This window comes from Balaenoptera musculus, chromosome 21, assembly GCF_009873245.2.
Source record: "Balaenoptera musculus isolate JJ_BM4_2016_0621 chromosome 21, mBalMus1.pri.v3, whole genome shotgun sequence".
Lineage (NCBI taxonomy): Eukaryota > Metazoa > Chordata > Mammalia > Artiodactyla > Balaenopteridae > Balaenoptera > Balaenoptera musculus.
In genome coordinates, this window is record NC_045805.1 from 31,599,583 (window position 1) to 31,886,170 (window position 286,588).

The window sequence follows — 286,588 nt, forward strand, 5'->3', positions numbered from 1 at the left end:
TTTATGTGCAATCATACATTTGATTGGTAGATTTAACATTCTAACTAAGAGGTTTACACAGGTTGTCTCCCAACACTTGTATTTATTCCTCACTAACAATAACTCCCGGGTTATTGTTCTCCTTATTTTATTTTTCTTAAACTTTTTTCATTTTGTATTGGAGTATAGCCGATTAACAATGTTGTGATAGTTTCAGGTGCACAACAAAGCAACTCAGCCAAACATATACATGTATCCATTCTCCCCCAAGCTCTCCTCCCATCCAGGCTGCCACAGAACATTGTGTTCTCCTTATTTTAGAAATAAGGTAACAGACATAAAGAATGTAAATAATTCCGCACATGTATAGAATTTTAGTGAGCTTTTTGAGTTTGAGTTTGACAACCAGACACCAAGGTTGAAGCTCTTAAGAACTCTGCAATTTTGCCACATATCTTCTGATACAAGACTGGCGATGGGGAATGGAATTTACACTTATTGAGGACCTAGAGGATGCCAGGCAAATGCTAAATGCACTCACCCTCCAAGGCAGAAGAACAATTCTTTACCGTCAGATGGGATAAAGGAGGCTTCTGTATATGTCGTTCAAATTTCTAACTGATATGTGTAAAGAAATCGTGATATTTGACATATTAGACTTATCCCTGGCAGTAAAGGAAAACAATCAAAAACTCATCTAAGTTGTGAGATCCCAAGTTCATCTCTTTACTTACCTGCCATATCTGACTTTGATGGAGAATAAAGTCAGTGGGTCTCTGTTTCCTTATCTGCCACCAAAGAAATCATTACCTCAAAGTAAAGTAGTCTTATTTCTGCCTAGACCAACCTCTACCTCTTCTCTGATCACTTTACTAAAAGCCCACATCTTAGGTGAAGATTTTGGTCCTCGGCTGTCTTCTTCTCATGTCCTCCATCATAGTTTCTTCATCATGCTGGGTGTCTTCACCTGAACCCCTCACCTCCACAAAACTTCAGTCATTTTCTCCTAGAGCGATACACTGAGCACGCCGTCTCCCCAGCTTTCTCCAAGTCTTAAGTCGTAAATTCAATATCTTGCTTTCTTTTACACTTTTTTCTATTTTTCACAGTCTTCTCCTGCCAACAGTACTTTATGGTTATGTTAAGGTCTTGCCTCAAGAATTGGACACACTTGTTCGATAAACATATTTTATACGTTGGTTATAAAGGGTACTGAAAGGTGATTCTTTATGGGGAAGATGAGAGAAGTGGGGCTAACTGGGCAGTTGACACTGAAGGAGGAACCGGGTGACGACTTTAAATGTGGCCGACTGAGTAGGCCCTAGGGAGCAAGTGACGTGTCAGCAAGGAATTGGAGGAGGCGCAAATAATGACCCTGAAAGGAGTCACCTGACATCACAGTCAGCTCACAGAAGGCTTCTATCTAAATGCAAAGGATACAGTGCAGCAAGAGAGGGTGAGAGGCAAGCACTGTGGGTCAGAGAGACGCCTCAGGCACAAGGTCTCAAGGTTCCTTATTTTAAATTTTAAACAGCCCACCATAAAATCCACTGCCCTTATCTCAGAAAAAAGTGAAACCAGATATTCAGGCTTTCCCACAGGTAAAGAGAGAGCTTTCCCATTCCAGCTGTAAATCAGGTCTGTCCTAGACAGGCATAGAGCTGGCAGAGTTACCCATGCATATACCTGGGCAGGAGCTTTTCAAGCACATGAATGATACAATGAAAAAGAAATGTCAGGACTAATCCAGGAGAGAAAGGATGTCACCTCAGACCAGAGATAGTAAAGAAGGTCTTAGGAATAAATTTTGAAGGTGAACCAACAGAATGAATTGAGAGTTTGGCTGTAGAGTGTAAGAAAAAGTGCTTAAATGATGTTCATTGCTATACAGCAGGAAGATAGCGAGGCTACCATGTAAAACCAGACCTCTCTGTGTCTAAATTTGTGCTCTTAATATATTTAAAAATTTATTTTAAAATGTACGGATGTTGAAGGAGAAAATCTGCCTAGGTAACTATGAGCCAGGACCAGTGTCTGATATGCCACGATTAAAAGGTTACATTTCCTCATAGATGAATCGAACATAGTTGAAGTTTTTTTGACGTGGTAAGGGAGGGATTTAGCAAGATATGGTTCGCTTTTTACAAAATTCACAGGGATAAATTAGGAGAAAATTCAGTCAGATTCACTCAGAACTGGAGACTAGTGAAATGGAATGCACAGGAAAAGTGTGATGAGGGCAGGATTGGATAAGACGGAAAGAACAAAGTTTTCAGAGACCTAACAGCGGTAGACTTGGTTGAAGTGGTGACTGGATGGATGTATTTGGGTTGGAATAAAAGAGAACTACAAAGACAAACATTTCTGACAGAGTGGATAATGACAGCTTTTACTAATGGCATGTTGTACAGCAGGTGAGAACCAGCTTGGTTTTGGAGCGATGAAGCGGAGGGGAGTAAGAAGGAGTTTGTTCTGAACATGTGTGTGTGGGACACCTGTTGGAAATGCACAGAGGACTGTTGGCAGTTCTCTTCCTCTGTAGATAAAAATAGGGAAAACAGTAATTATTTCCTTCTTCACATATTGTATTGCTCTTTTTCTCACTGTTGCCTTGTTCATGACTTTCTTTGACCCATGTAAAACATAGAGTCCGTGTAAATGAGACATATATAAATACCAGTTCATAGCATTTCCTTTTAATGTGGCTATCACAAAAGTTTCTGGAAAAAATCAAACCAAAGAAACAAAAAAACTTAGGTTTACAAATTCTGTAGAGCACAGGTATAGATTGTGACGGTATCAACTGTCTTATATTAATTAATTGATATACCTGTAGTTTTGTAGTAAAATTAGACAGCTTTTATTAACAATTAAAAATGTAGCATTTCTTTTTTCTGTATTTCTTTTAGAATGGTAACTAAACAATACTGTCAAAAGCCATAACTTGGAGAAAGATATTGCCAAGAAACACACCATTAACTGGCCTGATTCAAGAAGAAAAAAATCTGCTTTTCTCTCCCTTTGTGATGGCTTAAAGCTTTCAATTTCAAAAACAAAAGTAAATCCTGTGAGTGAAAGTATGTCGCCTTGTGTCGATTCATTCTGTTCTCGAGCCCAAGTTTGTGTGCCCGATGCACAGTGAGGCCAAACAAAGGGAAACGTCAGTGTTTGGAGCAGAGAAAGGTTTATTGCAAGGACCAACCAAGGAGAACGAACAGCTCATGCTCAAAAATGCCAAACTTTCTGATGGCTTTTGGGGAAGAGTGTTTATAGGCAGAATTTGGGGCAAGGGCTGCAGGGTGTGGAACCTTCCCCTGATTGGTTGGTGGTGAGGTAACAGGGCGCTGCTCCAGGAATCTCAGTCATCAGCCTTTCCAGCCAGTGTGGGTCCACATGCTTGTGCTCAGCCTGAAGTGACTTCCTGCAGCTGGCTTGAGGGGGCCCTAGTTCCTGTTGAAGAGCTCAGACATACGCGTCAGATGGTTCTGCACATCCCCGAAGAGGAACAGCACCAGGCCCCATGCTGCACTGTTGTTTCTTCCTGCCTTCCCTCTCTTCCCTGATTAGTAACCGTTTCAATATCCACTTTGGAACTCAGGGAAAGTCTAGGAAGCTGAAAGCCTTTTTTCTGACACACTGGAAACTGGGGACACGGAAAGGCTTTTGTGCCCAGGAGGGCTCCACAGGGTCCTGCTCAGTTTCAGTCCTTCTACTATGGTCCTCTGGTAGGAAATGAGCAGGTTGGCTTCTTTTGAACCTGCGAGGCTGCTGCATCCCAAACGGAAAACATTCCATTGTGCACTCCTGCTGCCGACTGCCCTCAGATACCCGTGGCCCTGCTAATTGCTCCCATCTTAAGAGAGGACACCTAGAATCCGCACCTCTCCAGTAGTTCATGATTCTCATCCGCTACCCATTCCAAGCTTCGGGATATTGAGAGGAAGGGTTGCTAGACAAGGTCAGCCCCAGAGCCCTCAGAGAGTCACTAGAATCCGTTCTATCTTCAAGGAATTGCTCACACTGAGTTCCTGGTCATAGATAACTGTCCTGTCTCCAGGTGATACTTCCCTGCCCTCGTGGAAATTGAGCTCTAGAATATATCTTTGTCCTTTGAAGGAACCCAGACTTGCTGCTCTTTCCTGACTGAAGCTGAGCTTTTCTGGGTGACAGTTTCTTGCTTCAGTGCCCCCTCTCTTCATCTCCCTCTTCCTGAGATGGGTGCGCTTCTGCACACCTCAAAGCATTATTTGTGGATTAGACATCCATCAGCCTATCTGGAGTCTAATTAGGACCTACAGAATTTCCATCAATATAAATGAAGGTGCTCCTGGGTCGGGGGTGGGAGCATCTCATCACAAAGACCAAGGGTTTCTTTTTCCAAATGAGCAAATGATGAATAGATACACAAGATGTGGTCCATCCATACAATGGGATAGTATTCAGCCACAAAAAGGAAGGAAGCACCGATACTGCTACAACATTGATGAATCTTGAAACCGTTATGCTAAGTGACTAAAGCCAGTCACAGAAACCACGTATTATGCATCTGTATGAAACATCCAGAACAGGGACATCTAGAGAGACTAAGATTAGTGGTTGTTTACTGCTGAAAGTGGGGGTGGCGAATGAAAAGCTGGGGTGGGTGATGGTAATAACTAAAGGGTAGAGGGACTTGTTTTTGAGATGAGGGAACTGAAATTAACTGTGGTAACGGTTGCACATATCTGTGAATACACTAAAAACCCTACAATCATTCACCTGTGTGCTTTAAGTGGGTGAAGTCTGTCATAAAAATAATACACATCGGGATGACTCTACCATAACTTTCCCTCATCCCCTTTGCCACTAACTTATTTGGGGCATTATGATCATGGTCCTGCCTTATTTAATCATAATTTCTCAGGATCAGTTTCCCAGGAGTACTACCACCTAGCAGGTCCAAGTATTAGACCTGAGCAGAGTTTATTTTTGCAACTGTTGGTACTATACATCCTTGCTGTGGAGTGTCCTGGGATAAAGGAAGGTGTGGGTGAGTGGCAGGCAGAAGCTGAGTTAGGTTTTGAGCATGAGCAGCTTAAGATACTTGTCAGAAAATCCAAAGACAATTACATGTTCTGTCTTCTGCAGTGGTGTCACTTTCCCTCTCTGAGTTTGTCTTGCTGGCCTTCCCATTTCTAAAGCTTCCTTTTTACGGTTCTAACAGTAACTGTTAACAAGATGCACTAAGGTTCCATTTCAAAGTTTTCTTTCCTTTCCTCAACAGATTATAATCGAACATTGTAAGAACAGGCACAGAGTTGAAGAATTGTGCTTTTTATTGCCTCATGCAGAATTGAGTCCAGTATCCTTTTTTTTTAAATTGAGGTAACATTGGTTTTTAACATTGTATAAGTTGCATGTGTACAACATTTTTCAACCTGTTTCGTGTGCCCACCACCAAATTTTTATTTTCCATACCCCACCCTTCTTCCCTTCTGATTACTGTTACTCTGTTCTCTCCTATGTGTTTGTTCTGGTTTGGTTTGGTTTCTTAATTTACTTTTTTCTGCATATGAGTGAAATTATACAGTATTTGTCTTTCTCCACCTGACATTTCATTTAGCACGATACCATCAAGGTGCAACCATGTTGCCACAAATGGCAAGATTTCATCTTTTTTACGACTCCTATTCCATTGTATATACATACCGCATCTTTATCCATTCATCTGTCAGTGGTCACTTAGGTTGTTTCCTTATCTGGGCTATTATAGATAATTCTGTAAGGAACATAGGGGTGCATATATCTTTTTGAATTAATTTTTTCAGTTTCTTTGGATAAATACCCAGAAGCAGAACAGCTGGATCATATGGTAGTTCCATTCTTAACTTTTTGAGGAATCTCTATACTAGTTTTCCTAGTGGCTACACAAGTTAAATTCCTCCAAATAGTGTATGAGGGCTCCCTTTTCTCCACACCCTCTACAACACTTGTTACTTCTTGCCTTTTTGATAATAGCCATTCTAAAAGGCATAAGGTGATACCTCATTCCAGTTTTGATTTGCATCATTTCCCTAACAATTAGTGAGGTTGAACATCTGTTCATGTGCCTGTTGGACATCTGTGTATCTTCTTTGGAAAAACAACAATTTATATCCTCTTCCTACTTATTAATAGGTTGTTTTGTGAATTTTGAATTGTATGAGCTGTTTGTATATTTTTGATATTAAGCCATTATTGGCCTCATTGTTTGCAAATATTTTCTCCCAGACCATGTTGTCTTTTTGTTTTGTTGATGGTTTCCTTTGCTGTACAAAACCTTTTAAGTTTAATTAGGTGCCACTTGTTTACTTTTGCTTTTATTTATTTTGCCTTAGGAGACTGATCCCCCACCAAAAAAAAATTGGTACAATTTATGTCTGAGAGTATTCTGCCTGTGTTCCCTTGTAGGACTTTTATGGCTTCAGTTCTTACATTTAGGTCTTCTATCTTCTCTTCCTGCACAGTATAACTAAGGACTTGTTTTATTCGGTAGCATGTCCTTATACAGGGGATTTATTTTCAACTATATAAATATGAAAGTAGAAGACTATATTTCCTTTCTCTGAGCGAGCACTAGAAGTCCAGCTTCTGGTTCCTACATCTTGCCTTAAAACCTGGTGGTTAGCCAGATATCATCTCTCATGTTCTGATTTGTCTTTAACCTTCTTTCAAATTCTGATACTGGGATTTTCCCTTTTTTTCAAGCTTAGCTCTTATAACAGGAGACGGTCACTACTAACCCATTTTTCCATGTTGCTAGATAATAGTCCATGTTTTCATTCACACACATGCACTCACATACACACAATATTTTTCTTTTAGGTATAAATTAAATTTTACTCACTATAAATTTTTATTGATATAGAAAAATTAGAGAAGTTCTAAGAATTTAGCTTGTAATGATTAAAAAGATGAGAAAAGTATCATTTTATTTATCAAGGATAAATCATATGAAATGCCACTCTATACTACCCCCAATTTTTTTTTTTTTTCTGTAATATCTCACTCCAAATTTCTTTACCATAGCCTTGCCTATATTTAAAATTTCCGTCTTGTCGTTCCTTCACTTCACTCATTATACTACAGGCTTTGAACAGGTTCCCATACAAGTTCCCTACTGCTATTCAAAATTCTGGATCATTTCCCAAACTTTCTATCTCAGCCTAAGCATCAATTCTACAAATAGGTTTTTCTAACTATATTATTTATATGGTTATACCCCTCCTCAAAATTCTCTATTCGAGCACTCCATTTCTTCAGAGCACTTCTCATGATCTCTTTATATTTGGGAAGTTTGTCATTAATTTCCTCTTAATTTTCTCTCTCCTCGTCTGTAATATAAGCTCTAAGTGTGGACAAAGTCCCTTTCTTTCACATGTGCCACTATATTGTTTTTTTCTTTTTTTTTTTTTTTTTTTGGCTGCACCACGCGGCATGTGGGGTCTTAGTTCCCCAAAAGGGATTGAACCCGTGCCCCCTGCAGTGGAAACATTGAATCTTAACCACTGGACCACCAGGGAAGTCCCCAGTATGCCACTATATTCTTATTTTCTACTGTAGTGCCTGACACGTATGTATATTGAATTAGTTTTGCTAATTGAATGATTTGATTTAATAAGAAAGTTAAATAAATGTGTTTTATATTGATTGCATCAGAAATACTAAGTGTGTTTAAGGCTATGGGATTTGGGCATGCCAAATTTTTCACCAGAGAACATTGGTAGTTTAATTACTTTTTTCCATTGTTTCAAGCTTCTTAATCAATTAACTAGTATGGATATTTGTATCAAAGATTTATCAAAATAAAGTGTAAAATGTGCTCAACATAAAGTACTAAAATATAAAATTGTATACGATCAAAACTGTTTTAATACATTACTTGCTTTTGTTTTCTTCTTACATAATGGTGTTCTCTTCAATCTTCTTTATTTTAGTATCCAGGTGCAATAACATTGGAGGGATTTTTAGTTATTATAGCTCAATTATTTGGCCTTAAATTAAGATTAACATATGATGACATCCATAAGTGTTCCTGTCCAAGAGCTACATGCATAATGAATCATAAAGCAGTGTAAGCCTTGTTTTTCTTTTGAATTAATTCCACACATACATTTGTGAGGTTGTTTACAAGACATGATGAATTTCTTATTCTTTATACTCCGTTCCACATCAAAAGTTGGAAAAGTATGTTGTGCCTGAAGAGATATCACAAATTTGTCCAAATGATACAAGACTCCAGAAGGTGGTAAATCTCATGATAATGAAATATTCACTCAAGGGAATTAGAGGGAAATTTTAAATATTTATGAAGACTATGAAATATTTTATAAAATATAATACTATTTTTGTTTTTGTTGTATCTATTGCCAAGGCAAAGATGTCTAAAATCATGCTTAAAAATATAACATAGAACTGGCAGCTTTGACTATTACTTTGATGGAAATAAAAAGGAGGAAAGATTTGAAGAGGAAAAAGAATTGCCCTCATTTTCAGAAATTATGATTAACTACCTACTTAAATCAACAGAATCAGTATACAATTAGAACAACAACATGAAAAAATTCATCAGGATGATCAATCTTGGAAAACGCTAGTATCTGTATATCAGCACTAAGAAAATGGATGACCTATTATAAAATTTCTGATTTTTCCAGAAGAGATCTATAAGTTCAGTAAAATCCCAATCTATATTTTAGATTATTTTTTAAGGAACTTGATAAACTCTATGGGAAGTGATAAAATGAAGATGGTATACATAGAAAACCTTTTGGGGATTATGAGGTGCAATTTATGATCAAAGAAGGGATTTTATTTTGGGGAGACACTACATATTGTCTACAGATTTGTAGAAATAAAGAGATGGGGGAAAGATGATGATGTTGGATATAATGAAGACTCAAGAGCAAAATCATGGAGTAAACTAGAGAGGAGAGGATCTGGTACGTTAAAAAAAGGGATTGGCTTTTATCGGAGCTGGGCATATTCAATTATTGTGATAGAGTGTTTGGAGGGTGATAGATAGATATGAAGGTAGTTGAATAGCTGTGAGACAGGCTGGGACTGGGACCCTTCGCTGCAGTGCTTCAGTGCTTCCACTTGGACAAACCTCCCTTCGAGCAACAAAATACAAAGAAGCTATATGGGACTGAAAATAACTGCGTGCATGCTGAGTTGGGACAAATTCTGGACAAAAGATACAAAATGACCCAAAAAAATAAACACCCAACTGCCTCTTTTGAAGAGCCTGGGGCAAAAGCAGGGTACTGTGCATGTCCCCTGCACAAAACACCACCTAACGGGTGAGCAAACCACCTAAGCCACCCTTCTGGCCTGGTCCCTGGACACACCCCTACCCTCACCCCATGTAAGGAACAAGCTTGCCCCCCCTACCCCCCGCTTCAGGGAGCGAGCCAGCAAGGGAAACTGTTGATTGTTTTCACTCCCCCACCACTGCTTGCAGCAGGGGCCCCAATAAAGCCTTACCTGAATTTCTTGTCTGGCCTCTGACCAATTTCTACTGATTAAGGAGACCAAGAACGCTGGTTGGTAACGGTTGCAACAGAGACCATATGGCACACTATTTCAGCAAAGCTGAAACTATTTTCTATTTCATTCTTTACAGAAAATGTTTGCTGTACCCTATTCTATAGCATTGCTGTGGGAGGCATGCAGTCTTAGCCAGAGGTAACTCCTGGTGGAGACAGTATGTCTCTCACAAAAAGCAAAGTCACTTAAGGGCTTTCCCCCTTGACTTGGAATGCACTCTGTTCCAGGCCTGAGGGATGTAAAAGAGATTAGCAAAGCTATCTCAGGCCAGGAGACCTCAGGGAACTGAGAGTCCTGGTTGTTCCTTATGGCTGGGGGCTGTGCGTGCCTGGTTAAGGGAAGTTATTGTTCAGGAATGATGGTTGTAAACTTTCTGATGTTTGTGGTGGTGATTGAACTGAGACGTGAAGCAATTTTATGGGTTCCTCTTCTGTCTATATAAGATTCAGTAGATTCTAAATAAAGTGCCTTGCAACCATCAGTTGTCTTGGTCCTTCTGATCCCATACTCGTGGTGCTATTCAGTCCCTTGCCCCTCTCCGTTGGGACCTGGAAGACCCTCTGTGGTGGCTGGACCATCGCACATTGCCAAGAGCTGCTTGTGGGATTTAGTTTTATCTTACAGGAGCAGTAACCAGCTCACAGACTCACATGTGTTGGCTTGCTTCCCTTCCCTAACATCCCATACCAGTGCTTTGGTGGTAGGCAGAATGGACCTTCAAAGATGGCCTCACTCTAATCCCTGGAATTTGTGGATATGTATGTTACATGGTAGAAGGTAAGTTGCAGAAGTAATTAAGGTGATGGACCTTCAAGTAGGGACACTATCCTAGATTACCTGGATGGGTCCAATCTAATCTCATGAGCCCTTAAAAACAGAATATTCTCCAGGTGAAGTCAGAGAGATGTGGCAGAATGGGGCTCAAAAAGACTGGTGCTGGGAAAACTGGTCATCTACATGTGAAAGAATGAAATTAGAATATTTCCTCACACCATACACAAAATGGATTAAAGATCTAAAGGTAAGACCCAAAACCTTAAAACTCTAAGAAGATAACATAGGCAGAACGTTCTTTGACATAATTTATAGCAGTATTTTTTCAGATCTGTCTCATAAAGCAAAAGCAATAAAAGCAAAAATAAACAAATGGGACCTATTTAAACTTAAACACTTTTGCACAGCAACGGAAACCATTGACAAAACTAAAAGACAACCTACGGAATGGGAGAAAATATTTGCAAATGATCAACAGGGGGTTTATATCCAAAACATATAAACAGCACATAGAAATCAATATCAAAAAACAAACAGGCCAGTCAAAAATTGGTCAGAAGACCTGAATAGACATTTTTCCAAAGAAGTCATACAAAATGGCTAACAGGCAGGTGAAAAGATTCTCAGCATCACCAATTATTAGAAAAATGCAACTCAGAAGCCCAAAGAGATATCACCTCAAACCTGATAGAATGTAGAATTTAAAAGTCTACATATAACAAATGTTGGAGGGGACGTGGAGAAAAGGCAACCCTCCTGCACTGTTGGTGGGAATGTAAACTGGTGCAGCCACTATGGAAAACATTATGGAGGTTCCTCAATAAACTAAAAATAGAACTACCATATGACCCTGCAATCCTACTACTGGCATATATCCAGAAAAGATGAAAATTAATTTGAAAAGATACATGCACCCCGATGTCCATAGCAGCACTACGTACAATAGCCAGGACATGGAAACAACCCAAGTGTCCATGACAGATGAATGGATAAAGAAGATGCAGCATATATACACAATGGAATATTACTCAGCCATAAAAAGGATTAAATTCTTCCATTTGCAGCAACATGGATGGACCTAGAGAATGTTATGCTTAAATAAAAAGTTTAAAAAGTAACATAGCTTCAAAATAGAAGAATCAAAAATTGATAGTAATTAAGGAAATAAAATAGCCAAACATGGTTGGTTTTTTGGTTTTTGGTTATTTTCACTGATCCAAAACTTTTGTTTTAATTGAAGTATGGTTCATTTACAATATTATGTTCGTTCCAAGTGTACAACATAGTGATTCAATATTTTTATACATTACACTCCATTTAAAGTTATTATGAAATACTGGCTATATTCCCTGTGCTGTACAATATATTCTTGTAGCTTATTTAATTTATACATAGGAGTTTGTACCTCTTAATCTGCTACCCCTATCATGCCCCTCCCCCTTTTCTTCTCCCCACTGGTAGCCACTAGTTTGTTCTCTGTATCTGTGAGTCTGTTTTGTTATATTCATTTGTTTGTTTTATTTTTTAGATTCAAAATATAAGTGAGAACATACAGTATTTGTCTTTCTCTGTCTGACTTATTTCAGCAAGCATAATACCATTTGCAACCACATGGATGGACCTGGAAGGTATTAGGCCAAATATGTTTTTTAATAGCTCCAACTATAAATGAACAAAATTCTAATCAATAGTGAAATAGAAAAACAGATGGACACATATTCATTCAATGTGTGATATACAGCAACAAGAGGAAAAAAAAAACTATTGCTACTCACAACGTGGATGGATCTCCTAATTATCATGTTAAAAAACCTTAAACATAAAGAGAATACATGGTGATTGGCTCCATTTATATAGGTTCAAAAACAGACAAAACTAATCTATGGTGTTAGAAGTAGTGATTGTCAGGGGACAATCTGGCAGCTTCAGTGGTTCTATATTTTATTTCTGGATCTGGATCTAGGTGTTAATTACACCGGTTTGTTCACTGGAATATTGAGCTGTGCCTATATATATTAGATATTTAGTAGTATGAATATTTATATATATTATATAAAAGTTCACTTAAGTGTAGACGAATCTTCCTGTTCATTAGCTGTTTCTTCAACCTTGCCTTTCGGAAATGATTCTGCACTTTCTTAGCCGGGAAGCGGAGTCACAAGGCGTCGAAGCCTCCTCCTGCATAGATTTAAGGGCCAAGGTCGCCCACGTGCACAGCAGGCAGCCTCTCGACCCTCCGCTGCTCTCCCAGCCGCCTGCCTCCTGCGGTGTGTGCGGTCAGGCGGGGTCTCCTCGCGCTCGCAACTGCCCTGTAGTCAAGCGTCCGGCCGTTATTCGGGCTGCCCCAGGACGTCCAACCATGCTGTGCTTTCTGTTTCTGCTCCTGGGGCTCATGGGGCTTCAGACAGACGATAGTAAGTACTAAAGCCCTCTTCTGACCTTTAGGGACTGTCAGGTCTCCTTTCTGTTTCCCTCTGAGAGGCTGGATATCCCTTTGAAAATGTTTTTTTGGTGGGAGCTCCAACTGTGCCAGCCCGAATCCACTCCCACATTGCCACCTTCCCCAATCAAAATCCACTTTGGTTGCGAGGGTCTTTCCCACCCTTCTTGCGACCGTAGTAAAGATGGGAGGTGTCGTGGCTTGAGTAGATGCCTTAAGATTAGAGTTTCATATACTGCTCTGCATTTCTGATATCTGGATTCTGTAGTTGGAAGGTCCAAAGGACCTGACTTTATTTGTTCTGAGAGCACTTGGGCCTATTACCTCAGGGTTACGAGAACCTGCCCACAGGGCAATATTTCTAAAGCAGTATACCTGTTTCTCTTTAAAAGATTTGTAATTCTAGAAAGAAGTGGGTATTGAGGTGAGGGTATTTGAAAAGAGAGTAAAAATGAGGGATGGCATATAGAATATTATGCATTTAGATGAGGAAATAATGAAGGAAGCTATGAGGTGGTGAGTGTTGCCCCTATAAAACATTTTGCACCTTGCAGATTCAGAAAGGCTACGTGTGCAAATTACAGTTCCAGAGAAAATACGGTCAACGTCAAGTGGAAGAGTTGAAACATACGTAATTAAGCCCTAACATTTTTCGCAAACTAAAAAGCATGTGAATATTTTGTTCCTAATAAGTAAACCTGGTGTTTTCCATTTCTGCACACTTTCTGAATTTTATATTTATACCCAATTTTTCTTAAATGGAAGAGTCCTTTTGAAAATAAACCAAGATTAACAATGTTTCATAGAAATATCGTGCAGTGATGCTTATTATCAAAGTCCCAAGGCCCATCTTCTAAATCTCTTTCCCTCTTGAGTGTCTGAATAATACCTGACCTGATCCATTTAGAGTCTCTTGTCACTCATTCACCATACAATATTTGGAGGATTTTTAGTAGTTGTTAAGTAAGCCTATGGCATCCCTATAGGGGATGGCAATCATTTGATTTAATGAAGTGTTGTATGAATAATTTTTATGTCTTGATTGCAAATATGTTAATCATTAAGAATTCTTTTTATGCCATCTTAGTGTATCTTGGTTCAGGTATTAGTTTTCTCTTTTTTATTCTTTGAATTAATTGAAAGTTTCTTATCTTTTTAACTAAATTCTAGAATCATTTCTAAAGAAGTGAAGTGTGTTTTTTTAAAACACCACACCTTAATTTTCTTTTTGATTGGTAGTAAATGTTTAGATAATTTGAATGCAAATATTTCCTTATCAGCTACCTAGTTGCCACCCTAATACAGATATCACAAGCTTAAAATTTTCAATATATAATGTATAAGGGAATGAATATTTATGAAAACTTTAAATCATTTAAATAGAAAAAAAGAGGTGAGACATTTAACAGCATTTTAAGAGTATTTTATTTTTTTAATGGAAAAATCTGTGGAATTACTTGGTTATATTAGAAAATGTACACAGAATCTACTTAGAGGGAAATATCTTCAACCGGGTTTCACCAGATACTATGACAGTAATTCTCATAAGAGAAGTAAAAAAAAAAAAAAAATCTGTCCTCAACTGTCAAATTCATGAGGGAAAAATTTTGACTATTTTGTTAATGTCTCTAACTCCAGTGCCTAGAACAGTGCTGGATACATAATAAAGGATTAATAGTATTTTTTGAACTGATAAGGCTGTTGTACCTACCAACTTAACAAATGCAACAAACATAATATGAAAAGTGTATGTTTATAATTATTATAATTAATAAAGAATATACCACGAGAGAATATTCAACTTAAAAAGACTAGGAGGTTTTAAAAATAACTGAATGGAACTTCTGTACATGAAAAATATAGTATGAGAGTAAAATCAAGAATTAACAGTAGCCAGAGACAGCTGAAGAAACTAAACAGATGCAACATATAAACAACTCAAGGAAAAAGAGGAGAATTAGAGGCTTAAGTACAGAACAATTAGAATTCCTGGAAAAGAGAGAAAAAAATCTGGAGAAGAGGTTATATTAAACATAGATGAACTGAGATCAGGTATCACAACACAGAATAAATAAAAGTTAGAGTACATTAACACTTTTCAGACTACAAGAGAAGAAAATAATTTAAATAATGTACTTCAGCAGTTAGAAATTGAAACTGGGACAAAGAATAACATAAAAGCTGAAATTGATGAAAAAGTATGAATATGTATACCTCAAAACAAAACAAATTGAATATACAATTGTAACTGTAACAAATAAAAGAATATAAAGCATATATACATCTTGGTAGAAAGGGAATTAAAATTTAAATAAAACTGTTAAAAATTTTGATTCATTAAATTTATGAGAAATTATATATATTTCAAATTGAATTTAAAAATATATACCTACAAGAGAAACACCTAAATCACAAGGGAATAGAAAGGTCTAGCACAAAAATAAGAAAAATTATACAAAGCAAATAGTAAAATATTTTATCAGGCACAAGTTGTCTGTAAGGCAACACAAATAAAAGTATGAAAGATTTTAATAGGGATGAAAAAAGTGGACATAGTGATACATAGAGCAGAAATTTAACAAATGAATAATACAATGAATAAATGTGTCAACAAATTCAAAAAACCTTGAGGAAATAAGCAATTTCATAGAAAAACAAACTCCTGGGATATAGGGAAAGATGAAAATGCCCAACACTTTAAAAAATTTGAATCTGAATATAAATGTCTCTTTCTCCCTCCTCAAAAATACAAAAACAACCATTAAAACTAAGTCAAAAGCTAAATTATTTTACAAATAAATACAACCGAACATTTAAGAAAGACATAATTAAAACTCATAAAAACTCAGCCTGCAAAAAGAAAAAGAGTTAATACTGCTGAATACATAAAGGCAATATTACCTTGACACCAAAAACAAAGAAGGTCAATATAAGAAAGAAAATTTGGGACTGAATTAATTCATGAGTATATGTGGCAAACATAAGAAATATGAGAAAATCTAATATAACAAAGTATTAAGAAATGACCAATGGCTTGTTTGTTGTTTTGTTATCGAGTTGTATGAGCTGTTTGTATATTTTGGAAATTAAGCCCTTGTTGTTCACACCATTTGCAAATATTTGCTCCCAGTTAGTTGGTTGTCTTTTGTTTTGTTTATGGTTTCTTTTGTGGTGCAAAAGCTTATAAGTTTGATTAGGTCCCATTTGTTTATTTTTACTTTTATTTCTATTGCCTTGGGAGACTGACCTAAGAAAACATTGCTATGTTTTACACTGTTTGTGGGAATGTAAACTGGGGCAGCCACTGTGGAAAATAGTATGGAAGTTTCTTAAATAACTAAAAGCAGTGTTACCATATGATCCAGCAATCCCATTCCTGGGCATATATCTGGAAAAGACAAAAACTCTAATCGAAAAGATACCTGCACCCCAGTGTTCAAAGCAGCACTATTTACAATAGCCAAGACAAAGAAGCAACCTAAATGTGCATCAACAGATGAATGGATAAAGAAGATGCGGTTTATATATACAATGTAATACTACTCAGCCATAAAAAAGAATGAAATAATGCCAACTGCAGCAACATGGATGGACCTAGAGGTTATCATACTAAGTGACATAAGTCAGACAGACAAAGACAAATATCATATGATATCACTTATCTGTGGAATCTAAAAAATGATACAAATGAACTTATTTACAAAAGGGAACCAAACTCACAGACATAGAAAACAAACTTATGGTTACCTAAGGGGAAAAGGGGGGTATAAATTAGGAGTTTGAGATTAGCAGATACAAACTACTGTATATAAAATAAACAACAAGGTGTAGCACAGAGAACTACATTCAATATCTTATAATAACCCATAATAAAAGAGAATATGAAAAAGAATATACATAGGTATGTATAACTGAGTCACTTTGCTGTACACCAGAAACTAACACAACATTCTAAATCAACTGTACTTCAACTAAAAAACAGAAAAAAAAAAAGAAAGAAATGACCAATGGCAAAATGCAATTTACATCTAAATTGTTAAGATGTTTGAATCTTAGAATATCAATGAATTAACTACTTTTTAGAATTATATGAGGAAATGAATATGCATATAGCATTAGGAGCAGTAAAACTATTGTTCAAAGTTCAATACCATATATGATAAAATAACTTAGCAATAGAAGAATGTAACTTAACTTTGTTAATCCTATAAAATAAACCTCTTAATCCTATAAAATTTAAATAAATGTTAAACATTTTAAAACTTAAAATAAATTTTAAAGATATAATTTACACTACATAAAAATCAAAGTCTAAATAAATGTAACAAAGGAAAGCAAAACCTCCTCACTGAAGCCAACAAAACCAGATGAGAGGAGGTAAAGATCTATATAAATTGAGTAGAACTTATGCTCATGGATTGGAAAGCCCAATAATGGAAAGAGGTCAAGGTTCCTCAAACTGATCTATAAAGACCAAATTTTCCATTTGTAGACATTCGTTCTTAATAAAATCCATGAGTATTGCATCCAAACTTGGAACAAATTTTATAAAATCTACAAATATTAAACATTCTGTGCTGTTAATTCTTGCTATACTATATAAATTTTCTATTCAGTAATTTAGTTATACTCTTCCATTTTAAGCATAAATTTTGCAATGGCCTCAATATTAAGCTAACACAATTACTGGATGCAAATCAACAATATTTCAGGGTCTATCTTATTGCATAAGTGTTAAAATTAATAAGAAAGTGTACCAATTATATTCTTCCATCTATCTTTATTATGAAAGCAAATATTTAAATATCTGATTCCATTGGAATAAATCAATATTAAATTATAAATTTTCCTCTTTTTTTATTGTATTAGTGTGCTTTAGAATGTTATTATTGTTAATATAAAATGATAGTTTTTCTTTTTAACATTCTTCTCACTTTTCTTTGCTTTTTTAATATACTCTCCTGCCAGGTGTCCTACAAAATTGTAATTGAAGGGAAAACATACACTGTGAACCTAATGCAAAAGTAGGTGATCTACATTATTTTATTACCTGTCTTTGTTCTATTTATAATTATTGTTCATATTTATCCAGAAAGTAACTATTTTGCATTTGTAAATATTTCTAGTTGCTGGCTATTTGTCTCCTATTTTATGCTTAAGAAAAACATTTTAAGCCTATATAATAAATATCTAGGACCTGAATCCATATGTATGCTCCCATCTTTTTCCTTCCCAGCAGCATCAGATTTCTATTTGACTATTTATGTGGTTTCATGGAGGATGAATTTTGATATTTTTCTATTTTTATCAAGACATAAATACGACTTGTTTTTGAGTTCTCTTACATTCAACTATATTTGAAAGAGCATAGTGGATTTTTGAGTGGTAAGAACAGTGATTCTTTAAATTAGTTTACATATCAGAATGTATTAAGGACTTAGAATACAACTGTAATTAGCCAAACTCAATCCCAAGCCAGCTAATGAAATTGGGGAAAAAAATAAGCACACCATATTTGGGAATAAAGAAAAATCAAAACAGTAGTGGTCGTTTTTAAAATGGGTCCTTTATTAAAAGTTTTGGTCAATTTGTCTCTTTATAATAAATCTTGATAGCTTAAAGATAAGGTCTTTCCATCCTTTTTTTCATCAAGAATGTTCTGGCTTTTCTTACTACTTTTCACTTTCATATATTTTATAATAAACTCTTCCACAAAGATACATCCATAGATATTGATTGTGACTTCATTGAATCTACAGAGTACTTTTGGAGGAATTTTTCCTGTCATTCCCTTTCAATTTTTTATTCAGTCTGGATTTTTTTTACTGAGTCTGAAATTCTTTTAATGCAGTCCAAATTATTATTTTCTTTGTAGCTATTATTCTTTTCATATTTAATTTAATTTATTTATTTATTTATTTTTTAACATCTTTATTGGAGTATAATTGCTTTACAATGGTGTGTTAGTTTCAGCTTTATAACAAAGTGAATCAGTTATACATATACATATGTTCCCATATCTCTTTCCTCTTGCATCTCCCTCCCTCCCACCCTCCCTATCCCACCCCTCTAGGTGGTCACAAAGCACCGAGCTGATCTCCCTGTGCTATGCAGCTGCTTCCCACTAGCTATCTATTTTACATTTGGTAGTGTATATATGTCCATGCCACTCTCTCACTTTGTCACAGCTTACCCTTCCCCCTCCCTCTTTTCATATTTAAAAAAAAATCATTGTCTTCATACAGTCATGAATCCAAGCTGCCATTTTTTTCTAATAGCTTTTATTGTTTTCACTTTCATATTCAACTCTAGGGTTCATCCAGAATTGATGTTTGTGTGTTTCATGAGCATGGGGATCAAGATTCAAATATTTTATCATATTAGCATCCAGTGGATCCAACACATGCTATTGGAAAAAAAATACTTTCCTCATTGCACTGTAATAAATCAAATGACTGTTTATGAGTGGGATATCTTTCTGGACTATTTTCTCTTATTTTATATATTTACTCCCGAGCCTATTTATCTGAACAGATATCACACTATATTAAATACTGTACTAGGTCTTGTTACCCAGCCTTGTTCAACAATTTTAAGATGTCCTTGTTTTTCTTGATCCTTTAATTTTCCATATAATGTCTGAAGTCACCTTTTCTCTTTGTACCTTTTATTTTATATTCTTTTTCATTCATAGTCTCCATTTTAATGAATCTATTATTTTATATTATACCATTTTCCCTCAATTAAATTCTTTGTTATACAACTTTGTACTATTCTTTTAGTATTTTCTCTAGATTATCATATTAATCCCTTATTATTAAATCTAATATACATTATTATTTTGCCAGTTATCATACATTGTTAGATCTTCAAACCTTTTAATTTCACTTACCTTCTACCTTTTCATTATTTTTCCTGTATGCTTTTAAACCCCAATGAGATATGACTATTATTTTTTGTATAGTCAATATCCCTTTTAATTAAGCATAAATTTACCCATTCTGTTGCTCTTCATTTTTTCCTGCGTTTGTTTCTATCTGCAGTTAATTTCTATATGTCTCAGGAATTCTCTATATTTCTATTGTAGGTCTGCTTGTTTTTGATTAATTTGTATTCAATGTTAAATATTAACCTTACTCTTAAGAACTTTTTTGCTGGAATAAATTCTAGGATGACCTTTTAAAAATGACTTTTGTCCTTTAAAAGTATTATTCCGTTGTCTTCTGGCTTTCCTCGTTTCTATTGACAACTTAAGCTATCAGTCTTATTGCTGTTCTTTGAAGGCAACATCTTCGTTTTCTTCTTGATACTTCGAAGGTTTTATTTAGGTTTTCATCAGTCTTTAAAACTATATTTAGGGGTGATTTTTCTTTGCTTTTTTCATGCTCAAATAAAATAGGACTTACTGAGTCTATATCATCAATTTTGAAAAAAATTTGCTCTTATTTTCAGAGATTTTTAAGTTTAGCTCCTTGGCTTCTCTGTGCAACTTCAAAATTTGGCAAATGATTTTACAGGGAAAGAAGCTATGAATCTGATGCAACTTAAATATTCATATTTTTATTACAGGACTGCACAGCCACCAAAAGTTCTGCTTGTTTCTAGGTTCCCCAATAATAGCTTTCTCCCTGGGCCAAGCATGGATATTTGACTTCTTTCTTTGCCAAAAAACAGTGCCTGTATATCACTAGCTAAGTCTCTTTATAGGACTTTCAACCCAGAATCTGTGTGTTCCCTGGAGCTCCACCCCACTGTGGGTTATTTTCTTTTTTTGTTACAAGAATACAAAAAGTTTTGCTCTGTTTGTCAGCGGTTTGGCTCTTTGACCTTTTGCTTTCACAAATCCAGACTGCCATGGCTGTCACAAATCTTTATACTGTACTAATTGGAAAAATGAAAATGAGATACCTACACCCACACTTTCTCTTTATAGAGCCTTTTAAGCATATTCTTCCCATATTACAATGTATTTTAATGTGAGATCTCCACCTGATCTGTTAAATTCATTTCATATTAGTTCAATATTTATTGACCATTTGCTATTTTCCAGATATTCTTCTAAGAGCTTGAGATGCATTAGTAAACAAAATGGATATGAATTTTATATTGTTATCAGATGAGACTAATAATGGTATGATAAATAATGGATTAGGAAGAATGTTAGAAAGTGATAAATGCTTAAGCAAAAATATAGAGCAAACTAAATATAGAGCAAACTAAACTAAAACTATAGAGCAAAATTTCATTTGGAAATCCTATGCTTTAATAATTGAGAAAGTTGCAAATTTTTATAAACTTGTCAAGAGAAGCCTCAGTGAGACGTGGATATATAAGCAAAGACTTGAAGTAGATGAGACAATGAGCCATGTTGAAGAACATCCCAGGAAGGGGCAACAGCTAGCGCAAATACCCTGAGACAAAAGTTTGCCTGTTGTGTTTAAAAAACAGGAAGGAGGACAGTGTGACAGTAAGGTGAGTGAGGAGAGGTCTGAAGACTAGAATTTTTTGAACAAAATTAAAACTAAATCCATGTACTCAGAGAATCTCTCCCTCATGCACTCTCTCTCTCTCCTCTCCCTACCTATCTATAATAAGTATAATAAAAGAAATACCTTTTCAAAATAAAATCTAGGAAACAAATTTTCCAATAAATACTTTTTATCATTATTTTACAGAGCTTTCTTACCACATAATTTTAGGGTTTATGGTTATAATGGCACAGGAAGTAAGAAACCTCTTGAACAACAGTTTCAGGTATGATTTTTATTGCCTGTTTTACCTTTGTTATATGAGTTTCTGTGACTGTTTTACTTAGGGTCCACATGTCGCTAGAGTATAACAGGCTGGAGTTATGTTTTGTTTTGTTTTGGCATGAATGTAACCATTTCCTTTTGATGATGTGTCTTGAATTAGCTTTGTGACACAGATGATTAACCAAACCACAAATGATAGTGATGCATTTAAGCTATTATTTCATGATGAGGCACACGTATGTGTTTATGTACCTGGGCCAAAAGGGTTGAATATGGAGTGAAATACTTAAAATGAAAAAACATGACTTAAATCAGGAAAGCTAAATCTAGGAAGAAAAGGAAAATCCAAAGACTTGTCTGAAGTATGTTCAGGGACCAAATAAATGCACATATAAATTTCATGCACATTTATTAAATGTGCATATATTATGTGAATATATTAAATTTTCATCTATTTGGAATACTTGGAGCTTCATTTAATAAAGTTTGCCATTTGCTGTAAATATAATAGAGAAGTGGGCATAGAATTTCAAGGAATACCCATGTCTGAAATGCTATTTTGCTTTTTACATTTGCCCTGCCTTACCAATTCCTGTATTTTTTTAAATTTGCATTCCTGATTTCTACGTAGCGAATTAACCACTACTTTGAAATTAAAGCATTTTTATAGAGACTAAGCTCTTAACAGGAGAAATAATAGGTATGGTGAGTTCTTTAACTTTTGCCTAACAGAGTAGGCAAATACACGTGACTCATATATGGAGTTCTCTATACAAATATATAAATAATGCATACTGTCAAAAAGTTTTATGATATATACACACGTGCATATATACATAATATTATAGACATACTTATGTATACACACACAATACATGTGTGTGTGTGGCATTTTTTGTGTGTGAGTGTGATGAAAAAGAGAGGGAGAGAAACAGAGTTAAAACAATGAGACAACGAGATGCACAGGGCCGCAATATCCCGCACCTGCATTTTATGTAATTCTGCCATACCTAACACCTAACTCTACTTCCTACCTCCCAGGAGGTAATCATGAGAGACAGATGTATAATTCAAAAGAAAAAGCAAAGGTGTTTTATTTATAACCTGGATGTAATAAGTTATTGAATGCTGGCCTCAAATGCCATGTGGGTAAATTATGTTTGCCAAAGCTGCAAGCCTATCTTCAGTGTGGGAAAAACCAGGAAAGTTTATTAAATTAGGTTAGAAGCATATAAATCTATTTTTCATAAATTCCACAAATGATTTTCATTCCTAAAAGTTATGTTATCTTGCTAACTAAAGATGTATCTACACGAAAACAAAGCAACCAGTTAGACACAGAAAGAGTTTGTTCCTAGTATCTGCAGTTTACTTTATGATCTCTCCAGGACAGAGAGATACTCATAATTGTTAATAAGTAAAATTACCAGATGGCATAACAATCCAAAATGTGTATGCACATAAAAATAGACTTCAAATTATAAGAGGCAGAAATTGACAGAAATGAAAAAAGAAATAGGTAAATTATTATTATTGAAGATTTAAACATTTCTCTCTCAATAATTGATAGATGAAGTAGAAAGAAACTCAGCAAATATGTTGATGCCTTGAGGAGAACTATCAACTTGATCTTATCAACATTTGTAGGCGACCACACACAGCAGCAAAATTCTTACTGTTGCTAAGTTTATACACATTCTTTTTTGAGTGCTAATAGAAGAATGAACAAGATATAATAAAGGAAAATAGTGCAAAAAATGACAATGATAAAAATAAGAAAAAAACTGGAGAAAGAAATTATATAATAATAATAATAATAATAAACTTTTGATTCCTCCATCTCAAAATTTTATCCTATGCTCACCTAAAAATGATTTATTTATTAATTTCCAACTTTTCCAATCAACTTATGTATAAGGTTGATATAATTTACTGATGGTTCTGAAGAATTGAATACATTATCAATCTGGATAATACAAACCACATTTGGAAGGAAGTGGATGAAATGTGGTGGAAAGGCAGAGGTATTTTACCTTGATTGCATAAAGTATGATTTATACAGATGAACCTGTATATGGGACCACAGTGAAAAAGTACAAATATGATAAGTCAATGAAATTTTTTAAAAATATAAGATACTGTTTTAGTCTATGTCTACAGATACCACGCAGTAATTTACACATGGAAGGTTTAATGTAAAGAATTATTAATTGTAACAAGGATTAGAGTAAAAAAATAAGAAGTAAAGAGAACTCTAAAGGTCATAGGAATATCAGATACAAGAAGCAGTCAGCAGCCCTAGGACTGGGATAAAGAAGACAGTTTCTTTGCCCCAGAGTTGAGATTGTTAAAAGTGGCACGACCATGGATCTTCAAATAGGACAAGTCACTGTGGTGCTGTACCAAGAGATCTTGCTGTAAAATTTCTCTTGAGAACCCTCTGGAAATCTGTCCTTTGGGTAGCCAGGAGAGCTGTTCATAAGATGTCTCACCAAAGTCACTTTGCTACGGAAGGAGAGGGGCCTAGATGATGGGAGGATACTACTGGCTGATGGGTGCTAGAGACCACCATGCACCGAAGGATCTGGGTACTAGAGAATCTCCAAGCAATGAGGGATCCTGGCTTTGCAAAAAGCTGTACCCTCTGCAGGAGCCTACCAAGCTAGCACACTGGAACCAAATAGCAAAGCTCTCTTCCCATGCTCTCCAGTACCCTTTACTAGCAAAGCTTGAGTGCCACCTGGCAAAGGGAAAAATAATTAAGAGGCTCATATTCATTTGCACAAAGCAGGCAAAAGGTTAATTTGAAGCTGAGTAGCAATACATCAATAACTGACAGAGCCTACAACTTTGACTACTTAGTGTCTGTATGCACTCTTTTATACACATTTGAACTCTGGAAAAACAACAAAATCACCCTACATTTCTATTTATCAAGATTCAGCCAACCTTTTCCCAAGTAAAGAAATTCTCATTCTTCCCTCAAAATGATGACACACACAATCACAAGTCACTGTGTCCATTGCTAGCTATATTAAGTTCTCCACAAATTTATTCACAATCCAACTGAATACTATGTTAACATGAGGTTAAATTAACTTGTAAAGTTAACCTCCAACCACCTGCATGTAAACTAATAACAGGAAGAGGGAAAAAGAAGAAAATGGTTAGCACATACAAATAAAGATACATATGCATATGACAAGCCAAGAGAAAAATATGTAAAGCTACTATAGTCTTCATTTCTGTAATAAGTCATGATTGCTATGTATGACTTCTTTTTCCCACTACCTGCTCCCCATTTCCATTGCTCTCAACCAGAACCTAAGCTTGTTACGGATATTTACCTAGCAGAATAGCACAAATCTTCACTCCCAAAGGGTTTGCATCCTTAATCATATTTTATTTTGGTTGCTATTAGACTCAGGTGGGTTCAAGACACAGCACTTCTTTAAGCAACAAATTTCCCTATTGTGTTCAGAATCAGTCACTCCAGCCACTGGGTTAGCCTGTTTGTGCAGTGGCAAAAGGAGCTCGAAATATCCAGTTGGAAGTTTCATCTTCCAAATTAGTGGAATTTTTATTGTGTCCCCAGGTGAACAAATTCCCCACTGGGGGCTAGAAGCTAAAAGTTACTGGGACAGAAAGCAAAATGCTACAAAATCGTTATTAGGTATAATGGTGGGAAGAGACACTCCCATTTCAACACCTTACTTCCTGGACCTATGTATTGTGGTTCTCAGAAAACCATGCCCTATAATGGTTTTGATTCAAACATAACCCCAGCCTTTCAGAGTAATGTCTCCCAACTACTATGGTAAATGAGTATTCAGTAACCTGGTCTACCTTTCAGTTAGGCCAGCTGCTTCCAGATGACAGAGTATATGGTAAGACATGTACATAAACCAATTGCTGCCCCTAATTTGCTGAGAAATAAGTTTCTGTATCAGACACAACACTGTGCAGAAGCCACGGCAGTGGATAAGGCATTCTGTGAGTCCACAAGTTCTGGTGCTAGAAGAAGCACCATGGACAGGGAAGGTAGTTTTTGTTTTTTCAGGGAATTTAATCCATTTACCTACATCATCTAATGTTGCCATACAATTATTCTTAGCATTCCCTTAATAATCCTTCTATAAGGATGGTAGTAATATCCCACTTTTATTTCTGATTTTAGTAATTTGATTCCTTTCTTTTCATAGTCAATCTAGCTAAATAAAGATTTGTCAATTTTGTTTATCTTTTCGCAGAGCCAGCTTCTGGTTTCATTGATTTGTTCTATTATCTGTTCTTATTAATTTCACTCTAATCTTTATTATTCCTTTTCTTCTGCTTAATTTAGGTTAATATGTTCTTCTTTTTCCTGTGTTATAGGTGGTTGGATAGGATATTACTTTGAGATCTTTCTTCTTTATTAATACATGCTTTTATATATATAAATTTATCGAAAGCACTACTTTAGCTGCATCCCATACAGTTTAGTATGGTGTGTCTTCATTTTCATTTTCCTTAAATATCTTCTGGTTTCATATTTGATTTATTATTTAATCCATAGGTTATTTAGGGATATGATATTTAATTTCCACATGTCTGTGAGTTTCTCCAAATGTTTTCTGTTAATTATTTCTAAAAAAATGTCTTTATTATCAGAAAACATACTTTTATTAGTTCTATACTTTTAAACTGAGGCTTTTTTAATGGATTAGCGTATGGTCTATCCTGGAAAATATTTTGTGTACACATTAAGAAGAATGCATATCTTGTTGTTCTTTGGTAGAGCATATTACAGATGTTTGCTAGGTTTACTTAGTTTATGATTTTTTTTTCAAGTCTTATATTTCCTTGCTGATCTTCTGCCTAGTTGTTTCATCGATCGTTGAAAGTGGCAGAGAAGAAGAAAAGAAGTCTTCAGCTATGTGTTGAGTTCTCTATTTCTCCCTTCATGTCTACCTATTTTTTTATGCACTATGGTGCTGTATTTGGTACCTATGTTTACAAGTGTTATATCTTCCTGATGCATTAAACCTTTTATTAGTATAAAATACTGCTCTTTATTTCTAGTAACAATTTTTTCTTTTAAAGTCTACTCTGTCTGATATAAATATAGTCAGTCCAGTTTGCTCCTGGTTGCTATTTACATGATAATCTTTTTTCATTCCTTTAATTTGAGTCTGTCTGTGTCTTTGAACTTAAAGCATGTTGTCTTTCAACAGTTTATAGTTGTCTTTTCACCTTGTCTGACAATCTGCCTTTTATTGGATTGTTTAATTCAATCACATTTAATGCTATTATTGATATAGTTATATTTGCATCTGCTTTTTACTTTTTGTTTTTATGTGTCTCATGTGCTTTTGTTCCTCTTTTTTCTCTTTTTAGTGTTTTTTTTCCCTGTTAGTTGGATATATTCTACTGAAGAATTTAAATTTCCTTAATGATTTTTCAATATTTTTGAGTCATATTTTTAGTGATTTCCCTAGGGCTTACCTTACACATTTTAACTTATCAGATGCAGATTTAGATTTATATTACCTTAATTCCAGTGATATATAGAAACATTGCTCCTATAAAACTCTACTTCCCTCACATTCATGGTATTATTGTTGTACATATTACATCTATTAATGTTACAAACCCAACAGAACATTGTTATAATTACTTTACTATCTGCAGTCATTTCCTTAACCCAGTACCTCTTTGTTTCCACTCACTTCCTATATGCTGTTATTGGCAAATATATTTCCTGGCCCCAGTAATAGGCCCTATTCATATTATTTTACTCAATTGATTTTTAAATTAGTTAAGAGAAAAAAGGGGGAAATACGCATTTATATTATGTTTTTTAATTACATAATAACCTATATGAGCTCTCTTTGGATGTTTATGTGGATTTGAATCACTATCTGAGATCGCTTGCTTTCAACCTGAAGAATTTCCTTAAGTATTACTTGTAAGGCAGGGCAATTAACAACAAATTCTCAAAGTTTTCATTTATATGGAAATGTCTTTAGTTTGATTTTGTTTCTCATTTTTCGTACTGAATTTTTCATATTTTCTTGTATGGCTATTTATTTATTTTCTCTTAGGACTATTTGTCCTTATGTCCACTTCTGGGGGGATTTAAATTGTCATTTACTTATTTTCATCAGTTTCACTAGGGATCAGATCTATAGAGTTCCTCATGATGTCATACCAAAAGTTAACTCTCCATATCTTTATTTTTGAAGAATAATTTTGCTTAATATATAACTCTAAGTGCCAGGGTTTTTTTTCTCTCTCAGCATTTTTTTTTGTTCATTGTGTCCTGCCTCCTTACATATGTGTGTGTGTGTGTGTGTATATATATATGTAAAGAAGTACCATTATTTACATCACTACTCCTATGAATGTTATGTGTTACTTTTCTCTGGTTTATTTCAAGATGTCCTCTTCATTTTTGGTTTTCAGCAGTTTATTATATGATTGGTTCCTTAGGTCTTGTGGAAATAAATAAAAACCAAGCAAATGAGAATAAACAAAGGTTACTTATTCATAGCAAGGAAGTCATCCACTGTCACTTGCATTTTGGCAGATACTCAAAGGCAGGCAGAAGAGTGGGAAAGCTTTATAGTGGAAGGAAGGGAAGACCTCAGGTGTGCTCTGATTGAAGGTTGTTGGTGGGGGCTGCTGTAGATGGGTTAACTATGTGATTGGAGTGTTTATTTGGCTTTTCTCTCCTTGGTTCTAAGGTGGAAGCAGGGACAAAAATTAGGGAAGCTGAAAGTTTTTATTTTATTTTTTATATATTTATTTATTTTACATTTTAAATTTTATTTTATTTATTTATTTTTGGCTGTGCTGGGCCTTTGTTGCTGTGCGTGGGCTTCCTCTAGTTGTGTTGGGCTGGGGTTACTCTTCGTTGCAGTGCACGGGCTTCTCATTGAGGTGGCTTCTCTTGCTGTGGAGCACGGGCTCTAGGTGCATGGGCTTCAGTAGCTGTGGCTCGCAGGCTCAATAGTTGTGGCTCACGGGCTCTAGAGCGCAGGCTCAGGAGTTGTAGCACACGGGCTTAGTTGCTCTGGGCATGTGGGATCGTCCTGGACCAGGGATTGAACGGATGTCCCCTGCATTGGCAGGCAGATTCTCAACCACTGCGCCACCAGAGAAGAGCAAGCTGATAGTTTTTAATCAAGTCCTTGTTATTGGGACTGATTGCTATATAAGTTATTGGTTAGCTTCCTGGATTGTTACTGGAGATAGCAGCATGACTTCCCACAAAGTCAGCTATTTATTGTCAGTAAAGAGGTTGGTTTCCTGCAGGTCAGAGTTCTATTTTTATATATGGTGTGGCCATTGCCCATTTGTTTATTCACTGTCTCAATCTATAAATGTGGTTTCTCACTAAATTGGGGGAAATTTTGGCCATGATTTTTTCAAATACTTTTATACCTATTTTCTCTTTCCATTTTTCTGGGCCTCCAATTAAACGTATTTTAGATAACATTGTCCCACAGGTTGCTGCAGCCATATTCCATTTTTAAAGCTTGTTTTCTCTCAGGTTTCTTTCAGATTCAATGGTTTCTATAGATCTGTATTCTAGGGTTTTTGTTTTTTGTTTTTGCTGGGTTTTTTTTTTTTTGCCATCTGCAGTGTCAGTAAAACATATCCAGTATATTTCATTTTAAATGTATTTCTTTGTTCTAGAATTTAGAGTTGACATGTTTGTAACATTTTATTTCTCTGCTGAATTTCCTAATTGCTTCCCTTATTATGCCCAAAATTTCCTTTATGTTCTTCATCATGTTTTTAATATCTGTTTTAAATCCATTTATTTACTAATTCCAAAATCCAGTGTTATTTTGAAGTCAGTTTCTTTCTGGTTTTTCTTTTGACTATGGGCCATATTTTTCTTTTATTCATATATCTAATATTTTAAATCATATAGAGGTAATATTCCATGATACATTGGAGAGCTTGTGATTCTTTCCTCTAAAGAGTTCTCAGGGTCAGTAAGATTGTGTTTTTTGTTGGAACATTTGCTACTTTGTGCTGCCCTGCCAAGGGGAGGTCCTCAGTATACTGAAAACCAGTATAACACAAAACTCAGTAAATGCAGTTTCCTCTTTCTACTGTTGATTCCCTTCTCTCACCTTTTCTTGCCTGCCTTTGTTGTTGGAGTTTAAAAAATAATTTTTCAGAGTCTACATTTGTCATTGATGAGAAGGCTAATCCAATGCAAGCTACTCTGCCATTATACTAAAGTAATCTTGAAAAGAAAAAATTATCTTTTGGGTTTATTTATTTTTTACATCTACCTTGAAAAATTAAGTCAGAAGAGTTTGAAGAAACAAGTTTTTGATGATTTTTACCTTGATCCTAATGATTGGGTTGTCATGTTTCATTTATAACAGAAAAAATCATGGAAGTGTACTTATTCTTTGGGACATGTAGGGACAGTTTTGGAAAATTGAGCCAAATGTTCATCTAATGATGTTATAAATTCATTTTGGAAACAATTAATGTTTGACACATACATATATATATATATGTGTGTGTGTGTGTGTGTGTGTTTTAAGTATTTGAGAATAGTGCATTTAACATGAATTATTCTAATAGAAATATATGTGTTTATCTTTATTTTTCAGAACTTATGCTACTACCAAGGGTATATTGAAGGTTATCCAAATTCTATGGTGATCGTTAGCACATGTACTGGACTCAGGTTGTTATACATAATTTTATGGTTACAAAAAATGGAATTTTTAAGAAATAATTTTCAAATTTGAAAAATTATAATCAGAAGCTTTATTTTTATTTTTAAATTAATTTTATTGGAGTATAGTTGATTTACAATGTTCTGTTAGTTTCTGCTGTACAGCAAAGTGAATCAGTTATACATATACATATACCCACTCTTTTTTAGATTCTATTCCCATATATATGTCATTACAGAGTATTGAGTAGAGTTCCCTGTGCTATATGGTAGGTTCTTATCAGTTATCTATTTTATATATAGTAGTGTGTATATGTCAATCCCAATCTCCTAATTCATCCCACCCCACCTTCCCCCCTTGGTAACCATAAGTTTGTTTTCTACATCTGTGACTCTATTTATGTTTTGTAAATAGGTTCATTTGTACCATTTTTTTTTATATTCCACATATAAGTGATATCATATGATATTTATCTTTCTCTGTCTGACTTACTTCAGTCAGTATGACAATCTTTAGGTCCATCGATTTTGCTAAAAATGGCATTATTTCATTCTGTATTTATGGCTGAGTAATGTTCCATTGTATATAGGTACCACATCTTCTTTATCCATTTCTCTGTTGATGGACATTTAGGTTGCTTCCATGTCCTGGCTATTGTAAAAAGTGCTGCAGTGAACTTTGGGGTACATGTATCTTTTCAAATTATGCTTTTCTGCAGATATATACCCAGGAGTAGGATTGCTGGATCATATAGTAGCTCTATTTTTAGTTTTTTAAGGAACATCCATACTGTTCTCCATAGTGGCAACACCAATTTACATTCCCACCAATAGTGTAGGAGGGTTCCCTTTTCTCCACACCCTTTCCAGTATTTATTGCTTGTAGATTTTTTGATGATGGCCATTCTGACCAGTGTGAAGTGATACCCCATTGTAGTTTTGATTTGCATTTCTCTAATAAGTGGTGATGTGATGCATCTTTTCATGTGCCTCTTGGCCATCTGTATGTCTTCTTTGGAGGAATGTGTATTTAGATCTTCCACCCATTTTTTGATTGGGTTGTTTCATTTTTTTGATATTGAGCTGTATGAGCCGTTTGTATATTTTGGAGATTAATCCCTTGTTGGTCACTTCATTTGCAAATATTTTCTCCCATTCTGTGGATGGTCTTTTTGTTTTGTTGATGGTTTCCTTTGCTGTGTAAAAGCCTTTGAGTTTAATTAGGTCTCATTTGTTTATTTTTGTTTTTATTTTCATTACTCTAGGAGGTAGATCAAAAAAAGATCTTGCTTCGATTTATGTCAGAGAGTGTTCTGCCTATGTTTTCCTCTAAGAGTTTTATAGTATCCAATCTTACATTTAGGTCTTTAATCCATTTTGAGTTTATTTTTGTGTATGGTGTTAGGGAGTGTTCTAATTTCATTCTTTTACATGTAGCGGTCCAGTTTTCCCAGCACCACTTATTGAAGAGACTGTCTTTTCTCCATTGTATATTCTTGCCTCCTTTGTCATAGATAAGGTGACCATAGGTGCATAGGTTTATATCTGGACTTTCTAGCCTGTTCCATTGATCTATATTTGTGTTATTGTGCCAGTACCATACTGTCTTGATTACTGTAGCTTTGTAGTATAGTCTGAAGTCAGGGAGCCTGATTCCTCTAGTCCGTTTTTCTTTCTCAAGATTGTTTTGGCTATTCGGGGTCTTTTGTGTTTTCATACAAACTGTGGAATTGTTTGTTCTAGTTCTGTGAAAAATGCCATTGGTAGTTTGACAGAGATTGCATTGAATGTGTAGATTGCTTTGGGTAGTATAGTCATTTTCACAATATTGGTTGTTCCAATCTAAGAACATGGTATATCTCTCCATCTGTTTGTGTCATCTTTGATTTCTTTCATCAGTGTCTTATAGTTGTCTGAATACAGGTCTTTTGCCTCCTTAGGTAGGTTTATTGCTAGGTACTTTATCCTTTTTGATGTGATGGTAAATGGGATTGTTTCCTTAATTTCTCTTTCTGATGTTTCATTAGTAGTGTATAGGAATGCAACAGATTTCTGCACATTAATTTTGTATTCTGTGACTTTACCAAATTCATTGATGAGCCCTAGTAGTTTTCTGGTGGCATCTTTAGGATTTTCTATGTATAGTATCATGTCATCTGCAGACAGTTTAACTTCTTTTCCAATTTGTATTCCTTTTATTTATTTTTCTTCTCTGATTGCCGTGGCTAGGACTTCCAAAACTATGTTGAATGAAAGTGGAGAGACTGGACATCCTTGTCTTTTTCCTGATCTTAGAGGAAATGCTTTCAGTTTTTCACTGTTGAGAATGATGTTTGCTGTGGGTTTGTCGTATATGGCCTTTATTATGTTGAGGTAGGTTCCCTCTGTGCCCACTTTCTGGAGAGTTTTTATCATATATGGGTGTTGAATTTTGTCAAAAGCCTTTTCTGCATCTATTGAGATGATCATATTGTTTTTATTCTTCAGTTTGTTAATGTGGTGTATCACACTGATTGGTTTACGTATGTTGAAGAATCCTTGCATCATTGGGATAAATCCCACTTGATCATGGTGTATGATTCTTTTAATGTGTTGTTGGATTTGGTTAGCTAGTATTTTGTTGAGGATTTTTGCATCTATGTTCATCAGTGATATTGACCTATAATTTGTGTGTGTGTGTGTGTGTGTGTGTGATATCTTTGTCTGGTTTTGGTATCAGGGTGATAGTGGCCTCATAGAATGAGCTTCTGAGTGTTCCTTTCTCTGCAATTTTTTGGAATGGTTTGAGAAGGACATGTATTAGCTCTTCTCTAAATGTTTGATAGAATTCGCCTGTGAAGCCATCTGGTCCTGGACTTTTGTTTGTTGGAAGTTTTTAAATCACTGTTTCAATTTCAGTACTTGTGATTGGTCTGTTTATATTTTCTATTTCTTCCTGGTTCAGTCTTGGAGGGTTGTATCTTTCTAAGAATTTGTCCATTTCTTCTAGGCTGTTCATTTTATTGGCATATAATTGCTTGTAGTAGTCTCTTATGATCCTTTGTATTTCTATGGTGTCAGTTTCAACTTCTCCTTTTTATTTCTAGTTGTATTAATTTGAGTCCTCTCCCTTTTTTTTCTTCATAAGGCTGGCTAAAGGTTTATCAATTTTATTTATCTTCTCAAAGAACCAGCTTTTAGTTTCCTTGATCTTTGCTAAGTTTTAAAGTGAGGCATGGCTTATAGTGGGAAATTGTCATTGGAAAAGCACAGCATGGAGACTCTTGTACTGTCTCCTACTCTTCTCCTGAATTAAGATTTTTTAGTGTATGTGGAGACCACAGAGTACTAATAGCTTGGTAAATACCAATAGCATTACTACTCTGTTCCACTCAGTAAATTTGTGGACACTCGGTAACTTTTCCTTACTTCACCACATAAGGCTAAGAATGAAAATAATCTGCATACTATTAAAAAAAACTGATTGTGTCATTTTATTGACTTTGTGAAAAATGAACTATTTTATTTATTCACTTAGTTTTTGGAATTTGTAGGGGCTTACTACAATTTGAAAATGTAAGTTATGGAATTGAGCCCTTGGAGCCTTCAATTGGTTTTGAACATGTGATTTATCAAGTAAAACATAGGAATACAGGTGCTTCTTTATATGCTGAGAAGGATATTGAGTCAAGAGAAAAACCCTATAAAATACAAAGTGTAGAGGTAAGTGATCAATTGAGTAAGCTGTATGGTTATCACTATGCAGCAATAGAAACAATGTATTTTTTCTGATAAAAAATTATCTACATTAACATATGTATATGAGAGAGAGAAAGAGAGAGAGAGTGATACCAGAAACTTCATAACATATTGTAAGTCTTAAAAGTAGTCATTCAGTTTTCCAGAACACCAAGATGGCATTTTCTGCTGTTAGTGTCATTTTTCCCTGTGATCCAGACCTTTGTTGTCTGCAGATGCTCTCCTTTCTCCATATCCGTTATATCAAAGTTTTGATATAATAAACATAAGTGACATTCACACAAATATTGAAGATGCTTACCTAGGATCCTGAGAAGAATCACTAGTGTCTTTTAAGGCAACTGCCTCAGGGTAGGCCATTATATTTTCCTTATATCCTTATCCAGGGATGGAGAGACTGCTTCTACTGGCAAAGAAGACTCATCAGAATTTAGAAGTTTAGGGACTTCCCTGGTGGTACAGTAGTTAGGAATCCGCCTGCCAATGCAGGGGACATGGTTTCAATCCCTGGTCTGGGAAGATCCCACGTGCCATGGAGCAACTAAACCCGTGTGCCATAACTACTGAGCCTGCACTCTAGAGCCCACGAGCCACAACTACTGAGCCCATGTGCCACAGCTACTGAAGCCCGCATACCTAGAGCCCATGCTCCACAACAGCAGAAGCCACCACAATGAGAAGCCTGTGCACAACAACTAAGAGTAGCCCCCACCCGCCACAACTAGAGAAAGCCCACGCGCAGCAATGAAGACCCAACACAGCCAAAATAAATAAATAAATAAACAAATATTTATAAAAAAAAGAATTTAGAGATTTAGTGACCCCAGCTTCATCAGAGTTTCCCATATACCCCCATTCCAATTTTTAGGATCTTATTTCTTCCAGTAGACACCCTGTGAGTGTGGAAATTCAATTTGTGTTGTAGTTCATCCACTCACAAAATGAGATTCTGGGTTTGGTTTTCAACAATCTCAGCTCTGCACCAACAGTGGCTAAGGGTATCTTTCAGGAAAGACACTTCTCCAGGGAAACAGAACCAACAGGATATATGTATATGTGTGTGGGTGTGTGTGTATACACACACATATATATTTGATATAAACACACACACACAAAGAGAGGGAGAATGAGAGAATTTAGGGTAGACTGTAGACTGGCAGGCTGGAGACAAGGGAAGAGTTGTATTCAAGTCCAAAGGCAGTCAGCTGGAAGGATTCTCTCTTGCTTACAAGGAGTCTTTGCTCTAATAAGGCCTTCAACTAATCAGATGAGCTCCACACATATGATGAGGGATACTCTACTCCACTAAAAGTCCACCAATTTAAATGTTTATCTTATCCAAAATCATTTTCACAGAGACATCCAGAATAATTTTTGAACAAAAATCTGGGCATTGTGACCCAGGGCAAGTTCACAGAAAAAATTAACCATCACACCAGGTTTACAAAATTTATTTCATGTTTCCTCCAAAAGTTTTATTCTTTAATCCCTTACATTTCAATATATGATCCAATTTAATTTAATTTTTGTATGGAGTGAAGGAAGCTCTAAATTCATCATTTTTCATATGCATATCTAGTTTTCCCAACACCATTTGTTGAAAAGACTCATGTTTGTTCCACTGAATCTTCATGGCCCTTTTTTCAAAGATCAGTTGACCATAGATGTTAGGGATTATTTCTGCACTTGCAATAATACTCCATTGATCTTATGTCTATTCTTATGCCAGAGCCACACTTTTTTTTTTTTTTTACTACTATACCTTTGAAATAAGTTTTGGAATTAGTAAGTGTACATCCTTCAGTAATGTTCTTTCTCAAGATTGTTTTGGGTATTCTTGATACTATCAATCTCCAAATAAATTTTAAAATTCACTTATTTTCAATTCCCTGAAAAAGCAAGCTGGGATTCTGCTGATTCTGTAGATTAATCTTGGAAATATTGCCACTTAACAATATTAACTCGTCCTATCCATGAACATTGAACAGTCTTTTGTTTTTAGGTCTTCTTTAATTTTTTGCCACAATCTTTTGTATAGTTGTCTTCAAGTTGTCAGCCAAACTTCTTATGTTAAATTTATTTCTACAAATTTTGTTATTTAAATGCTATTTCACATTTAAAATTTTATTTCAAATTTGGATTTCTCATTATTCATGTTTGGAAATTATTGACTTTTGTATACTGATTTCATATTCTGCAAACTTGTTTAAATTGGGTATTAGTTTTTTATTGTACTCTTTGTAGTTTTCTATGTACAAGATGATGTCATCTTAAATAAAGATAGTGTTCTTCCTTTTCAATTATGATGCTTTTAACTTCTCTTTTATTGCCTACATGCCCTGGTTAGCATGGTGTTGAATAGGTGAGAAGAATATCCTTGTCTTGGACCAATTTTAAGAAGAAAGTCCACCACCATTAAGTAAAATGTTAATGGTGAAATAATATAAAAACTTTCTGGAATTTTCAACTCACTTTACTCTCTGATAAAATTCTCCTGCTTCACTTTCTATCTCACTTTCTCTGACTTTTCCTTATATACGCATGTTCTAGATAATGATATTTCTTGTGTTATGTCTCAGGTTTTTGTTTGTCTTGTATATTGTCTTGTATATTTTTTCATGGCTTTATCTACTGTGATTTATAGATCTCCCACTCTCATTCCAATTTTTTTCTGAGTAATTTATCTTACATTGGACATAATGACTGCCCAAGTTAAACAAAATACACAAACACACACATTAACTATCTACCTACTTATCTATTTATCTATCTATATCATCTATCATCTATCTATCTATAGTCATCTTCATGTCCCTCTCACTTCCTGAATATTCTAACCAGTGGGTTTTGGTATCTTTTAACTTTAACTTTTTAATCCAACTATATTGCAATTGGATCATTTAGTAGTGTTCTCCAATCTTCTTCCCTAGCTCCAATTCTTTAGTATTTATTTGACCAAAGCAAACTTTCATGCAATTGATGTCAACTTTATATAGCACATTTCCAAGAAATTGGTTTTCTTTATTGGCTACTTTCTTTTACTAATAAAATAGCTTTTGAGGTCTTCTGAAATCTTAATACCTGCCCACCTTCCCAATATACAGATTTCTTGGCATTCTTTTATGCATCTTTGTCTTAAATTTTTAATTATTTTGCTAAAACGGACTATATCTTTTCCCCATGAAAGCTTATTGTCCAGTAAATAAATGCATAAATTATAATCAAATAAATATCATCAATCCCTATCTCAAAGATGAAAATAAACAAGGATTACTTCAGGAAATGTAAGTCAACTAACACTTATGTTGGTTAAAACAAAGAAATAGCTTTGAATCCCTCAAAGCATTAATATTTTGTTACTTTCAATTAATACAAATGTTTATTTTTCTCCTCCAGTAAAGTAGTGTCATTTCCTTGTTTAGGCACTTCAGTGAAAGGATGGAATCCTATAAGCAAAACTATCATGAAGCATTCGGTGCTTCCTTTTGGATGGAAATGAAAATAAACCAATTAGACCATAAGGGGATTTCATTTGCATTAAAAAAAAAAACAAAAGAACCCTCAAGTCTCCAAGGTTTTAAAAGAGAATTTTTAAATGGAGGGAAAAAATGAATGATCATTCACCCCTAAATTTGTCTTACTGACCTTATTGACTTTTTTTCCCTTAAATTACTATAGTCTTCACTTTTCTCTGCTAAATCCTAGATTTGTTTTTCCCTCTTTATTGCTCCTCTTTATGTTAAGGAAAATGGTTTAACTAAAATGTGATAGTTTTGAACTTTCAAAGGATTAAATACCAGTGTAAAAAGAAAAAATTCAGACATTAAAATACGCATAATAAAAGTTTTCTCAATTTTTGAAATTTGATCCTCCTTTTCTGCTTCTATATATTTGTCCAGTGCTTATACATGGTATGCTATTTTAGTAACAAACTATTTTGAGTTAACTGCACTACAGTCTTAAAGTGCCCACAAAGACTGTCTTCCAAGTTTTCCCTAGTGCATTCCTCCTAGGTTAACGTCATGTAAAAATAATGATGAACATAAGTAATATTTTATTATACGTAGTTACAACAATTATTACTTGTTGGCAGAGTGTAAGTCACACAGATCATAAGCCCATCGGGCCTCACGTTTGTGCCTAATTTAACCACTGTGGTCTAATTGAATGACATCATAACCAGATATCCTGAGTTATCTATGGTGCAGTTTAAGAAACCCAGTCATTTTGTTTCTCTGTTGCTCACTTTTTTCTGCGGTGATTTATACAAGGATTAACTTTATCCTTCAGATGAAATCCCACCCCTCTAAACACAGAGATGTGCCCCTACTCTTTCAAGGTCATAGATAAAATCATACAGCATAATAATGTATAATGGAATCATTAAACGAACATAAATACACACATAATGGCAAGTCAAGGGAAGAATTTCCTCAGGGAAGAGAATCATATGAGTAGCCCAGTACCAGTGAGAATATGGAGAATGGAAGGTAGAGGAAAGTTATTTTCTGAATAAATTAAGTGATTGATCAGGTGTGAAAAACATGACAAAGGCAATATTCTGAAAATGATTTCTATTTTCATATAGAAAATTGAATTTTCAGTGTTGAATTTGTGAAGTAGTATATTACTTAAAATAATTAAATGATTCTTCAATTTTTATCTAAAGTTTGTGATTCCTTTTCAGCCACTTGCAGACTTCTCTCAGTATATAGAAATGCATGTTGTAGTTGAAAAAAATTTAGTAAGTATACTTTCATTTATTTGGCTTATGTTAATTTATATTAGCAATGGGAGTTTATAAAAAGTGTTGGAATAAATTTTTAACACAGGACAATAAATAATAATTTTTGCTCTATCTCTGCCTTAATGAATTTAAATTACTAGTATCAGTAGTAAATTGGAAATCAAATCTCTATTAGTTTATTTTTAATTTTATATAATTAACATATTAAAACATCTGTTACCTATAAAATAGTTTCTTAGTAATTTTTATTCACCATTCCCATACCTATAATGTCTAATAACCTTTGACCTTTTTACTGTCTCCATAATTTTGCCTTTTTCAGAAGATCATACAGTTGAAATGTACAGTATGTAGCAGTTACAGATTGGCTTCTTTACCTTGGTAACATGCATTTAACTTTACTGCATGCCTTATCATGGCTTGAGAGCTAATTTCTTTTTAGTACTGAGTAATATTGTATTGTCTGTATGTACCACAGTTTATTTATCCATTCATCTACTAAAGGACATCTTGGCTGCTTCCACATTTTGGCAGATGAATCAAGCTGCTATAAACATCCATTCACAGGTTTTCATTTTATTTATTTATTTATTTATTTATTTATGGCTGTGTTGGGTCTTCGTTTCTGTGCGAGGGCTTTCTCTAGTTGCGGCGAGTGGAGGCCACTCTTCATCGCGGTGCGTGGGCCTCTCGCTATTGCGGCCTCCCTTGTTGCGGAGCACAGGCTCCGGACGCGCAGGCTCAGCAACTGTGGCTCACGGGCCTAGTCGCTCCGCGGCATGTGGGATCTTCCCAGACCAGGGCTCGAACCTGTGTCCCCTGCATTGGCAGGCAGACTCTCAACCACTGCACAACCAGGGAAGCCCCCATTCACAGGTTTTTGTATTGACATATTTTAACTCCTTTGGGTAAATATCAAGCAACATGATTGCTGCATCATATGGTAACAGTATGTTTTTTTTGGTTGATTTTTTTGTGAGAAACTGCCAGGCTGTATTCCAAAGTACCTGTTTCATCTTGCATTCAGCACTTTAAATATATCATCCCCTTGTCTTCTGGCCTCTAAAATTTTTGCTAAGAAATTGGCTAGTAATCTTATTATCACCCCTTTTATGTGTTTAGTTATTTTTCTCTTGCTGCCTTCAATATTAATATTCTCTTTAGCTTTTGACAGTTTGATTATAATTTGTCTTGGTGTGGGTCTCTTTGGCTTTATCCTTCTTAAAATTTAAGCTCAAGGATTTGTGTGTTCATGTGGTTCATCAGATCTGGCAAGCTTTTGGCCATTATGTCTTTAAATAATCTCTCTTCTCCTGGGATTCCCTTAAGTCATATATTGTTCTGCATAATGGTATCCCACAAGTCCCTCCTTTTTTTTCTTTCTGGTTCTCAGACTCAATAATTTCAGTTATCCTATTCTCAAGTTTACTGCTTCTTTCTGCTGCCCCTTTAAATCTGCTGTTGAATCCTTCTACTCAATTTTCAGTTCAGTTATCGCATTTTTCAATGCCAGAATTTCTGTTTGGTTTCTTTTTATAATTTATATATCTTTGTTGATATTTTCATTTTAGTCATATATCATTTTCCTGACTTCCCTTCATTCTTTTTGTTTTCCTTTAACTCTTTGAGCATATTTTAGACAGTTGTTTTAAAGACTTTGTCTAGTACGTCTCTACGTCCTCAGGAATGGTTTCTGCCAATTTATTTCCTTCATTTGGGCCATGCTTTTTTTCTTTGTTTGCCTTGTAACATAGACTGAATGTTTCTGTTCCTCTAAAATTTATACTAATGCATAGTGATGGTATTGGGAAGTGGAGCCTTTGGGAGTGGCTTAGGTCATGAAGGTGGAGCCCTCATGAATGGGATTAGTGCCCTTATAAAAGAGAGTCCAAAGAGCTCCCTCACCTCTTCTACCATGTGAGGACAGAGCAGGAAGATGGCAAGATGGCCATCTCTGAACCAGGGAGCATGTTCTCATCAGACACAGGGCATGCTGGAAACCTAATCTTTAAACTTCCTGGCCTCCAGAACAGTGAGAAATAAATGTTTGTTGTTTGAGCACCCAGTCTATGGTGTTTTTGTTAGGGCAGCCCAAACTGATTAAGACACCTTGTGATTTTTGTTGAAAATTCAGCATTTGAAAAAATAAGCAGGTGACATGGAAAACAGCCATTCAGGCACCTTCCAGACAGGTTAGAACATTGCAGATAAGGTCTTCTCTGCTCCACCTGGTATAATGGAAGGAATTGTGAAACAGACTACCATTTCCTCCAGATTAAACCATGCCACACTGGGGAAGGGAATAGGGCATAGGGGAGTAAAAACACCACAAAATTTCCTGTCATTTTCAAGATGTTTTCTTCTTGTTTGGACATTTGTAGACCTTTGAATGTTTTCCTGAGGTTTTCTGGAGACCCCAATGAGGTTATTTCAGCCAGTTTCTGGTTGTCTTTTGATGTTTCCAGAGAAAAACAAAGGCTTGGTGTTTTCTAGTTCTCCATTTTGCTGACTTCACTCCCCATGAAGGATATTTTTAATTATTTGTTGCCATCATTTTACAAAGGCTACTTTAAAATCTTTGTCAGATAATTCTAACAAGTGATGTACTTTGGTGTTGACATGCATTGACTGACTTTTCTCCCTCAAGTTGTGATTTTCCTGGTTCTTGGTATGGCAAATGGTTTTCAGTTGCTTTCTGGAAATTTTGACTATTATGTTATGCAGTTCTTCATTCTACTTAAATCTTTTATTTTGTTCATTCAGACTCCTTAGTTGTAGCACATAAGTCCTGACCAAATTATATGGGTTGAATTCAATGACAAAAGTTCTCAGAGCCTTCGTAATGCTATTTTGGCCTTCTTGGTTCAGTCGCTGTTTTTGCGGGTCTCAGTGATACTTGCCTGTCCCGCCTGCAGGAGTGGAAGGACCTTCCCCTGTCTCCTCCTATGGCCTCTGAGTGGAATATTGTAGATGGTGGGCGTGTGCAGGTGGAAAGTGTCTCCCTGGTCCATCCAGTGCCAGTGGGACTCTAGTACTGTTTGTGTGGATGGGAGTTACTTCCCAGGGTCATTCTGCCTAGTGTTTCTAGGTAGGTACAGGAGACATCAAGCCTGTGGGGGTGGAGCTATTTTGTCAGAAGAGTTTCACTCTTCCCTGCTGATACTGCCAACAGGACCAAATGGCTGTTTCCTGGTCCAGGCCACCTGTTGTCTCAAGCTCGTTAATGAGACGTTCCATGCTGTGGTGCGGAGGTTACTACTCTAGGCACCACAGTGTTAATGGGTTTCTCATTCCACTTCTACCTGGACTACTCTTTTGCCACTGGATGGGGTGTTGGGAATTGCTGAGGTGCTATATTGTTCTTCCATTCCTAGCATACCTGTACAGGTACCTTCTTGCTTCCACCTTTTAGAGACTTCCTATGATTTTTTTATGTTATTTCAGGGTTTATACTTTTTTATAATTTTGATCAGCTTGGAGGAAGAGGGAGAGATGAGTTTATACCACCCTTTCTTGAAATTTAAATTATTGTCTTTTGTGGGAATTCCTTGACGGCCCAGTGGTTAGGATGCAGGCTTTTTTACTGCCGGGGGCCCAGGTTCAATCCCTGGTCGGGGAACTAAGATCCCACAAGCCGCTTGGCCCAAAAAGAAAAAAAAAGAGGATAAATTACTGTCTTTTGCAAGTTTTTTTAAACTGATTTTAGAGAAGAAAAGACAAGATATTTATTGTTTTATACTTTGTTATTGCTAGTACCAATGTTCTTTATTATACTTATGTAGATATGAGTTACTGTTTTGTGTCATCTTTTCAACCTGAGAATTTCCTGATTATTATCATTTCTTGCCTTATTATTTCTGGCAGAGCAGCTCTGCTATCACTGATTTATCTCTCTCTCTCTCTCTCTCTCTCTCTCTTTAAAATTTGAGAATGGCTTTCTGTTGCCTTTACTTATGAAGAATAGTTTTGCTGAGTATAGAATTCTTGATTGAGAGTATTTTGTAGTAGCACTTTGAATTTGTAACCCCACCTGGCCTCCATTGATTCTAATGAGAAGTCAGCTCTGAACCTTGCTGTGTCTCTGCTATAGGTGATGTACCATTTTTTTCTTCTCAGTATAAAGATTTTCTCCTTGTGGCTGTTGTCCAGTAACTTAACTATGATGTGTCTATGTGTGATTGTCTTTGATTTTATCTTACTTGAAGTTTGTTGAGCCTAAGTACTGTGTAGGTTAGAGATTTTCATTGTTTGGGAGTTTTTAGCTATTATTTACTCGTTTTGTTTTTTTGTTTTTGTTTGTTTTGTTTTGTTTTGTTTTTTGATCATTTCTATCTCTCCTCTCCTTCTAAGACGCTCATTATGTAATGTGTATTTGCGTTATGGTGTCAAACAGGTGTCTGAGATTCTGTTCACTTTACTTCTTTCTTGTTTTTCCTTTCTGTTCTTTATGTTGAATAATTTCTATTGATACATTATTATTTTTATTTATTCTTTCTGCTAGTGAGCTTATATAATTTTAGTTATTATATTTTCTTTTTTTTTAAACATCTTTATTGAAGTATAATTGCTTTACAATGGTGTGTTAGTTTCTGCTTTATAACAAAGTGAATCAGTTATACATATACATATGTTCCCATATCTCTTCCCTCTTGCATCTCCCTCCCTCCCACCCTCCCTATCCCACCCCTCTAGGTGGTCACAAAGCACCGAGCTGATCTCCCTGTGCTATGCGGCTGCTTCCCACTAGCTATCTATTTTACATTTGGTAGTGTATATATGTCCATGCCACTCTCTCACCCTGTCACATCTCACCCCTCCCACTCCCCATATCCTCAAGTCCATTCTCTAGTAGGTCTGTGTCTTTATTCCTGTCTTGCCACTAGGTTCTTCATAACCTTTTTTTTTTTCCATAGAATCCATATATATGTGTTAGCATACTGTATTTGTTTTTCTCTTTCTGACTTACTTCACTCTGTATGACAGACTCTAACTCCATCCACCTCATTACAAATACCTCCATTTCATTTCTTTTTATGGCTGAGTAATATTCCATTGTATATATGTGCCACATCTTCTTTATCCATTCATCCGATGATGGACACCTAGGTTGCTTCCATGTCCTGGCTATTGTAAACAGAGCTGCAATGAATATTTTGGTACATGACTCTTTCTGAATTATGGTTTTCTCAGGGTATATGCCCAGTAGTGGGATTGCTGGGTCATATGGTAGTTCTATTTTCAGTTTTTTAAGGAACCTCCATACTGTTCTCCATAGTGGCTGTATCAATTTACATTCCCACCAACAGTGCAAGAGTGTTCCCTTTTCTCCACACCCTCTCCAGCATTTATTGTTTCTAGATTTTTTGATGATGGCCATTCTGACTGGTGTGAGATGATACCTCATTGTAGTTTTGATTTGCATTTCTCTAATGATTAATGATGTTGAGCATTCTTTCATGTGTCTGTTGGCAATCTGTATATCTTCTTTGGAGAAATGTCTATTTAGGTCTTCTGCCCATTTTTGGATTGGGTTGTTTGTTTTTTTGGTATTGAGCTGCATGAGCTGCTTGTAAATCTTGGAGATTAATCCTTTGTCAGTTGCTTCATTTGCAAATATTTTCTCCCATTCTGATGGTTGTCTTTTGGTCTTGTTTATGGTTTCCTTTGCTGTGCAAAAGCTTTTAAGTTTCATTAGGTCCCATTTGTCTATTTGTGTTTTTATTTCCATTTCTCTAGGAGCTGGGTCAAAAAGGATCTTGCTGTGATGTATGTCATAGAGTGTTCTGCCTATGTTTTCCTCTAAGAGTTTGATAGTGTCTGGCCTTACACTTAGGTCTTTAATCCATTTTGAGTTTATTTTTGTGTATGGTGTCAGGGAGTGTTCTAATTTCATACTTTTACATGTATCTGTCCAATTTTCCCAGCACCACTTATTGAAGAGGCTGACTTTTCTCCACTGTATATGCTTGCCTCCTTTATCAAAGATAAGGTGACCATATGTGCATGGGCTTATCTCTGGGCTTTCTATCCTGTTCCATTGATCTATATTTCTGTTTTTGTGCCAGTACCAAACTGTCTTGATTACTGTAGCTTTGTAATATAGTCTGAAGTCAGGGAGCCTAATTCCTCCAGCTCCATTGTTCGTTCTCAAGATTGCTTTGGCTATTCAGGGTCTTTTGTGTCTCCATACAAATTGTGAAATTTTTTGTTCTAGTTCTGTGAAAAATGCCAGTGGTAGTTTGATAGGGATTGTATTGAATCTGTAGATTGCTTTGGGTAGTAGAGTCATTTTCACAATGTTGATTCTTCCAATCCAAGAACATGGTATATCTCTCCATCTATTTGTATCACCTTAAATTTCTTTCATCCGTGTCCTATAATTTTCTGCTTACAGGTCTTTTGTCTCCTTAGGTAGGTTTATTCCTAGATATTTTATTCTTTTTGTTGCAATGGTAAATGGGAGTGTATTCTTTATTTCACTTTCAGATTTTTCATCATTACTATATAGGAATGCAAGAGATTTCTGTGCATTAATTTTGTATCCTGCTACTTTACCAAATTCATTGATTAGCTCTAGGAGTTTTCTGGTAGCATCTTTAGGGTTCTCTATGTATAGTATCATGTCATCTGCAAACAGTGACAGCTTTACTTCTTCTTTTCCGATTTGGATTCCTTTTATTTCTTTGTCTTCTCTGATTGCTGTGGCTAACACTTCCAAAAGTATGTTGAATAATAGTGGTGAGAGTGGGCAACCTTGTCTTGTTCCTGATCTTAGTGGAAATGGTTTCAGTTTTTCACCATTGAGGACAATGTTGGCTGTGGGTTTGTCATATATGGCCTTTCTTATGTTGAGGAAAGTTCCCTCTATGCCTACTTTCTGCAGGGCTTTTATCATAAATGGGCGTTGAATTTTGTCGAAAGCTTTCTCTGCATCTATTGAGATGATCATATGGTTTTTCTCCTTCAATTTGTTAATATGATGTATCACATTGATTGATTTGCGTATATTGAAGAATCCTTGCATTCCTGGAATAAACCCCACTTGATCATGGTGTATAATACTTTTAATGTGCTGTTCAGATTCTGTTTGCTAGTATTTTGTTGAGGATTTTTGCATCTATGTTCATCAGTGATATTGGCCTGTAGTTTTCTTTCTTTGTGACATCTTTGTCTGGTTTTGGTATCAGGGTGATGGTGGCCTCGTAGAATGAGTTTGGGAGTGTTCCTCCCTCTTCAATATTTTGGAAGAGTTTGAGAAGGATAGGTGTTAGCTCTTCTCTAAATATTTGACAGAATTCGCCTGTGAAGCCATCTGGTCCTGGGCTTTTGTGTGTTGGAAGATTTTTAATCGCAGTTTCAATTTCAGTGCTTGTGATTGGTCTGTTCATATTTTCTATTTCTTCCTGGTTCAGTCTCGGTAGGTTGTGCGTTTCTAAGAATCTGTCCATTTCTTCCAGGTTGTCCATTTTATTGGCGTAGAGTTGCTTGTAGTAATCTCTCATGATCATTTGTATTTCTGCAGTGTCAGTGGTTACTTCTCCTTTTTCATTTCTAATTCTATTGATTTGAGTCTTCTCCCTTTTTCTCTTGATGAGTCTGGCTAATGGTTTATCAATTTTGTTTATCTTCTCAAAGAACCAGCTTTTAGTTTCATTGATTTTTGCTATTGTTTCCTTCATTTCTTTTTCATTTATTTCTGACCTGATCTTTATGATTTCTTTCCTTCTGCTAGCTTTGGGGTTTTTTTGTTCTTCTTTCTCTAATTGCTTTAGGTGCAAGGTTCAGTTGTTTATTCGAGATGTTTCCTGTTTCTTGATGTAGGCTTTTATTGCTATAAACTTCCCTCTTAGAACTGCTTTTGCTGCATCCCATAGGTTTTGGGTCATCGTGTCTCCATTGTCATTTGTTTCTAGGTATTTTTTGATTTCCCCTTTGATTTCTTCAGTGATCACTTCGTTATTAAGTAGTGTATTGTGTAGCCTCCATGTGTTTGTATTTTTTACAGATCTTTTCCTGTAATTGATATCTAGTCTCATAGCGTTGTGGTCGGAAACGATACTTGATACGATTTCAATTTTTTAAAATTTACCAAGGCTTGATTTGTGACCCAAGATATGATCTATCCTGGAGAATGTTCCATGAGCACTTGAGAAAAATGTGTATTCTGTTGTTTTTGGGTGGAATGTCCTATAAATATCAATTAAGTCCATCTTGTTTAATGTATCATTTAAAGCTTGTGTTTCCTTATTTATTTTCATTTTGGATGATCTGTCCATTGGTGAAACTGGGGTGCTAAAGTCCCCTACTATGATTGTGTTACTGTTGATTTCCCCTTTTATGGCTGTTAGTATTTGCCTTATGTATTGAGGTGCTCCTATGTTGGGTGCATAAATATTTACAATTGTTATACCTTCCTCTTGGATCGATCCCTTGATCATTATATAGTGTCCTTCTTTGTCTCTTGTAATAGTCTTTATTTTAAAGTCTATTTTGTCTGATATGAGAATTGCTACTCCAGCTTTCTTTTGATTTCCATTTGCATGGAATATCTTTTTCCATCCCCTCACTTTCAGTCTGTATGTGTCTCTAGGTCTGAAGTGGGTCTCTTGTAGACAGCATATATATGGGTCTTGTTTTTGTATCCATTCAGCCAGTCTGTGTCTTTTGGTGGGAGCATTTAATCCATTTACATTCAAGGTAATTATCGGTATGTATGTTCCTATTCCCATTTTCTTAAATGTTTTGGGTTTGTTATTGTAGGTGTTTTCCTTCTCTTGTGTTTCTTCCCTAGAGAAGTTCCTTTAGCATTTGTTGTAAAGCTGGTTTGGTGGTGCTGAACTCTCTCAGCTTTTGCTTGTCTGTAAAGGTTTTAATTTCTCCATCAAATCTGAATGAGATCCTTGCTGGGTAGAGTAACCTTGGTTGTAGGTTTTTCTCCTTCATCACTTTAAGTATATCCTGCCACTCCCTTCTGGCTTGCAGAGTTTCTGCTGAAAGATCAGCTGTTAACCTTATGGGGATTCCCTTGTGTGTTATTTATTGTTTTTCCCTTGCTGCTTTTAATATGTTTAATTTATATTTAATGTTGGATAGTTTGATTAATATGTGTCTTGGCATGTTTCTCCTTGGATTTATCCTGTATGGGACTCTCTGTGCTTCCAGGACTTGATTAACTATTTCCTTTCCCATATTAGGGAAGTTTTCAACTATAATCTCTTCAAATATTTTCTCAGTCCCTTTCTTTTTCTCTTCTTCTTCTGGGACCCCTATGATTCGAATGTTGGTGTGTTTAATGTTGTCACAGAGGTCTCTGAGACTGTCCTCAGTTCTTTTCATTCTTTTTTCTTTATTCTGCTCTGCAGTAGTTATTTCCACTATTTTATCTTCCAGGTCACTTATCTGTTCTTCTGCCTCAGTTATTCTGCTATTGATCCCGTCGAGAGTATTTTTAATTTCATTTATTGTGTTTTTCATCATTGCTTGGTTCCTCTTTAGTTCTTCTACATCCTTGTTAAATGTTTCTTGCATTTTGTCTATTCTATTTCCAAGATTTTGGATCATCTTTACTATCATTATTCTGAATTCTTTTTCAGGTAGACTGCCTATTTCCTCTTCATTTGTTAGGTCTGGTGTGTTTTGACCCTGCTCCTTCACCTGCTGTGTGGTTTTTTGTATTCTCATTTTGCTTATCTTACTGTGTTTGGGGTCTCCTTTTCACAGGCTGCAGGTTCGTAGTTCCCGTTGTTTTTGGTATCTGCCCCCAGTGGCTAAAGTTGGTTCAGTGGGTTGTGTAGGCTTCCTGGTGGAGGGGACTAGTGCCTGTGTTCTGGTGGATGAGGTTGGATCTTGTCTTTCTGGTGGGCACGTCCACGTCTGGTGGTGTGTTTTGGGGTGTCTGTGGCCTTATTATGATTTTAGGCAGCCTCTCTGCTAATGGATGGGGCTGTGTTCCTGTCTTGCTAGTTGTTTGGCATAGGGTGTCCAGCACTGTAGCTTGCTGGTCGTTGAGTGAAGCTGGGTCTTGATGTTGAGATGGAGATCTCTGAGAGATTTTTGCCGTTTGGTATTACGTGGAGCTGGGAGGTCTCTTGTGGACCAGTGTCCTGAAGTTGGCTCTCCCACCTCAGAGGCACAGCCCTGATGCCTGGCTGGAGCACCAAGAGCCTTTCATCCACACGGCTCAGAATAAAAGGGAGAAAAAATAGAAAGAAAGAAAGAAGGAGGATAAAATAAAATAAAATAAAGCTATTATAATAAAAAATAAGAAAAAAATTATTAAGAATAAATTTATTAAGAAAAAAATTTTTTTAATTCTTAAAAATAGATTTATTAATTTTTTATAAGAAAAAGTAAGAAAAAATTATTAAGAAAAAAATTTATTAAGAAAAAATTTTTTTAAATAAAAAATGTGAAAAAACTTATTAAAAATTTTTTTTTAATTTTTTAAAAATAGAAAATAAGGAAAAAATTATTAAGAAAACATATATTAGGGAAAAAATTTTTTTAAGTAAAAAAAAAACAAAACGGACGGACCTAACCCTAGGACTAACGGTGAGAGCAAAGCTATACAGACAAAATCTCACCCAGAAGCATACACACATACACTCACAAAAAAAGGAAAAGGGGAAAAATTAATATATCCTGCTCCCAAAGTCCACCTCCTAAATTTGGGATGATTCGTTGTCTATTCAGGTATTCAACAGATGCAGGCACATCAAGTTGTTTGTGGAGCTTTAATCCGCTGCTTCTGAGGCTGCTGGGAGAGATTTCCCTTTCTCTTCTTTGTTTGCACAGCTCCCGGGGTTCAGCTTTGGATTTGGACCCGCCTCTGCGTGTAGGTCGCCTGAGGGCGTCTGTTCCCCGCCCAGACAGAACGGGGTTAAAGGAGCAGCTGCTTCGGGGGCTCTGGCTCACTCAGGCCGCGGGGAGGGAGCGGTACGGAGGAGGCGGGGCGAGCCTGCGGCGGCAGAGGCCGGCGTGACGTTGCAGCAGCCTGAGGCGTGCAGTGCGTTCTCCTGGGGAAGTTGTCCCCGGATCACGGGAGCCTGGCGGTGGCGGGCGGCACAGGCTCCTGGGAGGGGCGTTGTGGAGAGTGACCTCTGCTCGCACACAGGCTTCTTGGTGGCGGCAGCAGCAGCCTTAGCGTCTCATGCCCGCCTCTGGGGTCCGAGCTGATCGCCGCGGCTCACGCCCGTCTCTGGAGTTCGTTTAGGCGGCGCTCTGAATCCCCTCTCCTTGCATGCCGTGAAACAAAGAGGAAAGAAAAAGTCTCTTGCCTCTTCGGCAGCTGCAGACTTTTTCCCGGACTCCCTCCCGGCTAGCACCGAAGCCCGAGCCTCAGCTCCCAGCCCCCGCCCGCCCTGGTGGGTGAACAGACAAGCCTCTCGGGCTGGTGAGCGCTGCTCGGCGCCGAGCCTCTGTGCGGGAATCTCTCCGTTTTTCCCTCTGCGCCCCTGTTGCTGTGGGATCCGCGCTGATAGCCTCGGCTCGTGCCCATCTCTGGAGCTCGTTTAGGCGGCGCTCTGAATCCCCTCTCCTTGCGCGCCGCGAAACAAAGAGGCAAGAAAAAGTCTCTTGCCTTTTCGGCAGCTGCAGACTTTTTCCCCCGGACTCCCTCCCGGCTAGCTGTGGTGCGTTAACCCCTTCAGGCTGTGTTCACGCCGCCAACCCCAGTCCTCTCCCTGCGATCCCACCGAAGCCGGAGCCTCAGCTCCCAGCCCCGCCCGCCCCGGCGGGTTCGCAGACAAGCCTCTCCGGCTGGTAAGTGCTACTCGGCGCCGAGCCTCTGTGCGGGAATCTCTCCACTTTGCCCTCCGCACCCCTGTGGCTGCGCTCTCCTCTGTGGCTCCGAAGCTTCACCCCTCTGCCACCCGCAGTCTCCGCCCACGAAGGGGCTCCTAGTGTGTGGAAACCTTTCCTCCTTCACGGCTCCCTCCCACTGGCGCGGGTCCCATCCCTATTCTTTTGTCTCTGTTATTTCTTTTTTCTTTTGCCCTACCCAAGTACGTGGGGATTTTCTTGCCTTTTGGGAGGTCTGACGTTTTCTGCCAGCGTTCAGTGGGTGTTCTGTAGGAGCAGTTCCACGTGTAGATGTATTTCTACTGTATCTGTGGGAAGGAAGGTGATCTCCGCGTCTTACTCTTCCGCCATCTTGCCCAGACCGCCTAGTTATTATATTTTCAACTCAAGTATCTATTTAGTTCTTTTTTACAATTTTATAATTATTATTTGTTTTTTCTGTTTCACTCAGGTTTATTGAGATATAATTGACACATAACTGTGTAAGTTTAATGTGTATGTGTTGACTTGATACATTTATAAATTACAAAATGATTACCACTGTAGTATTGGCTACCACATCCGTCCCATCGCATAATTAATTTTTATTTCTCTTTTGTGGTGAGAACATTTAAGATCTACTCTCTTAGCAACATTCAAGTATATGATGCAGTGTTATTAGCCATCATCACCAAGCTGTACATTATAATGTATAATTTATATTCTTTACTGATACTCTCTTTTTTACGAGTCAATGTCATCATTCCTTTACTTCTTTAAACATGGTTCCTATCAGTTCCATGTTTACCATAGTTGCTTTAAAGTTTCGTGTGCTAAATCCAATAAGGTCTACCTCATAGTTTCTAATGACTGCATTTTCAAATGTGTGGATAACATTGTTTTATTGTGCTTACTATTTTTTAAATTCTTGTTTCTACTTTTAAGCCAGGATTTTTGTGGTTGACCGTGGGTGAACATATCTTAGCAGTCAGCTAATGACTGGTCAGAGACTATGCTCCAACCTTTGAGCTAGTAAGGCTTCTACCCTTTGCAAATGGATTTGTCTGTTAGGGAAAGTATTCAATTTTCATGTAATTTTCAAGTCAGGTAGGTTTTGATTTTTATAGGACTTTCTCACATCTCCTCAGGTAGTGAGTAATGTTTCAAGTTCAGCCATGAACTTGTCGATATCTTAGACCCCTTTCAGTCTCTCCTGAGCATGAGTGTTACCTGGTGCGTGAATGGAATATTCCAGACTATAAAGGATATATGGAAGGTTGTCAAGACCCATTATGGCTATTGTATCCCCCCCCAATTCCATGTTAGATTTCTGGCTCATCTTCTGGTCTGTTGCTTGAAATAACCAGTATCACAGCCTAAGTTTATCTGTGATGATGTCCTTCAATATTCATTTGCCACAGAGATCACTATTGTTTTTGACAATATATCTGGGCACGTAGTTTTGCCCTACTCTGCACCAGATCAAGTTATCCTCCTCTGATAGGGAAGTGTCTGGATTTTATGGCTTGACCTACCATGGTAGAATTACCACACAATACAATTTGAGATGTGGTTGGGGACAACCTCAGGTGAAATGTCACAGATTCCCACTGCTCTTACCATAGAATTAATAGTTTTTCTTTAATTAATATTTCTCATTTTAATGCCCTTAGTCAATTGCCAGATTCTTGAAATGTTTTTGACATTTTTGTCTTTTATCATTGCTTATTGTGGAAAGGATTTGCAGACCTCATTATTTCACCATCTCAGGAGTCCCACTCTCTGTAATTAATTTTTTAATCCCCCTTAGTTTGTGAACTTTTCTTCTTATAGGTTTCACATATTTGCTAGGTATTTTGTCTTACTGTGTTTGAAAATTAGATATTTTCATATATTCTTACTTCTATTCCTTGTTGTAGTCATGTATAGATTCCTGAGACACTTTTTGTTGCTCCATAACAAACTACTCCAAAATTTAGTGGCTTAAAAGAACAACTATTTATTTAGCTCACAATTCTTAAATATCCTCTGATCTCATTAAGATCTCCTTGTGCTGGACTGGCCTCACTTGTGTACTGTTAGTAAGCTACTGATTTTGCTTGGAGTTGGCTGGTCCACTGGGTGTCTCAGCTGGCATGTCTTATCTCTGCTTTCCAATGATATTTGTATCATAATAATGTTATTTTTGTACAAGTTTTTGTGTGGACATAAGCTTTTATTTCTATTAGGTAGATGCAAAAGGTAAGAATTGCTGAGTTGTGTGGTAACTCTATGTTTCACATTTTGAGATCCTAAAAAACAATTTTCACCATTATATATTGCACCAGCAATGAACAAATGTATGAGTTCCAGTTCCTCTAAATTCTCAACTGTGTTTGTTATTGTCTGTCTTTTGGACTTTAGCCATCCTGGTGGGTGTGAATTAGTTTCTCACTGTGCTTTTGATTTGCATTCCCTATTGTGTAATGATGTTGAGAATATTTGCATTTTCTTATTAGCTATTAGCATATTTTATTTGAGAAATTATTTGAATTCTTTACACATATTTCATTGGGTTGTCTTTTTATTGTTGTAGCTAAGTATTCATTATATATTGTGGATGCTAGACCCCTATCCAATATATGATTTGTAAATATTTTTATCCATTCTGTGGGTTATCTTTTCATATTTTGATTGTGTCATTTGAAGCACAACATTTTAAAATTTTGAAAACATCAGTCTTTCTCCATTTAATGTTCTTGCTCTCTCCAAATATCAATTGACCATAAGTGTTAGAATTTACTTCTAGAAATTGTTATTTTATTGATCTATAACTCTAATCAAATGCCAAAAGCACACTGCCTTGATCATTACAGCTTTGCAGTTAGTTTTCAAATTGGGGTGTATGAGTCTTCCAACTTTGTTCTTCTTATTTAAAATTTTTGCAGACATTGTGGATCCCTTTCACTTTCATATACATAATAAGGTAAACTTGCCAATTCCTGCAAAACAATGCTGGAATTTTAATAAGGATTATATTATTTCTATAGATCAATTTGGAAATTATTGTCATCTTAACAATAATAGGTCTTCCAATCCATGAACACAGGTTCACTTTCCATTTATTTGTATCTTCTTTATTTTCTTTCAATGGTGTTTTGTAGTTTTCAGTGCCTGTTTTGTATTTCTTTTGTTAAATTTATTTTTTGGCATATTATCATTTTTTGATACTATCGTAAATGGATTTATTTTAAATTAATTTTAGATTGTTTATTGCTGGTGTATGGAAATGCAATTGATTTTTACATTGATCTTGTATTCTCCAATTCTGCTGAAATCGTTTATTAGTGCTAATGTTTTTTAGTGGTTTTCTTAGGATTTTTATATATACACATCTTTTGGTCTGTTAATAGAGTGTTTAACTTCTTTTTCTACGCAGATGCCTCTTGTTTCTTTTCCTTTACTAAATGCTTAGTCTAGAGCCTCCAGTGAAAGCTGAGATAGTAGCAATGAGAACAGATATACTTATCTTTTTCCTGATCTAAGAGAAGTAACACTTATTCTTTCACCATTAAGTGTGATGCTATCTGTGGGTTTTTAATAGATGTCCTTTATCAGGTTGAGGGAGTTCTCGTCTATCCCTAGTTTATTGAGCTTTTTTTTTTTTCTTTAGTCAAATGCTTCTTCTGTGTCTTTTGAAAGAATGTCCAGCTTCCCAAAAATCTACAAACAATAAATGCTAGAGAGGGTGTGGAGAAAACAGAACCCTCTTGCACTGTTGGTGGGAATGTAAATTGATATAGCCACTATGGAGAAAAAAAATAGAACTACCATATGACCCAGCAATCCCACTACCGGGCATATACCCTGAGAAAACCATAATTCAAAAAGAGTCATGTACCACGATGTACATTGCAGCACTATTTACAATAGCCAGGACATGGAAGCAACCTAAATGTCCATTGATAGACGAATGGATAAAGAAGATGTGGCACATGTATATAATGGAATATGAGCCATAAAAAGAAATGAAATTGAGTTATTTGTAGTGAGGTGAATGGACCTAGAGTCTGTCATACAGAGTGAAGAGAAAAACAAATACCGTATGCTAACACATATATATGGAATCTAAAAAAAAAAAAAAAGGTTCTGATGAACGTAGGGACAGGACAGGAATAAAGACGCAGATGTAGAGAATGAAATTGAGGACACAGGGGGTGGGGAGGGGAAGCTGGGACAAAGTGAAAGAGTAGCATTGACATAAATACACTACCAAATGTAAAATAGACAGCTAGTGGGAAGCAGCTGCATAGCACAGGGAGATCAGCTCAGTGCTTTGTGACCACCTAGAGGGATGGGACAGGGAGGGTGGGAGGGAGATGCAAGAGGGAGGAGATATGGGGATATATGTGTATGTATAGCTGATTCACTTTGTTATACAGCAGAAACTAACACAGCACTGTAAAACAATTATACTCCATTAAAGATGTAAAAAGGAAAAAAAGAATCATGTGGGTTTTGGTCATTATGTTCCTTATTCTACAATGTTTTGAAATACATCTATTGGTTTTTAGACATTAAGCCAAGCTTGTATATCTGAGATAAATCCCACTTGGTCGTGGTGTATAATTCTTTCTATGTGTTGCATAAATTGGTTAGTATTCTGATTAGGATTTTTACAATAATATTCATGAGGAATGTAGTTTGCTTTGGACTTTTATTTTCTTGTTATGTCTTTTCTGGTTTTCGTATCAGGGTAATACTGACCTTATTGAATGAATAGAAATGGGTTCCCTCCGATTTTATAGGAGAATTTGCAACGAATTGGTGTTAATTCTTCTCTAAATGTTTGATTGGATTCACCAACAAAGCCTTATAGAACTAGGTTTTTCTTTGTGGGAATTTTTTAAATGCATATTTAATCTTTTTGCTTGTTACATATTCTGTTTCTTCTTGAGTCAGTTTCAGTATCTGTTTATTACAAGAAATCATTCATTTTATCTAAGTTACCTAAATTGTTGCCACATTATTTTTCACAGTGTTCATTTACAAGGCTAGTTATTTCTCTGTGGTTAGTGACTGTAACCTTTTATCCTGAATTAATAATTTTTGTTTTGTTAATATATCTTGTTTTTTATATTCATACTTCAATCACTTTGCTCTGATTTTTATTAATTTCTTCCATTTCCTTCCTTTGAGTTCTTTGTGTTTGCTTTCCTTTCATTAATTTCCTAAGTGGAAATTAGTTATTTGAGATGGTGCTTCTTTTTTTTAATATAGCTATTTCCGATAAGTTGCCTTCTGAGCACTGCTTTAGCTGAATACCATAAGTTTTACTATGTTGTATTATAGTATTTTCTAATTTCCCCATGATTTCTTCTTTGATTACTGGTTATTTATAATGTATTGTTTAATTTCCACATACTTTGAATTTCTCAGATTGCTTTCTGTTGTTGAGTTTTTATTTAATTTTTGTGGTCAGAGAGCAATTTTGTATTTTTTAATTGTTTTAACCCAGTTGAAACTTATCCTATAACCTAGTATATAGTCTATTCCTAGATCATGTTCCATGAGCTCTTGAGAAGCGCATGTTGTGCTGTTTTGGGGTGGAATATTCTATAAATATCTGTTGGTTTAGGGTTTAGTTTTAGTCTTCTATATCTGTGTTGAGTTTTTGACCAGTTATTCTACTACTGAAATTGTGTTCTTAAATCTCCAAACATTATTGTTGAATTTTCTATTTCTCCCTTCACTTGCTCATTTTGTATTTTGTGTAATTTTTAGGTTCAGTTCTTTTTTTTTTTTTTTTTTTTTAAATTTTATAGCTACTTTATTTATTTATTTATTATTTATTTTTGGCTGTGTTGGGTCTTCGGTTCGTGCGAGGGCTTTCTCTAGTTGCGGCAAGCGGGGGCCACTCTTCATCGCGGTGCGGGGACCACTCTTCATCGCGGTGCGCGGGCCTCTCACTATCGCGGCCCCTCCCGTTGCGGGGCACAGGCTCCAGACGCGCAGGCTCAGTAGTTGTGGCTCACGGGCCCAGCCGCTCCGTGGCATGTGGGATCTTCCCAGACCAGGGCTCGAACCCGTGTCCCCTGCATTAGCAGGCAGATTCTCAACCACTGCGCCACCAGGGAAGCCCTAGGTTCAGTTCTTAGATGCATATAATGTTTATAGTTTTATGTCTTCCTGATAGACATCCCAGTCCTTGAAAATGTACTATGTCTTCTGTAACAATTTTTTTTTTTTTGGCCATGCTGCATGGCGTGCGGGATCTTAGTTCCCCAAACAGGGATGAAACTGTGCTCCCTGCAGTGGAAGCATGGAGTTTTAACCACTGGACCACCAGGGACATCCCTTCTGTAACAATTTATATTTAATTGTTTTCTTTCCTTAATTAAGTCTGTCAGTCTCTGATGTTTGCTTGGATTATTTAATACACTCATTAATTTTTTTGGTGGGAGGTCTTTCAAATCAACTGAATAGCTAATTCATTTTTTAAGGACAGCACAGCATACCATTGTACTTATATACCATAATTTATTCATTTATTCTATTATTGGTGAGTATTCACTTTGTTTCCCATTTTTTAAATGTTGCTTTGTCACTATAAATAATGCTACATGAAGTATCCTTAGTCATGAGTTCCTACACCTTGGGAATTTAATCTCTGTGAAAGTAGGTCACCAGGAGTATGGATGATGGGTCAAAGGATATGTATGTAGTTTAATTTTAATAGATATTGTTCATTGCTTTATAAAAAGGCTGTAACTTTTTGCATCTCCAGGGTAAAACTGAAAGTAGTATTTTCCTCTCATACCTGCCAACGATTAGTTTTATATTTCTCTTTAATTTTTGTCAGGCAATGGGTATAAAATTATATCTCATTGTAATTTTAACTTCCATTCCTTAACTGAGAATTAATTTGAACATCATTTAATGTTTACTGGCCACTAGTATTTTCTTTTCACTGAACTGACAACTTAATCCTTTTGCTCATTTTATTAATGGTTGTTTGCCTTCTTGTCAACTTATAAGAAAACTTTGAATATTAAAAATATTCATGCTTTGTTCATTATCCACTCAATGTGAAGGAGCATATCACCTGTTTTCTTCTAGGTGTTTTATGGTTTCAGGTCTTGCATTCAAGTCTTTAATACATTTTGAATTATTTTTTTGTGTATGGTGTAAGATAGTAGTACAGTTTCATTCTTTCGCATGTGTTGTACAGTTTTCCCTACATTATTTATTAAAGAGACTGTCCTCTCCCCATTTGTTGTAAACTAATTAACCCACGATAATGTGTTGGTTTTTTTCCTGAACTCTCTATTCTGTTCCATTGATTTATGTGTCTGTTTTAATGACAATACCACCCACAGTGCTTTGTATCAGTAATATAGTTTGAAATCAGGGAACATGATGTCTCCAGCTTTGTTCTTTCTCACATTTGCTTTGGCTAGTCAGGGTCTTTGTAGTTCTATACAAATTTTAGGTCTGTTTTTTCTATTTCTGTGAAAAATGCCATTGACATTTTGATAAGGATTGCATTGAATCTGTATATTGCTTTGGGTAGTGTGAACATTTTAACAATATTAACTATTCTAATTTATGAGCTTGGAAAAACTTTCCACTCATTTGTGCCTTCTTCAGTTGCTTTCATCAATGTCTTTTAGTTTTCAGTGTAAAGACCTTATCTCCTTGGTTAAATTTTTCCTAGGTATTTTATTCTTTTGATGCAATTGTAAGTGGGATTGTTTTCTTAATTTCTCTTTCTGATAGCCTGTTATTATTATAAAGAAATGTAACAGATTTTTGAATATTGGTTTTTTATCCTGCAACTTTGGTGAATTTTTCTTAGTTCCAACAGTTTTTTGGTGGAGTCTTTAAGGTTTTCTATATATGTCAGCTGCAAACAGTGACAGTTTTACTTCTTTTTTCCCAATTTGAATACATTGTATTTCTTTTTCTTGCTTAATCTCTCTGGCCAGGACTTCCAATGCTATGCTAGATAAGAGTGGCGATAGTAGGTATCCTTCCCTTGTTCTTGGTCTTAGAGGGAAAGTTTTTAGCTTTACACTGTTGAGCATGATGTTGGCCGTGGCCTTTATTATGCGGAGACACATTCTCTCTGTATTCACTTTGTTGAGAGTTTTTATCCTGAAAGGAGGTTGAATTTTGTCAAATGCTTTTTCTGCATCTATTGAGATGATCATATGATTTTTTATTCTTTATTTTGTTAACGTGGTGTGTATCACATTGACTGATTCACAGAAACAGAACCATTCTTGCATCCCTGGAATAAATCCCACTTGATCATGATGTATGATCCTTTTAGTGTGCTGTTGAATTCGCATTGCCAATATTCTGAGGATTTTTCCACCTATATTCATCAGGAATATTGGCCTGTAATTTTCTTTTCTTGGGGTGTTTTTGTCTGGTTTCAATATTAGGATAATGCTGGCCTCATAAAATGTGTTTGGAAGGCTTCCTTCTACTCTTAATTTTGCAAGAGTTTGTAGTGCCTTTTTTTTTTTTTTTTGTAGTGCCTTTTTGTATTTTTTTATATTTTTCATTTTCACATGTTACATCTATAATAATAAATAATATTTAAAAACTAATAAATTGGTCATTTAAATAATTTCTTAACTCATGCTTTTAAATTTTAAACATAATAACCATCATTAAATATTAAGCAATATATATTTAGATCTAAAAGGCAATTATCTTTTTCAGTATAATCGTATGGGTTCTGATACAACTGTTGTCACTCAAAAAATTTTCCAGTTGATTGGATTGACCAATGCTGTAAGTGTTTGCTTTTGCATTTGTTTGTGTTACTTAAAGAATTCTCAGACTTTTATTATGACCCTGCCTGAATACACATATTGTGTGAAAGAGGGCAAATATATAATCATCTTAAGTTTCAGTTTTCTAACTGTTTAATTGGAGTAATAATAATTGTAAATACCTAATTAGGGTTTTGTAAGGATTAAATTAAACACTTGACGTTGGGCTGGCTTAAGCACAAGCATATCAAAATGTTACTTATTACTTGTTTTATTAGTGATATTTATTACTTGCTAATAGAATTTATAAGATCCAATCCGGATTTAGAGTTTAGGTTTTTAATATTTACATCAGTATAGTGTTTATTTTTGCAGATAAATTCCCAAATCTATTTAAACCATGTAGTTTGAACATATTTTCTTTATGTCTTCTATTTTAGATTTTTGATTCATTTAATATTACAGTAATTCTATCTTCATTAGAGCTTTGGATAGACGAAAATAAAATTCCGGTAACTGGAGATGCCAATGAATTATTACACAGATTTTTAAAATGGAAACGATCTTATCTTGTTTTGCGTCCACATGATGTGGCATTTTTACTTGTGTAAGTATATCTTGGCATTACTAAATCTTATACATTAGAAAGCACATGTAATTTGACCTAATTTCTGACAGTTGGCAGGACCTTAGGGAAAAAAATCTTGTGTCATTTTTTTATGTACAACATCCTGTGAATATTATTTTTCACAACACAGGTTTTATAGTAGAATTACTAATATCAATTACTCTATTTATTGGCTTATAGCTAAAACTCACTTCAATCTTATTACCATGTTTTCTTACCTTGAGTAGATAACATATCATTAAATGTGCCTAACTATACATAAAATATTAACAATATCTATCTGAAAAAATATACCTGAATTCTATGAATATAGTAATATGGCCTTCTTTTAATGTTTTATTTCCATAAAATCAAAACAAAATAGTGATGAAATGGAAACACTACTGTACATTTCAATATCTCTGACATACTATATTCACAGTGAGCTGCACTTTTAAAAATATAAGCCTCCCTTTCTATTTAATAATATCTTTGTTTTTCTCTTATCAATATTCAGAACCTATATGTATTACATATTATCATATTATGTAAAAATCATGTATATAATTATAAAATTACAATCTTTTAAGTTATTTTTTGTCCCACAAATACGCATGCCTTTGCATGGCTAGGGCAGGCTAATTCTGTCTGATTAAGGGGAGACTTCAACACATAAGCTTACTCTGCCCATTTATCAACTTCATTGGCTTAGCTTTCTACTTTTAAGGAATTTTATTTATTTTTATTATTTTTACATTATAGGAATCAGTATAATTTTTTTAAATTACATTAAAAATTCTTCATTATTCTCTAAAAATCCGTATGATAATACACTTTTTATTATTTGTTTTTTAAATCTATTTGCAAAATAAGCAGACACATTTAGTCCCATTCTATGCTTTGTTATCCTAGTGTTAAAGTGGAAATATCTATGAATTTGTTATATAAGTATGCAAAACAAAAAATATTAGGTAAATTTAACATTAATTGTTCTTAATTTTACAAAATTTTATGATTTGCTTCTTTTTTAAACTTAAGTTACAGAGAAAAACCAAATTATGTTGGTGCAACCTTTCAAGGGAGGCTGTGTGATAAATACTATGGAGGAGGTGTTGCTCTGGTATGGTATGGTTTAAGTTACTTGGCTAAGATGTATAAGTACGATGCTGTTTAGAGTAATATATGATTAAATATTTCTGTATTTTATTATGGCTCAGTATATTAAAATTTGCATGATGATTCTAGGCATCTTTGTTCCTGCTGCTGACAGAAATGTGTGAACTATAAGAAGTCCTCATTTAACTTAATACATATAAAATTTTTACAATTTTCCTCTTGTGAGTTCAAATTATCCTCTTTTAGAAAGTTAAGGTAGTGATCTATTTTATAGTCTTATAAGAAGCTCATAAATTTTTCATATACTCAATATTTAATAACTAATTTTAATTTCAAGCTTAGATTTTGATCATTTTCTTCATTATGTAGCTGATTCAATTATGAAGCAAGTTAAAATAAAACTTTTGAAACTATTTATCAATTGCCACAAAATGCTTCCTGGGACATAGGTGAAGAATAACATAATCAAATGCACTAATTGGCATTTCTATCTTAGTAGAAAATCTTGGTGTGCTTAAAATTGGTATGTTTCTGCTCTTATTTAATAACGCTTTGGTTATTCTGAAGTATAAAACTTGCCTTTTTAAATTTTTTGTGTGTTTGTACAAAATAATCTGGAGATTGAGGAGGGCTATGCATAATACTCTTGTTTAAGTGCACAAGTTAAGTGAAGATATAAGAAGATGAGTCAATGAAATGGAGACAAATTTCATCTTTAAAATTCATAATTCATGAAAATATGGCTTATCTTTTATGGGCAAATCATTACCTAGTCTCAAAAGCTAGAATTTGGCTTATTTACCTAGTCATACGCAACACTGAGAAATCTTAAGACTTTCACATGGAGAAGGCTTAGCTACCAAGTGGAAGGAAATCTCCTTGTTTACTGAAAAAGAGGGCAGTGGTCTCTGTACTGAAAGGAGCAATCAGAGAAGAACTCTTCTCGTATTCTTCTTTCTTATTCTCCACACTTCACTGGGGTAATCATTGCTGAACTTTTCGCTGGAAAAATCAGCAGTAGCTAATGTTCACAGGAATGTGATGTTGAAAAAAACAGGTGAAGCTCTGTCCTCTGATATTTAAACATCCACCACCCTCCCTACCTAATCACCCAGAGCTGTGGAATAAAATCTAGGAAACACATTCTTCTGAAGCTGCTTCTTCCTAAAGTTTATGGGTGAAACCACAACCCAAGTAGTTTTGGGGTGAGTAGAAGCAAGTAAATATAATCAGCAGGAGATTTTTGTTGTCTGCAGCTGTTTGCCCTTGGGTCATCCACTTATCTGTCCTGACGCAAGTTCACTCACAAGGACAGACACAAGTTAGTTCTTGGCATCACGAGTTTTATACATTACATACTACCAGACACATTATCTGTTGACCTCAGTTCATGGACTATACAGATCATGGGTATTAAACTTCCTCAGAAAAAAGCACACTACACAGCATTGACCACTTGAAGCAGAACTATGAGTAGTTGTAGGCCAGGAATTTCAAACAAAACAAAGTGTACAATATCATAGAAAAAGACTAGTTAGAAACATTAGATATGAACAATATAATAGTTATAATAAATTGCATGAGGGATACAATTGATACATATGGAGATAAATTATCGAATTAGGACCTCTCTCAGAAGACATCAGAAAAGTTAAAGAAAAGATAAAATTAAGAGACATGGATGATTAAAGTCAAAAGAACAGTTCTAAAGAAAAAATGGAGATAATTTCACAGAATGACAGTCACAGAACACTGTCTCCAGCCACTACCAGATCAACAAGGTGCCTACACCAGGAAATCCCTCCTGGAGTCGCCCCATGATCCCTGGCAGGAGGGGAGGAAAGTGGGTTGTCTGGTGAAAAGGACACATGGAAAGCCAAAAAAGAAGAGATAAAAATGCATACCAACAATGAAATGAAAATGTCAAAGGAAAATTGTTATGTTTCTAAAAAGAAATAAATCATATAACAATGAAGACGTTCAATAGTCAGAAAAGCCACACTGGATGCAAAAAGACTTTACGCTTAAAATATTGAGCTAAAAGTACTTTGAGGGCATGATTCATATCTAAAAAAAATTCATTCAAACAGAAGGGACAATAAAAATACTCTCAGGCATATAAGTCCTCAAAAGATTTGCCAAACAAAAGACTAACATTCAGAACATATTTGTAGAAATTACTTATATTTATGAAAAGCCACAGGGATTATGAAAACTAAAGAGAATAACTGTTGCTGAATTTTATCGTTACCTTAAAATGAAAATACCTGGGTTGGGGTGTGTGGCAAAGAAAGGTATGTCAATACTAAACCAGAACTCATATTCTATGATAGTGTAGAGATGGTTAAAGGAGAGATAAAAATGACATGAAAACATATTATAGAACTTGTCTTCTTAAGAAAACAGCAAAGATATTGGTATGTTTTAGAAAGAAGTAAGGGTATATGAAATGAATGTTGGTCTTAAGAACAAATAAGAAGAAAACTACACCATATAATAGTCTAATGGAAGAAATGTAAAGACAGCCAAGGAAGGAGAAACTTAAAAACAATAATGTAAAATAAAATGAATAGAAAATAATCAAATGAAATGTTTTAAACATACCCCAACATAATGACAATCATGTGAATGTAAATGAATTAAACTCACCAAGTAAGAGGTAGAGTCTCTGATGGATTTAAAAAATTTTAAAGACAGAGTAGGAATATATTAATAAAATTACAAAAATAATGGGGAACTACTACAGATATAAATAACATTTAAGAGATAATAGAACAATTTATAACTTAAATAAATTTGAAAACTTAGACAAATAGTACATTGTTAATAGAAGCCCATAATTTACTAAAAGTTACACAAGAAGAACTAGAAATTCAGAATAACACCAAACTATTAAAAGAATTGATATATTATTTAAAAATCTCACAAGGGGAGAAACAATGCTTTTAGGAACACATTCTACACAATTTTGAGGGAACCAATTATTTCAATCTTATATTTGCATTTCCTAATAAGAAGATACATTAGAATAATATGATAAAAATTGATGGGATCTGGAGTAGGCTATTTTAGCTGGGGGGATCAGAGAAAAACTTCGAGGAGAAGGTTTTTAAGAAGAGGAATGAATGATGAGACAAAGGCAGTCATTGCAAGACCTAGGAAATCAGAACCCATGAAAATGATCATTAAATTCAAGGCTTTCAGATGGAAATGAATATCAAGAACAAGATGGTTGTGAAAATATTGATTGTCGAAGTAAGCAACAGACTAATCATATACAGACCTTATGGATCTTGGTAAATCGTTTTGGATTTTATCCTCTTTGCAATGAAAAGGCACTGGGAGTTTTGAAGCCAGAGAGAAATATTTCTCTGGTTACCTTATAGAAAAGTGATCGTAGAGGGGTGAGGATCCACAACAAGGAGACCATATAGGAGACAATTGCAGATGAATGGTATTAACTGGTGTTTTATTCTTGGATATGCGAGAAGTAGCTTTTATCTGGTATATATCATGAAAGCAGAACATATAGGGCTTGCTAACTTACTGGATACATGCCATGAATGGCATGGAAACATCTGTGATTATGCCCAAGATTATTCTTGAGAAGCTAGGTAGAGGAAGGCAGGGCAGCTGGCTTTGGAGGCAGAGGGGAATGTAAGGGTGGAAGAAAGTTTCATTTTGAACCTGAACCTGTAAAATTTGAGAGATGCTTGTGGTGGTGAATTTTATATGTCAACTTGGAGGGATTTGATGAGATTATTTAAATCAGTGAAATCTGAGTAAAGCACATTGCCCTCCATAATGTGGGTTGGCCTCATCTAATCAGTTGAAGGATTGAATAGAACAAAAAGACCATCCTCTTCAAGCAAGAAGAAATTCTTCAGCAGAATAACTTCAGGCTTCATCTGTGCCATCCGCTCTCCTGTGTGTCCAGGCTGCCAGCGCACTCTGCAGGTTTAGACTTGCCAGCCTTCAGAATTGTGTGAGCCATTTCCTTATAATAACCCTCTTCATGTATAATATTCCTTATCATATGTGTGCTATTGATTCTATTTCTCTAGAGAAGCCTGATTAATACAATGGCTAATAATTAAACATAAATATATGCTTAAATATTAAACGATAGGTACAAGATAGGGTTGATGATGATGAATAGATGATAGATACATAGATAGACAGCTTTATGTCTCCTTTCTCCAGCACCACCTTGTCTCAATAACTATAGTTTTATGGTAAATCATTGAAAATGATAGTGTAAACCCTACTACTTCCTCTTCAGACTGATTTAGCTTTTCTAGGTTTTCTGACTTTCTCTTTTAAAATCAGCTTGTCAATTTCAACAAAACCTACTCGGACTTTGGTTTTTGAATTGAATCTTTAGGTCAATTTGACATCTTAACAATACTGATTATCCATGACATTGATAAACATGTGCTTTTTATTGCTTCATATAACGCTTCATATAATGTAACCAATAAAAAGAAGTACTGTTATACTCACCATTGATCTCAAAAACTGTATGTTGGGCAAAAGAAGCCACAAACAAAAGAATCTTTACTTCGTATACCATTTTTCTGAAGATAAAGTGTAGGAAAGATAAACCATATTGTTAAACATCAGAATCGAAGTTAAATTTTGTGGAGAGATAATTCCTGAAAACTTGCTGGAGAGAACTTCCTGAGTGATAAAAATATTTTGTACCTTATTCACTGTAGTGGTTGTGTAGGTATGTGTCACATGTACACATACATGCACTTCACAAATATGTGTGTATATATGTATGCACAAATAATATGTATAAATAAATTATGAATGTGTATATGTGTGTATATAGATATTGTATATATACATATATGTATGTGTATGTATATTTATATAAAACTGCATCAAGGCACTTAAGATTTGTACACTTGACTTAAGATAAAATTATTTTAAAAGCCTGAAGCCATCATACAGAATAAAATGTTATTAGTAATTTCAGAGGGACAATAATCAAAAGAGATTTTTTAAAGTTTTAATTTCAGCTATTAAAAATTATCAGGTTGTTTTCTCTTTATAAGTTTCAAACTCATGTATAATGCTACAGAAATTTTAACCCTAAGAATAAGAAAAAGAACAGACTATGTCACCAAAGGAAAATTAATGTATCAATGTTAACATAAAACAGCAAAATGTTTTTCAAGTAAAATAAATATGAATTTTAAGTGATTCATTATTTAGGATGAAACATACTTTGACTATCATTATATGAATAAACTTGAACTCATATGTACCTAGCTAAATAACTCTAAAATAAACAAAGCAATAATTAATCTCTCAGAACAAAATTTAGAAAATTTGAACACTATTGATAAGCTTTGTCTGAAAGGCCTATGTAGAATCTTGATTCCTAAATTAGAAACTATAAAACATACATGGCAGACACATTTATAGAAAATGACCACATGGTACACAATAAAGGAAGTCTCAATACTTACTTGTCAGGAAATTTCTCAGCCTAGTGATTGGCACATAAGAAGCCATAACAAACACCAGGTGTCGTTCTTGTTATTTGACAACTGTTGTCCTAAGCAGGCATTATTCACCAAAAGAAACTAGTCCGCTTAGTTGTAAATTTTTTCTAAAAATATTTTTAAAAATCCAATGCTAAATATAATTTTACTTTTTCCCTTACGTTATTTTCATAACAGAAGTAGTCATAACCATAACTCTTAGCAAATTCTCGTACTCCAGTCCATACGTTTTTCAAGGTTTTCGTACTAGTCTGTTATGGACTAAGTTGTGTCCCCCTAAAATTCATATACTGAAGCCCTAACCCCCAGTGTGGCTGTATTTGGAGAAGGGGTCTTTAAGGGAGTCATTAAGGTTAAAGCAGGTCATAAGCCTGGGCCCCTAATCCAATAGGATTGGTGTCTTTGTGGGAAGAGGAGGAGCCAGCACACAAGGAGGGAAGGCCACTGAGGACGCAGGGCAAAGGCAGCCCTCCAGAAGCCTGGGAGACAGACCTCACCAGAAACTGACCCTGCTGGCACCTTGAGCAACGTTCTCTGTGATATTGTTTGAGGGCAGCCCAAGCTGACTAATAGAAGTAAGAGTGTCAGAAAGGGAATGTAAAGAAATTCCATCTCAAATACAAAACCATGTCTTTGATCCTATGATACAAGGAAAGGAGAGACCAGAACATATGCACTAATCAGAAGATAAAGAATAAAAGAGCAGTTGCATATTGGGATTTTATACAAATAACATGAAATTTTTTGGATGTTGTTATTTCCCTCTTACTGTGCTATGAGTGATAATAAGGAACAGGAGAGATGGAGAAAAAGAAGCAATTGTAAAGATATATTGATAGAATGATTGCCAGGCCTTTTCTACAATATCCTGAAGACAAGAAAAGCTGAATAACTACACTGATAACATAATATCCTCTTATTTATTATATTATTATTTATAATATCCTATTATTTAAATGTTCGAAATTTATCAGAATCCGTCATTTTCTTCCCCATAGAATCAAGCATTCCTCCTCCTCCTCATCTACCTCCCCTTGCCCCCCTCCCCCTCCTCCTTCTCTTCTTTTTGTTCTTCTCCCTCCCTCCTTCCTTCCTCCCTCTCTCCCCTTATCCCCTCCACCCCTCTCTCTCTGAAAATGGATGGTACATTCACCTGTGTTATTTTGATAAAGGGACCATTTATCAATGTGTACACAAGATGTAGGGACTTTGCATTACCTCAGGGCTAGTAATAAAGAAATATAATTGTCACCCAGGCTTGAAGGAAAGGACAATGTCAGTTTATTAGGGTTATACATGGAAGGTAGAAACCTCTACTCAAGGGTTCGGACAGTCATAGGTACCCTGGAAGTGATGGTAATAAATACCCTGCTCTTTTCTCACCCTTTCCTCCCCATTAGACCAAATCAAGGTAAGAGAAGAGGGCAAAGGAACCCTTTGACATAATCCATTGGTATAGTCCTTCTGAGCTGGAGAGTAGGGTGGAAAGTAATGGAAAGTTGATTGAGAGAGGCAAACAGAAGATACCAAAATATATCCCTAGGAACCTATCTTGAAGTATAGTCATCAATGTTATTAGATATATTTGAAGGGATATTGTGATTTGTGGATTTTTCTTAAAAATCGTATGTTCAGTATGGTCTAAGCGTGCTATAATAAGCATCTTACACTTGTTAATAAGTGATAAAAGCATTTAGTTTTGAAAATAAAGTTTAAGCCACTGTGAAGAGTCAGCATTCTTATCATCAGTCATTATTACCATAATATAAATTGATTCAATGAGCTAATTTATGTTTTTTTTAAAATGCATGTAACAGCATATAAAATATTATCTCCTGTAATTAAATTACAAATGAGCACAAACTGTTCATTTATAATTGATACTCTGTGTGTATATGTGTGTGTCTTTAAAGACTTTCTTTTATGAGTACAAACATGGTTATAGCTATTGTTATATATGATTAACAAGTTATTGGGACAAATATGTTCTTGGCCTGATGCCACCAAATGAACCATACGTTTACATTTTTGTAAAATTTCACACTTCACTTTTCATATTTTCCTTATATTGATAATTGTACCTGTAACATATTAGGCCAACATGGATGGCACTTCTGTGATTAACATATTTGATGTCTCTATTCTATCATGTGACTATTTTTAATAATTACATTATACTCCAGGTAAATAAATTATCTCCTAAAATGTGAATGTATACATGTATGTTTTTTTTCCCAGCACCCCAGAACCATAAGTCTGGAATCACTTGCAGTTATTATAGCTCAATTACTGAGCCTTAGTATGGGAATAACTTATGATGACATCAACAAATGCCACTGCCCAGGACCTGTCTGTGTAATGAACCCAGAAGCAATGTAAGATGCTTTGCTTTTATATGCTTTACGTGTATAGTTTATATGAAAATAAGTTTGGTGTATTTTGTTTATGAAAGTCTATGCTATTAAAATAATTATTAATGGTCAAATATAAACTGTGGCCAATGACCCCAGATCAAAATATGTATTGCAGTGCCCCTGCTGCATATCTCAATATTTCCTGTAATCTAATGTCACACTTGCTTTCTCATGTGACCTACCTCTACATTTATCACTGTTACTTGCATGATTTTATAATTTAATGCATGATTTGATAAGGCAAATATGGGCTTGTGTTCATTATACAAGAATGATTTATTAGAGGAGGCCTTTTGCAATAGTTATCATGCCTCAAAGCCTACTGAAGTTTTTGCTATTATCCTCAGTATTTAGAATATGCTATGAGATTTTACAGAATTAGAACCAAATAGTCAGGAGATTTACAGAAACCATCATCCAGTCAGTGACTGGACCCAGTCTCTTATACTTTTTATTTATTTTATTTTTTTTTAACTGTAACCCAACAGTACATTTTATTTAATTTTATTTAACAATACATTTAATTTCTTTTATATTATCTCTAATATTTTGCCTTTTTTTCACTTTCCAATTTCTCCCCAAAGCAACTTAATCAACAAAAAAACTTAACCTACAATCTTAATGAGTGTTGAAATTTTTTTCATTAATTTTTTAACATAACTTTGATTCTTGTGTAGATACGAAAAAAATAGAAATTCCACTTAATATAAATATAAATATAAAATATAAAATTATGGCCTGTATAAAATTGGTGGAATTATTAATACACATATAGAAACCATTCATCTGTGGAAATGCTTTTTTAAAAAGCTTCGTTTGACAAATTACAATCTTGCAAAAAATGCTTATTAATCATATCTTTAAATGCATTGCATCATTTGAATAGCATTGCATGATTCTAAAATTTTGGACAACACAGACATTTTATTCATCATTGAATGGCAAAAAAATGATGTGAAAATCTACTATTTAAAGGAAAATCTGAATAAACAGGGCATATTTGAAAAGGATTCATTGTTAGTCTTTAAACTGGTGGGAAACATCTTCTAGAATTATTCATCTTTAATGCCTTTTGACACTATCACATTCAGTGATTTTGCACAGGACCGAGTCCTAATAGGACATATGCCTTTCTGAGGCAGCTGTCCTCAATCTAACCTTAAAATTTGGCTTATTAAATGGCAGTACTTAAGGAGTTTAACATGTTATTTTGTTTCTGTAATCCATAGAAAATACATGGCCCACACTGATTTTTTTTACAAAAGACTTGTCATTTTTCTGAGGGCTCACAATCAGTAGCCCATGGTTTATTCAGTCTATGTATCCAGCAAGTCAGACATGCTACCTGATATGTTTCCAAATTTCAACTTTCTTTGACATTTTAATATTTTAATTAGGAACTTTGTTTCTTTAGATAAAGAAGTTGTCGTTATGAAACTGTGCTTTTTTGGCTCATTCGAAGGTAGCAATATATCTGAGCTTTGGAAACAATGACTAAGGAAAAAAATGTTTAATAAAATACATTGAGATAGAACAGAGTATAGCTTTTTTTTTTTAATTTTAAGTAAAATGAAAGTAAAAGAGAATGGTAGTTTTCAAATACATCCACTAATTGTTGCTACTTCTCCCTTCAAGACATAGAGTTTAATTTCCCTCCTATTGAGTATGGGTTGGATTTGGTGACTTGATTTCATCAAATAGACCATGATAGATTGATGGTGTGTGACTTTCAAGATTAGATAATTAAAGAGTTTGCAAATTTCTCTGTACTCTCTCTTTGATCAGGTGCCCAGGTTGAAGCTAGGTGCCATATCATGAGGACAGTTGAGTAACTTTATATAGAGGTCCATATGGCCAGAAACTGGGGCCTACTGCCAATAGAATAAAAGGGCAGATAAAAGCACAGCTGTAAACATTACTTCATATAACTTAAATTTATGGTTTCATTTAAGGCCAATGGTCTGCTCCTAGCTTTACAAAAGCTAAATGTAAGTATTATACAAGGAAGTCATGTATCAGAGGCTCTATTATCAAGGAAAAATGGGAGAATAGAGAATGAGAACATCCGGCAAATCTGTGCAAGGATTCAAGCTGCAAATAAATTATCTAATTGGATATAATTATGATTGATAATCTCTTCCTAATGACAACATTAATTTCATTATCAGAAAGTGTACCCCTCTATAAACAAGTTCACACAGTAAACATCTTGCATTGCCTATTTCTCAATAATATTAAAGTTCTATCAATTTTTCTCCTTTTGTTTTCTGGAGATAGAAATCATCTGAATTGTTGGCAATGTAAGAATAAATCTATTATTTATGGTTAATATAATTAAAGAGTATATTCAAACTGGATGCAACCACAAAAAACACCAAAATTGGTAGTTTGTCCAAAAATCTCTAATGTTTTTCATGGTCCTCATGCGAAAAACATTTTCCTGTAATAATCCACATGACTAGAATTTGAGTCTATTGCCTTAAAATTTAGTAATTTTATATTAGCTATATTTATCATTAGATTATAGACTTTTCTTCTGAGGTTAGTCAATTTACGGAAGCGACGGTTACATAAAAATCTGATGTTTGATGTATTTTTAGTCATTCCAGTGGTGTGAAGATCTTTAGTAACTGCAGCATGGAAGATTTTGCGCATTTTCTTAAGTCAAAGTCCCAGTGTCTTCAAAACCAGCCGCGTTTAGATCCAACATTCAAAGTGGCAGTTTGCGGTAACGGAGAAGTCGAAGAAGGAGAACAATGTGACTGTGGGAATCAGGAGGTTGGTACTAATTTGGCAGATTACACACCAGAATTACATCAAAAATTATTAGTTAATTTTTATACTGTCACACTGCCATTTTACCTAATTTATCAAACTTCCTTTTCAACAAAGACCTTAAGGATGTATATTGGGATTATATTAATGAGTACACTTAAATATTGGTATATGAATTCAGCAGTTTGTAGATTATTCATACTGGTCATTTTCAAGGTCTTAACCCTATAGCTCAGCGGTCCCCAACATTTTTGGCACCAGGGATGGTTTCGTGGAAGACAATTTTTCCACGGACGGGGGCGGGGGTTGGTTCAGGTGGTAATGCCAGTGATGGGGAGTGATGGGGAGTGGCAGATGAAGCTTTGCTCGCTCACCCACTTCTCACCTCTCGCTGTATGGCCCGGTTCCTAACAGGCCACGGACTGGTACCGGTCCCCTGCTATAGGTGAGCTGACCTAGGTTTATACTTCCCCTCTTGAGCATACACTTCCTTAGTATGTCTTCTTTTTTATAAAGTTTTATTTATTTTTTATTGAAGTATAGTTGATCTACAATGTTGTGTTAATTTCTGCTGTACAGCAAAGTGATTCAGTTATATATATATGTATGTATATATATACATATATGTTCTTTATTATATTCTTTTCCATTATAGTTTATCACAAGATATTGAATATAGTTCCCTGTGCTATACAATAGGACCTTGTTGTTTATCTGTTCTCTATGTAATAGCTTGCATCAACTAACCCCAAACTCCTAATTCATCCCTCCCCTCCCCCACCTTGGCAACCACAAGTCTGTTCTCTATTCTGTGAGTCTCTTTCAGTTTCATAGATAGGTTCATTTGTGCCATATTTTAGATTCCACATATAAGTGATATCATATGGTATCTGTCTTTCTCTTTCTGACTTAACTTCACTTGGTATGATAATCTCTAGGTCCATCCATGTTGCTGCAAATGGCATTATTTCATTCTTTTTTATGGCTGAGTAATATTCCATTATATATATGTACAACATCGTCTTTATCCATTCACCTGTTGATGGACATTTAGGTTGTTTCCATGTCTTGGCTACTGTGAATAGCGCTGCTATGAATATAGGGGCACATATATCTTTTTGAATTATAGTTTTGTCCAGATATGTGCTCAGGAGTGGGATTGCTGGTTCATATGGCAACTTTATTTTCAGTTTTTTGGGGAACCTCCTTGCTGTTTTCCATAGTGGATGCACCAGTTTACATTCCTACCAACAGTGTAGGAGGGTCTCCTTTCTCCACACCCTCTCCAGCATTTGTTATTTATAGACTTCTTAATGATGGCCGTTCAGACCAGTGTGAAGTGATACCTCATTGTAGTTTTGATTTGTATTTCTCTAAAAATTAACTATGTTGAGCATCTTTTCATGTGTCTATTGGCCATCTGTATGTCTTCTTTGGGGAAATGTCTGTTTAGATCTTCTGCCCATTTTTCCATTGGGTTTTTTGTTTTTTTGTTGTTGAGTTGTATGAGCAGTTTGTATATTTTGGAAATTAAGCCCTTGTCAGTTGCATCATTTGCAAATATTTTCTCTGAGTCTGTTGGTTGTCTTTTCATTTAGTTTATGGTTTCCTTTGCTGTACAAAAGCTTGAAAGTTTGATTAGGTCCCTTTTGTTTATTTTTGCTTTTATTTCTATGATTTATGTCAGAGAATATTTTGCCTATATTCTCTTCTAGGAGTTTTATGGTGTCATGTCTTATATTTAAGTCTTTAAGCCATTTTGAGTTTACTTTTGTGTATGGTGTGGGGGAATGGCCCAACTTCATTGATTTACATGTGGCTGTCCAGCTTTCCCAACACCACTTGCCAAAGAGACTTTCTTTTCTCCATTGTATATTCTTGACTCCTTTGTCAAAGATTAATTGACCATAGGTGTGTAGGTTTATTTCTGGGTTCTCTATTCTTTTCCATTGATCCCTGTGTCTGTTTTTGTGCCAATACCACACTGTAGCTTTGTAGTATTGTCTGAAGTCTAGGAGCGTTATGCCTCCTGCTTTGTTCTTTTTCCTCAGGATTGCTTTGGCAATTCGGAGTCTTTTATGGTTCTATATAAATTTTAGGATTATTTGTTCTAGTTCTGTGAAAAATGTCATGGGTAATTTGATAGAGAGTGCATTAAATCTGTAGATTGCTTTGGGCAGTATGGCCATTTTAACTATATTAATTCTTCCAAGAGCATGGGATATCCTTCCTTTTCTTTGAATCATCTTCAATGTCCTTTATTAATATTTTATAGTTCTTAGCATATAAGTCTTTCACCTCCTTGGTCAGGTTTATTCCTAAGTTTTTTTTTTTTTTGGATGCTATCTTAAAAGAGATTTTTTTTTTTTTTTTTACATTCCCTTTCTGATATTTCATTATTAGTGTAAAGAAATGCAACCGATTTCTGTATGTTAAATTTATATCCTGCTACCTAGCTGAATTCATTTATCAGTTCTAGTAGTTTTATGTGGAGTCTTTAGGGTTTCCAATATATAGTATCACAACCCACTCATATCAATGGACAGATCTTCTAGACAGAAAATCAATAAGGCAACAGAGATCCTAAATGGTACAATAGAACAGTAAGACTTAATTGATATTTTCAGGACATTACATCCAAAAAAACCCCAGAATACACATTCTTTTCAAGTGCACCTGGAACATTCTCTAAGATTGACCACATACTAGGGCACAAAAGAAGCCTCAACAAATTTAAGATCATAAAAATTATTTAAAGTATCTTTTCTGACCACAATGGCATGAAACTAGAAATCAACCACAGAAAAGGAAATGAGAAAAAAATGATTACATGGAGACTAAGCAACATGCTACTAAAAAACAATGGGTTAATGATGAAATCAAAGAGGAAGTTAAAAAATACCTTGAGACAAATGACAATGAAAACACAAACATACAAAATCTATGGGATGCAGCAAAAGCAGTTTTTAGAAGGAAGTTCAGAGCTATACAGGCCTTCCTCAAAAAACAAGAAAAATCTCAAATAAACAATGTAACCTACCACCTAAAGGAATTAGAAAAAGAAGAACAAACAAAACCTAAAGTCAGCAGAAGGAAGGAAATAATAAAGATCAGAGAGGAAATAAATAAAATAGAGATTTAAAAATAGAAAAAATCAATAAAATTAAGAGCTTGTTCTTTGAAAGACTGAACAAAATTGACAAACCTCTGGCCAGGCTCACCAAGAAGAAATGAAAAAGGAGAAATAACAACCAATAGCACAGAAATACAAAAAAAAAAACCGTAGGAGAGTTGAACTATGAACAATTATATGCAAATAAATTCAACAACCTAGAAGAAATGGACAACTTTCTAGAAACATACAGCCCACAAAAATTGAATCAAGAAGAAATAGATTATTTGAACAGACCAATCACTAGAAGTGAAATAGAATCTGTAATTTAAAAAACTCCCTACAAACAAAAGTCCAGGACCAGATGGCTTCACAGGCAAATTCTACCAACATACAAAGAAGAACTTATACTGATCCTTCTCAAACTCTTCCAAAAGATTGAAGAGGAGGGAACATTCCCAAAGTCATGCTATGAAGCCACCATCATCCTGATACCAAAATCAGAAAAAGACACTACCAAACAAGAAAATTACAGGCCAATATCTTTGATAAATATAAATGCAAAAATTCTCAACAAAATACTAGCAAACCAAATTCAACAACACATAAAAGAGAGCATACACCACGACCAAGTTGGATTCATCCCAGGTTCACAAGGATGGTTCAACATACACAAATCAATTAATGTGATATACCACATCAACAAAAGAAAAGACAAAAATCATATGATTATCTCAATAGATGCAGAAAACACATTTGATAAAATTCAATATCAATTCATGATAAAGACTCTTACCAAAGTGGGTATAGAGAGTCCTTATTAGTTATCTATAGGTCCTTATTTGTTATCTATTTTATAGATAGTAGTGTGCATGTGTCAATCCCAATCTTCCAGTTTATCCTTCCCCCCAACCCCTGCAAATAAACTTATGGTTATCGATGCCTTGGCTTTGCTGGACTCTGGGACTTCAGAAAATCCTACTACGAATATAGTCAAACCTACTGATATAAAGAGAACTGGGTTTAGCACACTAGGTGACCAATAAATGTTAAATAAATGAATGAATAAGTGGTTTTATTTTTTTCTGTTTGCCAACATTTAAGTTAAGCATCAGTCTGTATATTATATAATATGTTGTCCTCATTAAAATATCTATTTAATGTAAATAAAAGTTGGAACATACGTCAGAGCATTTGATTTGCCTTTCAGGCTTGTGCAGCTCTGCCAGACTCATGCTGTAACCAAGCCACATGCAGACTCAATGTTGGGTCAGCTTGTGCTACTGGACCGTGCTGTGATGCTTGTGCTGTAAGAGCCTTTTAAAAATTTTGTATTACCTACATTAGTAATGTTATCATTTTTTATAATATTTAAATGTTCACATTCTGCTTTACTCAATGTCATTTACTTCACCCCACCAGTTTATAGCAAAAGGACAAGTGTGTAGGGTTTCCACTGATGAATGTGATCTCTCTGAATATTGCAATGGTACATCTGCAGCATGTCAAGAAGACCTTTATGTTCAGGATGGGCATCCATGTGCAGAGAATCAATGGGTCTGTGTGAACGGAAGATGTATGAATGGGATAAAACAATGTTCGGAAATATTTGGTGAAGGTATTTATCATAATTTGATTTTCTGTATATGTATTTTTCTGGAAACTGACTAACATACATATCTTTATATATATTAGAAAAGACAAAGGATATTATGAAATGAAGCTATTAATATATCAAAAATATATTAACCTCTAGAGGTATAAAAATAGAAAAAGCTGGTATCACCAGGAAAAAAAAAAACTGAAACAAAACTCAATCATTCCAGTAAAAGGCAGCACTCAGAGAAATAAAGAATTGGTGTAAGTCAAGTATTTGTTTTATAATCTAAGATAAATAGAATAATAATAATATAATAATTAGAAACTAAAAACTAATAAAGGGGAGAAAAACAAAAGCAATTAATGTATTTGATTAACCCAAAAGAAGGCAAGAACAGAGTAAATAAAAGAACAAAGGATAGGAAAATAAATAGTAATATGTATTGATATTTACATATTTAGCAATTACATTAAATATAAAACCTGTGTTCAATATTCAATTTAGGGAAAGGATGTAGCAAGAAGTGACGATGCAACTACAAGAAAATGACTAAACAAATCAAGGTGTATTGCATTGATGATATTTTTAAAGGCTTTAGAGTACAATGAAACCAAAGACAAGTAATTTAAATCTCCACAGGAGAGAAACTTTGCCTATCTTAGGGAACAACTGAGAGCCATTTATGTTCCTAGGGACATATGCAGACTCTGAAAGTTGAAGATCAAGCTTGCCTTACCTAGAGATCTTCAAGAAAAAAGAAAGATAAAATAGAAAAGTTTTAGCAGTTGGAATTGAAGGGGAGGGGCTGTCAAAACCATAGGCCATTTTTCCATGAGGTATCCGCATCTTTGGAACTTAAAAGCTGCTCAGAAACTTGGTCAATTTAATAGATTAAAAAAAAATGTTAAAGGCATTACGAATTTTCTTGCAGTCACAAGATGATCAAAGACCAAATGGTACAGGAATTTTGCCTTAAAAAAAAATCTTAGTCTTCCTCCAGAACCTTTTGCTACATTTTGAAGTGCCTGTGTTGGTAGGCCAGGAAAATATGCTGAGACTAAATGGCATATATTTATCCCTGGCAAACTTTCAGTGAAGAGAAGATAAATGTTTGCAAGGCTCTCAGTTAGTAGGGTACAAGGGTCACACCCAAGATAACGAGGTGAATCCAGAATAAAACTGTACATCAGCCTTGGCCCATATAATTGCCTGATTGGACTTAGGTATCACTGCCTTGCCCAATCTGCCTAACTGTTCCAACCATCATATAGTTGGATCATGTCTTATAATACATTCTCTCAATCTCTTCTCTTTGACTGAAGTGTTTAATCTATTCATGTAAGTAAGGTAGTATTTCCATCTGCTATTTTGCTATGTGTTTTCAGTATATCTTATACTTTACCCTCTATTCCTCAGTAACCTCTTCATTTGTATTGAATAGATATTTTCTAGTGTAATAGTTTAATCTCTTTGTGGTTTCTTTTACTATATATATTTAGTTATTTCTGAGTGGTTTGCTTGGGTGTTACAATTACTATCTTAAGACATTCAATTAATATTGAATTCATATCAAAAGTAAACAAAAAGCATACATATACCTCTGTTTTCCCATCCCTTGTTCTATTTCTGTCAAACATCTTACATCTTTATATAAGCCTAATGAAAAAGTTTTATAATAATTGTTTTATGCAATTATCTTTTAAAGTCTATAGAAGAGAGTCCAAACAATAGATATGTTTATACTATCTATTATATTTTCTTTTACTTTATTTGATAGTTTACTATATTAGCATTGTGTTACTTCATGTAGATCCTGATTACCTCCTAGTGTCCTTTGATGTCAGCCTTAAGGATGCACTTTAGTAGGCCTTGCTGGAAAGCTTTGCTAAAGATGAGTTCTCTCTCACTGTGTTTATCTTGGAATGCTATCATTTCTCCCTTAATTTTTTGAGGACAGTTTAGCCAAATATAGAATTCTTAGGCTTTTCCTTTCAAAACCCTATAGATATCATCCTACTGTCACCTGGCCTCCTTGTCTTTAATGAAGAGTGGAATCAATTTGACCATGATCTGTGGATCCCTTTAAGATTATTCCATGTGGAGTTTTTAAAGAAATCTTCTTGTAAAAATATAGATATTTTTATATCTATTTTTATATCTATTTATTTTTATATATCTATATATATCTAAAATATATCTATATATTTTTATATCTATTTATAGATATAGATATAAATATACATTAAATTTGAAAAGCTTTCAGTCATTATTTCTTAAAATACTTCCCTGCCCTTTTCTGTTTTTTCCTCAGTCTTGGAATCCCTACGTGCCAGTATTTCATATGCTTGATGTTGTCCCACTGGTCCATGAAACTATTTTCATCATTTGATTTTCTTTCTTTCCTCATACTAGATAATCTCCATTGACCTATCTTCAGGTCAGTAAAACCTCCCAGATTAAATCTATTGATTTTAAAATTTCTGTAGCGAAGTTTTTCATTTTAGTTAATACAGTTTTCAACTTCAGAATTTATATTTGGTTCCCTTTTTTATTTAAAAGTCTATATTAGTATTTCCCGTTTAGTTTTTAAGAGATGGTTTCCCCTAGTAATTTGAACATATTTGTAACTTGAACATATTTGTAATAGCTAATTTAAGGCTTTGTCTACTGGATTCAAAATTGGGGATCTCTGAGGACATTTTCTGTTGACTTTTTTTTTTTCTGGGTATGTAGCGTAATTTCATCTTTTTTGCATATAGTGTAAATTAGAAATAAAACTAGAAATTTTAGACAATATATTTTAACGATTTTGATTCAGATTTCTCTAAGGTTTGTTGTTGTTGTTGTTTGTCATACTGCTTATTTGTTTAGTGACTTTCCTGGACTAATTTTTCAGGTTCTGTATTCCATGCTGTGTGCATCCATTGAGTTCTTTGATAGTTTTTTTTTTTTTCCTCCCAAGTTCTTGTTTTTATTTTTAAGCCAGGCTTCCTAGGGATAACTCCAAATTAGTACAATTTAGTGCCAAGCCAATAACCCATCAGATACCCTTCAATGCCTTGACTGTTTATTTTCTACCCTATGCCAAGGATAGCTTCAAGTTTCAAGCTTCAGGCAGTTTGCAAAACCGCCATAGCTTTCACTTCTTGCTTGTTCAGGACCTAAATATAATCCAGAGAAGAGTGACTGGGGACTTCTCTTCCTCAGGATTGTTCTTGGCATGTGTACATCTTTTTAGATCCATTTATGTGTTAAGCTTTTCAACATTCCTTATGATCATCTAGTTCTCCAAGATTTCCTTTTAAATTCCCAGCAGGCTCTTGTTTGCCTCAACTGCTGTAATGTTGCTGTCATATTGCTATTATTTCAGTAATTCCCTGAGTGTAAGGCTCTTTTTCCCACTGAGCTGAGCTCTAACTCAAACCAAATAATAAAATCACCCTGGGAACAGAGATTTTCTAGGTAAGTGAAAGTTTGGAAAATGTTCAGACTGTGCTCTGGTGCTTTTAACAAAGCTCAAAATAGGTCAGACCTCTTCATTAGCTGTAAGGCTGCTGGCTTTTGGCTACCATGCCACTGAGGAAAGGTGAAAATATCCCCAAATTAATACAGCACTGAGCCCTCTGTCTTAACAACTGTTTCAGCCAGGATTCCACCAGAGACACAGAATCTTCCCCCCACCCCACCCCGCACCCTGTTTATTTTATCTTTATATACCCAAATCAGATGCCATCCCCTCAGGCCAGAGCTTCAGGACAAGCAAAGAGGTCTCTCTCACAGCAAGACTAATGCTGCATTTTAGTCTGCTGTCTGTGCTGTGACCTGGGGCTGCGAGCTGGCTAAAAACTTCTAATTGTTAGCATTCCAGGGGACCCAGGAACGCAAACCCCCCTGGCCACTAGAGCCAGGTGATCTCGGGGTGTCCCTGGGAAGCACCACACATAAAAACCAGAGCACAAGATGCATGTAAAGGCTCCCCTCTGGGAAACACTGGCACTCCGGAGCGTGGCAGGGTGAGAACATGAAGTTAGCATTCACTCACCAAAGTCTCTGTGAAGGAGAGTTAGGGCAGGTCCTTAGACACGGGTTTCATTAGAAGCCTGCCCCTCAGGCCGCAGCTACTAAAATAAGCTGACAGGACTTCTACACGGAAAGACTGGGCTGACTGCTGACTCTTGTTGTGCCCTGGGTGTAGCCAGTTAAGAACTCTTTCTCCTATAGTTACAGTCTCGTAGGAGCCTTGAGCATAAACCACACATCCGAACCATTTCACGGTTCTCTATAGCCTTGTGGGTCTCGTGCACGTGAGTGCCTGTTGGCTATCAAAGCCGGATGTTTTAGGGGCTCATCTTTCTGGTGCAGGTCTTAAAAGTTGTGGTGCCTGATGTGAGATCCAAACACTTCACCCCTCAGGGAGGAGCTCCATGTTTTGAGTTCCCTCCCAACTGTGGGTTGCCACTGCCAGGGTGGGTTTACAGCAAGATTGTGTCTCAGCCTTGTCTACCTGCTTCAGTGTGGCTTTCCTCCTGTTTGCTCAGCGTGAAGTGGTCACTCCGCCAGTTTTTAGGTTTTCTTCACTGGAAATTGTTCCATATGTAGCTGTAGATTTGGTATATTTGTGGGAAGTTGTGAGTTGGGATCTTTCTACTTTGCCATCTTGAATTGGAACCTCTATTTCCATCAGCATTTTAAAGAGGTTACTCCGTTGTCACACGGCTTTCATATTTCTGAAGAAAAATCTGTCATATTGTGTCTCTTTTCTCTTTGAGCCATGAAGATTTGTTTTGGTCTTTGGTTTTTTAGCAGTCTTCAGATTATATGTTTGAATGTGTGTTTGTGTGGATGTGCGTGCATTAATTCTGCTTAGTGTTCCTGAGTGTCTTGGAACTGTGGTGTAAATACTGTATTATTATACAGATTTTTAACTTTCAATTTATGTTTATATTTAACTGTCTCTCCATAATTATTTCAATTTATTTATTTTTGATACATTGCCTTCTTGAAGATTTATATACTTTGTAATTAATTTTAGTATATATGTACCATGGTTCTCCTACTCAATTACATGTAGATATCTCTATTTTATATCTTTTCTTGAATATTTTACATAAAGACATATTCCTAGTTAAAATTTTTTTCACTGTCTTCATCTTCAATTTTGACTTACAGAAACTGTCTTCATTCTAAATGCTTCTCTCATATAGACACTGCATCTTATATAGATACATCCATCTTTTTCTTCTGTTAAGTATATGAAGTAAGAGACTAATCACTTTAATTAAATCAGAAACCGATAATTGTTAACGTTTAGTTAGAGTTTTGATTAGGTTCAGTCTATATCTAGTTCACTCTTGTTTCTAGGGCATAACTCTCCAGGGCTTTCAACTGAGAGATCGTATATTTACTGAGACTCCTTCCCTGGCAGATATGTAATCACAATGCAGAAACTGCAGAAAAATATGCTCTGCTTTCTGGAAGTCACCTCTTTATATTTTAATCTCCTTCGCTTCACATGTTTAGAAGCAGGAAAATGTCTTAAGAGGGGACTATACTATATGTTGAAGCCCCCTGAGTCTCTAATTTTATCACTATAGTCGTAAAAGATCCTCCAACTTTGGCCTTATTTATGTCCAATGGCCTGCTTCCCTAGCTAAGCCTATAATTTTGATTTCTCACACATAGGTAGGTTTCCAAATGACCTCTGGGATGAAAATCAACTGCTTATTTTCAGTTTACTCCTGCCTCTAAGACTTTCAGCTGAGATCCTGATGGGTCCACAGGGGCTCCTCTTATGTTGTGCTGTTTTTCTTCACAGTTAAATCTCCCTATCAAAAGTTTTTGGCTCAGTCCTCCCACTAGAGTAGAATTAATTGAGTCATCATAAATAAACTGCTCTTTAAGTGGACTGAATCTTATGAGAATTAAACACATAATGTGTGTGGATTGAATAGTAAATATGAAAATAAATGAGTTGTGACTCCAAGAATTTTTGGTCTGGGGAAATTAGGATAAAAAAATAAGATATTATTTTAATGATTTGTCTTGAAAACACATTTATATGAAAACACTATTGACCAATAAGTCAATTATTTGTTTAAAAAAAGTTTCTTATATACTTATATATTTCTAGACTTACTAAAAATTAGAAGATAAACTGCATACTGTAGTTAATCCTAAGGCATCTGTTTGGATAGTAGACAAGATGCTTTCAATATTTAAATATTTCATTGAAGTAGTTTTTTTGTGATTTTAAAACTAGGTTTTATTTTCAATTTTGTATTATGCTCTTGTTTTGTGCAATATTGTAAACAATCTCAGAATTTTAAGTGTACTCATTAATTATTTTAAATTAATGTAAGTTCAATATGACTAACCACAAAATTTTTTTTCAGGTTCAGGTTTTGGTACTCAAGAGTGTTTTGATCAACTTAATTCTAAGACTGATCCATCTGGGAACTGTGGCTCAACTGCTTCAGGGTACACACAGTGTAATCCTAAGTATGTTCTAGGAAATCTATCTGAGAAACTTTATTTATTGCTTTATATTTGAAAATACCATGAGATAATTTACTTTACATGTAAGCGAAATGTCACTTGATCATGAAGTAAGGCTATATTTAATCAAATTATAAATGTCTCAAGTACAGAATGTCTGTACTTATCTTTCTCACACATCCAAACTATCCCTTGTACCATCCCACAGAGCATTTAATTTACATATAGGTACATTAATTATCCATTTGTTAGAAGGACTGATCAGTTTTATTTTGCATGCTGTCACTTTAATTTTACAAAGGATGATCATTCTTCATAGTGATCTAATAAAAATGCATAAATTTTTACTATCCAGGAAGTAACGCAATGTGTTTAAGAACATATACTCTACAAGCAGACATCTTGGTTTCAAATACGGATCCCAATACTTACCTACTTGTGTGACTTTGGACATGTGCCTCACTTTTCTGATATGTAAAATATGCATATCAATTTCACTAACATCATTGGGCTTGTGCTAGTGTGGAATTTAGATACTCTATGAAAAGCACTTAGAATGGGACTGACACATATGAGGGTTAATTGTTAACTACTATGATTATTATGTATACTAGAACTAGAATGCTACTGTTACTGTAATATTTTACTTTGATACTATTTCAAACTAGGTTTGATAGCAAAAATAAAAATTCTGTAAAAAATTTCTTGCTTGCATGAATAGCAAAAAGACTTTCATATAGCCTTTACTCGGTGGTTTACATTTTGCCCATTTGCTTTATCCTTCTGTTTTTCTAACTCTCCTCTCCTTTCCTCCCTTCAAAATGATTTTCCTAAGCCATTTGAATGTAAATTGGTTACTATGTTTCATTATCCTTAAATAATCATTGTGTTTTCTTGAGAACAAAGGTTTTTTTTTTTAATGGCTCTATTGTAGCTGTCAACCACAGTTCTCAATAAAACTTCATTCATTATCTCAATAAAGTATTTACAGGTCTTTTGTCTTGTTCAGGAGCAAATCCAGAGTCACAAATTTGTTAAACTTTAATCTAGAACATTCTTTTTGTTTCCATTTCTTTTCCTGTTTTTTTTTAAAAAAAAATACTACAGGCCAATTATTTTGTAATATTTTCCTCAAATTGGGTTTGTTTGATATTTTTCATCATTAGATTCATGTCATAAATTTTGGCAAGCTTGCCACTGAAGTGGTGTTGTACCATCTAGTGCAATTTTTAAAAGGTACATGCCATTTTCTCTCAATGTTGGATATTTTAAGTCAAATTATTTGGTAAAGTTAATTTCCTTTAGGTCTCTATTGTAAAGTTACTCTTTCCCTTTGTGTTTAATGTGTGACCTGGGGGGAGTTAATATTGAGACCATGGACATATTCTGTTCTTCTTCGAACTTTCACCCACTAGTATTAAGGTTCATTGTTGATTTTCTAACTCCATTATTGCCTCCCCCTTTAAGCTAGAAATGTATTGTAGAAAGAAGTATTCTTTTTATTTATTTATTTATTTATTTATTTATGTTTGTGTATTTATTTATGTCAGTTCAGACTCAGCAATTGTTGACTCAATAGTATAGAATATATTACTATCATTTATTTTAACATTTACTTTTTCAAATTGTCTCAATTTTGGCTAGTGAGAGTTTCTTTTAGCTGGCCACAATGTTCTTTTCAAAAGTCTGTATGACACTTCAAAAACGTACACATTTTTCCAGCACAAAAAAAGATGTTCTGGCCCCTGTTATATTTTTCCTACCCTTGTTCTGGATTCAGCTGTTTCTCTAAGTAGCCCAGATTCCTTTTAGTAGAGAAGAGTATTTAGTAAACATCTGAGAACCAGGTGTGCTTATTTCTGCCGTTTTCCGTTACCTCTAAGTCTTCTCAGACAACAAAGCTAGAGCATACATGTATCACATTTATTTCTATATCCACGTATTATATCTCTGTTTTTAAAACGTGAACTTATAGTGATAATTTTATTTCCAATCAGACACCACAAATATATACAAAATACATCTTACATTCATAAGTTGCTTTTTCATATGCTCAAGCCCAGAAGCACAAAAGTTTGTTTCATAACTGCTAAAGCATATACTGACTAAAGGAAGCTTTCTAGCTGTTATGATTATATTTTCTTTTAAATCATTGATCTTTTTATATTAGCTGCTATAAAGTGCTTCTCTGCTCATTGCAATATCTGGGTCATTTGGATATTGATATCTAGTGCTTTATTTGCACCTATATCACATTTTAACTTTTTTGGCATGCATAGCAATTTTTTGACTTTATATTGGATACTATGAGTAATACATAATGGAAACTTTGCATACATTTATGATTTTCTGTATAAGTACTTACAAACGTTATATTAGTTTCAGATGTAGAACATAGTGATCCAATATTTTTTATAGATTACCCACCATACAAAGTTATTATAAAATACTGACTATATTCCCTATGCTGTATGTTACATCCCTTTGGCTTATTTATTTTGCCATTGGTAGTTTGTACCTCTTAATCCCTTTCACCCATTTTGTGCTTTCCATACCCCTCTCCCCTCTGGTAACCGCTAGTTTGTTCTCTGTATCTGTGAGTCTGTTTCTGTTTTGTTATATTTGTTTGTTTGTTTTATTTTTAGGTTCCACATATAAGTAAAAACATACAATATTTGTTTTTCTCTGTCTGATTTATTTCACAAAGCATGAAGCAATATACTATCCAGGTCCATCCATGTTCTTGCAAATGGCAACATTTCACTTTTTTTTGTGGCTGAGTAATACTCTATTACATATATAATATACAACTAATATAAATATATTTCACATCTTTATCCATTCATCCAATGCTGTGTTCTTAGGTTGCTTCCATATTTTAGCTATTTTAAATAATACTGCTATGAACATTGGGGTACATATATCTCTTTGAAGTAGTGTTTTCATTTTCTTCAGATAAATATCTAGGAGTGGAATTGTTGGATTTTATGGTAGTTTTACTTTAATTTTTTTTTTTTAGGAAAGTCCATACTGTTTTCCATTTGGCTGTACCAATTTACATTCATACCGACAATTTACTACAGTTTCTCCACATCTGACCAACGCTTGATTTTTTTTTTTTTTGGTGTCTTTAATAATAGCCATTCTGACAGGTGTGAGATGATATCTCATTGCGGTTTTGATTTGCATTTCCCTCATGATTAGTGATGTTTAATGTCTTTTCGTGTACCTGTTGGCCATCTGTATGCCTTTGGGAAAATGTCTATTCAGGTCCTATGCCTATATTTTAATTGATTTTGGGGGGCTGTTTTTTATTGAGTTGTATAAGTTCTTTATATATTTTGGATATTAACCCCTTTACAAATATCTTCTTCTCATTCAGTAGGTTGCCTTTTTGTTTTGATGATGGTTTCCTTTCCTGTGCAGAATCTTTTTAGTTCAATAGGGTCTCATTTGTTTATTTTTGTTTTTGTTGCCTTTGCCTGAGGAGACAGATCAAAAAAGTATATTGCTAAGATCAATGTCAAAGAACACACTGCCTATGTTTTCTTTTAGCAGTTTTATGGTTTTAGGTCTTACATTTAAGTCTTTAATCCATTTTGAGTTTATTTTTTAATATGACGTGAGAAAATGTTCTAGTTTTATTCTTTTACATGTAGCTGTTTAGTTTTCCCAGTACCACTTAATGAAGACACTGTTTTGTCTCCTTTGTCATAGATTAATAAACTATATGTGTGTGGTTTTATTTGGGGGCTCTGTATTCTGTTCCATTGATCTATGTGTCTTTTTATGTCAGTAGTATACTGTTTTGATTGCTATAGCAATAATTTGAAGTCAGTTGCCTCCAGTTTTGATTTTTCTCAAGATTGCATTGGTTATTCAGGGCCTTTTGTGGTTCTATACTAATTTCAGGATTTTTTAAAACATTTCTTTGAAAAATGCCATGGCTGCTTTGATAGGGATTGCCTTGAATCTGTGGATTGCTTTGGGTAGTATGGACATTTTACCTATATTAATACTTCTAACATATGAGCATGAAAAATCTTTCCATTCATTTTTGTCTTCTTCAATTAGTTAATGTCATAGTTTTCAGAATACATTTTTTTCACTTCCTTAGTTAAACTTATTCATAGGTAGTTTATTCTTTTTAATTTGGTTGTAAATGGGAATGTTTTCTTGATTTCTCTTTCTGATTGTTCATTATTAGTTTATAGAAATGCAGCAAATTTCTGTTTTAATTTTGTATCCTGCAACTTTACTGAATTCATTTATTTGTTCTAATAGATTTTTGGTGGAGTCTTTAGGGTTTTCTATATTGTACTATCATGTCATCTGCAAATAGTGACAGTTTTACTTCTTTCCTTCCAATTTGAATGCATTTTATTTCTTTTTCTTGTCTGAGGACTGTGGCTAGGACTTCCAATACCATGTTAAATAGAAGTGGCAAGAGTGGGCATCCTTGTCTTGTTCCTCATGTTAGAGGAAAAGTTTTCAGCATTTCACCATTGAGTATAATGTTAGCTGTGGGTTTGTCATAAATGGCTTTTATTATGTTGAGGTATGTGCCCTCTATACCAACTTTGATGAGAGTTTTTATCATGAATGCATATTCAGTTTTGTCAAATCCTTCTACATATATTGAGATGATCATATGATTTTTTTTAAGTTTTTTTTGATGTGGACCATTTTTAAATTCTTTATTGAATTTGTTACAGTATTGCTTTTGTTTTATGTTTTTTTGGCCACGAGGCATGTGGGATCTTAGCTCCCCGACCAGGGATCAAACCTGCACCCCCTGCATCGGAAGGCAAAGTCTTAACCACTGGGATGCCAGGGAAGTCCCAATCATATGATTTTTATTTGTTGTTTTGTGAATGTAGTATATCACATTGATTGATTTGCAAATATTGAATTATCCTATCATCCCCGGAATAAATCCCACTTGATCATGATATATGAGACTTTTAATGTATTGTTGAATTTGGTTTGCTAATATTTTGTTGAGGACTTACGCATCTGTGTTCATAGGTGATAGTGTTCTCTTTTTGTAGTGTCTGTCTTGTTTTGGTGATTCTGGGCTTGTAGATCAAGTTTGGAAGTATTCCTTCCTCTTACCTTTTTTTGCATAGTTTGAGAAGGATAGGCATTAACTCCTCTTTAAATGTTTTGTAGAATTCACCTTGTAAGGTTGGGTTAATGGTGATGAATACTTTCAGTTTTTGCTTACCTGCGAAACTTCTTATCTCACCTTCAATTATGAATGATAATCTTGTCAGGTATAATATCCTTGGGTGCAGGGTTTTTTCTTTCAGCACTTTGAATACACTATGTCACTGCCTTCTTCTGGCCTGCAAAATTTCTGCTGAAAAATCAGTTGATTGCCTATAGGGTTCCCTTGTATGTGACTCTTTGTTTTCCTCTTGCTGCCTTTAAAATTCTCTCTTTATCTTTAACTTTTGCCATTTTATCGATAATTATAATATGTCTTGGTGTGGATCTCTTTGGATTCATCTTCTTTGGGACACTCGTCTTCCTGGACCTGGATATCTGTTTCCTTCTTCAGGTTAGGGAAGTTTTCAACCATTATTTCTTCAAACACTTTTCCTGCTCCCTTCTCACTCTTTCTCCTTTGGGAACCCTATAATTCAAATGTTAGTATGCTTGATCTTGTCCCAGAGATCCCTTAAACTATTCTCATTTATTTATTTGTTTTTTGCTTTTTGCTTTTCTGTATGGGTGATTTCTACTATTCTTTCTTCCATGTCACTTATGCATTATTCTGTATCACCTAATCTGCTGTTGATTACTTCTAGTATAGTTTTCATTTCAGTTATTGTATTCTTCAGCTCTGACTGGTTGTTTTTTATGTTTTCTAAGTCTTTGTTGAAGTTCTCATTGTGTTCCTCTATTTCATCCTGAGTTTGGTGAGCATTTTTATGACCATTGCTTTGAACTCTTTGTCAGGTAAATTACTTATCTCCATTTCATAGGGTTTATTTCTGGGTTTTTATTTTTCCTTTCATTTGGAAGTTATTTCTCTGTCTTCTCATTTTGTTTGACTTTCTCTGTTTGTCTCTGTTAAATTAGGCAAAACCCTTGCCTATCCCAGTCTTGAAAGTGTGTCCCGTGTGGGAGCATCCCTATGCAGAATGCATATACCCAGTGGCTTTGGTGGGAGAGCTAGGTATGAAACAAGTGCAGGCTAGGCTTTTTCCAGGGTGTGCTGGGACAACTGCCTTGGTGGAGGTGGGCTGGAGCCAGGGGGAGGCTAGAGGTAGAGCCCAGCATGAGCCAGGGCTTCTCCCAAGGAGCACTGAAGGCCACCACCTTGGTGGGTGAGAAGGCTGGTGCCAGAGAGGCTGGAGCTGGAACCCAGTGCAAGCTGTGGTTCCTCCCCAGGCACACCAGTGGTTGCCATCTTGGCAGGGGGTGGAACTGGAATTGGAGGGGCTGGAGTCAAAGGCTGGTGTGAGGCTTCCATGAAGCATGATGACAGCCACCACCTCGGAGGGGGCAGGTTGGAACCAGAGGGGCTGGAGCCAGCATCAGATGCAAGCTAGAGAGCACACTAGGCTAGTCTTAGCAAGCCAACTAGAGCATCAGTACTTTTCAATCTGTTGCCTCTGCACTGGGACTGGGATCGAACAAGTCTGTGCATGTGCCTTTTAAGAGTGAAGTATTGGTTTCCTACAGCTCTGTGGTTCTCCTGATCATAAGTCCCAGTGGTTTTCAAAACCAGTCAAGGGGGCTCATCTCTTCAATGACAGACCCCACGGATGGAGAACCTAATGTGAGGCTCAACCTCTCATTCCTTAGAAAGGATCCCTGATCTTGTGATATCACCCTCCTTTTCTGGGTCAACTACCAGGTGTGTGTGTCCTGACTACATCATTTCTATTCCCCTCCTACCCATCTTCATAGGATATCTCTATATATCTATATAGATAGATGATAGATAGATAGATAGATAGGTAATTGATAGATGATAGATAATTGATAGATAGATAGATAGATGATAGATAAGATAGATAGATATAGTTATAGATATCTCTCCTTGGTTGTAAAAGAGCCATCGGCTAGTCTTCAGGTTATTCTCAGAGAGAGTCGTTCTATATGTAGTTGTGGTTGTGGTGTGTTCCTGGGAGGTGAGCCCAGGGTCTTCCTGTTCAACTTTCTTGATCCTGACTCCCTCAGATGCTTTTTTGGACTTCCTGGAGTCTTCACCACACATGCTTAGTTCAGTGGTAATCTAGGATTTAGGGTGAAGTTTATATGCACATTTTAGTGCTCAAACTCTTAATTTTCAGTCACCTAATTGACATTATTCCCATCTTCTAATTCTGTCCTCTGATTTTTCAAGCTAAAAAAATTGAATGTGCTATTATAAATTGAAAAAAAATCCCCACAATCCAAAATATCTCATGATGCAGTTCCCATTCTTAAGGCTCAATTATCATACAATTCTTCCCGTTCTGGTTACATTTCGGTGCTGGGTGTGTGTGTGTGTGTGTGTGTGTGTGTGTGTGTGTGTGTGTGTGTTGTTGACCTTAAAAAATAATAATTAGTTATTTTACCAGCAAAATAAGTTAATTTGAGAATAGCAGAGAATTGAAATTTTGGACTAGCAAACTACAGTGAACCTTAGACAAGTCCAGAGAACAGAGAATAGGGATTTGTATTCATAGAGAATGGGAGGAAATTAGAGATGGCTGTCGTGGCTCTTTATCAGCTGCAAGTGATGTGCCCATCACACCTTTTGCTGTTGCTGAGTCAGAAAGAAATTTGTTTTCCGGCTGGGGTATGTAAACTGTAGTGAGTGATACGTGCACGAAAGCTCCCCAGTTTCACTTTATATGAGGTTTCCTTTGTTCACTCTCACATTTCCCCATTTTGATCAAGATCTTTCCTTGAAAGCAGTGCTGATCAAGAGTCAGGTTTTTGTATTTAGTCGTTTTGTCAACTAATTTTATTCCTTGGTGCCAGGAAGGACATTTCCTGGTCGCCATGTCCCGTGTCAGAGGGAAAGTGCACAGATTGGAAACCGTTGAGGCTACGTTTGAGTAACAATGAAAGGTAGAAGGGGAGAACTCTCAAGCATTCTCCATCTGAGGTCTATATCTTATCAAGGTCATAAGTGCTGGAGATTATTTTGAAGTGCTGAGCTAGCATCATTCTATTAGGCATGTTGTTTATACAAAAGTTTGACAGTAAACAGGTATAGAGCATAAAAATGATTATACAGAATAAGATGAGGAGCAGACATTTTGCATAGAACCATTCCAGCCTAAAGAGAAGAGGTTTTTTTCAGGAATGCGAAAAGAAAGTTCTATTTGGATTGGCCAAAAAGTTGATTAGGATTTTTTCTGTACCATCTTACTAAAGCATGGTTATTCTTAACAGAAGTAATTAGGGTTTGCAATATTGCAGTGTTTTCCAATTGCCAGCTGTGGATTGGAAGAAGCAAGAGCCAAGTGCATTGAGTGCCCTGTGATTATCTCCAAGTGTGAGGGTTTATTGGTTCCAAAGGGGCTAGACCTGGGGTTTCCCCTAGTAGGGATAATCTTTTCTAGGGGGAATTTTAGCCACAGAAGTAGCAGTAACCTGTCTACAAGGGAAGGAGTCAGTCCAGTGAGAAAACATACAGACCATTACCAAGACGTTTATATCCATAAGATGGAGGAAGCTGAATGAAATCTATTTGCTAATCCTCAAATGGTACAACACATTGAGCAATTTAAAGTGTCCAGGGGAAATGCAGACAGGTTTTCCTGAATCGTATTTCAGATAGGCGGGGCAAAGTACGCACTCTTTGTGTTAATGTTTCCACAAGTATTGGTTCATAAAGTGGACCAATGATTCAATGCATGTCCAGTAGTCAGTAATGGAAAGTTTAGAGCCTCAGGAAGTACTGGATTATTATTTGGCTCAAACCAAAGTTTTCTCTCTTTATCGGGCTAACAGTTATTAGATTTCCAATATTATTTTTCTTTTTCTGAGGTGAATTTTTGGGCATCTTTAACAACTTTTTCTAGGTTATCATTTTGGGGAACATCCCTTTGGACCACAACAGGGATTTAATCGTTGGCTCTTTTGAGAGCAGCATTTTTTGTGGAAATGTCAGCAAGGTGATTTCCTTTAACCTCCAGGAAATCAAGTTTGGAATGCCCAGGGACTTTTATAATGAACAAAGCAGCTGGAAAGAATATGGCATCTAATAATTCCTGCACATAGAGCCATTTTAAATTTTGTCCCCATTTATTGGAAGTGAGAAAGCCTTGCTGTTTTCATAGCATTTCAAAGTCATGAGTTACTCCAAAGGCATACTTAGTGTCAATACAGATATTTGTTTGCAGTTTTACCCTTGGCTGAAATGCAGGCCCAAGCAAGAGCATGCAATTCAGCCTGTTGGGCTGAGGTCGCTAAGGGCAAAAGTGCTGCCTTAATGATTTCAAAAGGAGATCCAATAGCATACCCAGCATAATACTTACCATTTTCAGCTTTCAAATAAAAAGCAATGGTAAACCATGAAATATCAGTGTTATCCAAAGGAATTTCCTGTAAGTTATCACAGAGAGTAAGGAAGTAATCTGTCAGATTCAAACAATCATGAGTATTGTATGTAGAGGAGGGGAAAAGTGTGGCAGGATTAAGATTATTACAGTGAGAAAAAGTTATATGAGAAAAAGATATATATGGTTAGCAAGATGATTTTATAGGAGGTGAGATGACTGGCCAGAAGATGTTGAGCATGCTGAGAATTCAGGACTTCTAATATAAGGTACAAAGATGGTAAAGAGAATCCCATGACTATCTCTTGGTGGCCTTGACTAAAAGGACACTGGCAGTAAAGAGGCAAAAGATTTATCCTCATGTTACAGGGTCTAGCTGTTGGCTCTAATACCCTATGGGTCAATGGTTTTCCCAGTGTTTTGGTGTCAGTATCCCAAAGACATTTCCTTCCTTTCAAAGTAAAAACAGGAGAAAGAAAAATTGATAATTGGGGTGTCCAAGGGCAGGGAGATTTATCAAGCTTTCTTTTAGGACTTTAAAGGCTAAGTCTCCCTGATCATACCAAATAATAGGGTCAGGTTTGTTATTTTTAGTAAAACATATAGAGGTTGGGCCATAAGAGAGAAGTTTGGAATCCTAATTTCAACATTAGCTAGGTAGCATAAGAAAACCTCATAACTGGCACTTAGTTTGGGATATTGGGAAGTTCAGGATGCCATGAAGCTCCTATTTGGATCTAAATGTAGCCCTTGTTCTGAGATCAGGTGCCCTAAATATCAAATCTGAGTTTGAGCAAACTCAATTTTTCCTTGGAGACTCTGTGTCCCTTTAAAGCAAAAAGTTTTAACAGGTGGATACTGTCTTCTTGTAAAGAGGCCTGAGAAAGCAAGTAGAGAAGAAAGTCATCTACATATTGTAATAAAGTAGAGCCTCCAGATAACTGTATATCATCTAAATCTGCTTTTAATGTTTGGGAATAGGAGGGACTTTTGGTAAAACCCTGGGGCATTACTGTCCAGGTGTATTGCCTTCCTTCCCAAGTAAAGGCCAAAAGATATTGGCTGGCCTTATCCACAGAGATGCTAAGGAAGACACTATATAACTCAATCACAGTGACAATTTTACTAAAATAGGGATGGAAGCTAACAAAGTATGGGAAATGGAGACAACAGGATGACAGGAATAATAATGTTTATGGCTCAGAGTTCCTGCACAAATCTTTATCCATGGTCATTGTGTTTCCTCACAGACAAAATCTAGGAGTATTGCAGAGACTAGTGCAGGTGATAATTGGACCCTGAGCCTTATAATCTTCTCTTTCTAACTAAAATATATGTAGTTCTAGGTTCTCTGCTACAACATATTATCCATGTGTCTTGCAAAAATAAAACTACCATTTTTAATGCTAGTTACTTGTATGTGAAGCGAAATTAGCAGTACTTTTCCTTCCTACCTCATATGACTTTTTAAAGAATTTAACTTTCACGTTAAACATTTGAAAACACTATTTCTTTTTTTCTTGAATTTTATCTTTTTTATACAGCAGGTTCTTATCGGTTATCTATTTTATACATATTAGTGTATATATGTCAATCCCAATCTCCCGATTCATCTCACCACCACCACCACCCCCCAAAACACTATTTCTTTACGCTTATAAAGTTTTGTTTAAAGTACAAGTATAAACATAGCATACTAATAATAGAGTGTATATAAACTCCTGTTGAGGCTTTTGTCTTCATTTTGCTTGATTTTATTTGATTTTTTAATTTACATAGACTATAATAATTGATTATACTTTAGGTACACAACTTGATTAATATTTCCATCATGCAGAAATGTTCCCTCCAATCTCTGCCCCATACAACCTGTGTTCTTATCTCAATGATAATAGACAAATGTATCCTGTTCAAAAACTTCATATAAATGGAATCCTACAATATGCTTTTTGTGTGTGTCACACTTAACATGCCCAGGATAATTTTTTGTGATTAAAATGAGCCGCTCTTATAATAGTATTTCATTTTTTATTACTGAATAATTCTGAATATCACTAAAATTATATATTTATACAATTAACACATTTATTGATGATCAGTTATGTGGTGCATTGTTTTTTGGTTTTGGCTATTATGAATAAAGCTGCTCTAACCTTCAAGGTCAGGTCTTTATAGTAAATATATTTCCACTTATGTTGGAAAGATAGATACATAGGAATATAATTGCTGAGTCATATGATAAGTTCATATTAACATTTAAAAAATCTACCAAACTGGTTTCCAAAGTGACTGTGCAATTTTACATGCACACTAGCAGAGTCTAAAAATTCTATTTTCTCCATAATTTGCTACTACTTGGTAATGTCAGTCTTTTTTATTTTAGCCATTCTATTTGTAACATATTTTTGTTTCAATTTGCATTTGTCTAATTGATAATTATTTAGAGCATTTTCCAAGCCTTTTTGTTAATGTGTGTATCTTCCTGTATGATGAATCTGTTCATTTATTTTCCATTTTGTTTGGAATGGTTTAGCCTTCCCACAATTGAATTTTACTTGTGTATATTTTTATTCTGAACTAATTGTAGATTCATGGGAAGTTTCATAAATATCCCAGAGAACCCCTGTATACTCCAGTTGTTTTCCCCAAATGGTAACACCTCAAATGACTTATATATCTTACCTATAGTAAAATATCAAAACCAGGAAATTGGCACTGGTAAATTCACAGACCTCATGGATTCATTTGTGGGGTGTGTGTGTGTGTGTGTGTGTGTGTGTGTGTGTGTGTTGAATTGCCATCTTGACAATATTGAGTTGGCAACTGATAAATATAGAATGTCTTGATTTATTTCAGTCTTCTCTAATTTTTCTCAGCAAGGTTTTAGTTTTCAGTGTTCAAGTGTTGCGTTTATTTTGTTAAGTATATTCCTAAACATTTTAGTTTTGAAACTATTGTGAACAGAGTTGTTCTCTAAATTTCATTTTCTCATTGTTCATTGCTGGTATCTAATAATAATAATAACAATACAAATCATATCTTATATTGATCTTTTATATTGTGTGAGCTTCATAATCTCTCTCTCTCTCTCTCTCTTTGTTTGTGAGTTTCATAGTATTTCCATGTCCAGGATCATGTAATCTGCAAATGAAGTCTGAAGTATTTATTCTTTTCTAATTGGTATAATTTGTTTTTCTTGCCTGATTACACTGTATACATATCTATTTAAAATGTTGAAATATAAGTGGAGAAAGACAAGATTTGCTCATTCCAATTTTAGAAGACAAGTTTAGCCTTTAACCATTAAGTTTATTGTTAGCTGTAGGTTTTTTGTTGATGCCCTTTATCTTATTGGGAAAGTTCCACTGTATTTCTACTTTGCTGAGAGTTTTTAATCTTGAATGGTGGTTATGTTTATTCAATGCTTTTCATACATCAATTAACATGAATCTATCTATGTTTTTGTCCATTATTCTATTGATATAGTGTATTACATTTATCGATTTTCAGATGTTAAAATCATGGGCCATGTTTTTATTATTCACTCTGACAATATCTGGCTTTTAATTGGTTGTTTAGACCATTCCCATTAAAAGTGATTACTAATGTACTTGAACTCATCTACTATCTTCAAATAACAGTATATAACACAGTAATTGTTTACTTTCAAATACTGTAATTATATACTCCTTCATGTGTAGTGAAGGTGTACTATAATAGTTTCCCAATTCCTCCATCCAGTCCCTTGTGACATTTCTTGTTATTTATTCTACTTATACATATGCAATAAATATCCAATACATTCTTTGTATTATTGCTTTGAGTAGTTATCTTTTAGTTCAGTTAAGAATAAGAAAAAAAAACACATTTTGCTTTCAATTTTTTCATTTTCTGATGCTCTCCCTTTTTTTATGTAGATCAAAGTTTCGGACCCAAATAATTTATCTTCTGCCTGAGAACTTTTTTTCTTTTTTTCAGCATTTCTTGAGAATTCTATCACTTTTTGTTTGTCTGAGAAAGTCTTCATTTTTGAAAGATAATTTTACTGGACAGAGAATTCTTCTTTTTCTTTTTGTAAGAAAGATATTTTTTTCTTTTTGTAGAAAAGATTTTTGTTTTCTTACAACACTCAGAACTTCCCTCCACACTCTTCTTAATTGCATGATTTTTAAATGAAAAGTCTGCTGTAATTCTTATCTCTGTTCCTCTGTAGGTAAGGTGTGTCCCAACCTAGTTGCTTTCAAGATTTTCTCATTGATTTTGGTTTTCTTCAGTTTGGATGTGATATATTTGCAGGTGGTTTTTATTTTGGTATTTATCCTGCTTGGCGTTTTCTGAGCTTCTTGCATTTGTGTTTTCATTTCTGTCGATAATTTTGGAAAGATCTTGGTAATTATTTTTTCAAACATTTTTTCTACCCTATTCTCTTTCTTCTCCTTCTGTTACTCTTATTATGAGTATGTTACACTTTTAAAAAATTGCCCCATAGTTCTTGGATTTTTCTGTTTTTTCTTCATTATTTTGTATCATTGTGCTTCAGTGTGGGAAGTTTCTATTGATCTATCATTGAGCTAAGTTTTTCCTCTGCTGCTTTGAGTTTTATTGATGAATCCTTGGAAGCCATTCTTTATTTTTGTTGGGTTTTTTGTTTTGTTTTGCTTTTATTTCCTTTTTATTCTTATAGTTTATTCTTACAGTTTTCATATCACTGTTGATATTTTCTTTCTGGTCTTTCATGTTGTCAACTTTTGCCTTTATAACCTTTAAAATATTAACCACAGTTATTTTAAATTTCATGTCTAATAATCCCAAAGTCTGTTTTATATTTGATTTGATTCTGATGATTATTTTATCTCTTTAGACTGTTTTTTCTTGCCTGTTCACATAACTTGTACTTTTTTGTGTTGAAAGCTGGGCATATTATATAGGGTAATAGACACTAAAGTGAATAAATCTCTAATGTGAGAATTCATGTTAATATTTTTAGGAGATAGATTGTGTCTAATGTTTGTTGTAGCTATAGGCACCAGAATCTTCAAATTTCACTAGTGAGGTAGATTCTTCCTCCCCTCTTAGGTTTGGAGCTTCCCTTCATTCCATCCCTCAGAGGGAACCTGTGTCATGTAGCTCCCTCCATTGTAATCTACTTTTATTGCTGCTGGAGACTTGTCAGTATGGTTGTAGGATGTGGGGAGGGGGCCTTCTCTAGTTTTCACGTAAGCCTTTCTTTTAATGAGCCTGTGTCTCAGGGGTGTGGCTTTCGGAAGTGTTTTTGTTCCTCCTCCAGGTGTAGAGTGTCCCATCCCATGCCCCCATCCTTTAGTCCCTGCTCTACAGCTCCAGCATTCCCAACCTATATTCTTAAACCCCTTCTGTTATTGATCATGCCTATACTTATTCTTTTATGTGAGACAGGACGAGTGGAGTTGGCAAGAGTGGGATGGAAGTCATTCTACCTGGAGATTGTCTTTGTTAGGGAGATGGGTCTGGGAATTTCATAATGGTCACTTTTTTCCTTCCCCTGCAAGTGTATATGGAGAACTTTCTCAGATCCTCCCCAAGAGAACCTGATAGGGTTCCTGGAGAAAAGGCTGGTGAAAATATGACTATACTCCCTAGGAGCTTCTCATTCTCATGTTAGTCCACACTCAGTTGCGAGCAATTTGCCATAGTCAGTATTATTAGTGGCTTATGTCATTCAGTGGCTTCTTTTCCAGGTAAGCAAATAGCAAGTGTTGTACTTGTTGTTTCTGCATATACTTAGCTCTCCAGATCCATGTAGGTGGTTTTCTCTGCAACCTCAGTTCTCTGATGGGTCCAAGAAAAGTCACTGATCTCAGTTTACTCAGCATTTTCTTGTAATGACAGGAAAAATGACTTCTAAACTTTATGTAGGAGCTCATAAATAATTTTTAATGGCTTTAGTAATATTTAAAACAATTAAAAAGTAATCAATCTATTTTAATGGGATAATTTATTTACTTTGTGATAAATTTATAGAAATGCCAAAATCACTAGAATCCAGAATCACTTTAAATTTTCCTTTGTGCCCATTTGGAATCGATCCTTACTCCTGATCCCGGTCCCAAGCAACCAGTGACCTACTTTCTGTTTCCATAGATTTGCCTTTTCTGGAATTTTTATATAAGAGAAATCACACTATATGTAATCTTTTTGTCTGGTTTCTTTTACTTCTTTTTTTGAGATTCAGCCATTTTGTAGCCTATATCAGTAGTTTGTAGCTTCTTATTACTGGGTAATATTATATGGTGTGGATATAAACATTTTAAAATTATGTACCAGTTAATGGGCATTTAGAATGTTTCTAGTTTAAGGCCATTAAGAACAATGCTGCTGTGGACGTAAGCTATTATATAGAGAATGGATAAACAACAAGGTCTTACTGTAGAGCACAGAGAACTATATTCAATATCCTATGATAAACCATAATAGAAAAGAATATTGAATATATGTATGTATAACTGAACCACTTTGCTGTACAGCAGTAATTAACACAACATTGTAAATCAACTATACTTCAATAAAAAAAATCAAGAACAATGCTGCTGTGAACATTCTTGTGCAGTATTTTGTTTGTTTGCTTTGTAAAGCCATGTATTTGTTTCTCTTGGGATATAACAAGTGTGAAGGTGCAAGTCTTTATGTAGACATATATTTTAAAAATTCACTTGGATGCACACTTAGAAGTAGAATTGCTCGGTCACATGGCAAGTATATGATGTTCAACATTTTAAGAAGCTTCCCAAATATTTTCCAGAGTTACTGTACCATTTTACATTTCCAGCAAATATGTATCAGAGTTCTAGCTTCTCTACATCCTTCTCTACATCACCAACATTTGATATTGTCACGACTTTTTGTTTCCTTGTTTATTTGTGTGTCATTCTAAAAAGGTATCTTACTCTGGCTCTAATTTGCATTTACCTACTGATTTATGAAATTACCACCCTTTCATGTGATTATAAGGCATTTGTGTATCTTCTTTGGTAAAATGTCTTGGTAGATCTGTAGCCCATGTTTAAATTGGGTTTTGTTGTCGTTATTGAATTGTGAAAATTCTTTACATATCAGAATAGAATCTTTATCAGATATATGAATTATAAATATTTTATCTAGGTCTATCTTTTCTTAATGACAACTTTTTGAAGATCAAACGATTTTAATTTTGATGAAGCCCAACTTATCCCTTCATTTTTTTAACAGATCTTGCTTTTGGTACAATACCTAAGAAATCTTTGCCTCATTGCATAAAAGTGATAAAAGCAGAAATGTTTGTTTAGTTCCTGATTGTAGGGTGATAGCATTCAATCTTTCTACTTTATCCATGATACTATACTAGTAGGTTACACATACAGTTTTATCAGTTTGAGGAAGTTTCTGTCTGTTCCTAGCTGGATGTGACAGTTCGTCATGGTTCAGTGCTGGATTTTATGAAATGCTTTCTCTGTGTCCTTTGAGAAGCTTCTGTGTTTTCCCCCTTTATTTTATTTTATTTTATTATTATTATTTTTTAACACCTTTATTGGAGTATAATTGCTTTACAATGGTGTGTTAGTTTCCCGCTTTATAACAAATAGAGACTTGTCAAGTCTCCCTGCACATACGTGGAGTCTCGCAGCCAGCTAGGGATGTGATGTAAGGAGAGCTGACAGCCAGCCTTTATGGAATCACCCTCTCCAGGATCATGGCTCCAATTTCTAGCTACTCCGTCCCTAACCTCAACTGTGACCTCAGGCTTGGGCTAACAGTGCTGCTGGTTTTACATTCATTCCCTACTACATTTGCTACTTTTACTCAAAATGCTGCTGGGTGAGACTATTTTGCTCTCTGCACCAAATCAAGGATGATCCCTCTGGCACTGAATTTATTGGTTTTAATGGCCAGCCTTGCCCTGGTAAAACGACAGCTGAGAGAGTGTATGGAAACAGACCCAGGCAAGAAGACCACAGCCTTTCACTATTATTACTGATTTTATGGCAACTTTACATAAATGCTTCTCGATTTGTTGTTTGCTTTTGATCAGTTTTCATAGCCCTGAAATGTTTGTTGTGACAAATTTGCACAGTTTTATACTTATTTGGGGGGAGATAATTTACCTATACCTTCTCTCTCTCCTAGCCCCCTTGTTAAGATTTAACTACACAATTTATTTTGTGCCTGATTTATCACAAATCCTAGAACTGACCCATGATAAACACTCTCATCTAACTAGGAGTAGAAAGAAACTTCCTCAATCTGATAAAGCTATATGTGTTTTGTACTTCTACAAGTTACATCTAAGATAAATTTCCTTCAATGGGAAGAACTCAGTTTACATTTTCTTTAGTCTGGGATGTCTGTTGATAAATTTTATTAATTATTGTCTGAAAATGCCATATTTCCTTGTGAAAGATATTTTCTCTACGTACAAAATGGAAAGACACTAGATATTTTGTCTCACCTTTGAGTCTGTCATTCAATAATCTGATCTCCATTATTTCTCTTGGAAAGTCAGTCTTAAGTTGTATTATTGTTCTTTTGTTGTTAAGGCTTTTTTATTTTCTGGTTACTTTCATGATTTTGTCTGTGGTTTAGGCACTATCATTGTGATGTATCTTAGTGGTTCAGCGTTAATATTTATTGCATGTACTGCTTCTTGAGTGTATGCCTCAGTGTCTTGTCAGTTTGGGACCCATGATGTGGAGAGTACGTATTATGTTTGAAAAACAGAAAAGGAAATCCAATCATACCAGTAATTTTTTAAATTTTACTAATTTTTTAGAATAGAATAAGCTTGGAATCATGTTTAAGAATCAAAAAAGGAATAAAGAATTGTTACCAAAAAAGTGGTAAGTCTAAATAGAAAGTAGTTCATAATTACTAAGACGTTGTTACTATTAACAATGCAGGAAAGGCCCTCATATTTTTTGGTGTTGCACAATTAATTGCATGCATCTTTTAGCAGCCCTTAATGCTTTATTTAAATCTGTTTGCTTTAGAAATGATATTCTAATATTTCTCTGTATTGAAAACTAATGATTTTTATTTGTTGGTAAATTATAGGGACGTGCGATGTGGAAAATTACTGTGTACATATGATAAAGGAATTATAATTAATATTCCAAATGCCACTGTTTTGTATAGCAACATAGATGGACACACCTGCGTTGGACTGGAATATGCATATGATGATAAAGACAGCGGAAACATGTGGGTAAAAGATGGAACTGTTTGTGGTCTAAATAAGGTATGTAGTCTTTTATTACCAACTAATTTCCTAATTTCAAATTTTAAATGCATATTTGGTATTTTTCTCATAATTTAAGTGCACATTTAATTTCAAAAAATAAGAAAGTAGAAAGTTTTGAAAATGAGAAAATTTTTAAAAGAAAAAATATAACCTGCATTCATGCATAGATATTATCACTATGAATATTTCATTGGCTATTTAGTACTTTTTTCATGGAAGTCATATATATTAACTGAACTGAGAATCATACAGTTCATTAACTGTTTTATTAATTATCTCATGTTACACAGGGAGTATTTTTAATGTCATGAATTATATTTTGATATAATTACTTAAAATAGCAGTTAAAGTAACATATGCCCATTTTAGTGATGAAAATAATAAAGGATTCAGAGAGTAAAGGAAAAATCAATCAAAGGCACATAAATCTGAGATATAACTACTCTCCATTTTCATGAACCTTCCATCAACTCTTTTTATTAATTGAAGTATAATTGATTTACAATATTGTGTTAGTTTCAGGTGTACAGCACAGTGATTCAGTATTTTTGCAGATTATATTCCATTATAGGTTATTACAAGATAATGGGTATAATTCCCTGTGTGATACAGTATATCTTTGTTGCCTATCTATTTTATATATACTACTTTGCATCTGTTAATCCTATAACCCTAATTTGTCCCTCCCCACTTTGATCTCCTCTTTGGCAACCATAGGTTTGTTTTCTATATCTGTTTCAGTTTTGCATATATATTCCTTTGCATTCTTTTTAAGTTTCCACATATAAGTGATATCATATAGTATTTGACTTTCTCTTTGACTTATTTCACTAAGCATAATTTTCTTTAAGCACACCCACATTACTGCAAATGACAGTATTTCATTCTTTTTTATGGCTGAGTAATATTCCATTATATAAATAAATTTATACATATATATATACCTATATATATATTTAAAAATCACATTTTTAAATGCAATAGTCTGTTGATGGGCACTTGAGTTGCTTCTGAGTCTTGGCTATTGTAAACAGTGCTGCTGTGAACATTGGGGAACATGTATCTTTTTGAATCAGTGTCTTTCTTTTTTCCAGATGTATACCCAGGAGTGGGATTGCTGGGTTGTATGGTAATTCTATTTTTACTTCTTTAAGGAACGTCCATAGTGTTTTCCATAGTGGCTGTACCAATTTGCATCGCTAGCAAAAGTGTACAAGGGCTCCCTTTTCTCCACATTCTCCCCAATATTTGTTATTTGTAGACTTTTTGATGAGAGCCATTCAAACAGGTGTGAGGTGATACCTCATTGTGTTTTTGATTTGCATCTCTCTAATAATTAGTGATGTTGAACATCTTTTCATGAGCCCGTGGGCCATCTTTTTATCTTCTATGGAAATATGTCTATTCAGTCTTCTGCCCGTTGTTTAACTGTTTTGTTTTTGTTTTGATATTGTGTTGAATGAGCTGTCTATATATTTTGGATATTAACATCTTGTTAGTTGCATAATTAGCAAGTATTTTCTCCGATTCCATAGGTTTCTTTTTGTTTTGTTGATAGTTTCTTTTGCTGTGCAAAAGCTTTTAAGTTTAATTAGCTCCCTTTTGTTTAGTTTTGATTTTACTTCTTTTGTCTTAGGAGACTGATCCACGAAAATACTGCTACAATTTATGTCAAAATGTATCCCACCTATGTTCTCTTCTAAGAGTCTTATGGTTACAGGCCTTACATTTAGGTCTTTAAACCATTTTGAATTTATTTTTGTAAATGCTGTGAGGGATTGTTCTAATCTTATTGTTTTACATGTGGCTGTCCAGTTTTCCCAGCACCACTTGTTGGTGATACTGTCTTATCTCCATTGCATATTCTTTCCTCCTTTTTCTCCTGTTTCTTTTTATAGCATGTGATTTTTTTGTTAAAAATTGGACTTTTGAAAAACAGCCGTTTCTCCCAGTGTTTGCAGTCTGGCTCTCTGCTAGAGTAGTCCTTTTCTAATTTCTTGGGTGTGCTCTGAGCCTTGGGAGTAGCCTGAGGAGAAAGCTTGTGGTCTCTGAGATCTTTGTGAATATGCATCTTTCCTGGGTCTTTTTGTGGCTTTTCTTATTCCCCACATACATGTATGTTTTTTAATGTCTTATTTTTCCAAATAGTCTCATGCCAGGGTTGCCTTGGAGCCTTAGATGGTCTATTGTATGTTTCCACCCATTCTCTCTGCTCCAAATGTCTACAAGTCTTAGTTTCCCTGCAGTTTTCCTGAGCAGTGTGCATCTGAGATCTGAATTAGGTGGAACAGAGACCAGTCTTCAGGCAGTTCCCAGACAGGTTAGAATATTGAAAATAAGGTGTCCTCTACTCCGTTCAGTTCAAGGGAGGGAATTGGAAACTCAGCTGCTGTCTCCTCCAGACCAAGACTATGGCATGCCCAAAAAGTAGTGGGACAAGGTTTGAGCAAAATACTACAAAACTTTCTAACATTTTGATTGTGGCTTTTTGTTTGTTTGTTTGGGCATTTGCAGTAGACCTTTGACTGCTTCCAGAGCTCCTATGGGTTGCTTTAGCCAGTTCTTCTCCCCCTCCACCCCCACCTCCTCCTCCCCCATTCCTCCCCCTCCTCCTCCTTCTTCTTCTTCTTCTTCTAGGATCTCTAAAGGAGAACAAGACTTGGGGCTTCCCAGTGCACCATTTTGCTGATGTCACCCTCCAGATTATTTTTTCAGGATTTGGTAAAACCTGCTTTTAATTCTGTCACTGGTGTACGGTGCATATAATCACTTAAATACTACATCCTTAGCCATTGATGACCACGGGAGGAATGCTGGCTTCAGGTTTTGGTTACTTTTGTGGAATCACATTGTCTCACATTTTCTGTGCCTAAAAGTAATTTTTATTTTATCTCAAGTGCGTAGTATTATTTGATATTACAAGTAAAAAGAAGTCTCAAAAAATAATATTTCTAAACTTTTGAGCTTTATGCTTAGCTTTCTTATTCCATTACTTGTACCACAACCAAGAAAGTTAAGACATACCAGAGACCTTGGTGTCATTGCCCCATCTCTCTTTTCATCCTTTATATACAATCTATCACTGAACTTAGGTGGATCAAACTATTTAACTCTGTCTCAAACACAACCACTGTTTTTCATCAACACCACTACCACTCAATTTCACTCTATGGTTGTCATTTTTCTGGACTACTGTAATGTTATTCTAGTTTGTCTTTCTGTATTTTCTCTTGCCTTTTACATTCTCTTTTTCAAAACCTCCTTTTATCAGCTTTCCATCTTCCAATTAAATCTCTAAACACCACCAATTGCTTATAGGTTATAGACCAATTTTCTGATTAAGACTATAAGACACAGACAAACCCTCCATAATAACCTCTGTCACATCACGTATAGATTTTTTGTTGTGTGTGTGTTTCTATATCTTTTACTGCAATATGAGCAACATGAGTTTTGTTGTTGTTGTTGTTCACTGCTGTGTTCTCAGAGCCAGGCGCATCGTAAGACTCAAATATTTAGTTAATTAATGTTTGAATGGCTGTTCTTTGTGTAAGAACTGCACTGCCCTTAATATTTCTTAAAAGTTTCATAATAGATATGATGTAGGGTCATTTTCAATATTTATTCTTTTCTATATGTACTTTGTCTTTCATTTCTATGCTTAAGTCATGTTCAACATCAGAGCTCAATAAAAAAGTTTCACTGGGGCTTCCCTGGTGGCGCAGTGGTTGAGAGTCCGCCTGCTAATGCAGGGGACACGGGTTCGAGCCCTGGTCTGGGAGGATCCCACATGCCGCGGAGAGACTGGGCCCGTGAGCCACAACTACTGAGCCTGCGCGTCTGGAGCCTGTGCTCCGCAACAAGAGAGGCCGCGATAGTGAGAGGCCCGTGCACCGCGATGAAGAGTGGCCCCCACTTGCCACAACTAGAGAAAGCCCTCGCACAGAAGCGAAGACCCAACACAGCCAAAAATAAATAAATAAATAAATTAATTTAAAAAAATGTACTTAAAAAAATATTTAAAAAAAAAAGTTTCACTGTCCTCATATATTAAATTCTGTGTTTTTATTATTTCATAAAACTATTTTATTATAGTATTTATTACACATTTACCTTTCCTGTTATTTATTTCATGTCTGTACTTCCTATCCCAGTATAAGCAGGGAAGATGCTTTTATTTTATTTACTTTCAGATAATCAGTCTCATCTAGTGCTGAAAACACAGTAGCACTATGAATTAATCACTTATTGTTAGTATATTAATATTTATTATTAAATGAATACCTCTTATGTCAGTATAATAAGGAATCCTTTTAATTAGATGCCAAATACAGATGGTGGTACAGTTAACTTACTTTGGGATATCTCCTATTTAGGTTTGCAAGAATAAGAAATGTGTAGATTCTTCAGTCTTGAATTATGACTGTACTCCAGAAAAATGCCACAATCAAGGTGTAAGTATCAGCACTATGAGACTAGAATAGAAATCACTGAGATTGATAGTTGGAAAGCAAACGCACAGCTAAACACACACACACACAGTCATATTCATAAACCACATAAGAAAATCAGTCTTATCTGACCTAGGTATTATTTCAAAATTTTAAGTGAACACAAATAATTTTAGCTACTTATTTTATAAGATGATATTTCTCCTGTTTCAGCTATGTAATAATAAAAGGCACTGTCACTGTAACCCTACATATTTACCTCCAAATTGCCAAGTTTCACTAGAGTCATGGGAAGGTGGAAGTATTGACAGTGGCAACTTTCCACCCTCAGTACCAGGCCTACCAGACCGTTTACCTGGTAAGTATTGATTGATACTTGATTGATATTGATTTCAATTGAAATTATAATTAAAATAACATTTTCATGTATTAAATTTAATAAAATAAGTATTTTGTCTACCAATTTATATTTAGATTATGTCTGGACATAAAACAATACACCATATATGGCTATTTAATTTACATTTTCCTTCCAGAGACTAATGTGTTATAACATATTAAATATATGTTATAAATAAGGTATGTCAGTAAAGGCCCAGGCATGAAAATAGAAATCACTTTAGCCTTTCATACAGAAGGAATTCAATACAAGGCATGGGGTAACACATAACGGCAGAGATAAAAGCCAATCAAAGAACAGTGAGGCAACCAGAGATTAGCAACACAGGAATCCAGTACCACTTCTTAGGGCTAAAGGCACAATAAATGGAGATGTTATTACTAGAACCAGAATCTAAGCCATCTCGCATGACATGTAACTGTGGTCACCAGGGTCTAGAACACAGGTAGAGGTACTCTCCAGCATGAGGTGAAGGTGTAGAGGATACAGGGACACAATTGCAGATGCTAGAGACGGAGAGGGTTAAATACCATGGCAATTTCTGTCTTCTTACCCTCCAAATTTTATCCAGTGAATCCCATTAGCCAAATCTAACTAGAAGACCAAAGGTTAAGGAGCTTAGGAGATATAATTTTCTACATTTTTTGGTTCAAAGTAGAGATGGATTTTAGAGCAAGCTGGCAGATCCAGTGTTGCTTAGGACCAGATTTCTTTCATATAAAAACCTATATTTACAGAAAATCAAAGCAAGCAGATTTTGAGCCATACTCAGTTCTTAACATTTCCACATTCATTCCAGCATTTGAAATATAGTATTTAAGACCATACAGTAATAGATTAAGTAAAAAACATTATAACATACTTACGTATCACCAAGCTATTTCTATGTTAGTGGGAACGGTCAGCTTATCTTCAAATTAACAGCAATTAACTGCTTCTATCCATGCACATGTATGCTGCTTCCCCAGTGAGAAGAGGACTGTTTCCTAGAATCCAGGTTGGTTTTAGTGATGTGATTGAGCAATAAAATATACAGAAGTGAGATTCGGAGACTTCCATGGTCTTCCTGCAGATTCTGATTGGGTTTTTTAGAATACTAATGCTTGGAACTCTCATTATCGGAACACTCATTCTGTTGAAAATTATCTGCTGTATATGAAATTTGACTACATTGAGACATAAAAATAAAAATACAACCATACAACTAAGCCCTCCCCAAATTCATGACACACAAAATTAAAATTAAATGATTAAGTTACTAAATTTAGGGGTACTTTCTTGCACAACCTCTCTCTCTCTCTCTCTCCACACACACACAGACACACACACACATACAGTTTGGTACCAGATGGTGTATTTATATTTATATAACAAGAATCTAAAACATGTGCCATTAGTTTTGGAATTGGATGGTGCATGGGAGGTAGAACAGGAAACTGTTGAAGACTACTGATGTATGTTGACATTGTCTTGAGAAGACTGTTGGTGAGCAATTCAAAGACAGCTTTAAAACATGTTATTAGAAGTTGGAGAAACTGAGGACATTTATTATGAAGCAGTGAATTGTGTGGCATCCTTGCTGCCTGTGGTAATGTGGAAAGTAGAATTCATGGTTCTGGTCAGCAAGATTTCCAGGTTGGGTGACTTAAGTTACCTATGATAAAATACAAGACGATAGTAATTATTAATGAAGGAACAGCTCAGTTTTCAAGTAAAATGTCTATTTTTACTTGAAAAGAGCTAGAATTTATTTGGTTTGAAAATAAAATTAATTTTTATTCCTGAATTCTTCCAGCAAAACATTCTTAAAGTAAGAAATGGCTAACAGCTAAATTTGAGATACTGAGCAATAAAATTTGATCTCAGATAAAAATTGTCAAGCGTATGTAAACCCCTCTGTTAAGACCTCAGAAAAACTTAAAGTGATGCCTCTTAGACACCTTCATCTCTCAATATACAAAAAGCCTTCTAAGTATTGTACTGGACTGCCTCTTAAAAACTCTCAAACAATAAGGTTACTATGAATCTTAAATAGGTTATTTTATAGCAGCCTCACCAGAGTCCAATATAGACAGATTTATGTCAAAAAGATTTGTGGGTGTGGTTTCATTTAATGGGGTGTATTTTTTATTTAACACACAAGAAATCCATACATTTTTAAAGAATTACATCAGTCAGACTGAAAATGGTCAAGATAATACATATGTTCTCCAAGTACTAATCAATTATGGGTAAAAGTAGACTGAAGCTACTCTAATGTAAAAAGGTTATAAGGGCTACTCCTTATGGAAAAGGAATTATAAATCATAGGGTATAACCAAGAAATCAGAAGCCCAAACTTCATGATTTGTGCATTTGTGGTTTTTGAAAATCACCACCAACAAAAATAACAGCAACAAGAAGTACAGATGTATATGGTTTCACAGGTTAATTCTGGCAAGTTTTTGCAAGGAAGAAACACCATTTTAAAAAGTAGTGGTGGAAGTGACTCCTGTCACCTCGCTGTATGAGGAAAACATATCCCTGATTCCAAATCCAGAAAGAAAGTTAACAAAGAAAAAATTACAGAACAATATACTTCATAAGCACAAATATAAGCATTCATTTGAAAGTCAATCAGTGCAATTCACCAAATTAAGAATTTTTTAAATGTATATCATTTTCTCTTTTGATGCATAAAAGTCATTTGACAAAATTCAACACCTATTTATGAATTTTTTAAAGGCAACAAACTACCAACAGAAGCAAACTTCATCAATATGATAAAAAGCATCAACAAAAAATATCTTAGCCAATATATCTTATGATAAAATACATTGTTTTTTCCAAAATTTGAGAGCAAGGCAATGAAGTCTGCTCTCACCATGTCAATATTTTACCCTAAGTCCTAGCCAGTGCAATAAGTAAAGAACAAAAAATCAGGAGCATGAAGATTAGAAAGGATGAAATTAGACTGCAGACGATATGATTAATTACATCAAAAATCCTAAGAACTCTACAAAAATACTTCTAGGAGTAATAAAAACCTTTCGAAAGGTCAAAGAAAATGTTTAAAAGTGGATAGTATTGCTATATACTAGCAGCAGTAAATGAAAACCAACTTAAAATCAGTACCATCTACAATACTATCAAAATATAAAATATTAGGAATAAGTTTAACAAAAGATGTGCAAGACTGAAACTAAAACAAAAATGCAGATAGACGCTAAACATACAAGTAAATGGAGAAATATGCCATGCTCACCTATTGGAAAGTTTATTATTTCCAAGATGTCAATTCTCACCAAATTAAATCTATAGATAAAAATAACCAATCATAAAAGCATGCAACATTTTAGATATCAACAATTTGATTCTAAAATATACACAAAAGTGCTTAGAATAGCGAAAGAGCTCTGAAAAAGTACAACAAAGAAGGACAACTTAGTCTATTTGCCTTATATTAAATTTAGAATAATATAGATTTAGTATATAGTTACAGTAATCAAGAAAAGTACAGGGGCTTCCCTGGTGGCGCAGTGGTTGAGAATCTGCCTGCTAATGCAGGGGACACAGGTTCGAGCCCTGGTCTGGGAAGATCCCACATGCCGCGGAGCGACTAGGCCCGTGAGCCACAACTACTGAGCCTGCGCGTCTGGAGCCTGTGCTCCGCAACAAGAGAGGCCACGATAGTGAGAGGCCCGCGCATCGCGATGAAGAGTGGCCCCCACTTGCCACAACTAGAGAAAGCCCTCGCACAGAAACGAAGACCCAACACAGCCAAAAATAAATAAATAAATTAAAAAAAAACAAAAACAAAAAAAAACAGATGGTGCTTTAAAAAAAAAAAAAAGAAAAGTACAAAGATAGTTCAAAGGGAAAGGAAAGTCAGTTCAAAACATTGTATTCTAACAACTGGCTATCCACATAAGGCCAAATGAATCTCAAAACTACAACTTACTTCACAATTCATATGGGATAGACGACAAATCTAAATGTATGAAGCTAAAACTATTCTTGAAAGAAACACGGGAAATGTCTACATGACCTTGAGATAAGCAATTAATTTCTTAGATGAAACATGAAAATAAATACCAGTGCAATAAAAGAAAAGAATTCGGACTTCATTGAAATGCTCTTACATATGCAATATTTCTTACACACACAAAAAAATGAGTATTGAGGGAAAATTCAGTTCTTCCTGGGATCACACTATAATCCTTTTCGTATTATGAGACAGATCTGAAAAGAGACTACATGGAATAGAAGGTTCTCAATAAACAAGCAAGGAATATAGGACTATTATGTAAAGTCTAACTTTGAGCACTTATGATGTCAACTTACCCACTTCATATTAAATGTTAATTATAAAATTGTTAAATGTTTAAACATTTTATTCTAATAGTCATATTAAAATGCAGAAATGGTTTTGCTATATTCCTGGTAGTTGCTTTCAAATCACTGGTGTTTTCTCTCCTAGACAGGCGCTATATTGAGAATTTTTACTATTCCAAACCTATGAGATGGCCATTTTTCTTACTCATTCCTTTTTTCATTATTCTCTGTGTACTGATTGCTACACTGGTAAAAGTTTATTTCCAAAGAAAAAAATGGAGAACTGAGGACTATACAAGCGATGAGTATATTAATTTCATATTTAAGATTCATTACTTTTGTAATTAGTTGGCCTACATAGTAACTTATCAATAAATAACATTATGGTGATATAACTAGTAATAATTCCGATTATATATTTATCTTTATATGGAAATTTAATATGTAATATATTAATGATCAATATAATGAATAATAAATTTCTTTAATCTTAAAATAACTTGGACTGTGTTAAGGGTAAATTTAAGTAGAAATGATTTCTAGTTAGTGTTTATCTACCTCCTTTTACTATTTGATCTTAATTATTAAATATGTATTAAATATTATTACTTTACTTTTTAATATTTATATATTTCAAAGAATTTTGCATACACTATTTTATTAAAACATAGCATGGAAATTTAGGAGAGTAGTTAAGCTTTAAGGCACTTAAATAAATTGAGAGGCAGCCAGAGTTGGAAAAGATTAGAAATTAATATATAATAGTAAAACTGAAAAATCTAGATATAGCCATGGCTAATCTACAGACAAAAAATTTTTTTAATTAAATAACCTTATAAATATCTGAAAATATGCTTCAAGAATAAAATAAATATTAAAATTGGTTTATTTCCTTTCATGGAAATTGCTATAATTTCTGCCTTTGAGTTTTATATCTATGCCCTCCATCTTAATTAAAATGAAATGAATTTTATTCAAATATTTAAAGAATTTTATTGAAGTATTTAAAGTTGATAAGATAATACTAATTAAAAGAGAATACATTTCATAGAAATATTTTGAGAAGTTTATGTAAAATTGCTGAAGTAATATGTAACACATAAAATAGTCACATAATTCAGATAATATTTAAACATATTAAAGGAATTTTCTTATATTAGATGACTTTATTATGGAAAAACTGGGCAGAATATGAATGGTAAAAAAAAGTGTAAACCTAGCTAATAATGTTATGAATATAAATATGATCTGAGTTCATTTCCAGGTAAACTTATATTACTTTGCTTTTTCTCATATTAGTCTTTCTTACCAGTTAAGAGGTGCTCTCAGTGGTAAGATATTCTTAAGTAGTGACTACTCCCAGATCTCAGATAGGGATTCAAAACTATTTCAATACTGATAAATGGTACAGAGTTTTGTAGAACCATCTTTGAGGAAAATACAATTTTAAATGATTATTTTTATTTTTAAATATATAGGCAACTGGAAAGTGAGAGTGGGACCAAAGACTAGCCTGGAAAACAAAGAATCCATGGTATCACAGTAAGTATCAACTATTTTAGGATGAGAGGAAGAAACAGACAAACAGAAAATTCAACATATTAGATAGATAAACATAAATGTATATTAAATGAAGATAGTAATATAGCTGCATATAATAAAAATCAAATTGAGGCATATTTTTCAATATTGTAAGCTATATCATAGACATGGTAAATCTGTCACCTAAAATATGTCTTGGAGTGCTATCTTTTCTCTTTTTTTCTAATAATGCTTAATTCTTTAGCATTTGTGTGTTCAAAATGTTGGTTACAAATAAATTATTGATACATGATAGAACTCTACTTCAAAATAAGTGTACCCTCATGCCATTTGTTGAATTAATCATCATTTTTAACTTGATTGATCATACAGGTGACTTTTCCCCCTTTATTTATTCTACCAGAGTAATTATCTTTGATGGACAGGAAAAATGGAAAAGAAAACGTACATGCCTTGCCTGATTACCTGGGATTCAAAACCTGTGCATTATGTCTTTCATCTGTCAAGAAAAGATAGAAGTTTTCATATATAACATAATACCACAAATAACTTATTTGCAAGGAATGCATGTTTATGAGTTTTTATATTACATATTTCTTATTTTTAAAGTTACCTCATATTAATTCTGTTAGTCAGTAGGCATTAACTCTGTTAATGAGTAGGCATGAGGTAAGGAAAGTTTATAATATAATACATGCAATACCATGATTAAAGACCACTGTTATATTTTAAGTTGCAATGGTATGTGGTTGTGTTATAGTCTCATGGTCCATAACCAATCAAAAGACAACAATAAAAATTTAAAAAAAAAGATTCGGAAAAAAATTTCAACTATATGCTGCTTATAAAAGACAATTTCAGTTATATAAAGGTTCAAAGTAAAAGACAGATATATATACCATGGAACTTTAAACAAAAGAAAGCTTGGTAGACTTTAACACAAAAAGCATTAGTAGATATAAAGAACATATCATAGTGCAAAAGGTAAATCTAAGAAGAAGCTACAATAATATAATTGTGTGAGTTAGGGTTCTCCAGAGAAACAGAAGCAATAGGAGTTATATAGATAGATGGGGGGTGGGAGGGATGAGGAAATTTATTAAAGGAATTGGCTCACATGGTTCTGGAGGCAAAGAAGTCCCAAGATCTGCCATCTGCAAGCTGGAGAGCCAGGAAAGGACTGGTAGTGTAATTCAGTGTGAGTCTGAAGGCCTGAGAAATGGGGGGCCAATGATGTAAGTCCCAATCTGAGTCCAAAAACCTGAGGACCAGGAGTACCAGTGGGTGTCTCAGGTTAGGAGAAGGTGGATGTCTCAGCTCAAGCAGAAAGCATATTGACCTTCCTCTACATTTTTGTTCTGCTCAAGTCCTCAAAAGATTGAATGATGCCCACTCGAATTGGTAAGGGTAGTCTCCTTCACTCAGTCTAATGATTCAAATACTAATATCTTCCCAAGACACACAGACACACCCAGAAATACTGTTTTATCAGACATTTGGACATCCCTAAGTTGACACATGAAATTAACCATGACAAGTCTCCCCCTTGTCAACTTGGCACCCATATGCATCTCCTTAAGCCATACTTAATCTCCAAATAAAGGTCATACCTCTGCCTAAAGTGATATAACTATCCTGCATACAACCAAAAATGCCCTAATTCCTTTCCAGAAGAGGAGATAAAACCCTTGAGTGATGTTTACTCTTCTCCTGATATTTTATAACTTAAATACCATGATGTAAAATTTAAAATATTTAAATACTTATATAAAGTCGATACATGATAAAGGAATAAGAGAGGAAAGAAAGCAAAGATATTTTCTTAATATGTTTATATACAGACAAATGTATTCATAACAAAATAAGGAGAATATACTTGTGAAATTACAGTCTGCATTTCTGTAACTAGTCACATGGTTGTAGCTGGTATTTATAACTACCTTCTTCTACTCTCCGCTCTGCATTCCCTTTGACTTCATCAAGCACCTGAGCTGCTTTGCTGACCCAAACCTTCATTTCTGAAACGTCTGCACCATTAGTAATCCTTCCTGGATGGAGTTGTAGTTCTTCACTGACCTTAATTACAGAGCACGGTAATACTAGGAGACATTCCACAGGATTTCCTGTATTTCATACATACTCTTCCTTACTGCCATTGTTGAGTAGTAGTACAGTTCCCTTTGGTAGTCAAGATCATTAACCACAGCCAATACCTTACCTCCCTTGTTTTCCTATTGATTCAGAGGTATGAGGAACCGAAGTAGCCATGTAGCAGTCTTAATTCCAATTAAAGATATCACTGTTGTGTTTCCTGGCAACAGCATTCTTCCCTCTGGGACTAAGACCTCTAGGCCAACAGAACTTAAAGTCAGGAAACAGGATGCAAAAATTTTGCTAGTGGATCACTTGGGGTAATAGTGAGTGGTGCCACTCCTCTTTCCACCCTTCAATTCCTGGACCCATGAATCTTGGTTATTGGAGAAACAGCATCATATATTGGACGGTCTTCTGGAGAACCTTGCCCCAGCCCTGAGAAACACTGCCACTTAGCCAGCACTGTAGTAGAGTGTTCAAAAGGCCATTCCACCATTCTATCAAGCCAGCAGCTTCAGGATGGTGGGGAACGAGTGAATTCCATGAGCCCAGGGCCACTGCTGCAGTTCTTTTGCTGTGAAGTTAGTTCCTTGATCAGAAGCAATGCTGCGTAGAATACTGTGACGGTGGGTAAGTCATCCTGTCAATCAATGGATGGCAGTTTTGGCAGAAGCATTACATATAGGGAAGGTAAATCTGAACCCAGAGTGTCTATTCCAATAAGGAAAAAACACTGCCCCTTCCTTGACGGAAGTGGTCCAATATAATCAACCCGCCACCAGGTAGGTGGCTGATCATCCTGAGAATGGTGCCGTATCCTGGGCTCGGTGTTGGCCTCTGCTGCTGGAAGATTAGGCACTCAGCAGTGGTGCTGCCAGGTTGCTAAGCCCATCCTGCCACCATGATCACTTTATTCATTAGCCCATTTGGTGATAACAGGCATGGCTAGGAAACAGGCTGACTAGTATCCACAAAATGGGTCATCGTTTCCACCTGATTATTAAAATTGTCCTCTGTTGAGGTCACCCTTAGTGAACATTCACATGGGACACAAACATCTTCATGTTTCTTGCCCATTCAGGGAAGTCTAGCCACATACTTCTTCCCCAAATAATTTTGTCATCAGTTTTCCCTTTATATTCCTTCCAAGTCCCTGATCATCCAGCCAAACCATTGGCTGCAGCCCAGAACTGGTATATAATCATATGTCTGGCTATTTCTCCTTCCAAGCAAATTGCACAACCAGGTACACTGCCTGAAGTTCTGCCCTTTTAATAGGATTTCCTTTCACCACTATCCTTCAAGGATGTCCAAGAGAGGGGCTGTAGTGCTACTGTGGTGCCTGCATACCAGGCAGAATCATCTGTAAACTAGGCCCAAGTCTTCTCTTCCTCTGTCAACTGATTATAGGGAACTCCTTATGAGTCCATAAATGCAAGCTGAGAGAAGGCACTGTAGTGGTAGTTGGGACTATAGGCATTTATTCCACTTCTTCTTGTAACTTACCTGTGCCTTCAGGGCCTGCTTGGGCCTGATCACAGTTTCCATTTCCATGTGATGACGGAATGTTTCTGTGCAGCCCAATTTTATGACTTGGTGGTCAGAAAACACTTAGTTTATGATCAACAGCTGGGGTTGCAGTATAATTTAGTGGCCTATGGTCAAGTGTTCAGTCTCCACTAAGGCTCTACCAGTAGCTGACCAAAAGTTGTTTTTGAAAAGGAAAATAGTTCTCTTTAGATTACGTCAGGGCCTTTCTCTATAATCCTAATGGCCTGCACCTTGATACACATATGGGGCCTGCCAAAGGCTCCAAACAGCACTCCTATCTGCCACTTCTCACTTCAAGTACCATTGGATCTGCTGGCTTATGTGGCCCAAGTGGAAGAGCAGCTTGCATTGCGGCCTGGACCTGTTGCAGAGCCTTCTCCTGCTCTGGGCCCCATACAAAACTAGCAGCTTTATGGGTCACTTGGCAAATGGGTTGGAGTAACACACTCAAATGCGGAATACGCTGTCTCCAAAATTCAAAGAAGCCGAGTAGGCATTGTACCTCTTTCTTGGCTATAGGACTGTCCAGAATCAAAAATTTATCTTTCACCTTAGAAAGAGTATCTCAACAAGCTCCACACCACTGATCTCCTAGAAATTTCACTGGAAATCGAGATAGATGGCCCCAAAATTTTAGTCGGATTTATTTCCCACCTTCTGACAGCAAATGTCTTACCGATAAGTCTAGAATAGCTGCTACTTCTCACTCACTAGGTCCAATCAGCATCATGTTATCAATGTAATGGACCAGTATGATATCTTGTGAAAGGGAAAGGTGATCAAGATCTATATTATGACATAGGGCTAGAGAGTTGATAGACCCCGGGTAGGTAGGACAGTGAAGGTGTATTGCTGACTTTGCCTGCTGAAAAAAATTGCTGCATACCAGGGACCAGAGGATGTGTTAATTTGCTCAAGCAATGAAACCACAATGGGTATGGCAGATGCAATTGGAGTCAGCACCTGGTTAAGCTTAATGTAATCTATGGTTATTCTCCAAAATCCATCTGTCTTCTTTGCAGGCTAAATAGGAGAGTTGAATGAGTATGTGGTGGGAACCACCACCTGTACATCTTTCAAGACCTTGATGGTGACACTAACCTCTGAATCTCTTTCTCTAAATTAAATCAGAGGAGGTTGGACATTTACAATTTGCTCATCATGGCTATTTTTGGTCTATGTTTTGGCTAACCAACCGAACTGTTAGAGCACTTTTAACTCCTAAGCTGCAGCATTAAATGCAGAATCTCTTCTTAGTGAGCCCATGTCAATACATTTGGCTTGATGCAAGTTTATGTTCCTTCCACTGTTATCCCACACCCTTAATATCCCTTCCCACAGAGCTTCTCTCGATGTCTGCTTATATAAATCAGAGAACTCAATTAGTTCTTTTGGAGTGTAGTTCACCTCACCTTCAGAAATCTGCTTAGACTGAGTCTAGTTATAGGTCTAGAAGCAAAGAAGGATGGTGGGGGTCAGTCCTGAGGAGAATCAGCAGTGTCTTGAGTCCAAGACCATTTCCTCAGGGTTAATTCCCTCAAGTTGAGGTGGAAAGGCTGAAACCACCGTGGGTGGAGACAGCACTGTGGGTGAGAAGGTCAATTCCACTGGGGTTGGGGAGAAGACTTTTGCTGAGGATGGGGAGGCCAATATCAATGAGGCTGGGAGGCCTCTTGCACGATGAGGACTCATCAGGATTTAGGGGGTCAATGTCCCTAGCTTCAACAGCATATTCCAACACATCCCCATCCCACCTTATACGGTCTCATTCTTTCCCAATGAATGCCCTCACTTTGACAACAGACACCCTGTGAGGCTAGGAGGTCAACTTGCATTATAAATCAGCCAGGATGATGTTCTCCATGTAATTTTCAGCAATTTCAGCCCTGGGGCTATAGGAGATAAGTCCTTTCTTCAGGGCACACCTGGAAGCCTTTAGGTCATTTACGCAACACTTGACCTGGGAATTCAGATCTCTGAACTTATCTTTTTCTTTCCCTATGTTGTCCAGCGACATTAGGAGAAATCAACCAATGTTATTATATTCCTTAGTTTTCCAAAAATGTTCAAAAATATCATATAGAGTCACGTGGCTCCTTTCTTCCTATAAGTGGTTGATTAGAAGTATCCAAAGCAGATATTTTGCATATCTCTGTAAACAGTTCGTTCCATGGACTATCAGTGCTCTTTTTACTACTGGAAATAGAGATAATAGCATCTTTTTTTTTTTTTTTTTTTGATATGGACCCTTTTTTTTTTTTTTTTTTAGTCTTTATTGAATTTCTTACAATATTGCTTCTGTTTTATGTTTTGGTTTTTTGGCCACGAGGCATGTGGGATCTTAGCTCCCTGACCAGGGATCGAATAAATGCACACCCCTGCATTGGAAGGCAAAGTCTTAACCACTGGACCACCAGGGAAGTCCCCGAGTCAACAGCATCTTTAAACTTAATCAGATTACAAAGCCAGTTCCAGGAATCCCAAAACCAATTCAGAAAACTCATCCTTTAAGTCCCCAAAACTGTATTAGTCAGTTAGTCAGGGTTCTCCAGAGAAACAGAACAAATAGGAGATTTTATATATATATATATATATATATAGAGAGAGAGAGAGAGAGAGAGAGAGAGAGAGAGAGAGAGGGAGAGAGAGATGAGATTTATTATAGGAATTGGCTCATGTGGTTAAGGAGGCCAAGAAATCCCATGATCTGCCATCTACAAACTGGAGAACCAGGAAAGCTGATGATGAATTCCGCCCAAGTCTGAAAGTCTAGAATGGGAATGGGGGTGGTGACAGTATAAGTCCCAGTCTGAAAAGCAGGAGTGCCAATGTCTGAAAGCAGGAGAAAATAGAAGTCTCAAATCAAGCACAGAGCAAATTGACTCTTCCTCTGTCCTTTTATTCTATTCAGGAGCTCAGTGGATTAGATGCTGCCCACCAGCATCCTTGAGAGTGGTCTTTACTCAGTCTTCTGACTCAGATGCTAATCTCTTCCAGAGACTCCCTCACAGAAACGTTCAGAAATAATGTTTTAATCAGCTATCTGGGCATCCCTTAGCCCAGCTAAGGTGACACATAAAATTAAAAGTCACAAAAATTATAACATTTTATAAATCTTAATATACCTTCAATACACATAAAGCAAATATTGTCAGAAAAAATTAGAAAAATCAACAAATATAGTGAGGGATTTGAAAAATATGATGAAAACACATGACCTACCTCATATAGAGAACAGTATACCCAACCTTTGCAAAATACACATTTTAAATATGTATAAAAGATTTAGGGCTTCCCTGGTGGCGCAGTGGTTGAGAATCTGCCTGCCGATGCAGGGGACACGGGCTCGAGCCCTGGTCTGGGAAGATCCCACATGCCATGGAGCAACTAGGCCCGTGAGCCACAACTACTGAGCCTGCGCGTCTGGAGCCTGTGCTCCGCAACAAGAGAGGCCACGATAGTGAGAGGCCCGCGCACCGCGATAAAGAGTGGCCCCCGCATGCCACAACTAGAGAAAGCCCTCGCACAGAAACAAAGACCCAACACAGCCATAAATAAATAAATAAAATAAATTTTTAAAAGTCTTTAAAAAAAAAAAAGATTTAATGATATACCACATGCTTAGGTATAACCCTTAACCAATTTCTCATGACTGAAATATTTCAGATTATGTTCTCTAACGAAAGTTAAGACAAATATATTATAAAAATATAAAAATCCCCAAATATTTGATATAATACTTTTCTAATTAATCCATGGATCAAAGAGGAAAATTCAATGAAAATTAAAATATTCTTTCGTACATACTATAAAAATACTAAAGAAAAATGCATGACATAGGTAGGTCTTGCTTAGCGGGAATCTAAGCCCTCTGAAAACTGTTGACACAAATAATCAATAATGAATCTATAATAAGGAATAGAGGGGGAAAGGGGTGGGGTGGGAGGAATTGGGAGACTGGGACTGACACACATACACTGATACTATGTATAAAATAGACAACTGATGGGAACATACTGTATAGCACAGGGAATTCCACCTAATGCACTGTGGTAATCTAAATGAGAGGGAAGTCCAAAAGGGAGGGGATATCTGTACGTGTATGGCTGATTCATTTTGTTGTGCAGTGGAGGCTAACACAACATTGTAAAGCAACCATACTCCACTAGAAATAAATTAACAAAAAGGAATCTGAATACACTAAAGCGGGTATACAGCTTTCAAAGAGAAGCAGTAACAAGAGCAACACTGGATTCAACTCCTATCTGAGTAAATGCCACTGGGACAAGTCACAGGCTAGCTGAAGTTTAGGAGCTCTGCAAGGAAGGAGGAAGGTAAGACTGCTGGGGGTGGGGAGGAGATTCAGGTCAACCTGAAGAGCAGAAAGGAAAAGCGATGCTCTCTATCCTGGGGTCATGAGGCACACCTGGCAGGCCCTCAGGGCTTTATGGGGTGAGGGTCTTTGGCTGCTTTTCAGAGCCTTTTCTGGATTCAAGTTAGAGTAGATAGGTTGGAAGTTGGAACTGAAAATACAGAGAAAACACCAGATATAATTCAGGTGATTCAGGTGCAGATGATTTATTATTTCATAACTTAAACCCTCAGCAGTGACAACAGAGGCGAGGGAGAAATATGTTTTTTTCCTTCTCGGTTTAGGCCAGTTTCTGGCGATTTATTTGGTACCATCCTCTCTTCAGGCCAAGATTGTTAGAGACTGTTACTGTGAGGGAAAACAAGACAAAGCACAACACAAAATACCAGTGTTATTTTTTTTTTTTTGAGCCCACATATTTCTTTTTTTTTTTTTCTTAGTCTTCTACTAGAGTGGCTTCCTAAAATATCCTAAGTGTTTATCTATTTTTGGTAACTATTTAGGTCAATAAAGCAAAGTGCCTTTAAATTTCCATTCTAAGTATATAAACTGATTTTAGCTTAGAATAAAAAAGAAAAATTGTGATATTTCTGAGTACAATCACATTTTATAAAAGATAAAAACACCAACATATAGGCACACACATGTCTGTACATCTATATATATTGAAATATTTTAAAATGATCATCCTAGGTGCTAAGATTAATGATGATTATTTTTTTATTCTTTCGAATATTTTTAAATGAATGTTTATTACTTGTACTACTATAATAAGAAGCAGAATGATTCACACACTCACAAGCACGTGCAATTTACTGAATAAATCAAGAGAGGAGAGTCAAGGCAAGATTTGGGTATCCCAAGCTCTCTGGACCAAAAAGAATCTTACTGTCATTAAAATCTAAAATAATCCTTCAGAATTATGAATAATGAAAACAGTTAAGCATAAAATAAAGTCAAAATGTTTGTTGTAAACCTCAGCACAAAACTGAAAACGATAAAATGTTTTTGGAACCAAGAAAATAATGTTTAAAAAACAGGAATTTATTAACATTAGGCTAGGTCTAAACTCCCAACTTACATAACAGAAAAATCAGTGGAGAGAGAGATGGGAGAAGGTAAACGTACTCTAAGCATCCCTCATACTAAAGGAAGTCTCAAAAATGCTTCTAATCCCTTACTTTTATATTACATATATTTCTTTCTATGCCATACTCATTTAAAAAACAGCTCATTACTAAGTGACACAGTGGAAAATAAAGAAAATTCAATGCGATAGTGAAAGAAAGTAAAATTTAAGATATGTTATGACTCAGAAAGCACATCACTCAAATGTACAAATGACTAAAAATAACTAACTTATGAAGGTTACAACTTGATACAAATGGATTGGTGGTGATCATTACAACCAGGTAATTTGGCAGTAGATATCAGAAAGCAAGAATGTAAATATTATATTTATGCTTTGATCAATCTCTCTTCTAGGGATTTATCCTGAGGCTATAATTTATATAGCCTTTATAATTTATTAATTATTTAGCCTATTATAATTTATATAATATAAGGATGTTTATTACAGGGTGTTCACAATACAGAAAAACTGGAAGTAGTTTACATATTCATAATAATGGATTTTTTAAATGTTATTTTTCATTTTTAAGTTGAATACTATTTGTCACAAAATGATGATATAGGCCTAGATTTTAGGATATAAAAGTTTCCCATAACAGTCTCTAAGTAAAAAAAAAGTATAAGTAAGTTTATGTTTATTATTTAGAAAAATTTTTTAAGAATATATACATCTATATTGTTAATGGAACTTTTCTTTGGGTATTGTGATTATGAGAAATTTATCTTTAATTCATATACCTACCTAGGTATTTTAGATATTTTAATAAATACTTGATAATCATTAAAAATCAGAAAGATGCTTTTTGAAAATAAAAAGATCTATATTTTAATTAATTGTTAGTTCTAAAGTTTACCTGGTTATCCCTACTTTCCTTTCATATGAATTTCAGAATCTTTTTCTCAATTTTTCCTACCCTTTTATATAAAAAATATTTAGTGAGTTTATGTTAAATATACAGAAGCTTACCTATATACAGATTATTGATATTTGAAAAGAAAAGAATAAGATTTAAAGTTAAAAGTATAAAAAAAGAAGTAAAGACAAGCAGATTCAAATTAAATGGAAAAGGAAAAAAAATATTTTAGGTAATTAGACTCAAAATTTATGGAAAATCTCCTTTGCAAAATTCTAGGAAATAAAAGTTTAGTTATAATATAAAGTAAATATAAAATGTAAGTATGATAGTTTTAAAAATGAAAATTAAAGTTATAAACTTAATTGAAGCCTGATAGCTTTAGAAGATGCTGAACTGCTGAACTGTTATAAAAGTATTAAAGTAATAAAATATATGCTCCTGCCTGCAGTGTGTGAGAGTCCTTGTTGCTTGATATTCTAACCAACACTTGAGGTTGCCTGTTCTTTTAATTTTAGCCACTCTTATAGGTGTGTAGGGGACACTCGTTTTTATTTTAATTTGTCTATTTCTGATGATTAATGATGTTGAGCAATTTTTCATGTTTTGAGCTCCTTTGATATCATCTTTTGTGAAGCATCTTTTCAAATTATTTTGCCTATTAGGCTTTCCCGTGTTTTGTTACTGGTTTGCAGGGATTCTGTATATATTCTGAGTATGAGTCCTTTATTGGAAATATGTATTACAGACATCTTCTCCCACATTGTGGCTTCCCTTTTCCCTTTCATAAGGGTGTCTTTTGTGAAGCAAAACTTCAAGGTTTAAAAATTTTTTCTACTGTGCTTAAGAACACTTAAATGAGATCTACTCTCTTAACAAAAATTTAAGCATACAACATTTTTAACAATAGGGACAACGTTGTACAGCAGATCTCTAGATTTTGCACAATTGAGACTTCATTCTCATTGATTAGCAACATCCCACTTTCCTGTCATCCCAGCCTGAGGCAACAGCCATTCTACTCTCAGTTCTATGAGCTTCACTATTTGAGATATCTTAAGTGGAATCATGCAGTTATTTGTCCTTCTGTGACTGGCCTATTTCACTCAGCATAATGTCCTCAAGGTTCATCTATGTTGTCATAGATGCAGGATTTCCTTCTTTTTTTATGGCTGAACAACATTCCATTATATGTATATACCACATTTTCTTTATCCATTCATCCAATGATGGACATTTAGCTTGTATCCACATCTTGGTTATTGTAAGTAGTGCTGCAATGAACACGAAAATGCTAATACTGATTTGAGATCCTGATTTCAATTCTTCTGGAAAAATATCCAGAAGTAGGATTGCTGGGTCATACAGTAGTTCTATTTTTAATTTTTTGAGGAATCTCCAACAGTTTTGCACAGTGGCCACAATATCTTGCATTCCCACTAACATTGTACAATGATTCCAATTTCTCCACATCCTTGCCAACACTTGTTGACTTTTGTGGGGTTTTTTTAATAATAGCCATTCTAACAGGTAATACCTCATGTGGTTTTGATTTGAATTTCCCTGATGATTAGTGATCTGAGCTACCTCTTCCTATATCTGTTGGCTCTAAGTATGGTATTTTGGGAGAAGCATCTATTCAAGTCTTTAGCCCATTTTAAAATCAGGTTTTATTTTCTTTTTTGTTTCGATGGTAGGAGTACCTTATGTGTTTTGGTTATTAACCCTTTTTCTGATACATGGTTTACAAATATTTTCTCCCATTCCATAGGTTGCTCTTTCACTCTATTAAATGTTTCCCTTGCTGTGCAGAAGCTTTTTAGTTTGATGGAGCCCCACTTGTCTATTTTTTGCTTTTGTTGCTTGTACTTTTGGTATCAACCCAAAAATTCATTGCGAAGAACAATGATATGAAGTTTCCCCCCTATGTTTTCTTCTAGGAGTTTTACACTTTGGGGTCACTTTTAATCCACTTTGTGTCGATTTTTGTGTATGATGTAAGGGTTCAATTTCATTCTTTTGCATGCGGCTATCCAGTTTTCCCACCACCATGTCCCACTGCATATTCTTAGTACCCTTTCAAAGATAATTTGACCATCTATGTGGGGATTGAATCCTGGGCTCTCTATTCTGTTCCACTGGTCTTTATCTGTCTTTATAACAGTACCATACTGTTTTAATTACAGTAGATTTGCTATATATTTTAAAATCAGGACGTATGATGCATCCAGCTTTGTTCTTTCTCAAAATGTTTTGGCTATTGAGGGTCCTCTGTGGTTCCACATAAATTTTAGAATTTTTTTTAATATTTCTGTGAAAAATGCCATTGGAATTTTGACAAGGGTTTCATTGAATTTGTAGATAACTTTGAGTAGTATGGATATTTTAACAATATTAATTGTTTCAGTCCATGAACACAGGATGTCTTTCCATTTCTTTCACTGCTTTCTTGTAGTTATCAGTACATGAGTCTTTCACATTCTTAGTTAAGTTTATTCCTAAGTATTTTATTTTTTGATCCAATTATCTATGGGATTGTTTTCTGAACTTCATTTTAAGATAGCTTATTTTTAGTATATAGAAATGTAACTGATTATTGTACATTGATTTTGTAGCCGGCAGTTTTACTAATCTTGTTTATTAGTTCTAATACTTTTTTGTGGAATCTTTAGGGTTTTTTATGTGTAAGAACATGACATCTGAAAACAAAAACAACTTTACTTCTTCCTTTCTGATGTAGATGTCTTTTGTCGCCTAATTGCTCTGGCTAATACTTCCAGTACTAGGTTGAATACATATGGTGCCAGTGGGCATTCTTACCTTGTCCCTGATGTTAGAGGAAATGCTTCAACGTTCTCACTTTGACTATGATGTTAGTGGTGAGCTTCTCATATATGGCCTTTATCATGTTGTAAATTCCTTCTATTCTTAATTTGTGGAAAGAATATATCATAAAAACATTTTGAATTTTGCCAAACGTTTTTTCTATATCTATTGAGATGATCTTGTCATTTTCATTCTTCATTCTGTTAATGTGGTGGGTGTATCACATTGATTAATTTTCATATGTTGAACCATCCTTGCACTCCCATGATATCACTTTCTCATGGTGTATGATCCTTTTCATGTGCTGTTGAACTTGGTTTGCTAGTATTTTGTTGAGAATTTTTGCATCTATATTCGTCACAGATATTAGCTTGTAGTTTCCTTTTTCTGTAGTGTCCTTCTCAGTTTTGGTATCAGAGTAATGCTGGCCTCATAAAATGAGTTTGTAAGTGTTACCTCCTTTTCTACTTTTTGGAAGAATTTTAGAAATATTGGCTTTAATTCATCTTTAAATGTTTGGTAGAATTCACCAGTAAAGCCAATCTGTCCTGGGCTTTTCTGTGTTGGGAGGGTTTTAGTTACTGGTTCAGTCTCCTTAACTAGTTTTTAATCTGCTCTATTTCTTCATGATTTAATCTTGGCAGGTTGTATGTTTCCAGGAATATATTCATTTCTTTTTGGTTCTTCAGTTTCTTAGCATACAAATATTCACAGTAATCTTTCATGAACTATAAACTATAAAAAGATTATTTGTGTAGTATCATTTGTAATGTCTCCCCTCTTATTTCTGGTTTTATTTATATTAGTCTTCTCTCTTTTTGTGTTAGATAGTCTAGCTAAAGGTTTATTTCTTTATTTCTTTTTTCAAAAAACATGCTTACTTTTGTTGATGTTTAAAATTACTTTTTTCTTCTTCATTTTGTTCATATCTCCTCTAACTTCTACTATTTCCTTCCTTTCACTTACTTTGGGCTTAGTTTGTTCTTTTCTTCATTCCTTGATGTGTAAAGTTCGGTTGTTATTTGAGATCTTAAGACAGTAAAATGAATGAAAACTCCAAGGCTCTATCTTATTAGCAATAATTTTTTTCTGAGATAACATTATAACTATAAGCACATCTGACATTTTTATAATATCAGTCCTCTTTTTACGTGGCAGTAAAATGTCATCAACATATAAGTGCTGCTTACCAAACCTCAAAAAAAAAAAGAATCCTAAAATTTATGTGGTCATAAATGCTCGTGTGGGTGCACAAAAATCACTCCTTTGGTGTAGGTCAGGGAGGAGAGGTTGAGACATAATGAAATCAAGTTTTATTGTTTAGTATTATAAAATCACCTACAATGGAAACCATAAAGAATATTATTAACAAATGTTTTGGTTTCAAGCTAACAATTTTTAAGTGCTCCTTCAACAATGATCAAAAGATGTGATACCAAGTGGTTAATCAATCACTCATTCTACACTCACCTTACACTGAGTGACAACTCGCTGTTACTGCTGCTTTCTTCCGACACAGATCTATAACATCGATAAAGTTTATTTTAAATAAGTGGGGAAATTAAAAAATGTTGAACAATTAAGTGACTATTTGAATGAAAAATGTTCTTCAAAGAAACAGAGTGATTCACTACATAAAATGTCTCCTTCCAGCAAAATAAAACAAATAAAACTGGTACCATCTCAATATTAGAACAAATGCCATCAGCCACCTTGCTTTGTCAACAAAATCCTCTCATCCTCATTTTACATTTACTCAATTTTTACAGATAGGCCCCCTGATTCTATGATATCACTAACTCCTCAGGCCAAATTAAACCAAAACTGTAAAGTAGCAGTCAAAAATTTCAGTTAATTTTTCCACATATTTCTACAGATTTCTTTCATCCTCTCATAACATACTCAGATTTTCTCTTCATATCACTTCTTGGAAGGTAAAACTAGAGGTAAATACCTCTCTGGAAGAATACAGTAAATTATGAATAAGGGGCTCAATAATGATGTTTAAGTAGTTGTGTAACTGATTACAGATAATATGGTGATTTCACTCATTAATTTGGTGTACCCAAAAGTTTATGATACATTGGAAAGCTATTATCTCACATTTTATAGAGTTACAGAGAATAATTTTAAGAACATAAAGATTAAATCCCTTGCTCAAGATATCATAATTAGCAAGATATGCAAGATTTAGGAGTTGAAACCAGGTTTTCTGAGGCTAAATATAATTTTCTCCCCACTTCATGATGCTTCCTCCTGTCTCCTAACCTGATTAGTATGAATTACACATGTAATTTCTAGTTGAGAAACGACGGGACAAATCAGCAATAATTAGGAAAATAAATATTATGCAGGCAGGTTCATAGATATTATCTCTAGTTGAGTGGGGTGTTCTGATAAAGTTATTTACCACTGGTCTGAGGATCTATATCTTAAATTTTTATTTATTTATTTCCTTTTAAATGCAGTGTTATTTATTCTCATGAAGCTCATGGACAATATCACTATTTAGACAGAGTCAGTGGATTAAGAGGCTGAATAAACCTCCACAATACCCTTGGCACCCATATCTCCTCCTCAAGTGATACTGGTGGTAAAATGAATGGTTTTAGTAATGCGTAAAACCATTGAAAACATGAAAACATCAAGCTAGTTTGAAATGTATCCCTGGGCCATCCTCATATTGTTTTACCTACAGTCTTAGCTTATTCCTGATGAAACTTGACTACTTTTTTCTTGACTTACTTAATTTAATAAGAATTAAAACATATATACCTCTCACTTTCAGGTTCTCCTCTGTAGCATAGCTCCCTTATTTTACTCTGCCTTATTATAACAGCAATAGTAATGATGAACACAGGTAGAGAAATGTAGAAAATGAGTTGAAATCTGTGTTTTGGATGACTGTGAGATCTCTCCGGCAAAAGCTTTTTACCTAGAATGGAAAGCAACCATTTCAAATTATGTCAGAGATTTTATTAACCAAATCAAAAGGTGGAGGGGTATCATTACCAACAATATTCCCCAAAACTAAACATTTCATTCACATAGACTGTGAATATAATAAAATCTGAAAACCTAAACTAATATATAAAATAGGCTGTTACTAGCGCTTTACTGATGTTTTTGAGTTTTCAAACTTCCACCATAAGGTGATTTCCTTGATTGAAGGTAGTGTTCTTTCATGGACCACATATTTAATACTTGCAAATATTTCTTCAATTCTGTTTTGATACAGGGTTTCCGAGGCTCAAACATGTATATCACAAAGAGTATTGGATTGTACCTGTATGTGAGAATTAAATCTGGGGTATCTGGCATTTAATTTCTCTTACATTACTACAATTTTTTTCCTAAAAATTAAAAATCAGTAGTCTCTAAATAACTTATTTAAGTTCGTTAATCAAATATGTCAAATATGCAGCAATAGGAAATTGTTAAAATGGCTCTAGAATTATTTTATAGAATGCATGGCTAAGTTTGGCTTTGACCCACTTCTGACTGACTAGTGCTAATATCTACATTTTCCTCATCTGTTCTTGTAGATTCTCAGCTGACATCTGCATTCACCTTTCCGGATTCATAATGTATCGAGTTCTGCTCTCTCCACAGTTTGTTGGTATGCTTCCTTTTATTTGATATGAACTGTGACTCTATCACTTCTTTGCCACACTGGAGGAGCTGAGAGTCGGAAGAGCAACTCCCCAGCTACAGTGTGGATGATCGCTGAGGCTCAAAATACTCCTCTTACTACTGTCCCAGCACTTCTCCCTTTTCCCCCATGTGTTTGTTTTAAGCGAGTTCAAAGTAGGAGCAACATTTTCTTTTTCAGTCAGCTTTGTGCATGTGCTTGGGGTTCCCAGTATCTTTGAGACAAAGATTACATGATATTTGTAATTAGAAAACAAGTGAATCAGATGAAGAGATCAGCCTCTCTGGCCATATACTGCAGATTGATTCTCAGCTACGTGTATAGTCTTCCGGGTAATCAGTGATACCACATGGGTTATTTGAAAATGAATGTAATATATGCCCAGGTGGCCTTGGAAGTCTAAGTAGGAAAAATTGGTCTCACTTCTTTCACTTACACTGTCTAGTTTTAACAAGCACTACTTATTTATAACAGCCAACAAAGAATATTTTCTACTAACTCTCCTCTCAGTTTGGTGATCTTCATTAAATTAATTACTCGGGGTCCCCATTTCCCATTGGTTAAACTAGTCCCCAGTAATCTGCCTCAAGGCTTCTACCTCCTTCTAAAGATGCCTCAGGGAATCATCCAGTCATTTAACTTTTATTCATGGGTTTTCACCTCCTTCCTTTTATGACCCCAAAGTGTCTTAGCCTTTATGACTCAAGCGTTTAACTGTCATATCAAACTCCCCAAAACATAGATCTTACCCATACCAAACTTTATGGGTAAATATCAGGTATAGAAATAAAAGATTTTCCCCTGGAGGCGCCAGCATGCATCAGCGGCAGCTCCCAAAGCTTCCCTATCCTCCACCTTGTGCCACAGTCAGATTGATTACAGAAAACACAGATGGAGAGCTTTGTGTAAAGTAGACACAAGATTGCTCATAGTCATTTCACTTTTGCACTATTAGTTACACAGTTTACATGATTACCCAGTTTCTCCAGCCAGCTATTCCACCATAAATCAGTAACTCCAGGTTTACTTAGAATAATCTATGTATACGGTTGAGTATATCCTGCCAAAAACATTTTATAGAGAGGGACTCCTGTTATCTTTCTCTAGCAAACACTGTTCATACATGTAACAGTTAATTTTATGCATCCGTTTGACTGGGCCACGATGGCCTCAGATATCTGGTCAAATATTATTCTGGGTGCTTCTATGGGGTGTTTTCAAATGAGATTAACATTTAAATCAGTAGACTGAGTAAAGCAGTAGCTTTCTTTAATGTGGGTGGGCCTCATCCTGGAGGCCTTAATAAAACAAAAACACTGACCCTCCAGTGGATATGGGAAGATACTTCCTGCCTGAGGTACCCAAACTGAGACATCAGCTTTTCCTGACCTTCAAGCCTGCTGCCCTTCACACAAAAACTGCACCATCAGCTTTCCTGGGGCTGCAGTTTACTGACTCACTCTGCACATCTTGGGATTTGTCAGCCTCCATAATCACATGAGCCAATTAATTCCTTCTAAAACATCTCTCTCTCTCTCTCTCCATATTATTGATCCTGTTTCTCTGCAGAATTTTGATTTTGGTACCAAGAAGCAGGGTGTTGTTATAACAAACACCTAAATATGTGGAAATGGCTTTGGGACTCATAATGGGTAGTGGCTAGAGGAATTTTGAGGCACATTTTAGAAAACTCCTAGATTAATCTGAAGAGACTGTTGGTAGAAACATGGACGGTGAAAGCAACTCTGGTGAGGGCTCAGGGAGAAAAGAGGAGAGCAGGAGAGAAAGCCTACATCTTTTTAGAGAGTACAAAGATAATCATGAACAGAATGGTGGTAGAAATATTTACATGAAAATTGTTTCTGGTGAGATTTTAGACAGAAAAGGACAATGATTAAGAAAAGGCAACTCCTGCTGTAAAGTGGCAAAAAACTTGGCTAAATTGTAACCTCGTGTTTTATGGAACACAGAACTTGTGAGCCATGAAACTGGATAATTAGCTGAGAAGATTTCTAAGCAAAATGTTGAAGATGTAGTCTGGGTACTCCTGACTGCTTATAGTAATATGTGAGAGGAGGAGATAAATTGAAGAAGTAAGCGTTACACAGGGAGGTACCAGAACTTAAAGATTTGGCGAATTCTCAGTCTATCCATATTGCAAAAAATGGGAAACATATTTTAGAGAGAACATACCAAAAGTGTGGATGGAAAAATCATCTGATAAAGAGACTGTGCATGTGAACCACCTCAGGAAAAGTCAGGAATAAGGATGAGATTACACCAGCAGAAACATTGCCAGGTTGGACCAAAGGGAACAGCACGGGGTAATAGAGCTATGTGGCTGCCAATATACTTTATCCTTCAAGAAAAGAGAAGGATGCGAAGGTGATTCAGAGATCATCAAGGCTTCCTCCCCCATCACAGGTCCAGGAGTTGTCCCCTCCTCGGTTTTGACCAGCCAAGCTCCCCCGCCCAGTGGTTGAGAGGGGCAGGGCCACTCCAAAGAGCAGTATGGATGGGGCCTCTATCCAGAGCTGAAGGAGTGGGGTAGACTCTACTGTAGGCTCTGGGGTTATGCTGCTACCTCAATGGGCCTGGAGGGCAGAACATCAAACCTAAGAGGATTATCCTCCAACCTTAAAATCGAATTGACTTTGCCTTGCTAGGTTTTATTTGTATTTACTGGGATCTCTCACCCCTTTCTTCTTTCCAATTTCTCTCTTTAGGAACAAGAGTGTCTATCCTATGCCTGCCTCAACTTTGTTTTCTGGAAGCACATAACTTGTCTGATTTCACACGTTCATAAATGGAGAGGAATTTTGCCTCAAGATGAATCATACCTCAAGTCTCACCCATTCCTGATTTAGGTGATATTTAGAAGAGACGTTGTATTTGGAATTTATACTGAAACGGGTTAAGACTTCTGGAGCTAATGAGATGGGGTGGACGTACTCTGCATAAAAGGAGGACATGAATTTGGGAGGCCATACGATGGAATGTTATGGACTGAATAGTGTTCCCCCAAATTCATATGCTGAATTGAATCCCTAAACCCCAGTGTGATGGTATTTGGAGATGAGGCCTTTGGGAAGTAATTAGGGTTGAGATCATAAGGGTGGGGTCCTAATCTGATGGAACTGATGTTCTTATAAGAGGATGAGGAGACACCAGAGAGCTTTCTCTCTCCACACACACAGAGGACTCAGCGAGAAGGCAGCCTCTGCAAGCCAGGAAGAGAGCTCTCACCAGAAACCGAATTTGCCAGCATCTTGATCATGGGTTCCCAGCCTCCACAGCTGTGAGAGAATAAATTTCTATTGTTTAAGATACCCAGTCTGTGGCATTTTGTTATGGCAACCAAGCAGACTAATAGTGTATTTTCATGAAAGAATGGATGAGGTCATTTATTCCCTAGGCCATCCACTGAAGGGAGAACTAGCTGTGGAACACCAAACAAACAAGTGATTACCAGTGGAGAGTGGGAAGGGGGGATGGGAAAGGGATTAAAAGGTACAAACTTCTATGTAGAAAATAAGCTACAAGGTTATATTTGTACAGCACAGGGAATATAGCCAATATCCTAATAACATTAAATGGACTATAATCTATAAAAACTTTGAATCACTACGCTGTATGTGAAACTAATACATTGTAAATTGACTGTACTTCAAAAAAAAACTTTCCTTCCTAGCAATATTAATTACCTAATAGTCTAGAGAACTTCAGGCTAGAAGACAAGATGGTTTAGTATTAGAAAATCTTCAAAGGCAATATAAGACACAATATCATCAGTTCAATAGATACCTTCCACATATCTAATAAAGCCCAAAATACATTCCTGATTTTAAATAAAATTGGGAGAGGTAAATATTTTCTCAACAAGATAAATATTGAATCAAAAGGAGCAGCCTTTTCATGAGACAATATTAGAGGTATTCCTAAGAAGTAATGATCGCCTCTTTCATGATGATTTCCTGCTATTCTGAATGGATTACCCAATACAATTATGAAATGAGAGAGATGAGAGAAGATGGCAGAAGAGTAAGATGCGGAGATCACCTTCCTTCCCACAGATACATTAGAAATACATCTACACGTGGAACTGCTCCTACAGAACACCCACTGAACGCTGGCAGAAAACGTCAGACCTCCCAAAAGGCAAGAAACTCCCCCGGTACTTGGGTAGGGCAAAAGAAAAAAGAAATAACAGAGACAAAAGAATAGGGATGGGACCTGCACCAGTGGGAGGGAGCCGTGAAGGAGGAAAGGTTTCCACGCACTAGGAAGCCCCTTCGCGGGCAGAGACTGCGGGTGGCAGAGGAGGGAAGCTTCGGAGCCACGGAGGAGAGCACAGCCATAGGGGTGCGGAGGGCAAAGCGGAGAGATTCCCGCAAGGAGGCTCGGCGCCGAGCAGCACTCACCAGCCCGGGAGGCTTGTCGGCTCAGCCGCCGGGGCGGGCGGGGGCTGGGAGCTGAGGCTCGGGCTGCGGTCGGATCGCAGGGAGAGGACTGGGGTTGGCAGCGTGAACACAGCCTGAAGGGGTTAGTGCACCAGAGCTGGCTGGGAGGGAGACCGGGAAAAAGTCTGCAGCTGCCAAAGAGGCAAGAGACTTTTTCTTTCCTCTTTGTTTCGCGGCGCGCAAGGAGAGGGGATTCAGAGCGCCGCCTAAACGAACTCCAGAGACGGGCGCGAGCCGCGGCGATCAGCGCGGACCCCAGAGACGGGCATGAGATGCTAAGGTTGCTGCAGCCGCTACCAAAAAGCCTGTGTGCAAGCACAGGTCACTCTCCACACCACCCCTCCCGGGAGCCGGTGCAGCCCGCCACGGCCAGGCTCCCGTGATTCAGGGACAACTTCCCCGGGAGAACACACGGTGCGCCTCAGGCTGCTGCAACGTCACGACGCCTCTGACGCCACAGGCTCGCCCCGCCTCCTCCGTACCGCTCCCTCCCCCCGGCCTGAGTGAGTCAGAGCCCCCGAAGCAGCTGCTCCTTTAACCCCGTTCTGTCTGGGCGGGGAACAGACGCCCTCAGGTGACCTACACGCAGAGGCGGGTCCAAATCCAAAGCTGAACCCCGGGAGCTGTGCGAACAAAGAAGAGAAAGGGAAATCTCTCCCAGCAGCCTCAGAAGCAGCGGATTAAAGCTCCACAAACAACTTGATGTGCCTGCATCTGTTGAATACCTGAATAGACAACGAATCATCCCAAATTCAGGAGGTGGACTTTGGGAGCAGGATATATTAATTTTTCCCCTTTTCCTTTTTTTGTGAGTGTATATGTATATGCTTCGGGGTGAGATTTTGTCTGTATAGCTTTGCTTTATAATAGCTTTATTTTACTTCACTATATTATATCCTCTTTCTTTCTTTCTTTCTATTTTTTCTCCCTTTTACTCTGAGCCGTGTGGATGAAAGGCTCTTGGTGCTCCAGCCAGGCATCAGGGCTGTGCCTCTGAGGTGGGAGAGCCAACTTCAGGACACTGGTCCACAAGAGACCTCCCAGCTCCACGTAATACCAAACGGCGAAAATCTCTCAGAGATCTCCATCTCAACATCAAGACCCAGCTTCACTCAACGACCAGCAAGCTACAGTGCTGGACACCCTATGCCAAACAACTAGCAAGACAGGAACACAGCCCCATCCATTAGCAGAGAGGCTGCCTAAAATCATAATAAGGCCACAGACACCCCAAAACACACCACCAGACGTGGACGTGCCCACCAGAAAGACAAGATCCAACCTCATCCACCAGAACACAGGCACTAGTCCCCTCCACCAGGAAGCCTACACAACCCACTGAACCAACCTTAGCCACTGGGGACAGATACCAAAAACAACAGGAACTACGAACCTGCAGCCTGTGAAAAGGAGACCCCAAACACAGTAAGATAAGCAAAATGAGAAGACAAAAAACCACACAGCAGGTGAAGGAGCAGGGTCAAAACACACCAGACCTAACAAATGAAGAGGAAATAGGTAGCCTACCTGAAAAAGAATTCAGAATAATGATAGTAAGGATGATCCAAAATCTTGGAAATAGAATAGACAAAATGCAAGAAACATTTAACAAGGATGTAGAAGAACTAAAGAGGAACCAAGCAACGATGAAAAACACAATTAATGAAATTAAAAATACTCTAGATGGGATCAATAGCAGAATAACTGAGGCAGAAGAAAGGATAAGTGACCTGGAAGATAAAATGGTGGAAATAACTACTGCAGAGCAGGATAAAGAAAAAAGAATGAAAAGAACTGAGGACAGCCTCAGAGACCTCTGGGACAACATTAAATGCACCAACATTCGAATTATAGGGGTCCCAGAAGAAGAAGAGAAAAAGAAAGGGACTGAGAAAATATTTGAAGAGATTATAGTTGAAAACTTCCCTAATATGGGAAAGGAAATAGTTAATCAAGTCCTGGAAGCACAGAGAGTCCCATACAGGATAAATCCAAGGAGAAACACGCCAAGACACATATTAATCAAACTGTCAAAAATTAAATACAAAGAAAACATATTAAAAGCAGCAAGGGAAAAACAACAAATAACACATAAGGGAATCCCCATACGGTTAACATCTGATCTTTCAGCAGAAACTCTGCAAGCCAGAAGGGAGTGGCAGGATATACTTAAAGTGATGAAGGAGAAAAACCTACAACCAAGATTAATCTACCCAGCAAGGATCTCATTCAGATTTGATGGAGAAATTAAAACCTTTACAGACAAGCAAAAGCTGAGAGAGTTCAGCACCATCAAACCAGCTTTACAACAAATGCTAAAGGAACTTCTCTAGGCAAGAAACACAAGAGAAGGAAAACACCTACAATAACAAACCCAAAACATTTAAGAAAATGGGAATAGGTACATACATATCAATAATTACCTTAAATGTAAATGGATTAAATGCTCCCACCAAAAGACACAGACTGGCTGAATGGATACAAAAACAAGACCCATATATATGCTGTCTACAAGAGACCCACTTCAGACCTAGAGACACATACAGACTGAAACTGAGGGGATGGAAAAAGATATTCCATGCAAATGGAAATCAAAAGAAAGCTGGAGTAGCAATTGTCATATCAGACAAAATAGACTTTAAAATAAAGACTATTACAAGAGACAAAGAAGGACACTATATAATGATCAAGGGATCGATCCAAGAGGAAGGTATAAAAATTGTAAATATTTATGCACCCAACATAGGAGCACCTCAATACATAAGGCAAATACTAACAGCCATAAAAGGGGAAATCAACAGCAACACAATCATAGTAGGGGACTTTAACACCCCACTTTCACCAATGGACAGATCATCCAAAATGAAAATAAATAAGGAAACACAAGCTTTAAATGACACATTAAACAAGATGGACTTAATTGATATTTATAGGACATTCCACCCAAAAACAACAGAATACACATTTTTCTCAAGCGCTCATGGAACATTCTCCAGGATAGATCATATCTTGGGTCACAAATCAAGCCTTGGTAAATTTAAGAAAATTGAAATCGTATCAAGTATCTTTTCCGACCACAACGCTATGAGACTAGATATCAATTACAGGAAAAGATCTGTAAAAAATACAAACACATGGAGGCTACACAATACACTACTTAATAACGAAGTGATCACTGAAGAAATCAAAGGGGAAATCAAAAAATACCTAGAAACAAATGACAATGGAGACACGATGACCCAAAACCTATGGACGCAGCAAAAGCAGTGTTAAGAGGGAATTTTATAGCAATACAAGCCTACCTCAAGAAACAGGAAACATCTCGAATAAACAACCTAACCTTGCACCTGAAGCAATTAGAGAAAGAAGAACAAAAAACCCCAAAGCTAGCAGAAGGAAAGAAATCATAAAGATCAGATCAGAAATAAATGAAGGGCTTCCCTGGTGGCGCAGTGGTTGAGAGTCTGCCTGCCAATGCAGGGGATGCGGGTTCGAGCCCTGGTCTCGGAAGATCCCACATGCCACGGAGCAACTGGGCCCGTGAGCCACAATTGCTGAGCCTGCGCGTCTGGAGCCTGTGCTCCGCAACGGGAGAGGCCGAGATGGTGAGGGGCCCGCGCACCGCGATGAGGAGTGGTCCCCACTTGCCACAACTAGAGAAAGCCCTCGCACAGAAACGAAGACTCAACACAGTCATAAATAAATAAATAAAAGAACGTGAATTTCTAAAAAAAAAAAAAAAAAGAAAGAAAGAAAGAAATGAAAAAGAAATGAAGAAAACAATAGCAAAAATCAATGAAACTAAAAGCTGGTTCTTTGAGAAGATAAACAAAATTGATAAACCATTAGCCAGACTCATCAAGAGAAAAAGGGAGAAGACTCAAATCAATAGAATTAGAAATGAAAAAGGAGAAGTAACCACTGACACTGCAGAAATACAAAAGATCATGAGAGATTACTACAAGCAACTCTACGCCAATAAAATGGACAACCTGGAAGAAATGGACAGATTCTTAGAAATGCACAACCTGCCAAGACTGAACCAGGAAGAAATAGAAAATATGAACAGACCAATCACAACCACTGAAATTGAAACTGTGATTAAAAACCTTCCAACAAACAAAAGCCCAGGACCAGATGGCTTCACAGGCGAATTCTATCAGACATTTAGAGAAGAGCTAACACCTATCCTTCTCAAACTCTTCCAAAATATTGCAGAGGGAGGAACACACCCCAACTCATTCTACGAGGCCACCATCACCCTGATACCAAAACCAGACAAAGATGTCACAAAGAAAGAAAACTACAGGCCAATATCACTGATGAACATAGATGCAAAAATCCTCAACAAAATACTAGCAAACAGAATCCAAACAGCACATTAAAAGGATCATACACCATGATCAAGTGGGGTTTAATCCCAGGAATGCAAGGATTCTTCAATATACGGAAATCAATCAACGTGATACACCATATCAACAAACTGAAGGAGAAAAACCATATGATCATCTCAATAGATGCAGAGAAAGCTTTCGACAAAATTCAACACCCATTTATGATAAAAGCCCTGCAGAAAGTAGGCATAGAGGGAACTTTCCTCAACATAAGAAAGGCCATATATGACAAACCCACAGCCAACATTGTCCTCAATGGTGAAAAACTGAAACCATTTCCACTAAGATCAGGAACAAGACAAGGTTGCCCACTCTCACCATTATTATTCAACATAGTTTTGGAATTGTTAGCCACAGCAATCAGAGAAGAAAAAGAAATAAAAGGAATCCAAATCGGAAAAGAAGAAGTAAAGCTGTCACTGTTTGCAGATGACATGATACTATACATAGAGAATCCTAAAGATGCCACCAGAAAATTACTAGAGCTAATCAATGAATTTGGTAAAGTAGCAGGATACAAAATTAATGCACAGAAATCTCTTGCATTCCTATATACTAATGATGAAAAATCTGAAAGTGAAATTAAGAAAACACTCCCGTTTACCATTGCAACAAAAAGAATAAAATATCTAGGAATAAACCTACCTAAGGAGACAAAAGACCTGTATGCAGAAAATTATAAGACACTGATGAAAGAAATTAAAGATGATACAAATAGATGGAGAGATATACCATGTTCTTGGATTGGAAGAATCAACATTGTGAAAATGACTCTACTACCCAAAGCAATCTACAGATTCAATGCAATCCCTATCAAACTACCACTGGCATTTTTCACAGAACTAGAACAAAAAATTTCACAATTTGTATGGAAACACAAAAGACCCCGAATAGCCAAAGCAATCTTGAGAACGAATAATGGAGCTGGGGGAATCAGGCTCTCTGACTTCAGACTATATTACAAAGCTACAGTAATCAAGACAGTTTGGTACTGGCACAAAAACAGAAATATAGATCAATGGAACAGGATAGAAAGCCCAGAGATAAACCCACGCACATATGGTCACCTTATCTTTGATAAAGGAGGCAAGCATATACAGTGGAGAAAAGACAGTCTCTTCAATAAGTGGTGCTGGGAAAATTGGACAGATACATGTAAAAGTATGAAATTAGAACACTCCCTGACACCATGCACAAAAATAAACTCAAAATGGATTAAAGACCTAAGTGTAAGGCCAGACACTATCAAACTCTTAGAGGAAAACATAGGCAGAACACTCTATGACATACATCACAGCAAGATCCTTTTTGACCCAGCTCCTAGAGAAATGGAAATAAAAACAAAAATAAACAAATGGGACCTAATGAAACTTAAAAGCTTTTGCACAGCAAAGGAAACCATAAACAAGACCAAAAGACAACCCTCAGAATGGGAGAAAATATTTGCAAATGAAGCAACTGACAAAGGATTAATCTCCAAGATTTACAAGCAGCTCATGCAGCTCAATATCAAGAAAACAAACAACCCAATCCAAAAATGGGCAGAAGACCTAAAGAGACATTTCTCCAAAGAAGATATACAGATTGCCAACAGACACATGAAAGAATGCTCAACATCATTAATCATTAGAGAAATGCAAATCAAAACTACAATGAGATATCATCTCACACCAGTCAGAATGGCCATCATCAAAAAATCTAGAAACAATAAATGCTGGAGAGGGTGTGGAGGAAGGGGAACACTCTTGCACTGTTGGTGGGAATGTAAATTGATACAGCCACTATGGAGAACAGTATGGAGGTTCCTTAAAAAACTACAAATAGAACTACCATACGACCCAGCAATCCCACTACTGGGCATATACCCTGAGAAAACCATAGTTCAAAAAGAGTCATGTACCAAAATATTCATTGCAGCTCTATTTACAATAGCCAGGACATGGAAGCAACCTAAATGTCCATCATCGGATGAATGGATAAAGAAGATGTGGCACATACATACAATGGAATATTACTCAGCCATAAAAAGAAATGAAATGGAGGTATTTGTAATGAGGTGGATGGAGTTAGAGTCTGTCATACAGAGTGAAGTAAGTCAGAAAGAGAAAAACAACTACAGTATGCTAACACATATATATGGAATCTAAGGAAAAAAAAAAAAAGGCCATGAAGAACCTAGTGGCAAGACGGGAATAAAGACACAGACCTACTAGAGAATGGACTTGAGGATATGGGGAGGGGGAGGGGTGAGATGTGACAGGGTGAGAGAGTGTCATGGACATATATACACTACCAAATGTAAAATAGATAGCTAGTGGGAAGCAGCCGCATAGCACAGGGAGATCAGCTCGGTTCTTTGTGACCACCTAGAGGGGTGGGATGGGGAGGGTGGGAGGGAGGGAGATGCAAGAGGGAAGAGATATGGGAACATATGTATATGTATAACTGATTCACTTTGTTATAAAGCAGAAACTAACACACCATTGTAAAGCAATTATACTTCAATAAAGATGTTTAAAAAAAAAAAAGAAATGAGAGAGAGAGAGAAGGTGAAATTAACTGAAGAAGAGGAAAGAAAGGAAAATTATTATTAAAAAGGTGTGGCAAAATTATTATTAATTTCAGTTCATATCATTTAAAAAATATCAACCCCCTAAAAAAATCAACTAAAAGTCTTTTGAAAATGATGATAGTCCATTGATAAAATGTATGCACAAAAATCAGGTTTCCTATAATTAAAAGTAGCAATTTAAAATACAACAGATCTTCTGATAACAATGTTCAACAAAATGATGATATTCTTAAAAATTAAACTGGAAATTTTTGATCCATAGATCCTGCTATATCCATAGAGAGATCAAAACCACAATGAGTTATCACTTTACACTCATTAGGTTGGTTACTATAAAAAGAAGAGGTGGTGAGGATATGGAGAAATTGGAAAACTCATTGATGAGAATGTAAAATGATTCAGCCTCTATGAAAAAGAGTTTGGTGGTTCCTCAGAAAGTTAAATATAGAATTACTATATTATCCAGCAATTCCACATTTAGGTGTATACTCAAAGTTTTGAAAGCATGGACTCAAACAGATATTTGTACACCCATGTTCACAGCATCATTATCCACAATAGTCAAAAGGTGGAAGTAAGCCAAGTATCCATCAACAGATCAATGGATAAACCAAATGTGATGTATACATGCAATTGAATATTACATGGCCTTAAAATGGAACGAAATTTTGACATGCTACAACATGGGTGAACTTTGAAGACATTATGTTAAGTGAAATAAACCATAAATAAAAGGACAAATAATGTATAATTCCACTTCTATAAGGTATGTGAAAGTGGTCAAATTCATAGAAACAGAAAATAGAATGGTGGCCTCCAGGGGTTGAGGAAGAGAGGAATGGGGAGTTATCATTTAATGAATATAGAGTTCCAGTTTTGCAAGATGAAAGAGTTCTGGAGATGGATGGTGGGTTTACAACAATGTACACCAATATAGTTAATGCCACTGATTCATACATTTAATAATGGTTAAAATAGTAAATTTTATGTTATGCATATTTAACAATTAAACATATACATATAAAAATGTATATGTGTTAGAAAAGGTCAAAAATATCACTAGAAGTGATTGTCAAGGGTAATGAAAGAAAAATATGCACAATAATTATAAATTTCCTACAACCATAAGATAAATGGGAAGCCTCATGAAATTAAAGAAATGCGAGTGGAATTTTTTTTACTATTGGCTTGTCATAGATTTAAAAGGTTGATAATAACGCCTGAAAGTCAATAATAATATATAATATTAGCAGTGGGTAACTTCTGGGGTTAAGATTATATAAAAATTATTAAAAGAAAGATTATAAGATTAAATAAACTTGATGTATAAATTTTATATATCAAGTAGACAAGTTAACAAAAATATATGAGGATTTAGATTCTAGAATATGCAAACAAGTTAACTCATACACACAATCACATATATATTTAATTATATTTAATTATGTACATATGTTTTATCTATGTACGTACTGCTGTAAAAACAGATTATACATTCTTTGAAAATATCCATGAACTATTAACAAAAGTCAATAATGTTCTGGTTACAAATAAGGCCAGGATAAATTCCATAATTTGAGGTTTTTCCAGGCCATATTCTGTTAACATAAGTCAGTGATATTCAAAATAAATAAAATGAGGCTATAAAGCAAACTTGGATTCCTTGGGATCACCTTGCCTCTGAAACTCTTTATGCCCCCAAATGCATTCAGCATCACAAGGGCTTCTCCCACATTGAGTCCAGGCCCATCAGCAGCCCAGGGCTTCCTTGACTGGGTACAGGGCCCCAGGGAGATAATTTGGGCACAGAACAGGCAGTCAGCTGGCATACCAGCCCAGGGCTTTTGGGGTAGACCTACAGGCCCCAGAATAGAAGGGATGAATACAGCCTTCGGCAGCTGACTAAAAGAAACTAGTTGTATTGGAAGGTTTCCTCTGAGCCCAGGCTCAGGTGCAACCGCAGTACTGCCATTTGGACCTAAAGTGGCCTAGGGTAACTAACCATGATTGTTGGCCTGGCACTGTTCCAAGTGTTGTAAGGAAAGCCTTATGTACCGGGGCATCCATTAACAGGATGGGAAATTTTCTGATTTTCAGAAACTGGCTTGGAAGTTTGGAAGGAAAAAACAAAATTCATACAGAAGCTTAAAAAAAATACCCAGCAACTAAAAGCAACATTGTTTTGGTGTCAAGTGAATATAGCATAGATTACCTGCAGTTGCTGTTGCTGTTTTAAACTCTGACTACTGATGTTGCCAATTGTGATCTGTGGTTCATTCTGAGTGATGTGACTTAAGTGTGCAACCTAAGGGTATTGAAATCATTAATGTGAACAGTACATCTTTGACTTAGTCTGTGGATTAACTGTTGTGCTTTGTGTCAAGATAGCACTAATTTTTCATATTGTCAATATTGTGATCTTGTTTTCTAAGAGCTCAGATAATGAAAATCAGAATGATGACAGTACTAACACCAGCATGACCCAGACATCACTGAACAAGAAGGCTAAATGACTGTTCCTAGTGACAGATGGAAGAACATATACAACTAGATTAGATACGTAAGTAACCAAAACATAGCATATTGTACAACATGCCAAAAATAATTCGGACCTAGAAATAAACCATGCATGTATGGTCAATTAATATATAACAAAGGAGTCAAAAATATACAATCTAGAAAGGATAGTCTCTTCAATAAATTGTGTTGGGAAAACTGAACAGCTACATGTAAAAGAGTGAAACTGGACCACTATCTTACACCATACATAAAAATTAACTCAAAATGGATTAAAGAGTTGAATGTAAGACCTGAAACCATAAAACTCCTAGAAGAAAATATAGGCAGTAAACTCCTTGACTTTAATCTTGGTGATGATTTTTTGAATCTGACACCAAAAGCAAAGGTAACTAAAGCAAAAATCAACAAGTAGCAAAACATCAAATGTAAAAGCTATTTCACAGCAAAGGAAACTATCACAAAATGAAAAGACAACCTAGTGAATGGGAGAATATATTTGCAAATCATGCATCTGATAAGGGGTTAATATCCACAATATACAAAGACCTCATACAACTTAAGAGCAGAACAACAAAAAAAAATCCAATTAAAAAATGGGCAGAAGATTTGAATAGACATTTTTCCAAAGAAGACATCCAAATAGCCAACAGGTATATGATAAGATGCTCAACATCGCTAACCATTGGGAAAATTCAAATCAAAACCACAATAAGATATTACCTCACACCTGTCAGAATGGTTATTCTCAAAAAGATAAGAAATAACAAGTGTTGGTGAGGATGTAGAGAAAAGGGAACCCTCATGCAGTGTTGGTTGGAATGTAAATTGGGTTAGCCACTATGGAATACAACATAGATGTTCCTCAAAAATTTAAGAATATAACTACCATATGATCCAGCAATTCGACTTCTGGGTATATACCCAAAGGAAATGAAAACACTAACTTAAAAAGATATATATACCTCCATGGTCATTGCAGCAGTATTTACAGCAGCCAAGATATGGAAACAATCATCCATCATTCTGACCAAAAAGTGTGATATATGTGTATATATATATAATGAAATATTATTCAGCCATAAAAAGAATAAAATCTTGCCATTTGCAAGAACATGGATGAGCCTCGAGGGCATTATGCTAAATGAAATAAGTCAGACAGAGTAAAACAAATACCATATGATCTTACTTACATGTAGAATCTAAAAAACAAAACAAAACAAAAAGCAAGCTCATAGATACAGAGAAAAGACTGGTGGCTGCCACACATTAGGGGTGGGGGATGTGCGAATTGGGTGAAGGTGGTCAAAAGGTACAAATTTCCACTTACAAAATAAATACGTCATGAGGATTTAATGTACATCATGGTGACTGTAGTAAATAATACAGTATTTTACAGTTTTCTTCTTGTAGTTGATTTCTGATCTCATAGTACTGTGGTCAAAAAAGATGCTTGATATGATTTAAATTTTCTTAAATTTACTGAGGCTTGCTTTGTGGCCCAAGATGTGATCTATCCTGGGAATGCTCCATGCGCACATGAAAACAATGTGTATTCTGCTGTTTTCAGATAGAATGATCTATAGATATCAATTAAGTCCATTGGATCTAATGTGTCATTTAAGGTCTGTATTTCCTTATTGATTTTCTGTTTGGATGATCTGTCCATTGGTCTAAGTGGGGTGTTAATGTCCCCCACTATTATTGTGTTACTATCAATTTCTCCTCTTACATCTGTTAACATTTGTCTTATATATTGAGATGTTCCTGTGTTGGGTACATATATATTTACAATTGTTATAGCTTCTTCTTAGATTTTTCCCTTGATCATTATGAACTGTCCTTCTTTGTCTCTTGTAACAGTCTTTATTGTAAAGTCTATTTTGTCTGATATAAGTATTGCTACTCCAGCTTTCTTTTGATTTCCATTTTCATGGAATAACTTTTTCCATCTCCTCACTTTCATCTGTATGTGCCTTTAAATCTGAAGTGGGTCTCCTGTAGACAGCATATATATGGGTCTTGTTTTTCTATCCATTCAGCCAGTCTATGTCTTTTGGTTGGAGGATTTAATCCATTTACATTTAAGGTAATTATCAATATATATGTTTTTATTCCCATTTTCTTAATTGTTTAGGGTTTTTTTTTTTTTTTTTGGTCTTTTTCTTCCCTTCCTCTTTTGTTCTCTTCTCTTGTGATTTGATGACTAACTTTACTGTTGTGTTTGGATTCCTTTTTCTTTTTGTGTGTGTATCAACTATAGATCTTCAGTTTAGGGTTACCATGAGGTTTTGATATAGCAGTCTATATATAAACAAGATTGTTTTAAGTCACCAGTCTTTAAATTTCAAATACATTCCCAATATCCTGCATTTGTACAATCTTCTCACAATTTCCGGTTTTGATATCATATTTGTGTGCAGATTATTTCCTACCTTTACTATATATTTGCCTTTACTCGTGAGCTTTTCCATTCATAAATTTCTTGTTTCTTGTTGTGGCCTTTTCTTTTCTGCCTAGAAAAGTTCCTTTAGCATTTATTGCAAAGCTGGCCTGGTAGTGCTGAATTCTCTTATCTTTTGCTTGTCTGTAAAGCTTTTGATTTCTCTGTCAAATCTGAATGAGAGCCTTGCTGGGTAGAGTATTCTTGGTTGCAGGTTCTTCCCTTTCACCACTTTAAATATATCGTGCCACTCCTTTCTGGCCTGTAGAGTTTCTGCTGAAAAATCAGCTGATAACCTTATGTGAATTCCCTTGCATTTTATTTGTTGCTTTTCCCTTGTTGCTTTTTATATTTCCTCTGTCTTTTATTTTTGTCAGTTTAACTGCTATGTGTCTCAGTATGTTCCTCCTTGGGTTTATCTTGCCTGAGAGTCTGCGCTTCCTGACTTGGGTGACTGTTTCCTTTCCCACGTTAGGGAATTTTTCAGCTATTATATCTTCAAATATTTTCCCAGGTCCTTTCTCTCTCTCTTCTCCTCTGGGACTGCTATAATGAGATGCATTTAATGTTGTCCCAGAGGTCTCTTAGACTCTCCTCATTTCTTTTCATTCTGTTTTCTTTATTCTGTTCCATGGCAGTGATTTCCACCATTCTGTCTTCCAGGTAACTTATCGGTTCTTCTGCCCCATTTATTCTGCTATTGATTCCTTCTAGTGTATTCTTCATTCCAGCTATTTTACTGTTCATCTGTTTGTTTGTTCTTTAGATTTTCTAGCTCATTGTTAACCATTTCTTGTATCTTCCCAGTCTGTGCCTCCATTCTTTTTCCAAGATTTTAGATCATATTTACTGTCATTACTCTGAATTCTTTTTTGGGTAGATTGCCTATCTCCACTTCACTTAGTTGTTCTTCTGGGGTTTTATCTTGTTCCTTGCTCTGGGACATATTCCTCTGCCATCTCATTTTGTCTAACTTTCTGTGATTGTGGTTTCCGTTCCACAGACTGCAGGGTTGTCATTCTTCTTGCTTCTGCTGTCTGCCCCCAGGTGGAAGAGGCTGGTCTAAGGGACTTGTGCCAGCTTCCTGATGGGAGGGCCTGGTTCCTGCCCACTGGTGGGTGGAACTGGGTCTTGTCCCTATGGTGGGCAGGGCCATGTCAAGGGGTGTGTTTAGTGGGAAGCTGTGGGCTCAGTAAGACTTTAGGCAACCTGTTCACTGATAGGCGGGGTTATGTTCCCATCCTGTTTGTTGTTTGGCATGAGGCATCCCAGCACTGGAGCCTATAGGCAGTTAGGTGGGGCCAGGTCTTGGTGAGAAAATGGCAGCCTTCAGCAGGGCTCATGCCAATGAGTATGCCCCAGAACTACTGCCACCAGTGCCTTTGTCCCTGCAGTGGGCCACAGCCACCCCCAGCCTGCGTAGGAGACCCTCCGATACCAGCAGGTAGGTCTGGTCCAGGCTCTTATGAGGTCACTGCTTTTTCCCTGGGACCTGGTGCACACAAGACCTTGTGCATGCCCTCCAAGAGTGGAGGTTCTATTTCCCCAAGTCCTGTGGAATTACTGTGATCAAACCCCACTGACCTTCAAAGCCAGATGCTCAGGGGGCTCCTCCTACCAATGACAGACCCCTAGGCTGGGGAGCCTGACATGGGGCTCATAACTTTCATTCCTTTGGGAGAACCTCTGTGATATAATTATTTTCCAGTTTGTGGGTTGCCCACCCGATGGGTATGGGATTTGATTTTATCACTATTGTGCCCCTCCTACCATCTTGTGGCTTTTTCTTTATATTTGGATGTAGGGTATCCTTTTTGGTAGGTTCCAGTATTTTTCTGTTGATGGTTGTTCAGCAGTTAGCTGTGATTTTGGTGTTTTTGTGAGAGAGGGTAACCTAACTAACGTCTTTCTACCCAGCCATCTTGTCTCTGCCTCCTTTTTTTCCCCTTTGTGCTTAGTCTTGTTTCACTCCCTCATAAGGTGCCGAGTGCAGAGGCTTTGCACCCAACACTTCAAACCAGAGTGCCCAGTGTGAAACGGCTGTGCTGACATCTCCGCTCGGTGTGCAGAAGCATTCAATAATACAGTGTTGTTTATTTAAAAGTTGCTAAGAGATTAGACCTTAAAAGTTCTCAACACAAGAAAAAAATTTTGTAACTATGCATGGTGACAGCTGTTACCTAGACTTATTATAGTGATTATTTTCCAAGGTATACAATATCAAATCATTATGTTATACACCTGAAACTAATGTAACGTCATACATCAGTTATATCTCAATAAAAAATATTTGGATTTGGGTATGGTGGAGAAGGAGCTGTGAAAGCAACATATGGAGATGGAATCTCAAATGTCTGCAGTGAGACAAGCAAGTATTTCTAAGTCAATCATATTTTTCTGTTTCCTAAATGAGAAAAACAAATTGTCTTCCCAAAAGACAGCAATGTTCAAATAAAAATAGCTACCATTGAATTAGTTTGGGTACACCACAAGAACAAAAATGTTTTATCTATTCATTCAGTTTCTTGATTGCTCTATAAAACTGAGTGAAGTTACATTTCCAGACTTATAGATTGCAACTAAAATGCCCAGCAGGAGAAAAAAGTGTTATTTTGATAACATCTGTTGACTCCTCACAGTGAACTAATGATTCTGTCACATTTTACCAAGTGAATGTGGCAGCAAAATATTGCCCCCAGGTCTTAGGTAATTTGGTTTCCAGAACAGAGTTTCAAATAGGCTTCTGAATTTCTATGAAAATTTTAATAAAACCATATAAAACAAAAAGATTTTTGCTATCTTGCTCAAATACAAACTAGACTTTGCTCATCTATATGTGTAGTTAGAAGACAGGGCAAATGTAAGTTTTTGCAAGTTCCATTCAGTCTATAAATTTCTTAATGAAGAAAAGAAAAATATCTCACTTGCCAAATGTCCTGTACACCTGGTACACAACACCAAAAGGGGTGTGATTTGTTTTCCTGTGATATAAAGGCTTTCATAATGAAAGCTTCAGTCAGTTTCAGTTTCCTCAAAACTCATAAGCACTTACCAAGAATTTTTTTTTTTAACTTCACAAAATGGAAAGAAATTGCTTCCTTAAACAAGTGTACAAGATGACTGTACTCCTTACTTGCCATAAAAGATATGTTAAAATATTTAAGATGTAAAATCTTATTTTTAGAAGTTTGGACAAGAAGAATGTACTTCTCTAATTTTGAAATTCATGGAGGATGAGAATAGGAAAAAAAAAGTGTGTAGTGAAGCAGAAATTTATGTGCTATTTCTCCAAAACAATCTGATGATCTGTGAAGGGGCCATCAGGATTCTAGAAAAGGATGCACTGACTGCACCTGGGTAGTTCTATGATTTGCACAGGTTGTGACAACAACTCATACAATGAGAAAATGACTCATATTTTTGGAAATAAGACTGCTTCAGAACTCAAAAAAATGTAACCAGAAATGGGTAAGCAAGTTAAGAAGGACCTTCTCAGTTCCTTTATTAAAACTGTAATGTATGTGGAATTCAACTTAGATTTCACTAATTAAGATTACTTCTATGCTTTAAAGCATGCTCCCTGAGAAAGAGAGATTTAACGCATGACATCCAATGTGCTTTGGAGTGTATAAAAATGATGGGCCTTATAGACATGGACAGCCTATAAGATGAATTTAAATATGCAAAGGAGCTGATTGACAGAGAGGTGGCCTACTAGAATAAGCCTGTAGAAACAAAGAGAATGAACATTTTTGAAGAGCTGCAAAATAATTTTTCCAAGCCTGAAAACCTGCTGTATCTAGTAAATAAGACCCAAGTATCCCCTGCTCAAAATGCTTTTGTCAAGATACTTAGCTTAATGCCATCACGGTGGACTGACACCAGAATTCAGTAAATGTGGGTTTGTTAAAACAGAGCTTCAAGTCAAAATGAATTTTACATTTGATTCTATTCCATTTTGCTACTACTTAAAAGAAGAATGTCTTACAGGCTGTAAGCAGTTCAGAAGAGTATAACTGGAAAATGAAACCAAAGATCAAAAATATGTCTGACTGTATTATGGCACAGAAAGAAGCATCAATGTTATTTTTATTAAATATGAGCATATCTTTAATCATTCCTATTATATTTATATTCTTTCTCCTTTCTAAAAGTCCTATGTTTATGTATCTTAAGAATAAACAATAAGATAGTCGTGCAAAATTTAAATATCTAGTAAAGAATTTTTAAAAAGAGGTAAAATAAACTGCTGTATCAGAGATTACATTATAAAATTTTCTCATTATAAAGTATTGCTGTTTTTGCTCACATATTTTATTTTTTAATTGGTTGTTCTATAAACTACTATTGATCAGCACTGTTTACTAGTTCTATTGCTGTTTCACTTAAATAAAAGCAATCTATGTAACAAAAGTACACAGTACAGAATAATATACAATTTCAAATAAATGCCTATTCTTTCAACATATTTATGTGAAAATAATAATATACGTGTAGTTGCATATTATATGTCAAATGATTATGTTTATTTTTTGGTCTGATACACGGTCTGATACAGCTGTGTTTTAGCTGTCTAAAAAGTTACTCACCCTAGGTATGCCTCCCCCTAGTAGTCAAGCTACACATAAGTCTGCCCAGGAGTTCCTCATTTAATTGCCCCAAAAGAAAAAGGGTTTGTAAAGGTAGACAGACCTCCTCTTCTCCCAGGTTAGTTTAGGTGGGCTCCAATAACCTTCTGGAACCAGGGACTATCCCCCAACTGTTCCCAGTCTCATCCAGGCCTGCTTGATCTCAAGGAACCCTAGGGGGGATATCCTAAAGAGAAACTTCTAAAGCTTAGATTGTAGCCCCTAAAATGTAGGAGAAAGGAGTAGCCTTGAAAGATTCTGGTGGCACTAATATTACAATGACTACTAACACCATTTAAAACTAGGAATATATGAGACAATACAAAGTGAATAATCTAAATTAACTAATCAAATTATATGCACTGGAATTTCTACTTTTAAAATTTCCTACCACTAGGTACACTTTTTGTTAGACAATGCCAATGTTGACATAGAAAGAAGAGTTCAAACTTAACTGTCTTAGAGTCTTTTAAAATCTTACAAGTAAAGTCAAACCGTATTTGTTGACATTAGTTGCTTTGCAATGTGACTTGGAACCTATAACTGTAATTTATTTTCTTACATATTGTCTTTGATTAATAAAATTTTAAAGACACTAACCAACTTTGCCCCTGTGTCCATCATCAATACTTCCAAAATCTCCTGCCATCGGCTTGCAATGAGGAGGAGCAAACCCCATTTTACAATGACAATTGTTAAAATTGTTGCAGACCTAGAATAATCAGAAAATAGAACAATTTTTATGTACAAAGATGGTTTTCAATAGAGACCAATTAATATTCTACACGTATTCAACAGAGAATTTATTCCAGAGAATTTATCCATTCCAGAGAATTTATTTTAAATAGACAAATTCAACAAATTTTCTCTTGACATTTCCCATACTGTAGAAAGTATATCTGGCTTCTGTTGCCAAATCAATTTTTGCCAAATAAGTTCTTTCAACTCTCCCCACAGCCAGACCAAAATATTGTCAATCACCAGTAACATGCCTCTAATTATCATTTACTTCCTAGCTTCACAGAACAGCCCAGACACTAAATTAATGAACAAGACCAGCAAGAAAATCCTAATGACCTTTATTTACCATTTCCTGCCTTCTCTCTGTAAAAATAAGATCATTTTGGTTAGATGGTAACACATAGTGCTTATAGCACATCCAGCCCACATATTTACCAAACATCTTATACATCCAGAATCATCTTAAATGTTTCTACTTTATCTTCTCTAATAAACAGTTTGGCAAGATTTCTCAAGAAGATAAGATTGAAGTTATAAGTTACAAACTGTTAAATGACACCAAGCAGCATGAAAGTGATCAAAAAAATTATTCAAATGATTTCTTTAAATCTCCAAACTGTTTATTGAATTGTTCAAAGCATGTTGCTTAAAATGAAAACTGAAATTACTTACTCCACTTGAATTACAATCTCTGGTAGGATTGCAGCTCTGAAAATTGACATGGTATTTAAGCTCTACACAGTTAAATCTCAGACAATACTGAAACAAAGCAAAAGAAGTAAAAAACAAATTCAGTCAAACCATGAGATTGTGTGCATAGATAATACATAAGAAAAAATTCAAGAAAATTCAAGAATTCGTATTACCAAGAATTGGCATAAAAATCCAAAACATAAAGTAGTAATTGTGACTGCATTGAAATAAATGTGAAATAAGCTATATGCTTTCAGATTGTAAAGATATAGTCTTATATAAAAAGTTGAAACTTTTATTTTCTTACCATCTAGCACCCGAAGTCCTCTTAGAAAGAGAAATATCTGGAAAAATAATTTGATTAGTCCCTTCAGTTCAATAATTATCTGAGAAGCATTTAAAAAATACCCAGGCCTTGGCTCCTCCTGAGACCATTATATTAAAATCTCTGGGGCCAGGGTCCAGGTGATTATCATGTGCAGTCAGGGTTAAGAAGCATCGAGTGGGAGGCTGAGGTATTAAAATCACTGGTATGAGGAGCAAAGGAAGGTAAGTTACTATTCCATATGGGGAAAAAAATGAGGAGAAAGCAAGGATAACAGGTAATTATATGAGGTAATAGGACAATGAGAGACTCCCATGGGTGAGATGGCTAAAAGGCCTTCTAAGAAAAGGAATGTTTAATGTGTGAATTACATTGTCCTAATTTATGGCATTAAATTGTGTGACCTTTCCCAATTATGCAAAATTTTCAGTAAAGTCAATACTTTACGAAAGAGTTTTGTTCTTTGGTGAGTTGTGTCTTTGGATCATAATAACAGGGTATGCAGAAAGAAGAGGACCAGAATTCTGAAATAGAGATTTGAGCCAATATCATTTACGTTTCAAGGGGAGAGAGATCTCAGGTCTTACTTGTATCTATATGTTTCCAAATGAGCAAGATGTGACAGATACTTGGATTATTTTCTTGTGCTATTATCAAAGAGCATTATATAAAAATAAATTTGAATTTAGCAAGCAAACCTTGAGACTTTCTCTCAAAAGAAATGTACATTTATTTAATTTTCCAGAGTAGCTCTTGGAATTAATAATTTCTAGGATTAATTAGAACATTAAACGGTTGTTAGATATATTGTTTGCTTATAGGATATTAGAACATTCTAAAAACATTCTAAAATTATAGTATGCTATATTATTAATTGTTAATACTGTTTTCTTGTTCTTATGTATAACATAAATGATAACTATAATGTGTTATATTATAGCAGAATATAATATTGTAATAATAGTATTCAATTTAATTAAAACATTCATCTACCAATCAGAAAAAAAATCAGAGTTGATTATAAAAAGTTAAAATCAGTGTAAATTTGGAGGTTCTATTGAAACAATGAATACAATTCAAGAAAGTTGTTGCAAAAACATTCCAAAGGAGGAAAAATGCTTGATCCTATAATAACTTACTCGTCCCAAACTAGTATTCACATGAGATCTTCAAATGTTAGCTAAAAAATTACTCCCTATAGTGCATGCAAAAGCACTTGATTACATATTGCAGAACATAAAAAATGATCTGTATAAAAATTACTTAAAAGTAATGTTGCTGTTAAAAAGAGGTGTGGAGATCATTAAAAACAAATATTGCTGGAATATTGCTAATATACCTGTTAAAAATTGTCCACACTTGTAAATAGAGAAAATTGGAGAACCACATTCCTTTTCAATGTCATTTTTGAACATTCATTAAAGGACCCATCTAAGGTAAACCTAAAGATTATTTAATTATCTAAGGGAATGTACTTTGTATAACTTGCTAGTCAGTACTGATAAGAGCCTAGATTTTGTGAACTTACATGTTAACATAGTTTTTGTCTGGCCGATATGTAAATGAGTTTTGTCTGATTGAAACGATAACCCAAAATTATGGTTTTATTGCTCTATAGGACATTAGTAGATTTTACTTCAAACCTAACAATTGTATTTCAACATTCTTTTACCTAATGCCTCTAAAGTAGGGTGATTCCCAAGTGGCATCAAAAATTTAACTTGGCTGATTCTCCATTTCTCTGAGTTTTTTTCTTCTCATTTTGGTTTTTTGTTGCTTTGTTTTTGTTTCTGATTCTTGACCAAGTCAGTAAGTCTGCCCATGATGTGTATATATTTGTGCTTGTATATATGCATATACACATGTGTATACACATACAATTTTGCTTAGCTTATATATTATAGAATGGTTATACCTTTGGGTTGTATTAATTAACTTGTTTGTTTTTGTCACTTTAAAAAGAAAATGAGTGTGACTGTAAGGGACTGTATTAGGTGTGTATGAGTTTTTAGGCTGCTAACTAGCTTCTGTATGAGAGGCAGAAATAAATTATCTACCTCTCACATCTTTCTGAAATATAACTTAATTGGGTTAAAAATTATAATTACTACAATTAGGACATACCAGTAGCAATAATGGCAGAAGACAATTACATCTCAGGATAATAGGATGTGTAATTTCTTCTCAAAAGACAAAATTGTTTTATCCTAATGCTATATCTGGTAGTTTCAGGACATGAAAGAGGACAGTGAAAGTCAAGGCTTGAATGAATATGGAAAATTATAGACATTTTGTGCAAAGTAACCTTGGTTTTGTTGATAATACCTATGCACAAGAAAATAATGAGTCTGAAAAAAATTTAGCAACAATTGTTCAATTTTGGTGGGGTCATTCATAAGATAATTTTAAAAATATGCTTGTGAATACCGTAGAGCCTCATACTATACTGATGCAAAATTAGAATTTGGGTTTTTAAAAATTGTATACATGGAAATTGCTTGTGAAGTATTTAATTTGCTCTTAACAGTGGTAGTACAAGGTTTTTGTTTACTTTCTATAAATTTACCTGGATGGCAGAGATTTAATATTTCACCAGAATAATTTTCTGTGCTTTGTATTATGTAAATGGTTATTTTTAAAAACCTCCCCATTTTTTGAAAGAGCTAATGTTTCCTATAATTTTACTACTTTTTCCTATTTTATGTAAGCTCTTGCACTGTCACTTTGATTAACAGGGAGTTAAGCAATTTTTACTAGATACGAATAATCCTTTTTAATTAAGTAACCATACCACCTTGGACAAGTCTGGTGATTTTACCTTACCAAGGTCAGAGTCTAAAGTCAAAAATATGTTTTTTCTTCGTGATTTTATTAATACCTAAAACTATCTTTGAGATTTCTGAGATTGCCATCAGAAAATAACAGATTTGTTCTCTTATCTCATAAATATAAGAATGCTAGAAATAATTACAATTTGTTTGGTATTCTCCATTATTTATTTATTTTTGTAAGATATTAATTTTTTATGAAAACTCATCATATTGTAATGGCTTTTTACAAAATAAGAGAAACTATTGTTCCTAATTGCAGTTGGGAAGAATTTTACAATATCTTTCTTTTTTTAATCCATTTTTAAATTTAAGTAGTTAATTTACAATGTTGTGTTAGTTTCAGGTGTACAGCAAAGTGATTCAGATATATATATATGTTTTCTTTTTCACGTTCTTTTCCATTATAGGTTGTTACAAGACCTTGAATATAGTTCCCTGTGCTATACAGTAGGTCTTTGTTGTGTACCTAGTTTATACATAGTAGTGTGTATACTGTAATCCCAAACTCCTAATTTATGATATTCTCCATTATTTCCTAATAGATAGCAATGCAAGAGTTGCATAGGAAGAACTGTCAAAGAAATTCAGCCAGCCTTCCCTAGGTTAATTTTAAATGTTATTAATATAAGCATAACTAACATTCTCAGCATAAATGTTTCATATATTGTACATGCTACAAGAATAGATTGAATGCTTGTAGAAAATCAAGTCCACTTCTCTTCATAATATTTTCTTATCCTCAAGAGAAACTTTGATCAAACTCTTAATAAATAGTTATTATCACACCCCTGTCTGCAAAATAAGAGATTTTGCTTTTCTCCATTCTCATACTATTGATGACTCTAATAAATGAATCATTCAAGCTTTTCAGGCTTTTGATCAACTGGTAGTTTGTGCTTTTCTCTAATGTTTACCTAAAGTTTCTGCTTTCAGGTACAGGATAGAAACTAGGTCTTCACTGACATGTAGAAAGGATCATATCAGGTATTCTAAACTATTTGAATTCAAGAGTTAGACTCACAGGTACAGGATATAGTGCTTAAGCTGATACTGAGTAGACAATTTCAGAACACACCATATGGCTGAATCAGGCTTTATTGGAATCCTTTATATCCAGGAACATAATGCCATATGAAAGCAAACTGCTAACTCAAGATCCAGGGGAATAAGAATCAATTATACAGGGTTAAATTAAATAATGAGAAAAATTAACTGTGGTTATACATTTCTGATGATATAACAGAAAGCCCTTTTTCTTTCTTCTTGATGCATTTCTAATCCTCAGTTTATTAGCTATGCTTTTATAAACTGAAATGAAACATTTTAAAACTAGGAACTGGTTCTCACTAGTGCCCTCAAATTCAGAAATAATACATTTACTGTTCCTTCACTTTTTATGGCAATGCAATTATTTATAGGCTCAATAATGGTCCACCATTACCCTCCTACCATAAATAACTAGAAAACTAGACAAATTATAGAAAACAACTATTTTTACACATTGGACTACAGGCAGAACAAGACTATGATCTCTGAGAAAAAAATAAAAAACAAATGAGGTGAGCCCTCCTATTTTCCAGGCTCTTTGCTTGGAGGCAATTTCCTGACTAAGGTGTAGTGAGGAGGAACCCAAACACAGTTGGGAAATCTTGTTGAGTAAAGGAGATGGAGATTCAAGTATGTGAAGGTTAGGAGGCTGTGGAACCTAGAATTTGCTGGGAAGACTATTCTAGAGGAGGGAACTACAAATGAAAGAGTTCTATAAACCTACATAGGAACTGCCTTCTGTCTTTGGCTGAATACAATCTGCACCTGCACAGGGCTAACATCCATAAGACTGAACAATAACTACTTCCAGAGAAAAAAAATTAGCAAGGAACTATAAGATGAATAGTTCCTGAAATCACACAACCTGGAAATCATACAAGGTCCTATCAGCCTGAATGTACAGGCCATGTTGAATGCACAGAATATTCAATAGAGACCATAGAAGGGTCACAACACAGAACTGGGGCAAATTTAGCCTAAAGTAAAATTTAGACCCTAAAAAATTTACTCTATGCCTTCAAAGAACTTAACAACAAGTCTTGAAAGGTTTAAAATGATCTGCAAGTTCTACCCAGTAAAGAATTGAAGGTAATGATCAAAGAACTCAGGAGAAGATTGGAAGAAAAAAGTGAAAAGTTAGAAGTTTCTAAAAAAGAGTTAGAAAATATAAGGAACAACCAAACAGAGATGAAGAATACAATAACTGAAATAGAAAACACACTAGAAGAAATCAATTATAGACTAATTGATACAGAGGAATGGATCAGTGAGCTGAAAGACAGAGTAGTGGAAATCACTGATGCTGAACAGAAAAAAGAAAAAAGAATAAGAGGAAATGAGGAGAGTTTAAGAGACCTCGGGTACAATATTCTGTGCACTAATATTCATTTTATAGAGATCTCGGAAGGAGAAGAGAGGGGGAAAGGGACTGAAAACATATTTAAAAACGTAATAGTTGAAAAAAATCCCTAACCTGTAAAAGGAAGCAGACATCCAAGCACAGGAAGCAGAGAAAGTTCCAAATAGGATCAACCCAAAGAGGACTACACCAAGACACACTGTAGTGAAAATGGCAAAAATTAAAGACAAAGAGAGAATATTAAAATCAAAAAGGGGAAAGCAACAAATTACATACATGAGAACTCCCATAAGTCTATTAGCTGACTTTTCAGCAGAAACTTTGCAGGTCAGAAGTGGGTGGCACAATATTTTTAAAGTGATGAAAGGAAAAAAAACGACAATACTCTAGCTGGCAAGGATTTCATTCAGATTTGATGGCAAGATCAACAGTTTTACAGGCAAGCAAAAGCTAAAAGAGTTCAACACCAGCAAGCCACCTTTACAAAAAATGTTAAAGGGACTTCTCTAAGTGAAAAAGAAAAGGCCACAACTAGAAATGTGAAAATTACAAAACAAAAAATCTCACTGGTTAATGAAAATATATAGTAATGGTAGTAAATCAACCACATATTTATCTACATGGAAGGTTAAAAGACAAAAATAGTAAAGTCACTTATATCCACAATGAATAGTAAACGGATATGCAAAACAAAAATATGTGAAATATGATGTCAAAATGTGGGGGAAGGGGAGTAAAATGCAGGATTGTTAAAATGTGGTTGAACTTCAGAAATCAGCAATTTAAAATTATATATATATATAGAGTTTTATATAAACTTCATGTTAACCACAAACCAGAAGTCTATAATAGATACACACACAAAAAAAAAGATAATGAGTGTGCAAACATAACATTAACTATAGTCATTAAATCAGAAGGTAAGAGAGCAAAAAGAGAAAGTAACAAAAAAGAGAAGTACAAAAACCCCAAAACAAATAATAAAATAGCAATAAGTACATGACTATCAATAATTACTTTAAAGGAAAGTGGACTAAATGTTCCAATCAAAAGACACAGAGTAGCTAAATGAATACAGAAACAAGATCATATATGTGCTGCCTACAAGGGACTCACTTCAGAGCTAAAGACACACACGGACTGACTGTGAGGGAATAAAAAAGGGTATTCCATACAAATGGAAACAAAAAGAAAGCCAGGATAGCAATAATTATATCAGACAAAATAGACTTTAAAATAAAGACTGTTACAAGAAACAGAGATGATAATATAAATGATGACAATGATAAAGGGATTAGCACAAGAAGAAGATATGAAAACCTTTAAATATGCATGCACCCAACATAGAAGCAATTAAACACATAAAGCAAATATTAACAGACATAAAGGGAGAAATTGACAGTAACACAATAATAGTGGGGGACTTTAACTCCCCACTTACAAAAATGAACAGATCATACTGACAGAAAATCAGTAAGGAAACACTGGCCTTAAATAACACATTAAACCAAAGAGACTTCATAGATATATATAGAACATTCCATCTAAAGCAGTAGAATACACATTCTTTTCAAGGGCACAGGGAACATTCTCCAGAAAAGATCACATGCTAGGCCACAAAACAAGTCCAGGTAAATTTAGTTGAAATCATATAAAACATCTTTTCTGACCACAAGGTGATTGAGACTAGAAATTAACTATGAGGAAAAAAAAAAAAGTGGAGCCTGAATAATATGCTACACAACAAAAATGGATCACTGAAGAAATCCAAGAAGAAATTTTAAATGCCTGGAGACAATGAAAATTAAAACACTATAATTGAAAATCCATGGGATGCAGCAAAGGTAGTTCTAAGAAGGAAGATTATAATGATACAAGCATACCTCAGGAGACAAGAAAAATCTCAAACAACTTAAACTTACTTAACAACTTAACTTAAACAAGTTAAACTCCTTTAGTTACTTAAAGGAACTAGAAAAAGAACAAACAAAATCCAAAGTTATTAGAAGGAGTGAAATCATAAAGATCAGAGCCGAAATACTAAAATAAGGACAAAAAAAAAACACACAATAGAAGAGACCAATGAAACAAGAGCTGGTTCCTTGAAAAAGAAACAAAATTAATAAACCTTTAGCCAGACCCATCAAGAAAAAGAAGAGAGAGGGCCCAAATCAATAATACCTGAAATGGAAAAAAAAAAGTTACAACTAATACAACAGAAATACAAAGGACCATAAAAGATATTCCAAAAATTATATGACAATGAAATGGACAAAGTCCTAGAAATGTACAATTTCCCAAGACTGAGTAAGGGGTAAAAACAAAATCTGAACAGACCAATTATCAGTATGAAACAGAATCAGTAATTTAAAAAGACTCCTAACAAATAAAAGTCCAGGACTAGATGGATTCACAGTAAAATTCTACCAAACATTTGGAAGAGAGTTAACAGCTATTCTTCTCAAATTATTCTAAGAAATTGCAGAGAAAGAAATGTATGCAAAATCATTCTAAGAGGCCAGTATCACCCTGATACCAAAACCAGACCAAGATATCACACACGAAAAAGAAAATTACAAGGAAATATCACTGACAAACATAGATGCAAAAATCCTCAATAAAATATTAGCAAACCAAATCCAACAATATATGAAAAGGATCATACACCATGATGCAGTGGGAATGTATTCCAGAGATACAAAAATGGTTCAGTACCCACAATTCAATCAATGTGATACACATATTAACAAATTTAAGAGTAAAAATTATACGATTATCTCAATACATGCAGAAAAATCTATTGACAAAATTCAATGTCACTTATAATACAAACTCTCAACAAAGTGAGAATAGAAGGAATATACCTCAATGTAATAAGGAACATACATGTTAATTCCATAGCTAACATCATACTCAATGGTGAAAAGCTCAAAGCATTTCCTCTAAGATCAGGAACAAGACAAGAATGCCCCCTCTCACCACTTTTATTCACCATAGTATTGTAAGTCCTAGCCAGAACAATCAGACAAGAAAAAAATAAAAGAATTTCAAATTGAAAAGGAAGAAATAAAACTGTCACTGTTTGCAGATGACATGATATTATGTATAGGAAATCCTAAAAATACCACAAAAACTACTAAAGCTAATTCAGTAAAGATGCATGATACAAAACTAATATACAGAACTCTGCTCCATTTCTATACACTGTCAGAGAAAGTTTTTTCAAAATTCCAATTTCAGTTGCATTAAAATAATACAATACCTAGGAATAAATCTAACTAAGGAGGTAAAAGACCAGTACTTAGAAAACTGTAAGACACTGATGAAAGTAACTGAAGACAATACAAACAGATGGAAAGATGTACTGTGTTCATAGATAGGAAGAATATTGTTAAAACGTCCATACTACCTAAAGCAATCTACAGATTTAATGCAATCCCTATCAAGATACCCATGACATATTTTCACTGAAATAGAACAAATAATTCTAAAATTTATATGGAACCACAAAAGACCCCAAATAGCCAAAACAATCTTGAGAAAAAGAACAAAGCAGGATGTATAACTCTCTCTGATTTCACACTATATCACAAAGTGACAGTAATCAAAACAATATGGTACTGGCATAAAAAAAGACACACAGATCAATGGACCCATATAGAGAGCCTAGAAGTAAACCAACACACTTATGGGGAATTAATCTATCACAAAGGAAGCAAGAATAGACAATGGTAAAAAGACATCAATAAGTGATGATGGGAAAACTGGACAGCTACATGTAAAATAATTAATTTAGAATATTTTCTCACCCCATAGACAAAAAATAAACTGAAAATGGATTAAATACCTAAATGTAAGACTGGAAACCATAAAACTTCTTGAAGAAAACATAAAAGAATGCTCTTTGTCATAAATTGTAGCAATAATTTTTTTTGGTCTGTAACCTAAGGCAAAGGAAACAAAAGCAAAAATAAACAAACAGGACCTAATTAAACTCAAAAGCTTTTGCACAGCAAGGAAACCATTGACAAAATGAAGAAAACCTACTGAATGGGAGAAAATATTTACAAATGATATGACCAACAAGGGGTTAATATGCAAAATATATAAACAGCTCATACAACTCAATATCAAAAACCCAAACTACTCAATTAAAAGATGAACAGAAGACCTGAATAGACATTTTTCCCAGGAAGACATACAGAATGCAAACAGGCACATAAAAAGATGCTGAAAATTCATAATCATCAGTTGTAACTTGTCCTTTTTCAATTTTAATTTTATTGACTTGAGTCCTATGCTTTTTTTTCTTGATGAGTCTGGCTAAAGGTTTATCAGTTTTGTTTAACTTCTCAAAGAACCAACTTGTAGTTTCATTGATCTTAGCTATTTTTTTCTTTGTCTCGATTTCATTTATTTCTGCTTTGATCTTTATGATTTCTTTCCTTCTACTAACTTTGGGTTTTGTTTGTTCTTCTTTCTATAATTCCTTTAGGTGTAAGGTTAGATTGTTTATTTGAGATTTTTCTTGTTTCTTGAGGTAGGTTTGTATTGCTATAAACTTCCCTCTTAGAACTGCTTTTGCTGCATCCCATAGGTTTTGGATCACCATGTTTTCATTGTAATTTGTCTCTAGGTATTTTTTGATTTCCTCTTTGATTTCTTCAGTGATCTCTTGGTTATTTAGTAGCATATTGTTTAACCTCCATGTGTTTGTATTTTTTACAGTTTTTTTCCCTGTAATTGATATCTAGTCTCATAGCACTGTGGTCGGAAAAGATGCTTGATATGATTTCGATTTTCTTAAATTTACTGAGGTTTGCTTTGTGACCCAAGGTATGGTCTATCCTGGAGAATGTTCCATGAGCACTTGAGAAGAAAGTGTATTCTGTTGCTTTCAAATGGAATGTCCTATAAATATCAATTAAGTCCATTTGGTCTATGTGTCATTTAAGGCCTGTGTCTTTATTGGTTTTCTGTCTGGATGATCTGTCCATTGATGAAAGTGGGGTGTTAAAATCCCCCACTATCATTGTATTATTGTCGATTTCTCCTTTTATGGCTGTTAGCATTTGCCTTATATGTTGAGGTGCTCCTATGTTGGCTGCATATATATTTACAATTGTTATATCTTCTTCTTGGATTTATCCCTTGATCATTATGTACTGTCCCTGCTTTGCCTCTTGTAACATTCTGTATTTTAAAATCTATTTCGTCTGGTATGAATATTGCTACACCAGCTTTCTTTTGATTTCCATTTCCATGGATTATCTTTTTCCATCCCCTCACTTTCAGTATGTATGTGTCCTTAGATCTGAAGTGGGTCTCTTGTAGACAGCATATATATAGGTCTTGTTTTTATATCTATTCAGCCATTCTAGGTCTTTTGGTTGGAGTATTTAATACATTTACATTTAAGGTAATTATTGATATGTATGTTTTTATTGCCATTTTTTAACGATTTTGGATTTTTTGGGGGGGTCTTTTATCTCCCTTTGTCTTTTGCTCTCATGTTGTGATTTGATGTCTATCTTTAGTGATGTGCTTAGATTGCTTTTTCTTTTTTGTCTGTGTATCTATTGTAGATTTTTGTTGTGTGGTTCCCATGAGGTTTCAATATAGCAGTCTATATGTATACCAGACTGTTTCAAGTTGTTGATCTCTAAGTTTCAAATGCATTTCCAATATCCTGTATTTGTACTCTCTTCTCACAATTGCTTGTTTTGATATCATATTTGTGTGTGGATGAATTCCTACCTTTACTTTATGTTTGCCTTTAAGGGTGAGCTTTTCCATTCATAATATTCTCTTTTCTTGTTGTGGCCTTTTCTTTTCTGCCTAGAGAATTTCCTTTAGGATTTTTTGTGATGCTGGTTTGGTGGCGCTGAATTCTCTTAACTTTTGCTTGTCTGGAAAGCTTTTGATTTTTCCATCAAATCTGAATGAGAGCCTTGTTGGGTAGTGTATTCTTGGTTGTAGGCTCTTCCCTTTCATCATTTAAAATATGCAGAGCCATTCCCTTCTGGCCTGCAGAGTTTCTGCTGAAAAATCAGCTGATAGCCTTATCAGGGTTCCCTTGTGTGTTATTTGTTGATTTTCCCTTGTGGCTTTTAATATTTTTTCTTGTCTTTAATTTTTATTTGTTTCATTAATATGTGTCTCAGTGTGTTAATCCTTGGGTTTCTCTTGTATGGGAGTCTCTGCATTTCCTGGACTTGAGTGACTGTTTCCTTCCGCATGTTAGAGAATTTTTGGCTATAATCTCTTCAAAAATATTCTCAGGCCCTTTCTCTCTCTCTTCTCCTCCTGGGACCCCTTTAATGCAAATGTTGGTGCATTTAATGCTGTGTCAGAGGTCTCTTAGACTGCCCTCATTTCTTTTCATTCTTTTTTCTTTATTTTGTCTTGAGGCAGTGATTTCTACCATTCTGTCTTCCAGCTCACTTATTCGTTTTTCTGCCTCAGTTACTCTGCTATTGATTCCTTCTAGTGTATTTTTCATTTCACTTGTTGTATTGTTCATGTCAATTATTGTATTGTTCATCTGTTTTTAAATCGTCTAGCTCTTTGTTAAACATCTCTTGTAATTTCTTGTTCTGTCCCTCCATTCTTTTTCTGAGATCCTGGATCATCTTTACTATCATTACTCTGAATTCTTTTTCAGGTAGTTTGTCTATCTCCACTTCATTTAGTTGTTCTTGTGGGGTTTTATCTTGCTCCTTTGTCTGGAACATTTTTCTCTGCTGTCTCCTTTAGTCTAGAAATACACCCACACACCTATGGTCAATTAATCTATGACAAATAAGGCAAGAATATACAATGGAAAAAAGACAGTCTTTTCAATTAGTGGTGTTGGTAAAACTGGACAGCTACATGTAAAAGAATGAAATTAGAACATCCTTTAACATCATACACAAAAATACACTCAAAATGGATTAAAGTCCTAAATATAAGACCAGATACTATAAAACTCTTAGAGGAAAACATAGGCAGAACACTCTTTGACATAAATCAGAGCAAAATATTTTTTGAGCCCTCTCCTAGAGTAATGGAAATAAAAACAAAAATAAACAAATGGGACCTAATTAAACTTAAATGCTTGTGCACTGCAAAGGAAACCATAAACAAAATGAAAAGACAACCCACAGAATGGGAGAAAATATTTACAAACAAAGCTACCAACGAGGGATTAATCTCCAAAATATACAAACACCTCATGCAGCTCTATGTCAAAAAAGCAAACAACCTAATAAAAAATGGACAGAAGATCTAAATAGACATTTCTCCATAGAAAACATACAGATGGCCAAAAAGCACATGAAAAGATGCTCAACATCACTAATTATCAGAGAAATGCAAATCAAAACTACAAAAGGTATCACCTCACACCGGTCAGAATGGCCATCAACAAAAAGTCTACAAACAATAAATTCTGGAGATGGTGTGGAGAAAAGGGAACCCTCCTACACTGTTGGTGGGAACGTAAATTGGTACAACCACTGCGGAGAACAGTATGCAGGTTACTTAAAAAACGAAAAGTAGAACTACCATATGATACAGCAATCCCATTCCTGGGCATATATCCAGAGAAAACCATAATCCGAAAGGATACATGTACCCCAATGTTCACTGCAGCACTATTTACAATAGCCAAGATTTGGATGCAACCTAAATGTCCATCTAGGGAAAAATGGATAAAGAAGATGTAGTACATATATACAATGGACTATTACTCAGCCATAAAAAGGAATGAAACAATGCCATCTGCAGCAACATGGGTGGACCTAGAGAATTTTCATATTAAGTGAACTAAGTCAGACAGAGAAAGATAACTATCATATGATATCACTCACATGTCTAATCTAATTTTTAAAATGAAACAAATTCTTATTTACAAAACAGAAACAGACTTACAGGTATCAAAACCAAAGTTATGATTACCAAAGGGGAAACATGGGGGGGAGGGATAAGTCAGGAGCTTGGGATAAATATACACACACTACTATATATAAGATAGAAAACCAGCAAGGATCTGCAGTGTAGCACAGGGAACTCTACTCAATATTCTGGGAAAACCTATACAAGAAAATAATCTAAGAAAAGAATGAGTATATGTACATGTATAACTGAATCAATCTGCTGTACACCTGAAATTAACACAACATTGTAAATCAACTATACTCCAATAAAATTAAAATTAAAAAATAAATGTAAAAAATTGTTAATGATCAGAGAAATGCAAATCAAAACCACAATGAGATTATCACCTCACACCTATCAAATATTTATCATCAAAAGTCTACAAATAATAAATGCTGGAGAGGGTGTGGAGAAAAGGAAACCATAGTGCACTGTTGGTGGGAATGTATTTTGCTATAGCCACTGTGGAAAACAGTATGGTGGTTCTTCAAAAAACTAAAAATAGAATTACCATGTGATCCATCAATTCCATACCTAAATATACATCCAAAGAAAATGAAAACACTAATTCAAAAAGATATATGCACCCCAATATTCATAACAGTATTATTTATAATAGCCAAGATATGGAAGTAACCTAAGTGTCCATCAACAGATGAATGGATAAAGAAGATGTGGTATATATATACAATAGAGTATTACTCAGCCATAAATACAAATGAAATTTTGCCTTTTGTGACAACATGGATGGACCTTGAGGGTACTACGCTTAATGAAATAAGTCAGAAAGAGAAAGACAAATACTATATATTATCACATATATGGAATCTAAAATATGAAGTGAGTGAACATAACAAAACAGAAACAGGTGTAGAAAACAAACTAGTGGTTACCAGTGGGGATAGGGAAGTGGGGAGGTGAAAGAGAGGCACAGGTGATTAAGAATATATATAAAATAAATAAACTACAAGTATATATTGTACAGCAAAGGGACTATAACCAATATTTTATAATAACTTTAGAGTATAATCTATAAAAATGTTGAATCACTCTGTTGCATACCCGAAACTTTTAATATCATAAATCATCTATACCTCAATAAAAAACATATGTAGATCCCGAGCCCTCAATAAGATGGAGCATAACTTCCTACTTTTTAAGTCTGGTATATACATAGTGACTTTTTTCAATAAAGTGCAATATGGAAAGAGGGGGAAAAGAGTAATTTTACAGTGAGAAATCTGGAAACATTACCTCAGCCAGGTAATCAAGGTTAACGTCAATATGCACATATACTTGATATGATGAAAGGGCACTTTACCTGTGCATTTTCCTCCCAAGAACACATAAACCCAATCTAATCACAAGAAAAACATTACACAAATCCAAATTGAGGGACATTCTACAGAATATCAACCAGTTCTACTCCAAAGTGTCAAGGCCATCAAAAACAAGGAAATTTTGAGAAATTGTCAAGAGGAGCTTAAGGACACACATTTAATAAATGTCCTGTGGTATTCTGAGTGGAATCCTGCAAAAGGACACTAGGTAAAAGCCAAGGAAATCTGAATGAAGCATGGAATTCAGTTAAAAATAATGTATCAACATTGCTTCATAGATTATAGCAAATGTACCATACTGTTGTTAGATGTTAACAATAGGGGTGTTGCTTAGGGGTGGGGTGTTCAATATGGGCAACAGGGAAATCTGGGGGGCAATAGCATGGTCTAAAACTGAATGTGGTGATGGTTGTGCAACTCTATAAATTAATCAAAAGCAATGAATTGTACACTTACCATGGGTGAATTTTATGGCAAATGATACCTCAATAAGGCTGTTTTAAAATGCACTGGTTGGTATATTGGCAAAATGAGCATAAGCATAAAAAATAATTTTTAAAACACTTAAAATTTTTAGTTATAATTACCATTTCAGGACCACACATAGTGCCATCTTCTACAAATGTTTGATCTCTGTCTTCAGGTTTTTCAACTGTGGTCAGTGTATCTCTAGGTGTCTTCTCTGTGTTTAGAAATGTTGATGTACACATGTCATCTCGTACATGTGTATAAATCACAGATAAATTTGTGCGTGTTACTAAAGCTTTGTGAGGCCAGGTACAAACTAATTTTCCACATAACATATTGCTAGAAGCATAACGAAGAAGAAAGTTTCTTATTATTTACAGAAATAATGTAGATTGCTGATATAGCTAAATTTTTTAAGTATTTTACTAACTTAAATCCATATTTCAAAAATTTTCTCTAAGTAAATTTTTTTGAGCACACTGACTCATGTATGATGTGGCTCTTTTTGTTTTGTGCAGAAATGTAGCAAGAGAAAAATTAATCATTTTTGCAATCTGACAGCCATGATCTGTTCTATACTAGCTTCTGAAATTTGAGCAAATGATCATTGGTCTTTGATTTTTTTCATTAGTACAATGGGATAAATAAATCTAACTACAAATATTTGATGTATATAAATATATATTTATAATATATAGCATAAATATATAATGAATATAAAGGACCTAACACAATGCCTACCTCATCCCATCAATAAACACAGGTGATTTTTATGGTCATTATTCTAACACTATAGGTACTGAACACATGTTGTTTGTAGGAAATAGGTAATATTGTTCAGCTCAGATCATGAAACAGAGAAAACTTGTTATAAAATGGCATCTTAGCTTGTACATAATATGTTCCAGAATCTTAGCAATATACAACCTACGTTCCAAACAAAATTATAATTTTCTAAATACATACGGGTAATTACAATAGTTTCGGCCACAGTTTCCAAATTTATCTCCTCTTGAATTTATTTCATCAAAACAGGCAAATGGAGCACCTCTAGATGCTAAAAGAAATAAAAACTTAAGTAAGTAAATTACAACACACAATTCCAATCATCATGATAGAAACAATAGACTCAGTCTGGAAATTATAATGTTATCCCTAGGAAGGTTTATAATTACCTCGCATTAAAAAGTTGCTGGGGATAGATCAAGATTAAGTACACAAAGAGCAGCATTACTCAAATGGCTATATACTATTAGAAAAATAAGCAGTCATTGCCTCTCTATTCCTCTAAACTGTTAATGTTCTGCCTTAGTTACCTACCGAATGTGAAAATAAAGTTTGCTCTTACAAAAAAAAGAGGAACGAGATGGGATTTATAATGCAATACTGATAAGAAGCCCAAGAGCATTTGATTTAACTCTTCCTATTCCATACTAGAGTCCTCAGCTGTGTTCCCTAGTATCCTAACAATCACTAAACAAGAACTATTGAATTTTAAAATTAGGAAGGATGTGAATGTTCATCTACTTTGGCCATTTAAAATAGTTATATCTAATTTTAAGATCATGAAAACTTGAAAGATATTTAAAGCTGCCCCATCACTTTGACTTGATGATTTAGAGGTGGGTAGTGTTGCTCATTTTAATCACATGTAATAAGAACTGAGATCTTTTGTTGTCACTACTTTTAATTGACAAGGGAATTCTCCTTAGCAATTTCACAGATTTTTATAGTTGGAGAACATGATCTATAAACTTCACTCTCTCTCCTGAAAGACACAATCCGTACATATACAATATGCTACAAAACAGGCCAAAACAGATTTGTGAGAAGAATCCACCATAATTAGCAATTCTCTTTTGAAAACACCAGCTCCTCAACTCACCAGTAAGTACTTAGCTTCTGATTGATTTGCTGCAGTCAAAATACTGATTTGATTAAATTTAATTTAAACTTCCCAACTCCCTCAGATTCTATACAGGGCCAACATTAAGATGATACAAAATTTATGGTGACCCTTTCTTCAAATGTGCAGACACCTATGCAGGTCTACAGGGATCATGAAAAATATGACACAACCAAAAGAACATAATAAACCTCCAGAAAATGGCCCCAAAGAAGTAGAAGTCCAGGAAATGTCTAACAGGTAATTCAAAATAATTGTTCTAAAGATGCTCAGAAAATTACAAAAGAAAACAGGTAAACAATTTAATGATACAGAGAAAATAATACAAGGATGAATTAAGAGGTTCAGTAAAGAGGTAGAAAACATTTAAAAAAAACAAATTTTGGAGATGAATAAATACAATGACTAACTGAAGAATTCAATAGAGCTTCACTAGCAGACTTGAACAAGTAAAAGAGAGAATAAATGACCTAGGAGACAGATCAATTAAAATGACCCAGGAATGTGGATCAAGATGGCAGAGTAGGAGGACCCTGAGCTCACCTCCCTCATGAACATGTCAAAATTACAACTACTTATAGTGTTACTCTCACTGACAGTGACCTGAAGACTAGCAGAATGACTCTTCTAAAACCAAGGCTGTAAAGAAAGAACCACATGGAGTCTAGCAGGAGGGGAAGAGAAGCGAGCTAGTAGGGTCCCAGACCACTACTAGGTGACCCAGAAAAGGAGGGGGAAATCACAGCCTCAGGGATCCTCCCTGGGTGACAATGGGTTTGAGTCACGTATTAAGCATCCCAGCCCTGGGGTGTGACACGTGGGAGAAAAGCCCCCTTACTTGGTTTGATAAGCAATGGGACTTCCAGAGAGCTGTAAGAAAATGAGACTCTACTCTTTCTATTTTTTTTTTTTTATTGGGGTATGGCTGTTGGGAGACTTTACTCTTAAAGAGTGATACACAGACTGGCTTACTCCCAGTTCCAGCACAGAAGCAGCATATTGAAAACACATTTGGGAAAGAATGGATCCGAGCACAGTAGTGTGGCTCCAGCCCCTCTGGCACAGACCAAGCCACTAACCAAGATGCAAACATTGGAGAAAAAATGGAACCGGCTCAGAAGTGCACCCCCAAGCCCTTGTTCACAACCAAGGTGGAGCCTGCCATTACAACTGAGAGAAACCCAACTCCCTCAGGGCTCCTGCTCCAGCTCCTTAGGCCTCAGCCATACCCTCAATAGGGTGGAAACTACCACTGAGCCTAGAAGTCCCAGCTCCCACCTGGCTCAGTGGGGAAGATGTGGCCCATGCTCACTTTAGTTCCAGCTCTCCCACCAAAGCCACTGGGCACACGTGGACTTGCACAGTGACAATCCCAGACAAGGACATGCCTTCAAGACTGGGATAGGTTACTGTTTCACCTAATTTCATAGAGACAAACAGAAAAAGTTAAACAAAATGAGAAATGGGAATATGTTAAAAAAAAAAAGATAAACGCCCTGAAAAATCCTAATGAAATGGTGACAAATAATTTACCTGATAAAGAGTTCAAAGCAATAGTAATAAGAATGCTAACTGAACTTGAGAAAGAATAGACAAACACAATGAGCACTTCAGCAAAGAACTAGAAAATATTTTTTAAAAAGAACCAGTAATTAAAAAAAAAAAAGACCAGAGCTGAAGAATACAAGAGTGAAATAAAAAATACACTAGAAGGACATAATAGCAGATTAGATGATACAGAAGAACACTGAAATAACCTGGAAGACAGAATAGTGGAATACACCCAATCAGAAAAGCAAAAAGAAAAACAATTTTTAAAAAATTGAGACAATCAAGTATATTAACATTTGCATTGTAGGGGATTCACAAGGAGAAGAGAGAGAGAAAGAGTTAGAAAATATGTCTGATGAAATTACGGCTGAAAACTTCCCAATCGTAAAGAAGGAAACAGACATTAAGGTACAGGAATCCACAGACTCCTAAACAAGATGAATGCAAAGAGACGCACATCAAGATACATCACAATTAAAATGGCAAGAGTTAAATATAAAGAGAGAATTTTAAAGGCAATAGGAGAAAAACAAAGTCACATACAAGGGAACCCCTTAAAGGCTACAAGCTGATTTTCTCCAGAAAATTTGAAGGGCAGAAGGAATTGGCATGATATATTTAAAGTGCTGAAAGAGAAAACCTACAACCTAGTATACTCTACCCAGCAAGGTTATCATTCAGAATTGAAAAAGAGTTAAGAGAGTTTCCAAGATAAGCAAAAAGGAAACGAATTCATCACTACTAAACTGACCTTACAAGAAAGGTTAAAGAGTCTTCTTTAACTGAAAAATAAAGATCACACAGAAAATAAGAAAATATAGGAAGGGGAAAATCTCCCTGGTAAAGACACATATAGTAAAGGCAGTGGATCAACCACATAAATTAGCTACTACAAAGGTTAAAAGACAAAAAGTGTAAAACCAACTTTAACTAAAATAAACATGTAGAGATAAACATGAAGATGTAAAATATGACATCAAAAACCACAAAACATTAGGGAAGGGAGTAAAAAATGTAGATCTTTTAGAATGTGTTAGAACAGAGAACTACAAAAACAACTAGAAAAGCAAGAAAATGTCAACAAGTACATACCTATCAATAATCACTTTTAACTGTCAAGGGACTAAATGCTCCAATCAAAAGACACAGAGTGGCAGACTGGTTTTTTAAAAAAGACCCATTTATATGCTTTCTACTAGACACTCATTTCAGACCTAAAGACAAACATAGAGTGAAAGTGAGGGGTTGGAAAACGACGTTTTATGAAATGGAAATTTCAAAAAAAGCCAGAGTAGCAATATTCATATCAGACAAAGGAGACTTTAAAATAAAGTCCATGATAAAAGACAAAGAAGGTCATTATAAAATGATAAAGGGGTCCATAGAGAAAAGAATGTACCATTTATAAACATATATGCACCTACTATAAAGGTACCCAAATATATAAAGCAAATATTAAAAAACATAAAGGGAACAAGTGACAGGAATGCAATCATAGCAAGGAACTTTAACACCCCACTTAGATCAATGGATAGGTCATCCAGACAGAAAACCAAATAAGGAAACAGTGGCCTTAAATGACACATTAGACAAGTTGGATTTGATAGATATCTACAGGACATTCCACAGAAAATCAGCAGAATATACATTCTTTCCAAGTACACATTTCTACTCTCTAGGATGGATCACATGCTAGCCCAGAAAACAAGACTTAGCAAATTTAACAAGTTGAAATTATATCAAGTATCTTTTCTGACCAAAATGGTATGAAACTAGAAATAAATTATGGAAAAAACAGAGATGTGGACACTAAACAACATGCTACTAAAAACTAACAGGTCAATGAAGAAATCAAAAAGGAAATCAGAAATTACCTTGAGACAAATGAAAATTAGAACACAACTTTCCAAAATCTATAGAACCCAACAAAAGCCGTTCTAAGAGAGAACTTTATAACAATACAGACTTACCTCACGAAACTAGAAAAATCTCAAATAAACAACCTAACCTACCATTCAAGGGAATTAGAAAAAGAAATAAAAACAAAGCCCAAAGTCAGCAGAAGGAAGGAAATTATAATAATCAGAGTGGAAATAAATAAAACAGAGTCCCAAAAAACTATAGAAAAGATCAAGAAAATCAAGAGATGGTTTTTTGAGAAAATAAACAAAATGGATAAGCCTTTAGCCAGGCTCATTAAGAAGAAATGAGAGAGGACTCAAATAAACGAAATTAGAAATGAATAGCAGAAGTTACAATATCACAGAAATACAAACAATCATATAACAATACCATTATACATAAACAAATTGGGCAACATAGAAGAAAGGGATTAAATCCTAGAAACATACAATCTTCCAAGACTGAATCAGGAAGAAATAGATAAACTGAACAGACATGGATTTCTGGTATGGAAATCGAATCAGTAATCAAAAAATACCCAACAAACAAAAGTCCAGGACCAGACGGCTACACATGGGAATTCAACCAAACATTTAAAGAAAAGATAATGCTTATCTTTCTCAAACTATTAAAAAAATTGAACTTGAGGGAAAACACTCAATCTCATTCTCTGAGGCAAGCATTTCTCTGATACCCAAACAAAAACACTACAAAAAAAGAAAATTACAGGCCAATATCTCTGATGAACTTAGATGCAAAAATCCTGAACAAAATATTTGCAAACAAAATTCAACAATACATAGAAAAGATCACGCAACATAATCAAGTTGGATTTATCCTAGGGATGCAGAATGGTTCAATATCCACAAATCAATCAATGTGATACACCATATTAACAAAACAGATAAATATCACCTAATCATCTCAATAAATGCATAAAAAGCATTTGACAAAATTCAACATCTATGCGTAATAAAAACTCTCAACAAAATTGGTAAAGAGGGAATGCATCTCAACATAATAAAGGCCATTTATGGCAAACCCACAGCTAACAGCATACTCATAATGCCAAGCTGAAAGATTCTCCTCTAAGATCAGGAGCAAGACAAGGATGCCTACTCTGACCATTTCTATTTAATGTAGTATCAGAAATACTAGCCACAGCAATCAGATAAGAAAAAAAAAATTGCACCCGAATTTGAAGGGTGCAATTTGAGAATTGCACCCTTCATTTGAAGATTTAAATCAGTCACTATTTGCAGATGATACGATACTATATATAGAATATCCTAAAGTCCCACCAAAAAAACATACAGACTAACAAATGAATTCAGTAAAGTTGCAGGATACAAGATTAATATAGAGAAATCTGTTGCTTTAAAATAAACTAATAGTAAAATATCAGTAATGGAAAGCAAGAAACAATCTCATTTACAATCACATCAAAAAGAATAAATTACCTAGGAATAAGTTTAACCAAAGATGTGAAACAACTATTCTCTGAAATCTATGAGACACTGATGAAGGAAACTGAAGATGATACAAATAAATGGAAAGGTATCCTCTCTTCATGGATTGGAAGACTTAATATTTTTAAAATATGCATAATACCCAAAGCAATCTACAGATTTAATGCAATGCCTATCAAAATACACAAGACTTTAAAAAATTTTTATTTCATATTGGAAATCATAGTTGATTAATAATGCTGTGTTAGTTTCAGGTGTACAGCTAAGGGATTCAGTTATACATATATATGTACCTATTCTTTTACAAATTCTTTTCCCATTTAGGTTATTACAGAATATTGAGCACAGTTCCCTGTGCTATACAGTAGTTCTTATTTGGTTATCTATTTTAAATATAGTAGTGTCTACATGACAACCCCAATCTCCCAGTCTATCCCACCCACCCCACACCTACACCCTGGTAACCATAAGTTCATTCTCTAAGTCAGTGAGTCTGTTTCTCTATTGTAAATAGGTTCATTTGTATCATATATTTAGATTCTGCATATAAGCAATATCATATAATTGTCTTTGTCTGATTTACTTCACTTAGTATCATAATCTCCAGATCCATTCATGTTGCTGCAAATGGCATTATTTCCTTCTTTTTTCATGGCTGAGTAATATTCCATTGTATATATGTACCACATCTTCTTTATCTATTCATCCGTCAATGGACATTTAGGTTGCTTCCATGTCTTGGCCATTGTAAACAGCGCTGCAGTGAACACTGGGGTGCACATATCCTTTTGAACCATGTTTTTCTCTGGATATATACCAAGGAGTGGGATTGATGGGTCATATGGTAGCTCTATTTTTAGTTTATTAAGGAAAATCCATACTGTTCTTCATAGTGGCTGCACTAATTTACATTCCCACCAACAGTGTAGGAGGGTTCCCTTTTCTCCACACTGTCTCCAACATTTACTGTTTGTAGATTTTTTGATGATGGCCATTCTGACTGTGAGGTGATATCTCACTGTAGTTCTGATTTGCATTCCTCTATTAATTAGCGATGTTGAGCATATTTTCATGTACCTCTTGGCAATTTGTATGTCTTCTTTGGAGAAATGTCTAATTAGGTCATCTGCCCATTTTTTGATTGGGTTTGTTTGTTTTTTTGATATTGAGCCACATGCTGTTTGTAAATTTTGGAACTTAATTCCTTGTCAGTCGCATTGTTCGCAAATATTTTCTCCCATTCTGTGAGTTGTCTTTTTATTTTGTGTATGGTTTTCTTTGTTATGCAAAAGCTTTTGAGTTTAATTAGGTTGAAGTTGTTTATTTTTGTTTTATTTGTATTACTCTAGAGTGAGCTCAAAAAAAGATATTGCTGTGATTTATGTCAAAGAATGTTGTGCCTATGTTTTCCACTAAAAGTTTTATAGTATCCAGTCTTACATTTAGGTTTTTAATCTATTTTGTGTTTATTATGTGTATGGTGTTAAAGGATGTTTTACTTCCAAGTTTTTACATGTAGCTGTCCAGTTTTCCCAACATCATTTATTGAAGCGACTGTCTTTCCTCCACTGTATAGTCTTGCATTCTTTGTTGTAGATTAATTGACCATAGGTGTTTGGGTTTATTTGTTGAGTTTCTATCCTGTTCCATTGATCTATATTTCTGTTTTTGTGCCAGTACCATACTGTTTCAATTACTGTAGCTTTGTAGTATAGTGTGAAGTCAGGGAGCCGGATTCCTCCAGCTCTATTTTTCTTTCTCAAGATTGTTTTGGCTATTCAGGGTCTTTTGTTTCTCCATACAAATATTAAGATTTTTTGTTCTAGTTCTGTGAAAAATGCCATTGGTAATTTGAAAGGGATTACACTGAATCTGTAGATTGTCTTGGGTAGTATAGTCGTTTTGACAATATTGATTCTTCTATTCCAAGAACATGGTATATACTGTTCCATCTGTTTGTGTCATCTTCGATTACTTTCATCAGCATTTTACAGTTTTTGAAGTACAGTTCTTTTTTATTTTATTCTTTTTGATGCAATGGTAAATGGGATTGTTTCTTAATTTCTCTTTCTGATCTTTCTTTGTTAGTGTATAGAAGTGCAGCAGAATTCTTTGTATTAATTTTGTATCCTGAAACTTTACCTAATTCATTGATGATCTCTAGTAGTCTTCTCGTAGCATCTTTTGGATTTTCCATGTATAGTATCATGTCACCTGCAAACAGTGACAGTTTTGCTTCTTCTTTTCCAATTTGGATTTCTTTTATTTCTTTTGCTTTTCTGATTGCTGTGGCTAGGACTTCTGAAACTATGTTGAATAAAACTGGTGAGTGGACATCCTTGTCTTGTTCCTGATCTTAGAGGAAATGCTTTCAGCTTTTCACCACTGAGTATGTTGTTAGCTGTGGGTTTGTCATATATGGCTGGTATTATGTTGAGGTATGTTCCTTCTATAACCACTTTCTGGAGAGTTTTTATCATAAATGGGTGTTGAATTTTGTCAAAAGCTTTTTCTGCATCTATTGAGATGATCACATGGTTTTTATTCTTCAGTTTGTTAATGTGATGATTCTCATGGATTGATTCACGTATGTTGAAGAATCCTTGCATCCCTGGGATAAATCCCACTTGATCATGGTGTAGGATCCTTTTAATGTATTGCTGGATTCGGATAGCTAGTATTTTGTTGAGGATTTTTGTATCTATGTTCACCAGTGACACTGGCCTATAATTTTCTTTTTTGTGTGGTATCTTTGTCTGGTCTTAGTATCAGGGTGATGGTGGCCTCATTGAATGAGTTTGGGAGTGTGTTTTCTGCAGCAATTTTTTGGAATAGTTTCAGATGGATAGGTGTTAACTTCTCTCTAAATGTTTAATAGAATTAACCTGTGAAGCCATCTGGTCCTGGACTTTTGTTTGTTGGGAGTGTTTTAATCACAGTTTCAATTGCAGTACTTGTGACTGTTCTGTTCATATTTTCTATTTCTTTCCACTTCAGTCTTGGGAGATTGTACTTTTCTAAGAATTTGTCCATTTCTTCCAGGTTGTCCAAGTTATTGTCATATAGTTGCTTGTAGTAGTCTCTTATGAACCTTTGTATTTCTGTTGTGTCTGTTGTAACTTCTTTTTCATTTTAATTTTATTGACTTGAGTCCCCTTCCTTTCTTTTTGATGAGTCTGGGTAAAGGTTTATCAATTTTGCCAATCTTTTCAAATAAGAAACTTCTAGTTTCATTGATCTTTTCTATTATTTTCATTTGTTTCTGCCCTCATATTAATGATTCTTTCCTTCTACTAACTTTGGCTTTTGTTTCTTCTTCTTTCTCTAGTTGCTTTAGTTGTAAGGTTAGGTTGTTTATTTGTGATTTTTCTCATTTCATGGGGTAAGATTGTATTGCTATAAACTTCCCTCTTAGAATTTCTTTTGCCATGTCCCATAGGATTTGGATCATCATGCTTTTGTTTTCATTTGTTTCTAGGTATTTTTTAAATTTCCTCTTTGACTTATATAGTGATCCATTGGCTGTCTCATAGCATATTGTTTAGCCTCCACGTGTTTGTGCTTTTGCAGTTTTTTTTTCTTCTAGTTGATTTCTAGTCTCATAGTGTTGTGGTCAGAAAGTATGCTGGATATGATTTCAATTTTCTTAAATTTACTGAGCCTCACTTTGTGGCCCAGCATGTGGACAATCCTGGAGAATGTTGCATATGCACTTGAAAAGAATGTGTATCCTGGTGCTTTTGGGTGGCATATGCACTTGAAAAGAATGTGTATCCTGGTGCTTTTGGGTGGAATGCTCTATAAATATCAATTAAGTCTATCTGGTCTAAGGTCTGTGTTTCCATACTGATATTTTGTCTGGATGATCTGTCCATTGATGAAAGTGGGGTGTTAAAGCCCTGCACTATTATTGTGTTACTGTCAATTTCCATTTTCATGGAGTAACTTTTTCCATCCCTTCACTTTCAGTCTGTTTGTGTCTCTGGATCTGAAGTGGGACTCTTGAAGACAACATATATACAGGTCTTGCTTTTGTATCCATTCAGCCAGTCTATGTCTTTTAATTGGAGCATTTAATCCATTTACATTTAAGGTAATTATCAATATGTGTGTTCCTACTGCCATTTTCTTAATTGTTTTGCATTTGTTTTTGTAGGTCTTTTTTCTTCCCTTCCTCTTTTGTTCTTTTCTCGTATGGTTTGATGACTAACTTTAGTGTTGTGTTGGATTCCTTTTTATTTTTTGTGTGTGTATCTATTGTAGATTTTTGGTTTGTGGTTACCATGAGAATTTGACATTGCAGTCTATATATTAACAAGATTGTCTTAACTTGCTGGTCTTTTAATTTCAAATGCATTTCCAATATCCTGCATTTGTGCTCTCCTCTTCTCACAATTGCAGGTTTTGATATTGTATTTGTGTGTAGATTATTTCCTACCTTAACTTGGTGTTTGCCTTTAGTGGTGAGCTTTTCCATTCATAATTTTCTTTTTTTTAGTAGTGGTGCTTTCTTTTCTGTTTAGAGAAGTTCCTTTAGCATTTGTTGCAAAGCTAGTTTGGTGGTGCTGAATTTTCTTACCTTTTGTTTGTCTGTAAAGCTTTTTATTTCTTCATCAAATCTGAATGAGAGCCTTGCTGGGTACAGTATGCTTGGTTGTAGGTTCTTCCCTTTCATCACTTTAAATATATTGTGCCACTCCCTTCTGGCCTGCAGAGTTTCTGCTGAGAAATCAGCTGATAACCTTATGGGAGTTCACTTGTATGTTATTTGTTGCTTTTCATATTTTTTGTCTTTAATTTTCGTCAGTTTGATTACTATCTGTCTCAGCAAGTTCTTCCTTGGGTTTATCCTACCTGGACTCTCTGTGCTTCCTGGACTTGGGTGACTGTTCCCTTTCCCATCTTAGGGAAGTTTTCAGCTATTATCTCTTCAAATATTTTCTCAGGTCCTTTCTCTCTCTCTTCTCCTTCTGGGACCCCTATAATGTGAATGTTGGTGCCTTTAATGTTATCCAAAAGGTCTCTTAGACTGTCTTCATTTCTTTTCATTCTTCTTTCTTTATTCTGTTCTGTGGCAGTGATTTCCACCATTCTGTCTTCCGAGTCATTTATCTGTTATTCTGCCTCAGTTACTCTGCTATTGTTTCCTTCTAGTGAATTTTTCATTTCAGTTATTGTACTGTTCATCTCTGTCTTTTTGTTCTTTAGTTCTTCTAGGTCTTTGTTAAAGATTTCTTGTATTTTCTCATACTGTGCTTCCATTCTTTTTCCAAGATCTTGGATCATCTTCATTATCATTACTCTGAATTCTTTTTCCAGTAAATTGCCTATCTCCACTTTACTTAGTTGTTCTTCTGGGGTTTTATCTTGTTCCTTTATCTGGGACATATTCTTCTGCCATCTCATCTTGTCTAACTTTCTGTGATTGCAGTTTCCATTCTGCAGGCTAAAGGGTTGTAGTTCTTCTTTCTTCTGCTGTCTGCCCTCTGTTGCATGAGGCAGGCTAAGGGGCTTGTGCAGGCTTCCTGGAGGTATCATTGTCTCTGACTTCAGACTATACTACAAAGCTACAGTAATCAAAACAGCATGATACTGGCACAAAAAGAGACATAAGTTACTGGAACAAAATAGACGGCCCAGAAATAAACCCGCACACATATGGTCAATTAATCTACAGCAAAGAAGGCAAGAATACACAATGGGGAAATGACAATCTCTTCAATAAGTGGTGCTGGGAAAAGCTAGACAACTACATCTATAAGAACGAAATTAGAGGGTTTTCTCACTCCATTTACAAAAATTAACTCAAAATGTATTTAAGACCTAAATGTAAAACCTGAAACCATTAAACTCCTAGAAAAATACATAGGCAATACATTGGTCTTAGCAATATTTTTATTGGATCTGTCTCCTCAGGCATGGGAAATAAAAGCAAAAATAAACAAATGAGACCTAATCAAACTTTAAAATTTTTGCACAGCAAAGCAAACTATCAAGAAAATTAGAAGCCACCTACTGATTGGTAGAAGATATTTGCAAATGATACATCTGATAAGGGTTTAATATTGAAAACACATAAAGAACTTATGACTCAATATAAACAAACAAACAAACAAACAACCTGATATTAAAATGGGCAGAGTACCTGAATAGATATTTTTCCAAAGAAGACATGCAGGTGCCCAACAGGTAAATGGAAAGGTGCTCAACATCACTAATTATCAGGAAAATGCAAATGAAAACCAAAATGAGATATCACTCCACACCTCTCAGAATGTGTATCATCAAAAAGCCTACAAATAACAAATGTTGGCACAGGTGTGGAGAAAGTGGAACCCTCGTACACTGTTGGTGCAAATGTAAATTGGTGCAGTCACTATGGAAAACAGAATGGAGGTTCCTCAAACAATTAAAAATAGAACTACCATGTGATTGAGAAATTCCACTCCTGGATGTTCATCCAAAAGAAAAATAAAAACACTAATTTGAAAAGATACATGCACCCTAATGTTCATAGCAGCTTTATTTACTACATAGCCAAAATATGGAAACATAAGTGTCCATCAGCTAATGAATGGATAAAAAATATGTGGTATATGGTATACAATGAAATACTACTCAGCCATAAAAACTAATGAAATTTTGCCATTTGCAACAATATGGATGGACCTGGAGGGTTATGCTTAGTGAAAGTCATATAGAGAAAGAAAAATACTGTATGTTTTCACTTACATGTGAAATCAAATAAATAAATAAATAAAACAAGCAAATGAATGCAACAAAAAAGAAGCAGAATCACAGATACAAACTAGTTACCAGTTGAGAGAGGCTTTTAGGAGTGGCAAGTTATAGGAAGAGGATTAACAGTTACAAACTACAAGGTATAAAAATAAATAAAATATATGAATATAACATACACCACAGGAAATGTAGCCTATATTTTGTAATAACTTTATATCGAGTATAATTTATAAAAATATAAAATCAGGAATTCCCTGACAGTCCAGTGGCTAGGTCTCTGCACTTCCACTGCAGGGGGCATGGGTTTGATCACTGGTCGGGAACTAAGGTAACACGTGCCACATGGTGCAGCCAAAAATAAATTAATGAATGAATAAATAAATAAATTAATAAAATCACTATATTGTACACCTGAAACTAACATAATATTGTAAATAAACTATACTTCCATAAAATAAAATAAATTATTGAATTAGAGGAGAAAAAAAATAGAATGAAAAGGAATGAAGAACACCTACCTGACCTATGGGATACCGTCAAAGAAATGATGAACACATCATTGCAGTCCCAGAAGGAGAAGAGAGCGAGGAAGGGATAGAATGCTTCTTTAAAGAAATAATGGATGATAATGTCCCATGCCTGGGAGGAATTTGGATGTCCAAGTTTATAAAGCTAATAGATCACCTCAAAATTCAACTCAAAGTAATCTTTTGCAATACACATAATCATAAGACTGTCTAAACCAAAGACAATGAGACAATTATAAACGCAGCAACAGAAAAAAATTTTCTCATACAAGGAAACTCCCATAAGGATATCTAAATTTCTCAGTAGAGACTTTGCAGGCCAGTAGAGAATGGGATGATCTATTCAAACTGCTAAGAGAAAGAAACTGTCAAACAAGAATGTTTTAACCAGAAAAGTTGTTCATCAGAATTGAAGGGGAAATAAAGACTTTCCCTAAGAAACAAAAACGGAGGGAATTCACCACCACTAAACCTGTCTTACAGGAAATGATGAAAAGAGTTCTACAAGCTGAAGTAAAGGGATGCTAATTAGTAACATTAAACCAAATGAAAATGTGAAACATACTGGTAAAAACAAGCATATAGTCAGATTCAGTATGCTCTAATACTGTAATATGGTGATGTGTCAATTCCTTGATTCTAATATAAATGTTGGAGGAAGAAAGTATTAAAAATAGCTATAGCTTCAACAACTTTTAGTGGGTACACAATATGAAAAGATTTAGTTCTCAGTACAAGAAAAATTGTTTGTAACTATACATGGTGACAGATGTTAACAACACTTATCATGATCATTTTGCAATATTTAAAAGTATTGAATCACTATGTTGCACAACTGATATTAATATAATATATTTCAATTATACCTCAATTTAAAAAAAATGTAAATGGTGACATCAAAAATATGAAAGGGGGATAAAAGGATAGAGTTTTTAATGTGATCAAAGATAAATTATCAGCGCTCTCTCTCTCTTTCTCTCTCTCTCTCTCTCTCTCTATATATACACATATATACGTATGTAAACATGACATACATACGTTTTATGTGAGCCTCGTGGTAACCACAAAGCAAACACTTAAAGTAGATACAGAAAAGATAAACAGAAGGGAATCAAAGTATACCACCATAGAAAATAATTAATTTACAAAAGAAGGTAAAAAGAAAAGAATAAAAGAAAAATAGAGTTACAAAACACAAAACACCCAGAAAACAACAAATAAGATGGCACTAGTTGACTGTTAAGTATCGGTAATTCTTTAAACATTAATGAACTGAATTCTCCAGTCAAAAGGCATACGGTGGCTGGACAGAAAAAAAAAAAGACCCTATTATGCAGCCTACAAGAGACTCAGTAGAGTTTTAAGGATACACAGAATGTCAAAAGTAAGACATGGTAAAATATATTCCATGCAAGTGGAAGCCAAAAGAGAGTAAAGGTAGCTATATTTACATCAGACAAAATAGACTTCAGGCAAAAATAGAAACAAGAGACCAAGATGGTCATTCTGTAATGATAAAGAGGTCAATTCATCAAGAAGATATAACAATCATAAATATATATGCACTGAACAATGGAGCACCTAACTATATTAAGCAAATACTAACAGATATGAAGGGAGAAATGGACAAAAATACAATAATAGTAGGGGAACTCAACACACCACTTTCAACAATGGATAGTTCATTCAGACAGAAAATCAACAAATACACGTTGGACATGAACCATACATTAAACCAAAGGGATCTGACAAACATATTCAGAATATTCCATCCAACAGCAGCAGAATTCACATTCTTCTCAAGCACACATGGTACATTCTCCAGTATAGAGTAGTGTTAGGTCACAAAACAAGGCTTAGCAAATTTAAGAAGACTGACATCATAGTAATTATATTTTCTGACCCACAAAGGTATAAAACTAGAAATCAATAACAGAAGTAAAGCTGGAAAATTAACAAATATGTGGATATTAAACAATATGCCCCTGCACAACCAGTGGGTCAAAGAAGAAATCAAACAAGAAATCAAGAAATATCTTAAAACAAACAAAAATATAACATATGAAAATCTCTGGGATGCTACAAAAGCAGTTCTAAGAAGAAAGCTTACAACAACAAATGGTACATTAAGAAAAAATAAAGATCTCAAATAAAGAACCTCACTTTACTTAACAAGCAACTAGAAAAATAACAAACTAAGGCGAATGTTAGCAGAAGGAAGGAAATAACAAACATCAGAGCAGAAATAAATGAAATAGAGACCAGAAAATAATAGAAACAAAGAAACGAAGAGCTAGTTTTTTGAAAAGAAAGAGATTTGATAAAACTTTAGCTAGACTAAGCCAGAAAAAAGAGAGGGCTCAAATAAATAAGAGAATTTAAAGAGAAAATATTACAACTGGTACCACAGAGTACAAAGGATCCTGAGAGACTACTATCAACAATTATAAACCAACAAACTGGACAATCTAGAAAAAATGGATAAAATCATCAAATACATACAAACTACCAAGACTGAAACACGAAGAAATAGAAAATCTGAACAGACTAATTACAAATAAGGAGATTCAAAAAACTTCCAACACAGAAAAGCCCAGGACCAGATGGTTTCACAGGTGAATATCAAACACTTAAAGAAGAATGAATGTCCATCCTTCTCAAACTCCTCCAAAAGATTGAAGGAAGGAAACACCTGCAAACTCAATTTATGGGGCCAGCATTATCCTGCTACCAAAACCAAAGCGTAAGGATACTACAAGAAAATTACAGACCAATAACCCAATAACCCCAATAAATACAGATGCTAAATTTCTCAGAAATATTAGCAAACCAAATTCAACATCACATTAAAATAATAATTCACCATGATCAAGTGGGATTTATCTCTGGGACGCAAGGTTGGTTCAACGAATGGAAATCAATAAATGTGATATGCCACATTAATAGAACGAAAGATAAAATTATATGATCATCTCAATAAATGCATAAAAGGGATTTGACATAATACAACATCCTCTTATGATAAAAACTCTCAACAAATTGGGACTGGAAGGAACATACTGCAACACAACAAAGGCCATATATGACAAACTCACAGCCAATGTCATACTCAGTGGTGAAAGGTTGAAAACTTTTCTTCCATGATCAGGAAAAAGACAACGGGGCCCATTCTCACCAGCCCTACTCAATATAGCACTGGAAGTCATAGCTAGAGCAATTCGGAAAGACAAAAAATAAAAAGCATCCAAATCAGAAAGGAAGAAATAAAATTGCCCTTGTTTGCAGATGATATGATCTTATATACAGAAAATCCTAAGACTCTACAAAAAATTCTTAGAATAAACAAATTTGTTTAAGTTACAGGATACGAAATTAACATATATGAGACAGTTGCATTTCTGCCCACTAATAACTAAACATTTGAAAAAGAAAAAGAAACAAAGAAACCAACCCAATTTACAAAAGGATTTGAAATAATAAAATACTTAGGAATAAATTTAACCAAGGAGGTGAAATATCTGTCCACTGAAAACAAGGCTTTGATGAAAGAAATTGAAGAAGACACAAACAAATGGGAATATACCCCGTTATCATGTATTGGAAGAATTAATATTATTTAAACGTCTGTATTACGCAAAGCTGTCTATAGATTCAATGCAATCCCTATCAAAATTCCAATGGCATTTTTCAACAGAAATAGAAAAAACGATCCTATCATTTTTGTGGAGCCATAAAAGACCCCATATAGCCAAAGCAATCCTGAGAAAGAAAAAAAAGAAGCCAGGGGCTTCACACTTCTTGATTTCAAATTACACTAAAAGTTATAGTAATCAAAACAATATGGTATTGCCACAAAAATAGACACATAGAACAATGGAACATAGTTGAGAGCCCATAAATAATCCCCTACACACAGTCCACTAATATTTGACAAGGGAGCCAAGAAACTGAATAGGGAAAGGAGAGTCTACTCAATGCTGTTGGGAAAACTGCATAACCACATGCAGAAGAATGCAATTGGACCTCTATCTTACACCACTCAGAAAAATGAACTTGAACTGGATTAAAGACTCAAACATAAGACATGAAACAGTAAAACTCCTAGAAGGAAACAGGGAAAGAGCTCCTTGACATTTATCTTGGCAGCAGCAATTTCCTGAATGTGACACCAAAAGCAGAAGCAACAAAAGCAAAAATAAGTGAGACTACATCAAACTAAAAAGCTACTGCATAGCAAAAGAAACAAGTAATAAAATAAAAAGAAACCTACAGAAGGGGAGAATATTTGAAAATCATATATGTGATAAGGCATTCATATCCAAAGCATATAGAGAACTCTTACAACTCCATAACAACAACAACAAAGATTCGAAAATGCACAAAGGATCTGAACAGACATTTTCCATAGAAGACATGCAAATGATCAATAAGTACATGAAAAGGTGCTCAACATTATGAATTACCAGGAAAATTGAAATCAAAATCACAGTGAGACATCACGTCATACCTTTTACTTTAGCTATTATCAAAAAGATAAAAGATAACAAGTGTTGACAAGGATGTTGAGAAAAGTGAAAACTTGTACACTGTTAGGGGGAATGTGAATTAGTGCAGCCACTATGGAAAACAGTATGGAGATTCCTCAAAATCTTAAAAATAGAACTACCACATGATGCAGCAAACCCACTTCTGGGTACACATCAAAAGAAATTGAAATAAGGATCTCAAAGAGATATCTGCACTTCCATGTTCATTGCAGCTTTATTCACAATATCCAAAATATATAAACAATTTAAGTCTTCAGCAATGGATGACTGTAAATAAAATATATATGTATAACGGAATATTATTCAGCCATGAAAAGTAGGAATTCCTGCCATTTGAGACAACCTGGATGAATCTTGATGGCATTATAAGTGAAATAAATCAGATCAAGAAAGGCAAATATTGTATGATATCACTTATATGTGGAATCCAAAAAGCCAGATTCAGAGAAAGAGAGTAATGTGGTGGTTATCATGGGCTCCAAGTAGTGGAAATAGGGAGATCTTGGTTGAAGGGTACAAACTTCCAGTTATAATATTAGCAAGTTCTGTGAACCTAATGTACAGCATGGTGATTACAGCTAAGAATACTGTGTCATATACTTGAAAGCTGCAAAGAGAGTAAATCTTTAAAGTTTTCACCACAAAAAGGAAATGGTAATTATGTGACAGGATGGAGGTGTTAGCTAATGCAATGGTGAGAATCATTTTTGCAATGTTTAAATGTATCATAGCAACAATTTTTACACTTTAAACTTACACAGTGTTATATGTCAATTATATCTCAATAACATTGGTGGGGGGAGATTCCCAAGGGAGAAAGACACCAGCAACACAGTGGTGTAGGAAGCACTAGAAGAAAGCCCTCTCACAAATACACTGATTCAGCAACAATTCATAAATAAATTCCCTTTGTGATGAACCTGAAAATAAATGAAAGTCTCATCTTCTCTGGGAGAAAGCAAAACCACTGGAGTCAGTAGGGAGATTCAGGAACCCTCTTGCCAGAAACCTGCCCTAGTGCAGTGCTTACAAGCAGGAAGCTCTCAGCTTCACCCAGAAGAGAGAAGGAATTTGTTTGCAGGTCCAGCACCCATATATTTCCAAGGAGGCTTTCCATAGATCTGGAATTTGCTTTTCAAGTTCTGGGAGCTCTGATGGGTCTGGACAATCTAGCTGCCTGGGAGACAACAAGGACAGCATCTTGGCATATTTGACACCAAGGGTACTCCCCCCTGCTCACCAAAGGGTGAGTGGATGAATAATCCCAGCTCTCAATTTCCCCCTTGAAAGGGAAAGAGTAGATCCATTTGTCCAGAGCCCCAAGTACCACTTGTACAAACTGAACGGAAAAAAATGCACTAGAGGGGTTCAACAACAGACTAGATCAAGCAGAAGAAAGCATCAACAAACCCGAATACAGGTCATTGAAAATTATGTAGTAAGAAGAGCAAACAAGACAAAAGAATGAAAGCAAGTGAAGAAAGCTTAAGGGACTTATGGGACACCACCAAAGGCACTGATATATACATTATGGGGGTTCTGGAAGAAGAATAGAGAAGGAAAGGATCAGAAAGTATATTCAAAGAAATAAAGGCTAAACATTTTCCAAAGTGGAGAAAGGAAGTAGATGTTCAGAACAAGGAAGGCCAAAGAAATTCAAATAAGTTGAACCCAAAGAAATCCATACCAAGACACATTACAATCAAATTCTCAAAATTCAGAGACAAAGAGAGGATATTGAAAGTAGAAAAAAAGGTGATTTGTCACATAAAAGGAAACCCCCATAAGACGATGAGTGGATTTTTCATGAGAAACCTTACAGGCCAGAAGGTGGTGGGATGATATACTCAAAGTGCTGAAAGATAAAAACTACCAACAAATAATACTATACAGGGGAAAACTGCCCTTCAATTAAGGAGAGGAGATGGCAGAGTAAAAAGACCCTGAGCTCACCTCCTCTCATGAGTACACCAAAATCACAACTATCTGAGAACAACCATTGATGAAAAAGACCAGAACCTACCAGAAAAGATCTTCTACAACTAAAGACATAAGAAGGAACCACAACAAGATGGGTAGGAGGGGAAGACTCCTGATATAATCAAATCCCATACCCCTGGGTGGGCAACCCACAAACTGAAGAATAATTAGAGTGCAGAGGTTCTCCCACAGGAGTGAGAGTTCTGAGCCCCACACTGGGCTCCCCAGCCAGGGGTCCTACACCAGGAAGACAAGCCCCCAAAGCATTTGTCTCTGAAGGCCAGTGGGGCTTAATTTCAGAAATCCCAAAGGACTGGCAGAAATAGAGCCTTCACTCTTAAAGAGCATACAGAAAAGCGCACGCACATCAGGACACAGGGCAAGAGCACTAATTTGATAGGAGCCTGGGAGAGATCTACCTGCTGGTCTTGGATAGTCTCCCAGACAGCCAGGGGTAGCTACAGATCATCCTGGGGACACAGACACTGGCAGCAGGCATATTTGGGAGCATACTACCATGTGGACACTGCTGCTGGTAGTCACCATCTTGGGATACTCTGTTTATCTCATTCGTGCCAAAACCTGGCCCCATCAAACACCTGTAGGCAACCAGTGCTGGGATGCCTCAGGCCAAACAACAAACTGGGTGGGAACACAGCCCCATCTATCAGCAGACAGGCTACCAAAAGATTCCCGAACCCACAGCAACTCTAGACAGGCCACTAGACATGGCCCTGCCTATGAGAGGGCCAAGACCAAGCTCCACACAACAGTGGGCAGGCACTGGCCCTGCCTTCCAGGAAACCTGCACTAGTCTCTAGACCAGTCTCACCCACCAGAGGGCAGGCACCAAACGCAAGAAAACCACAGTCCCACAGCCTGTGGATACAGCCTGTGCATGGCAGGCCAGACCCTACCCTGGGACCAGCTGTGCCATGGCGCTGCCCACTAGCAGCCCAACAACAAGCTTCAAGACACCCCAGATGCCATACCCAACTGTATCAGAAATCGACCACCCCCACCAGCAATCTGACACCAGCTCTGGGAACTGTGGGTCCTGAAGCCAGACTCCAGGACCTAACTCTGCCTGCTGGTAATCCAGCACATTAACCCCAGGACACGGCTTCACCCACCAATGGGGGAAAACATCCCTGGAGTGTTCTGGACCCTGACTCTGTCCACCAGCGATCCAGCGCTAGATCCAGAGCTCCCTGGGGTTCTGCAGTCAGCCACCTTGTAACCCGGCTCTACCACCCAGCAGCTGAGTGCCTTCACAAAAGGCAGGGCCTGGCAATCAACCAGACCAGGGGCCAACCAAGCCTACCACACCAACCACATCGTCAGTCCACCACAAAAGAAGGGCCCACACAGTTCTCTTAGGGCAAATCCGTAGAGCATATGGCTTGGGTATCAAAAGGGGTGTGCACTGCTAAGACACATAAGACATCTCCTACAGAAGTCCACTTTTCCAAGGTCAAGAAATGTAACTAACCTATAGACAAAAATACAATAGCAACTTAAACAAAATGAGGCAGCAGAGGAACATATTTCAGATGAAGGAGCAAGATAAAACCCCAGAAGAAGAACTAAGTGAAGTGAAGATAGGCAACCTACCCAAGAAAGAGTTCAGAGTAATGATGGTAAAGATGATAAAAGAACTTGGGATGGGAATGGATGTACAAAGCGAGAAGTCAGAAGTTTTTAACAAAGAGTTAGAAAATATAAAGAACAACAAAAGAGAGATGAAGAATACAATAATTGAAATGATGGGCTTCTCTGGTGGTGGAGTGGTTAAGAATCTGCCTGTCAATGCAGGGGACATGGGTTCGAGCCCTGGCCCCGGAAGATCCCACGTGCTGTGGAGCAACTAAGCCCATGCACCACAACTACTGAGCCTGCACTCTAGAGCCTGCAAGCCACAACTACTGAAGCCCGTGCACCTAGAGCCCGTGCTCTGCAACAAGAGAAGCCACCACAATGAGAAGCCCCTGCACCACAACGAAGAGTAGTCCCCACTCGCTGCAACTAAAGAAAGCCCGCAGGCAGCAACGAAGATCTAACGCAGCCAAAAATAAAATAAATTAATTTTAAAAATAACTGAAATGAAAAAGACACTAGCAGGAATCAATAGTAGACTAAATGAGGCAGAATAACAAATGAGTAAGCTGGAAGACAGAGTAGTGGAAATCACTTGTGCTGAAAAGAAAAAAGAATGAAAAGAAATGCAGACAGTTTAAGAGACCTCTGAGACAACATCAAGCACATAATATTCGCATTATAGGGGTTCCAGAAAGAGAAGAGAGACAGAAAGGACCTGAGAAAATACTTGAAGAAATTATACCAAAAACTTCTCTAACATAAGAAAGGAAACAGTCACTCAAGTCCAGGAAGCACAGAGAGTCACATACAAGAGAAACCCAAGGAGCAGCACGCTGAGACACATATTAATCAAACTGCCAAAAATTAAAGACATAGAAAAAAGCAACATATTAAAAGCAACAAATAACATAGAAGGGAACCCCCATAAGGCTATCAGCTGATTTTTCAGCAGAAACTGCAGGCCAGAAGGGAGTGGCACAATATATTTAAAGTGATGAAATGGAAAAACCTACAAAGAAGAATACTCCACCCAGAAAGGCTCTCATTTAGATTTGATGGAGAGATCAAAAGGTTTACAGACAAGCAAAAGGTAAAAGAGTTCAGCACCACCAAACCCGCTTTACAAAAAATGTTAAAGGAACTTCTCTAGGCGACAAAGAGAAGGCCACAACTAGAAACAAGAAAATTGCAAAATGAAAAACCTCACTGGTAAGGTAAAGGTATAGTAAAGGTAGGAAATCATCCACACACAAAGCTAGTATGGAAGTTAAAAGACAAAAGTAGTAAAATCATTTATATCCACAATAAGCAGTTAAGGGATACACAAAACAATTAGATATAAAATATAATATCAAAAGAATTCAGAGAAATCAATAATTGCAAGGGGAGGAAAATACAAATACAGGATTTTAAAAATGTGTTTGAAATGAAGAGATCAGCAACTTGAAACAATCACGAATATATATAGACTGTTATACAAAAATCTCACAGTAACCACGAACCAAAAATCGATATTAGGTATACACAAAAAAGAAAAAGGAATCCAAACATAACACAAAGATAGTCAACAAATCACAAGAGAAGAGAACAAAAGAAGAAGAAAGGACCAAAAAGACTGAGAAAGACAAACCCACAACAATTAACAAATGGCAATATGAACATACATATCAATAATTACCTTAAAGGAAAAGGAATAAATGCTCCAACCAAAAGATACACAGTGGTTGAATGGATACAAAAACAAGACCCAGTGTTGTGAAGGCACAAAAACAGACACATAGAACAGTATAGAGAGCCCAGAAATAAACCCATGCACCTATGGTCTACAGTAAAGGAGACAAAAATATACAACAGAGAAAAGACAGTCTCTTCAATAACAAATGGCACCAGGAAAACTGGACAGCTACCCGTGAAAGAATGAGATTATAACATTTTCTCACACCAGATACAAAAATAAACTCAAAATGGATTAAAGACCTACATGTAAGACCAGATACCAAAAAACTCCTAGAGGAAAACATGGGCAGAACACTATTTGATATAAATCGCAGGAATATTTTTTTTGGATTCATCTCCTAAAACAAAGGAGATAAAAGCAAACATAAACAAATGGGACCTAATTAAACTTAAAAGATTTTGCACAGCAAAGGAAACCATAAACAGAATGAAAACACAACCTACAGACTGGGAGAAAACATTTGCAAATGATATGACAGATAACGGGTTAATAGCCTACATATATAAGAAGCTCAGACAACTCAACATTAAAACAAACAAACAAACAACCCGATTAAGAAATGGGCAGAAGAACTGAACAGAAATTTTCCCAAAAAAGAAATGCAGATGGCCATCAAGTGCATGAAAAGATGGTCAACATTGCTAATCACGAGGGAAATGCAAATCAAAACCACAGTATCACCTCACACTGGTCAGAATGGCTATCATCAAAAAGAAAATGAATAACAACTGTTGGGGAGGATGTGAAGAAAAGGGAACCATCGTACACTATTGGTGGGACTGTACACTGAGGTAGCCACTGCGGGAAACAGTATGGAGGTCTTAAAAAACTAAAAGTAGAACTACCATATGACCCAGCATTTCCACTCCTGGATATATATCCAAAAAAAAAACCCCACAAAAACATTAATTCAAAAACACACATGCCTCCCAATGTTCATAGAAGCACTATTTACAATTGTCGAAGCAACCAAAGTGTCCATCAACAGATGAATGGATAAAGAAGATGTGGTGTACGAGTACACACACACACACACACACACATAATGGAATACTACTCAAACATAAAAAAGAATGAAGTTTTGCCATCTGCAACAACTTGCATGCACTTGGAGGTCACTGTTAACTGAAATAAGTCAGAGAAAGACAAATACTGTATGATATCACTTATATGTGGAATCTAAAAAATATATCAAAATAGTGAATATAACAAAAAAGAAGCAGACTCACAGATACAGAAAACAAACTCGTGGTTACCAGGGGGACAGGCAAGGGGAGAGGGTATATATATAGGGGTAGGAGGTTAAGAGGTATAAATTAGGTAGAAAATGAGCTACAAGGATATATTGTATCATGTGGGGAATATAGCCAATATTTTATGATAACTATAAAAGTAGTATGAACTTAAAAAGTGTGAATTGCTATATTGTACACCTGTAACATATAATATTACTGTATATCAACTATACTTCAATTAAAACATTAAGCAGAGAGAAAATCTCTCCAGACAAACAAAAGCTGAAGAAGTTCATGATCACTAGACTTGCCTTATATGAAGTGCTGAAGTGAGTGACATCAGCACTGTGTTGGCATATGGGATCCTTCCTTTTTGTCCCCCCGCTTAAAAAAAATCCACATATATTTACTACCTATGAATTCTATTTTAGATGCTCATGAAAGCACAGAGGATGGGAGGAAATAGTTCCCAAGCTTCAAGAAATTAAAGATTTAGATCTAACTATACAAAATATGATGATAAAATGGTAAAACACTAATTGCTAATGGGCTTCAGAGTAAGGAAATTATGCAATGAAGCTTTAAAAAATATGTAGCTGGATTATTTTAAAGAAATTTTAAAAGAGGTAGGTACTATATATCAAATAAATTGGTTTTTGTTTTCTACAAATTTGTACTGTGTTAAAATACACATAACAAAGTTTACCATCTTAATTATTTTTAAGTGTTCAGTTCAGTGGTTCACTGTACATTCACACTGTTGTGCAACCATCACTGCCATCCATCTCCATAACTCTTTTTATCTTCTAAAATGGAAACTTTATACCTATTGAATAACAACTCTCCATTCTTCCCTTCCCCAAGCCCCAGCTACCACCATTCTACTTTCTGTATCTGTGATATTGATTACTAAGTACCTCATTTCAGTGGAATCATACAGCATTTGTCTTTTTGTAACTGGCTTAGTTCATTTAGCATAATGTCCTCAAGGTTCCTCCATCTTGTACTTCGTTGCAAAATTTCCATCCTTTTTAAGACTAAATAATATTCCATTGTTTATATACACCGCAGTTTGCTTTATCCATTCATCCACTGATGGACATTTAGGTTGCTTCCAAGTTTTAGCTATTGTGAATAATGCTGCTATGAACATGAGTGCATAAATATCTCTTCCAGACACTGCCTTCAATTCTTTTGCGTATACCCAGAAGAGCAATTGCTGGGTCATATGGTAATTCTATTTTTAATAATCTGAGGACTCTCCATACACAGAATAGTGGTGATGCCATTTTATGTTCCCACCCACAGTGCACAACTGTTGCAATTTTTCCACATCCTCATCAACATTTGTTGTGTTCTTTTTTTTTGACAGCAGCCATCTTAATGGGTGTGAGGTGGTATCTCATAGTTTTGATGTGCATTTCCCTAATGATTAGTGATGTTGAGCTTCTTTTCATATGCTTGTTGGCCATCTGCATGTGTTCTTTAGAGAAATACCTAATCACATCATTTGCCTGTTTTTGAATCGGGCTGTTTGTTTTCTGTTGCTGACTTTTAGGAGTTTTCTATATATTCTGGATATTAATTTCTTATCAGATGTACGATTTGCAAATATTTTCTCTCAGTGGAACTACAAAACAGCCAGAAAGCAATTAATGAGATGGCATCTGGTAAGTCCTTATATTTGGGGTCAGATAATTCTTTCTTATAGGCGCTGTTTTGTGCATGGTAGGATATTTAGTAGCAACTCAGACTTCCACTCTCTAGAAGCCAGCATCAGTTCCACCCCAGCTGTGAAAACCACAAAGGCCTGCAGGCGTTGTGTCTGGAAGGAAAAGGCCATGAATGCTGCTAAAAATGCTAAAGTGCACAGGACCCCACACCCCTCACAGCAAGAACTGCCTGGCCTAAGATATCCACAGTGCTGAGGTGGAGAAACCCTGATGTAACTGTTCGTTTTGCACTCACATTGCTTTATGTGTCAAAACAAAAAGAGCAATGTTCTCCTGGCATCAGCAAGATGACTCCTTAGGAGATAACATTCCTTTCTCAATCCTGTAAGGGTTCACGATGAACCACTACATGTCTTCTACACGCAGATCTGGACTATGTATACTGTCAGTATGTTACTTTCATGTATAACCCTTTGTCTTGAAAATATATATAACTGTGCCTTGACCTCTAATGGGCAGAACAGTTCTCAGAGCTTTTTGGAAGACTATCTCCTGGGTTATAATACTCAGATTGGCTTGAATAAAATTCTCTATTTCTTTCTTATGTTGACTATTACTTAATTTTTTTGTCAACATAATCTTCCAAGAAGCTGCATTTCCACTTGAGGTCTCGCCCTTGTGCAAATAAGGATTCCTTATAAATTCAGAAGTGTTTTCTCAGAATCAAGAAAACTTTACTTCCTTTAACACTAACATACATTAGGCCTACAAATAGGATACACTTATTTTAAAATTACACTTACATTTTTGTTTTATAGCATTAAATAACAGAGCTTGGAATCATCAGAATTTAGGAACTAAGAAGAAAATTGTGGTCATTACCTCCTCCAATTAATTTTCTGCACTGTCTGGTAAACGACCGACATCGTCCTTCATAACAGAAGGAGTCGCCCGAATCACAACTCTGTCCATCACGTGCGTAAGTGTCAGGCACACAGTGTGCGTTATTCCCATCACAGAATTCTAGAAAATCACATTCATCAACTGGTTGCCTACAAGGTGTATTAACTGGTTTTATCTGGAAGAGAAAAGAAACATAAGAAAAAATTACATATAAATGATACCCAAGTTTTCTTTCTCTTCAGGCTTGAAGTTTCCATCCATTTTTTCTAAGTTGCTAAGAGCAATGAGGAAATTGTCTTCTTGTTAACTACTTAAGCGTTGCACAGACATTTAGGTGATTGAATCTGTTGTGCGTAAAGGAGTGGGTATTGCTTGTGAGAGATATGAGAAACTCAAAGATAAGCAGACTACCATAATTATAAAAAAGAAAGAAAGTAGAGCTAAGTAATTATTATAGAAATTACTTTCAACCCACTAAGGGTATGCTCACATGGGCAGACTCTGGTTTCTCCATATGCCATCCTTAAAGCAGAAATCAGCAACCATTTACAAAACAATAAATATGCCTCATAAACATTTAGAAAAAAGTTTACAGGACACACAAAAGAAGGTTTGTTTCATGTACCACATTGAAAACAACTGTAAAAAATAACTTGTCCAATCATATATCTCTGACCTCTTCAGTGCTTACTGTTAGCTCATAGCTTCCAGGGTTCCCATTATTTATATCTGCTTTTGAAAACAAACATATAAATACCATGACTGCAAACCCTTTCCTCAACCCAAGTCCCAATTCCTCACGGCTATCATCACTATCGTACACAAACTAAGTCAAATTTGTTCTGGCTTCAAAGGTCCTAGAGACCCAGATTATATAACATTCATTGCCCCGCCTCTGAAAGAGGGTTTCTAGATAGTTTTCTCATTTACAACAAATATATGCTACCTGAAGCAAACCTGACACAAGTTCTCCAAGAGATGGGTGGGAAGACAAAACAATACTTGTGTTACCCAAGCTTACAGAGTTAGCATTCAAATCAAAACAAATAATCAAAATTGTTTTTAAAAGAAAATACATATAATGAGAAAGTATTAATATTTGTTTCTTCAGAATATACTTCCTTTTACAAATGTGTATAAATGGCCATCTTCCTTTTATTCTAATTTATTTTACCATTAAAACTTTATTTTTTACAGCTGTTTAAGGATCACAGAAAATATGAGGAGAAAGTACAGAGATTTCCCATATAACCCCTGCCCTACACATGCAAAGCATGTATTACTAGAGTGGTACATTTGTTGCAACTGATGAACTTACACATCATAATCTTTCAAAATCCATGGTTTATATTAAAGTTCACTCTTGGTGTTTTACATTCTACAGGTTTAGACAAATGTATAACGACATGTATCTATTGTTGTGGTATCATACAGAGTATTCGCACTATGCTAATAATCCTTCACGCTCTTCCTATTCATCTCCCCCTCAGTCCCTGGCAACCACTGATCTTTTTCACTGTCTCCATATTTCTGCCTTTTCCAGAATGTCATATAGTTGGAATCATACAGTATATAGCCTTATTAGAGTGGCTTCTTTCACCCAACTTCTTTTTCAATACTTAAATACCCAGATCCTCAAATGCCCTTTGAACCAAGCTTTATCACTGTGCTTGCTCCTCCATTAAAGGGGGTTTATTTTCCTTTCCACGGCTCTCTAATTCCCAAACGACCCTAAAACATTAAAACTTCTGGCTCCTTGTTCCACATTATTTTCTCCTAAAATATTTTTATTTTCTTTTTTCTTGTAGTTTTTAATTTACTTTTATTCTTGCCAAGACTATCAGTCTGCATATGTAATGTATAATTCATATACAGGGCTGTGTCCCTTTATACAACTGAACCAGGGATGAGTGAGTTAATTTACTGCTTCTGACCATCATATCAGCCTTAACAGCATAGTAAAAAAATTACTGTGTATATCAGAAAAATCATAGTCTGGGCTATGTCCCTTTCCATAATTGGGCCCAGGAACTAATTAGAATCATAAATACTATCCCAGTCTCAACAGCAGTTGTTCAGGTATCCTTGTGGACATATGAATCTTGTTTGTGCAGCAGAAAAATATTTCCTTTTGGCACACCGATGACACTAGATAACTATACTAGTTGTATTTGACAGGTTGGTTAATTTTTTTTTAACATCTTTATTGGAATATAATTGCTCTACAATGTAGTGTTAGTTTCTGCTGTATAACAAAGTGAATCAGCTATATATATACATATATCCTCATATCCCCACCCTCTTGCCTCTCCCTCCCACCCTCCCTATTCCACCCCTCCAGGTGGTCACAAAGCACGGAGCTGATATCTCTGTGCAACGCAGCTGCTTCCCACTAGCTACCTATTTTACATTTGGTAGTGTATATATGTCAATGCTACTCTCTCACTTCATCCCAGCTTACCCTTCCCCCTCCCCATGTCCTCAAGTCCACTCTCTACGTCTGCGTCTTTATTCCTGTCCTGCCCCTAGATTCATCAGAAACCTTTTTGGTTTTTTTAGATTCCATATATATATGTTAGCATACAGTATTTGTTTTTCTCTTTCTGACTTACTTCACTCTGTATGACAGACTCTAGGTCCATCCACCTCACTACAAATAACTCAATTTCATTTCTTTTTATGGCTGAGTAATATTCCATTGTATAAATGTGCCACTTTTTTATCCATTCATCTGTTGATGGACACTTAGGTTGCTTCCATATCCTGGCTATTGTAAATAGTGCTGCAATGAACATTGTGGTACATGACTCTTTTGGAATTATGGTTTTCTCAGGGTATATGCCAGGTAGTGGGATTCTTGGGTCATATGGTAGTTCTACTTTTAGTTTTTAAGGACCCTCTATACTGTTCTCCATAGTGGCTGTACCAATTTACATTCCCACCAAGAGTGCAAGAGGGTTCCCTTTTCTCCACACCCTCTCCAGCATTTATTGTTTGTAGATTTTTTGATGATGGCCGTTCTGACCCGTGTGAGGTGATACCTCATTGTAGTTTTGATTTGCATTTCTCTAATGATTAGTGATGTTGAGCATCTTTTCATGTGTCTGTTGGCAATCTGTATATCTTGTTTGGAGAAATGTCTATTTAGGTCTTCTGCCCATTTTTGGATTGGGTTGTCTGTTTTTTTGATATTGAGCTGCATGAGCTGCTTGTATATTTTGGAGTTTAATCCATTGTCAGTTGCTCCATTTGTAAATATTTTCTCCCATTCTGAGGGTTGTCTTTTGGTCTTGTTTATGGTTTCCTTTGCTGGGCAAAAGCATTTAAGTTTCATAAGGTCCCATTTGTTTATTTTTGTTTTTATTTCCATTTCTCTAGGAGGTGGGTCAAAAAGGATCTTGCTGCGATTTAGGTCATAGAGTGTTCTGCCTACGTTTGCCTCTAATAGTTTGATGGTGTCTGGCCTTACATTTTAGGTCTTTAATCCATTTTGAGTTTATTTTTGTGTACGGTGTTAGGGAGTGTTCTAATGTCATTCTTTTACATGTAGCTGTCCAGTTTTCACAGCACCACTTATTGAAGAGGCTGTCTTTTCTCCATTTTATATTCTTGCCTCCTTTATGAGAAATAAGGTGACCATATCGTGTGGGTTTATCTCTGGGCTTTCTATCCTGTTCCATTGATTTATATTTCTGTTTTTGTGCCAGTACCATACTGTCTTGATCACATAGCTTTCTGGTATAGTCTGAAGACCAAGAGCCTGATTCCTCCAGCTCCATTTTTCTTTCTCAAGATTGCTTTGGCTATTCGGGATCTTTTTTGTTTCCATACAAATTGTGAAATTTTTTGTTCTAGTTCTGTGAAAAATGCCATTGGTAGTTTGATAGGGATTGCACTGAATCCATAGATTGCTTTGGGTAGTATAGTCATTTTCACAATATTGATTCTTCCAATCCAAGAACATGGTATATCTCTCCATCTGTTTGTATCATCTTTAATTTCTTTCATCAGTGTCTTATAGTTTTCTGCATACAGCTCTTTTGTCTCCCTAGGTAGGTTATTCCTAGGTATTTTATTCTCTTTGTTGCAGTGGTACATGGGAGTGTTTCCTTAATTTCTCTTTCAGATTTTTCATCATTAGTGTATAGGAATGCAAGAGATTTCTGTGCATTAATTTTGTATCCTGCTACTCTACCAAATTCATTGACTAGCTCTAATAGTTTTCTGGTAGCATCTTTAGGATTCTCTATGTATAGTATCATGCCATCTTCAAACAGTGACAGTTTTACTCCTTTTCCAATTTGGATTCCTTTTATTTTTTTTCTTCTCTGATTGCCAAGGCTAGGACTTCTAAAACTATGTTGAATAAAAGTGGCAAAAGTGAACATCCTTTTCTTGTTCCTGATTGTAGATGAAATGCTTTCAATTTTTCACAGTTGAAAATGATGTTGGCTCTGGGTTTGTCGTATATGGCCTTTATTATGTTGAGGTAGGTTCCCTCTATGGCTTTCTGGAGAGTTTTTATCATAAATGGGTGTCGAATTTTTTCAAAAGCTTTTTCTGCATCTATTGAGATTATCATATGGTTTTTATCCTTCAATTTGTTAACATAGTGTATCACATTGATTGATTTACATATATTGAAGAATCCTTGTATTCCTGGGATAAACTCCACTTGATCATGGTGTATGATCCTTTTAATGTGCTGCTGGATTCTGTTTGCTAGTATTTTGTTGAGAATTTTTGCATCTATGTTCTTCAGATGTATTGACCTGTAGTTTTCTTTTTTTGTGACATCTTTGTGTGGTTTTGGTATCAGGGTGATGGTGGCCTCATAGAATGAGTTTGGGAGTCTTCCTCCCTCTGCTATATTTTGGAAGTGTTTGAGAAGGATAGGTGTTAGCTCTTCTCTAAAGGTTTGATAGAATTCACCAGGGAAGCCATCTGGTCCTGGGCTTTTGTTTGTTGGAAGGTTTTTAATCACAGTCTCAATTTCAGTGCTTGTGATTGGTCTGTTTATATTTTCTATTTCTTTCTGGTTCAGTCTCAGAAGGTTGTGCTTGTCTAAGAATTTGTCCATTTCTTCCAGGTTGTCCATTTTATTGGCATACAGTTGTTTCTAGTATCTCTCATGATCCTTTGTATTTCTGCAGTGTCAGTTGTTACTACTTTTTCATTTCTAATTCTGTTGATTTGAGTCTTCTCCCTTTTTTTGTTGATGAGTCTGGCTAATGGTTTATCAATTTTGTTTATCTTCTCAAAAAACCAGCTTTTAGTTGTATTGATCTCTGCTATCATTTCCTTCATTTCTTTTTCATTTATTTCTGACCTGATCTTTATGATTTCTTTCCTTCTGCTAACTTTGGGGGTTTTTTTGTTGTTGTTCTCCTTTCTCTAATTGCTTTAGGTGTAAAGTTAGATTGTTTATTTGAGATTTTTCTTCTTGAGATAGGATTGTATTGCTATAAACTTCTATCTTAGAACTGCTTTTGCTGCATCCCATAGGCTTTGGTTCATCGTGTTTTCATTGTCATTTGTTTCTAGGTATTTTTTGATTTCCTCTTTGATTTCTTCAGTGATCTCTTGGTTATTTAGTAGCATATTGTTTAGCCTCCATGTGTTTGTATTTTTTACAGATTTTTTCCTGTAGTTAATATCTAGTCTCATAGCGTTGTGGTTGCAAAAGATATTTGATATGATTTCAATTTTCTTAAATTTACCAAGGCTTGATTTGTGACCCAAGATATGATCTATCCTGGAGAACGTTCCATGAGCACTTGAGAAGAAAGTGTATTCTGTTGTTTTTGGATGGAATGTCCTATACATATCAATTAACTCCATCTTCTTTAATGTGTCATTTAAAATTTGTGTTTCCTTATTTATTTTCATTTTGGATGATCTGTCCATTGGTGAAAATGGGGTGTTAATGTCCCCTATTATTACTGTGTTACTGTCGATTTCCTCTTTTATGGCTGTTAGTGTTTGCCATATAGATTGAGGTGCTCCTATGTTGGGTGCATAAATATTTACAATTGTTGTATCTTCTTTTTGGATTGATTCCTTTATCATTATGTAGTATCCTTCTTTGTCTCTTGTAATAGTCTGTATTTTATAGTCCATTTTGTCTGATATGAGAATTGCTACTCCAGCTTTCTTTTGATTTCCATTTGTATGGAATACCTTTTTCCATTCCCTCACTTTCAGTCTGTTTGTGTCCCTAGGTCTGAAGTGGGTCTCTTGTAGACAGCATATATATGGGTCTTGTTTTTGTATCCATTCAGCCAGTCTATGTCTTTTGGTTGGAGTATTTTAATCCATTTACATTTAAGGTAATTGTCAATATGTATATTCCTATTACCATTTTCTTAATTGTTTTCAGTTTGTTTTTGTAGGTCTTTTCCTTCTCTTGTGTTTCCTGCCTAGAGAAGTTCCTTTAGCATTTGTTGTAAAGCTGGTTTGGTGGAGCTGAATTCTCTTAGCTTTTGATTGTCTGTAAAGGTTTTAATTTCTCCATCGAATCTGAATGAGATCCTTGCTGGGTAGAGTAATCTTGGTTGTAGGTTTTTCCCTTTCATCACTTTAAATATGTCCTGCCACTCCCTTCTGGCTTGCAGAATTTCTGCTGAAAGATGAGCTGTTAACCTTATGGGGATTCCCTTGTATGTTATTTGTTGCTTGTCCCTTGCTGCTTTTAATATTTTTTCTTTTTATTTAATTTTTGATAGTTTGATTAATACGTGTCTTGGCGTGTTTCTCCTTGGATTTATCCTATATGGGACTCTCTGCCTTTCCTGGACTTGATTGACGACTTCCTTTCCCATGTTACGGAACTTTTCAACTATAATCTCTCCAAATATTTTCTCAGACCCTTTCTTTTTCTCTTCTTCTCCTGGGACCCCTATAATTTGAATGTTGGTGCATTTAATGTTGTCCCAGAGGTCTCTGAAACTGTCCTCAATTCTTTTCATTCTTTGTTCTTCATTCTGCTTTGCAGTAATTATTTCCACTATTTTATCTTCCAGGTCACTTATCCAGTCTTCTGCCTCAGTTATTCTGCTATTGATTCCTTCTAGAGAATTTTAAATTTTATTTATTGTGTTGTTCATCATTGTTTGCTCTTTAATTCTCCTAGGTCCTTGTGAAATGTTTCTTGTATTTTCACCATTCTATTTCCAAGATTTCGGATCATCTTTACTATCATTACTCTGAATTCTTTTTCAGGTAGACTTCCTATTTCCTCTTCATTTGTTTGGTCTGGTGGGGTTTTACCTTGCTCTTTCATCTGCTGCATATTTCTCTGTCTTCTCATTTTGTTTAACTTACTGTGTTTAGGTCTCCTTTTCGCAGGCTGCAGGTTCGTAGTTCCCATTGTTCTTGGTGTCTGCCCCAGTGGGTGAAGTTGGTTCAGTGGGTTTTGTAGGCTTCCTAGTGGAGGGGACTGGTACCTGTGTTCTGGTGGGTGGGGCTGGATCTTGTTTTTCTGGTGGGTAGGGCTGTGTCCAGTGGTGTGTTTTGGGGTATCTATGAACTTAGTATGATTTTAGGCAGCCTCTCTGCTAATGTGTGGGGTTGTGTTCCTGTCTTGCTAGTTGTCTGGCCTGGGGCATCCAGCAGTGGAGCTTGCTGGCCGTTGGGTGGAGCTGTGTCTTAGCATTGAGACAGAGATCTCTGGGAGAGCTCTTGCCGATTGATATTACGTGGGACCAGGAGGTCTCTGGTGGTCCAATGTCCTGAACTCGGCTCTGCCACCTCAGAGGCTCAGGATGACACCAAGCCGGAGCACCAAGACCCTCTTAGGCACATGGCCAGGTACGTGGGGATTTTCTTTCCTTTTGGGAAGTCTGAGGTCTTCTGCCAGTGTTCAGTAGGTGTCCTGTAGGAGGTGTTCCACATGTAGATGTATTTTTTATGTATTTGTGGGGAGAAAGGTGATCTCCACGTCTTACTCCTCCACCATCTTGAAGGTCCCCAGGTTGGTTAATTTTTAAAGTTACCATTAATATCAATAACTAATCCTATACTATGTCCAATAATGGGAAAGAAGAGGAGACTGGCATCAGTAAGGTGGGAGAATAGGAGATTCCAGGCTGCATACTCACACAGAAACAAATACCATGGATAAGAATACCTTTATGGGAGTCCAGGAATCCAACAAAAAGGTTCCAGTCCCCTTTTGGAGTAAAAACATCTGAGAGTAGATGCATTGAAGTGGGTAAGAACAACAGTTTCTCTTGACCCACATCATCCCCTTCTCCAAGGTGGCCTATGACTTCTCCAAGAGGAGAAAGTGAAAGTGATGTAAGGAGCCTGGTTTCCCCAGCCTTGTGAGACACTGGCCACGAGGCCCACTTTTGTCTTCCCCAACCCAGAACACTGAGTGGATTGGCAGTCTGGAGACATGTAGGAGTAGGGAAAAGGGATGGGTGCTCACAGCAACAGTGTAGGGATCACAGCAACAAGCCATGTATCATAATAACTGGCTCGCAGGCTCCTGCAAGAGCCCTCCATATGAACCAATAGGATGCCTTACCTGAGGACACCCACCACTAGCCAGAGAACAACACCTCCAGCACTCCACACACACCCGTATAGCCAGCACCCACACTCTCCAGTAGATGGTGCACGTGAGCCTCCAACAGGGTGCAGAATGCTGCGGAGGACACATGTATATTAGCAGCTGGCTGGACTCTGCTGAACTGGGGGAAGGTGCACAACTTTGAACACTTCAGAGCACAGCCTTAAGGAAAATAAATAGGAGTCTTTCCACATTCATACTGGCTTTGCAAGACTGAGAGAAAGCATACAATCCTAAACTTTCCCACCATGAGGGAATAAGAGGAATGGAGTATACACACCCACAGAAAAGGTCTGTGAGACCCTCAGAACTCTAGCTGGGCTGACTGGTGCCTGACTTCTTTCTCTCCCAAGGCCAGTTAGTAAACACTGGAGGAGATGGCGACTTCTTCAAATGTGAAGACAGCAATGCAAGGCATCAAGGAACATAAAGAATCAAGGAAACAAGACACCACCAAAGGACCGAAATATATCTCTGTGGAAGACCCCAAAGAAATGAAGATGCACAAATTGCCTGACAAAAAAAATTAAAAATAATCATCATAAGTTCAGTGAACTATAAGAGAGAATAGATAGGCAAATAAATAAAAACCAGGAAAACAATACATAAACAAAATGAGACATCTAACAAAGACAGAAATTTGTTTTTAAGAACCAAATAAATTCTGGATCCGAAGAATGAAATGACTGAACTGAAAATTTTCATATAAAAAGCTGCAAAAGCACAGTTGATCATGCAGAAGAAACAGTGAATTCAAAGACAATTATTTGAAATTATCCAGTTGGAAGAACAAAGAAGAAAAAAGATAAATTCTATGGTATATATGGAACATTGTCGAAAGAAACAACCTATGCATATGGGAATCCCAGAAGAAGCAAAGAGAAAGGGCAGAAAGCTTACTTAATAAAGAAATACTGACAGAAGAGGAAAGAAACTTATCACAAGGGAATGCACATAAGACTGTAAGACTACTCAGCAGATACCTTGCAGTACAGAAAGTGGGAGGATATTTTCAAAGAAAAAAATCTGCCAACCAAGAGTACTATACCTGGTAAAGCTATCCTTCAGAAATGGAGAAGAGATAAGACTTTCCCAGAAAGACAAATGCTGAGGAAATTCATCACCACTAGACCTGTCTTACGAAAAAAAAAAAAGGCTCTTTAAAGAAGGTTCTTCAAGTCAAAATGAAAAGATGCCAAATAGAATCATGAAAACATATGAAAGGATAAAAACCACTGGCAAAAGTAAGTATTCAATAAAATTCAGATACTCCAATACTATACATAATATGGTGGTATGTAAATCACTTTTAACTCTGGTATAAAAGTTAAAAGACAAAAGCATTAAAAATAACTGTAGCTGCAACAATTTGTTCATGGATACACAATATTTTTAAATGTTAAAATACGACTAATAGCATGAAATGTGGGGGGAGAGAAGTAAAAGCTTAGAGTTTTTGTATGAAATTGAAGATACCAGCTTAAATAGGCTGTTATGACTATAAAATGTTTTGTGTAAGCCTTGTGAAAATCACAAAGAAAATACTTTTAGTCAAAACACAAAATACAAAGAGAAATGAATCAAAGCATACCACCACAAAAAAAAATCACAAAGTAAGACTGTGAGAGACAAAAATGGGACAAAAGAACTACAAAACAAACAGAAAACAACACTATGGCAATAGCAAATCCTTCCTTATCAGTAATTACTTTGAAAGTAAATGAATTATATTCAACAATCAAAAGACATAGAGTAGTTGAATGAATAAAAAACAAAATTCAACTATATGCTGCCTATAAGAAACTCATTTAAGCCTTCAGGATACACATAAACTGAAAGTGAAGGGATGGAAAAAAGTAGTTCATGCAAATGGCAATCAGAGAGAGCAGGGAGGGCACATTTATGTCAGATAACATAGACTTTAAGACTTTAAATAAACAATATTTATAACAATTATAAATACATATGCACCCAACCTTAGAATACCTAAATATACAAAGCAAACATTAACAGAACTGAAGAAACAGTCACAAATACAGTAATAATAATAGGTGACTTCATTACCACACTTTCAATATTGGTTAGATCATCCATAACAGAAAAATCCATAAGAAAACAATGGACTTGAACAACATTATAGACCTAATGGACCTAACAAACATACACAGAATGTTCCATCCAATAGCAGCAGAATATATATTCTCCTCAAGTGCACATAGAACATTCTCCAAGATACAGCATAGGCCAGAAACAAGTCGTAACAAATTTAAAAAGACTGAAATCATACCAAGCATCTTTTCCAACCACAATGAAAGAAAACTTGAAGTTTCACAAATGTATGAAAATTAAACAATACACTACTGAAAAAAACAATGTGTCAACGTAGAAATTAAAAGGAAGCAAAAATATTTTGAGACAAATGAAAACTGGAAATAACAACACTCCAAAACCCAAGGGATGCAGGAAATTTACTTCTGAGTGGAACTTTCATAATAATAAACACCTATATTCAAAAAATGATCTCAGACAAACAACCTACCTAACACTTCAAGGAACTAGAAAAAGAAGAACCAACTAGGCTCAAAGTTAGCAGAAGGAAAGTAATAATATATATTAGAGCAGAAATAAGTGAAATAGAGATTTGAAAAACAATTTTAAAAAGTCACAAAAACTAAGAGCTGGGTTTTTGAAAAGATAAAATTGGCAAACTTTTAGCTAGGCTAACTGAGAAAAATAAAAGAGACAATTCACATAAATTATAAATGAAAGAGGTGGCATTATAACAGATATCACAGAAATACAAGGGATTATAAGAGACTACAATTATAAACAAACAAATTTTATAAACTAGAAGAAACCTAGAAATGATCTTCCAAGATTGAATCATGAAGAAATAGGAAATCTGAACAAACCAATAATGAGCAAACAGACTGAGTCAGTTATCAAAAACCTCCCAAAAAAGAAAAGCCCAGGATCAGATGGCTTCACAGTTGAATTCTATCAAACATTTAAGGAAAAATTAAGGCCAATCCTTCTTAATCTCTTCCAAAAATTGAAGAGGAAAAAACACTTTCAAACTTATTTTACAAGGCCAGAATTACCCTCAGGCCAAAGTCAGACAAAGACATCACAAGAAAAGAAAACTATATGCCAATGTAGTTTTGACCTGATGAACAGCCTGATGAACATAGATGCAAAAATCCTCAACAAAATACTAGCAAACCAAGTTCAACGGCACATTAAAATGTTAATACACCATCATCAAATGAGATTTAGCCCTAGGATGCAAGGATGGTTGAACATACCCACGTCAATAAATGCAATACACTACATTAACAGAATGAAGGATAAAAATAACATGATCATCTCAACAGATACAGCAAAAGCATTTGCCAAAATTTAATATATTTTCATGATGAAAGACTATCAACTTAGCTATAGGAAGGAATGCACCTCAACATAATAAAGGCCGTATATGACAATCCCATAGCTAACAAGCCAAGGATGCCCTCTCTCACTATTCCTGTTCAACTTAGTACTGGAAGTCCTAGCCAGAGCAATGAGGCAAGAAAAAAGAAATAAAAGACATCCAAATTGGAAGGAAAGAAGTCAAATTGTCTCTGTTTGCAGATGACATTATGCTATATATAGAAAAGGTTAAAGACTTCACCAAAAAAACTGTTAAAAATAATAACTTAATTATTTAAAGTTGCAAGATACAAAATCAACATATAAAGATAGTTGTGTTTCTTTAAATGTAAAAATGAGCTATCTACAAAACAAATTAAGAAAAAATCCTATTTACAATAGCATCAAAAAGAATAAAATGCTTAGGAGTAATTTTTATTAAGGATATATAAGATCTGCACACTGAAAATTATAAAACACTGATGAAGGAAATCCGTGATGAAAAACAAGTAAATGGAAAGACAGCCTTTGCTGATTTTTCTTTGTGTCCTTTGGCTTTAATAAATCATAGTCATGAGTAAGCTATATGCTGAGTACTGTGAGTTCTCTACTGATTCATTAAACCTAGAGATACTACTGGAGACCTCCGAGAAAGGAAAAAATTGCCGTCTTAACAATTCTGAGTCTTCCAATCCATTCACATGGAATATTCCAACTTCACTTAGATTTTTTCTTTTCCTCAAAAATGTGTTAAGTGAATCTGTTTTGCATTTCTTTTATTAAGAGTATTCTTATGCTACTGTGAATGGAATTGTTTTTCTAATTTCATTTCAAGATTGTTCACTGCAATTACATAGAAATTCAATTCATTTTTGTATAGCGACTGTGTATCTTGTGACTTTTATAAACTCATTTGTTTTCAAAGCTATTTTTGATGAATTCCTTAGGATCATTACATACATGCAGGATCATGTCATCTGCAGAGAGAGGTGTACTTCCTCCCTCCAAATTGGATGACTTTTATTTCTTTTTCTTACCTGACTGTACTCTCTACAGTCTCTAGTACAGCATTTAATAGAGGTGATAAGAGCCTACACCTCCTTGCTCTGTGTCTGATTTTAGGGGGAAAGTACTCAGAATTTTGTTATTGGTATGATGTTAGCTGTAGGTATTTCATAGATGACCTGTATCAGGTTAAGTTTCTCCCTATTTATAATTTGTGGATAATTTTATAAATGAGTAGTTATTACATCTGTTATATCCTTTTACTGAATCTTTTGAGATGATCATGTATTTTCTTTTCCTTTATTTAAATAATATGGTGTGCTACATTAATTAAACAAATGTGCATTACTGAAATAAATCCCTCTTAGTCATGGTGGCATTCTTTTCATATTTCTGGATTCTGTTTGTAATTTTAAAAGGGTTTTTGCATTGACATTCATGAGGAATATTGGTCTATAGTCTCCCTGTGAGGCTTTCATCTGGTTTGGTGTCAGGGTAATACTGTCCTTTAAAATGAGTTATTTTTCTTATTTATTTTTTTTAAATAAATTTATTTATTTTATTTATTTATTTTTGGCTGCGTTGGGTCTTTGTTGCTGCGTGTGGGCTTTCTCTAGTTGCGGTGAGTGGGGGCTACTCTCTGTTGTGGAGCATGGGCTCTAGGTGCACGGGCTTCAGTAGTTGTGGCACGCAGGCTCAGTAGTTGTGGCTCACAGGCTCTAGAGCACAGGCTCAGTAGTTGTGGTGCACAGGCTTAGTTGCTCCGCAGCAGGTGGGATCTTCCCAGACCAGCGCTCAAACCCATGTCCCCTGCATTGGCAGGTGGATTCTTAACCACTGCGCCACCAGGGAAGCCTTAAAATGAGTTTTAAAGTATCCCTTTCTCTTACATTTTCTGGGAAAGATTGTGGTGTATTGTTATTGTTTCTTCTTTAAATGTTTGATAATATTCACCAGGGAAGCTATCTAAATCTGGGCTTTAATTTGTGGAAAGATTTTAAAATAATCACCTTAAAGAACCTCGATGAAGAAATGTAAGAGAACACAGGTAGATAACCAGAGGAAATTGAAAAAACTGCAAGAGCAAAATGGAGGAATAAAGAAAGTGTAACCATCAAAAAGAACCAAACAGAAATTGTAGAGTTGAAGAAAACAATAATAAAAATAAAAATTTAATGAAAGACTTCAAAAGCAGAATCAATCATGCAGAAGCAACAGTAAGTGAACCTGAATATTGTTTATTTCCAATTATCCAGTAGAGAAACAACAACAACCAAAAATAATAAAAAAGTAAAGAACACCTACCTGAATTATGGTAGCTTATCAAGCAAATGAACATTCATATCATGAGAGCTCCTGAAGGGGAAGACAGAGAGAAAGGAGCAGAAAGATTTTTAAAGAAATAATAGCTGAAAACTTCCCAAATCTTGGGAGACATACGGACAGCTAGGAACAGAAGGCTAAAAGGTCTCCAAACAAGAAAAACCCAAAATATATTCCCCTAAGACAAATTATAACCAAACTGTTAAAAGTCAAAAGAAAAATTTTGAAGCAGCAAGATAAAAATTACTCATTACATATAAAGGAATCCATAAGGTTATCAGTGGATTTCTCTTGCAGAAATGTTGCAAACCAGGATGGAGGGGGATGAAACATTCAAAATACTAAAAGAAAAAATTGCCAACCAAGAAAACTATACAAGGCAAAGTGCCCTTCAAAAATTAAGGAGAGATAAAGACAATTCCAGACAAATAAAAGGTAAGGGGGTTCATCACCTCCAGACCTGCTTATAAGAAATCCAACAAGGAGTTCATCAAATTATAAGAGGACACTAAGTCATGAAAATATATAAAAGTGTAAAACTCACTGGTAAATGTAAATATATAGTCAAATTCAGAATATCCTAATACTGTAATCATGACAAATCACATTTATCTCTACTACAAAAGTATTATGAAATAAACATAGTTATAATAATTTTTTAATGGATTCACAATATAAAAAATACAAAGTGTGATATTAAATGCATAAAATATAGGAGGAGGAGAATTAAAAATGCAAAGCTTTTGTATTTATAGAAGATGGGTTGTTATTAGCAGCTTAAAATATACTGTTATATCTATAAAATATCTTTGTAAGCATCATGGTATTCACAAAGAGGTAATCTATAATAGATACACAAATTAAAATATATCACTACAAAAAATAAATCAAAAAGGAAGATGGAAAAGAAAAAGGAACTTTAAAAAACAGAAAACAACTAACAAGATGGCAATAGAAAGTCCTTACCTATCAATAATTACTTTAAATGTAAACAGATTAAATTCTCCAATCAAAATATACAGAGTGGAAAATGGATAGAGAAAAAAAAAAGATTCAACAGTCAAGAAACTCAATTTAGCTTTAAGAATATGCCTAAGCTGAAAGTGAAAGGAATAAAAAGATATTCCATGCAAATCTGCTAACCAAAGAAAAGCAGGGTTTACTGCACTTATATTAGACAAAAATGACTTTCAGTCAAATCAGTCACAAAAGACAAAGAAGGTCATCATAAAATGATAAAGGGATCAATCCATCAAGAGAATATAACACTTGTAACTATACATGCGACAAATATTGGAGCACCTAAAAACTTTAAGCAAATATTGACAGACTGAAGGGAAAAGTAGACAACAATACAATAACAGAAGGGGACTTCAATACCTTACTTTTAACATTGGATAAATCAACCAGAAAGAAAGTCAGTAAGAAAATAGCAGACCTGAATAACATTATAGATCAAATGGACCTTGAGACATATATAGGACATTATTTCCAATGGAAAAAAATACAAATTCTTCTCAAAAGCACATGTATCATTCTCTACAATAGGATATGTGGTGGTCACAGGCAAGTTATAAGAAACTTAAGACTGAAATAATATTTTGTGTATTTTACAATGTTATGAAACTAGAAACCAATAAAAGAGGAAAAAGGGGAAAATTCAGAAAATGCAGAATTAAACATCACACTCCTGAACAACCAGTAGATCAAGGAGAAATAAAAGAAACATCAAAAAGAATCCTGAAATAGACAAAAACAAAAAAACAATATACCAAAATATATGAGATGCCGCAAAATCAGTTATAAGAGTTACGTTTATAGCAATAAATGTCCACATTAAAAAAAAGGAAATATCTCAAATAAACAACCCAACATTACACCTAAAGGAATAAGAAAAGGAGGAAAAAAGTAAACCCAAAGTTAGTAAAAGGTAGAAAAGAACAAAGATTAGAGGGGAAATAAATGAAATAGAGACTAAAAAGAAAATAGAGAAGATCAATAAAACTAGGAGTTGGATTTTTGCAATCCAAAATGGCAAAACTTTAGTTAGACTAACCAAGTAAAAAAAAGACAGGCCTCAATAAAATAAAATTATGAATGAAAGAAGAGACACTAAATCTGATACTGTAGAAATACAAAGGATCATAAGAAGCTACTATGAAGAATTATATGCTGACAAAGTGTGTGACCTAGAAGAAATGTATACGTTCCAAGAAACACACAACCTACCAAGACTGAATCATGAAGAAATGGAAAACTTGAACTGACTAATCACAACTATAGAGACTAAATTTGTTTTTAAAACCTCCTAAGAAAAGCCCAGGACCAGATGGTTTCACAAGTGAATTCTATGAAATATTTAAAGAAGAATATAATACTAATCCTTCTCAAACTCTTCCAAAAAATTAAAAAGGAGGGAATACTTCCAAACTCGTTTTACAAGGCCAGCATTACCCCAGTACTAAAGACAGATAAGGACACCAGAAGAAAAGAAAATTGCAGGCCAATATCCCTGGTGAATACAGATGAAAAACATTCTGAAGAAAATGCTAGCACACCAAATTCAACAGCATATTAAAAGGAACAAACACCATGGTCAAGTGGGATTTATACCTTAGATGCAAGAATGATTCAACATACAGGTATCAATAAATGCAATACACCCCATTAATAAAATTAAGAGTAAAATTCATATAATCTGAAGAGATGCAGAAAAAAACATTTGACAAAATTCAACACCCTTTCATGATAAACACTCAAAAAATTCGGTATAGAAAGAACATATCTCAACATAATAAAAGCTATATATGACAAACTTTAGCTAACATTATACTCAATAGTGAAAAGCTGAAATCTTTTCCTCTAAGATCAGGAACAAATGGAGGTATCCACTATCACCACGCCTATTAGCACAGTACTAGAAGTTCTAGCCAAAGCAATTAGGCAAGAAAAAGAAATAAAAGGCACTCAAATCAGAAAGGAAGAAGTAAAATTTTCACTGTTTTCACATGACATGATCTTATATACAGAAAATCCTAAAGAACCACAAAAAAATCCATTAGAGCTTATACACAAATTCAGTAAAGTTGCAGGATACAAAATCAAACTACTAAAATCATTTTCATTTCTATCCATTTTTAACAAAATATATGAAAAAGAAAAATTTTAAATCCCACTTATAATAGTATCAAAAACACTATATTACTTGGGAATAAATTTAACTTTTAGACTTTATATGATGAAATTATGGCTGAAAACTTCCCTAACCTAAAGAAGGAAACAGATATCCAGGTAAAGGAATCACAGAGAATCCCAAACAAGATGAACCCAAAGAGACCCACATTAAGAATTATCATAATTAAAATAGCAAGAGTTAAAGATAAAGAGAAAATTGTAAAGGCTGCAAGAGACAAAGTCACATACAAGGGAAGCCAAATAAGGCACTTAGCTTATTTTTCTAAAGAAACTTGCCACCACAGAAGAGAGTGGTATGATACATTTAAAGTGCTGAAAGAAAAAAAAAATCTACAACCTAGAATATTCTACCCTGCAAGGTTATCATTCTGAATTGAGAAAGAGATAAAGCTTTTTCAAGACAAGCAAAAATGAAAAGAGTTCATCACTACTAAACCAACCTTACAAGAAATGTTAAAGGATCTTCTTTAAGTGAAAAATAAAAGGCTACAACAAGAAATAAGAAAATATAGGAAGTGAAAAATCTCCCTGGTAAAGGCAAATATATAGTTAAGGCAGTGGATCAACCACTTAAATAATCTAGTATCAAGGTTAAAAGACAAAAATTGTAAAAATCAACTATAGCTACAATAAACATATAAGGAATAGTCATGAAGATGTAAAATATGACATCAAAAACACAAAATGTATGTGGGGGGGGTAAAAAATGTAGATCTTTTAGAATGTGTTTGAATTTAAATGACTATCAGTTTAAAACAAGTAGGTGTAGCTATAGGTCAACATATATGAACCCCATGGTAACCCAAATCAAAAACTACAATAGATATACAAAAATTAGAGAGAAAAGAACCCATACATAACACTAAAGAAAATCATCAAACTGCAAGGGAAGAAACTAAAAGAGAAAGAAAAGAGAAGAATTACAGAAACAACCAGAAAGCAAGAAACAAAATATCAATAAGTACATAGCTATCAATAACCCCTTTAAATGTCAAAGGACTAAATGCTGCAATCAAAAGGCTGACTGGATAAAAAAAAAACCAAGACCCATCTATAAGCTACCTATAAGAGACTCACTTCAGAGCTAAAGACATACACAACAATCTCATCTACAATCACATGAAAAAGAATAAAATACCTAAGAATAAATACCTAAGAATAAAGGAAGTGAAAGACCTATACTCTGAAAACTATAAGACATTGATGAATACATACAAATAAACGGACAGATATACCATGTTCATGGATTGGAAGAATTAATGTTAAAATGACTGTACTACCCAAAGCAATCTACAGATTGAATGCAATCCCTAGCAAAATACTCATGACATTTTTCTCAGAACTAGAACAAAGAATTCTAAAATGTGTATGCAACCACAAAATACACCTAGCAGCCAAAGCAATCTTGAGAAAAAAAGAACTAGAGTTATCACACTCCCTGACTTCTGACTATTTTACAAAGCTACAGTAATCAAAACAGTATGCTACTGACACAAAAGCAGTTATAAATCAATGGAACAGAATAGAGAGCTCAGAAATAAATCATACACATATGGTCAATTAATCTATGACAAAGGAGGCAAGAAGATATACAATGGTGAAACGACAGTCTCTTTAATAAGTCATGTTGGGAAAACTGGACACCTCCATCTAAAAGAATGAAATTTTTGTATATGATGTGTGTATATCACATCATATACAAGAATAAACTCAACATGGACTAAAGACCTAAATGCAAGACCAGAAACCATAAAACTCCTAGAAGAAAACGTAAGCAGTACACTCTTTGACTTGGAATTTAGCAATACTTTTATTGGATCTGTCTCCTCAGGCAAAGGTATAAAAACCAAAAATAAAGAAATGGGACTCATTCAAACAAAATCTTTTGCACAATGAAGGAAACCATCAAGAAAACAAAAAGACAACCTACTGAATGGGAGAAGATATTTGCAAATATGTTTGTTAAGGGGTTAATACCCAAAATATATAATGAACTCATATGACTCAATATTAAAAAACAAGCAAACAGAACAAACAACTTGATTTTATTTTTTTCCCTTTTTTTAAATTTAATTTTTATTTTAAAATTTTAAAAAAAATTTTATTGGGGTATAGCTGTTTTACAATGTTGTGTTAGTTTCTACTGTACAGCGAAGTGGAGTTCCCTGTGCTATAAGCAGGTTCTCATTAGTTATCTCTTTTATACATATTAGTGTACATATGTCAATCCCAATCTCCCAATTCATCCCACCCCCCCCTTTTCACCCCTTGGTGTCCATACGTTTCTTCTCTACTTCTGTGTCTCTATTTCTGCCTTGCAAATAGGTTCATCTATACCATTTTTCTAGATTCCACATATATGTGTGAATATATGATATTTGTTTTTCTCTTTCTGACTTACTTCACTCTGTATGACAGTCTCTACTGGTCAGAATGGCCATCATCAAAAAATCTACAAATAATAAATGCTGGAGAGGGTGTGGAGAAAAGGGAATCCTCTTGCACTGTTGGTGGGAATGTAAATTGATACAGCCACTATGGAGAACAGTATAGAGGTTCCTTAAAAAACTAAAACTGGAATTACCATATGACCCAGCGATCCCACTACTGGGTATATACCCAGAAAAACCATAACTCAAAAAGACACATGCACCCCAATGTTCACTGTGGCACTATTTACAATAGCCAGGTCATGGGAGCAACCTAAATGCCCATCGACAGATGAATGGATAAAGAAGATGTGGTACATATATACAATGGAATATTAATGAGCCATAAAAAGGAACAAAATGGGGTCATTTGTAGAGACGTGGATGGACAACTTGATTTTGAAATGGACAGAGAGCCTGAATAGGCATCTTTCAAAAGAAGACACACAGATGGCCAACAGGCACATGAAGAGATGTTCAACATCACTAATCAGGGAAATGCAAATCAAAATCACAATGAGATATCACCTCACACCTGTCAGAATGGCTATAGTCAAAAAGGCAACAAATAGCAAGTGTTTACAAGGATGTGGAGAAAAGGGAACCCTGGCACACTATTGGAGGGAATGTAAATTGTTACAGTCACTATGGGAAACTATATGGAGGTTTCTCAATTAAAAATAGAACTACTTTGATCCAGGATATATATCTGAAGGATATAATACCAGTGTCTTGAAGAGCCAGGTGCACCCCCATGTTCATCGCAGCATTACTCACAATAGCTTAGATATGGAAATGACCTAAGTGTCAAGCAATAGATTAATGTATTAAAAGAAATGTAGTGTGGAATAATATTCAGCCATAAAAAATAAGGAAATCTTGCCATTTGCGACAACATGTAGGAACCTGGAGGACATTATGCTAATTGAAATAAGTCAGACAAGAGAAAGAGAAATACTGTATAATCTCACATGTGAAATGTAAAAAAGCCAAACTCCTCAAAGCAGAGAGTAGATTGGTGGTTGCCAGAGGGTGCTAGGTGAGGAAAATGGGAAGATGTAGGTTAAGGGTACAAATTTTCAGCTATAAAATGAAAAAAATCTGGGGCTCTAACGTACTGCATGGTGACTATAGTTAACAATAATGTTATTATATACTTAAAATTTGCTAAGATAGTAAATCTTAAATGTTCTCAGTATGTGAAGTGGTGGATGCGTTAACTAACCTTATTGTGGTCATCATTTCACAATACATACTTAGAGCAAATCATTATGTTGTACATCTTAAACTAAAGAATTGTATGTTGATTATATCAAGAAACCTGGGGAAAATGTTTTTAAAGATTAAATCATGCTCTTCCTCCCGTCTTGAGAATATGTGCCATTTACCTTTGTTCAAGAGTTTGTTTCTTTCTCCTTAGGGTTCCAATGGATTGTGCTGGGTGTTGGGCAATTTTCAGGGGTTCGTTAAATGCTTTCATTAAAAGCAACTGAATGGTTGTACAGTAACTGAATGAATTGTGAAGGTACAGAGGATTTTTACCAGAAGACAGTAAAGAGAAGTTAGCCAAAAAAAAGAACTAATCTAACTTCCTGTCCCTATGTTAAGTATGGTCTTATAAAATAAAAACTTAAGAAGGTTGCCCAAGGTGTATGTTGATCATAGAGAAATCCCAGTGGGTACAGGAAAGATTTCCAATGTGGTATAGGAATGGGAAGTCAAGTCAGGAGAGAGAAGCATCAGGCATTATGTACAGGAGAGTCCTAGAAATGACAGTTTACAGAGTGGACTGAAGTGTGACAGGGGCTCCAATGCTGCTTGCATATAATAAGATGGGAAGGACTGCATAGAGTAGTGACATGTTTTCCATCTCCTTGGAACAAGTGTTTCAAGAAATTTAATGCTGGGACTTCCCTGGTGGCGCAGTGGTTAGGAATCCGCCTGCCAATGCAGGGGACATGGGTTCGAGCCCTGGTCCAGGAAGATCCCGCATGCTGTGGAGCAACTAAGCCCGTGCACCACGACTACTGAGCCTGTGCTCTAGAGCCTGCAAGCCACAACTACTGAAGCCCACGCACCTAGAGCCTGCACTCCACAACAAGAGAACCCACCGCAACGAGAAGCCCACACACCACAACAAAGAGTAGCCCCTGCTCGACACAACTAGAGAAACCCCGCACGCTGCAACAAAGACCCAATGAAGCCAAAAATAGATAAATAAATTAAAAAAAAAAAAAAAAAGAATCCGCCTGGTAATGCAGACGAAACAGGTTCAAGCCCTGGTCCAGGGAGATCCCACATGCCGTGGAGCAACGAAGCCCGTGCGTCACAACGACTGAGCCTGCGCTCTAGAGCCCGTGAGCCACAATTACTGAGCCCTTGTGCCACAACTACTGAAGCCTGTGTGCCTAGAGCCCGTTCTACACAACAAGTGAAGCCACTGCAATGAGAAGCCTGCGCACCACAATGAAGAGTAGCCCCCACTCGCCGCAACTAGAGAAAGCCCGCATGCAGCAACAAAGACCCAACACAGCCAAAAATAATAAATAAATAAATAAATTTATTTTAAAAAAGAAATTTAATGTTAACATATAAAATACAGATTGCCTCCTACCTTGCAGTCTCGTGTGCAGCATTCCCCCGAACCACATATTTTATTTTTTTTCTTTGTACATGTTCTAGGATCACAGCAGTCTGGATGTGTACAATTCTGGAAACAAATGCTTTGTTACTCAATCATGCATGATTAGGTACAGTCAAATAAAACTGCAATACAGAATTTATTTACGAAGTATGAGCATTTCTTAAAAACCAGTTTCAGTAATCCCACTCTTTACATGAGACTTATTGAAATCAACATCTCAGCCAGTAGGTTGTAAAAGAAATGTGTCATTTCACTACATTTCATATAATCTGAACAATATTAACATACTACTAATGTGGAGCCAAAAACTTAGAGGAAATAGTTATTAGATTTCTTGTTAGCTACCATTCTCTTCTAAATTTTTCCTATATCCTTGCTTTCATAATAAATCTATTTACACACTGTCAGCATGCAGACTCTCAGCTTCTCTGACTGAAATGGCAAACCCCCAAACTTCTGCCCCCAGAAAAGTGGTCCCAGAAGCCAGTCTGGTCTGTCCAGATTTCACTGTGATGCTGGCCCCATACGTACTTGTATTTTACAAGATTCAGTGCCTTCAATCAACTTTTCCAGTCTTCGGTAGCAAGTTTGTTTTAAACTCTGTAATTTACCAATATTAGAAGTTTGAGTTTCCTGGTGGTGTGTTTTTTCTTACTGGTATTTTTAATTGGTATTTTCAATGAACAGCTTCACCACAGGCAGCAATATTATACTTTAAAAAGGCTATTTATTTCATCTATTGACTCGTGTATTAATGTACTCAAAGTTTAAATATTCCTTTGTTAGCTTTTTTTCTTACTGTCTCTCTGAATCAAATGTTTGGTTATTCTAGTTTGGTTTTTTTTTCTTTTTCAATACAACTCCATTTGTAAGGGCAGACTTTCTTAAGAATAGAATGCTCTGGCTATTTCAAAATGGTTCCTTTTCCCCTCCCTCTGCCAGAAGCATTAGACTTCTCTCCAGTATTCACTGTGACAACCAGTTCAAGTTTCTGCAGGTAAAACTCATAAAAGTGTGGGGACCTTCCTATGATCTGGTTCCCCTGGAGTTTTAAACTATCAGAGTTCTACACACTGAGACTCCAGAAATTTGTCAATTACAGTTCAGGTTTTCTTACCCAGATGCTGGTTCCCAAAAGGTTTTAGCTTGTGCGTTGCTACTCTAGTAAGTTGTGATTCTCTGCATTTACCTGTTGGTTTTTCCAGTTTGTGGGGCAGTGGTTTGCTCCGTGACCTCACTTCTCTGATGGATGCAAGAAGAGCTGTTTCTTTTCCAAGTTGGTTAGCTTTTTACTTGTTGTAAGGACTAAGTGGTGACTTCTAAACTTCTCACATCTCAGACCAGAAACCATAATTCTTGTCTTTTGATGTATTTGAATAAAAGTCCTTTGAATTGGCTTTTGAATATATTATATATATATATACACATATGTATATGTTTGAACATATATAAATTGTAAATATTTTCTCCCATTTCAGAGTCTATCATTTTATTTTTCTTAACAGAGCCTAAAAGAAAAAGTTTCTAAATTTGATTAAGTACAACTTACATATTTTTCTTTAAAACCTCATTCTTATTTGCCTTATCTAAGAAAGTTCTGCCTATCACAGAGTCAAAAAGACTGTCTCCTGTGTTTTACTCTAAAAGCTTTAGGATTTTCGCTTTTATGTTTAGGTCTTTGATCCATTTCAAGTTAATTTTTGTGTATGGTGAGATGTCAAAGTTTTCTTTTATGTACATGGATATCTAGTTCATACAATACCTTTGTTGGAAAGGTTTTCTTCACCCATTGAACTGCCTTAACATCTCTGATTGTCAGAGAATCAATTGATCTTATAAATATTTTGTATTTGGATTCTCTATAGTGCTTCATTAAGGGATATGTTTATGCTTTGGCCAATACCACATTATCTTATTTCAGCTTTATAGAAAATTTTGAAATTTACAGAAAATTAGTGTATGTGCTCCACCTTTGTTCTTTTTAATTGCTTTGTCTATTCTAGGTCCTTTGCATTTCCATATATATTATAGTATCAGCTTGTCAATTTCCACAGAACGATGGTGGGGTTTGGATTGGGATTGTGTGGAGTGTTGATGTAGAGCTGACATCTTAGCAATATTGTGTCTTCCAGTCCATGAAAGTGGGATATGTCTCCCTTTCAATCTTCTTTCATTTCTCTGAGCAATGTAAGTTTTCATTGTACAGGTCTTGCATGTATTCTGTTAAATTTATCTCTATTTCATGTTTTTGAAACAATGTATAGGGAATTGTACATTTTAGTTCATTTTCCATTTGTTCATTGTTTATACATATAAATCCATGGAATTTGGGTTCACATGCATTCATTAATTAGCTTTAACAGACTTTGGGGGTAGATTGTTTAGGATTCTCCAATCACGTGGCCAAGTTGAATTTGATTAAAGACAGTTTTAATCTTCCTTTCCACTCATTGTGTGTTTCTTTTTCTTGCCTTACTGCAGTTTCACTGTGTGCTTCTTTGTGTTTCTTTATCTTCCCTTACTGCAATGGCAGGAGCATCCACTGCAGTGTTGAAGGGAAACATAACCTGTCAATACAAAACTTTTTTTCCATATAATAGCAAACGATGCATTTTGCTATATAGTCTATAGTCTTTAGATGTTCTTGTCTTTTTGTTACTGCTTGTTGTTAAAGGCATATTTCTTCAACTCCTTATACACTCTTTGTGGTCACTAATTATAAGATTAGAGCTGATGCATACACTAAAGAATTTAGGAGGGCAATATTTGAAGACAAATAGTAACTAAAGGATGTTTGCTCTCCACTTCAAAAAATGGCAAAATTAGGAAACTTAAAGCCTTCCATCTTCCCCAAAGAAGGTATTTTTCAAAAAGACAAGGTCTTCTTTTCCACCTCGCACTCACATATATGGGAAATAAAAAATATTTTTGAAAAGATTTCCACTAACCTGTAAAGTGCCACAATCACATTCTTCACCCGATTCCAACTTTCCATTGCCACACATCTTCCTCTGTTTGTAAACTGGCTCATCAGGAAGAATTTTATGAAGACATTCAAGGCCAGAATGTGCAGCAAAATATTTAAAGTCATCCAAGCTACAAGTGCTAAAATCCTTTATACCCCCAGATAGCCTAAAATATAAAAAAAATTGTATGACAAAAATTATTGCTGTATAACTCTACATTTCTCGTAATGTATGATGTTTTGAAGAGAGATTTAAAGAGCATTATTCTCATGGATAACAATAAGCACACTTTTAAAAATATAAAAGTATTTTAAAAATACTAATATTTTTAACACACTTTTTAAATTTCACCAAGAAAATTCTTATAATGAAAAAAAATTCCAAAATCTTTTGCCATTCATCCTGTTTTAAAGAAGACCAATTATATACCTATCTGAAAATCTTTATTAATTGTTTAAACATAGGAACTGTGTTACTCTTTATTTACCTTCTTAGTGCCAAACAACTGAATTTAAAATTTTTGGCCTCAGTATTTAATATACTTTTTATTTATTTAATATCATTTTTGTATTTTTTCTGTAAATACCAATATGAGCATGTCTGTATTATCTTTAAAAGTATATTTTAGATCTTTTGCTCTCTGTAATTAGGCATTTTTCAAACAAGAATCTGTTGTTTGATTTATACCATGGGAGGGACAAGAGGAATACCTGTCCTGACGGAGTGAGAAAGTTGTTAGTAGTTCGCTAATATATCAGCATCCAACTAAAACACTAGAAAGAATACAATTTAAGAGTAAAGACTATGCCCTAGACCAGTAGCTGACAAACTTTTCTGTGAAGGGCCGCACAGTAAATATTATAGGCTTATATGCCATATGCTCTGTTGCAGCTACTCAACTCTGCCACTGTAGTGCAAAAGCAGCCATGAAGAACATGTAAAACAGTAAGTCTATAAAATTAATTTACAAAACAGTCAGGCAGCCAAATTTAGCCTATGGATCATTGTTGGCTGACCTCTGCCCTATACTAAAATCTACTCTGTATCAGTCCTAACAGTTAGGGCCTAAACTCAAGCCCTGACAACATCCCCAGAGGAAACCAAGTTTGGAAGTTCAGGCCTGCCATTTTAGAGGGGTTTGGAAATGCCTTGAGTTTTCTATAGACTCATGTTAACAAAGTATAAAGCCAAGCACATAAAATTTAAAATGATTACCCAATAATTGAATTGCCTGGTAGAAAAAGAATCAATGCTTTTCAGAGGAAGGTAATGAGAATCTAGGCTTTCTATTGTACTATCAACAATATCCAATATGCTACTACTAATAATAATCATACAAAGAAATAAGAAAATGTAAACCATAGTCAATAAAAAAGCAGTCAGTAGTAAGCAACACTGAGAAGGCCCAGGTGTTAGATTTGGCACACAAATACTTGAAATGAACCATTATAAATATATTCAATTAATTAAAGAAAAATGTTTAAATAATTCAGAGAAATTACAGCCTTCTAGAGTGAACACTCAAAAGAGAGTGCATATCATCCAATTTACATAATGTTCTAGAGCCAGTAAAACTAAATGTAGTGATAGAAATCAGATCAGCTGTTGACTGGGGCAGGGTGGAAGGTAAAAAGGATAGCCAAGGATCACAAAAGAACTTTCTGTGGAAATGGAAATGTTGCATAGCCTGATTCACACTATGGTTCAGTAATTTATATATATTTATCAAGAGTCATAAACTCGTACACTTAAAGTTTAAAGTGTATGAATTTTATTGTGGACAAATCATACCTTAAAAGTTGATTTTTTATAGTGTATACAAATACAATACTCAAAAAGATGATGAAAGAATATTCCTCTGAGAAACAATTTCACACAGAGAAGAAGTAATTTAGTTATTATCTACTTTGTGCCTTCACAGAAATTTGGGATAACATAGATTCAGTCATCACAGGACAAAATGAAATAATAAGGATACTGAGCTCAAAGGTCATTATTGGAAACATTTACTGAGCACTCTTCTAGGCAACTGGTGTGTAGTGAAATGTAGACCAAGTGCCTGCTAGGGGCAAAAAGTATGAACATCAGGAAATAGATATATGAAATAAGTCAGATAGTTATTGGAATGATGAAGAAAAATAAAACAACACAATTTACAGGGAATAAAAGATACTGTTTTAGAAGAGAAGACATTTATTAAAAAAAAAAAACTATAGCTAAGATTGGGCACACGGCAAGGGTACCCACTCTCACCAGATCTATTCACATTGGGCTGAATTTATTTCAAGTGCAATTAAGCAAGAAAAAGAATTACACACAAATAGATGGAGAGGAAAACATAAAACTGTTCTTATTCATGAACAACAAGATCTTGTTTATAGAAAATCTTAAGTAATCAACAAATAAAATCTCCTGGAATTTCTATTGAGTTTAGGAAGTTTGTAGCACACAAAGTCAATATACAAAAATTATATAAATTATATTTCTATGTACTAGCAATGAGCACTCTGAAAATGAAATTAAGAAAACAGTTCTTTTCAAAATAGCAAAAAAGAATAAAATGTTTAAGAATAAATATAACAAAACAAGTACAAGACCTGTAAACTGTAAAATACCATACATTGCTGGGGAAAATTAAAGACCTAAATAAATGAAGACATATACCAGATTCAAGAATCAAAAGACTCAGTATTGTTAAGATGGTAACTCTCCCAAAATTGACTATTTATAATACCCAAGATATGGAAGCAACCCAAGTGCCCATCCGCAGAGGAATGCATAAAAAAGATATGGTATGGAATATTACTCAGCCATAAAAATGAACGAAATTCTTCCATTTGCAGCAGCAAGGATGGATCTAGAGACTATCATACTAAGTGAAGTAAGTCAAACAGAGAAAGACAAATACTGTATGCTATTTGTCATACTAAGTGAAGTAAGTCAAATAGAGAAAGACAAATACCATATGGTATTGCTTATATGTGGTAACTAAAAAATAATACAAAAGAACACATACGCAAAACAGAAGTAGACTCACAGATATAGAAAACAAACAAGGGGTTACCAAAGGAGAGAGGGAGGAGGGGAGGAGCAAGTTAGGAGTAGGGCATTAAGAGATATAAACTACTATGTATAAAACAGATAAGCAACAAGGATACAGTATATATATAGCACAGGGAATTATAGCCATTATCTTGTAATAACTTATAACGGAGTATAACCTGTAAATATACTGAATCACTATGCTGTATACCTGGAACTAACATAATGCTGTAAATAAACTATACTTCAATTTTTAAAACTCTCAACAGGAGTGTTCATAAAAATTGGAAATTTGATAATAAAATGTATATGAAACTACAGAGGACCTAGAATAACCAAAATAATTTGGGAAAAGATGAAAAAACGTGGGGACTTGTACTACCTGATTTCAAAATTGTTTGTAAAGTAGGGGGAAAGTATTATCAATGATACTAAAATTCTTAAAGAGCCTTTTTCTTCAGTAGTCTCTCTCTCAGTGGGGCATAGTTTTACTTATTTGTGACTTGATGTCTTTCTAAATTAAAAAAAGATAAATTTTTAACTTGAATTGTACTGTTCATCCTTATATTGTATAATGCCAGTATCAAGGCATTTAACTTTAAATAGAATGACTAAAATCACACAATTCATATGGCTTGTCCCCAGAGGGTATCTTCAATCTAGCCAGCAGAGAAAAATACAAGCCAGACTCTGGAAGGTAGGAAGGAGGAAGAGAATGTCCCCAGGCATGGAGAGGCCTGGGGGAGTGCTGGGTCTATTTTGGTGTGTGTTCCATCTGCACTTGAAAAGAATGCGTATCCTAGTGTAGGGTATAGTATTCTACAATTGTCAATTAATTCAGTTTGGTTAATAGAAATATAAAGTCCCTAACCAAAAAAAAATTTTTAAGTATACTGTGTGTTTAATAAAGAAAATTATCTTACACAGCTTTTGGTGACATTGTGCAAACATCTCCTGAACAATGGCAGGTCTCAGTATTATCATAACTCATTCCCATATTAAGGCCAAGCAACTGCACAATACTGAGAGCATATGACTCCAAGGATAAACCCTCTGAATACTAAATATAAGGAAAATAAAAGAAAAATAGTTAGCTAAGAATCCTATTCAGTTATAAAAAGTTACTTACTATAATCAAAAATTTGTACATAAAACTCATTTTTAAAATTCGTTAATGCATCCAAGATACTTAGGTAGACACAATTGTACTAGAGTTATGTAAGTATTATTCAGCACAGATAGATGAGTAACACTACAGTTTAATTTCAAGATACTATTACATAATGACAATACCAGCTATCTTAGCAAATCTAATAGAGTTTAAACACCACACTGTATTGCTTCTTTGAATTATTTTAAACAAGATGCTTTTAATCTTTTATTTTAATAATCAACCCTACATTCTCTTTGTAGTATACAGTCTCTAAAATGGGTCCCAATGATCCCTGCCTCCTGGTATTTATGTTCCTGTGTATCCCCACTCCATTGAGTGTAGGCTGGACGTAATTACTGACTTGCTTCTAATTAACTGAATATAGCAGAAGTGATGGGTCATCATTTCCAAGATAAGTTATTAAAAGACTGACTTCTTGGATTCTATGCCTCTCTGTCTCATTAGCTCTGGGGGAAGGTAGCTACTATGTCATGAAGTAGGCCTGTGGAGAGGCCCTCATGAGTGAGCTTGGAAACTTTTTCTGAGGTCTTCCAATAGTCACATGACTGAGCTTGGAAGCAAATCCCCTCTGTGTTGAAGCTTGAGATAATTACAGCCCTAGTTGACATCTTGTTTTCACCCACTAAGCTGCTCCTAGATTCCTGACCCAAAGAACTGTGTTGTTTCCATGTGCTAAGGTTTGGTACAATCAGTTACATAGCAATAGATAACTAATACACCCTCAACAGGTATTGCTGTTTTCCTTTGAAACATTTCTAGTACCTGCATAGATGTTTATAGCAGCTTTATTCATAACTGCCAAAACTTGCAGGCATCCATCATGTCCTTCAGCAAGTGAACAGATAAACTGTGGCATGTTTCAGACAATAGAATATTATTCAGCACTAAAAAGAAATGAGCTACAAGGTCATGAAACGACACGGAGGAAATTTAAATGCATATTACTAAGCGAGAGAAGCCAACCTGCAGAGACTATGTACTGTATGACTCCAACTATATGACGTTCTGGAAAAAAAGTTATGGAGACAAAAGATCCACGGCTGCAGGTGGGGAGGGGAGAAATTAATTGGCACAGAGCACAGAGGATTTTTAAGGCAGTGAAAATACTGTGTATGATACCATAATGATGGATACATATCATTATTTGACCAAATCCGTAGAAAGTACACCACCAAGATTGAACCCTAAGGCAAATTATGCACTTTGGGTGAGTTTTAATGGGTCAATGTACGTTTATCAATTGCAATAAGTATACCCCTCTGGTGAGTGATGGTGATAACGAAGAAGGTTATGCATGTGTAGGGGCAAGGGATACATTGATAATCTATGCACCTTCCTCTCAATGGTGCTGTGAACCTAAAACTGCTCTAAAAATAGTATTTTTTAAAAAGTTGTTGGTACTTGATGGACCAAGAGCAAGACGGCATTGTGAGGGAGTGGCAAGTAAAGAACAGTTCAGAGGAGAAGATGTAACTGACCCATGAAGATGTTTCTAAGTTTCCATCCCACATATTGCGCTGGGTTGCTTGTTGTTCAACCACAGCCGCTAAGAGGTAGAAAACAACAATCAGCGGATGCATCAGACACTTCAGTCCACCTTCAGAGGGTAGAAAGTAATTTTGTTTACTGGAAGACTGCTTGAACTCAAGCAATCCCTCCTTCCTGCACCCCAGCTTTTGATCAAAAGCAGTTCTTAGGACCAAATAGAAGCCCTTCCCAGGACACACTTTATTCCCTTCATAGTTACAGACAATATTAATAGTAACCAAGGAACACATTTCGTTTCTCAGAAGACACAATGCCACTCTACTGGAAAAGGCATTCAATATAACTTTCGTTGTCCCCAATAGGTCCCAGATAGCTGGTTCAATTGAGAGACATAATGGTTTCCTTAAATAATTCCTTTTCAAATCCAACAGATGGACCCCTAAATGGATGTCTATATTGGCCAAGCTATTAATATCTCTTAATTCAAGGACCCTTGTCTGACACACACTTCACACAAACTTTAAAACATTTTTCCCTTTTCCTTCCCTATATTTAAAGGGGCTTATGTCTGGCCTCCATGTATATAAAGACTCACTATGTATGAGTCCCTTTAATTATGTCTCCCCTACTGTTGTAAATATTTTATCTTGTCCCATCCCATAAGGGTTGGAGACCAGATCCAGGTACATACCCTCCTGAGGTCTATTAACCATAGATTTCCTCCTGGTCCAGGCAGCTGCTAATTTGATATGAGACATTTGAGCCTAAACTTCCACCACCACAAAAACAAACAAATGAAAAACAAAACCAAAAACCTCTCAAGAGCAGCTGTACAACATTCTGTTGACTGTTCATCTCATTACCATTGGTCTGAGTGTTTTTATTGGTTTGCAATCTGGAGGCCCAAATCCTCCAAGTAAGCCATTATTTCAGCCAGATGTGGCAAACGCTGAGGTCCACATGCCACTGAGTTTGGATAATACAAACCTTACAACCGAAAGACTTCACCAGCTTGCCTGTCAACAACCAAACCAACAACTGAGGCAAAAGGCCCATACTGACTGGCCAAATTAGGGTGCCTGCCTACAGCATAATTATGGAGCCCTAAACACAGGTATAAATATTTTAAATGGCAAACAACCTGACCTCCTATTAACCACATACACCAAAATCAGGTCATAAAATTTTAAACCTATTTATAACAGAACTCTTCTCATCACCTAATAGGGCAAAACCTTAGACTGTGGGACACTTTTAGATCCAGCCACACCTAATTTGGGCTGTGCCAGTCAGGCTCTGCACAGATGTCAATATCACTTCTGCTTGCCGTGCACCCACAAGCCCCTTGAGTTAGCAGATATTTATAAATCGAAGTCACAGGCCCAACACTGCCTTCAAATTACACAAGTACTTCAGCACCATTTTAATACCACAGAGCCACAAAAATAAAACCTGCATTCATTCAAGTGGGTATCAGCTTAAAAAGTATATCCTAGCGCTACACCCCAAACAACATTGCCCTGGCCCATGAACTCACTGCTAGAGATGTGATTACCTCAGATGACATCACTCCAGCCTAAGACCTGCCTGTTGGAGATGACTCTGCATCCTGCACGGAGACAACTTCCCCTCAGACACTAAAACTTCCACCCCAGGCAGGCTCATGGACTGCCTCTCCCAAGGCACAAATTGCACACAAGAAATGTACTGGTTTTCTTACTTTGATATTAGGGACTCTATTGTGTTTCCTGAGTCAGCTGTCTGTGCAGCCCATGACAAGGGTATACTTTTTTGTTCTCTATCAAACCATATATCCCTACACTCCATGTCTATCTGTGCCATTCTAAAAACTGGTGGAGATTATTGCTTTCCCTAGGAGTCACCTGCCTTGTATCATGAACCCCTGGACCCTAGGGAGAGGACCACTCACTCCCCAGTGCCTTCTCCTACTACTCCCACCCTGCATCTCTGACCATGACCACAACCACCTCTTCCCTTTGGGTACATACAAATACCAACAATCTTTATATATACTTTACCAAACTAATCAGCTGATACTCTCCAACAACATAAACTGCCTGACTTGCCACTTTTACCCAAAAATACACCAGGATATTATTGTCAAAAATCACACATATAGAATTTTCAACACAATTTACAACTGCACAAAGATGCTCTTAGAGACTCCAGAAATTTCAGATCTATTTCCTTGGCTAATGTTATACAAAAGGGAAATTTAGTTATGAGCTGGTCTACAAGAATTCCTTATACATCTACTTGTGTTTCTCCTTTTTACTCTCATAATAAAATGTTCTCTATGCTGTTTAGCTAAACTTATGCTCTACTCTCTAAAAGTCTCTTATTATGCCAAAGGTTTGATCATATTTCAAACCACAACAGGACTAACTTTATTAACATCACATTTTCTATATTCCGATACTTTCATATCTAGGGCCTTACCAACCTAGAGGACTGCCCTTCTTAGGGTTATCCAATTGCTTCAGATAGTAGACAACTCACCTTTCATATGCAAACCAATCAATCCAGAGCCCATATACCCTACCACCTGATAGTCTGATAAAGTCTGCTTTATCAGACTCACATACACCAGGCCTCTATCCACCTGCCAAAATCACACCAGGGCTAGGTACCAGACAACTAAGGACAGCCTCTATGCATCATGGACTGCTGAAACTAGCCAACCCTAGACCTGCTTACCCTGCCTCTCCTGTTTCTTCCCAAAGAAACCACAATAGAGGCTCTTGCCCACATTTCCCCCCTACCTCCTACACTTCCTGACCAAACCTGGTGCTTCCTTATGTGGCCTCCGCATGGCATGGCATATCTCTTATTTCTAGGGAACTGTGAGTATGGTAAATTTCTTCCTGAATGACAGTCATTTTCATGTCTGCATGTGTTTCCATACCTGATGAAAACATATCCCATGTAACCTTAAAAAAAACTTTCAAACTAGATTAGTTTCTCCTACTTTAGTTAAGTTAGTTTACTCTAGTCAATTCAAACTAGATTACAACAAAATTAGTTGTAAATGTATATTGTAAACTCTAGGATAACTGCTTAAAGATTTTTAATGTAACTGATATTCTAGAAAGGAGAGAAAATGGAATAATATAAAATGTGCAATTAAAACCACAGAAGGCAGAAAAAAAAAAGGAGAGGGGAAGATGTCAAGAAGAAACAAGAAACAAGGATAATGAATAGAAAATAGACAAAATTCAACATCCATTTATGATTTTTAAAAACTCTCGGATGTGGAAGAAACATACATCAACATAATAAAGGCCATATATGACAAGCCCACAGCTAACATCACACTCAATGGTAAAAAGCAGAAAAGCTATTCCTCTAAGGTCAGGAATAAGACAAGAATCTGCACTATCACCACTTTTATACAACTCCTAGCCAGAGCAATTAGGCAAGAAAAAATAAATAAAAGAGATCCAAACTAGGAAAAAAGAAGTAAAACTGTCACCATTGGCAGATAACATGATATTATACAGAGAAAAATCCTAAAACTACACAAACACACACACACACACACACAAAAACCTGTTATAACTAATATATGAATTCAGTAGAGTTTCTAGACCCATAATCAATAAAAAGAAGTCTGTTGTGTTTCTGTACATTAATAATGCACTATCAGTAAGAGAAATTAAGGAAGCACTCCCATGTACAATTGTATTAAAAAGAACCAAATACTGAGGAATAAATTTAACCAAAGATATGAAAAAATTGTACACTGAAAACTAGAAGATGGTGACGAAAGAAGTTGAGGAAGACACAAATAAATGGAAAGATATTCCACACTCATGGACTGGAAAAATTAATATTGTTAAAATGTCCATTTTACCCATAGCCATCTACAGATTCAGTGCACTCCTTTTCAAAATTCCAATGGCAATTTTCACAAAAATAATACAAACATCCTAAAATTTGAATGGAAGCACAAAGGACCCCAAATAGCTGAAGCAATCTTGAGAAAGAAGAGTAAAGCTGGAGGTATCATGGTCCCTGATTTCAAGCTATACTACAAAGCTGTAGTAAACAAAACAGTATTAAATTCTATAACTATTTATGGTGATAGACGTTAACTAGAATTTTTGTGGTGATCATTTTGCAATGTATACAAATACCAAATCACTCTGTTGTACACCTGAAACTAATATAATGTATGTCAGTTATACCTGAATAAAAAAATTTTTTTAAACAATACAGTACTGGCACAAAGGCAGACACATAGATCAATGGAACAAAATATAGAACCCAGAAATAAACCCACACTTATATGGTCAACTGATCTATGCCAAAGGAGGCAGTAATATAAAATGGGAAAAAGACAGTCTCTTCAATAAATGGTGGTGGGAAAAACTGGACAGCCACATGAAAAAGAATGAAACTGGACAACTATCTCACACTATACACAATAATTAACTCAAAATGTATTAGAGACTTGAATGCAAGACCTGAAACCATAAAACTCCTAGAAGAATAGGATAAGCAATAAGCTCCTTGATATCAATCTTGGTAATGAATTTTTAGATCTGACTCCACAGCAAAGTCAACAGAAGCAAAAATAAACAAGTAGGACTACAGCACACTAAAGTGCTTCTGCACAGCAAAGGAAACCAACAAAATGAAAAGGCAGGCTACTAAGTGGGAGAAAATATTTACAAATCATATCTCTGAAAAGGGGTTAATATGCAAAATACAATACTCATACAACTCAATAGCAAAAAAAAAAAATCAGATAAAAAAAAACGGACAGATTATCTGAATAAACATTTTTCCAAAGCAAACATGTAGATGGCCAACAGCTACATGGAAAGATGCTCAACACCTGGGTATATTCCCAAAGGAAATGAAATCAATATCTTGAAAAGATATCTGCACTCCCATGTTCACTGCAGCATTATTCAAAACAGCCAAAATATGGAAACAACCTAAATGTTCAATCATGCATGAACAGAAAAAAGAAAAGACAAGAAAAAAAAAAAGAAGGAAATCCTGTCCTTTGAGACAGCATGGATGAACCTGGAAGACATTATGCTTAGTGAAATAAGCCAGATACAGAAAGATAAATATGTATGATCTCACTTATATGTGGAAACTACAAAAGGCAAATGCATAGAACCAGAGAGTAGAATGGTCGTTGTCACTGATCAGAGGATGGGTCGAAGGGTACAAACTTTCATCTTTATAAGATGAATAAGTTTGGGGATATAACATACAGCAATGTGCTTATAATTAATAATACTTATTGTATACTTGAAATTTGGTAAGTGAGTAAATCTCAAGTTTCTCACCAAAAAACAAATGAAAAAATGGTATCTATGTGAGTTGATGTGTGTGTTAACTCGATTGTGGTAATCATTTCAAAATGTATACAAAGATTAAATCTTCACATTTTACATCTTAATAAAAATCATGTCACACAACCTAAATATATATAATTTTTATTTTTCAGTAAAGCTTGAAAATAAGATGTACATAAAATAAATGGAAGACAAAGTAGATTAAAAATGAAAAATTTCACAAAAGCATTGGAATTTATAAAAAAAAAATAAAAACTGTAGAACTGGAATAAAAGGAATATCTGAAATAGCAGAATACAGTATTACTGAACAGAATTAAAGATCATAGAAAATACTCAAACTGAAGAACAAAACAAACCGAACAAAAAAAGAATTAAAAAAAAGAGAACAACAGTGACATATGGTGCATCTTTTAAAGGACTAATATATGTTAATTAGAGCCTAACAAGAAAAGGTGAAAGATAATGGGACAAAAATAATATCTGAAGTATAATTATAATGGTTGAGAATTTTCCAACACTAATAAAAGACATCAGGCAATATTTTCAAGAAACCCTACTAACACTAAAGGAGAAATACAAAGAAAAATGAGTCTAGGTCCATGATGTCTCTGCAAGAACTGTCTTATTTCCAGCTCATCCTTGTTCTAGGATGTAGTTCTTCTAATTCTCAGTGAAAAGTGTCACAATGATGCTTAACATTGACTGGCCCTGATCTCCCACTTTTTGCCCCTCTCAACCTTGAGTCTGTCAAAAATAACTTTGGTTTAGTGCCCTCAATCATCTGGTTGAAACAAACAAAAATTCCCTGACGGAAGGTAAGAGCAACTAGACTCTAAATTGTTTACATGAATAATTTTTAAATGACCAAAATGCAATTACAAATAACCATACCCAAAAGGAAAAATAATACAGCATGAATGAGAATTAACAGGAGTGCCAGACAGCAGAAAACCAACAGGGGCTCCACGTATTTAAACTATCAGGTACATTATTTAATTTAACTATGCAGTATAAAAAGGCAAAATACAGTATAGCCCATGCCACGGTCTGTTCTAAAAGTAAAACATAAGTATATGCCTATATTTCCATAAGAAACATTGCAGAAATTTCATAAGAATCTGATGAAATGGGATGATGGATGATTATATGAGAGAATAAAACTTTTCAGATTATATCTTTTCATTAATTTATTTTTAGATTTACATAATTGTGGTACTTTTTATACTGGGCTCTTTATTGTTTTATTCCTCCCTTTTAATTATTCAAGTAATGCAAGAATAGACACTTTATGTAAAAAATTAAAACAAATTCCAGCAATGGGAAAAAAGCAAAGGTCCTGAATTCTTTTATCTTCTTAATTCCTTCCCCAGAACTGCCACTGCAGTTTCTCTAGCCCTTTTCCCTTTTTTTTTTTTTTTTTGAACTTTTAATTTTATATTGAAGTATAGCTGATTAACAATGTTGTAACAGTTTCAGGTGCACAGCAAAGTGACTCAGCCATACATATACATGTATTCATTCTCCCCCAAATTCCCCTCCCATCCAGGCTGCCACATAACATTGAGCAGAGTTGCCTGTGCTATACAGTAGGTCCTTGTTGGTTATCCATTTTAAATATGACAGTGTGTACATGTCAATCCCAAACTCCCAACTATCCCTTCCCCCCGGTAACTGTAAGTTCTTTCTCTAAATCTGTGAGTCTGTTTTTGTTTTCTAAATAAGTTCATTTGTATCATTTCTTTTTAGATTCCACATACAAGGGATCCCAGAATAATGGAAATAAAAACAAAAATTTTTAAATGGGATCTAATTAAACTCAAAAGCTTTTGCATGGCAAAGGAAACCATAAACAAAACAAAAAGATAACCCACAGGTTGGGAGCAAATATTTGCAAATGATGTGACCAACAAGGGATTAGTCTCCAAAATTTACAAACAGTTCACAAGGCTTAATATCATCAAAGCAAACAACACAATCAAAAAATGGGCAGAAGACCTAAATAGACACTTCTCCAAAGAAAACATACAGATGGCCAAGAGGCACATGCAAAGATGCTCAACATCACTAATTATTAGAGAAATGCAGATCAAAACTACAATGAGGTACCATCTCACACGGGTCAGAATGGCCATCAGCAAAAAGTCTACAAACAATAAATGCTGGAGAGGGTGTGGAGAAAAGGGAACCCTCCTACAGTGTTGGTGGGAATGTAAATTGGTACAACCACTGTGGAGAACAGTATGGAGGTTTCTTAAAAAACTAAAAGTAGAACTACCATATGATCCAGCAGTCCCATTCCTGGGCATATATCCAGAGAAAACCATAATCTGAAAGGATACATTTACCCCAATATTCACTGCAGCACTGTTCACGATAGCCAAGACATGGAAGCAAGCTAAATGTCCATCGACAGAGGAATGGGTAAAGAAGATGTGGTACATATATACAATGGAATATTACTCAGCCATTAAAAAGAATGAAATAATACCATTTGCAGCAACATGGAGGGACCTAGAGATTGTCATACTGAGTGCAGTAAGTCACACAGAGAAAGAGAAATATCATATAATTGTGGTATTTTAAAAATAAAATTTTATTTTAACTGTATTTAAACAAATACATAAAGATCCTAAATATGTCATGGATATAAATATTCAAATAATTTAGCAGATATGAAAAAGTAACAAATAGAAATTCTAGAACCAAAAAAAGTGACAAAATTTTTAAAATGTAAAGAGGGTGTTAACAGTAGCTTCTAGAAACAGCTGAAAACATTAAAGTTGAATTTAGATCAGAAGAAAATGTCAGAATGTAGCATGAAGAGAAGGGAAAAAACAGAAGCTAGGGTAAGAGACAAAATGTGTTCAGAATGTCTATCACATGCTTAACGGTACATCTTAAGGAGAAGAGGAGATAATGTAGAAGCAAAAGAGTTGAAAAGATAATGAACCAATAGAATATACAACAATCAAGAGTGAACCATAATGTAAACTATTAATATGTACTTTGGGTGTTTATGATGTCTCAATGTGGGTTCATTTATCATAACACATGCACCACTCTGGTGGGGATGTTGGTAATGGGGGAAGCTATGCATGTGTGGGGACAAAGGGTATATGGGAAATCTCTGTACCTTCCCCTCAATTTTGCTATGAACTAAAAAGTGCTCTAAAACAATTAATTCTTAATTTTAAAAAAAGATTAGTAGACAACGCTTTTGGAAAAATAATTTGTCACTGAAACAACAATGATATCTTGAAATTGAAGTTAGTATAGTCATTAATTTTCTCAAACTTTTATAAAACTTTGTACATACCTGTTATCTGTCAGGGAATAAATATAATAATAATAATAATAGCAGAAAGTTTTCCACAACTGATGAAAAGTATCAATCCACAGATTAAAGAACCTTCTAAAAATTTCCAATATGATATATATAGAGAGATACCTATGTAATACACATTAAATTAAAAGTGCAGAAAATTAAAGCCAAAGAAAACTTTAAGAGCAATCACATAAATGAATAACAAAAAGGTAACCAGAAAGATCATAGTTGTTTGGAAATTAAAAATATACCTGTAACTAACACAAGGGTCCAAGCAGAAATCACAAGGGAAATAAGAAAATATTTTGAAATTGATGATAATTCAAATATATATCAAACTTGTACATTGCAGATAAAGTTGGGAATAGGGAAAAAACAGTCTTAATATAAATGTGTAAAAAAAAACTCCTGAAAATCAGTCGACAAAGACCATCAGAAGAATTTGAAGACTAAAGACCAGCTGAAAAGAAGCAATGAATCAATAAAAATAGGGATTAATGAAATTACAGACAAATGTAAATTTGAGATGATCTGCAAAGCAAAAGCTGGTTTTTTAAAGACACTAATAAAATTGAAAATATCTAATGAGATTAGTCAAGAAAAACCAAAGAGCAAACACAAAAAGACAATGTCAAGAATGAAAAATATGAAATCAGCAAAGATCATGCTGACATTTAAGGTACTATTATATTGTAAACAATTTTATGATATGTTTAACATGGATATAACAACCTTTTACAGAAAATAAGAGAGAGGAATGATTCCTCTACTGCTTTACATGACTTCATATGAAAACTCAAAAAAGACATTACATTACAAGAAAAGAAAATTGCAAATCAATCTTATTCATGAACATAACTATAAAATACTAAAAAAAAAGTTACCAAAACAAATCTGGGACATACAAAAAAAGATAGTGAAACATGACCATACCAATTTTATCCCAGAAATGAATTAACTTAAGAATCATAAATTCACTGATGCAATAATCCATATCAATGATTAGAGAGGTAAAATATGATCACCTCATTATTAATGATAAAAATGAAAAGAAAAGCAGAAAACAGCTATTAAAATAGCTGCTTTGGCAGAAGAGGCAATGCCAAAAAAACTAATAAAGCTACGAAGGGGTTAAAATTTAATAGAGCATTCCATTATTAATTATATAAGTTAAATAAGTAATTACAGTATAAATGAACATCAAGAATCAAAATCTCAAAAACTCAGCATTCAAATAATTGAAAAAGAAGACCTGACAATGGGAGTGACAAAATTCAGGAAATTATTGAAAAAAAAAATCTCAGAAACAAAGACTAACACACAAGATATTCAAGGGAGAAAAGATATGAACAAAAGTACAGTAAGCCAGAGAAAACAGAAAATAAAAGAGATAAGAATAGCAATCATAACTCATGAGCAAGGAACAATAGTAAAGAAAATATTAAATATAAAGACGTGAAGAAAATGCACATATTATATAGAATAATATAAAATCATATTAAAACTATAATTTATATGTAAAAATTCTGATATAAGTGATACTCATATTGAAAGGGTCCACTGTGAACCTATGGAAATTAGCTCATAAAGAAGGATGCTAATTTTTAGCTTTGTAAATTTTAAAGATAAATAAAATAATCTGAGAGTCGAGGACAAAGGCTCCAATCCGTGAAAAGGAAAAGACCATCTTCACACTAGAGTTTTCAATAGCAGAATATGAACCACTGCAAGATAGAGAAAAATTTCGAAGACACTCAACTACATAGGGTCAAACATTTATAACCAGCAAGCTGTCCTGTAAGTAACAAGGCTAGAGAAAAATGATTTTAATCAATTAAGAATTCTTAGATTATTACACCCATAACCTTTCCTGAATTTTATATATAATAATGAGGAACTTTATCAAACTAGACTATGACTGAGGAAACATAAGAAAGAAAAAGATGGCTGAATGGATACAGAAACAGGACCCATATATATGCTGTCTACAAGAGACCCACTTCAGACCAAGGGACACATACAGACTGAAAGTGAGGGGATGGAAAAAGATATTCCATGCAAATGGAAATCAAAAGAAAGCTGGAGTAGCAATTCTCATATCAGACAAAACAGACTTTAAAACAAAGACTATTACAAGAGACAAAGAAGGACACTACATAATGATCAAGGGATCAATCCAGGAAGAAGATATAACAATTGTAAATAATTATGCACCCAACATAGGAGTACCTCAATACATAAAGCAAATGCTGACAGCCATAAAAGGGGAAATCAACAGTAACACAATCATAGTAGGGGATTTTAACACCCCAATTTCACCAATGGACATATCATCCAAAATGAAAATAAATAAGGAAACACAAGCTTTAAATGATACGTTAAACAAGGTGGACTTAATTGATATTTATAGGACATTCCATCCAAAAACAAGAGAATACACTTTTTTCTCAAGTGCTCATGGAACATTCTCCAGGATAGATCATATTTGGGTCACAAATCAAGCCTTGGTAAATTTAAGAAAATTGAAATCGTATCAAGTATCTTTTCCGACGACAACGCTATGAGACTAGATATCACTACAGGAAAAAATCTGTAAAAATACAAACACATGGAGGCTAAACAATACACTACTTAATAACCAAGAGATCACTGAAGAAATCAAAGGGGAAATCAAAAAATACCTAAAAAAATGACAATGAAAACACGACGACCCAAAACCTACGGGATGCAGCAAAAGCAGTTCTAAGAGGGAAGTTTATAGCAAAACAATCCTCCCTCAAGAAACAAGAAACATCTCAAATAAACAATCTAACCTTGCATCTAAAGCAATTAGAGAAAAGAACAAAAAAACCCCAAAGTTAGCAGAAGGAAAGAAATCATAAAGATCAGATCAGAAATAAATGAAAAAGAAATGAAGGAAACAATAGCAAAGATCAATAAAACTAAAAGCTGGTTCTTTGAGAAGATAAACAAAATTGATAAACCATTAGCCAGACTCATTAAGAAAAAAAGGGAGAAGACTCAGATCAATAGCATCAGAAATGAAAAAGGAGAAGTAACAACTGACACTGCAGAAATACAGAGGATCATGAGAGATTACTACAAGCAACTATATGCCAAAAAAATGGACAATCTGGAAGAAATGGACAAATTCTTAGAAAAGCACAACCTTCAGAGACTGAACCAGGAAGAAATAGAAAATACAAACAGACCAATCACAAGCACTAAAATTGAGACTGTGATTAAAACTCTTCCAACAAACAAAAGCCCAGGACCAGATGGCTTCACAGGCGAATTTTATCAAACCTTTAGAGAAGAGCTAACACCTATCCTTCTCAAACTCTTCCAAAATATAGCAGAGGGAGGAAGACTCCCAAACTCACTCTATGAGGCCACCATCACCCTGATACCAAAACCAGACAAAGATGTCACAAAAAAAGAATACTACAGGCCAATATCACTGATGAACATACATGTAAAGATCTTCAACAAAATACTAGCAAACAGAATCCAAAAGCACATTAAAAGGATCATACACCATGATCAAGTGGGGTTTATCCCAGGAATGCAAGGATTCTTCAATATACGCAAATCAATCAATGTGATACACTATATTAACAAATTGAAGGATAAAAATCATGTGATCATCTCAATAGATGCAGAAAAAGCTTTAGACAAAATTCAACACCAATTTATGATGAAAACCCTCCAGAAAGTAGGCACAGAGGGAACTTACCTCAACATAATAAAGGCCATATATGACAAACCCACAGCCAACATCGTTCTCAATGGTGAAAAACTGAAACCATTTTCACTAAGATCAGGAACAAGACAAGGTTTTCCACTCTCCCAACTATTATTCAACATAGTTTTAGCCACAGCAATCAGAGAAGAAAAAGAAATAAACAGAATCCAAATTGGAAAAGAAGAAGTAAGTCTGTCAGTGTTTGCAGATGACATGATACTATACATAGAGAATCCTAAAGATGCTACCAGAAAACTTCTAGAGCTAATCAACGAATTTGGTAAAGTACCAGTATACAAAATTAATGCACAGAATTCTCTTGCATTCCTATACACTAATGATGAAAAATCTGCAAGAGAAATTAAGAAAACACTCCCATTTACCATTGCAACAAAAAGCATAGGGCTTCCCCGGTGGCGCAGTGGTTGAGAGTCTGCCTGCCAATGCAGGGGACACGGGTTCGAGCCCTGGTCTGGGAGGATGCCGCGTGCCGTGGAGCGGCTAGGCCTGTGAGCCACAACAACTGAGCCTGCGCATCTGGAGCCTGTGCTCCGCAACGGGAGAGGCCGCAATAGTGAGAGGCCCGCGCACCATGATGAAGAGTGGCCCCCACTTGCCGTGGCTGGGGAGGGCCCTCACGCAGAAGCGAAGACCCAACACAGCCAAAAAAATAAATGGATAAATAAATAAATAAATAAATAAATAAATATTTAAAAAAACAAAAAAAGCCAAGCACACAAAGCAAAGATAACATTTTAAAAAAAAGCAAAAAAAAAAGCATAAAATACCTAGGAATAAACCTACCTAAGGAGACAAAAGACCTGTATGCAGAAAACTATAAGACACTGATGGAAGAAATTAAAGATGATACAAACAGATGGAGAGATATACCATGTTCCTGGATTGGAAGAATCAACATTGTGAAAATGACTATACTACCCAAAGCAATCTACAGATTCAATGCAATCCCTATCAAACTACCACTGGCATTTGCCACAGAACTAGAACAAAAAATTTCACAATTTGTATGGAAACACAAAAGACCCCAAATAGTCAAAACAATCTTGAGAAAGAAAAATGGAGCGGGAGGAATCAGCCTCCCAGACTTCAGATTATACTACAAAGAGAGTATGCTACTGGCACAAAAACAGAAATATAGATCAATGGAACAGGATAGAAAGCCCAGAGGTAAACCCACGCACATATGGTCACCTTATCTTTGATAAAGGAGGCAAGAATATACAATGGAGAAAAGACAGCCTCTTCAATAAGTGGTGCTGGGAAAACTGGACAGCTACATGTAAAAGAATGAAATTAGAACACTCCCTAACACCATACACAAAAATAAACTCAAAATGGATTAAAGACCTAAATGTAAGACCGGACACTACAAAACTCTTAGAGGAAAACGTAAGAAGAACACTCTTTGACATAAATCACAGCAAGATTTTATTTTGATCCACCTCCTAGAGTAACGGAAATAAAAACAAAAATAAACAAATGGGACCTAATGAAACTTAAAAGCTTTTGCACAGCAAAGGAAACCATAAACAAGACAAAAAGACAACCCTCAGAATGGGAGAAAATATTTGCAAATGAAGCAACTGACAAAGGATTAACCTCCAAAATTTACAAGCAGCTCATGCAACTCAATATCAAAAAAACAAACAACCCAATCCAAAAATGGGCAGAAGACCTAAATAGACATTTCTCCAAGAAGATATACAGATTGCCAACAAAGACATGAAAGAATGGTCAACATCACTAATCATTAGAGAAATGCAAATCAAAACTACAATGAGGTATCACCTCACACAGGTCAGAATGGCCATCATCAAAAATCTACAAACAATAAATGCTGGAGAGGGTGTGGAGAAAAGGGAACCCTCTTGCACTGTTGGTGCGAATGTAAATCGATACAGCCACTATGGAGAACAATACGGAGGTTCCTTAAAAAACTAAAAATAGAACTACCATACAACCCAGCAAGAAACTACTATGATCAAACACCAACAAATTGGATAACCCAGAAGAAATGGGTAAATTCTTAGAAACATACAATCTACCAATACTGAATTCTGTATAACTCGAAAATCTGAACAGACCACTAATGAGTTGAATCAGTAAGCAAACGCCACCCCCCAAAAATGAAAAGCCCAGGACCAGACTGTTTCACTGGTTAATTCTACCAAACATTTAATGAAGAATTTATGCTAATCCTTCTCAAAATCTTCCAAAAAATTGAAGATGACATAACACCCCCAAACTCATTTTAAGAGTCTATTACTACCCTAATACCAGAGCCAGATAAGGACACTACAAGGAAGGAAAACTAGAGGCCAATATCCTTAATGAATACAAATGCAAAAATTATCATCAAACTACTAGCAAACCAAATTCAAGCATGGTAAAAGGATCATATACCATGGTCAAGTGGAATGCATCCCTGCAATGCAAAAATGGTTCAACATATAAAAATAAATGAATATGAGGCACCACATGAATAGAATGAAAGAAGAGAATCATATGATCATCTCAACAGAGCCAAAAAAGCATTTGACAAATTTCAACATCCCTTCATGATAAACATTGGGAATAGAAGGAATGTACCTCAACATAATAAAGATCATATACAACAAACCTATGGCTAACATTATACTCAAAGGTGAAAGGTAAATCTTTTCCTCTAAGATAAAGATCAAGACAAGGGTGCCCACTCTCACCATTCCTATTCGACATAGTTAGCCAGAGCAACCAGGAAAGAAAAGGGTATAAAAGGCAACCAAATCAGAAAGGAAGAAGTAAAATTATTTCTGTTTGCTGATGACATAATCTTTTATGGAGAAAATCCTAAAGATTTCACAAAAAAACTATTAGAATAAACAAATTCAATAAAGTTTCAGAATACAATACCAACCTACAAACTGAGTTGTGTTCTGATATATTAACAATGAATTAACAGAATATAACTAAAGAAATCAATCCCATTTACAATAGCAATAAAACAACAAAATATCAGTAATAAATTTAACCAAGGAAGGGAAAGATTTGCACAGAGAAAAGTATAAGACTGTGACGAAAGAAAGTGAAAAAGAGGGAATTCTCTGGTGGTCCAGTGGTTAGGACTCTGTGCTTCCACTACAGGGGGCCTGGGTTCGATCCCTGGTCAGGAAACTAAGATCCCACAAGCCGTGAGGCACAGACAAAAAGAAAGAAAGAAAGAAAGAAATTGAAAAAGACACAAATAAATGGAAAGATATCCCATGTCCATGGACTGGAAAAATTAATATTGTTAAAATATGCATATTACCCAGAGCCATCTATAGATTCAATGCAATCCCTCTCAAAATTCTAATGACATTTTTTCATAAAAATACGGAAAACAATCTTAAAATTTGTATGAAACCACAAAAGACTCCAAGCGGCCAAAGCAATCCTGAGAAAGAAAAACAAAGCTGGAAGCATCACAGTTCCTGTTTTCAACTTATATTAAAAAGCTATAGTAATCAAAAAGTATGGTCCTGGCATAAAAGCAAGTGTTGGGAAAACTGGATATTCACACGCAAATAATGAACTGGACCCTTGTATTACAGTACTCACAAAAATTAACTCAACATGGACTAAACACCTATATGTAAGAAGTGAAATCATAAAATTCTTGGAAGAAAACAGTGAGAAATCTCCTTGACATTGGTCTTGGCAATGATTTTATAACTATGACAACAAAACCACAAACAAAGGCAAAAATAAACAAGTGGGACTACAGCAATATAAGGGTTCTGCACAGCAAAAGAACTGATCAAAATGAAAAGGCAACTACAGAATGGGAGAAATATTTACAAACTATATATATGATAAGAGGTTAATACCCAAAGTATATTAAGAAGTCATATAACTCACTAGCAAAAACTAAATTATCTTATTAAGAAATGGTCAGAGGACCTAAATAGACATTTCTCCAAAGAGGATATTCAAATGGCCAACAGGTACATGAAAAGGTGCTCAACATCACTAATCATCAGAGAAATGCAAATCAAAACCACAAGTGAGGGGGCTTCCCTGGTGGCGCAGTGGTTGAGAATCTGCCTGCCAATGCAGGGGATACGGGTTCGAGCCCTGCTCTGGGAAAATCCCACATGCCGCAGAGCGACTAGGCCTGTGAGCCACAATTGCTGAGCCTGTGCGTCTGGAGCCTGTGCTCCGCAATGAGAGGCCGCAACAGTGAGAGGCCCGCGCACCGCGATGAAGAGTGGCCCCCGCTTGCTGCAACTAGAGAAAGCCCTCGCACAGAAACGAAGACGCAACACAGCCATAAATAAATAAATAAAAATTAAAAAAAAACAAAACAAAACAAAACAAAAAAACCACAAGTGAGATCACCTCACACCTGTTAGAATGGCTATCATCAAAAAGATAAGAGATAACAAATGCTGGCAAGGATGTGGAGAGAATGGAACCCATGAGCACTGTTGGTGGGAATGTAAATTGGTACAACCACTATAGAAAACAGTATGGAGTTTCCTGAAAAAAATTAAATATAGAACTACCATATGAATCAGCAATTCCACTTCTAAGTATATATCTGAGGAAATGAAATCACTGTCTCAAATAGGTCTTTGCACCCCATGTTCACTGCAGATTATTCACAACAGCCAAGATATGGAAACAACCTAAGTGTCCACTGACTAACGAGCAGATAAATTGTGAGATGTGTGTGTTTAATAATCATGTATAGGGCTTCCCTGGTGGCGCAGTGGTTGAGAGTCTGCCTGCCAATGCAGGGGACATGGGTTCGAGCCCTGGTCCGGAAAGATCCCACATGCCGTGGAGCAACTGGGCCCGTGAGCCACAACTACTGAGCCTGTGTGTCTGGAGCCTGTGCTCCGCAACAAGAGAGGCCGCGATAGTGAGAGGCCCGTGCACTGCGATGAAGAGTGGTCCCCACTTGCCGCAACTGGAGAAAGCCTTTGCACAGAAATGAAGACCCAACACAGCCAAAAAAAAAAAAATCATGTATATATGAATATTATTCAGTCATAAAAAAAGAAGGAAATCCTGTCATTTGACACAACATGGATGAAGTCAGAGGGCATTAGTCTAAGTGAAATAAGTCAGACAGAGAAAGACAAATACTACATGATCTCAGTAGGTGGAATCTAAAACAACTGAACTCATAGAAACAGAGAACAGATTGGTGGTTGCCAGGGCGAGAGTTGGTGGTGGGAATGAGTGAAAGTGGTCAAATGGTACAAATTTCTAACCTGGGGATACAATGTAACTATAGTTAACAATATTGTATTGAATATTTGAAAGCTGCTGAAAGAGTAGGTCTTAAAGTTTCTCAACACACACACACACACACACACAAATGGTAACCACGTGAGATGATGGATTATCAAATATATACATATATATATAAACTTACTGTGGCAATCATTCTGCAATATATACATATATCAAATCATTACATTGTACACCTTAAACTTATGCAATGTTATATATCAGTTGTATCTCAGTAAAACTGGAAAAAAGAGTGGGTCTTGTAAAAAATAATAAACAGAAACCTCAATTAGAGTCGGGCTACCAGAAGGGGAACTCTCACAGCCTGGAGGATAGCAGAACCCAACAGGAAAAAGAAAGACTTCTCTTCTTTCCTGGCAAGGACTCAGCCAATAAAAAGCCATGGACACTTTGTTTACTATAGCTCCCTTCAACTTCCTTTTTCCCCCTTATAAAAGTGTTGTTTCCCTTGCCATGAGAGGATCTGCACCTGGCTCAACATGGTTGCACACCCCGAATCATAATTCTCTGCTGATTCTGAGTAAACCCATCATTTCTGGAGAAATCTGGCAGTCTATTTGTTTTAGATCAACAATCTCATAATGTAAATTCAGCAACGTTACTGGATATTTACAAAAATATATAAAAACTGGCCATATATGGATATACACTAGCAGTGAGAAACTGGAAGATGAATTTAAATGATCAAGACCAGTTACAATAGCATCAGAGCATATAAAATACCTAAGAATAATTTTAGCAGTATATGTAATAAACCTCCACAGAGAATTTTTAAACGACCTGAATTAATGGAAAGATAAATCATGTTGGTGGACTGGAAGATCCAACATTATTAAGATATCAATTCTCCCCTAATTGATTCATAAATTACACACCATCCCAATCAAAACCTAAGTAAGCTTTTGTGTATGTGTAGAACTAGACAACCTGATTCTAAAATCTATATGAAAATGCAAAGTTATATATAGACATACATAGTATTGACAAAGCACAAAGTTGGATAGCTTAAACTACCTGATTTCAAAATATTTAACAAAGCTACCATATGCAAGGAATTGATTCTTAACCTAAAAAAAAAATTTTAGAATATTATGATTGGTGTCTATCATTTTAAAATTTAATCTTCATACTCTTTGTTGTTGGAATAAACAAAAAATGTATTTTTATATTGATATTTTAATTTTATACTGGCTTCTTATAGCATTCTTCCTTAACTCATATATTTTTCCTTTACAGATTTTTATTACAAAACTTCCAATCAAACTTAAAGTCTGAAGAATGGCACCAGGAAAACACATACTAACCACTTATATTCAATAATTCCTATCATCTGCTTTATTTGCTTCACACACACATGATCTAAACATTAGTTCTCAGCAAAGAAACACTGTTTTCAGGAGGATTCACCATAGTGATGAAGACCTGGACAATTTCTGACAGTCTTTCCTGAGGCTTTGGCTGAAAGGGGACCGACAGCAAGGACTGAGAATAAAAACAAATTCCTAGGAAATATCTGATTCTTCTTTAGCCATGGTAACAAATAACCCCTAGAACTGGTTTTAGATTTATCTAATCAATCAATGTGTCTTTTATACTAATGGTAGCAAGTACACACCAGTACAGATTTTAGTTCTGTCTAATCTGTCAATGGCAATTTGAATCACTGTACATGCTACTAAAAGTCAACTAAATATACAAACGGGTCAGTATAAAAATCACAGTGTAGCCTTATTTTTCTGAAGCACTGTCAAGTTCGCTCCCCTTGCTACTTTTTATATAGCTTGTTGCAAAAAGAACATAACTCTGTAGAAAAAACTCATTCCCATTTTCCAGAAAACAGTAGATTATGAATATGTGATGGCTGTTCCTTCCTACAACAGTCTGCTCCTTGCAAACATAATAAAGAATTGAATGCAATAATAAAAGTTACCTTGAAACAAAAATACAGTGAACGTCACTTAACCAAAAAGCACATGAATGTATATCAATTATTAATTTTGAGGAAAATAGTGATTTTATTTTTTTGATATTTATTTTTATTTGATATTTATTTAATATTTTGATATTTATTTTTATTGATGTTTATTTTTATTAATTGAGGAAAATATGTTTAATAATTAACATTAAAATCACACTGATTATATAATAAATATTGATGCAAGCATACCACTGCTCAAAACAATTAAACTGACTTACAAACGCCAAATGTTTTTTAAAACAATGTGAAATTATGATCAGTTGAATTTATAAATATTCTGATTTTAAAGCAATTATACACAGTTTAATTTTTATGCTCTTAATTAGTAATAAAAATACTATTAAAGGAAGAATAAACTAAGTAATATATATATTCTTGCTTTAAAATATTTAGGAAATTTTGAAACATGAAAATAATGAGAGCAAATTTTATAGTAATTACATACCAAAGCAACTCCTCCAGCAAAATTCTTATCACATATTTTTGAAGGATGTGTGGTTCCTACAAAAGTAGGAGTTTTCTGGAAGCTAAAAAAAAATAACAATTTTCCTCATAATTACATTTCAGTGGTATTATTAATGATAATCAGATCAGACACAAGAATGTAGAGATAACAGGTAGTAAAAGTTTATTAGCCAAGAGACATCAAAAAATTGTATCACTCATAATTAACCTCCTTTAGTTATTTCAAAACTTTTATGTAATTTTACTTTTTTCAGGTAATTTTATGTCGTTTGATAAAAGATTTTAAGTCTTACCTCACATTAGCTACTTGAGGACAAAGACGTTAACCTACATTTTTTCCCCATCCCATGGTGTCTACCAAATTTACAGAACTCAGTATACATTAAGTAAATGCTTGTTTTTCATAATTAACATATAAAATCATTTTGGGTTATTTCTTTATACAAATATGAAATACTATACTCACGCAAATAAGTATGCAGTATGATGAGGTTGGGAGAGAAATTCGTATTTCCATTCTAAAAGTCTATATAATATATGATTAGGATGTCTTGTAGTAGAAATTTTGTTTTTGTTTGACCAAATCTCTATGGAAGATATTCTAACAGTCAGTTTTAACTGGGTAAGCATCTAAATGGAGAAAATAAATGAAAAATTTTAAATAAATTTGAATATTAAATTTTTGTAAAGGTATATTTAAGACATTTAATTCAATATTTTGAAAGTGGAAACTCTTCAACAGCACAGCAAAATACTATATACATCAATTCATATTACCTATCTTACAAAATATATTTAAAAAATAGTTTTTAAAAACTTACAGTGTTAACAAAGCCAATGATCTGAATAACCTTCTGTGTTACACCTTTTACATCAGAGCCCATGTAATCAAACTGAAAAAGATAAATTATTATTAAAAAATAGTGGATACCATTAATATACCGCATAACCTTTATATCTATAATATGCTATATTCTAGTATATATATTAGTATATATACTAATATGCTTTATATCTATAATATGCTATATGCTATATAGTATACGCTATATACTATATACTAAGTAGCCAGAGGGCTACATTCCAACTGAAATCCAGGAAATGCATATTTACATTTGTACATGTAAATGTATAAATAATAATTTATTTAAATAAATTAATTAAATGTATAACTTTATATAATAAATTAAAATATTTAATAACATGATTTTAAATGTTTAATGCACTTGTAGCATTATTTATTTACAAAAATTGAATCATAAATTTTTTAAATGTTATTTCAAAATACACTTATTTCTAAAATAATACATATAATCACAAACCAAAAACTATATGCATAAAGAGGGAAAAATCTTTAATAAAAGGCTCACTGTTTAAGTGATCATGGATACTGTGTTAGGTTACATCCTCTGATATCACCACGTAACTCATGTTACTCATGCTTCTTTATTCCAATAAGCTCTTTCTAACTGCTTTAAAATGCCAGAACAATATTAAAAAACAATGGTGATATCAGGAATGTGAGCTTTGCTCCTGATTTTTCACTGGAAAATCTCAAATATTTCACCATTAAGTGGTGTTCAGTTTAAGATGAGTATTCTAATCATGTTGAGAAACACCTACTTATAAATCTTCCTACTTATAAAACTTCTGTTAAAAATGAAGTTGAATTTTTATCCAAAGCCTTTTTGAAGCATACCAAAATGATAATGACTTTTGTCTTTTGACCTACTGATGGAATACATTTCATTAATACTTTACTTATATTAAACCATCATTATACTGTTTGATCAAAACATTACATTCTATTAATATACTATCAAAATTAATATAATATTTTGTTTAGAAGTTTGTAGCTTTCAGAACGATGGGCCTGTTGGTCATGTGTGCATGCATGCATCCTTTGTCATAATGGAGCAAATGAATGTTGCTTACTAAATTTTAAAGCACTACCTAAAATTAAGTTGCTTGTTTTTTCTACATCCTAGAATTGTATTAGCTTATGAATTATATCTTCCTGAAACATTTTTTAAAACTCTCCTTTAAAACTATCTATACTTAACACTGGCAACTGACCCATTCAAATTCTTTTTATTTCAAGTTTTTTGAAATATAATTGACATATAAGATTGTGTTAACTTTAAAGTATACAATGAGATGATTTGACTTAAAGTCTTATCTCCATTGGAGAATTCATGAAATTTGCATTTGTCTGTTTGCTTTAATCTCCCCCAAGGACACAGTTATACCATCTTAATCCTTTTCAACACCATAACATGTCTTCTTCCTTTTTGCTTAATTACACTTTCTACCTACTTATTTGTCTTTTCAACAAACCAGTTTGTGAATTTACTTATCCACTTTAATGTTTCTGTTTATTATCAACTTATCAAATATCAAGTATTTTTCCTTATTTTTCTAATATCAAATTATTTCAAGAATATGAATTTCCTCTCCGTTTAGTTTTTATACTATCCTCTGCGACCGGTATTATCTGTATTTACCAATATTCGGTTCTCTTCTAACTCAGAAACCCTTTCTTTAAAGATAGGCATGGGCAGGTGATTCACTTTGGCCAATGCAATGAGGGCAAAAGTGATGCATGCCACTTCTGAGAAGTATTTCCTTATTGTAGCTCATGTCTCTCTGGTCTTCACTTCTATCGGTTTGGCAATTGGAAAAGAAACTATCAATCTAGAAGTGCCAAAAAATCTAAGCATTCTCTAGTGCTGAGCCAACACATGGAAGACTGCTGCCTTGGAGAGTCAGCCAGGATCATGGTTGACATTGATTGAATGAATGAAACTAAAACTGTTTAGCCACTAAGATTTGGGGAGTGTTTCTTATGAGAGCATACCCTAGCCTCTTCTGATTAATACACATCCACCTAATTTTTAAAACATTATACACAATTTATTAATTTCTAAATAGCTAAAAACTATAGTTTTTCTTTTCTGCCTTGAAAAATTACTCATAATTGTATTTAATTTTTAAATTTTATTATTTTTGCTTTATCTCTTTTTATTCTTTTTTTAATATACTGTGATAAAGTTTTGGCCAAATGGTTTTTTTTAATGAATTTATTTATTTAATTTTTGGCTGCGTTGGGTCTTCGTTGCTGTGCGTGGGCTTTCTCTGGTTGCGGCAAGCAGGGGCTACTCTTTGTTGCGGTGCATGGGCTTCTCATTGCAGTGGCTTCTCTTGTTGTGGAGCACAGGCGCTAGGCACGCAGGCTTCAGTAGTTGTGGCACGTGGGCTCAGTAGTTGTGGCTCACAGGCTCTAGAGCGCAGGTTTGGTAGTTGTGGCGCACGGGCTTAGTTGCTCCGCGGTACGTGGGATCTTCCCGGGTCAGGGCTCGAACCCATGTCCCCTGGAATGGCAGGTGGATTCTTAACCACTGTGCCACCAGGGAAGCCCCTGGCAAATTGGTTTATGCTTTTACAAAACTATTGGTGTTTTCCTTGGGACCTATAGATGACTACATTTGCATGTATTTTCTATATATATCTATAGACGTTTGAATGTATGTGGTACCCATTCATAAGGTACAAAGGTCAATAAGTGTTTAGTAAAACAAGCTGATAAATAATTTGATCTTTGTATGTTAACATTTATTTTCTGTCTGTCTGTTAAAGGCTAACAGAAATGATTTAATGTACTCCAGTATAGTTTTGGTTTCTGTTAGATTCTTCTGATTACTTCCAAAGGTTTTCTTTTTATACTTTCATCATATTTCACTCAGCACTAAATGCTTATTATTAGAAATTCATCTTTAACTTGAATTGTAACATTCAATATAAAATACTCCTTTAATTCTTCTATTTACATTTTTTTTACCCTGAACTTTATCTATTAGTAATATCATCCTGATTTTCTTTTTTTATGGTAAATCTTGGCACATTTTTGCTGGTCTTTTAAAGAATGTTTTATACCTAACAGTGTCATTTTATTTTAAGCTGTCTCATAAATGTCATCTAATTTGAGATCCTTTGCACATTAATGGGAATATTTAATCCATTCCATTATTGTAATCAATGAAGCTGACTTACAGTTTTCTATTTTTCCTATTCATGTCCTCATGGTATTTCCTTTTGATTTTTGCTATGTTATAAGAGAATATTTGGAGGGGGGAGGTTCTATATGATTTCAAGGTTATATCTTCAGTATTTTATATTCAGATATGTTAAAACATTGTTCAACAAGTTTCTCCATTTTTATCAACTCGACTCACCTATATAAAAAGGTCTTAACCCCTTATGAGGTGAAAATCAAAAATTCTGAGGATTCATCAGGGTTCAATTCTTTTTTCCAAAATGCACATTAACTCGTACTAGGAAGAGGCTGAATATGGCTATATAAATAAGGCACTACCACATCCTGCCAACTGACTGAATACATACATTGCCTTTCTCTTTCTTTCTGACTTAGTGATAAAGTTGGTATATATAATTGTTTTGAAGTGTGTGTTTTTTAGTGCTACCCAACACTTAAATTTTTAGATCAAATTTATTGAGGTATAATATATATACAATTAAATTCCCCCATTTTAAGGATTCATTAATTTTGACAAATAGCACTTACTTTATATTCTGAAAAACTTCAACCTATAGAAAATATAAAATTCAAAGACTATCCATATATCCTTCACATAGATTAATCTATTATTAATATTTGCCACATTTTGTTCTTTCTATATATCTTTATCTACCTGTCTATGGTTTTTACCCACAACTGGTGTGTCTTGGAAAAGAGATCACACATAATTTGCCATGCTGAGAAATGGCTCTCAGACACTTAGATTTTAAAGAGCTTTTTTTTTTAAGCTAGAAAAAGAACTTAGATTACTAGCTTTTTGTTGTGCTAAAAAAGACAGTAAAAATTGTACCATTCATACTAGTGCCTCATTTCCTAAGCAAGGACATAATCACCCAGTAAAGGTTAGTTCTTTAAATGAATAAATTTAGCTTTTTGAAAAATTCAGTCTATTTTTCTTATTTTGTCTAATTTGGCTGCAGATGGGTCCTGGTCCTCAGTCCCGAGTTTGAGAGCCACTGTCCAGAGAAGTAGACAGAACAGATAGTGAAGCAAAAAAAAAGTATGGATCTGGGCATACATTGTTCATTTTGTAGAATTATATGGTAGTAAGTTGCAAACACTTCAAGATGTAGTTCCTAAGAATAAGGACTTTCTCCTGTTTGCCTACTAGACCATTATCATGCTCAAGAAACTTAATATTAATTCAATAATATTAAATATATAATATAAATAATAAATAATATCTGTCACAATTAATAACTATCTATACATATAATATACATAATATCTATATGTCATATCTAATGATACATAATATATAATTTCAAATAAAAAATATTTCTGGTCAAAGAAGCTAATCCATAGATTTGCCTAATGCTGAATACAGCCTCCAGCCCTGCCAATAGAGAAACCTAACCAGAGCTTCTGAATCTCAGTAGCCCACCCTGCAGCTCCAATTACAGTGGCAGTTGAGCAGAGAGGCCAGCCAGTGGCTCTCTGTCTGCAGAGCCAAGGCAGTGGCCCTGACTGTCCAGGGAGCTTAGTGTACAGTCTTTCTGATTTGATCCAAAAATATAATTTCCAGTCCAGGGCCTGTTTTCCAGCCCAAACTTGGCAAGAAACTCATTTACAGCCCTGCCCAAACCTAAATACATCCTCCAGCCCAGCCTGACGAGGAAACCTGACTGAAGATCTGGGAATCTCTGTAGTCCATCCTGCAGCTCCAATTAGAGCAGCCCTTGAGGGGAGAGCCCATCCAGCTGTCCTATCAATCTGCAGAGCTAGGATGGTGGCCCACCAGGCCAGTGAACTTTGTGCATAGTTCTGCTTAATTTGATCCACCCCAAAAAAGACTGGAATTGGGGCCTAGCCTACTGCTGAATACAGCCTTCCGACCTTCAGCCCACCCGACCAGGGACTGTACCTGAGTATACAGGATGTTGTGTAGCCCATAATATAGCTCTGCTTACAGGAGCACTGAACAGAGAACACAGCCCATGGCTTTCTGCATCCGCAGAGCAAAACTGGTAGCCCCATCTGACCAGGGAATTCAATGCACAGTGCTGTCTGTTTCAAGTCCTCAAACATGAGCCATGGAGGCCATGGGGCTCATTCTGCTGGCACACCAGTGCAGGGGAGCTAATTCATAGGCCTGCCTACTGCTGCGTATAGACCCAGTGATGACCATCTAGGATGCCTGACTAGAAAACCCAGGCAACTTTGGGGCTCATCCTACAGCTGCACTTGGGCAGAGAACTAAGCCAGGAGTCCTATATAACTGTTCTTAGCCAGCACCCCTCCCATGACCTCAGTGCTCAGGTAGTAGCCTCACCCAAAAATAGACTCTGAGAGCAAACCCCATCTACCCAAAGACACTACCAGCTGACACTCCCAAAGCCTCGAATTAAGTTTAATGGTGAAGGACTATCTCTGCCAAAGTGAGCCTATAAAGCCTGGAATAGAGACAGCCAATTCAAATGCTCAGATATTGAGTCTGGAACACAGACAGCCGATTCAAATGCTCAGATATCGAGTCTGGAACACAGACAGATGATTCAAATGCTCAGATATCGAGTCTGGAAAACAGACAGCTAAATCAAAAAAATCAGGAAAACATGTGATGACACCACCAAAGGAAACTAACAAAGCTCCAGTAACTGACCCTAGTGAAATGTCAGACAAAGAATTCAGAAAAACCATCTAAAGAAGTTTAGTGAACTACAAGAGCACAAAGACAACTAAAGAAAATTACAAAAACAATGCATGAACAAACTAAGTTCAGCAAAGAAATAGAGATCAACAACAACAAAAACAAATAGATATCTTAGAGCTGAAAAATATGATAACTGAACTGTAGAATTAAACAGAGTTTCAACAACAGACTCAACCGTGCAGAATAAAGAATCAATTATCAACAAAAGGGCTTCCCTGGTGGCGCAGTGGTTGAGAATCTGCCTGCCAATGCAGGGGACATGGGTTCGAGCCCTGGTCTGGGAAGATCCCACATGCCACAGAGCAGCTAGGCCTGTGAGCCACAATTACTGAGCCTGCGCGTCTGGAGCCTGTGCTCCGCAACAAGAGAAGCCGTGATAGTGAGAGGCCCGTGCATCACGATGAAGAGTGGCCCCCACTTGCCGCAACTGGAGAAAGCCCTCGCACAGAAACGAAGACCCAGCACAGCCATATATAAATAAATAAATAAAAATAAATAATTAAAAAAAAAAGTGAATGGGAAAATTCCTCTTAAAAAAAAAAAATTATCTACAAAACAGGGTATTTGGCATTATCCATCCAGAGTGCAAAAGAAAAAAGAATGAAAAAGAGTGACGAAAGCTTATGAGACTTATGGAGAACAATAAGAAGAAACAATATCTATAATATGGAAAACCAGAAAGAAAGGAAAAAGAAAAAGGGACAGAAGGTATATTTAAACCAATAATGGCTGAAAACTTCCCAAACATGTGAAAAGAAACAGGCATCCACATCAATGAGGCCTAAAAGATCCCAAATAGGGGTACACCAAGACACATTATAATTAAATTGTCAAAAATCATAGACAAAGAGAGTTTTTAAAGTAGTAAGAGAAAAGCAACAAATCACATATGTGTAACACTTTATGAGGAACGTTCATAAGACTAACAGTAGATTATTCAACAAAAATTTTTCACGCCAAGAGAAAATGGGATGATATATTCAAAATATTGAAAGAAAAGTCTGTCAACCGACAACATTATACCTGGCCAAGCTGTCGTACAGAAATGAAGGAAAGATACTTTCCTAAACAAAAGCCAAGGGACTTCATCACCACTCGACCTGACTTCCAAGATCTGCTAAAGGGAATTCTTTGAGTCGAAATAAAATTATGCTAATTAACATCATAAAAACATCTGAATGTCACATAAAACTCACTGGTACTGGTAAATATATAATCAGAGTTACATTCTCTAATGTGGCAATGGTTGTGCATAATCACTAACAACTCTAGTTAAAAGACTTTTTTTAGGTATTAAAAATAACCATATCTAAAATACTGTTATTGTATATACAATATTAAAACTGAGTAAAGTGTAATACCAATAACCTAAAATTTGAAGGGGAGGGGAAGTAAAAATGTAAAGTTTAGGAATGCTAGGAAAGTTAATTTGTTAATTTGTTATCACTTTAATTTAGGGTGCTATATCCTTAACTCAGGGGTCAGATTGACAAACTACAGTCCACAGGCCACATATAGCCTATTGTCTAATTTTCTATGATTCTCAACCTAAGAATATTTCTTATTCTCAGTTGATTTGATGATAGGGGAATGCTAACTGTGAACACCAAATAAGCAAAATATTATCCCTTCAAAACAATTTCATTCTCATTAGTAGACTAATATTACAAAATTATTATACTCAATTACTATTATTATATTTTGAATTTTTGTCACTAAAAATTCTGGAAATTTAAAAAAATAAAATATGGTGCTACAATATTTTATGTAAACCTCATGGTAACCAAGAAGGAAAAACATGTACAGTAAGTCCCCTACATACGAACCTTCAAGCTGTGAACTTACAAAGATGCGAGCATGCATTCCCATGTCGAATCACGTAAGTTAGTTCATGTGTCTGGCGTACAATGTCACGTGCGTGCATCCTCTACAAGTGGTTGTGCTTTTGTGTACTTTACTGTACAGTACTGTATAGAGTATAGTAGTACAGTATCTTTATTTCAAGCCCAGGATGTCCAAAAGTAAGCATAAAAGCAGCAGTGATGTAGCTGGCACTGATAAGAAGCACCAAGCAATAATGATGGAAACAAAAGTGAAAATAATTGAGAGACTGGAGCAAGGCAAAAAGATGGAATTGGAGGCCCAGAGAAAGGATGAAGAGAGACAAGAGGAAGAAGAAGTAACTGAAGAATAGAAGAGATTCAGAATGCAGGAAACGGCAAGGGGATTTCCTTTATTTGAGGAGGCACTGTTAGTTTTTGAGGTACAGGACCCAAATGTAGAATGGTACACGAAGGTTGCAGCAGCCATTCAGAATCCAATCCACTGCTACCATATCACCTATGACGAGAAAAAAAGAGCTACTACCTAGACATCACTGGATTTTTTCAAGAGGGTAGACAGAATTGAATCCAGCAAGGAACCAGAACCTGTGCCATGAACCTCAGGTGTGAGTGAAGTTGTAGCTTGCCCTGTCTCTTATTGCTGACGATCCTTCAGCTCTACCATCTCCTACCTCCTCTCCCTCCTCCAGTCCACTGACTCTTCTTGCCTGTTCACTCGATGCCAGCCCCATATGTCAGCTGTTGTACTGTACTACTGTACTTTTCCAGGTACTGTACTATAAGATTAAAAATGTTTTCTTTATTTTTTGTGTTTGTTTGTTTTTTATGTATTATTTGTGTAAAAAGTATCATAAACCTGTTACAGTATAGTACTATATAGCCGATTGTCTTAATTGGGTACCTAGGCTAACTTTGTTGGACTTACAAACAAATTGGACTTAAGAATGCACTCTTGGAACAGAACTCGTTCATATGTAGGGGAATTATTGTAACAGTTACACAAAAGAACATGACAAAAATGGTCAAAGCATACTGATACTAAAAGTCATCAAATCACAAAAGAATACAGGAGGATCAGAAGTGAGAAACGATGGCTCTACAAAACAGTCAGAATATAATTAACAAAAGGGCAGCAGTAAGTCCTTACCAATCAGTAATTATAAATGGGAATGGATTAAATTCTCCAATCAAAAGACACAGAATGTTAAACAGAAAAAAAGAAGATCCAATAATATGCTGCCTATAAGAAACTCAGTTTAGCGTTAAAGACAAAAACAGACTAAGAGGGAAGGGCTGGAAAAAGAAATTCCAAGCTAATGGTAACCACAAAAAGTCAAGGATAAATAAACTTATTTCAGACAAAATAAAAATTAAACTAAAAATGGTAACACAAAGAAGTGCATTTTATTAATATAATCATAATGATAAAGTGGTCAATCCATCAAAAAGATACAACAATTGAAAATATTTATGCACAAAACATCAGAGCATGAAAATATATAAAGCAAATACTAACAGAACTAAAAAGGAGAAATAAACAACAGTACAATACTTGGAAACTTTGATACCCCATTTTTAACAATGGATATCTCATCCAGCAGAGAATCAATAAGAAAGCAGATTTAAACAACATTATAGACCAAATCTACCTAAAAGCTATATACATAACATTCTATCTGACAACAGCAGAATACACATTCTTCTCAAGTGCAAATGGGACAATTTCTAGGATACACCATGTAGGGCTACAAAATAAGTCTTAGCAAATTCAAGAAGACTGAAATCATAGCAAGAATCTTCTCTGATCATAATGGTAACAATCTAGAAATCAATAACAGGAGGAAAACTGGAATACTGAAGAATACATGGAAACTAAACAAAACTCCCAAACAATCAATGGCTCAAATAAGAAAATAACTGGAGGGAAAAGATCTTGAGTCAAATAAAAATGGAAATAAAATATAACAAAATTTATGGGATATGGCAAAAGCACTTTTAAGAGGAAAGTTTATAGCTATAAATGACTACACATCAAGAAAACTGAAAGATCTCAAATAAACAACCTAACTACATCTCAAGCAACTAGTAATAAAAGAAGAAGCTCAGCTGAAAATTAGCAGTATGAAAAGTATTAATAAAGATTAGAGCAGAAATAAATGAAAAAGAGAAAAGGAAAATTATAGAAAAGATTAACAAAACTAAGATTTTTGTTGTTCAGAAGGTAAACAAAATTGACAAATCTTTAGCTAGAATAACCAAGAAAAAAAGAGCAAGGATCCACATCAACAAAATTAAAAATGAGACCACAGCTATCACAACAGATAACACAGAAATACGAGGATCATAAGAGGCTACTATGAACCATTATATGCCAACAAACTGGACAGCCTACAGAAAATGGAAAATTGTTACAAACATACAACCTACCAAGAATGAAACAGAAAGAAATAAAATCTGAACAGATCAATAACTATTAAGGAGATTAAATCAATAATAAAAAGTCTCCCAGTGAAGAAAAGACCAGGACTAGATGGATTCACTGATGAATTTTACCAAAACTTTAAAGAATTAACACTAATTATTTTCAAACTCTTCCAAAAAATCAAAGAGGTGGGAACCCTCCCAAACTTATTTCATGAAGAGAACATTACTCTGATAACAGAGCCTGAAAGGAACACTACAAGAAAAATATTAAAACTATAGGCCAATATACCTGATGAATATTGATGCAAAACGATGAATAAGATTCAGCAACTCTTTAAAAGGATCATTCATCAAAATCAATGCATAGCTAGAACAACAGACATAGATCAATAAGGAAGTAGAAAACTTAAACACTATAGACCAATTGTCCTAATAGGTATACAAAACACTAAACTCAACAAGGCAGAATATACAAATATACATTCTTCTAAAGCACACATGAAACAGCGATGCCAGTATCATGGTAACATGAAATGGTCTGTTTGTCTCCCTCCTCAATCACAACCAGTAAAATATCCATAACACAACAAAGTTTCCTGTGCCCAACACACCAGGATGTTGGAGAATTCCACACATCTATAAGGTAAAGGTGGGCAGACTGGAACACATAGTGGGGGTGAAACCAGAGGAACAGCAGAGGCACTGCCTGCAATCCCATCTCCCACCCCATAAAGGAAAGTTAAGAAAAGCATTCCAGTGAGTTAAAAAATAAAATTGATGAACAGAATGAATAATTTACCAAAGAGACTGAAGCTCTTAAAAAATAAAACAAATAAATAAATTCTGGAGCTAGAGAATTCAATAAATGAGATGAAGAATTCATTAGAAAGCATTGGAAATAGAACAGACCATATGGAAGAGAGAATTAGCCAGCTCAAATATAGAAAACTAGAAATGATACAGGTAGAAGAGGAGAGTGAAACAAGATGGAAAAAATGAAGAAATTCTGTGAGAACTATCTGATTCCATTAGGAAGGGCAACATGAGGAAAATGGGTATCCCAGATGGAAAAGAGAGGAAGAAAGGAGCAGAGAATTTACTTAAAGAAATTATAGCTGAGAACTTTCCAAACAAGGGGAAGGAACTGGATATACAAGTCAATGAAGCTTAGAGAACACCTAATTATATCAATGCAAAATGACCTTCTCCAAGACATATTAGACTAAAATTGACAAAGTCAATGACAAAGAACAAATTTTAAAGGCAGCAGGGGACAAAAGGTAACCTACAAGGAGCCCCCATTAGGCTATCAGCAGATTTCTCAGTGGAAACTCTGCAGGCCAGGAGAGAGTGGAATGACATACTCAAAATATTAAATCTGAAAACTGTCTGCCAAGAATACTCTATCCAGCTAAGTTATCCTTCAGATATGAAGGAAAAATAAAGGCTTTCCCAGACAAACAAAAGCTGAGAGAGTTCATTACCACTAGACATGTCTTATAAGAAATGTTGAAAGGAGCTCTTCTACCTAAAATGAAAAGGCAAAAGCACACAAAACTTTGAGTAAAATGATATACAGACAAACAGAATTTAAAAATTGCACCTCTGTATTAGAATTTGTTGTTAAGCACTTCATAGAATAAAGGTTAAAGGCAGCTGGGTAGAGTAGAAAAATGACTATAGCTAATTCAATTTGGTAACAAACTCAGTACATAAAAAGGGATAGATAATTTGAGATAACAAACACAAAAAGGAAAGAGGAAAAGAACGGAACTCATACAGGCAAATGAAGATAAGATGCTACCAGCAGAAAAATAACTATTTTATCCATGAGATGTTTTATACAAACTTCATGATAATCACGAAATATAAATCTAGAACAGAGACATAAAACACAAAAAAAGAGGAAACTGAGAAGAACGTCATGGAAAACCACCAAACCAAAATGACAAACAGAAACACAAGAAAAAAGAAACAATGGAGATATAGAGCAGCGAGAAAACAAAAGCAGCACTATGAAGACCTCATTTATCAATAATTACCCTAAATGTAAATGGATTGAATTTACCAACCAAAAGAAACAGAGTGGCTGAATGGATTAAGAAACAAGACCCAGTAATATGCTGCCTCCAGAAGACACATCTTGGCTCTGAAGACAAACATAGGCTCAAAGTGATGGGATGGAAGATGACACTCCAAGCCAATGGCAGCCAAAAGAAAATGAGTGTAGCCATACTCATAACAGACAAAATAGACTTCAAGCCAAAAAAAGTAACAAGAGACAAAAATGGACAGTACATAATGATAAAAGGAACAATTCATCAAGAACACATAACAGTTATTAATATGTATGCACCAAACATAGGAGAACCAAAATATATAAAGTAATTATTAACAGATCTAAAGTCAACAAGGAAACAGTGGCCTTAAATGAAACATTAGACAAGATGGATTTGATAGATTTGTACAGAACATTCCATCTAAATGCATCAGAATACACATTCTTCTCAAGTGCACATGGAACTTTCTCAAGGACAGACCATATGTTGAGAAACAAAACAAGTCTCCATAAATTTAAGAAAATTAAAATCATATCAAGCACCTATCCCAACCACAATGTTATAAAACAAGAAATCAACTACAAGAAGAAAGCTCTGAAATCACAAATGTGTGGAGACTAAACACCATTCTTTGAACAACTATTGGATCAAAGAAAACAACTATTGGATCAAAGAAAAAATCAAAGGAGAAGTCAAAAATTACCTGAAGACAAATGAAAATGCCACATATCAAAATCTGTGGGATGCGGTACTAAAAGGGAAGTTTATATCAACGCCAGATTACCTCAAGAAATTAAGAAAAATCTCAAAGAACCAACCTAACCCATACCTAAAGGAACTAGAAAAAAAAGAAAAAGTGAAGCAAAAAGTCAGTAGACAAAAAAGGAATTAATAAAGATCAGAGCAAAAATAAATGAAAGAGACTAACAAAACAATAGAAAAGATGGATGAAACTAAGAGCTGGTTCTTTGGAAAAAAAGACAAACCTTTAGCTAGACTAAGAAGAAAGAGAGAAACTCAGAGAAAATCAGAAACAAAGGAAGAGAAATTACAACAGATACCTTAGAAATACAAGGGTTATGAGAGAATACAATGAACTGCTATATGCCAAGAAATTTAACAACATACAAGTGGATAAATTCTCAGAATTATACAACCTTTCAAGACTGAATCATGAAGAAATAGAAAATCTGAATAAACCAATCACTAGTAAGGAGATTGAATCAGTAATTAAAAAATCTCCCAAAAAACAAAAGTCCACGGTGAAATGGCCACATAGGTGAATTCTACCAAACAGTCTAAGAAGCTTTAATATCAATCTTTTCAAACTGTTCCCAAAAAATTAAGGAGGAAGAAATGCTTCCTAACTCATTTTACAAGGCCAACCTTACTCTTTTACCAAAATTAGACAAGTACAACACACAAAAAAGTACATTACAGCCTAATATCTCTGATGAATATAGATGCAAAAATCCTCAACAAAACATTAGTAAACCAAATACAACAATACGTTAAAAGGATCATACACCATGATTAAGTGAGATTTATTCTAGGGACACAAAAATGGTTCAACATCCAGAAATCAATTAGCATGATACACCACATTAACAAACTGAAGAATAAAAACCATATGACCATTTCGATAGATGCAGAAAAAGCTTTTGACAACATTTAACATCTGTATGATAAAAACTATCAGTAAAATGTATATAATAAAGGCTGTATATGACAAACCCACAGCAAACACTATATTCAATGCTGAAGAATAGAATGTTATCCCTCCAAGATCGAGAACAAGACAAAGATGCCCACTATCACACTCTTATTCAACACAGTTTGAGGAAGAGCTATCAGGCAAGAAAAAGAAATAAAAGGCATCCAAATCAGAAAGAAGAAGTAAAACTGACCTATTTGCAGATAGCATAATTTTACATATAGAAAATCTGAAAGACCCCACCAAAACCTATTATAACTAATAAACAAATTCAATAAAGTTGCAAGGTACACAATCATTATACAGGAATCTATAGTCTTTCTATGCAGTAACAATGAACTAGCAGAAAGAGAAATTAAGAAAACAACCACATTTACTTACTTAAAAAAAAAGAGAAGATACAGATTTGAAAGGCTCCCATGGCCCTCATGGAGTATGACGGATGGATGAGTCCAGCAGTCTCCATGAGTTACTCATCAGGAAAAGGAAGCCTCTCCTCCCAGGTTCTTGTGTGCACTGGGACTGAGAGAAAAAGCAGTGACTTCATAAGAGCCTGGGCAAGAACTACCTGCTGGTCTTGGAGCATTTCCTGGGGAGGTGGGGGACAGCTTTGGCTCACTGCAGTGACGCAGACACTGGTGAGAGAGGTACCTGGGAGTACTCATTGGGGTGAGCTCTCCTGGAAGCGGCCATTTGACAGCAAGACCTGGCCCCACCCAATGGCCTGTAGGCTCAAGTGCTGGGATGCCTCAGGCCCAACAACCAACAGAGCAGAAACACAGCCCACCCATCAGCAGACAGGCTGCCTAAAGTAGTCCTGAGCCCAAAGCTGCTCTAAACACACCTCTTGACATGTCCATGCCCACCAGAGGGAAAAGACCCAGCTCCACACACCTGTGGGCAGGAACCAGGCCCTCCCACAAGGAAGCCTGCACAAGCCTCTTAGAACAGCCTCACCCACCAGGGGGCAGACACCAGAAGGAAGCAGAACTACAATCCTGTAGGCTCTCGAACAGAGACCACAAACACAGAAAGTCAGACAAAATGGAATGGCAGAGGAATATGTTCCAGACAAAGGAACAAGATAAAACCAGAAAAACAACTAAGTGAAGTGGAGATAGGCAATCTACCTGAAAAAATAATTCAGAGTAATGATAGTAAAGATGATCCAAGATTTCGAAAAAAGAAAGGAGGCACAGAATGAGAAGATACAAGAAATGTTTAAGAAAGATCAAGAAGATCTAAAGAACAGAGTTGAACAATACGATAATTGAAAAGAAAAATACACTAGAAGGAATCAGTAGCAAGATAAAAGAGGCAGAAGAACAGATAAGTGAGCTGGAAGACAGAATGGTGGAAATCACTGCCACAAAACAGAACAAAGAAAAAAAGAATGAAAAGAAAAGAGGACAGTCTAAGAGACCTCTGGGACAACATTAAACAAAACAGCATTCGCATTATAGGGGTCCCAGAAGGAGAAAAGAGAGAAAGGTCCTGAGAAAATATTCAAAGAGATAATAGCCAAAAACTTCCCTAATAAGGGAAAGAAGTCACCCAAGTCCAGGAAGGGCAGAGAGTCCCATACAATACAACACCAAGGAGGAACATGCTGAGACACATATTAACCAAATTGACAAAAATTAAAGACAAAGAGAAAATCTTAAAAGCAGCAAAGGAAAAGCAACAAAAAACATACAAAGGAATCCCCATAAAATTATCAACTGATTTTTCAGCAGAAACTCTGCAGGCCAGAAGGGCGTGGCACAATGTATTTAAAGTGATGAAAGGGAAAAACCTATAACCAAGAATACTCTACCCAGCAAGGCTCTCATTCAGACTTGACAGAGAAATCAAAAGCTTTACAGACAAGCAAAAGAATTCAGCACCACCAAACCAGTTTTACAACAAATGCTAAAGGAAAAACTCTAGGCGGAAAAGAAAAGGTAACAACTAGAAAAAAGAAAACAAATGGAAAGCTCACCTGTAAAGGCAAACATGCAGCATAGTCAAGAAATCACCCACACAAAAATATGATATCAAAACCAGCAATCATGAGAAGAGGAGAATACAAATTCAGGATATTGGAAATGCACTTGAAATTAACAGTCAACCAACTTAAAACAAACTTATATATATATAGACCACTGTATCAAAACCTCATGGATACCATAAACCAAAAAACTACGTTAGACATACACACAAAAAATAAAAAGGAATCCAAACACAACACGAAACATAGTCATCAAATCACAAGAAAAGAGAACAAAAGAGAAAAGGAAGAAAAACAGCTTACAAAAAATCCAAAACAATTTTTAAAATGGCAATAAAAACACACATATTAGTAATTATCTTAAATGCAAATGAATTAAATGCTCCAATCAAAAGACATAGACTGGCTGAACAGATACACAAACAAGACCCATGTATATGCTGTTTACAAGAGACTCACTTCAGATCTAGAAGATCTAGGGATGGAAAAAGGTATTCCATGCAGATGGAAATCAAAAGGAAGCTGCAATAGCAATACTCATATCAGACAAAATAGACTTTAAAATAAAGACTGTTACAGGAGACAAAGAAGGATACTACATAATGATCAAGGGATCAATCCAAGAGAAAGATACAACAATTGTACACACACACACACACATATATATATATATATATATATATATATATATATATATATGCACACAACATGGGAGCACCTCAATATATAAGGCAAATGTTAAAAGGTATAAAAGGAGAAATTGATAGTAACACAATAATAGTGGGGGACTTTAACACCCCAGTTACAACAATGGAGAGATCATCCAGACAGAAAATCAATGAGGAAACACAGTCCTTAAATGACACATTAGATCAGGTGGACTTAATTGATATCTATACAGTGTTCCATAGAAAAGCAGCAAATACACATTCTTCTCAAGTGCACAAGGAACATTATTGAGGATAGATCACATCTTGGGCCATAAGGCAAGCCTCAGTAAATTTAAGAAAACTGAAATCATATCAAACATCTTTTCTGAATACAACACTATGAGATTAGAAATCAACTACAAGAAAAAAACTGCAAAAAACACAAACACGTGGAGGCTAAACAATATGTTACTAAACAACCAATGGATCATTGAAGAAATCAAAGATGAAATCAAAAAAACCTAGAGACAAATGAAAATGAAAACACGATGATCCAAAACCTATGGGACAGAGCAAAAGCAGTTCTAAGAGACAAACTTATAGCAATACTATCTTACCTCAGGGAACAAGAAAAATCTCAAATAAACAACCTAACTTTACACCTAAAGCAACTAGAGGAAGAACAAACAAAACCCAAAGTTAGTAGGAGGAAAGAAATCACAAAGATCAAGGCAGAAATAAATGAAATGGAGAAGAAGAAAACAATAAAAGATCAATGAAATTAAAAGCTGGTTCTTTGAAAAGATAAACAAAATTGATAAAGCTTTAGCCATACTCATGAGGGAAAAAAAGGAGAGGGCTCAAATCAATAAAATCAGAAATGAAAAAGGAGAAGTTACAAATGACAACACAGAAATACAAAGGATCATAACAGACTACTAAAAGCAAGTATATATCACTATAGTGGACAACCTAGAAGAAATGGGCAAAGTCTTAGAAAGGTACGACCTTCTAAGACTGAAGCAGGAAGAAATAGAAAACATGAACAGACCAATCACAAAGTACCGAAATTGAAACTGTAATTTAAAAACTCCCAACAGACGAAAGTCCAGGGCTAGATGGCTTCACAGGCGAATTCTATCAAACGTTTAGAGAAGAGTTAATACCTATCCTTCTGAAAATATTCCCAAAAAATTGCAGAGGGATGAACACTCTGAAACTCATTCCATGAGGCCACCATCACCCTGACACCAAAATCAGACAAAGATACCACAAAAAAAGAAAATTACAGGCCAATATCACTGATGAACATAGATGCAAAAATCCTCAACAGAACACTAGCAAACCAAATCCAACAATACATTAAAAGGATCATACACCATGGTCAAGTGGGATTTATCTCGGGGATGTAAGGACTCTTCAATATCCACAAATCAATCAGTGTTATACACCACATCAACAAAGTGAAGAATAAAAACCATATGATCATCTCAACAGAGGCAGAAAAAGCTTTTGACAAAATTCAACACCCATTTATGATAAACAAACCCTCCAGAAAGTGGGCATAGAGGGAACATACCTCAACATAATAAAGGCCATATATGAGAAATCCACAGCAAACATAATTCTCAACAGTGAAAAACTGAAAGCATTTCCTCTAAGACCAGGAACAAGGCAAGGATGTCCACTCTTGCCATTTTTATTCAACATAGTTGCAGAAGTCCTAGCCATGGGAATCAGAGAAGAAAAAGAAACCAAAAGGAATCCTAACTGGAAAAGAAGAAGTAAAACTGTCACTGTTTGCAGATGACATGATACTATACATAGAAAATCTTAACGATGCTTCCAGAATACTAATACAGCTCATCAATGAATGTGGTAAAGTTGCAGGATACAAAACTAATATGCAGAAATCTATTGCATTTCCATACACTAACAACAAAAGATCAGAAAGAGAAGTTAAGGAAACAATCCCATTTACCATCTCATTAAAAAGAAGAAAATACCTAGGTATAAAACTACCTAAAAAGGCAAAAGACCTATAGTCTGAAAACTATAAGATGCTGAAGAAAGAAATCAAAGATGACACAAACAGATAGAATGATATACCATGTTCTTGGATTGGAAGAATCAATATTGTCAAAATGACTATACTACCCAAGGCAATCTACATATTTAATGCAATCCCTATCAAATTACCAATGGCATTTTTGGCAGATCTAGAACAAAAAATCTTAAAATGTGTATGGAAACACAAAAAACCCTCAATAGTCAAATCAATACTGAGAAACAAAAATGGAGCTAGAGGAATCAGGCGCCCTGACTTCATACTATGCTACAAAGCTATACTAATCAAAAGAGTATGGTACTGGCACAAAAATAGAAATATTGATCAATGGAACAGGATAGAAAGCCCAGAAATAAACCCACACACCTATGGTCAATTAATTTACAACAAAGAAGGCAAGAATATACAACGGAGAAAAGACAGCCTCTTCAATAAGTGGTGCTGGGAAACGTGGACAGCCACGTGTAAAAGAATGAAATAAGAACACTCTCTAACACCATACAGCAAAATAAACTCAAAATGGATTAAAGACCTAAAATGTAAGAGGAAAACATAGGCAGAACTGACATAAATGGCAGCAAGATCTTTTTTGATCCACTTCCTAGAGTAATGAAAATAAAAACAAAAATAAACAATTGGGACCTAATTAAACTTAAAAGCTTTTGCACAGCAAAGGAAACTATCAACAAAATGAAGACAGCCCACGGAATGGGAGGAAATTTTTGCAAATGATGCGACCGACAAGAGATTAATCTCCAAAATATACAAACACAGCTCAATATCAAAACAATAAACAACACAATCAAAAATGGGCAGATCGGGCTTCCCTGGTGGCGCAGTGGTTGGGAGTCTACCTGCTAGTGCAGGGGACGCGGGTTCGGGCCCTGGTCTGGGGGGATCCCACATGCCGCGGAGCAACTGGGCCCGTGGGCCACAACTGCTGAGCCTGTGCATCTGGAGCCTGTGCCCCACAACGGGAGGGGCCGCAATAGTGAGAGGCCCGCGCACCGCGATGAAGAGTGGCCCCCGCTTGCCGCAACTAGAGAAAGCCCTTGCATGAAACGAAGACCCAACACAGCTAAAAATAAATAAATAAATAAATAAAGTAGCTATTAATTAAAAAAAAAAATGGGCAGATCTAAATAGACATTTCTCCAAAGAAGACATATAGACAGCCAAAAGGTACATGAAAAGATGCTCAACATCGCTAATTATTAGAGAAATGCAAATCAAAACTACAATGAGGTATCACCTCACACCGGTCAGAATGGCCATCATCAAAAGGTCTACAAACAATAAATGCTGAAGAGGGTGTGGAGAACAGGGAACCCTCCTACATCATTGGTGGGAATGTAAATTGGTGCAGCCACTATGGAGAACATATGGAGGTTCCTTAAAAAACTAAAAAGAGAGCTAACATATGATCCAGCAATCCCACTCCTGGGTGTATATATCCAGAGAAAACCATAATTCAAAAAGGTACATGCACCACAATGTTCACTGCAGCACTATTTACAATTGTCAAGACATGGAAGCAACCTAAATGTTCATCAACAGATGAATGGATAAAGATGATGTGGTACATATATACAATGGAATATTACTCAGCCATAAAAAGAATGAAATAATGCCCTTTGCAGCAACATGGATAGACCAGGAAATTGTTATTCTAAGTGAAGTAAGTCAGACAGAGAAACACAAATATATGATAACACACATTATGTGGAATCTAAAAAAAATGGTACCAATGAACTTATTTTAAAAACAGAACCAGACTCATAGACATAGAAAACAAACTTATGGTTACCAAAAGGGAAAGGTGGGGAGGGATAAATTAGGAGTTTGGAATTAACATACGCACACTACTATATATAAAGTAGATAATCAACAAGGACCTACTGTATAGCACAGGGAGTTATATTCAGTATCTTGTAATAACCTATATACGAAAAGAATATGAAAACGAATAGATATATGTATATGTATAACTGAATCACTTGGCTGTACACCTGAAACTAACACAACATTGTAAATTCACTATACTTCAATATAATATAAAAAAAAATTTAAAAAGAGAAGATACAAATAACTAAAATTAGAAATGAAAATGAGGACATTACAACTGATATCACAAAAATAAAAAGGATTATAAGAGACTACTATGAATAATTATATGCTAACTAATTGGATAACATAAAAAACATAAATTCCTAGAAACCTAACACACCAAGACTGAAATACACAAAAATATTAAAGATATTACTAGATCAATAATGAGTAAGTAATGAAAATGAATCAGTAATCAAAAACCACATCATAAAGTAAAATCTAGGACCAGGTAGATTCACTAAAAAATTCTATCAAACATTTAAAAAAGAAAGATCCCAAAGAAATATTTACACATTCATGTTCCTTGCATCATTATTCACAATAGCCAAAAGGTGGAAGAAACTCAAAGGTCCATTAACAGGTGACTGGATAAAGAAAATATTGTATAGGCACACAATGGGATATTATGCAGCCTTAAAAAAGAAGTGCATCCTGTCACATGCTACAACATGGAAAAAACTTTAGGACATTACGCTAAGCAAACATAATACTCTGTACTCCTTCATTAGAAAACAATTCAAGAAATGGGTGATTTCACACTGGTGGGCTATTTCAAGAAAAGACACTAGGAGAACTTCTTTTGCAAGCTCCCCACTGGGCTTCACAAAGGTCGCAGTTAATCCTCATACCTGCCAACTGGTAACCACATAGCAACATATATTTTGTTTAAATGAAGTTGTTAAAACCTTTTAAACTGTATCTCTATGTCTTTGAAATCTTAGTAAAGAGCATTTTCTGTGTGAGGAAAAACAGGTGGTTAAAAAGTAATCCTGTAAAAAGAAAAAAAAGAGAAGAGAAAAGAAAGAAGACTACAAAGGTTTTAAGATACTGTATCAATAAAAGGCCACCAGATTAGATAAAAAGGGTCTGAGATTGATAAAAGTCCAAAAACATCTCTGGGCTCCCAACCAAATAAATAAATGGTTATTGGTTTAGGCCACTAAATTTTGGAGTGGTATGCTACACAGTAAGAGATAATTTACACTTATCTTAAAGTCTACTTTGTCTGATATTAATCTAGCTAAACAAGTTTTTAGAATATTTGTTTTTATGGTATATTTTTATAATCTTTTACTTTCATGACATATATTTTTGATATGTCAGTTGTAAGCAGAGTGTGTATGTACGTTGTGTGTGTGTGTGTGTGTGTGTGTGTCTTACATCATACTCTGCCTTTGCTTTTAATTAAAATTTATTTTCGGATTTTAACTGCAGTACTTAGTCCCTCTACATCTAATATAATTACTTACATATTTGAGTTGAAATATTTTATCTTAATTAGCTTTTAATTTGTTCCACATTTATGAAACAAACGTTTAATGTACGTTTTTATTTCCCTTTATTGCTTTCCTTCTGTTGATTATGCTTAAAATTTTGCTTTCCTACTTCTAATTGCTTTGTAATTTTGTAAGACTGTGATTTTAGTGCATGTGTTGACTTTGTACTGGGTCAGCTTAGCCACACTAAAAAACCTATCAACTCTTTAATGAGTCATACACTTCAATTTCTGTCACCTCTGCCAAGCGTTAGCTCAGCTTCCCTGCCTCATATTCACCTCTTCAGAACCAATGACTTCCTTATGGGAAAAAATATCTTTATTTTATAACTTATATCTTAAAATTTTAATATCTCAAAATTTTGTGGGTCTAATCTATGAGTTTTTGTTTTGCTAATCCTCGTACATGGTGGCTAATTCTCTTATGCATTTTGAGCTCATATATGGCTGATATTAATCTGTAGGAATCCTGCTTGAAGTTGCATTCCTCCAGAGAGAAATGCTACTCGCTTCCATTAGCTGCCCTCAGATCTACCAACCTGGGACAAAGGTAGCCTCATAGCTTAGAATCTACTAATTGCCTATGCTGTATAAATGCAAAACCCAAACCTATACAAGACCTGAAGTACAGTCATGCATCCTCAATATGAGAATTTTGTTCATTTTCTGTCATTTCATTTACCTTGAACTTAGGAGAACAAAACGTAACTTGTTCCCCTAGAACTTAGCTAGAACAAAACAGATAACTTGTTTTCTCCCTTTGCTTAAGAGGAGCGGCATATCTGTTTTGTAGACTACCCTTCCAATTAGGCTGAGGCAATTAGATATTATTGTATGCGGGGGTAGGGTTTGGAGGAGTTCTAATCTATGCTTCCATTGAGGATGTAGTCCTTTTGAAAAAAAGAAAAATAGCTGTCAAGCTTCGGAAAATGAAAAGGTAGTTCACTTTACAAAAGCAATTAGAGAGCCCAGAATACAAAATAAATGAATTAACAAAAACTTGGTGTATTCACAATTTTTAAGAATTCATTCATTGCAAAAGCAAAATAAACTTTTATCAAAAAATGGTTTTAGGGCTTCCCTGGTGGCGCAGTGGTTGAGAATCTGCCTGCCAATGCGGGGGACACGAGTTCAGGCCCTGGTCTGGGAGGATCCCACATGCCGCGGAGCCACTAGGCCCGTGAGCCACAGCTACTGAGCCTGCGCGTCTGGAGCCTGTGCTCCGCAACGGGAGAGGCCACGACGGTGAGAGGCCTGCGCACCGCGATGAAGAGTGGCCCCCGCTTGCCGCAACTGGAGAAAGCCCTAGCGCAGAAACGAAGACCCAACACAGCCATAAATAAATAAATTTTAAAAAAAAAAAAATGGTTTTAACATTTTTATTATATCCTTGAAATCAGGTTAAAGACGATTGTTAAATCATTTAAAAATAATAATGCAAAAAAAAGAACCTACCAGATTTTTATCCACAACAATATACATGTCAAGATATCGGGGGAATAACTTGAAATAGCCAGGTCTCTGAAAAACATACAACATGAGTCTTGAGAAATTTCCAAAAATTTGCCTTCTATTGAAATTATGTTCAGAGATAAACTGAGAGACGTGTTGCTACTGATTACATATTAAGGTGATTTTCAACTACAAAATTTATGTACTATTCAGAAAATTCCAGTCCAAAGCATGCCTGTGATTAATAAGAATTTTCAATGAGACTCCAAGCTATACAAGAACCCAGGTATATTTCGATTTTTGCAATAGCTGAAATTAGAAATATTAAGTTTATAACATAAAAGTTTCCTTTCCTTAGCCTTGTGATAATTTTTCATAGTAGTCTTCCACGTGTGCAGATTTTCTGCTAACCAATTATTAGAAACTACTTTTGACAAACAATGTAGTTTAGAAAAATATTACTAAAGTTTACAATCATGGGCAGTTCACTAGAGCCAGGAAAGTTATTTATGGCAGCTTACAGGTCTTTGTGGAGGAAGAATTCATCAGTTTGCTTTACATGTACCTTATGTAAGCCACTGATATTATTCATTTCTGAATTCTCGCATTAACAAAGACTCATTTAGAAATCTAGATCACATATTATTTTCACCTAAATTACCAGAATAATTGAGGAAAAGGAATAATTTACATTAACTATCCAAATGCCCACATGAGAAAATTAGTTTTTTGCTTTATTTAATCTTATATTCACATATCTGTTTCCAAGATTAATTACCTAAGTTTTTGCTAAACTTTCATTAATAACAAGCATAACAAAGAACTTAATTTCATTCTCCATCCGTTTGAAAAGTCATGCAGAGCCATCATGAAAAAGTAAAACAAATTTAAAATTTGCATATCACCAAATTTTGCTCTGAAAGTATTTTTCATTTCATAAAATTATACTGAAAAATTTTAAATTAAACAGTCCATACTTACTTCTGAACTTTTTCTGACTTGATACTGTGAGCTATCATAGAGATAAGTGTCATTTTCCCGTAACAGAGGAATATTAGTTATATCATTTTTTTCTTCATGAATCATGTGCATGAATCCTGATACAGCTTCCATTGGTTCAATTCCATATGAGATGTTTTTAAACTGCAATATTCCCCTGAATGTTAAAATAATCAAAACAAATCTGATATGATTCTACTGAAACTATGAGAAATGTTGATGTTGGCCAAAAATTTTTTTACATTTAAAGTCACCTTAGTTTTTCTATTTATCTCTTTATTCTTTGAGGTGTTGCTCCAGAACTGGACCAGTAATAACACAGTATATGTATGGCTTTTTATTACAAATATCCTAATAAAAATATTTTGATTATCTTAAAGAAAGCAGGTTAGTGGCATGCATCCATGTGCTTAAATGGGTTAAGACCTCTACCTAGGGTGTTGATTTTCTAAGCCAACCTTTAGGAGCCATAGGCACTCTTTTCCTTAGTCTTAGGTCCCTTTCTTCTCTTTGAAATCTCCACCTCTCCTCTGACACTTCGTGTCTTAAATCATTTATTTGTGTGGCTGAGTTAAAGGTGCTATTCGCCTAAGAAAGAGTATGAGCAGAGCCAAAGTACCTGTCAGACTCAGGCATTCCACATTGTCAACCATTCTAGGAAACTAAGACACGAGTAAAAACATAAAGAATTTGGGAAAACTAGATTAGTATGGAGAGACCCAATCAGCACCTCCTACACTCAAGATTGCTCAAAGCCTCAAGCAGCATATCCTGTTAGAATCAACAAGTCACCTCCCATCTGGAATGGATGCTGCTGGGGTGACACACTTTATTTTATCAGTAATTCTGGTTCACGCCTTTGGGAACTGAAATAACAAAGGTGACTGTAGAACTAGAAAAGATACATAAAGGATCAACTTATAGGCTAGCAAGATCTAATACTGGCAAATGGAATGTCTTTAAACAGGCTACAACCTGAGTCCTGAACAAATGTTGAGTGATACAAGAGAATTTGGAAAACCTGCAACATATCCATGATAATTGCAATCCATCTGAAAAAAAAAACACAGAGAGAAACAAATGGATAAGTTCTTTTTGAAATGGACATCCCAGATATCTCACTTATACTTTTTACTTTCACTACCTTAGTACTTTAATATGAGTGGCCATTACCCAATGAAGTTGTGCCAGGTAGAAATAAGAAATAGTCCACATTATTTGATTTCAGTGAATGTGTAAAATAATATTCTAAACTTTCATAATATTTGTATTTTTAAAGAAAATCCAGAATAAGAAATCTGTAACAAAATACCTAAGTCTTACCTGAGCTAGCAAAGGCTGAGAATGTTGGGTGTCATCTTTGTCATAAGAATAAACAACAGAAGCTGAAGATAAAAATGATCTAGGCAGAAATCACCAAAACATGGTCAAATTGTGAACAGAAGACATAGAAAAATTATTTTTCATAATACCAATTTTCCTTTTGAGGGAGGAATTTAAAGTAGTGCCAATTATCTTGGCATATCCTATTGCCCCAATACTTGTCATTTACAATAAATTAGGGGTAGAGGGAGGCATTTTAATTATAGTGACACATAATACTAAAATGCATGATAATGAACGACCCAAATTGCTAGAAATATCAAATAGTGAAATAACATAGGTCTCAATTTCCAACAAAGAACTTTCAATTCTCTGTCATTATTGCTCATTAATTCCATATTTTAAATTTGAATCTCAAAATTAAAATGTAGGGTTAGGACAGAATTTTGAAAGATCTTTTAGCATCACTACAAATTCTTACTCACTAAGCTTAACTAAGTACCAAGTTCTTCCCAATAACCTTGGTCTGAATTTTCTTTCACTCTCTTCAGTAATTATTCAAAAACTTGACACCACTCCTGTCAATCATCTCAATAACTTCCATGTCACCTCATCAGATCACCTGTACCCATCCTCACTCCTTATATTTATTCCCAGAGAATGACTACTTCTTTTGTTCAAAGCAAACACTTGTGCTATGCATCCTATTCTGTGCCATGTATTGAAGATACATACTTTATTGGTACTGTAATTTCAAACTCTTCTTCTCTACTGGTTTTTATCTTAACACTATTGAAAGTTTACTGTCAAGTCATTATCATCCTAAATAACTCTCCCTTGGCCCTGTGTCCTCCTCTAGCTATTCCCTACATATTTTCAATTCTCAACAGATTTTACCAAAAGAGTAGTCTACACACAGTTTCTTCACTTTGTCAATTCTTATTCACCCTGAATTGCTCTGGAAAAGATTCATAACCACCAGAATGTCAAATCCGAAAGACAGTTTTAAAATTATCATTGCACTGGACTTCTAGCATCATTTTGAAAACTGTGACCACTCACTCTAATCACTTAATTTACATCACACATCACTCTTCTGCTTCTCTTCCTACCTCCCTGACCCTTCTAGCTTGATCTCTTTTGGTTGAACCGAAAAGAGAAATATTGGTCTTTCCCAAGATTCCATCTTTAGCCACCAGTATATTTGTAAGCACTCTGTAAGCTCTCATTAAAAAGAATTACACCAAACTATTGATTACTGCTAAATCTATATCCCTATTGTCAATCTCTCCTTAGAGATTCAAATCCCTACATTCATATACCTAAGGGAAAAAAAACCCACTTGAATATCTTATAAGCAATGCAAACCAAACTCACCCCTTCCTCACATAAATATCTCCTTCATTAATATCCCTCATTTTATTACACTATAACCTACCAATTTTCTTAAGCAACAACTAAATTATCCAAGATTCCTCACTGTTTCCCAATCATTCTACCAAATCTATCCTCAAGGTTTACTGAATTTTTCTTTCCAGCGCTATGATCATTGTTCAAGCCACTATCATCACTCACCTAAACTATTATATAATCATATAATTAGACACCTTACTTCCACTTTTACCTCCTCAGAAACTGCCTATAAAGACTCAATGGACCTATATAAGTACACGCTTAAAAACATTTTGGCTTCTAATACCCTTATCATGGCATTCTAGATCTTCTACAGTCCGGCTCCTGCCTACTTTTCCAAAATGTTTTACTTCTATCCTCAATAAATACGTCCTTCAGTCATTCACACTACTTTTTGCACACCACAAAAATCCAGTCTGTCTCACACCTGCACATGATTTCCTTGAAACAGAATGTCCCCCAACACTACCCCACTTCTTTACAGAGCTAACTAAGTATCTTCACTCAAGTCATCTCTTTCCAAAAAGCCTTCTCTGATTTCCAAAGAACACTATCTACACATTTATCTTAACGCACTATAAAACAATTCTCCATTTCTCTATTGATGTGTTTGAATATATCCTTCTATATTATAAATTATTTACCTGTGCCCATGTTTTATTGCCTTTTGTATGCCTACGACTTTACCCAATAACTGATATACAATAGGTATCAAATGTATATATGTATCAAATATACATTTGAATTGAAATAACCCTATTTGTAATTATTTTTAAAAATCAAGAAACCAAAAAATTAAAATTTGAAAAGATAAAATAATTACTTACTGCTTTTTGAGATGGATAAAATATGGTTTTCCTTCTATTGTAATGATATAAGCAACCTGTACATGAGCATCCAAAAAAATTTCAACAATACTTGTAAATAATATATGCAAAAAATGTTTTCTTCAAGTTATGCTTTTAAAACTGACAAAATTAGTAATAATATATAACTATCATATGTGCTTCCCTTCCCATGCGGATATTTGAATCTTCAGGATTCTGAATTGAATTGCCTCCTATTCACTGTTACTCACATATCTGAGGGACAAGCTTGCTGGTAATTATCTTTTGGCTTAGACACACACCACCAATTCACCATGCCCAAGGCAAATGCCAAGATGCCCACCTCACTTGAGAGAAACCTTTGCTTGCTTACTCCCAGCCCTCCTGGGAAGTAAATTTTCCTGCTCATTGGAAGAGACACTCCTAAAAGATAGAACTACAAGAAATCTACTACATCTCTAGCAAGATAACACAATAAGTACCATTGCACTTTATCGAATGCAAGTAATGAAATTCCTCTGGAATAGAAGGTAGGAGAGGATAGAGGAAGGGCAGAGACATGTCTAGAGAACCCTCTAGAAGATAACAGAAAATATAAGATTCATTAAATTATTTATTTGGTTAATTTCAAAAACTTATTTTAGCAAGAGAAATAGCCATTTAAAAGTTTTCAGGTCTTTAACTTTCTGTTAGAACAGAGCAAGATTCGTTGCAGCAGATAAATGTTCTGAGAAGAATCATTTGAAAGGCACGCTACAAAGAAGTCTAAGTGGAATCTTGAGGGGACCTGAAAATTGCACCCTCTAAAAATGCCTTCTTATTAAATAAATATGATGAAAAATAAAGGGGAATATGATAGCACCAATAAAATTTAAAATCCACGTCTTACAAAGCAAAACAACAACAAAACTAGGATGCAATTAACAAGAAATGTACAAAACTGACAGGAGAGAAAAACTCAAAAAAGACATCATCCAGAGCTTCTACAACTTTTCATACACAGCATCCAACTGTTTGGGTTCAACTGTGTCTCCCTCCATCCAAATTTACATGTGAATTCCTAACCTCAGTAACTCAGAATGTGACCTTATTCAGAGACAGGGCATTTACAGAGGTAATCAAGTTAAGGAGAGGTCATTAGTGTGGGCTCTAATCCAATGTGAGTGGTATCCTTGTAAAAAAAAGTAAATTTGGACACAGACATACACAACAGGAGAATCCCACATGAAGATTCATACGAAGACATCTATCTATAAGCTAACGACAGAAGCCTGGAGCAGATCCACCCTTCATAGTCCCTAAAAGAACCAACCCTGCGAACACCTTGATCTTGGACTTCTAGCCTCCAAAACTATGAGACAGTAAGTTTCTGCTGTTTAAGCCACACTCTTCGTGTTTCTTTGTTATGGGAGCTCTAGTAAATGAATACACCATTTTTTCCATTAAAAAATTACAACAAATGCTAAAGAACAGGATCAAATTTTTTAAAAAACAAATAAAAAATAGAGAATAATAACAAAGCCACAGTAATATCTATAAAATGACCATGATTAAAATGAGAAGAAGATGGAGAATTTCAGTAGAAGTATAGAATCTTTAATAAAGGAATTAAAATCAGAAATAAATTTCTGATTTCACAGAAGAAAAAATCAATATCTGTTATTAAAAATTCAATAAAAGGGTATAAGAGAATATTAGACATAGCAGGAGATAAGATTGGTGACAGGAATATAGGTCAGTAGACAATATCCAGATTGAAACACAGAGAGAAAAATATGAAAAAGAAAACAAGAGAAATGTGACCAATTAAAAATGTCTAACAATCATGTAATTATAGTCCAAAAAAATATGATAGAGATAAGACTAGGAAAGAAATGACATTTTAAAAATTCATGGCTGATATTTTCAAAGCTTATGAAAGATATCAACCCACAGTCTCAAAATATTCTATTATTCCAAAACAGGATGAACACAAAGAAAGTAAACCTAGGCATGTCATGCTCAAACATTTAAAACAAAAGACAAAGAGAACATACTCAAAAATCAGTAAGAGACAAATGACCCATTACTTTCAAAATAATTCTAAATAAATTATGTGTGGATGGATCTAGAGACTGTCATACAGAGTGAAGTAAGTCAGAAAGAGAAAAACAAATTTTGTATATTAACGCATATATGTGGAATGTAGAAAAATGGTACAGGTGAACTGGTTTGCAAGGCAGAAATAGAGATAGATGTAGAGAACAAACATATGGACACAAAGGGGGGAAAGTGGCGGGGGGCGGGTGGTGGTGGGATGAACTGGGAGACTGGGATTGACATATATACACCAATATGTATAAAACAGATAACTAATAAGAACCTGCTGTATAAAAAATAAATAAAATTTTTAAAAAAAATAAATAATGTGTAACTCTACAACTGAAACAATGGACACCAGAAGGCAATGGAATGACACCTTTAAAGTTTTGAAAGAAAAGTAGGAGTACCTATACTAACTTATATTAAGACTTCTAATAAAGCTATGGTAATTAAGGCAGTGGAATATGGGTCAAAATAGGAAAAACAGTCCAATGGCACATATGATAAAAGGATCAAGCCAACAAGAAGATATAACAATTGTAAATATATATGCACTCAACACAGGAGCACCTAAATGCATAAAGCAAATACTAACAAACACAAAAGGAAGAATTGAGAGTAACACAATAACAGTAAGGTTTTTAACACTCCACTTACATCAGTGGACAAATAATACAGACACAAAATTAATAAGGAAACACTGGCCTTAAATAACACATTACAAAATGCACTTCAGAGATACTTACAGAACATTACATCCAAAAGCAAAAGAATACACACTCTTTTCAAATGCACTTGAAACATTCTCCAGAATCGATCACATATTATGCCAAAAACAAGTCTCAGTAAATTTGAGACAATTGAAATCACATCAAGCATTTCTTTTCCCAACCACAGAGGTATGAGACTAGAAATCAAAACTAGAAAAAAACTGCAAAAAACACAAACACGTAGAGTCTGAACAATACGCTACTAAACAACTGATGTGTCACTGCGGAAATCAAATAGGAAATCAAAAACTACCTGGAGACAAATGAAAACGGAAACAAAGTGATCCTAATTCTATGGAATGCAGCAAAAGCAGTTCTAAGAGGGAAGTTTCTAGTGATACAAGCCTATCTCAGGAAACAAAATCTCAAATAAACAACCTAACCTTACAACTAAAGGAACTACAAAAAGAAGAACAAACAAAACCCAAAGTTAGTAGAAGGAAAGATAACAAAAAGATCAGAGCAGAAATAGATGACATAGAGACCTAAAAAAAAAAAAAATCAATGAAACTAAGAGCTGGTGCTTTGAAAAGATAAATAAGATCAATAAAACTTTAGCCACACTCATCAAGAAAAATGAGGGCCCATATAAAATCAGAAATAAAAAAGAAGTTATAACAAACACACCAGAGCTACAAAATATCATGAGAGTACTGTGAACAATTACGCACCAATAAAATGGACAATCCAGAAGAAATGGATAAATTCCTAGAAATGTACAATCTACCAAGACTAAATCAAGAAGAAATACAAAATATGAATAGAATTGTAATGAACTGAATCAGTAATTTAAATAAACTCCCAACAAACAAAAGTCCAGGACCAGATAGCTTCACAGATGAATCCTACCAAACATTAAAAGATGAGTTAACACCTGTCCTTCTCAAACTATTCCCAAAAATTAAAGAGGAAGGAACACTCCCTAACTCATTCTATGAAGCCAGCATCAGCCTGATATCAAAACCAGACAAAGACATCACACACACACAAAAAAATTATAGGACAACATCACTGATGAACATAGAGGCAAAAATCCTCAACAAAATATTAGCAAACCAAATTAAACAATAAAATTCAAAGGACCATACACCATGATCAAATTGGATTTACGTCAAAGATACAAGGACATTTCAATATCTACAAATCAAATACTGTGATACACCACATTAACAAATTCAAGAGTAAAAGTCATATGATCATCTCAATAGATGCAGAAAAAGCTTTTGACAAAACTCAACATCACTTATGATACCTCAACATAATAAAGTCCATATCTGACAAGCCCACAGCTAACATACTCAATGGTGAAAAACTGAAAGCTTTTCCTCTAAGACCAGGAAAAAAACAAGGATCCTCACTCTCATCACTTTTATTCAACATAGTACTGGAAAGCCTAGCCAGAGTAATCAGACAGAAAATAAATAAAAGAAAATCAAACTGAAATGGTAGAACTACAACTGTCACCGTTCCATACAACATGATACTATATATAGAATATCGTCAAGAGGCCACCAAAAAACTATCAGAATAAATGAATTCAGTCAAGTTGCAGGATACAAAACTGATATATAGAAATCTGTTGCATTCTATACACTGACAATAAACTATCAGAAATAAAAATTAAGAAAACAATCCAATTTACAATTGCATCAAAAAGAATAAAATACCTAGGAATAAATCTAACCGAGGTAAAAGACCTGCACTCAGAAAACCATAAGACACTGATGAGAGAAACTGACGATGACACAAACAGATGGAAAGATATACTGTGTTCATGGATTCAAGGAATTAATATTGTTATAATGACCATACTACCCAAGGCAATCTACAGATTCAGTGCAATCCCTATCAAACTACCAATGGCATGTGGCTAGAAGAGCCACACTCAAATAACTAGCTTCTGCAAGTTAGCAAATCAATGACAGCCCCAAGTTTCTGAAAGTCAGCCAATCAGTGACAGCCACAGCTTCTAGATAGGAGTCAGTAAGTGCCTCCCTCCTCTGACACTGCTGCACTGATGAGGATTCTGAAAGTGAGAAGGCCAGCAAGTAGTCTTCCTGTACTAACTGCACTAACACAGCTGAAAGCCTGCCAACACCTAAACACTCTAACTTCTGAAAGCACATGGCTCCCTGACACCAGGCTTCCCAAAACCTTATATAACATTAACTCTGGCTTTCTTCAGAAAGACTGTGTTTACAACTGGCCCTTACAGGCAAATTGGAAGTTCCCCATTTTTTTAAATAACATATCAAGTTCAGTTTATAGTTTGTTCACAGGTTCACAATCTTTTCAACAGTTCAGCTCATTTATGATTAGTTATGAGTTTGAACGTGTGACAGTTTCACTGACACAGCTGCAAGATTTTCAAATTCAATATTTTCAATTCTTTTTGAAATGTCTTGGAACTATTACCTATATTTTATATGTGTATATTTAAACCCCAAAATGTCAAAAAGGCAAGTGCAAATTTTGTAATGAATTTGCTAACAGTAGAAACTCCTCAACTGAGGAAAAAGTCCTTTTGAAGCTCTTTGTGCAGTTTGCAATTATTCACTAAACATCAAAAATGGTGGAAAGTCAAATATAAACCAGCACATACTAACAGCTAGGCAAACAAAATAAATGATCTCCTCCTACAGTACCAAAGAAGGTCATATAACAAATTTGAGGGATTAAGAAAAATTCAGAGGAAGAAGATGTAAGAATGTAGCAGGCACTGTAATGGTTTTCCACTCTGTGTATCAGCAGTCTTTCTGCCCAAACGTCTAGCTGAACGCACAACTACCAGAAATATCTTTTGATTCCAAAATTGCAAGCAAATTTTCAAGTGCCAGGTTAAAATCCACTGCCACTATCAAAGAAGTAACATCAGCTGGCCCTATGTTTAACACCTGTGGACCCTCATCCTGTAAATATCTATCTAAATGGGTCCATTTTACCCAAGATGATTTAAAATTACACTGGCCAAAATGAAGAACTTTTGACATTCCCAAATCAGTTTATCTCCACATGCAATTGGGGAAAAAAAAAAAAAGTTGAACAACTAGGCAAAATGAGTGGGAAGCTTATTTAATTGGTATCTAGAGGCCTCTAAACACAACACCGAGAAAACTGTCCCCCTCCAAGCTATGGATGAAAAGCTGACACAGACTGTCTCTTAACTTGAAAAATCAGCTGATCCTTCTTTCACTCACTGATCACTTTCAGCTCTTCCCTGACTAACTGAAAGTTGAGGTAAGTAGCTGCAGGCAAATCCACAGGCCTAGGACTAGGGGCGGGGCCCAGAAAACTCAGTAATCAAGATAAATACTATTTCAATGCAATACTTTAAACAATCAAAATTAATGCAAAACTTCCGTGATGGAAAAAAATATCAATATCTTAAAGATAGACAGGATCTGACCCTGTCTAACCTCATTCAGCCTCACCCTAATCCCAGTTTTTTGCCACTCCCTTAAATTCTGCACCTGAGTCAAGCACTTTGCTTGCCTCTCCCTAGTGCTGGCCCTGGTGGACCCTCCTTAGAATCCTTCATCCTCAACAGAAACACACAAATACAGAGTCACACACACGAACACACATCAAAATGCTCCTCCTTGTGAACCTGGTCTGAGTGGTCAGCTGTGCCTCCAAGAGCCGAAGCCCACCTTCAGCTACAAGGGTCTTGATATTAAAAGCAACTTAACACAATTTAAGAAATAAAAATATTTTTTCCCAATTACATTATTTTCTGGATCTTCTATTGCCTCGGATGTTGAAATCTTTTCAGGAACTGTGGTCTGCAGAAACGTTTTATGAGGATCTAAAACAAAAAATAAGCAGAGTTACTGTGATACTTGTAATCTTGCATTATTCATTTCTAAAGCCAATTCATTTGTTTCTCTACATTACCAAGTTTTTCTTATAATCTATGCATCTGCTTTTCCTTTCTGCTGTCCTTCGGTCATTCTTACCGATAAATTTCTTAAGCCTTGTCAAATCCTAACTATTTACTTTCTACACACACACACACACAGTCGGGCGGTTTGACTAGGTAACAGTAACAAATTACAGTTTTGTAAAAGAGGTATGGAAATAAGAAAACACGGGTGCATCAAGAAACTGGGATCCTTGCAGGAAATAAAGATACAGAATACTGAATACAAGGGTGATCTGCAATTTTCCACGGAGAAGGTGGAGGACGGCGGTCACCAAATCGGGAACTCATTGATAAACAGCTTTTTCATGGCGATGCAATTACTTCCAGAAGAGCAGACTGCCGTAGGTAGAAAAGGGCCACACCTGTCCTTTCTGTCCGTTTTACAGACAAGGAAACCACCCCACGGAAATGAAAAGATTTTCCGCCCGGAGGCTGCCTCTCTGCCTCCTCGGCTGCAGACCTCGAGGCCAAGGGTCCGGAGGCTCTGGGGGGCGAGGGCGAGGGACGGGAGGGAGCAGTGGGCCTGGATCCTGGACCAACGAGGGCAAACCCCCGACCGAACAAAGCGAGGGGAACGGTCTGTGGACTCACTGCGGCCCCCGTGCAGCCCGCCGAGGCCGGTGAGCAGGACCAGCAGCAGGGGGAACATGGCTCCGCTGACCTGGAGCCGCGCTGGAGGAACAGCGACGCCGGTTGCGCTGAGTGAGGGCAGAGCGCGGGAGCGAGACGCGCGCCAGCAAGGGGCGCACGGGAGGCCGCGCGGGGAAAGCGCCGGAAGGAAAAAGCGGGCGGAGCGCTCGGCGGGCGGGGGCGGGGAGCCGCCCAGCGTGCCGCGGGTGGTCCGGTGGGGCGGGGGGAAAACTCTCGGTTCCTGGCTAAGGAAGGAAAAGCCGCGCGAGTTTCAGTTCTCAGATGAAGCGGGTGCCTAGTTTTGTGTGCGTCGTTTCCTTAGGCCGGCGGGTTTTGAAGTAATTTCTAATCCCAGTGAAGAGAAGGAGCAAGGATGAAAATGCTCAAGTTACAGACTGCGAACAAGGTTCCTCCTAGTACATTACTTATCGCAGGAGGCGGCAAAATGCGTGTATTTGCAAAGACTGGTGCAAACACCGTGGCTTCTCTACACTTCGTGGTTGGATATGCCATTGTTAGACAGCCATGGAATGCATAAGACCCCATATACGATCCTTGTCCGAATATAGACTCTTCCAGAAAATCTTCCTTAGTACCCTAAATTATTATTGCCACACTCTGTAATCCTGCAGACCCTAGTTTTTACGTGTTTACCTAGCCCTTTGTACGTTCTGCCTCTATTAGGAGCAAGAACAGTTTGATTTCTTGACGTCTGTAGGCATTCTTTCCTTCGCAGATCCTAGCCCACATCACATTAAATACGTTAAAATACAGCCATACTCGATCCTGACTACAAGTTTGCTTTAATAAATGTTGAAATCATGTCTATAAATTCACTTTGAAATTGCTTGGCTGTCCCGAAAAACCAAGAGAAGTTATTAGCAGAATAGAACAGTAACAAATAATCTTTAAAAAGAATCAAGTGGCAAGAAATGAAGTCACAAGTGTTGGAATAAATAGTAGAATGTATACTTATTGCTTTGTGGATTAGCAGTTTGGAATATCCGAGAGTTCTCCCAGGAAGGAACAAGAAAGGATTTTTAAAAGTAGAAAATACAAAAATAAAATTAAGAGATAAGGAGAATAGAAGTAGAATTGTTAATAATAGCATTTTCCAGAAAGAGAAAAATTAAAATAATTAGGAGGAAATATTTAAAGGGATAATGGGGAGAGTTTCTCTTAACTTGAAAAATAAGAGAATGACTTTAGAAAGGACCCAAGTGTTAAAAACTGGGCTTTGAAGGAAAAACAAATCTGAAATTTTAAATGACAGGAAAGATTCTGAAATCTTCCAGAGGAAAAGAACAGAGCACCTATCAAGGGACAAGAGTCAGATTGACATTAACAGCCATACTAGATGCATGAAATCAGTGGGTTATTAAAGTGTTGACTTCCAAACAGCTAAGGATGGCAGTCACACTAAGCCAGCCTCTTGCATACACTTTTAGAGGAGGGCCAAAGAACTGAGTCAAGTGGACATCACTGAAGACAGTACTCTTGGAATTTACCTGGACTCTATAGCTAAAATCAGACCTGCTTCTCACAGGCCTCTATTACTTGTGTGTGCTTAATAATGTGGCTGACTTATCTGGCATTCTAATGATGGAGAACTGTGACTTTACCATTGAATTGGTCAAATTTCTGTACACTTGTGTTTCTGACAGTTCCGTCAGTATTGAAAAACTAATTTCCTCTGTGGTTACCCACCAGATTTCTAGTGGACATTAACACTGGACAATGCTGTTGATGTGCATGCAAAGCCTATAGCCTCTCTGACACATCAAACACCCTGAAAACAAATAAGTGTGTGCTTAAAATGGACACGAAAAAAAGGATATTGCCTTTGTATGGATCCAGGCTAAAGCAGTGTAGGAATGTCTTTAAGAAACTCATGAATGTGGAGTTACCTACAAAGTGGCTCTTGCCCAAGGTACCTATTGTTCCTATTGGCACTGCCTGTCACTAGCAGACAGATTGCAATGGGTCACTAACTCACCTAATCATTAAGGAAAAAGTATATTTTCATTTGAGCTAATTTTTATTTTTTGGGGGGGTATAGTTGTTTTCCAATGTTGTGTTAGTTTCTACTGTACACCGAAGTGGAGTTCCCTGTGCCATACAGCAGGTTCTCATTAATTATCTATTTTATCCATAGTAGTGTATATATGTCAATCCCAATCTCCCAGTTCATCCCACCGCCCCCCCCTTCCCCCTCTTGGTGTCCATACATTTATTCTTTACATCTGTGTCTCTATTTCTGCCATTTACAGGCAACTCTGCAGGAGCTACATTATCCTGGATTCCATAGTACCTGTTCAGAAAACACATTTTTGCACCTGCTGTCTACCTTTCGCATGGTATATCCATGTCTGAGGTTGGCAAGGCTGGACCAAGGGTCTAGGCAGCTCAGCTGGGTTCAGGAAACTATTCCACAAGCCAATAAACTGGAGAGGGAGATTTGCAAATGTAGTGGCTGGAAAAGCTACAACTCTTCTCTTCAGGTCTTCCTGGAGCTGACCTACTGCCAGTAGTTGTCACTCTGGCTGAAATGTGTTGTATTATAGCCATGCACTAGCCGCTTATATTATTGATTGTGAAATATCCTTTCATCTGGATCCACAGAGAAACATGCAAGAAAATAAAGAAGACATAAATAAATGGAAATATCCCATTATCGTGAATTGGAAGATTTATTACTGTTAAGATCAATACTACCCAAAGCTTTCTACCAGCTAAATGCAGTCATTATCCCAATGGCATTTTTTGCAGAAATTTAAAAATCCATCCTAAAATTCATTCGGAATCTCAAGAAGCCCAAATACCCAAAACAATCAAACAAAAACATGCAGGTATCACACAAGTTATTTCCGCTCATTCAAGCCTTCAGTAGTCTATTTTTCAAAGAGAACAACCTGTAGTACAAGATTGTTTAGAGAAGGCCCAGTTTAAACATCTCTATGGATGAGAATGAAAATAATATGTACAGTACAAATTTAGTCACCTGCCATCAAAAGAAAGACAGTATTTGAGTTGGCAAAAATGATCCCAAGCCACATGATTTGGCATCTGAAGACACCTTCTAACAAAAACTATAACCTCCTAATGATAACATTTCTGGATACAAAGAGAACTACATAAAGCTTTCTGTAATAGTGGGACTTGGTAGGCACAGGCAAGACAGGAGAAAAACAGTGTCTCTCAAAAGCCAAATGCTAACTTTCACCCAGTACTCAAAGTTTCTCTCAACTTTGAAGTAAAGTTATGTAGTCAGAATTTTCCCTTCTAGGTTAAAGTTTTTCTCTCAGCTTCTTGGGAAGCTTTGGCTAGGTATCCAAAGAGTTTTTAGATCACGCTTGTGGTGGGCCTATTTCATGAAATGTAAATTATTTTTTCCTTGAGCAACCAAATAGGAGAAGCACCACTCCTGCCTCCAAATCTCTTCTAGACTTCAGGTGAAAACAGAAAAAAAGAAAAAATAAGTGACCCCCAAACCCTGGAAAAGTTCAGTAAGCCCAGAATTATGGAGGATATTCCAATATAATTTATCAAGGAGAACATATAAACCATTGTACCTGAGCTTCAATATTGGAATAGAAGCAAACTTTCTGTTGGCATATTTGGCCAAAGAAGACACAGAGAAGCTAGAAGAGCACAGGGATTTAATTGAATTTTGTGTGTTTAACAATTCCCTGAACCAAAAAGCCCAAGAAGAAGGTACTGTTACATCTGATTGGCTAAAAGAAAGCCTCGATTAAAAATCACCTTGTAGGGCTTCCCTGGTGGCGCAGTGGTTGAGAATCTGCCTGCCAATGCAGGGGACATGGGTTCGAGCCCTGGTCTGGGAAGATCCCACATGCCGCGGAGCAACTGGGCCCGTGAGCCACAACTACTGAGCCTGCGCGTCTGGAGCCTGTGCTCCGCAACAAGAGAGGCTGCGATACTGAGAGGCCCGCGCACCGCGATGAGTGGTCCCCGCTTGCCGCAACTAGAGAAAGCCCTCGCACAGAAACGAAGACCCAATACAGCCAAAAATAAATAAATAAATAAATAAACAAACAAACAAACAAACTCCAATCTCTAAAAAGAAAAAAAAAAAAAATCACCTTGTAATTAAGTGGTAGTGTTCCCAATTATAGGATTCACAGAGGCCATCAGCGCTGTAACCTAATATGGCCAGGTTAAGGACTGTGGAACTCAACTGATTCAATCATTTGAAAGAGTATTGTGTGAAATATCAAATCCTGAGCATCCACACAGATGCACGTAACTATTCAATTGGATATTCCAGGACTTCTCCAAAGAAGTTAAAATTAAAACCAAATATGTTGACTCGATTAAGGATTGTGAAGAAGCTACTTCCATAATATGTTAGTTAAATACTCAGATCCTATAAACAGAATTTTCTGTCACTGCTTAATTACAGAGAGAAATAATTAGAAAACTGATAGAAATGTAACAGGCCAAGATTCAAAAAGTCTACCTTAGACTTTCATCTTTTAAATCTATACTCGGACAGATTCTTACAGAAAGCATTTCTGGGATTAGAGAGACCAGCTGAAAACAG

The 286,588-nt window shown here is 35.4% G+C and overlaps 2 protein-coding genes across 2 annotated transcripts; one reads left to right on the forward strand and one right to left on the reverse strand.

Moving 5' to 3' along the window:
- Positions 1-12,679: 12,679 nt before the first annotated feature.
- On the forward strand, positions 12,680-112,301 carry ADAM2 (ADAM metallopeptidase domain 2). Its single transcript, XM_036838930.1, has 20 exons — positions 12,680-12,734; positions 13,315-13,391; positions 17,729-17,784; positions 21,436-21,514; positions 30,135-30,211; positions 33,736-33,904; positions 38,628-38,684; positions 59,178-59,249; positions 59,671-59,837; positions 60,876-60,957; positions 68,708-68,844; positions 71,484-71,661; positions 75,981-76,079; positions 76,193-76,388; positions 82,763-82,868; positions 101,438-101,621; positions 106,001-106,078; positions 106,289-106,433; positions 110,935-111,094; positions 112,268-112,301. The coding sequence occupies exons 1-20, from the start codon at positions 12,680-12,682 to the stop codon at positions 112,299-112,301; spliced, it is 2,208 nt and encodes a 735-aa protein (XP_036694825.1).
- Positions 112,302-120,616: 8,315 nt separating this feature from the next.
- Positions 120,617-223,893, reverse strand: LOC118887929 (disintegrin and metalloproteinase domain-containing protein 5-like). Its single transcript, XM_036838845.1, has 11 exons — positions 223,832-223,893; positions 219,849-220,032; positions 216,871-216,966; positions 194,301-194,496; positions 167,517-167,607; positions 166,670-166,889; positions 151,239-151,325; positions 150,426-150,537; positions 127,935-128,094; positions 126,630-126,680; positions 120,617-120,696 (listed from the first exon to the last, which is right to left on the reverse strand). The coding sequence occupies exons 1-11, from the start codon at positions 223,846-223,848 to the stop codon at positions 120,684-120,686; spliced, it is 1,227 nt and encodes a 408-aa protein (XP_036694740.1). The 5' UTR covers positions 223,849-223,893; the 3' UTR covers positions 120,617-120,683.
- Between the last annotated feature and the right edge of the window lie 62,695 nt (positions 223,894-286,588).

Coding starts and splice junctions, on each gene's coding strand:
- ADAM2 (XM_036838930.1), top strand. CDS start 12,680: ATGCTGTGCTTTCTGTTTCTGCTCCTGGGGCTCATGGGGCTTCAGACA. Junction 60,958..68,707: donor ATGGAGGAGGTGTTGCTCTG/GTATGGTATGGT, acceptor TTTTTTTCCCAG/CACCCCAGAACCATAAGTCT. Junction 111,095..112,267: donor GAGGACTATACAAGCGATGA/GTATATTAATTT, acceptor TTAAATATATAG/GCAACTGGAAAGTGAGAGTG.
- LOC118887929 (XM_036838845.1), bottom strand. Junction 194,497..216,870: donor GCTGCACACGAGACTGCAAG/GTAGGAGGCAAT, acceptor TTTCTCTTCCAG/ATAAAACCAGTTAATACACC. Junction 126,681..127,934: donor GGAGAACCTGAAAGTGAGAG/GTATATATGTTT, acceptor TCGATGTTATAG/ATCTGTGTCGGAAGAAAGCA.